This window comes from Spermophilus citellus (assembly GCF_964194105.1).
Source record: "Spermophilus citellus genome assembly, chromosome: 6".
Taxonomy (NCBI): Eukaryota; Metazoa; Chordata; class Mammalia; order Rodentia; family Sciuridae; genus Spermophilus; species Spermophilus citellus.
The window spans coordinates 156,949,005-157,237,362 of record NC_138187.1 but is presented as its reverse complement, the minus strand read 5'-3'; the positions used below and the strand labels follow the sequence as shown (position 1 = coordinate 157,237,362).

The 288,358-nt window shown below is 38.2% G+C and overlaps 1 protein-coding gene across 6 annotated transcripts; it reads right to left on the bottom strand.

Annotated features, from left to right (window-relative positions):
- Nucleotides 1-109,792: 109,792 nt before the first annotated feature.
- On the bottom strand, nt 109,793-287,609 carry COP1 (COP1 E3 ubiquitin ligase). 6 transcript variants are annotated; one of them, XM_081299558.1, is made up of 20 exons: nt 286,925-287,608; nt 267,528-267,587; nt 258,067-258,164; nt 251,051-251,127; nt 250,247-250,366; nt 241,986-242,054; nt 231,688-231,747; nt 230,257-230,333; nt 218,526-218,583; nt 203,191-203,305; nt 199,327-199,462; nt 181,618-181,761; nt 180,941-181,049; nt 180,467-180,548; nt 177,991-178,107; nt 164,426-164,543; nt 161,526-161,650; nt 160,303-160,463; nt 112,242-112,286; nt 109,793-110,128 (listed from the first exon to the last, which is right to left on the bottom strand). In XM_081299558.1, exons 1-20 carry the CDS (start codon nt 287,341-287,343, stop codon nt 110,111-110,113), a joined length of 2,208 nt encoding a protein of 735 aa, XP_081155684.1. In that variant the 5' UTR covers nt 287,344-287,608; the 3' UTR covers nt 109,793-110,110. The 6 variants fall into 6 exon arrangements, with proteins under 6 accessions (XP_081155684.1, XP_081155685.1, XP_081155689.1 ...); XM_081299559.1 differs by having other exon boundaries at nt 251,063-251,127; XM_081299563.1 differs by having other exon boundaries at nt 286,893-287,065.
- Between the last annotated feature and the right edge of the window lie 749 nt (nt 287,610-288,358).

The following is a 288,358-nucleotide window of genomic DNA, read 5'->3' as shown; positions in this document are numbered from 1 at the left end:
AGGGATACTGCCACATTGATGTTCATAGCAGCACAATTCACAATAGATAGACTGTGGAACCAACCCAGATGCCCTTCAATGGATAAAAAAAATGTGGCATCTATACACAATGGAGTACTATGCAGCAATAAAAAATGACAAAATCATAGAATTTTCAGGGAAATGGATGGCACTAGAGCAGATTATGCTTAGTGAAGCTAGCCAATCCCTAAAAAACAAATACCAAATGTCTTCTTTGATATAATGAGAGCAACTATGAACAGAGCAGGGAGGAAGAGTAGGAAGAAAAGAGTAACATTAAACAGAGACATGAGATGGGAGGGAAAGGGAGAGAAAAGGGAAATTGCATGGAAATGAAGGGAGACCCTCATTGCTATACAAAATTACATATAAGAGGTTGTGAGGGAAATGGGAAAATAAACAAGGAGAGAAATGAATTACAGTAGATGGGGTAGAGAGAGAAGATGGGAGGGGAGGGGAGGGGAGATAGTAGGGGATAGGAAAGGTAGCAGAATACAACAATTACTAATAGGGAATTATGTAAAATTGTGGATGTGTAACCGACGTGATTCTGCAATCTGCATTTGGGGTAAAATTGGGGGCTCATAACCCACTTCAATCTAATGTATGAAATATGATATGTCAAGAGCTTTGTAATGTTGTGAACAACCAATAAAAAAAAATGATGTAGAAAAAAAAAACTCTCCTCAAGTTCAAGAATCAAACAGACCACAACACAATAATCATGGGTGACTTCAACACACCTCTCTCACCATTGGACAGATCCTCCAAACAAAAGTTGAATAAAGAAACTATTGACCTCAATATCACAATCAATAACATAGACTTAACTGACATATATAGAATATATCAGCCATCATCAAGTGGATATACTTTTTTCTCAGTAGCACATGGATCCTTCTCAAAAATAGATCATATATTATGCCATAGGGCAACCCTCAGTAAATATAAAGGGGTAGAGATAATACCATGCACTTTATCAGATCATAATGGAATGAAACTTGAAATCAATGATAAAAGAAGGAAGGAAAAATCCTACATCACATGGACAATGAACAATACGTTACTGAATGATCAATGGGTTATAGAAGACATAAAGGAGGAAATCAAAAAATTCTTAGAGATAAATGAAAATACAGACACAACATATCGGAATCTATGGGACACAATGAAAGCAGTTTTAAGAGGGAAATTCATCGCCTGGAGGTCATTCCTCAAAAAAAGGAAAAACCAACAAATAAATGAGCTCACACTTCATCTCAAAGCCCTAGAAAAGGAAGAGCAAAACAACAGAAATGTAGCAGAAGGCAAGAATTAATTAAAATCAGAGAAGAAATCAATGAAATTGAAACAAAAGAAACTATTGAAAAAATTAACAAAACAAAAAGTTGGTTATTTGAAAAAATAAATAAGATCGACAAGACTCCTAGCCATACTAACGAAGAGAAGAAGAGAGAGAACTCAAATTACTAACATACGGGATGAAAAAGGCAATATTACAACAAACACTTCAGAAATACAGAAGACAATTAGAAATTATTTTGAAAACCTATATTCCAATAAAATAGAAGATAGTGAAGACATCGATAAATTCCTTAAGTCATATGATTTGCCCAGACTGAGTCAGGAGGATACACACAATTTAAACAGACCAATATCAATAGATGAAATAGAAGAAGCAATCAAAAGATTTCCAACCAAGAAAAGCCCAGGACCGGATGGGTATACAGCGGAGTTTTACAAAACCTTTAAAGAAGAATTAATACCAATACTTTTCAAGTTATTTCAGGAAATAGAAAAAGAGGGGCTCTGCCAAATTCATTCTATGAGGCCAACATCACCCTGATTCCGAAACCAGACAAAGACACCTCAAAGAAAGAAAACTACAGACCAATATCTCTGATGAACCTAGATGCAAAAATCCTCAATAAAATTCTGGCGAATCAGATACAAAGGCACATCAAAAAAATTGTGCACCATGATCAAGTAGGATTCATCCCTGGGATACAAGGATGGTTCAATATACGGAAATCAATAAATGTTATTCACCACATCAATAGACTTAAAGATAAGAACCATATGATCATCTCGATAGATGCAGAGAAAGCATTTGACAAAGTACAGCATCCCTTTATGTTCAAAACATTAGAAAAATTAGGGATAACAGGAACTTACCTCGACATTGTAAAAGCTATCTATGCTAAGCCTCAGGCTAGCATCATTCTGAATGGAGAAAAGTTGAAGGCATTCCCTCTAAAATCTGGAACAAGACAGGGATGCTCTCTATCACCACTTCTATTCAATATAGTTCTCGAAACATTGGCCAGAGCAATTAGACAGACGAAAGAAATTAAAGGCATAAAAATAGGAAAAGAAGAACTTAAATTATCACTATTTGCAGATGACATGATTCTATACCTAGAAGACCCAAAAGGGTCTACAAAAAAACTACTAGAACTAATAAATGAATTCAGCAAAGTGGCAGGATATAAAATCAACACACATAAATCAAAGGCATTTCTGTATATCAGCGACAAAACTTCTGAAACGGAAATGAGGAAAAACACTCCATTCACAATATCCTCAAAAAAATTAAAATACTTGGGAATCAACCTAACAAAAGAGGTGAAAGACCTATGCAATGAAAACTACAGAACCCTAAAGAGAGAAATAGAAGAGGATCTTAGAAGATGGAAAAATATACCTTGTTCATGGATAGGCAGAACTAACATCATCAAAATGGCGATATTACCAAAAGTTCTCTATAGGTTTAATGCAATGCCAATCAAAATCCCAATGGCATTTCTTGTAGAAATAGATAAAGCAATCGTGAAATTCATATGGAAAAATAAAAGACCCAGAATAGCAAAAACAATTCTAAGCAGGAAGTGTGAATCAGGCGGTATAGCGATACCAGATTTCAAACTATATTACAGAGCAATAGTAATAAAAACAGCATGGTACTGGTACCAGAACAGGCGGGTGGACCAATGGTACAGAATAGAGGACACAGAGACTAATCCACAAAGTTACAACTATCTTATATTTGATAAAGGAGCTAAAAACATGCAATGGAGGAAGGATAGCATCTTCAACAAATGGTGTTGGGAAAACTGGAAATCCATATGCAACAAAATGAAACTGAATCCCTTTCTCTCGCCATGCACAAAAGTCAACTCAAAGTGGATCAAGGAGCTAGATATCAAATCAGAGACTCTCCGTCTGATAGAAGAAAAAGTTGGCTCCGATCTACATATTGTGGGGTCGGGCTCCAAATTCCTTAATAGGACACCCATAGCACAAGAGTTAACAACAAGAATCAACAAATGGGACTTAATTAAACTTAAAAGTTTTTTCTCAGCAAGAGAAACAATAAGAGAGGTAAATAGGGAGCCTACATCCTGGGAACAAATTTTCACTCCTCACACTTCAGATAGAGCCCTAATATCCAGAGTATACACAGAACTCAAAAAATTAGACAATAAGAAAACAAATAACCCAATCAACAAATGGGCAAGGACATGAACAAACACTTCACAGAGGAGGACATACAATCAATCAACAAGTACATGAAAAAATGCTCACCATCTCTAGCAGTCAGAGAAATGCAAATCAAAACCACCCTAAGATACCATCTCACCCCAGTAAGATTGGCAGCCATGATGAAGTCAAACAACAACAAGTGCTGGAGAGGATGTGGGGAAAAGGGTACTCTTGTACACTGCTGGTGGGACTGCAAATTGGTGCGGCCAATTTGGAAAGCAGTTTGGAGATTCCTGGGAAAGCTGGGAATGGAACCACCATTTGACCCTGCTATTGCCCTTCTCAGACTATTCCCTGAAGATCTTAAAAGAGCATGCTACAAGGATACTGCCACATCGATGTTCATAGCAGCACAATTCACAATTGCAAGACTGTGGAATCAACCCAGATGCCCTTCAATAGATGAATGGATAAAAAAAATGTGGCATTTATACACCATGGAGTATTATGAAGCACTAAAAATGACAAAATCACGGAATTTGCAGGGAAATGGATGGCACTAGAGCAGATTATGCTTAGTGAAGCTAGCCAATCCCTAAAAAACAAATACCAAATGTCTTCTTTGATATAATGAGAGCAACTAAGAACAGAACAGGGAGGAAGAGCAGGAAGAAAAGATTAACATTAAACAGAGACATGAGGTGGGAGGGAAAGGGAGAAAAAAAGGGAAATCACATGGAAATGGAGGGAGACCCTCATTGTTATACAAAATTACATAAGAGGTTATGAGGGGAATGGGATAACAAACATTGAGGGAAATGAATTACAGTAGATGGGGTAGAGAGAGAAGATGGGAGGGGAGGGGAGGGGGGATAGTAGAGGATAGGAAAGGCAGCAGAATACAACAGTCACTAATATGGCAGTATGTAAAAATGTGATGTGTAACCGATGTGATTCTGCAATCTGTATTTGGGGTAAAAATGGGAGTTCATAACCCACTTGATTCTAATGTATGAAATAGGATATGTCAAGAGCTTTGTAATGTTGTGAACAACCAATAAAAATAAATAAATAAATAAATTCAGCAAGTGGCAGGATATAAAATCAATATGCATAAATCAAAGCCATTCCTGTATATCAGCAACAAATAGTGATAATAGTGGAAATGAGGAAAACCACTCCATTCACAATATCCTCAAAGAAAATAAGATACTTGGGAATCAACCTAACAAAAGAGGTGAAAGATTTATACAATGAAAACTACAGAACCCTAAAGACAGAGATAGAAGAAGATCTCAGAAGATGGAAAAATATACCCTGTTCATGGATAGGCAGAACTAACATCATCAAAATGGCGATATTCCCCAAAGTTCTCTACAGGTTTAATGCGATGCCAATCAAAATCCCAATGGCATTTCTTGTAGAAATAGATAAAGCAATCATGAAATTCATATGGAAAAACAAAAGACCCAGAATAGCAAAAGCAATTCTAAGCAAGAAGTGTGAATCTGGATGTATAGTGATACCAGAGTTCAAACTGTACTACAAAGCAATAGTAACAAAAACAGCGTGGTACTGGTTCCAAAACAGGCGGGTGGACCAATGGTACAGAATAGAGGACACAGAAACCAATCCACAAAATTACAACTTTCTTATATTTGATAAAGGGGCTAAAAATGGCTAAAAATGCAATGGAGGAAGGACAGCATCTTCAACAAATGGTGCTGGGAAAACTGGAAATCCATATGCAACAGAATGAAACTGAATCCCTTTCTCTCGCCATGCACAAAAGTTAACTCAAAATGGATCAAGGAGCTAGATATCAAATCAGAGACACTGTGTCTGATAGAAGAAAAAGTTGGCTACGATCTACATACTGTGGGGTCGGGCTCCAAATTCCTTAATAGGATGCCCATAGCACAAGAGTTAATAACAAGAATCAACAAATGGGACTTACTTAAACAAAAAAAAGTTTTTTCTCAGCAAGAGAAACAATAAGAGAGGTAAATAGAGAGCCTACATCCTGGGAACAAATTTTTACCCCTCACACTTCAGATAGAGCCGTAATATCCAGAATATACAAAGAACTCAAAAAATTAAACAATAAGATAACAAATAACCCAATCAACAAATGGGCCAAGGACCTGAACAGAAACTTCACAGAGGAGGACATACAATCAATCAACAAGTACATGGAAAAATGCTCACCATCTCTAGAAGTTAGAGAAATGCAAATCAAAACCACCCTAAGATACCATCTCACTCCAGTAAGATTGGCAGCCACTATGAAGTCAAACAACAACAAGTGCTGGCGAGGATGTGGAGAAAAGGGTACACTTGTACATTGCTGGTGGGACTGCAAATTGGTGCGGCCAATTTGGAAAGCAGTATGGAGATTCCTGGGAAAGCTGGGGATGGATCCACCATTTGACCCAGCTATTCCCCTTCTTGTTCTATTCCCTGAGGACCTTAAAAGAGCATGCTACAGGGATACTGCCACATCAGTGATCATAGCGGCACAATTCACAATAGCTAGACTGTGGAACCAACCTAGATGCCCTTCAATAGATGAATGGATAAAAAAAGTGGCATCTATACACAATGGAGTATTATGCAGCACTAAAAAATGACAAAATCATGGAATTTGCAGGGAAATGGATGGCATTAGAGCAGATTATGCTAAGCGAAGCTAGCCAATCCTTAAAAAACAAATGCCAAATGTCTTCTTTGATATAAAGAGAGCAACTAAGAACAGAGGAGGGAGGAAGAGCATGAGGAAAAGATTAACATTAAACAAAGACGAGTGGGGGGAGAGAAAGGGAGAGAGAAGGGAAAGCATATGGAAATGGTAGGAGACCCTCAATGTTACACAAAATTACATATAAGAGGTTGTGAGGGGAAAGGGGGAGGGAAACAAGGGAGAGAATTGAATAACAGCAGATGAGGTAGAGAGGGAAGATGGGAGGGGAGGGGAGGGGGGATAGTAGGGGATAGAAAAGGCAGCAGAATACAACAGTCACTAATATGGCATTATGTAAAAATGTGAGTGTGCAACCGATGTGATTCTGCTATTTGTATTTGAGGTAAAAATGGGAGTTCATAACCCAATTGAGTCAAATGTATGAAAGATGATATATCATGAGCTTTGTAATTTTTGGAAAAACCAATAAAAAAAATCAGTCATGTAACTTGGTTGAGTGAGCGGGGGTGACTTTTTCAATCCACGAGGCACAGGAATGGCCTTTGAGTACATCCACTGCCTTGATGCATGGTGACCATGGGCCTTCCTAGAGGAAGTAGTCCACAGAAACATCAGGAGTGGATTCCAACTGCTGGCCTTGGAACCCAGGCTACTTGAGTTCATGATGGGTTTTGGGGTTCCACAAATGTTTGTTTGTTTATTTGTTTGTACTAAGCATTGAACCCAGAGGTGTTTAACCACTGAGCTATATCCCCAGCCCTTTTCATTTTTCGTTTTGAGACAGGGTCATACTAAATTACTTAGGGCCTTACTAAGTTGCTGAGGCTGAACCTGAACTTGTGAGCCTCCTGCCCCAGCCTCCTGAGCTCTGGGATTATAGTTGTGCACCACCACACTGGGCTCTACCAATGTTTTTTTTTTTTATTTTATTTTATTGTTGGTTGTTCAAAACATTACATAGTTCTTAATATACCATATTTCACAGATTGATTCAAGTGGGTTATGAACTCCCATTTTTACCCCGTATACAGATTGCTGTGTCACATAGAATTTGGAGGGAAATGGATGGCATTAGAGCAGATTATGCTAAGTGAAGCTAGCCAATCCTTAAAAAACAAATGTCAAATGTCTTCTTTGATATAAGGGGAGTAACCAAGGACAGGGTAGAGACGAAGAGCTGGAGAAGAAGAATAACATTAAACAGGGATGATAGGCGGGAGGGAAAGTGAGAGTTAAGGGAAATTGCATGGAATTGGAAGGTCTACCAATGTTTTGATTCAAGTTTTTCATCTGATTTTCCAAAACTGTAATAAGAATCAACACAATCTCAAACATGTTTCATGCTTAATTTGATATGGCAAACAACCACCAATGGGTTAACTTCAGACTGCCTAGCAAATCTTTTCAAGGAAGACCTTAGAGAAAAAAAAAAAAAAAAAAGCTTCTTCTGCCAGATCTGCGGATATATTTGAAATTCTTGTAAATGAGTCATTGATTATGGTGCATGTGGCTCTTCACTGATCTTTTAAAAATTCAAACATGCACAAGTGAAAATCAAAGATTAAAAATAAAAATGTAGACAGAAACCGATGCTTAAAAAGATGTCAGTCACAGTTGGTTTGTGCATGCATTCATTCATTCATTCATTCATTCAACAAACATCTATTGTATGCCAGCAAGACAGTAGGCTCTCCTCTAGGCCCTTGTACAGAGCCATGAAGGTTCAGGCACATTTATTCAGCCTGTCCTAGCTATAACTAACACACAATATCAGAATACATTTCATCATATTACTGTCATAAAATGGATAGACTTAGCATTTATTGTAAGCATAGAATGCTTATTGACTGACAGATATTTATGATAAGGAAGTGAGCTAGTTGGTAGATATTGTCGGCAATTCAACTTTGAAACAAAAAAATGTCCTACAATCCTCTCTAATGCTTTCATCAGTTGGATTGAAGAGAATCTTGAAATTGCAAGGTAAGCTACTTATCTGTTTGGATCAGGATTTTCTTAATATTGTATATTCAAAACAGATTACAGAAGTGAATTGCATATTGAAACATATGTAAGACTACAAATGTCAGCCACAATCATTTCCAGTTTTAGTGTCCTTCAGAGTAGATTCAGTATTCCCATCAACTGACTGTGTAATAATTAGGAAAATGCATAAGTACATATTTGCTAAATAAACCTGTATCTCCAGAATGCTACCTTGAAGTATTTATATATTGGGAAAACAAGTAAAATTTTGCCTGAAAAAATTATAGTCCTGAAATTTTAGTTTTCCATGAGTTCTACCCTCAGGAACTAAAAAGGCCATTAGATCTTCCAGCTACTAAAAGACAGAAATAATCAGAAGTAGAGGGATTTCCTATAGGAATTCTGGAAGGTCCCAGGATCTTTTCTAATTCTCATAAGTTTGTTATTGGCGGGGGGCGGGGGGAATCACCCCTTTCCTTCTTGCTTTTTCTTAAGCATTGGCAGTAGAACATTTAAAGGAAAAAATTAAAATTAAAAAATATAACCCTAAAAGAAAAAAAATGTTCTGTAGGTCTATTGTAAAGAATTGCAAAGTGCAGAGGAGACAGGTCCTGCGGGTACCCCGCCTCTAGAAATATGGTCGCCTGGAGAATTCTGAAAGGTGTTACCCTCCAGTCCTGCTCCCTCGCCTGCTCTCTCAGTGTGGTGGGGATCTTTTCCCTGGTCCCTAAAGAGCTTTCTCTTTCTCCTTAAAAATCAATTATCCCCAGTGTTCCACATGCTCAGGTTCCCAGCTCTACCCCAGCCTTCAGCAACCTGCACCAAGAAGGGGCACAGAAGATAGAGAAGAATTGTACCTGTGCCTACAAACCTTTCCCTGGAACCAGAGTGGCAGGGCTCCTTTCCCAGCCCCAGCGCTCAGCATGTGATCTTGGGTGAGCTAATTAACCCACCACAGACTTTGGTTTCTTTATCTCTGAAATAATAGTGACACCTTCCTCACAAGTTGATTAATGGTCTGGTAGATGAAGCGCTCTCAGGAAAGGAGTTGGCACATACTAAGTGCTCAATGAACATTAACTAACTACCTGAATTCACAGTATTGCATGGCTCCTCTTGGGTACTCACCAAAGTAAAAAATAAAGGAATTTAAAAATAAACCCTATTAGTGCTGGAAAACTAAGAGAGGAACCAACTAGCGCTCTACAACCAGAAGACAGGTCTGAAAGGTAAGGCGGTGGGGGGGGGGGGGGGGTTGGCAACAAACCTCACAAATTTAAGGAACCTACAGACACAACAAGCAGAATTTTTTAAGTGTACATTTCCCAGGGTTCGCCAGAGAAAACTTAAAATCACAGGCACCAGGGGGCATGATAAAGGAAATTAACTAAGCACAGGGTGATGGGTTAGCTATTCTAATTTTCTACTTTCAGAACAAGTTATTCCATTGTTTACTTCAAAATGAATTTCAGATGTTGACCTCTAACAGGGAAATCCTAGCATTCAAGTTTTAACTTTCCAATCAGTGTTAGGCTTATTTTAGTCAGCTTTTTTGCTGCTGCGACTAAAGGATCTGACCAATTATAGAGGAGGAAGAGTTTATTTGAGGGCTCACAATTTCAGAGGTCCTAGTCCACAGAAGGCTGCTCCAATCCTCAGGGCTCAAGGTGAGGAGAGGGTGGGGGAGGGAAACAGCTTAGCCTCTCCCCAAATTCACCACGCCCTCTGGCCACATCCTACCTGCCTTCAGTCACCACTCAGTTAATCTCATCAGGGATTAATCCACGGATTGGGTTCAGACTCCCACCTCCTGGGGCTGGGGATACAGCTCAGTTGGTGGAGTGCTTGCCTCACATGCACAAAGCCCTGGGTTCGATCCCCAGCACCATTAAAAAAAAAAAAAAAAAAAAAGAATCTCTCAACCCAATCATTTCTCCTCTGAACCTTCTTGCATTGTCTCACCCATGATATTTGGGGGGACACCTCACATCCAAGCCATAACAGGGCTGGAGAAGCAGGTAAATGTCCTAGACCACATAAGTCCAATCCCAGAAAATGTATCAACCTAGAGGAATGCAAAGAAACTTAAATTGAAGCAGGATCAAGCCTATTCAAGAGGTTGAAGCAAGGGGAGGTTCCTAAAGACAAAGATGACAAAGATTAGGCACAATGTTTTAAAGCACTAATCCTTGGTCACGATGATCAATGATAAAGGTGACGTCAGACAGCTGCTGGGCAGATGTCCTTACACAAGTACCTTCTGGGTAAGGTCATGGTGCCTTCCTGAAGGTGTGGCTCTCAGTCTTTGAGGATAGTCACTATCGGCCACTACACTTAGGAGCTCTTCGCTCCTAACCTCACGGCTTCATTTGTTTCTGTTTGACACAAGGGAGTCCATTTTGATCCTGATAACTCTCACGGTATGTGCCCTGGGTCTGCGCTTCTCCAAGTTGGCCAAACATTGACACCTATGGAGCTTTTAGTGAGGACTGAGTTCAAACTTGAGAGGGTCTGGCCAAATGGCTCTGGAGTACAGCTTGAATTCTAAAATATTTAAACACTCCCACAGGGGATTCTAATGTGCAACCAAGTTGAAGAACAATGTGCCTAGTACAGACGGTCAATAATCCTCTGACTCTCAAAACTAACAGGAACGGGTGATCTTCAGGGTGATCTGCATTTAATTGACCAATATCCAACCTTTTTTTTTTTTTTAACCACAATGATGATTTCTTGTGCTATGTTCGTTGTTGGAAATTGGAGGAAAGAGGGTCTTTGTGAGGTAGTGGTAGAGAGTTTAGCAACACTGTCACTTCAAGTAATGTGGAAAGAAAAGATGTAGTCAGTGGAACTGGGGAGTCAAGTTGCACAGGCAAAGTGTTTAGAGTATTTATAGTAAAGTGTAAGAGGCGAGAGAGATGCTAAGGAAAAATCGTGGGACATGAAGGAGCTTTGGAAGTGCTCAGCCTCTCTAGACTGCAAAAGGTGCTAAAAGAGAGATGTGGCTTTTGAGCAAAGATCACATCCAGGGCACTGCCAGGAAACATCCTGTGAAGATGAAGCTGAGGGTCTGGCTTTTCTGTATGGCCTTTGTTAAAAATCTCAGAAAGATCAGATGTGCAACATCAGCGTACCATTTAGTCAGAGGGGAAGGGGAAAAAAACCCTCTAAAGATTTCAAGGGTGTTCCTAACAGATTCTCTGAAACGAATCATAGGGCTTCTAAGAAGCTTGCAGGTGTGTTCCTCCGCAAACTCACAAGACAGAGAAGAGTTTATTTCAGAGAGATTTGTGGGTGTAACTTTTACCAAATAGAATTGATCTCCATAAGATTCCCAGCAGATCCAGAGGCTTTTAAAGGAATCATATAAATGGAAACTGCCATCTTGGGCTGAAAGGATCCAGGAGAAAGTGAACAAAGACTTTGGACCCTCAAAGTTTTACTGGCAGGAAAAAGACTAAAGAGACTCTTCAGCTGCAGCCGCACGCTACCTTTCATGAGAAAAAAGAAAGATGACTCAGAAGGTAAGACCAAGAGCTCAGAGGAAGAGTTGAGAACCAAAGAAGATAAGTCTCATGATCAAGAGAACCATGTCCTCATCAAGGAACTTGGTGCATTTGCCTGGCTGGATTTGGAGATTTCTGTGGACCCAGCTCTCCTTTTTCCTCTCCTGGTCCCCTGTTTGGAGCAGAATTTCACAGAAGTTGTCTCTGTCTACTGTCCCACTATTGCACGTGTGTGACTGAGGAACAGGGAGCATGGGAGACAACTTATCTTTTTAGTTCTCGGGTCTCCGTATGGAGGGGAACTGTACCTAAGTATTTCCACCTGAACCTAGAGCAGACTTGGAGGATGAGATTCTGGACTTTGAGACTGTGGGTGCCATATTGGAGTGGGCCTTGGGAAATTTGGGGACAGCATACTTTAGGCTGTTTCATGTTGCTATAACAAAATACCACAAACTGGATAATTGATAAAGAAAAGAAACTTATTTCTTACAGCTGTGGAGCCTGAGATACCTAAGACAGAGGGACTGCATCTGAAGGCCTTTGGGTTGAATCCTCTCATGGTGGAAGGACAAGAACACATGAGGGAGAAGAGGGGGCCAAACTTCTGACGAACTCATCTTGTAATAACTAGCCCACTTCCACAGTGACAACATTAATTCGTTCATGAGGGTCCAGCTCTCCGACCTGATGACTTCTTAACAGTTTCTACTCCCAACACTTTTGCATTGGGGATTAAATTTCCAACACATGAAGCCTGGTAGGTAGCGGCAGCCCCACTGCCATCCTACTGCAACCACATGGGAAAGGCTCAGAGTCCTGACCACAGGAAGGGTGAGAATGTAAATTCCTATTGTATGAAGCCCCGCCCCCATTTCTGGGGTAGTTTATTATGCAGCAATAGATAACCAACACAAGGAAACCATATTACCAACCTACAGACACCGAGAGTACCATGTGGAAATACTGAGAACTTCATGCTAATGAGCATGATTACTTAGATGAAATGAAAAATTTCTTAAAAATTATGAAATATAAACACTCACATAAGAAAGAAACAAAAAAATCTGGATAGTCTTATATCTATTCAAGAAACTGAATTCCTAATTAAAAAAATTTAAAACAAAGAAACTTCAAGTTCATATTGTTTTACTGATTAATTCTATCAAACACCAAACACTTAAGGAAAAAAATAATACTAATCTTACATGATCTATTGCAAAATATTGAAGAAAGGGGGATATTTCTAAACGTGTTATGTTAGGCCAGCATCACCCTGTTTCCAAACTATGACAATGAAATTCTGTGAAAAATACAAATAGCCTCATAAAAATTAATGCAGAAATCCTTAACAAAATATTACCAAGTCAAGCACAGAAATACACACACAAAAAAATACATCATCACAAAATAGGATTTATTCTAGAAATGGAAGGTAGATTTAATATTTTAAAATGAGTTCATGAGGACAGAGAAAGGCCAGTCAATAGGTAGAATATTACAACTTGATAGGAAGAATAAATTCTGGCTTTCTATGACACAAAAGGGAGAATATAATTAACAATAATGTATTTTATATCTCAAAATAGAAGAGAGGATTTGGGATGTATTCATTATAAAGAAATGATAAGACTTTAAGGTGATGGATATGCTAATTATCCAGAGTTCATCACTACCCAATATACACATGAATCAAAACACCGCTTTGCACCTCATAAATACATGCAAATGTTATATGTGTCAGTCAAAAACTAATACTTTTTAAAAATTAATTTATGTAAATTTAACTTATTAACAGAATAAAAGATTTTAAAAATTGATCAGCTCAACAGAGGCAGAAAGCCCCTTTGACAACATTCAGCAATCATCGTTCTTAAAGCAGTGGCCGACACAGAAGCAGAAGGGGACCTCCTCAGTCAGACGCTAGGAATCTGAAAACGTGCAGCTGGTGCCACACTTAATGGTAACAATGGCAACACGGCTGGCATTTCATATATTCAAACTTACATCTAAGATCCTCTCCAGTGGGGGAAAGGAAAAGAAAGAAGAAAAACAAACCATACAAATGAACAAGGAAGAAAGTAAATGGTTTTTTCTTAAAGATGACTTTATCATGGATGTAGAAAATCCTGGAAAACTACAGAGAAAGCTAATAAACCAATAATTGAATTCACCACAGTGGCATGAAAAGAAATTACTGATAGACTAGCAGCAATAATAATAATAATAATAATAATAATAATAATAATAATAATAATAATAATTTTTAAATAGTTACTTTTTGCCTCAAAAACATAAGAAATCCAAGATTCAAGAGGACTGCCTTCCAGGCGCTCTGGGGACCAGGGTTCCAGCAGCTGCTTAGTGAGGTGGGTGAAGGAATCACTGAAATTCAGTACTGGACAATCAGACTCTCAGAGACTCAGAAATTCAAGTGCATTGAACAAGGATCAAGAAGGGACAGGTGAGAGCCATGCCTGTTGTAGCCCAGGCGGTGGCGGCGTGGTGGCGGCCTCGGGTGCACCTAGCAGAATCTGAGTGACGTGACACAAGCACAGAGGAAACTGTACCCAGAAGGGTTCAAGTCAGATAAATGGAGGGGACAGCAACTGACTTTCCTTGTGGGTCTGGCAGCTCATGTGACCAGGTGAAGAGGGACAGGAAACTCAACAGGTGGGTGTGAATACCCTCAGGGACTAATCCCAGGAAGCCTATCTGCGAGCAGCAGAATGAGGAGATAGTTGGCTACCCTGCCCTGTGAGTAGAATCCTCTGGGGGCCCTGAGAGCCAGACTCCTGGCAGAGATTGGCAATGCCCTGGCCTTAGGAGCGTGCTGACCTTATCTCTCCAGAGCAGATGCCACCCAACAAAGTCCCTAAAGCTTGGTCGGACTTAAGCCCCAACCACCAGAACCCCCCTCATAAAACTCAGCAGCAACCCCACCCTGGGAGTGCATCAGTCTGCTCTGTGCCAAGGAGACTCCAAGTGACAGTGCTTCCCAGTCCATCCCACCTCATCCTGGTGAAATCCACTCCCCACCCCCTCGGCACATAGCCCAGGAGAAAGGGAAAGGAGGACAGTTAGGCACGGCAGTGACCATCCATCTTTGCTGACTGTTTTGACCACCTCAATGGAGAAATTCTCTCATTTTTCATTGAGAATCTTCTTCGGTTTTGATTCGTATTGTTTTGTTTTGTTTTGGAGTGGGGGGGGCTCTTGGTGTGCTGATTGATTTGTAGATATATGCATACACATATTTCTTTTTTCTCCTCTTTAGCATTAACTTACAATTGTTATTTTTTCTTTGTCTTTTGAGGATTATGGATTTTTTTTCTCTTTTGTTTCATTTTTTTTCTTTTTCTCTGTTTCCTTCTCCCACGAAAGTCAAATGCTCCTGTTTTCCTTCTTTTTCCCTTTACTTACTTTGTTTTTTCTATTTGCTGTCCTCCATCCTTAAAACTATCACTTTCTACATCTCTTCTGCATTCTCTTCAGATTTTGAATATTTCAAATCTTCCTCTACCTTCCTATCACCCTTTATTTTATCTTAATTAACTGTATTTTTACCATCTTTTAAAACTATTTGGTTTATGTAACTCCTGCTCCCATCATTGATGTTGATGCAGTTATTGGTACTGTGGGAGAGTTGACACCTGCTGTTTACTTTAATGCCTGTGTAGTTCATACCTATCTGTTATTTTTGCTGTTTATGATTGCTTACCCCACAATGCCTATTTTAGTGATAATTAGTATTGTAGATGTCATAGTAGGCACAGGGTATTCATTTTAATGTCATATGTTGTTTGCTTCAGTTGCTGCTATTATTTGTTTCCCCATTTTCTGTGAGGTGCTGGGAATCTACAGGGACAGTGCAAGTTCACAGGATAGAGAGTGCACTTTGCTCCACACATAAATTAACCACATCCAAACCTCAGCTATACTTTAATACAAAGAATAGAAGAAGCAAAACCCACAAACTTACAACCAGGTCCCAAGGAGGAATGGCTGTGCCAGGTGGGAACTCAGGGCCAACTCATGAACATCCACTCCTAAAGCAAAAACAGAGGATTAGAACAAAGCCTGTCGATACAACATTTATGAGGGGTCTCACTCTAGATCACTCTAGGATACTTTGGCAAGAGATGACTGTGTGTCAAAGTGGCCCACACATAATAATGGGAGAAGAGTCTATCCCAACAGATGCATGAAACCCAACAGTGTAATACAAGAAGTGTGTATGTGTGTGTGTGTATGTGTCTTAACCAATTCATCCTCAAATTCATATTTCACCAGTAACTGACTCCAAAGATATGAAAGTAGATAAAATACCAGATAAAGAATTCAAAAAATGATTATAAAAATTATCAAATGAATTCCAAGAGAATACAGAAAAATAACTGAATTAGGAAGTCAGCACAGTATACAAATGAGAAATTCAATAAGGAGAGAGAAATATTTTAAAATAACCCAACAGAAATCTTGGAAATGAAAGACACAATAAATCAAATAAAATGTTCAGTTAAAAATCTCTCTAATAGAGTAGATCATGCTGAAGACAGAATTTCAAAGCTAGAAGACCAAGGGGCCAGCCTTGGACATTCAGAGTATTAAAGAAGATACAAGAACTCTGGAACAATTTTAAGGGACCAAATTTAAGAATACAAGAGGATTGTGAAATGCAGGCTAATGGCATGAATAACCTCTTCAAGGAATTAATAACAGATAAATTTCCAAACCTTGAGAATGAGATGGAAATCCAGATACAGGAGGCATTCAGAAACCCAAATAGGCAAAATCAAAAAGAACCCCTCTGCCACACATTATAATTAAAATGCCTAACATACAGAACAGGGATAGAATTTTAAATGCCTCAAAAGAAAGTTGTCAAGTTACATTTTGAGGCAAGTCAATCAGCATTACTTCCAATTTCTCATCTCAAACTCTAAAATCCAGGAGGACTTGGAAAGACGTGTTCCAAGTCATGAAATGAAAACAAAACAAAACAAAACTGTTGATTGAGATTTCTATATCAATCAAAGCCATCCCTCAGAATTGCATAAGAAATTAAAACCTTCCAAGATAAGCAAAATCTAAAAGAATCCATGGCTGCTAAGCCAGCACTACAGAAAATACTTAAATATATACTTTACACAGAAGAAATAAAAACGAACCCCAAAGCTCACAAATGAACAAATCTCATTTGAGGAGTAGCTAAGCAACAGAAACAGGAACAAATTAAACATTAGAAATGAACCAAAATGGCAGGAATTAATAACATCTCTCTATAATAAATTGAATGTAAATGACCTCAACTTTTCAATTAAAAGCCATAGGCTAGCAGAATAATTTTTTTAAAGACCCATCTATATATTATTTGCAAAAGACTCACTTTCAGGCAAAGACAGCCCATGGACTAAAAGGGAAAGGATGAAAATTGATACAAAAATGGAGCCTGAAAACCAGCAGGTATAGCTATGCTCATATCTGACAAAACAGACATCCAGCCAAAGTTGATCAGAAGGAAAAAGAAGGTCGCTTCATACTATAAAGGGAACAATACAACAACAACAAAAATAACAATAGGAAATATTTATACCCCAAACACTGGTGTACTTACTTACATAAAACAGATACTACTTAATTAAAGATTCTGATAGATGATAATACCAGGTGATTTTAACATATCTTTCTCACAAGTAGATAGTTTCTCCAGACATAAACTCAGTAAAGACTTATTGGACATGAAAATATTATAAATGGAATGAACTTAACTGATGTCTATAGAATATTTCATCCAACAATAGCCAGATATAATTTTTTCCAGTGGCTCATGGAAGCTACTCAAAAATAAGCCATATTTTAGGCCACAAAGCAACTCTTAGAAAAAATAGTGATACAACATACCAGAACCAAGACACTATGAGGGTGGTTCTAAAAAGAAAGTTCATAGTTATGAGTGCCTATATAAGAAAATAATAAAAATTCCCAAATAAACAATATAATGATGCATCTTATGGTCTTTGAAAAACAAGAACAACCAATTCTAAAACATGTAGAAGGAAGTAAATAATTAATGTTAGGACCAAAATCAATAAAATTCAGAATTAAAAATAAACAGAACAAAGGATTAATGAAGAGTTGGTTCTTTGAAAAGATAAACAAAATTGATAAGCCTTTAGTCAAATAACCAAAAGAAAAAGAAGAACCAAATTAATAAAATTAGAGATGAAAAAGGAAAAATCATCACAAATATCTCAGAAATCCAGATGATCATTAGGGATTATTTTTAAAACATATACTTCAATAAATTGGAAAATCTAGATGAAGTAGATGCATTTCTAGATACATACAATCTGCCAAAATTGAATCAAGAGGACATAAAAAACCTAAAGAGACCAATAACCAGAAGTTAGAGAAAAACAGTAATAAAAAGCCTTCCCACAGGAAAAGCCCAGGAGCAGACAGACTCCTAGCTGAAGTCTACTGGACATTTGAAGGAGAACTAATTATTTCAGGAAACAGAAAGGAATGGAACACTTTCCATTTCATCCTATGAAGCTAGTATCACATTCATACCAAAACCAGACAAGGACACATCAAGGAAAGAACACTAAAGACCAATATCCCTAATAAATTTAGATGTAAAAATCATTAATAAAATATTAGCAAATTGTGTTCAACAATATATTAAGAAGATGGTACATCATGACCAAGTTAATTTAATCCTAGCAATGCAAGAATGGTTTAACATACACAAATCAAAAAATGTGATGCATCACATAAATAGAATTAAGGTTAAAAAATCACTTGTCATCTCAATGCAGAGAAAGTCTTCCACAAAAGTTCAGTGCTCATTCATGACAAAATACTGAAGAAATAGGGATAGAAGGAACCTACCTCAACATCATGAAGTCCACGTATAAACCCAAAGCCAACATCACAGTGAATGGGGAAAACTGAAAGCTTTTCCTCTGATACCTGGAACCAGACAAGGATGCACACTCTTACCACTCCTATTCAATGTAGTTCTACAAATTCTAGCCAGAGCAATTAGGCAAAAGAAGGAAATAAAAGGGATAAAAATAGGAGGTGAAGAAGTCAAAATATCACTGTTTGAAGTTGATATGATCCAATACTTAGTAGATCAAAGAAACTCCACCAAAAGACTGCTAAAACTAAAAACAAATTTGGCAAAATAGCAGGTTCCAAAAACCAAACATACCAAAATCAATGGCTTTCTTATGCAACAAACAATAATGAATCTGCTGAGAATGAAATTAGGAAAACAATCCCATCACAATAGCCTAAAAAAAAACCCTATGAAAAAATACAGCCAAAGAAATGAAAGGCCTCTACAATAGAAACTATAGAACATTGAAGAAAGAAACTATGCACCTCCTAGAAGAAAATGTAGGGACAACACTCCAGCATATAAGCATAGACAACAACTTTCTCAATAGGACCCCTAAAGTTTGGAAAATAATGATAAGAGTTAATAAATGAGATAGCATTAAATTAAAAGTTTCTGCACAGCAAAGGAAACAATTAAGAATGTGAAGCCATCCTGTGCCGCAGTCTTGGCTGGGCACAGAATCACGAGCCACTCAAGCAGGAACAAAACTTTATTTTGAAAAAGCCGCCAATACTCTGTAGGCGCTGGCAAGCCAAACCCGGTCCTCCCACGCGGGCCTCCACCGGAACCGCGCGTTCCCCGGAACCGGGGATCTCCCGGACCTCCCCCGGAATTCCCTCCTACTATCCTTCCCCAACCAATGGGAACTCTCCATGAGTCCCGTAACATGAATCCGGTAGCAGGCCAAGGTGAACAGCGGGAGTCCAATTTCCATATGAATGTAAATCTTAACATAATCATCTCAGTGGCTAGCTGGCGTCACTTTACAACCAAAGGTGCCATACATCCTATATTTGCTTGTGGCTCCTAGCATCTGCCCCCTTCTGTTTAATTAAGCAACAAGCAATGTGGCTAGGGACCGTGCCTGGTAGGTTGTCCAATTTAACATATGGTTCTTACCCGTCATGGGAGAACTGACATTTAGGCGTCAGCTTCCTGTCTTAGGTTGAATCCACTGTAATCAGATCAACCCGTCACTGACTACCGGTCCAGCATTCAGCCATGCTTGTGGATAGGCCTATGCACCAGTGGGGGGGTGAGGTTCTTGCCTCACCTCTGTTGGCCCCCAAATTTAGCCTTGGTGCCAGTGGGGGGGTGAGGTTCTTTGCCTCACCTCTGTTGGCCCCCAAATTTTAGACCATCACTAGTAGAAGGGAGGAAGATACAGAAATGGCACGACACCAAGCCAATTGATGGCTCCTTTGGAAAAATTGCGTCACTGGTGACACCATCAGCAAAGATATGCCAGCAGTACCACAATTCGGTGCACCAGATGATATTTCACAATGTATGCAACTGATATCTAGTCCAGGCAAGTTCTGCAAGCAGTTCAAATTGGAGGAGTCTATCAATATGTCCATTTCCTCCCAAAGTAAATCAAGTCCTTGATTGAGCATTACTTGTTGAGTTATATTCATTGATGCATCAGTTTATACAGTTTACTGTGATAGCTATCATAGAAGCTGTAGTTTGGTTTTATCTCAGTCTTCACCGGAATTGGGATGGAGATGGAAATTCTGGCAATGATGCTAAAGAGACATTATCCTGAACAGAATTATTAAATATAATGAAAAGGAAAGGTGAAAGTAAACAAACAGATCTGTTAAACTCCTTTAAAAACAATCCTTAACAGCTGTTTACCTAATTTAAATTAAACCATATAAATCACGTGAATAAAGAAAAAATTCGGATCCATTTTTTCATGAGCGCTCCTCATATAAGAAATATGGACATATGCACATACAGACATACAACACAAAACAGAAGTGTGCACACAACATACAACACATAAGACAATAGTAAATAAAGGCCTTGTAACTATACCTAGGTGAAATCTCCATTGCAATGTTTAAAAACTCCACAGTCAAAAAAATAAAACACAGTCAAAAAATAAAACTGATCAGAAAAACATTAACCTAGGTTTGTATGAGCTCAAAATTAAAATAGAACTTTATGATATGGGAAAAATGCAATAATAAAATAGATATTGAAAAAAAAAACACCTTGGTTAATCACTGTCGCAGATGTAAGAATAGCCAAGCTGGAGCTCTGGATGTCAGCTGTTATGGATTTGAGTCAAATCATCTTCTTTTTCTGTAGAAATTGTTTTAGTTAATCTCTCTGGAATCCAAATCGGTTGCTGTTCATCCTGTGGGAAAACACAGATAGCGCCCCGATTCCAGACTATCACTGGATCTGGGCCTTTCCATTGTCCTGTTAGAATATCTTTCCAAAGTACCTTAGGCTTATGTACATTTTTTGGGTACAAATGTCTTTCCGCAGCACTAAGTCCCGATGAATCCAAATTTTAAAAGTTTAGAGTAAAAAGGGTTATTTTAAGTTTATCTTTGGGGGATATATACCCCTTTCCAATTCCCTCCTTTTGTTTTAATAAGTACATTTTAATAGTTTGATGAGCTCTTTCAACTATGCCTTGTCCTTGTGGATTGTATGGAATTCCTGTTATGTAATGCCAAATGATGAGCAAAATTGTTTAAAAGAGGTGGAAGTATAACCAGGACCATTGTCCGTTTTTAACTGTTTTGGAACGCCCACAGTGGCAAAATTTTGTAAGCAATGAGCTATAACATCTTTAGTTTTTTCTCCGGCATGAAGGGAGCCCATCAAAAATCCAGAAGAGGTATCAACTGTAACATGTAAATATTTTAATTTTCCAAATTCTGGCAAGTGTGTGACGTCCATCTGCCAAATATGGTTAGGTATCAGTCCTCTAGGATTGACTCCAAGATTAACTTGTGGTAAAAATGTCACACAATTTTGACATTGTTTTATTATATGTCTGGCTTGTTCTTTAGTTATTTTAAAATGTTTTTGTAAAGTATTAGCATTGACATGGAACCTTTTATGAAAATTTGTAGCTTCTTCTATTGTGGAGAAAATATGTATGTCATGTGTAGATTTATCTGCTAGTTCATTGCCCATACTAAGGGCTCCAGGCAATCCTGTATGTGCCCTGATATGACCTATAAAGAATGGATCTTTTCTGTCCCAGATTAGACTTTGTATAGCGGAAAACAAAGAGAAAACAGTAGAAGAAGGTGAAATCCTACCAGCATCTTCAAGGGATACTATAGCATTAACTACATATTGACTATCAGAAAATAAATTAAATACAGAATCTTTAAACATCATAAGAGCTTGTAATACTGCATTAAGCTCTACCTTTTGAGTTGATTGCTTGGGTACTAAAAATGTAAAAGTTTGATCAGGAGTAACTACTGCTGCTGTACCATTGTTTGACCCATCAGTGAATATATTTGGAGCATTTATGATAGGGGTTTTTCTTGTCATTTTTGGAAAAACTACAGGATGCTTAGACCAAAAAGACAACAAAGGATTAGATGGTAAGTGATTATCAAATGAAACACTAGTTTTACACATGATTATTGCCCAAGTATTTAACTCATTAGCTAACTCATCAATTTGATCCATAGTATATGGAGTAATAATTTTATTGGGAGAAATCCCAAATACTCCCTTAGCTGCTTTTATTCCTTTGAGTATCAATTGTCCTACAGCCTCAGGATATCTAGTAAGAATAGTGTTAGGAGAATAAGATAAATGTATCCACAATAATGGACCTTCCTGCCAAAATACTCCTGTAGGAATATTTTTTGTTGGTAGTACAATAAATAATAAAGGTAAACTTATATCAATTCTATCCAAATGCATATTTTCCATATATGTTTCAATTATTTTTAATGTTTTTCTTGCTTCAGGCGTTAACATGCTGGGTGAATTTGGATCTGATGGACCTTTTAGAATATCAAATAAAGGTCCTAACTCTCCTGTTGGTATGCCTAGATAAGGCCTTATCCAATTTATGTCTCCCAATAACTTTTGAAAGTCATTAAGTGATCTGAGTTGATCTACTCGTATTTGAATTTTTGGTGGACGGACCATGGTTGAGGATAATAGAACTCCTAAATAATTAATTGGAAGATTTAATTGTACTTTATCTATTGCTATCTCTAGATTATAATTTTTCAATAAGTTTGTAAGTGTGGCATAACATTCTAGTAAGGTGTTTTTATCTTTATGTGCCAATAACACATCATCCATATAGTGAAATATTTGTAGTTCAGGATTTTGATTTCTAAGTGGCTGGATTGCTTTATTAACATAAATTTGACACATAGTTGGGCTGTTAGCCATCCCTTGAGGGAGTACTTTCCATTCATATCTCTGATCAGGACCTTCATGATTCAGTGCAGGGATAGTAAATGCAAAATGTGGACTATCCTCGGGATGAATTGGAATTGAAAAGAAACAATCTTTAATATCTATAACTAAAACATGCCAGGTTTTTGGTAAAGCAGACAATTGAGGAATCCCTGATTGAGCAGGTCCCATAATAACCATCTCATTATTAATGGCTCTTAAATCTTGTAATAATCTCCATTTACCAGATTTCTTTTTAATGACAAAAATGGGAGTATTATGGGGGGATACAGAAGGTTGTATATGTCCTTCCGCTAATTGTTGTCTGACCAAGTCATGGGCTACTTGTATCTTTTCTTTAGTCAGGGGCCACTGAGGAACCCACACTGGTCTTTCTGATTTCCAAGTAATTTTGATTGTCTCAGTGGCCCTTTCTGAAAACCCAATTCATGTCTATTTATTTCTTGATCTGTTTGAATAGGTGCTGTCATACCTTGTTCTTGTTCTCTTAATCTTTTTTCTTTCCTAAAGCCTTGTTTTGCCCTAGTAGTGGGCACGTTAGGATTGATGTTATTTGTTAATGTCAATCCTAATTGATCTAGGACATCTCGTCCCCATAAATTTACGGGAAGATGATCTAATACATAGGGCTGTATAGTTCCTTCACATCCTTCAGGATCCCTCCAATCTAATACCATAGCACTTCTATGGGGATTTGTTGCCACTCTTAGGCCTCGAAGCGTTTGAGTGGCTTGTTGTAATGGCCAATGTTTTGGCCATTCTTGACGAGAGATGACGCTAAGGTCTGCACCTGTGTCGAGCAGCCCATTAAAGTCATGTCCTTGAATATTTAATTTTAGCATTGGGCGAGAATCTAAATTTAAAGACAGCATAGCCCAATCTACACCTGTGGAGCCTAATCCCTTGGAACCTCTTTCTACATTACAACTGGAAAATTTATCATGCAGGCTGGGTATTATTAATAACTGTGCTATTCTATCTCCTGGTGAAATTACTGATATACCTCTTGGAGAACTAGCTATAATTTTTATTTCACCCTCATAATCGGGATCAATTACCCCAGGACTTATCATAAGTCCTTTTAGTGTAGAAGAACTGCGTCCCAATAATAAGCCTACTGTTCCCTGGGGAAGAGGTCCTTTTACTCCTGTGGGAATGATTTGAACTCCCATCTCTGGAGTTAGTACTGCTCTGGCAGATGCGCAGATGTCCAGCCCTGCGCTCCCTCTAGTTTGTCTGATGAGGGATTTAATGGATAATGCGTCCTGGGCACTACCTTGATGGTGCTGTTGGGTTCCTCCATTGCCCCATATATTTGTGGTTTTGGGCCCCGGGGCATTGGGCCCTCTAGTCCGTTTTTTGGCAATGGAGCCTGATACCTTTCTCCACGATATCGTGGGTAAACACTTGGTCCTTGTCCGTTTTTTGATAATGGAGTACCCTCTATGGTGGTTTGAGAACGGCATTCATTAGCCCAATGTTTCCCTCTATGGCATCGTGGGCAAATACCCGGTATTCTATTCCTTTGATACCCAGCTTTGTTAAACCCTCCTCTTATGGGGCAACTCCTTTTAAAATGTCCTGTTTGATTACAATTATACCATGTTTTTGGCCTGGCATCTAAAGCCTGTTGTACTGCTGCTAAGACTTGCCCTTGTTCATTAATGTCTCTACATAATTTAATATATGTGTTTAAATCTTCATGTCTCCATGGTCTAATGACCTCTCTGCAGCAACGATTTGCTTGGTCATAAGCCAGTTGTTTTATAAATGGCATTACCTGTTCTGTATTACCAAATATCCTAGAGGCTGACTGAATAAGTCTATCTACAAATTCAGCGTAAGGTTCATTAGTTCCTTGTATTACCTTAGATAATTGACCTTGTAAGTCTCCATGCCCCTGTAAAGTTTTCCATGCCCTAACTGCATCTACAGCAATTTGTGCGTATATGCCAGGGTCATATTCAATTTGCTGTCTTTGACCCTCATAAGGTCCCTTTCCCAATAGCATCTCTATATTTCTTTGAGGGTAACCAGCTTCTGCATTTCGCCTAGCTGTCTCCATGCAAAATTCCTCATTGGCAACCTTCCATAACAAATATTGTCCTCCATTTAGCACAGATCGACACATGTTAGCCCAATCTGCTGGTGTCATGTCCAAGTTGGTAACAAATTCGACCATGCTTATTGTGAAGGGAGCTTGCGGCCCATAGGTTGTTACAGCCTCCTTTAATTGCTTTATTGTTTTGAAATCTAAAGTACGGTGAATTCGTTGCCCTCCTGCCTGCTCAAGTACAGGGCATGCTAATCTTTGGGGTTCTGTCTCAGAATTCCGTCCATCAACTACGGGAGTTGAGGGCCGCTCAGCGGTAGATGGAGCTGTTGGTTGAATTACGCCCTCTGGTGATAGAACGGAGTTGGTAGCAACCTCCTGTTGTAATTCTCCACCTGATGGCTGCTTTTCCTCTAAGCTTGCTTTCTTTAAATTTTCCTCTGTCTGACTAGCTTGAGAGACCTTCTCTTTTGCTTGACTTAGCGTTTTTTCTACCATAGTCTGGACCTCTAACAATTTACTTAACAGTTTTTCGGTTTGTTTTTTACTGGATTCTAATCTACTATAAAGGTAACGTAACCCAATAAGATAGGATAAAACAAAGCCGAAACAGAATGAAACAAAAACGGAGCAGAGAATGGTTGTATCGATTTTCTCTTTCTCAGGGCCGAATAACTTCAAACCTTGAGCCAACCATTTTTCCCAGTTCGCCTGAGAAAATTCTAGGGCTAGGGAGCTCGAAATAAAAACAAAATAAATCAAAACAAGAACACACTGTTTTTTGAGATGGGCACCCATCCTGTCGCCTTCCCTCAGGGGCGAGCAATTTTACTCACCTCTAAGCTTCAGGCGTTCCCCGCACGGGCCGCCAAATGCCGCAGTCTTGGCTGGGCACAGAATCAGGAGCCACTCAAGCAGGAACAAAACTTTATTTTGAAAAAGCCGCCAATACTCTGTAGGCGCTGGCAAGCCAAACCCGGTCCTCCCACGCGGGCCTCCACCGGAACCGCGCATTCCCCGGAACCGGGGGTCCCCCGGACCTCCCCCGGAATTCCCTCCTACTATCCTTCCCCAACCAATGGGAACTCTCCATGAGTCCCGTAACATGAGTCCGGTAGCAGGCCAAGGTGAACAGCGGGAGTCCAATTTCCATATGAATGTAAATCTTAACATAATCATCTCAGTGGCTAGCTGGCGTCACTTTACAACCAAAGGTGCCATACATCGTATATTTGCTTGTGGCTCCTAGCAATCCTGGTGCAGTGGTTCATGCCTAAAAACCCAGCGGCTGGAGAGGCTGAGGCAGGAGGATCATGCCGCAGTCCGGCTGCAGCTAAATAACCGGGGGGGGGGGGGGGGGGTGTGACGAGCAACTTGTGTAGATTGATACAGCAGAAGTGGGAGCCGTTTATTGTAGGACAGGAGCAGTATATATACATTCCACACAGCTTATCTTAATTAACATAAACTCCACACAGCAGTCAACCAATAAGGAATCTCCACACTTAATGGCTCGCTGGCACCACCTCACAAACCACTCCCTCTGGCAAAATGCCAGGCGCCATCCTGACTTGTTTACAGACTCTAACAGGATCATGAGTTCAAAGCCAGCTTCAGCAATGGTGAGGTGCTAAGCAAACTCATTGAGACCCTGTCTCTAAATAAAATAAAAAATAGGGCCGGGGATGAGTGCCCCAACACTCAGCGGTTCAGTGCCCCAGACTTCAATCTCTGGTACCTCCTCCTCTCCCCCAAAAAAAAGAATAGGAAGAGAGAATCTAATAATGGGAAAAAAATCTTTGCTAGCTACTTTTCTAACAGAGGGTTAATATCTAGAATATACAAAGAACTCAAAAAACTTAATACCAAAAAAATAAAATAAAATAACCAAGTTAATAAATGGGCAAATGAACTAAACAGACACTTGTCAAAAGAAGAAATACAAATGATCAACAAATGTATGAAAAAATGTTCTACATTGTTAACAATTAGGGAAATCAAAACTACATTGAGACTTATCTCACACCAATCAAAGCGTCAGTCACCAAGAACACAAATAATAATTGATTCTGGAGGAAAAAAAAACACTTTTATATTCTGGGTGGAGTTTTAAAATAGTAAAAAACCATTATGGAAATCATCATGGAGGTTTCTCCAAAGACTAGGAATGGAACCACCATATGACCCAGCTATACAACTCCTTGGTGTTTATTCTTAAGAATTAAAGTTGTCATCACACTACAGTCATGCACGCATACCCCTTTTAGCAGCACAACTCACAATAACCAAACTATGGAACCAGCCTCCGTGTCCATCAATGGATAATTGGATTTTAAAAATGTGGTATATATACACAATGGAGTTTCATTCAGTCATGAAGAAAAATGAAATTATGTCATTTGCAGGAAAAATAGATGAAACTTTGAAATATCATATTAAGCAAAATAAGCCAAAATCAGAAAGTTAAGGTTCATATGTTTTCTCACATGTGGAAAAAGAAAAAGAAAAGATCCAGTGGGGGGAATCTTATGAAAACCAAAGGGAGACCACTAGAGGACAGAGAGGGACAAGAGGGAGGGAGGAGGAGAGGGAAAGAGGAAATACTGGTGAGTAATATTGGCCAAATTATATTGTTCTATTTTGCATATATATGAATATGTACAAAGAATTCCACCACTATGTACAACTATAATGCACCACTCAGTAGTATGGAAAAATTCAAAAATAAGCTTAACCCAATACATGAAAGAAAGGCCTTGGCACTGAGCCTACAAAAAAGACAATCTGAGAGAAATTGAAGATGTAAATAGAGATACAATGCATAAATTGGAAGAGTCTATATTAATAGGATATCAAATATCTCTAATTTGGCTTATAAATTCAGAAATCCTCATCAAAATTCCTTCAGGGTTTTTGTAAAATTTAAAAACTTGATTCTAAAATTTATATGGAAGTATAAATATCCTACCATAGCAAAAACCATCATACAGAGAAAAAGAACCAATTTCTGATGACTTGTCCTCTCTGCCCTTAAGAATTAACAATGATATATCATGGTTTTATTTTTGTTCCTAAGCATAAATCAATAAGAAATCATATATGTACATATTTAACAGATGAATCACAGCTTTACTAATAATAAATTATGTTGTTCATACAGAAAATGAATTACCAATGATGTACAGTAATCAAGACTGTGGTATCTAATCAAAGAAAAAATTTGATCAATGGAATAAAATAGAGAAAACAACAATAGACTCAGACATTTATTGATAGAAGTATCAGGAGTTACAAGGAAAGTCTGGTCAACAAATGGTACCAGAACTACATAAACAAATGAAAAAATAAACTCAATTCCTACTTTAAGCTAAATTTAAAAAGTAATATTGGAAGTCTAACTATAAATGTGAAGACCATAAATTTTCTAAATGAATTCATGAGAATAGATCTTTGCAAACTTGTGCTAGGAAAACAACTTATTAACAATAAAAAAGAAAAACATTAAACATAAAAAAAACAAGTTAATAAGTTACATATCAAATCTTGCCATCAAAATACACCTTTAAAGAAATGAAAAGGCAAGCTCTAATCAGCTGTTGTTTTCTTTCTGACAAAAGACTTGCATCCAAAATATAGGGAAAAAATTACTATGAATCAATAATAAAAATGAGCTTCCTAATATAAAAATTGAGTAAATAATTTGAAGAGGCATTCTATAAAACAAAATTTATAAATGTTCAATGATGAAAATACATTTAACATCATAGTCAATATATAAATCCAGGTTAAAGCCATAAGGAGACACTAACAATTAAAATGTCTAAAATTAACAATGCGGGCATCATCAAATGTTGGAAGAACTAGAATGTTCATACACTACTTGTTCAAATCAAAAATGCTTCTACAATTTTGGAAAATGGCCTATCAGTTTCTTATAACATGAAACTTGCACCTATCCTACACCTAAGCAATCTCACCCAAGAGAATTTAAGTGCATGTCCATAAAGTGATTTGTAAAACAATTTTTAACAACTTCACTTAAAATTAACAAAATCTGGACACAGTCCAAATGTCCATCAGAAGGGAAACAATCAGATGTGTACAATTACAGTGAAGTATGGCACAGCAATGACAGTGAATAAATCACTGCTATATGTAATTTACATTAAGGTAATCTCACAAACATGATGAGTAAAAGAAGCCCGACACAAAAAAGTTTGTAACATAAAATTCCATGTATATAGAATTCAAGAACAAGCAAAGGTATTGAGAGGGAATAAAAATCGGAACAGTCGTTGTGTATGGAAGGGTCAGATTGACGACATAGTAGCAGGCGGGAAATGTTCTATATCTTACATAACTTTAGGCTCTATCAAACCTATTAAATTGTACCCAAAGATCTTTTCATTTTACTCTATGAACATTTTACCTGAGTTAATAAAATATAGAAATGAATAGAACATTGAAAATGATATGGTGAACTAAGGGAAAAAGTCAAACAAAAAATCTAATTAAAATTAGTATAAGTAAAGGAGTTATAAGATCAAAGAAGGCAAAATGATTTTTAAATAAAAGGAATTAACAAAGATAATTGAAAATAATGACTTATTTAAAACAGAATGAATAAACTTTAAAAGGACAACGTTTTGACATATATAATCAAGAATGAAAATGAGTATATAAATGCAACTATGTAAGAAAATTTTAAAGATCATAAAAATGTTTATGATCATATATAATGATTACCAATAAATTTGAAAATCTAGGTCAAAAGGATTATTTTCAAGAAATACATAAACTAATAAAATTGTTTTTTTTAAAAAATGTAAGCCCATGATAGCTCAATAACTGTAGAAAATAAAAAGAACCTACCTTCCCAAAAAGTCACTAGGATCAGACAGTTTTAAAGACGAATTCTACAAAATCTTCATAAACCAGTATCTCTCTGTTATTTTAACTCTTCAGTGGGTTTAAGAAGATATAAAATTTTCCCATTTATTTAAAAAAGAAGGCATAATTATATTAAAGCTGGGCATAGGTAGAATAAAAGAGGAAGCTTAAATTGCATATCAATATGGATTTCAATAGCATTTCAATGAAATAATATAACAGTACATTTAATCCATCATACACAGTCTCCATGCTCATTATGACCATGTCAGGTTCATTTTGAAAACAGAAGGTAGCTATAATGAAAATTTAAGTAATGCAAATAATTGCCTGAAAAGAACAAACAGAAACCAAGTAATCTCAATAGATGATAGAAGACATTACTAAAATTCCACATCCATTTTTTTTATTTAAAAATACACTTTGAAAAATGAAAATGTAAATAAATGTTTTTACTATTTGAAGCATATCTACCAGAGATCTTACAACAAACATGCTTAATAGTGAAACATTTAAAGCTGTGCCAATCAACCAACAATAAAACAGGATGCTCAATAATTATGCTTCCATTCAATATTGTTCTCACATCCTTGACAATGCAGTAAGACAAGAAAAAGAATTAAACATAAATATTAATAAAATTCTGAATTTTAATTCTCAGTAGTTTATATGATTCTCTATCCTGAAGACCTTAAAGAAGTTAACTGAAATTATTGTAAAGCTAGTAAAAAAGAAATCCACTAAATTAACTACATAAACTTAAATACAAAAATTAAAAGAGCATTAATCTGAACCCTTATAACTTCCAGTCCCCACCACACCTACAAACTTATTTGTATCCACATTCCACTTTAGTTCTTTCTCTGTTCAAGTTAATAATATACTATCATTAACAGTTTTCCCAAATGATTATATTCCTTAAATATGCACTAGCAGAGTAAGGGAACTTCATTTACTTCGTATTCTTCACAATCCTTGATGTTTTCAGTGTGTTTAACTTTAGCCATTGTAGCTTGTGTATATGATGGACAGCTCACTGTGGCTTTATTTTAAAGTCCCCCCGTGACTAATTAGTGTTAAACCCCTTTCGAGTTATTGAGCCATTTGTCTATCCTCTTTTCAACTTGTCTTTTCAAAATATTTGCTCATTTTTAATAGGCCTAATATTTCTTATTGATGTGTAGTTCTTTACATATACAAAATATGAGTTCTTTATTGAATGTAAGTATCACAAATATTTTCTCTCACTCTGCAGCCTGCCCTTTTACTACATTAATAGGTCTTTTGATAAGTGAGGTTCTTGATTTTAACAAAGTTCCATTTATTTTTTTCACTTATGTTTAGTGATTTTGTGCCCTGTTTAAGAAATATCTGCCAACATTAAAATCATGAAGATATTATCCCACAAATCTTTAAAAATATTTGGTGTTTTATCTATCACATGTCTCTGATTATTATTTGAAATTATATGTGGGGAATCCAAATTGAATTTTTTATATTAATGTACAATTAATCCAGCATTGACGACTGAAAAGATTCATTTTTCTCATTTAAAATTGTCTTCACTATTCTCAGCCAACCTGATGCAATTTTACTTCTATTTTTGCTGTCTCCCAGAACTCACTTGAGAAACCCAAATTTCCTGAGCATCAAATGCAGTGGGTATTTTCCCACCTTGATCTTACCTATCTCTTGGCCTTAAAACTTCCCTTCCACTGTCTTCCAGAGCAGCATTCCCCTTTTCCTCTGCTTTTTCACCTCTGAGACTGGAAGACCAGACCAGAACAATTGTAGAGTAGGAAGCCTCTATTTGAGGCTCAGGGTTTCAGAGGTCTCAGTCCATAGACAGCAGGCTCCATTCCCCGGGGCTCAAGGTGAGGCAGGACAGCATGGAGGAAGAGTGTGGTGGAGGGCAGTGGCTCACATCAAGACCAGGAAGCAGAGAGAGACTCCCCTCTCCAGATACAACTATGTACCCCAGAGCCACGCCCCCAGTGCCCCACCTCCTCCAGCCACACCCCACCCATCTCCATCCACCACTCAGTTAATCCCACCAGGGATTAATTCACTGATTAGTTTAAGGCTCTCACCACCTTATCACTTCCCCTGTGAACCCTCCCGCATGGTCTCACAGGTGAGCTTTGGGGGGACACCACATCTAAACCCTAGCAATGCCCTTTTGGCTCTTCTTAATTACTGCTCCTTCCTCCCCTGGGACCTCCCTTGGTCTTCCTTTTGCTCCTCTTTCCAGACTCTCCCACATGCCACGCCATCTGGTTCAGATCCACACCTCTACTTCTGCTCATGGGTGACTCCCCAGTGTTCTTCCAGCCCAGGTTTCTAATTGTAAAGCGCAGACAAGGACACTCAAACATACCCAAGGCCAAATTCACTAATTCCATCAAAAAAGTCTAAGAAATTTTCCAGTTAAAATTTATACACAAAAACTAAAAGACCATGAATCAGGACTTGATATGGTTTGGATGTGAGGTGTCCCCCAAAAGCTTGTGTGTGAGACCATGCAAGAAGGTTTACAGGAGAAATGACTGGGTTTTGAGAGCTTTAAACCAATCAGTGAATGAACCCCCTGATGAGATTAACTGGGTGGTGGCTGAAGGTGAGTAGGATAGGACAGGGAGCGTGCCCTTGGTTATATTTTTGTTTCTAGACGGGGAGTCTCTCTCGGCTTCCTGATCATCATGTGGGCCACTTCCCTTCACCAGCCCCTTCCACCATGATGTTCTGCCTCACCTCCAGCTGGAGGAGTAGAGCAGGCCATCTATGGATCCAGACTTCTGAAACCCCGAGCTCTCAAATAAGCTTTTCCTCCTCCAAAACTGTTCTTGTCAGGTCTTTTAGTCACAGCAGTGAAGAGGGCGATTAAGACAGGACTCCTTTAACTTCTAATTCCACCACCTCTACGAGCTTCTTAAAACATTCCCACCACATCTTCCTCCTTGGATCCCCAATAGCTAAAAATGAGCCCCTCTGTGGGCCTCCGCCTGAAACCTTGAAATGTCCTTCAGTTGCCTCTTTGGCCTGTAAGTGGGTTCCGATTGCTTGACTTACTAATCTGTCTCTCTGCTCAGACCCCACGACCCGACCCGCTGTCTCCACCGCGGGTGTCTCCCCTGGTGTTAAAACAACCTTCTGCCTCCTGCTGTTCTCCTATTATCAGTTTCCAGACAAAAATCTCCTAACTGGTAATGAACATCCTCCCTCTTCCTACGTCCCAGGAAGTTATGCTGGTCAAGTTACACTAGGTCCACATGAGAAGCCCCTGTAAACAAGCCCCAGGACAAGCACGCACCCAGCGCTGTGCAGTGTGGAAGGCTTGACTGCAGGAGCAGGGGCCTGAGGCTCACCAGCTGCCCACAGGCCTGAGCATTAGAGCTGGAGTGGGGGTTGGATATCCCCAAGCTGGATATCCGGTCTTCACCATTACCAAGTAGATCCTCATTTCCTATTTATACTAATGTCATCACTCAGTGGCACTTTGACATCTAGGACGCTAACATCATCCCCTTCTCCATCCACCAACAGCTTCAAAGACTTTTGTCACACAGAGATGTGTGGCGTTGCAGGGGCACAGTCTCAGCTCCATGAGCTAGGAGGCTGCTTGTTCTGCGTGACTGTTTGGGACCCCCAGGAATAAAAACTGCAGGCCAACGCTCAGGATTACACCAAAGCAAAAGGCAAACCCAAGCGAACCTTAGTGCTTGTCATTGTGAGATCAAAAAGGAGCAAGGAATAGGGATAGCAGCACCCGTCCCCCAAAGAGCCCCAGGGACCCAAGAATCCTGGGGCCAGAGAGGCTGCTTGCAGGGGAGAGAGGAGTTCCTGGGATCTCTGACGAAGAAAGAGTAGGACCAGTTGATCTGGTCCTGAAACAGGGACTCTCACCAGCCAGGCACAGCCCATGCGCTGTGAAGTGCACTCACCCCAAGAGAAATGACACCCTCTCCTCCCCGCCAGCATGAAGACACGAGATTTACATGTTCCTTTTATTCTCCTAAGTAGAAATGCCTCAGAGCGCGCGCAGCGGGTCACAAGCTGGAAGAGACCCCGTGTAAGAGACAAGCAGGAGTGACACAAAACCCTGGGACTCCTTTCCCAGAAGGGAAATCCTTCAAAAAGCGAGTCTTGTTGGGGAAAGGTGGCAACCCACGGTACCCATTGATGTGGTGTGTTTCTGCTTCATCTGACTCCAGGGCGAGTGCGTCACACTGCTCAGAGAATAATAAGCCCATCTTATCTCCTTAGGGGATTCTGCACCTTTGGGGGATACATTATCCTGGAAATCAAATTAAATTCCCATTCACATCGAGCTCATCTCGCATGTCTCCGGGGGAGGAGACGCTGCCAGGCCTGGGCTTGGCGAGGAAATGGGTTTTAAGCATCTAGTTCAATTTCAACACTTGGAAATCATCCATCTTTATGAGGAAATGAAATCAGCTGATCTTTTACTTTGTTCATTTGAAGGCAAAGAGATTTCTCTGCATCAGAAAAGAGGCTTGTGACCTCAAGGACACCTGCTCTCTCTGCAGCTGTGAGGTCTGGGCGGCAGACATGAGCATGAAGGGACTGTCAAGGATGGGCGATCTGAGCCAACAGCGGGGTCAGAGACGCTGGGAACCCCAAACGGCAGTTAATTTTAATTTTAATTGGCCTTGGCATACCCTGGATGGCTTCTTGTGCAATAAATCCATCCTCCTAGTTATTAGCTTAATTAACCTAATTATCAGTTGGGCTAATATTTAAGTTGGTTGGTTTTCTCTAAGTCACTCACAGAACAAAAGGACCCACGAGCATGTAGAATGGGAGCACAGGGCTGAGGTCACCCTGATGGGCATCCCCACCTGGATCTCAGGCACGCTGCTGACCTAGAGCCGTCTGGGGAAACAGGGTTCTGAGTGGGTTGGGCCCCCAGCCTCTGCAGTCATCCTCCATAGAATTTCTGTCAATGATGAGGTCAGGAAGTGGCCCTAATTCACAGGCCTGTGACCTCCCATGCCTCTAGGTCCCTGTGCCTCTTGCCTGCAGTACCTTTAGCCTTAAACTTCACAGGACTCTCTCCACCCCAGACTTGATGAGTCAGCTCAGTGGTACCTCCTGCAGGCAGCATGCCCAGGGGGGCTTCCTAGTCATTGTCCTTGTATCAATACCACCCAGCGCATTGACTTGTGGGGGAAGGACCTCAATAAATGTTTGATGAAGAAATGAATCAATTACCCTGTGCTTAGCACTTTTAACATTGATACTAATTGCCTGTTTTCTTATTTATCACTCCCATCACTGTGAGCCCCTTGAGGATAAGAAACTCATTTTATTCAGCCGTATGTCCTGGCTCTTAATAATGCATAGAAAAGGCGCTTGGAAAGTTGGCATCTATTCCCACTTTGGGAAACTGGGGTTTTGTGAAACAAGCAAGCTTTTGTGGAAATCTTTCCAGTTTAGAAAGGGTTTCCTCATTTGTTATTATTGCTTATCCTCGTGGGGGCCAAAGAGGGCGGAGAGGTCTGAGGGAAATGGGTTCTTGTTCTCACCGAACTCACAGGGAAGCTAAAGCTCATGAGATTACAGGAGCTTTGTCCATGAACGTGTGGCTCAGGGCCTGGCTCTGAGTCTGTCCTCCGTTCCTTTCTCACGGACAGCCATGGTGTGCTGCGTTTCTCATCCACAAATCCCCTCTCCCAGGGGCATCCTCTTCCCAGCGGGCTATGAACAATGTCCGTTCCAGGCTCCCCTCGTTGCAGTCTGAGGCTAAAATAAAGCGCACACAGCGGTACTAGTGTCAAAATGACACTCCTGAAAAGTGATGTCCAGAGGAGCATGACCTTCAGGGACAAGAATTTCAGAAACTGAACCGGGTGAGAGAGAGTGGTGGATAACAACTCTGTGCCGTAAGCTGGGCGGCCCGTTCCTCAGTCATTGGGCACATGATATAAAATGACAGTATTCATCCTTCTTTGCTGCATATCAAATATTCCCAATATAGCAGCTTGCACCAAAGGTAGACATTACTATTGCACCCAGCGTGGGAGCATCAGAACTCAGGAGCAGCCTATAGCCAAGTGTCCTAGCCCAGAGTCTCCAGTGCGGCTCCAGTGGAGCTGCTGCCTGGGCTCTGCCTCCTGAAGGCCTGACTGAGGATGCAAGATCCACTTTCAGACGGTGCCCTCACATGGTGATTGCTGTTGGTGGAAGGCCTCAGGTCCTCTCCATTTGGACCTCCCCCCATTAAGGACACTTGGGTGTCCCTAGGATGGTGCTGGTTTTGCTCAGAGTGAGTGACCAAGAGACTGCAAGTGATGTTTCAGGACACACTGGTCAACACTGGCTCCTTGGCATTTGAGGACACAGCAGAAGCAGACGTTTTCTTTGCCCTTCTCCCAAAGCAGAACATAATCCCCAACCTTCCTCCCTGAAGTAGGTCAGAAGACCCTCACTCAAGATGTTCCCTTCCTTTCCCTGCAGAAAAAGTATGCGTTTACCCTCTGTTTTAAGTCAGCTTTTTTCACTGCTGTGACTAAAAAGATGCAACTAAAGCAACTGTAAGGAGGAAAAGTTTATTTGAGGCTCACGGTTCTCGAGGTCTTAGTCCACAGCTTCATTCCTTGGGGCTCAAGGTGACGCAGAACATCATGGAGGAAGAGTGTGGCAAAGGGAAGCAGCTCACATCATGAGAGAGAGAGAGGAGAGAAGTCTCCAATTGCGGGATACAAATATATACCCTATAGCCACGCCCCAAAGCCCACTTCCTGCAGCCACACCCCACCTGCCTCCAGTTACCACTCAGTTAATCCCACCAGGGACTGATTCACTGAGCAGGTTAAGGCTATGATGCAATCATTTCTCCTCCAAACTTTCTTGCATTGTCTCACACGTGAGCTTTTGGGGACACCTCACATCCAAACCATGACACCCTCCAAGACATAGAGAGGCCAAGAAGACCTGAACAAACAGGCCAGTTGATTGCCATTCGCTCATGTCCCGTGGTCACCTTTCTCTATGCCATCCGTGCACTTCTGCATCACACTTAGCATAAAAAGGCAGTTTTCTCCAGTTCACACCTAGCAACTCAGGAGGCTGAGGCAGGAAGATTGCAACTTGAGGCCAGCCTGGGAAACTTAGCAAGACCCTGCGTCAAAAGAAAATAAAAAGGGCTGGGGATATAGCTGGTGGTAGAGCACCCTTGGGTTCCAGCTCCCATACAGAACACAAAAACGAACACATGGTTTTCCCTGTTGGTTTCTTTAGGTCTTTGTTTCTGAAGCCTCCATGACACATAAAACTTACACTAAATAGTTCATTGGCCTTTTATCACAGGTGCCTCAGCCATGGACCTTGGGCTGCAAGAGCAAAGGACCTGGACCTCTAAGGTCCTGCCAGGTCTAACATTCCCCAGGACACAAGAGCCAGGTGCCCTTGCTGATGTGTCACTGCCCTACGAGCCACACAGTGCTTCTTCAGGGAGAAGGGAGGACAGGAAAGGGAAAAGGTCAGGCTCTGCCCCCCCCACTCGTGCCATGGCATCTTGAGTCAAGCAGGAACGTGAAGTGGCAGAAAATGTTTAAGTCCATTTTTGCAGGATTTTGTTTGCTTTTTCCCTTATCCACAAGGTCACCTTGAGACTGGCTGCTGGACTGCAGTAAACAGCCCCCACTATTCCTCGGCCAGCCCCTCTTTCCTCTGTGGTCCTGCGTGGCCTGAGCTGCCTGCCGCCCCAGCAGCAGGGCTGCTGCCCCGCACTGGCTGCTCAGGAAGGGCTATGTATAGATGCTCCACCTGGGAAACTGGGCCACAGAAGGGCTACCCGGTGGTTTGTTTGTTGTCCCCATTAGAACCCGCAAAGACTAGTGACTGCAGCCATGGGCAGGATGCAGGGCTGCTGCAGTGCAGGGTGGCAGGTGGCACAGCAATGATCTGGTGCCCACAGTAGTCGGGCTGCTGGGGGAGTAGGAATATATGTGGCCTTGAAAATGGACTTCCCATGAGGGGGTGTGAATGAAGGCGGGAAGAAGCCTGGGCACCCCCACCCCTCTGAGCTGCCTCTTGACCATAGTCTGAATAGGCTCCATTCAGAACCTCCCCCTCCTCCTCCTATTCAGTGAGGCCCCAATGATCAGATGTCCTTGTCCCTGAGCAGGGATACCCTGCTCTTCTTACCCCCAGGCAAAACCTTCCCCGCCTGGGTATCATGTACCCAGGAGGATATAAACATCCCCCTGCCACGGAGTGCCTGTCCCCACATGAGCTGCAGAGTCCCGCCCTGTGGGTGCAGGCTGTAGAATACCTTGAAGACCACCCAGCGCCACTGCAGGGAAGCCTTCTGACCTGGGCCGTGGGCTCACACCTCAGTACAGGCCTGGCCTCTGCTCCTCCTCCTGGAGGAGACTCTGCATAAGGAAAGGGAGAAGGTCTCCTGTTGGAGGTGACATCACAGGAACCCAGCTGAAGAGGTGGGCTACGTGGGACTTCTCAGTGTTGATATATAATTGAAAACAATAACAGAAAACCCTGGCTATTTTATTAATTCCAGAAGAAAGACTAAGACTTGCTGAAGAGGTTCATGGGAGACAGATTCCAGACCCATGTGGCACTTCCTGCCCTAGGAAGCGAGCTTTCTGTCCCTGTGAGTTTTCAAGCAACAATATGTCAAGAATATTGGGCAAACTTTACATGAAAGATAAATTTCAAGAGACTTAAAAACCAATTGAGAATTTTTTTTAATGGAGTTGACAAAGTGGAGTGGTGTGGGAATGCCGAGAGACTTGAGCCCCAAGTCCTGACTATTGAGCCCCAAGTCCCAGGAGCAGTCCCCCCCTCTAGTTCTTCCCCAACTTGAGAAAGCTTCAGGGTCTGCGGGGAACCAGGCAGTGTCCTCCAGGGGCCTCCAGGAGGCGGGCCAGGAAAAAGGGGCAGCCTCTTCAACTCTGAGTATCTTGGTATCTGTCAAGGAAAGAAAAAAAAATCACCCAGAAGATAAGGAAAATACTCTAAATCACTTCCAGCCTGAATATTTAACAAAATCGGGGTTTGATTTTTTTAAATAAGGCATCCGTGGCTCTTTTTAAGCAACAAAGAGACTGTTTCATGCAAATTTCCCCTCAGGGCTTTCATTAAGATGTTAACATCTTTCTTGTCACAATATCTCCCCCATCACAATGAGTCACAGTATCTCTTTTTTCTCGTGCTGAGACATCTTTGTAAGATGAACTCTCTGGGCTGAGAACAGGGTCTAACTTTTTTCTTTTTTAAAGTGAAAACCTCTTATTGGGAGTTCCAAAGAAAGGACTGGGAGATAAAAGATTAAAACAGAAAAAAAGGCTTCACAGTGGGGTAAGATCAGACATGAGGAAGAAATGGTTTGCTGGACTCTGGGCGTTCCATTTAACTCCTGTGAGGCCACATGCATCTCTCGAGAGGGCTGGGAACATGCTAGAACCCTTCTGTTTCTACCAGTAGGGAATGGCTTAGAAGCCCCCATGCGCCCACCTCTCCATCCAGCCCTTAGCTCCCTCACTGGGCCACAGGTTATTACGTGGCTGCCTGATCTCAAAGTCCTTCCTCTGCAGAGCTCATTCCTTGGTCCTGGAATGAAACATACGGTGACAGGAAGATATATACATATATATTACTGTATGGCTGTGGAGAGGGGCAGGGGTTCTTTTGTGTAAAGTTCAAAACAGGGAGAGCAGCCAAGCCTGGTGGTGCAAACCTGTGATCCCTCTGCTCAGGAGGATGGTGAGTTCAAGGCCAGCTTGGGCTACTTACTGAGACTTGTCTCAAATAAAAATAAAATAAATAAATAAAGGGCTAGGCGTGTGGCTCCATGGTAGAGTGCTTGCCTAGGATGTTGGGAGGTCCTGGGTTCAACCCCCAGCACCAGATAAAAGAAAAAAAATGATAGAAAAAAGGAAGTTTCCATTCAGAGGAAGCAGCTCTTAAGGACAGGGGCTGTTCCTTCAGACCAGGGGTCAGTGAGGCTTCTGTACCAGGTCAGAGAGTGGACGTTCTAAGTGTTGAGGGAGGGCCACATGGTCCTTTACCACAGCCACACAACTCAGCTGTCCCTTGTAGCGAAAAACAGGTTCCCTGTGTTTTAACTTTACTTATGGACCCTGAGATTTGAATGTCGTATAGTTGTCCCATGTCACACGCCAAAAAAAAAAAGTCTTTTTTAATCATTTAAAAATGTGAGCACTACTCTTAGCTCATGGGTCCTACAGAAATAGGCAGCAGGCGATGAGGCTTCCCCTCTTCTGCCTTGATCCCTCAATCTCTGTGACCAAGTCTGGCCACCTGATCACTTCGTACTGAGCTTGATACGCATGAGACCAGGGTCCCAAGCTCTGGAGTGGCCACTAACGGCTCCTGGGGACTCCCTTACAGCCCAGGCTTCTTCTGCCACCTGACCCCTAATGCAGTATCCCAGCAAGGAAACGCCATAGGAATGTCCCAAGGTGCTTCTCTTCAGCTGCTCAGATGGGATCCAAGTGTGTGGGAGGTGAGTCGGGAGGCAAAGGCCCTTCAAGGAGACGTGGCTCAGAGGAGAATGCTTTTAGAGTCATTTTAAGATAGGTCGATGCTAAGTATTCATCCGGAAAGGCAGGAGGCGTGAGAGAAGGGTAGAGGGAATGCAGCCTCCTGGGAGATGAGCACATGTTTTTCTGCAGCTGAGGTGGGGTCCCAGGTGTTGACATCACCGCAGGAGGGCAGGGGGCTTATTCCACTTAGACCTAGACCAGAAGGGGTTCAGAGTGAGAGTGAGCCTGTTGACACTGCCACTGGGCCTCGCTGATGCTATAGCAAGGACGCGGCACCCTGAAGGGGTACAGCCAGTACTTGCTGGAGACGCCTCCTCCCTGCTCCCCAAGACCCGCCAGCCAGGGCCTGCTCTAAGAGGAGGCCCAGAGAACACGTCAAATGCACACAGCAAAGGGAACTGAGGGTGCTGTGGCTTGGACCCCGATCTCCAGATCCTGGCTGCTTGACCCTGGGCAAGTCACTTAACTTGGCATACATCAGTGTCCTCTAGAGAGCTACCTACTGTGTGTAGTGTTGGGATTAAGTAAGATAAATTAAATGAGATAATATTCATACGGAAGACTGTGCAGCAGATGACATGGTAAGAATAAAAGCTAGCAAAGCTTTTGTCATCGACATAAACATCAACACTCCTCAGAGACTCTTCTTTTCATTTCCATCATATGCGTAATTTCTAATTAGTTATGTGAACAGACCTCACAGTGCTTTTTGCTTAAACGTTGGGTGGGTCCTCTTTCTGTGGACCTAAATGGCTTTCAGCTTGTGGTCAGTGTTATTGTAATAGGGTTTTGAACTCAAGCTTGGATTGCTTCCCCTCTCCCAGCATGGGATTATTTGGGTCTGCACTATTGTAAGCAATTCCACCGTAAACTTCTGTATAAAATATATTGTAATTTAGATGCAGTAATTTTCTCCACTCCAACCTAAGGGAAGTTGGAGGGAAGCTCGAGCTCAAAGGTCTTTCTTCTTCCCCGCCTGTCCTCCTGCCGACCATCACCAACTTCAGTGATCCCAGAGAACCCTGTCTGCAGGGAAAGGTGCCAGCACTGGGTTTTATTACTGGGGCTTGGTTTGGCTAATAGGAAGGGGCAGCTTTACACTCTTTTATTTCCCTTTTTCTGACTCATGTGTGAGATGACTGCCTCCCTCCTCACTCCACTACTGCGTTTGCTACTTGATCACATTGTCCAGCTGCAGATTCCATGGAGATGTGTATGGACCCTCGAGGCACTTTGAACTCAGAATTTTCTCTAGCTTCTCTATGATATGCATTTCCCATTTATTTCCTTGGGTATCTGAGTTTTGTTGTCTTTCATGAAGCTTTAAATCTCTGAGGACCTTAACCCATCATCCTTAGCACTGAGAGTGTTGATTCAGGTAAGGATGAAATTAAATCCCTCCACAGCTGCAGGAGGGGAAGATCCTATTTCCTTTTAGTTTTTTGAATATCACAGTCCCCACACAGTTGATGCTGCAAACTGTGAATTACAGATCTGGACTTTTCTCCACCTTGCTCCAGCTGTCCCAACAAAGCACACAATTATTTATTTCCCTGTGCTTCCTTATGTTTCACTTCTCACATATTTTTAAAATATTTCTTCCTTTAGAGTCTCTTTCTAGAATTTCTGTCATCTCCTGATAGCATCTTAATAATTGTTGCTATGAAATAAAAAAAAAAAATGCCTGCTAGAACAAGTTTGCAGCAAAACAGCCCTGACCCTGGCACAGAGCAGTAGCTCCTTAAATGTTTACAGAAGGAAGAAATAGATGGTGCTCTCCATAATTTGCTTCCTGTGTTATAATTTACAATAACTTGTATTTCATTCTATGCAGTCTTTTCACTGTTAATTTAATGGAATCGCATCTGTGAGATAAAGCAGAGCCCAACGCCATCCTCCTCGGAAGCTCGTCGTGTCATTCAGGAGTAGTTTTCCTCTTTCTCTGTTGGAGTCTGGGAGTGTAAATGTGTCACACTGGATTTAAAATCTTATAAGCTTTCTCTAATCCTCCTTGCTTCTGTAGTTCAGGTTGCAAGACCTCAGCCACTTAGAAGTGTATTTCTCTTCTTTTACTAACACGATGCACCCTTTCTTTGTCTTTAAAGCTTTACAGGAGTATTTTCTGATCATCCTTCTCTAGTAATTAAACTTGAAAGGGACTCTCTGTAGATTAAATTCTTTATTTTAAAAAACCTCTCAGAAACCTTCGACTCCTGCGTCATCTTTACTGCTTCCACACTTGTTAAATTTCCTGCTCGCTATTTTCCATAGAAAAAAAATTTTCCTATCTTATTATTTTTTCATGCCTTACAATTACCTATTTATTTCATCCTTTGTTTTTTTTTTTTTTTAATTTGTCTGTTGCTTAGTTTTCCATCTCGTCTTCAATCTCAGTTAGCAATTTGTCTCAGTGTGGATTCTGCCATTTTTTCAGTTCCGACAATATTTGACTTTTTGCACAACATCTGTGCCGTAGCCCCCATCTCAGCCTGCTGTTGGTATTACTGTGTACCTGGTTGTATTATCAGTATTAATCCTTAGAATGTATTTTTTTATCTTTTTAATATTTATTTTTTAGTTTTTGGCGGACACAACATCTTTGTTGGTATGTGGTGCTGAGGATCGAACCCGGGCCGCATGCATGCCAGGCGAGCGCGCTACCGCTTGAGCCACATCCCCAGCCCAGTATTAATCCTTGAATCTTGCATTTTTTTTCCCCTGGCGTGCTTTCTCTGTTTCCTGATGCCTGGTTCATGTATATGTTTATTTCATTCTGTCACTTTTCATAGTTTCTCCAGTTTTTATAGCATAATTTTTGTTGTTGTTGTTGGCTGCATAACCTGCATGAATTTGGGTGACTGTAGGAAAGAGGGGGCCCGGGGACCTTCAGACAAAGTTGCAACGTGCCACTGCCTGGCAGAGAAAAAGTCCGAGCAGCCAATCACAGGTGACCCAAGGAGAAGGGCTGACAAACCCAGAGGCGCTTGAACAAGAGGAAGTTCCAGGATCCTCCAGTGGAGGGGAAGGGAAGTGAAGGGCCCCTCACCTGCTGTCCCTGTGGCGCAGGAAAGACCCCTTCTGGCCAACCTGCCCCACAGGCAGAAGGTAATTGGCCTCCCAGAATGGGGCAGAAGGTAGGGAAGTTTCTGGAGGACTGATGAGCTGAATTTATGGTGCTATGTAAACATGAAAGCTTAATGGGAAGAGTTTAGCGAGAGGTCACGGCCACACAGTCCCTTACAGCCAATTAAGTGTTAGAAATGGAGCGGAAGTGCAGTTCGCACGGAGCCGGCCCAGCGGATAATTAGGCGGGTGGTAGGTTTCCTGAATAGGACAAGGGATCAGGTCTCACCGGGACTAACTCCTCATCAGCTCCTAGGCGGGAGGGAGCAAGGCATTCCCAGGAACAAACAGGTCCTGGTGGTTCACTGCGGCATCCAGGGAGCAGGAGAGGAAAGACCCCGGGGTTCCCTGGGGAAAGGCGATGGACCTGTTTCTGGGACTGACGATGAAAGCTCCCGGACCCAGGCACAGGAGCAGCTGGGTCCTCTCTGCAGGTGTGACAAGCGTGGCTGGCCACCCTCCCCTGGAGCGGGAGACCTTCTCCCAAGCAGATTTTGCTTCTGGGATGAGAATTCAGTGTCCATCGGGAGCTTCCAACCTGCTGCACGTTCTGACTTGTCTGTGTGACCTCCTAGAGTAGAACCAACAGCCGAGGGCAGATGAACCATCCATCATGGGCAGAGGTGGGGGTCATTTGGGGAAGAAGCCCTCCAAGACGGGGGCAACCCGAGGAGAGCTAAGGCCCCCGAGTCCAGGTGCCGGCCATCCTTGGTGTGAAGGCCATAGAGGGCTGGCAACTGTGAACTGATGGCTGAGCCCACCTTTAAGACCACTTCCAATCCCATGTGATTAGATGATGTGGGCAACTGTGGGGTGTTTATCTGGAGGGGGAGGCCCCTGCTTCTGAATGGTGACCTGAATCCTCAGGAGGAAGGTGGGCTGGGGGTGAGGGCTCAAGTTACATCTTGGTCCTGCCAAGTCTTATGTGACCTGAAACACATTCTGCAACTTTCTCTGGACTGGAAGACGGTGAGTTTCCAACCTCTCAGCTCCGCAGACTGCACTCCTCGCTTTTATCCAGACACACCTACGCCTCAGGCAGACCATGACAAAAGCATCCAAGTAAGATGTGAGATCTTGATGTCCCCCCCCTCCCCTCCCCCTCCCAGCCCCAGTCAATCAGCCCCTGGGGCTCCAGAGCAATCTTTCCAAAACGCAAATCAGACCACATCACTCCCCTGCCTAAAACTGCTCTCCAGCCCTTGGTGATAAAAGCCAGGCTACTCAGCAGGCTCTTTAACATGGCTCAGCAGTTCAGGGAACTGTGGCCAGCCAGCTGCAGGCTCCCTGGGATCAGGGACCACAAGCGACATGCCTGGGAACTAGCACAACGCCTGCCACCTAAGAGGGGACAAATAATTGAATTTCCTGCCAGTCCCCATACAGATTGATAGCGTCTCCAACCAAGCCTGGCGCACCTCATTCTGAAGTGTGCTCCTGGCGAGGCCCACCTGGGTCTTTTCCCCAACACTTCAAGGTCCCTCTGCTTTTCTGGAGGTTTCAGAACATGTGAATCCTATACTGTTCAGAAACTGAGCATGCTTCCCAAAGGCTCTGGACTTCATGGTATCTGCACAGAGCTCCCGGTGCCCTGTGGAGACAAAGGTCACCACCCCAGTAAGAAGTGATTCATAGCCTAGGAAGAGGGTTCCCAGTCCCCAGAAGCAGGGAGAGCTGGAGCTTGGGTTAGGAGAGGGGAACCCAGCGCCTAGCTGAGCCACACTCTCCTCTGGCCAGGTCCATCAAAGTTGCAAATAAGATTTAAGAGGTGACAAGGGGGACTGCAGCGGAGGCCTAGGTCAGTGGAAGTACTTGTTCTGCTCTTAATGAGGCAGGAAAGCCCCACCAGGTAGGCTGGTGGCAGGAGGAAGGCAGCGAGCGGCTGGTAATTTATTGGGAGGCAGGAAAACTGCTGGATTTGACACTAGTAAAGGGAAGATGTCAGGTCGACATCTGTTCCTGACACCTCAGCAACTAATTATTTCTCCGCGCACTGCCGTTGGTCGTCGGTCGGCTGGGTGGAGGAGCCTGGGGCAGGCTCAGTCCTGTCAATAAACCTGAGTTTGACTGGCAAAGCAAATAAGTAAATAAATACACACACCCCAAACAATAAATAACACCCAAACCGCTTTCCTCGCCCCAAATGATCAACTGAACTTTGTGCAGCGAAGTGCAGGGGTCAGGGAGAGTCACCCCAGGCTTTGGCCTCCAAAGTGGCTGCTCTGGGGGGGGGGTGTCTCCCCCCAGGTGACTTTGAGGAGCAACAGCCCCATTTCTGGGCTTTTACTCCACAGCTGCGGAAAATTCCACACTCTGAGGGCTGCGTCTTCCTGGTTACCAAATCTGTGATTTGGCACCAAGATTTTAAAAGACTTTTTTTCTACCCAGTGGCTCCTGTGGCTTGGACTGCCACCCACCATTGATTTGCAAATTTCTTTGAGACGCTCTTTCTGCATCCTTTTCCTTTGTTCAGCCCCCATTCCTGTGTCCCTTCCCACCTCTACCAGCAAGGGGACACATCTAGCGGACGTCCTCAGACACGGTCATCCATTTAAACTCTGAGCAGCGGATTCCAGATCTTTTTCCTCACCTGACCAAGGATCTTATCTGTTGTCCTGGGGTCTGGGGCACAGGGTGAATCCAGCCAAAGTTAAAGGAGGGAAGGAGGAAGGACAGACAATGGGTGGGTGGACAGACCAGTGGGTCCTGGTGGCAGGAATGAGTGATGCTGATTAACACTGTTCGCCCTCCAGAACCCCATGAAGGGAGGCACTTAATTCAAAAATGCAATTGGGGTAGAAATGAAGGCCTCACCTGCATCTTGGAAACTTTCCAACCCAGAAAAAGAAGTCAAGACTAGGGAAAGATGGAAAGGGGGAGGCCATGACCTGCAGAATGAGAAGGAGCCAGTCACCTCTCCAGTCAAGTGGGGAGAGAGGGAGGTGAGGATGAGAGTGGGCCCAGGGCTGTGGGTCAGCCATGCTGTGGATCCTGGCCCAGTGCCACAGCCTGCCGAGATTCAGTTTCCTGGTAGGATGGGAACCGCCCTCAGCCCGTGATGCATGCCTATAATCCCAGCAATTCAGGAAGCTTGGGCAGGAGGATCACAAGTTCAAGGCCAGCCTGGTCAACACAGCCAGACTCTTTGTTCTTACGACTAAAAGGCTCAGGGGTCACTCCAGTTGAACTGGGCTGACTGGGCTGCACGAAATAACCACACAAGAGACACAAAGACCTTTTTCTTTGGGGTCGCTGTGACGGCTCCTCTGACCTTAAGTGTTCGCAGAAAGAGAGAGAGAGAGCACGGGCTGACCCCTTTTATTGAGGAGAAGCTATTCAAATGAGGCAAAGGGTCAGGTTTCAGGGGGCTGAGTCTATCTTCATGATGTCCACTGTCAGCAGGTTGACTGACACCTGGGTAGGCCACACCCAAGGGCACAGTAAGAGGAGGGGACACACACAAGGCACTTCCATGGAAGATTCTATCCTAAACAGGGCAAGGGGTGATATTACAAAGGAACAGGTGAGCATAGCTTTACCCTTGGGGCTGTAGCAAGACACACCCATGCACGAGACACTGACCCTGGAACCCAAGAAGGGTGGGGAAAGCTCTGCCACATTTCTGTGACCGAGCGCCTCAGCACCCAGCTGGGGAATGGACTCAGTCACGTGTAAGGCTGGTCTCCCACACCCTCCCTCAAAATGAAAAAGAACTGGATATATACCGCAAGAAACAGAGAGGGAGAGAAAGAGAGACCCCCACCCCCACCCCACCCCCCCGCAGACAGGAATGTCAAATAGACAAGTGGATCTGATCCGCACTCTGATCCAGGCGTCTTTCCAAGACACAACTCCAACTGTGCCACTTCTGCTGAGAGCCCCCTGTGACTCCTCAGAGCACTCGGAACGGAGCCCACACCCTGCACAGGGCTTGCTGAGCCCCACAGGTCAGTGCCCTGGCTGTTCCCAGGGGCCCCTCAGCTCGTGCCTGCCCAGGGTCACAGTCCTCTCTTCAGCCCTCTAACTGGACCTGCTCCCTCCAAGTGCCCACTCACTCACATTTGGACGGCAATGTCCTCCCGGCCACCTACGCCTGGCTTCTTCAACTCGGCCTTCAGAATTCTTCCTCGGGGAAGTCTGCCCTGGCCTCCCTGGCTAGGAAGAGGGATGAACCCTCTTCTCCAAGGCCCTCCCTGCCTCTCAGCCAGCATGGGCCTGGTCCTCCTGGGTAGGCGCTTCTGGCTCAGGGGCTTCATCTTGCTGTGTGTCCCCACGGCAGCCACAGAGGTTCCAGTCTCTGGCCTCTGTGCCTGCTGTTTCCTCGTCCTGGAACTACCCTCCCCCAGCTCTTGACAGGAGTCTCCCAGTTCCTCCAGTTGTCTGCCCTAGGGTCAGCCTTCAGAGGGCCCGCCTGCCCACATGGCCAGGCACTTTGCTCTAACCGTTTGTCCTGCTTTCTTTCTCTCAGGACACTGGTCACTACTTGAAATCACAGCGCATACCTGAGAGTCACTGTCTACTTGGGTCTCACCACCTGTGCTAGGATGAGCATTTCATGGGGTGGGATTTTGCAGCGTTTGCTGCTGAACTCCTGCCCCCCCCCCCACTCCCGCAACATCAAACATGTCTCCAGAATGTCCTGGATTCTTCTGGGTTGTCTATGGCTGCGGTTGCTGACTGAGCTGTGTCTGCCTGTCCCCCTGAACCCGAAGCTCCGCTGGGCTGCGGACTTGATTGGTGCTTGCTCATCACTGTGTCCCGGGGCTCAGGACTTGCTTGAGACAAATTGGCTCTCAGCAAACACTGCATAAATGCACACATGAGAGTGAGCAGACAGAAATAGAAAATTACACGAAAACCCAGCATGAGGTGACAGTGTGAAGGCGACGACCCGCCTGCTCACACTCGCCGACGCCGGGGACAGGGTGTGGGTAACTGGCAGTCTGCACCCGGCTGGCTCCATCCTCTCTGTTGCTTTTCTCAGGGGTTTTGGAATGAGGGGCACATCATCCATGCTGTTCAATTTCTCCTCTGCTCTTAGTTCAAACCCACAAACTCAGTCATGAGGTTTCCGGCACAGTGAGCCGCCTCCCCGTTCTGTGCACAGAGCAACCTCACATAAACACTGCTACCTCTGGCATCCACCGCAGCCCAGGGAAATTTCCATCCTCCCTGCAGGCCATCCCTCACACACCCCCCGGGTTATGCACAAGATGTGGACAAGGCACCAGAGAAGAGCCGAGGCCGAGCCCAGGCGGACAGCATGCGGTGCTGTGAGCTCCACTGACACATATTTGAGAAGACAGAAATAAGTTACTGGTGTCTCCGCCATTCTGAGGAAACACAGTCATTTCCAACTCAGGGACATAAAACTTTATAGCCCCAGCTCTCTCAGAGTACAATAACTCACTCTCCAAGGGAATCCATCAAATCCCAGCCGCGGTTTATCTCATAACAGCAGTTAGCCTGTGATTCAAATGACGATAAAACCCTCCGGAATTCGTCTAGGGCCCAAAGAAGTCAGGGAGTAGACGTCAAGACAGACATGGGTGGCCCAAGGTCTGAGTCCTTTCCTTTTCTGCTAAGACCTTGGCTGATGCCTTTGGATGTGAGGTGTCCAAGGTCTGCCTCTGGGACAGCGTGGGGGAGCCAGACAGCGGAGTGCAGAGTCCCCTTCGAGCAAGGTGCAGCTCTGTACCTTGAGCTCTGCAGCTCGAGCACTGTTCCTTGACCTCCATTCCCAGCACCTCCCAGGGGTAACCAGCCAGCACTGAGGGGCTGGCTCTGACACTGGTGTCTATTTCGTAATTCTTCCATCTTTTTTCTCATGTTTGGTCTGACTTCAGACTTGACAATTAACTCCTTGCGGATAGGCAAGCCTCTTTCTTCTCTAAGCCACAATTTCACAACAGCTGTCTTGACCCGAGACCAAAGCCGATTCCTCACTTCCTGAGCTATAAACTCACAGGACGCACTTGGGGGCATTCATTCAGAGAGGGTCAGGGAGCAAGGGCTGAGCCTCAAGCACGGGTTCCTCCCACTTGGCAAGCATGGGGCAGGTCCTGTCCCAGAGGAGGGAATTCTCAGTGCCCAGGTAATAAGAGTTCTCCCTGTTCCCCTGAAGAGGCAGCTGTTTAGCTTTGCTCAATTCTATTTGGGTTTGCTTTGTCTTGTTTTGTTGATAACCTAATTACCAGTGTGAAGTAGAACTCAAATCCCCTTGAAGATCTGGTTCCAGTGGGGAATCTAGAGGGTCAGCTACCTACCAGGATGCCAGATTTAACAAATAAAAATGCAAAATATTCATTTAAATTTGAATTTCAGAGTAACAACGCATCATTTTATTGCCTAAGTATATCTCATTCAATATTTAAGGCATACTTACACTAAAAATGATTTGGAGTTTAGTTGAAATTCAAATACAGTGGCATCATGTACTTTATCTGGCAATTCAAGGGAAACCACAGAAACAGCGAGAGAGAGAAAGGAAGAGAAATAACAAAACCTTCCCCCAAAATGAGCCTTCAAACCAAAGTTCCAATTTATACAAAGAAACTAGGAGTTAATACAGACAGCCAGTAAAGCAGTTGCAACACAAATTCACCCTGAAATTAATTTATACAACAGTTGGACAGACTTTTAAGCACAGTGTCTTTAGGATGCTCTTGGGAAAAGTGAATAATAAGAAGAATTTCTGGGCTGGGGATGTGGCTCAAGTGGTAGCGCGCACGCCTGGCATGCGTGTGGCCCAGGTTCGATCCTCAGCACCACATACCAACAAAGATGTTGTGTCCGCCGAAAACTAAAAATAAATATTAAAAAAATTCTCTCTCTCTCTCTCTCTCTCTCTCTCTCTCTCTCTTTAAAAAAAAAAGAATTTCTTATTCTTTTCCAGATTGAAAAGAATAAGAAACTATTACATTGTTCAGCAAGAAAATATGGATAGCAAGGTAAGAACAAGAGCCCATTAGAAATCCTATAAATTAAAGGAAAATATCATTGAGTTTTTAAAAGTCAATATTTGATAAAAACATAAGAATTAGATGCTGTTTTGTTTGGGTTTTGTGCACTGGGGATTGAACCCAGGGCCTCATGCATGATGGGCAAGTGCTCTACCACTGAGCTATATCCCCAGCTCTTACAATGGACAGTTAAGGAAATAACATTTTTCATCATCTGGAAAATGAAACCAGGGAATTCACCCAGAACCCAGTACTCTCGTAGGTCCATACTTGTGTGTGCACTTATAATACAGTTAAGAGAGAAGGAGAAACATCCATCTAATGCTTAACATTTATCTAATTCCAGAAAAAGTGAAAATGAAAGGAGTGGCAGAGAATCAATATTTGAAGAGATAATTGCTGAAAACTTTCCAAAATTGGATAAAGACAAGAGTCTTTAAGTGGAAAATGAATTCTAAATATCTAGCAAAATAAATAAAAATAAATGCACTCACAGGCACATTACGAAATGACCAGGATCATGGAGAAATCTTTAAATTTGCCCAGACAAGAAGATAGAACCACTAGACTCAGCAACCTCTTGGCCAGCTCACAGATTCCCAAGGACAACAGAATACCACCTCAGCGTGTGAAAAGAAAATAAGTGCCAACCTAGACTGAGTGGTGTGGCTGTGAGAATCAAAGACCAGTGGCAGAGGCTACAACACATCAGAGAGAAGATGCACTGCCTCCCGTCACTGGGGCACAGGGAGCAACTCCAGGCTGGGGTGGAGCCTCCCTGCCCTGAAGTCACTTGTCTCCATGCCACCTCCCTCCCTCACCTTGCAGCTTCTCTGTGGTTCTCTCACAAAGCTCCTGTGACCAAGGAAAGAAGGGCAAGGGCAGCAGAGTGACCCTCCCAGCCCCTGCAAGGACCATGCCCCAGTGTTCCGTTTGCATCTCGCTGGCCACTCATGACTCCAAGAGTCTGCAAAATGTGGTCCTCCTGCTGAGCACAGGGCTTTCTCAAGGAAATCAGCACTGCGGTTCTGCTTCTAAGGGGGAAGGTGTTCTGCCAGCTTTGCGTCCCTGTGACCAAAACCCCTGTCAAGAGCAACTCAGAGGAGGAAGAGTTTACTTTGGCTCAGGGTTTAAGAGGTTCAGTCCATGGTCAGCTGAGTCTGTTCCCAGGGGGAGGCAGCACATCATGGCCTCGAGGTGCCAGGGCACCATGGGGGAGCACTCAGCGCTCAGCTGGGAAGCAGAGGACCAAGAAGAGGGTCCTGGAACAGTATAGTCCAAGGCCACACCCCAGTGACCTGCCTCCTCCTGCCACACCAAAATGCTACCATCACCATTGTGCAGTCCATTCCAATTATTAATCTGTCAAATGGATTAATCCACACTGAGGTTACAGCCTAATCACTGCCTAGAAGCCCCATCTCTGAACCTTGGGGCTTTGGGTTCATGTCTTCAAAACCCGAGCTTTTCTGAGGACATTTCTAGATCGAAACTGAAGCAGAAGGAGAAGGATGAGGGTTAACTAGCAGTCTGCCACAGTTACTGGGTTTAAGGAAGCAAAATAAAACCTTTTTAGTTATAAAAAAAAATACTAAGTGAATTTAACATCCTCGGACCTCACTAAAAGCATCATCAAGGATGTACCTATTTAGAAATAAAATAAAACCAGAGGGAAGGTGTAGCCCATGAGAAGCAAATGATGAGCACAGAGGTCCACAAAACTCAGCAGTAAATGCAGCTGCAGTTCAATGTAAAATAATAAATATTTCGTTTGGGTTTTTTTTAAGGGTAAAACTAAAACACCAAATAAAAGTTATAAGCTGGTGGGAAAATTTATACGTGGCAAGATACAGAGGTTTTATGAAGCTGGTGGTGAGTATATAGATTTTATATTCTTCTTTATACTTGTCTATAAATCTGAATATTCCATAATTTGAAAATTAAAGAGAGGGAATACTTACATAGAAATTTAAAACTTGCATACATCAAAAGACTCCACAAACAAAGTTAAAAGACGAGCGAAAAAGACTACAGGGAAAACTCTGGCAATATATGCAACAGAAAAATACCAATAGCTACAATATAGAGAGCTACCACTTAAAATCCAAAGCCCAGGGGAGAAGGAGAACAGGATAGAGCGATATTTTATAAATGAAATACAAATGGCTAATAAGCATTTAAAAAATATGCTCAACCATATAATCAGGGAAACTCAATTTAAAACAAAAATAGGGTGATATCTTTTTGCCCACTAGAGAAATAAAAAAAAAAATTAGAAAATCTGAACTATGAAGCATGGACAGCCCAGTAGGAATAGCCACTCTTGAATCTGTCGGTTAAAAAGTCACTTGGCAAAATTGTTCGAAGTACAATTTGGTAGTACTTTAAATATTTAAATATCCACACTTCTAGGTCCATAATTATGCTTCTAGAAATGAACGTCATTGCACATGGGTCCTGAAATATGTGATGAGGAGAATTCACAGTAATCATAAAAAACTGGGCTCACCTAAATGCCCCACAACAGAGAGGGGAGAAGTAAATCAAGGAACAGCTGCACTGGAGAATATCAGGGCCCCTCAGAAAGCAGAGCAGCCTCTAGAGCATGGATGCTCAGGCAAACAGTGAGGACGTGGAGCACAGGCAAGCTCCCCGCAGAAGAGAAACGGGAAGGAGACGCCAACACCAACAGGGCCTTGATGCTCAGGATGGCCCAAGAAGGCCACTCAGCGCTCCTCGGAGGGCTTCAGAAGCTCATCATGACCAAGACCTGGCTGACTCATGGACCCTAACTGATGATGAACCCTCACACCTAGAGGAGGGAACCGTGGTCACGGGGGTCCGCAGGGAAGATGAGGAGGATGGTGTTGGCCAACGAATCCCAACTACCTTCAGATGAGAGGATAGGAGCTGCATTGCACCACACCGTGGCTACGGTTAATCACTGAGAATAGATCTAAGGGAAGGAAGGAAGGAAGGAAGGGAGGAAGGAAGGGAGGAAGGAAGGGAGGGAGGGAGGAAGGAAGGAAGGAAGGAAAGAAAGAAGAATAAAAAGGAAAAAAATTGGAGCCAGGTGCGACAAGCACACTACTACAATCCCAGCAACTCTACTACAATCCCAGCAACTCAGGAGGCTGAGGCAGGAGGATCACAAGTTTGAGGCCAGCCTAGGCAACTTAACAAGTTCCTGTCTTGAAATAAAAAGCAAAAAGGGCTGACCATATAGCTCAGTGGTAGAGCACCCGGGCTGTCTGCAGGAAAAAAATAAATAAAAGTGTGTTTGGTTTAACCATTCCACAATGCATGCATATTTCAAAACATCATGTTGTACAGCATAAATGTGTATAGTTTCTGTCAATTAAAAAATGAATAGAATTTTTAAAGATAATTAAAAAGCAGCAGCAGAGAGAGAATACAGTGTTCTATCAGGTCGTAGGAAGCACGGTTAGGCTACCACTCAATAGCGGTTAGGACAGCGCGGGGGTTAGGGACAGTTGCACCCCCTTGCTCCTTCCCTGGAGGTTGTGAGGTTCAGACGAACACAGGATTGGGAAATGAGAACTGTTTGGGAAAAAGAGACCACACCAAAATAATGGAGTATGTGACAGGGGTGGGGCTTCACCTCTCACACTCCTCAGGTGCAGCTGGTGCTGATGTCCTTCCTGTCTTGATCAGTCCACAAGTGGCAGAGTTAGTCCCTGAACCACAGCAACCCTTCCCGTCCTTGTGCAGGAAGCCCAACGCCCAGCACCTTGGAGAAGCGGGAGCTGTGGGGGCCAGAGCACCGTCTCTGGGTGGACGGCCCAGACGGGTGGGGCAGGTTGCCAAGCCGCTGTTCCTCCGTGTTCTCATCTGTACAATGAGCACAATAACAATCCCCACTGCAGGTGGTCATCATGAGGGTAAAGGAGCTCCTCTGTGAAGCCCGTGCTCCAGCCGGGCACAGCGGGGGACCTCGGTGTTACCTATTATGGCCGATCAGTGGAAATGGGAAGCATTTTCCCCCAGGCTCCTCGGATGTGACCCTTTGTTCTCTCTTTGTACAAGAAAAAACATCACCATCATCTGAGTCTTTGATTCTCAAGCACTCCTCTGCCCACCTGGCAATCAAAACCCCAGCCTGTATAGGTCGTGGCCGGCCGGCTCTGTTCCCAGAGGCTCTCTGCGAAGACCGCATCTAGCCTAGCATTCGTGAATCCATCTGCCAAACCAAAGACCAATATTTGGGTTTTTAGCTAGAGGATGGGTCAGAAGATGGCAAACGCCACAAGTTCTTTGGGAAGGCACAATGGAGATGTGTTTTGTGTGCAGCTTCTTGTGGCGTGCACAGCCTGCTCCTCAGCCTGCTCCTCTGCCTGCTGCAGAGGGGCCAAAGGAGCCGTGGCTGATTTCCCCCAGCTCCCCTCCTGTGGCAGGCTGGCAGTCACCCCTGCCAACCTCTCTCAGACTTCTAAGAGGCTGACAGCAAATGCATGGGCCTCTCCTTTCATGCAAGTGGGCAGAAGGAGGGGGATGGGGTTGCAGGGGCAGAGCTAGGTTAGGTCCTCCAGCCTTGCAGTGCTGCAAATCCCGGGCTGGGAAACCCAAGCGGGCAGGAGCTCGGGGTGGGGGGTGGAGCAGCTGTGTCCCAGGGAAAGCGGGGGCTGCCTCTGTCCTCTATCACTCACGCTTGGCCTGGGGCTCAGGGTTGCAAACAGAGCCCTCTCAGATGGCCTTGGGAAGCACTGAAGACAGAAGAGCCCAGGGTGAAGAGGAGGGAGGAAAAGAGGAAAGGGGAAAATGAGGAGAGCCCCAGGAAGTGGCAGCTCCAAGAGAGCAGGAGCTTAGATGCCAGGCCACAGAGGAGCACACCAGGATGAGGTCCCGAGCCTCTGCAAACTGAAGAAGGGTTGGGATGTGGGGAAAGGTGCTGCTCTCTCATGGTATGTCTACAGCCTCTTTTTTGACTAAAGGAGTAGCTTTGGGCAAACTGCTTACCTTTGCCACGCCACAGTTTCCTCCTTTGAAAGACTAATCACACGTACCCATGTAAGACGGGCTGCCTTGGTTAAACAGGATCAAAGTTGACAATCTTCTCATGTAAAGAAAATCCACACAGACAGTTCTTAGCCTATACGATGGCACCTTAGTCATGGGAGACTTGGGGTTCTTTCTGTTTTTGTTTCACTATTTTGTCACATGGATTCTAGCTTCAAGTATACCTCCTCTTCCAGGACGGCTGTCAGAGCACCAACCATCTGGCCTGAATTCTAGGAGTGAATTATAAGGAAGGGATGGGCAGAAGGGCATATCAGCTGAGTCAGCAGCCTTGAATTTTTTTCCTGGGGCTCCTACCACCCCTCAATTTATCTCCTGCACCGTCCCTAGCTGTAAGAGAGGCTGGGAAATGTCTTCTAGCTCTGAACATTGCTACCTGGAACAAAATGGGGGTCTGTTAGGAGGAAAGCAGGCAAGAACAGGTGTTGGGGGAGTGATCTCTGCTCCAAGCCTCTTGGCGAGATGTTGAAGAATGATAGGAAATAATCGATGTGGAAAAAAGCTCTTTGTAAACTTACAAGGGCCTGAGCTGTCTCTCTTCCCTGTGACAATCCTGTGAGGGGAAACTGAGGCTCAAGGTCAACAGCCTTAAATGGCAGAGCAGGGATCCGCTCAGCACTTGCCTGCCTTCCAACAGGGGAGATCAGGAGATGGAGGTCTTCTGAGCAGGTCTGCGGTGGCACCTAGGGAGGGTGGCCGTCAAGTGCCCACCGCCCACTGCCCACCTGCAGAGGCTGGACACTGCGTGGGGCCCTCTGGGAAGGTGAGGGCTAACCTGCGGTCCCCTGTGGGCCCTGCCTTTCGGTGTGGTCACGCTGCCCGCTTGGAGATTATGGATGCTTTTAATGTTGCCTTTTACCCAGGGCCTTGGGACCCGAAGCCTTCAGGCATGAGTGCCTATAAATCGCATCTTATTACATTATTAATTACGCGGTATCTGGAGTCAAATAACTGAGGCACACTTTGGCAAGCAGAGCCCTGAAACAAATCTTCCTCTTCCTCCGCTCCTTCCGCGGCCCCCACCCCAGAAGGGCAGGGCCCTCTGCCCAGCAGCTCTCCATCTCCTGAGGGTTTGGGGAGTGCAGAGGCCGCGCCCCTGGAAACAGCGATGGAGACTCTCGGTCCCGGGTCTGGAATCCCAGACAGGGCAGGTGGGGCAGGAGGGGCCGGCCAGCCTGGGGCCTGGAGGGGTTCATCAAGGGAGTGGAGAGTGGGGGACAGGGACAGAGGGGCAGAGGGGCCGCCGCTGGGATTGGGTGGGCTGTCACTGTCACTCAGAGACCCCAAATAAGAAACTCACACAGAGAAAGCCTTATTTTGCTCCCAGTTTTTTTTTTTTTTGGGGGGGGGGGGATCCAGTCCATGATGGAGTGGCCCGTTGCTTTGGACCCGAGGTGGCGTGTCCTGGCACTTGGCAGAGAAAGCCACCCCACCTGGTGGCCAGGAAGCAGGACAGGGAGGGGCGGGGCCCAATGTCCCCTTCCAGAGCGCTCCGCGATAGGCTCCGCCCCCTCCCAACCTCAGGGACCTGGGCACTGAGCCCTGGCCTAGTGGACGTTGAGGGGCGCTGGAGCTCCCACCCCAGCAGGGTCCACAGCCTGCGTCCCGAGGCTCCCTCAACCCCACGGCCAGTTCCTGCTCTCCAGATGGCCGTCTCAGGGGAGGGGAGGAAGGAGCCTTCCGCTTCCCAGTTCCCAGGAGGCAGCACACCCACTTTTAAAACCCAAACCTGCCCTGAAGTCAGTGGAAAGCAGGGCCCATTTACGTGGGAAGTGAAGACTTGACATCTTGCCTTTTACGGAGGGCAAAATCTCTACTTGCTGAATCACTGTGAGGACCAAATTGCACTCAAAACCTTTTGCATGGTGCCTGACGCAGAAGAGCTGTTTGACAGATGTTAGCTATATATTGTTGCCTTTGGACCCCTCCCAGGGCCACCCACACACCATCGTGCAGGTTGTACACTGCCAGCTCCAGAAGTCGTCATGCCCCTAGAATGTGCTGGGTTTCGGCAGTGCACATCCTGCACCACCATCCATGGTATACTTGCTGAGAAACAGACACAAGCCACTTCCAGGGCATCCCTTCTGACCTTGACTAGCAGGTGTCCTTGCTGTCCTTTTACTTGCTCTTTCCCCAACTTTAAGTCATACCACTGGTGGAGAACGTACGTGGTGTCGGCACCCTGGAAGGCAGTGTGGACCAAAACTCCACCGGGTCGGCTTCCTTTCATCCCTCTCTCAAAGTTGGCATAGCCTTTGATCTCCCTGGTTTGGTGGCTGATTTTTGAGACAAAGCGTGCTGTGTGCGGTGACCTGGCCCTCGGCAGAGCCTGATGCTTGGGAGCCTGGGTGGGCTGAACCCGCTTCAGTTAGGAAAAGGAGGTGGGAGACCCCTGGGCTTTTCCTCCGGAGACCGCTGTTCCTGCCGCTGCTCCTTAGATCTCAGTGTGACTGAGTCTCGATCCCCAGGCATTTCCCAGGTGAGCCGGCGAGGCGGGGACAGAGCCGGGCTCTCGGGGCCCCTCGGGTTCTGGTGCACTAATGACACTCCACAGACACCAGATCCTGGGGGTTTGCAGACGAAGCCGCGATGGGCCATCCCAGGGCTCCCGGGAAGCGCGGCTCCCGCCGGTGGCCCGCAATCCCCGGCCTCCAGCGCCCCGCCCCACCCTGCGCACCGGCTCCTGGGTTTTAGCAGAAGGAGGCGGCAGAGCCCCCCAGCCCCTGCGGAGCCGCTGGACAGCGCGGTAGCCGGTCGGTGCTGCCTGCGGTCAGGCGCCTGCGGTGTAAAAACTTCGTCCAGCTGCGCCCGGGCTGAGAGCGCGGTTCCCGGCTGAACTTCCCCTTGTTACCTGCCAGCGAGCGGACGAGGGCAGCTTTTCACTCCAAAGAGCTTTGCATAAGACGCAAGATAAAACAGACTCACAGCCAAATTTGAACACCTCAGCTTCAGCCCTCTTTCTGAAAAGAGTCTTTGTTTGGCTTTTTAAAAATATTGCGTTATTGTTTTGACACTGAGATGATTCAGACTTACCAAAATAAATAACAGATAATGCCACGAACAACTGTGGACCCAGTATGCAAGTTAAAAAAAAAATGCAATATCAGTAAAGGTGTTGAAAATGACCAGTGAAAGCCGATCCATTCTCTTTTCTCCCACCCAATGCATTACCACCATCTTCAAGTTGATCTTTATATTTCACACACTTTTTTTTTTTTTGGTACCAGGGATTGAAACCAGGGGTACTTAACCACTAATCCACATCCCCAGCCCTTTTCATAGTTTTTATTTTGAGACAGGGTCTTACTAAATTGCTTAGACCCTTGCTAAGTTGCTGAGGCTGGCCTCAAACTTGCAATCCTCCTGCCTCAGCCTCCTGAGTCGCTGGGATTACAGGCATGCCCCACGATGCATGAACAACTTCATGCTATTTTTAAAACACTTTATGTTGAAATGATTGTCAGTTCACAGGCATTCATAACAAGTAGTATAGAAATCCCACTTCCATCCAGTGTACCATCCTGCATACTGCAGCGCAAAATCACAACTAGAAACTGACGTCAATACCACCATACTTTATTCAGATTTCCCAGTTTTTGCACGCACTCAGGCGTGTGAATCTAGCTCTGTGCAATTTTGTCTCATTTGCAGGCAGCGTGATCGGCACCACCATCAAGGCACAGAGCAGCTCCCCCACCAGGGCCTCCTCCTCTGCTACTGCTGCCTCTTTTCCCTCCTCCCTCACTGCCAGCAGGTGCTCAGCCACCCTCCGCTTCCATGATTTTGTCATTTCAAGTTTCACAAATGGAATTAGTGCACAAATGAGACAGGCGTTTTTATGAGGCATAATATGCTTGAGGTGCACCTACCCTGTTGGGTCATAGTTTCTCATTTTACTGTTGAGTCAGATTCCGCTCTAGGCCGTGCCCCAGCTCTCTAACCACCCACGTGGAGGATTTGGAGTGCACCCAGTCTGGGGAGGTTATAATTAAAGCTCCCACAGACAGTAGGGTAGAGGTTTTGTGATGGTGTTTTCACTTCTCCAGTGTCAATATCGTAATTCCTGGGGTGTTCCGTGAGCGTGTGTCACTTTGAACCGTGGTGGTGCTGATTCACCTGTTTGAAGGGTATTATCTCACTGTGTTCGCGTTCTAACACTCTCTCCTCTCTCCATGTACTACTTCCTCTCACCCTTGTTGGTGTGTGTGTATATATATATATATATATATATATATATATATATATATATATATAATCTCTTTGTCCTGTTGCGTAGTGCTCCACTGCGTGGATGTTCTGCCTCATATGTCTCCTTTCTAACTCCTGACTTTGGAAGGCATGAAATTTTTACAAAGGAATGGATTTGGTGGGCAAAGAAATATCTCATCTTCCTGGATTTAGAATGGGGAGAGACTTAATTGGTCTACAAGACAATAGCTGGTGGTTTATTCTCAGTTCTAGGTTACCTTGGTCACGTCACTTAACCTTTCTGAGCTCAGCTTTCTCATCTGTAAAACAGGGATCTCAATAATAATAATAATAATAATAATAATAATAATAATAATAACACTTGCCTTAATACTTGAGGGAATTAAATGAAAATATAGAATATGAACTCAATTAAAATATGCTGAATAAGTGTCAGATGCACTAACTAGTTAATCATTATAATTAATACCCATTTTTTGCCAATGGAATCAACAACTAAACTACACATTCTGGATTTTCATGGGAAATTCAATATCAAATTATCTTCCCCCCTAAGTTGCCTTACCACAGCTGTCCTGCTTTGGGAGTCAGGATGCGCCATGAGCACAGCGTCAGGGTACCATGGGGCCCTCGTAATGGAGAGGGGGAGCTGGTCCGGCTGGGAAGGGGCACTGCAGCAGGAAGGGGCAGCCAGAAAGGTTGCATCAGAGTAACTCAGAGAGACCCTGTCTCTAAATGAAATAAAAAACAGGGCTGGGGCTGGGGCTCAGTGGTTGAGTGCCCCTGAGTTCAATCCCCAGTACTAAATAAATAAATATAAAAGGAGTCTTTAAATACACATGGGTGGCTGGGCTGAGCAGCAGCCCCAGGGGGACATGACAACAGTCTCTAAATATATAAAACCTGCGAGTCCTGGGGAGGGAGGGTTTTTTACCCCCAATGAGGAGGGCTGGGGTGGCTGGCGAGGAGCATGGAGTAGGACGCAGGAGGAGACTCCAGCGCAGGCCCAGGCCCGCTTCCCCCTGCTGTGCCTCGGTTTCTCCTCCCCTGAAGCACAGGGGTGGGACCGGTTCTCCAGGGCCCTAAGGTGCCACCCAAGTCAACAATAGAAATAGTTTCCATGTCCAATTGCAATGTAGTGTGGGTCCCTCAGGAAGCAGAGAAAGTGTCCTGGGAACAGGGTGCAGGACAGGAGTAGACTCAGCTCTGCCAGGGCGTTGCCTGGAGCCCTCCTGGGTCCTGGCCCCGCCATCACCTGCAGGGGGCACCAGAGCAGAGCACCAAAGCTGACAGTCCAAGCCACATCTGGTGACATTTGAGAACTGTGGGGTGCCGGGAAGACCCCACAGTGAGGAAGCCACCCCACCTGCAGGGTGACAGTGAGGACATGATGAAAGGTACTTTCAAGACAACAAAGCCCAGAAAACCAGAAAAGCAAGGGAGGGTTGGGAGACATCCAGCCAGGTGGGCCCTCGCCCCAGCCCCCCACCTCCTCACCTGTCTTCCCATCTTCCTTTAACGGCTTATTAGCTAGGATCCACACAGCACATCATCCACCGTTTAAAGTGCACAATCCAACAGGTTTCATATCGTACATTATTATTTGTTTAATTAAGGCAAAATATCGATAACATGGAATTTGCCTTCTTCACCATTCCATGAAGCTGATCAGACTCAATGGTCTTACGACCATCCTTACCGTCTGCTCAGGAGCTTCTCGCCACCAGGACAGACAGGAGTTCTGCTTCCAAGAAGCCAAAGTTCCCGGTTCGTCCCTGCCCCAGGCGCTCTGATTTACTTTCTCTGTGAATTTGCCTGTTGTAGATCATTCATGGAAGTGGGAATCCTGCAATGTTATCTTTTTGGGCCTGGCTTATTTCACTTAGCATAATGTTCTCATTGTTCCTCGATATTGGAATCTGTATCAACACTTAATCCTTTTATAGCTGGACTCTGCAATTTTTTTTTTCATAAAAATACATTTTTGATACTGATATATGCATTTAAAAAAATAATTCCTATCATTCTTTCTCCCTATATAAGGTTAGTAGTTTCAGTGTCTCCATTTTTATAGGATAGGGCACAGAGGGGTCAAGTGTCTTGTCTAAAATTACAGAGCCAGTCAGTGGGGGATCCAGGCCTGCAGCCATGGCCAGGGTCTCCACATCCTCCAATCTCAGGCTCCTCTCCCCCACTCCCTCCCTACACCTGGTCCTCCACTGTTGAGCCCTGTGTTCCTTCAGGGTCTGTGAGTTCAGAAAGCTGGGTCCCCACCTGTGGCCATCTCTGTAGGCTCTCTCTCTCTCAGGGTGCAGAATCAACGAATCTGCACTTCTTTGCCACCTGATCCTCTGATATGCTTTCCTTGAAGTCCCAGAGTGTGATGGCAGACCCAGAACACCAGACAGGCCAGGAGAGGCCTGTAGCTATGGGAGGGGCGGGTAGGAAGGTATGGCCTGGATGCAAACCCAGCTACCAGGTACCATTAGTCCTCAACAGTCAGGCCCAGCAGCCCTTCCTGGGGCCTGGCCCAGGAAGACAGAGCCTTCAGAGGTCTTCTAGGCAGAGTTTCTGATAGAAAATGAATAACTCTGGACCCACCACATTGATGGAGAAGTAAAAAGGAGGTCCCTCCCCTTCCTGGCCCTGAGCCTGATCACCACCCCCCTTACACACACACACACACACACACACACACACACACACACACCCCACTCCATCCTGACCCCTCGTCCTCCTCATTCCCAGATCTGGATAGTACCTGCCCCTCTGCCTGCACCTCTGTCCCCATGCCACCAGACAGGCTCACACAAAGTGTTACCACATATGTCCCAGGTCCACAGACCCCCCACCCAAACCTGCGGATGAGCTCTGGGGTTCAGACAGGCTCAGATGTTAGGACAGTGACGTGATGCCTTGCCCCTCTCCAGTGCACGGGCCCAGCTTGGCCTGGGGCAGCTCCTGCTGTCAGGCACATTAATGTGCTTCAGAGTGAGGCATGAATATTCATGCAAGTGGGATAAAGAAAACACTATAAATAGCGAGGCTCCCTCAGGGTTTGCCTCCAAATGAACTGTGCAACCACTCTGTTTTCTGGGCTTGTGTACCAGACCTGCCGATGAGGAAGGTGCAGCCTGACCCAGGTGGGCCTGCCTCCTCCCACACCTGGGCTATGCACCTCCCACTTGCCACCTCCCGACCGGCCCACAGCCTCAACCTGCTGTCACTCAGCACCTCCTGCAGCCAGCTCCTCTACTACGTCCTCACCTCCTCCACGACCTTCCTGACAGGTCTTGACTGTGCCAAGTCCCTTGCCCACATCCACCATGAGCTTCTCCCAGGCACCAGGCCCGTCCACCAGCCAGGCCTCTCATTCTATAGGCTCCTCCCAGCTGAAGCTGGGCGACAATCCTCTGGCCACTTGAGGGGCGGGATGCAGACAGCATGCAGATTGAGATGAGGAGCCTCTAAGGAGGCTGAAGGAGACATCTTGCTTGTGGGCAGTGGAGCAGTAGTGATCAGGCTCCGGCCTTCCTCCCTGTCCTCTGCTGATTCCCTGGGTGGATGTAAAGGAGTGGACTCGCCCAGGACACCGAGTGCCCAGCACATAGGCAAGGCTACTTTGGGGCCCAGGACACAACATGCAACCTGAATGGTGACAAAGGCAAACCAAGTGTTTTAGTCCACTTTTTTGCTGCTGTGACTAAAAGATCTGATCAGAGCAATTTTAGGTAAGAAAAGTTCATTTGAGGGCTCACGGTTTCAGAGGTCTTAGTCCATAGAAGGCCAGCTCCATTCCCTGGGGCTCAAGATGCGGCTGAACATCACGGCGGGAGAGGGTGGCACAGAAAAGCAGCTCACGTGATGATCAGGGGGCAGAGAGAGAGAGACTCCATCCACCAGATACAAATACACACCCCAAAGCCAGCCCAATGCCCACCTGCTCCAGCCACACCCACCACTTCAGTTACCACTCAGTTCATCCCCAGCAGGTGATTAGTTCACTGATCGGGTTAAGACTCACAACCCCATCATTTCTCCTCTCAACCTTCTTGCATTGTCTCACATGTGAGCTTTTGGGGGGACACCTCACATGCAAACCATAACACTGAGCTTTTATGCAAATTTTAAGGAGGTCCCCTTAGAGGCCCATGGTTCAACAGTAGGGAAGCTCAGCCTTAAATGGTTTGGGGGGCAACCAACATGAGACTTGTTGAGTGGGGTCTGACTTGTTGAGTGGAAATCTCAGAGGACTGATGACAGCCTCCCAGAAGCACTGGGGTGTACTTTGAGAGAGTTGACCCTTGATGTTTTGCAGATGAGGAGCAACACCCAAATAAGGGACCTGCCATCTTTCGCTTAAAGGACTGGGAGATCAGGGCTTTCAAGGCCTCTGTGGAACTGCACTGGCTGGAGCCCCCCCCCCCCCACCAGCCTGGTTCTCCAGAACCCTTGGGCCTGTGGCTGTGGGATCCTCCCATGCCATGAAGAGGCCACCATCACGCTGGAGCAGGTGCAGGAGGGAGCGTGGCCTCACCTCACAGCCTTGGGGTGGCACGGGAGTGGAGAGGAGGCGAGGGGAAGATCATTAGGAAGAAAAAATGACAAATAAAGATAAACGGAGAGGAACAACTGTGAGAAGAGCCTGCTTGGCTGCTCCCCCTCCCCATTTCCCTAGAAGATCAAATTATGACCTGAAATCACTGGATACATATTTTATTATGTGGATAATTTAAAGGATTAGAGTGAGACAAAGAATTCATAAGCTGTAGTCACATTAGAAGACAAATTGTTTCCATTAATCTCTGAAGAAGAGAGGGGAGGAGAGCAATGAGGGAACGTGCGTGAGTGCGTGAGCCAGAGCCAGGCAGGCCAGGGAAGTGTGGCCAGGCTCGCTCCTGCGGGGAGGTGGGGGGGAGCCCTTGCAGCCCCACCCTGGCACGCAAGGCTCTGCTCCAAATAAGGCCGGTTTGCATTGCAGATTGATCTCAGCTGCCTTTGCTTCAGTTGCCAACCAGAGAAGGTTTAAATAACATGTATTGTTCTGCGTGATTCCTTATGCAAATATTTCTGGCCTGTTTGTTATTCCTGAATAATTTCCAAGGCCTCCTGTCTGTGCAGAAGAAGCAGCTCACTGTGCCAGCTGCGCCAGGAGTCACCTGCCAGCACCAGGGGCACTAAGACAGGGTTTTATCCCCCACCACCCCCCATTCTGAAAGGCCGGCAATTTTGTCTCAGGGAGCAGAGTCTACAAGCCCCACCTTGTTTGGGTTCTAGGCTCAAGGACTCCCTGGAATCCAGTCTAGAGGTGGGAGTTACAGCAGAGGGAACCCAGGCCCAGAGAGGGAGCCCCACTGTGCACAGGGGCGGACTTCCTCTGTTGAGTGGCAGGGGGAGCCCCCCACAAAGGCCACTGTGAGGCCCAGCACAGGCCTGCGGAGCAGGAGTGAATGCCCGGGTAAAGTGAAGGATCTCAGGCACCCTCTGAACACCCTCTTTTTGCTAGGAACAGGGCTAGAAAGTGAGGACACAGAGCAGACCCCACTCAACAAGTCAGTGCTCCGGAGCTGAGGCTGGGCAGAGGAACAAGGTGCCTTCAGGGCTCCCCTCTCTCTTCCACCCCCTGAAACCCGAACATGCTGTCTTCTCCATTCTTCACACATCCTCATGAGACCAGGACCAAGGACAGGTAGCCGGTTATCAAAGGAAAGGAACGGGGCAGATGGCATTTCTCCTGGGAGGGTTGCTACCGCCTCTGGGGGAGGGGAGGGATCTCACTTTCCAACTCAATCACCCCTGGAAGGCTCCTTCCTGACTTCAGGTCACATGGGCATGAGAAGAAAGAAAATCTGAAACTAGTCAAAGGGGCAGGACACCCCCACTCGCTTGGCACCAGCTCTGGACCCCTCCTTTCTGGAGGAGCAAGTCTCTCTCTCTCTCTCTCTCTCTCTCTCTCTCTCTCTCTCTCTCTCTCTCTTCTATCCCTTAAGTAAAACTTATTTTCTCAGGTGTTCAGTCTTCACCACCAGGGAAGGAGGATGGATCCTGATTTTCAAGGCCAGCATCACTTACAATGGCCTCCCATTTTCGGATCCAGGGCCAGCATGTGGCCAGTTGTTCAGGCTGCCCATGGAGCCCTAGAGAAGACCACTCCGCTCTGTCTCTCCCTTGCTCATTCACTTGTTGGCACATTCATTCATTCACTGTTGCCCCCAACGGTTATTGCCAAATGGGGCAGGTTTCAATGTGTGGGCGCTGAAACCACCAGACCAGGCTGCAGCCGCCGCTCTGCATTCTGCCTCTGTCGAGCACAACCTGAAACTCCTCAGGCCTCGTTTTCTTCAACTGCAATGTGGGCTGGAAGTTGGTCCAGGATTGTGGAATACATGGACAGTTCCTAGCACAGAACCCAGTACATGATAATCATTCCAAAATGATCATTTTGGAAAAAAGGAGAAAGGAAACCTCTGCCGGGCACTGGGTGAACAGAGACCCGCAGTGCCCGCCTGGTCCCGGCCTTCCCCTCAGAGCCCGGGACACGTGCAGCTCGCTCTAGAGACAGCATTGGCTGAAAAACTCTGGGGGTGACTAGCATCACCAAGAGGCCACAGTGGAGCAATCTCAAGGAGGAGGGGAAGTCCTTCTGGCAGACCAGGGACAGGCCTCCTGAAGAGCAGCGAGTGTGTGAAAACTCAGGCGCAGAGCAGCCGAGCCCATTCCTGAGTCCTCAGCGGGCGTGCGGCCTTGGGAAGAGTGTGGTCCCAGGGTGCTGGCTTCTCTCCTCCTTCAGCTCTCACTCCCTGGAGCTGGGATCCCCCACACCCCCACAGTGATCCCAGACTGTGCGGACAGTTGAGTGACAGGAGTTCACCCCGGCTGGATCCTATGCTTGAGAATCATCGTAATTAGCATAAACATTTCCTTTAAAAATTAATGGTAAGTTAAAAAGCATGAGTCATTTAAAATATATTAAGTAAATAATTTTGCAGGCCATGCTCAGAGACTGTAAGGTCCCTAGGAGAAGACATGTGAGTGGCTGACATTCAGAGGAATCAGGGCTCACCCATAAACAGTCGGAACAGAGGAATCTGAGGCTACGAGAATGGGAAGGTAGACAGACAGAGACCCTCCCAGGCCAGGCCTGAGAGTCCTGGTGTTGGCCTCATGGTTGGGCTGGAGTTGGCCTCATTCACCGGGCATCCCTGAGATTGCAGCAGCAGTCCACGTTCCTTCCTGTGGAGGTCGGAGCTCACGGGCTTCCTGTGGGATTCTCAGCAGACTAGAGCTGGCCCCTCCTGGCACAATCTGCTCTGCAGCCTTTCCTGGGTCACTGGAGTTGGGGGCCTTGGGAGCATTTTGCAGAGCAGATTAAATTGCTGGTGATGGGCATTCCATCTTCGGAGCTCAGGCCCTCTGAGGATGGTCCCCAGACTCCTGGCACTTGCCAAAATGTGCCGCTCCCAGGGCCCGTCAAAACCTCCAGGAAAGAGCAGGGAGTCTTCAAATCCAGGTTCTGCTACACTTCCCTCCACCCGCTGCCTCTCACCTGGAGGATGCGCAGAGGAGCACGGCTTGCTGCAGCAGTCATGAGGACTAAGGAGTGGGGACCTGTGGGGCTCTGAGCACCATCCTCTGCATAGTGAGGGGCAATAGCTTGTGTCCTGGCAGCATCCCCAGGTGAGACCCAGAAACCTGTGTTTGTATCAAGCACCTGGTTAGCTGTGATTTGTACCAAGTTTGGGAACCACTGCTCTCAACTATGAGGTTCTTAGACCCCTGCTCTTCTGCCCTTCGTCTTCCAGATGCAGAGCTTAAGTTCCTGCTGTTGGGCCCGCCTCTGGTGGCCACCTCTCCTGTTCCTTTGGAATTATGGGGACAATTGAATGGTGGGATCTATCCTGTCTCTGCTGAGGCCGATGCAAAATCACTAGTCTGTCTCCCAGACTAGTTCTTTTCTCTAAATTACAGCAAGCTCACCACTGAGATGGACCCCATGGTGACATTTGAGGACAGAAACAAGAAAAGAAAACTACACACAATGGAAACCAGAGCTGACTGCTAAACCTGCTTCCTAATGTGAAGTTGGATCAAGATCCTGTGATGTTCCCATACGAGTATCTCAACAATTCAACTCATTTCCACAAGCATAGTGCACAGGGGCACCTAGGGAGTTGAAGGTCACTAACCAAGGTGAGTTGAGACTCCTGAGTGTCCATGGGGTCCCAATAAAAGCAGCGATTATGAAGAAGATCATTATAGCTCTTAATAGGATCGTAACAATAATATCCCCATATCCACATCTTTCTCCAGGAGCCTCCTCTGAACCTCCTGGGGTGAAGTGGGTGGGACCTGGTACTCTTCTTCCTTGGCTAAAGTGAAACAGGCCTAATCACTGGAGTGCTGGGGAGGGGGACAGGGAGGGCAGCATTCTGCCTGGCTCTGGGGGTGCTGGGCAGCCAGGGGCAGGGCAGGTATTTCTACAGAGCAGCTGATGAGCCCTGGGCAGGGTCCCTGCTTTCTCTTCCCCATGTCCCAGTGGATGGCAGATCACCCGGAACCAACGGCATTCACTCCCGAAGACTTTCCTGAGTGTCTGTCTTACCCACGGGATGGATGATCCGAGTGGAAGAGTTCAGAGTCCTGATCAGGGGCTCGGGGGCCACACAGTCCCCTGGGGACCTGAGATTGTCACACATAAAACAACAGCAACAAAGAGAATGTATGAGAGTGATATAATAGGAGGAGGGAGCGTGACCTTGGACTAGGCAGACTGGCTGTTCTCTGGTGCCAGGATCCTACTAAGCCTCATTTTCTCATTTATAACATGGGGATGATAAACACTTCTGCACTATTGCTTTGAGGACTAGTTGTGACGGCAGTCCTCTTATCAGTGGGACATATACCCAAGACCCTCCACAGGAGCCTGGGACCACAAAATAGTACCAAACCCTATATGTACAGCATTATTTTTCATATATATATATATATATATATATATATATATATATATATATATATATACACACACACACACACACACAAATTTAATGCCTTTTCCATCTTAACTAGGCACTTGTCATGCACTGTGGTTAGAACTTGCAATTTGAGGTGTGACAGCAAAATGAGTGTGAATTTCTTTTTCTTTCTTCACTACTTCACAGACAGAAGATTCATTCTTACTGTAGATCTTAAACACCTCAACATATATTTTTTCTTTCCTTATTAAATGGAGAACTTTCAACCTTTCATTTAAAGAAAGCAATTTATGGCTTCTCTTTGGCATATCTGAATTGCCAATATCAGTACACTTGCACTCTGGGGACATTATAAAGTTAAAATGAGGGATATGTGAACACAAGCACTGTGATACCAATACCATGACAGGGACTGGATCTGATAGATGGTTAAGTGACTGATGGGTGGGTAGCATATACAAGGTGGATACACTGGACACAGGGATCATTGGCATCCAGGGATGGGTGGAGTAGGACAAAGTGAGATTCATTCTTGCTCCTCAGAATGGCATGCAATTTAAAACTTATCAATTGTTTATTTCTAGAATTTCCACTTAATATTTTCAGACCACAGATGACTGCATGCAACTAAAACACCAAAAGTGAAACTGAAAATGGGGGATTCCTGAGCTGCACACAAAAGCATTTAGCCCAGAGTGGGCCCGTCAGTGTCCTCTCCCCCAGCTCTCATGTTCCCCTGCCACATTCTTCTCATACGTGTTCCTCTCTGCTGACAATCCTGCTTGGCTCTTGGGCAGCTTTTCAGGGATCTTTATTTAAATCATGGCCTCAGGGGGGACAGATTGCTGCAGTTCTGTACATATTTCTCATCCTTGCCTTTCAACCAAGCCTCCAGTCTGTCAGACAGGTTAGCAATTGAAGGGCTTTAAAACTACAATTGCTTAATTTTGTGTATTTTCTAGGTTGAATTTGCCTTTAAGGAGAATTGCTCTCCCCCTGTGCTCACAAGGATAATGGAGTTTTCTATGAGCTGCTGCTGAAATAATGTCATTGCACCTCTGGAATGTATACCACTGCAAATAGCCCACACACGCCACCCTCTGAAGGCCCCGGGGGACATACGGGGTGCTCAACCTGCTCCTCTTGCTGGAAAGGGACGCACATTGCCAGAAGCCATCTTCAGAAGATGGTGAAAGTTCTGGAGACCGTGTCACTTGAGGTTCTCAGGGACCAGTGGAGAGGGAAGACCTCAAGGGCTGTGATAGCTCTCTTCAAAGCTCTGCAGACTACCCAAGGAGCAGGTCCAGAGGGCAGGATGCACTGGAGGGCAGTTACCAGGGCACATTTCTGCTGGTAGAGAAGAGAACTGTTGAGGGCTTACGCTGTCCCACCTAGGAATGGGCTACTTAGAGTGAAGAGAACCAAGCAGGGGAGGACATAGGAGAGATGACGGGGAAAGAATTCCAGAAATGAACGGAAGGTTAGACCATGTGCTCTAAAGGTCACTGACGTTGCAGTTCCAGAATGTGCAGCACACAACTTGCGCTCTGGGAGGCTGAGAGAGACAGGATGAGGAGGCTTCTAGAAGGAGGAGGCCTCCGACAGGCCCTTAAGGAAGAGCAGAGTGGCCAGGCTCCAACCTGGAGAGGGGCAGGCTCCAACAGGCCTGGCCGCTGAGTTTCACGTTCAAACAAGGAGCAGTTTGACGTTGCTGGAAGCAGCTTGAGCTCTGGTAGGGAGGGATGATGTGCTGTGGCTCAGCTGAGCTGGGGTCACCTTACCCATCAAATCCCATTACCGACTGCACAGGCAGGGCTGTCGGATATGGAGCGGTCGATGGAGAAGCGGCAGAAGCAACAGACCAAACAGGCTGCCGCTGGGTCGATCCCGGTGCAGATGCAGCAGAGCCAGGAAGTCAATAGGCGCTAACCAGGGTGGAGAGGCTCAGACTCAGCTGGGCCCCTTCCCACTGTGGGACTCGGGGCCAGTTACTTAACTTCTCCAACCTGAGTTTCCTTATCTGTGGACCAGAGAGAAAATACTTATCTCATAAGATTACCAGACGAATCGAATGTGTCTGTCTCGAAAAACACGATAAGATGGTGTCTGTCTTATGCAGTAGGTGCTTGACGAATATCCATCCATTCATTTCCTTTCTCATTTAGACAAGGTTGCTAGATAGGTAGCAGGACAGACACATTTCAAAAGAAGGGTCCCACCTTTGGGGTCAGAAGAGGATCTGGCACCCAAGATGCTGAGCTCAGCCAGGCCTGATCTGAAGACCTGATGGAATTGTTCTCATTCCAGGACAAAAGATGTGAGAGAAGAGCTGTCACTCAACAGACACCTACTTAGCACTAGGAATAGTGACTCTAAATGCACATCTGAAATAGGGGAACAAGTGGCGCTATTCTCCTCCCTCCTCCCCAGTCTTTTAGGCTGAATTGGGTAACATCTCAAACCTACCAATTTAGGGCCATCTTAGGCCAGTCTCTGTGCCTTGGTTTCTCAGACTGTAAGACGGGCATCATAACATCTAGCACAGAGCTTGCCTGCAGTGGGCTTTCAGAAAACACCAGCTGCCTGCTTTCTTCCATCCTTGACTGGGCCACCAGGGAGATGCTAGACATCCTAAGTGAGCAGCTTCCTGGCCTGCACCCACAGTGCCCATCAAGAGCTAAGACCAGTGGCAGGACAGAGTGGGGTGGTGAGGGTTGGTCAGTGTTTATTAGGAGAAAGCTGTCGGTGAATTTAAAAGGAATTAGTGTACTTTGTTTCATACCACATGCCACGCTGATCTATCTTTAGACATCCTAAATGGGGGAAGGTTCCAGGGATATGCGCACCCTGCTCTCCAAGGTTGGCTCTATAAATACCCTCCCAGCCCGCTCAGCTCAGCAGCTTCTCCTCTGATCCAGAAATAGCCCCTCCTCTCAGCAGCTCTCCCGGCTCCCAGGCACCAGCCCCTGAAGAACCCCAGCGCAGGCGCTGGGCACAATCTCCACCTCTCCTTCCTCCTTCCCCTCTGCGTCCCCAAGGGCCAAACTGTACTTCACCAGTTTACTGTGGAGGCTAGGAGCAGGCACCATGAAGGCAAAAGAGAGAAAATAAAATCAGTACCTCTGGCTGGCCTGGGAGGAGGAGGTCAAGACCTGGTGGGAAGGCAATCACGCCAGTCATTCTTCCATTTTCTGAGCTCCGACCCTGAGCCAGGCAGTGCCCAGGCGCTGGAGGAACAATAGTCAAGACAGACGCAGCCCCTGCCCTGGGGCTAGGAAGGGCACAGACCAAGAGGCAACAGCAGCTTCACTGAGGCCTGGAAACCCAAACATTTCAAAAGAAGGGTCCCACGTCTGCTACACATGCCATACCTGGACCACCGGGAAAATGGAGCCTGAAGACAAGAGGGGAGGAAAACGCTAGAAAGAAAGAATCCGTGGACTCCTCGGTTCTATCACATCTGGGTGCCTTCACTCTACCGCTTGAGTCACAACAGAACTGGCCTGGAATGTGGTGGGTTTAACAGGTGCGTAGGAACTGGCCCGGGACCCCACTGCTATCTCCACTTCCTGAGAAAGGGCCAGCACCTGACTGTCTAGAGCTGTGACTGGGATTCAGCCACAAGCTGGGGACCGTGGCCACAGCTATATGATACTCACTGGGACCCTCTTTCTCACCCTTGTTACTCAGGGGTTGTTTTGTGACTTGCACCAGCAGACCTGAGCTGCTATTTGGAACCGTGGATGGTTTGTTTTGAAAGCCTGGCATCAGACTGAAGAAATCACAGTCTCATTTCTGAGCAACTGCAAGTAGAATTAAATAGTCAGCAAGACTGTAGGGTTAAAAGTCAAGAAAGCAATTTTTTTTTTTTAACAAAACTAACCTCAACTCATTCTGTAATATTTCCTATTTACATTGAGGAAATGTCAATTCTTGGCTTTAAGCCTCACAAGAGACCAAGGATTTAAAGATACTTATGAGACAGATATAAATCTTTGATAAGACAATAACTGCAGAGAGAGACATGCTGGAAATGTTAAGCTGGTAGATTTGGTCAGAGCTCTTTCCTTTTTTCCTGACTCGACTTATAAACATCTGGGTGCTCTGTTCACTGGATCGTGGGAAAAGCAGCACCCCCTCCCCTCTTCCAGTGTGGCTTATGCATGTGACACGAGCACTGTATGTATGTGCCTGTTTTCACAGCAGGAAGAAGCAATTGGAAATGTGCTAATTGTCCTTTTATTCAAGTATGGGCCACCAAAGTTTAAATGTTCAATGAGCATGTATCTTGGGCCTGATGTGCCATCTCCTGACTTACTGCAGGTCCCCTGTCAGGAAAATCTGAGGAAGATCAGATCAGATCACCTGCCAAGGATCTCGGGTGGACTCTAGAAGCCAGGACTAGTGTCTGGACAGCACATGGACATCAGGAAGGACTACAGAGCCTTGGCTGGACTCTGGGCCTTTTGTCAGTTTCTTAAATCATACAACAGGCTCAGGTTTGGGTGAGTGGCTGGTAAGGGAAAAGTCAAACCAGAAACCACCCTGGAGTGAAGCAACTTGGGCCAGGGAAGCAGATGGGGCAAGAACTGCAGGAATGACAGAGAGCCATCAGAAGGACACTGGACAGACGCCAGAAGACCTACCAGCCGAAGTGCTGTCTGTGCCTGAGTGCCCCGTGTCAACCGTCAGAATCAGGAAGTTCGACCACCTTGCAGCTTATTAAGGACTGTTCATGGCTGGGATCGAGGCATAGCCCCAAAAGAGAATTGTTGACCAGTCAATGGATCTGTCTACTGTTCACCAGCAAGAAATGCATGAATTTACTTCTTCCCCAACTGAAATGACCATTAGGCCCCACTTGGTCTTCAGGTGAGAAACAAAGAGAGGACCCTAAAGTGCCACGCTTCCTGGAGGTCCCCAAGGCTCCCACAAACCTGTGGTTCCATGGAGCCCCTGCTCCCTGCATTCAGCTGGAGTTTGTGGGCTGGGGTCCACCTGGGATTGGAGCACCTCCAGGCCCTTTCTGTCCCCAAGTTCTCCTCAGGTGCATCTTGGAGTCCCCGGGGAAGCCTCACATGAGCTTGTGCAGTCCCTTCTTATACTCTCTTTCTCACACTTTCCCCTCCATTATTGAGCTGAAGCCACTAGAGGGGACGCCTTACGTGGCCACCACTGTGGGGGTGTCCTTGTCTTTGAGGATGCCTTTGCCACCTCCTCGTGGAGTCCTGGGGACAATGGCAACTTCTGCTTCAGCTGCAGACTCCTCCCCACCATGTGTGGGGCAGAGCCCAGGGACAGGGGCTGAGGTAGCCCGTGTGGTCTTCTCCCTCCCCTCCCTCCACCTTTGCCAACACCCTGTCACCACCAGGACCAACTCCTGGGGGCTGTGACGCCAGCTCAGCTCAGAGTCTGCTGTTTTGGATATGATGCTAAAAGCAAGAAGGAAGCCCCTGTCTCTCTGGAAACTGAAGCTGAGGCAAAGGCTTTGAAGGCCAGAAGGCTGTGCCCAAAGGGACCACAGTCACAGGGGAAAAAAGGGACCCAGGTGTCCCCCATCTTCCAGGAACCCAAGACACCCTGAGTACCCTCAGAAGGCTATCTTCAAGACCACTGTGACATAAATCAACTCCTCCACACAGAGTGGGCCGTGATGAAGACCGAGGCCAGCTCTGGGCAGGTGCTCCACATGGGGCAGGTGCCCTGGGGCAAGCCAAGGCTGAGGTCCCCTACCAGGCCTGCTGGAGACAGACACAGGCAGGACTATCTAACAGGGACAGTGGGTTAGTTTTAAATCTAATAAACATTTCCATCATCAGAAAAAACAAGTCCCAACGTAAACTCAAATGGGGATCCTTGCAACAACCCCTCATTAGTCCACTGACTCAGACGAGAGGCAAATGGCCTCCTGAACCTAAGCAGAGCCAACCCAAAGGGCCTTTTCCAACTGCCTTTCTGCCTCACTGCTCTTCCCTGCACACTCGGTGGCCCAGCTGGCCCAGCCGATCTGCGTCTGTATCTCTTTGTGCTTCCACCTTCTTCTGGACTCAGACCCGGAACCCAGGCACCGGGAGCCGGTGTGTTTAAGACCTGAGAAGACAGATGGAAGAGTTCAAGTGTCCACCTCAGTGTCACTGTGTCCTTTGTGGAACACAGCTTTACATTCCTCTCAACAACCCAGAATCCTAAACTCCACTTTTTTTTTGCAAGGCATGGTGGTGCATACCTGTAATCCCAGCAACTCAGGAGGCTGAGGCAGAAGGATCTCAAGTTCAAGGCCAGCATGGGCAACTTGGTGAGGCTCTGTCTCAAAATAAAAATAAAAAGCGCTAGGATATAGCTCAGTGGTACAGTAGAGTGCCCCTGGGTTCCACCTCAGTACCACACACACACACACACACACAAAAAAAAAAAAAAAAATATATATATATATATATATATATATATATATATAAAAGAAACAGAGCAGCAGGCCCAGTCACAGAACTAGGAACTGGCTGGCTGGAACCCAGGCTGCCCTGCTCTATTCTGCTCCTCTGAGGCCTTTGGTAAAACTAGCCTTTTCCACTGCCTTCTCCTGTCTCCGCCTCTTCCTTGGGCCAGCTCCTCCCAGGCTCAGCTCGTGGTCAGGGATGATTTTGTGCAGGATGTCCCCAGCCTCCGGCTTTGATCTGACTCCTTCATATTCTCCACCTGAAGGGGCCTGGGCTTTCCTTCTTCTCCCAGCTCCTGCAGCTGCCACATGCTGATCCCCTTGCTCTTTGGCAGCCTTCATTATCTGTCACCAGGGACCACTCCTGTAGCCACCCCCTGACCTCAGTCCAGCGGGAGAGCTCACAGTCACAGGGTGACATATACCTTGAGAGGCCCTCCTGGCCATGCCAGGCCCCAGCAGCCTGCACACACATCACGGTACAGCAATGGGCAAAGGTGGCCTTCGAAGGGAGACTGTGGTATACCCCATCGGCCCCTCCTGGAAGCAAACATCTCCCTCGGGCATCCCTGGCTTCCAAACTTGTGATAGTCAGCTTTTGCAGCACTGTGACTGAAACACCTGACAAGAACAACTGAGGGGAGGAAAAGGATTGGGGCTCACAGGGTCAGTCAGAGGTCTCAGTCACACTTAGGTGGCCATCTCCATTGCTCTGGCCCAAGGTGAGGCAGCACCTCCTGGGGGAAGGGTGTGGTAGAAACCTGTTCAGCTCTGGGTGGAGTCAGGAAGTAGGGGGAGGGCGTAGGGAAGATGAGTCCCAGGGCACACCCCCCAGGGCACACCCCACAGTGCCCCACGTGCCTACAGTTAACCACCAGTGGTCCATTCAAACTAGGATGGACCCATCAGGTTCCAACTCTCACAATCCAATCATTTCACCTCTGAATATCCCTGCATTAACAGGAGATTTGGGGGGACACCTCATATCCTAACCATAACAAAACTTCACCAAGGTTTTTGCGGCAGAGAATAACAGTAGCAGCCATCCACCCACCCGGAAACCCTCATCTCTCAGCCCCAGACCTGCCCACTTCAGGCTAATAATACAGCTTCTCCCTCTCCACCCTGGGAGCACCTCCCGGCCCTCCACCCACCCAGGTGGCTCTCCTCTGAAGGCTCCAGAAGACCATCGCGAAGCCTGGCTATGAGTCCTTCAAGGTGGCCTGAGGAGAGGCTCCTGAAACTCAGCAGCAGGAGGCTGCTGGGCATTTTCTGGCCTCGGAGCACTGCCCACAGGTGACCAGCCCACCCCAGAGTCCATGCCTTTCTTTAGTGGGAATGGAGCCTGAGCCACTCAGTGGAGTGGGGGGGGGGGGCTGACCTGCTCCAGATGAGGTCACAGGCAGGGAAACGATGGGGCAGCATCTCCCCACAAGGGGAGAGCCGTGGCCTGATGGGCCAATGGGACGCAGGGGATAGGGCCTGTGGGCTCATTGGAGGTCAAGGGCAGATGAGTCACAGGGACTTCTCATGCTAAGGAGCCCCAAAGGGAGTCTTCACTCCCCCCTCAGGGAAGAGGTAGCAGTGGACAAGATCCTGGGACTTAATTTGCACTGACCCCTCTGAAAATCTCATAAATGCTACACATAGAAGATTTGGGCTGTGCTGAACCTCTGGGGCCCCATGGACCCAGGCCCAGAAGGCTAGCCTCCTCTCCTTCCTCTTGCTAGGCCATTCCGGATCCTGGCCATGAAGTATAGACCGGGGGCAGTCACACCTCCTTTCTCTTCCCCCATCCATGGTACAGAGGGCTCCTGAGCTCAACCAGACCAGAGGGAGTCTCCTCAGCCTATTTGCCTCTGGCCATAAAGGGATAAGAGTGGGTGAGGGAGGCTACTTTTGTGGTACTTGCCTTCTATCTTGATGAAAAAGCTGCTATTTTTGCTCTGCTGTAGAAGAAAAATAGAACCATGACTTAGGCTCCCAAGATTTGTAGCTGAAGTCATGTACCCGTGATAGTCTATTATGTTTCCCACAATTACAAATGTGTTCCTTCCCCTTGGTCTTTGTGTGGGGCCCAGCCCTCCCCACAGTCCAGCTAATGGCCCGAAAGCTGTTGGAGCCAGCCTGTGTGAGGCCCAGAGGTGGAGAGACCCTCTGGGAGGACTGCAGGGGTTCTGATAATCAATAGCCCCGCCCTCTCCATCTCGGCTCCTCATCGGTCTGTGGCTTATGAAGTGCTCCCTGTCTGTCGATAAGCCACAGTTATTGCTCTCTCCCTGAGAGCTCTGAGGCCAGCTTCCATTTGGCCAGAGAAAAATAACGATTGTTTGTTTATTAGCTGGGAGGAAATGCCCAACCATGAGCATGCATTTGGGCCCACGCTGGTGTTAGGAGGCCCGTCCTTGATCCAGTCTCTCCCCACCAGGACTCCTATACTGGTGGGACCATGGCTGGGGTTTGTCCCAAGCAGGTGGCCCAGAAGCTGCAGGGATCCATGTGACTGCTTGGTAGCCAAGGACACACTGGTGATCTTGACTCATTCCTTGGCTCAGGCAAGGGATGGGGGCATTGCTGGGGAGACTTCAGCCACACCTCAGTGGCAAAGGGAACCTAGGCAGCCTTGGTCATGGGTATAAGCCCTTCCTGGTGAGCTCCAGGGGCCTCAGCCACAAGCTGCTGGCCTGAAGCTCTGATGACTATTCTGAGCCAGAGGTATTGTGGCTTTGTGGCCTGGACATGAGCAACCATTTCCTCTGCTTTCTCTGTCCCTATCCTCTCTGTACCTTCTTCCCTCAGCAGGAACTTCTGAGTTGCACACTGACATGGGTTCAAATCCCAGCTCTGACACTTACAAGCCACAAGACCTTGGCAAACTTTCCTGTACCTCGACTGACTCATGTGCTAAATGCCTGTGTCCTAGGACCACAGGGAGATCAAATGGTAAGTGGGCTGGAAAAGCCTGCACGGGCTCAGCCCTCAGTGCAAGTAGCTGAGCAGCTGCTCACGGGTCCTCTCTGTTCTCTCCCCGGGAAGCCCACACCTCCTGTTAGGTCCATAGGCTCACCTGCCCAGCGGAGCCGGCTGCCGTCTCCCTGATTTGTCTTCCCACCACTTGACCATCACAGTCCCCAGAGGTCTGGGAGCCCCATCCCCAGCTCCCACCTGGGCGCCTTCCTTCAAATCAAACAGCTTGCGCTCTTCTTCAGAAAGGTTTTTCTGTTCATCATGAAATGGTTCCAAAGGTGCCACCCAAACCAGCTCACCGGGCCTGGCCAGGGTCTCTGCTCCAACATCAACTGCGCTGTGAGCTATAACACTTAACCTCCGTGGCCCAGTTCCTTGCCCGTTAGATAAGCATGCTGTTGAACCCTAAGAGTTTCTCTTACCCTAAAGACTTTTTCTTTTAGAAACAAAAGAAATGTCTATGACATCCTCTTCCGTGCTCACCCCTGTCTTCTCCTTGCTCTTCTCAAGTGGTTTACTGCTTCCAACCCTCTGGCTGCATGCTCTGTTGTGGTATCAGCACCCCTCGCCCTCCCCAGGACTCAGCTGGCAGAAGTTCCTGCAGGAGTTCATCTCAGGGCGAGGCACTATCTGTCCTCTCTGTCCTTTTTTTTTTTTGCATAATCATTATCTCTGTCAACTTAAGCTAAATTCAGCAACACTTAGGTGACGAGATCCTCACGGGTTACAATGGCAGAGAGGTATTTCCTGTTCACATTTATGTCTGTAGCCACGGGCAGAGGTCAGGTGCAAGACCTCTTCATTCAAGAACCAAGCAGCCCCTCCTGGTGCGGGAAGAAGCAACAGCTGAACCTTCTCTCAGCTCACGTAGATCAGGCAGCCAAGCTGCTGCCAGTGGGCAGGAGAGGGAACTTACCCTCCAGGAACAACCGGACAGTACCACCTCTATCCTATCATACGGCCTTATTACTGCAGTCCGCTAGGCCTTGCCCCCTTCATTTTACAGAGGAGAGTATGGAAACCCAGGTATGGGTGGCGATTTACCCAAGGTCACAGAGCAAATCAGTGGAAGAAGAGGGACGCAAGTCCGAGTGTGTTGAAGACCTTCTAGCTCGTATGTGGGAGCAGGACCAAGAGGAGACAGATCTGGATTGAGTCCCAGTTCCAGAATTCCAGGCAAATTATTTCTACTCTGAGTCTTGGCTCTCCCTTCTGTCCCACGGGTAAGAGTGGGCCTCCTGCAGGGAGGCTGGGAGAGGAGCACCACTCCATGAGTGTCTCAGCCATCTGCCACAGAGGAACCTCTTCATACACACCTGTTCTTTGTCCCTTTGCTTACGGCCAACTGCTCCAAACTCCCACATCTCATGCCCCTCCTCTCTGCTTCCTGCCTTCAAGCTCATCTCCTTGTTTTTCAAATGTTAGGAGAAATAGAATTTCTGCTGGGGTTTCCCTCAAGCAGGGAGAAAAGGGTCACCAAGGCTCCCAGCAGGACCTGCTGACGCTGCACCCGTTGACATCCACTGTCTCCTCCAGTCCTCACCAGCGTCCTGGTCCATCCTCCCAGCACACAGATGGGAAGATGGAGGCCTGAGAGTCAGGTGGAAGCTCACCCGCCCTGCAGAAGTGAGCACTGCCAGTCCAGCCATTGGGGCTCTACAATCCGTTCTCTCACCTAAGGTGGGCCTGTCCCTGCACCCACCCACTCTCCTCAGACCTGACCCCTGCTGTCGGCCGAAAGAACAGCTCCAGGAGAGCCACAGTGGCCTCTGGGAAGATGGGGGTGGGGGCATGGGAGGAGAGACTGGGGAAGGGAATCCGAAGGGGGCTTCAAGAACAATTGCCACCACTTCCATTTGGTCTTATAAAAATTCTGTTTTCAACATTCATGAAATGAAGGTCCGGGAAAACCTGTCCAAGCAGAGCCATTTTCTGACCAATCTGACAGTTAACATTTCAGGGATATATCAGATATAAATGCATGTTTCAAGCACCCCTCCCAAGGACGGCTCTGGAGCCTGTGTAGAAAGTGTTTTTGTGATTGGATGGGGGTGCATATGGGCAGGTGCCAGCTGCGGTGTTTTTGTGCCCCCCCAATTCCCTTTGAAGGGCTGTTTTCTTTGTTCCTGGAGCCTGGCTCGACTTAGAATGTCTAATAACAGCACAGATGGTCCCGATTCATTGCTACCTCACCTTCCTGGAGACACATCTTCACGTCCCCCTTGCCCACCCTTCCACGTGGCTCTCTCAAGGTGGCTGTGAGGACACTTGTGATCTGGCCTCTGCCCACTTCTCCTGACGGCCCTCTCAGGAGCCCTCCCATGCAGACACTGCACCCCAGTGGCCCTGCCAGAGGGCAGAAACCTCTGTTCCGTGCTCCCACTGGAAGAGGAACACATCCCTGCCTGCTCTAACATCCAGCCTCAGCCCAGGGGCCATAAGGCAGATCCACAAAGCCACAGACTCTTTCAGAGGGCAAGACACGGGCTCCGTCATTGGTTAAAGGCCCCAGCATGCATGTAACAGCATGGACGGTTTTCACCGTAACCCCTCTGCTCCCTGGGACACAGTCTTCACCCAGCAGATCTGAGTAGGGATGGTGGCGGCCCAGGGAGTCCTCCACATTGATTCCTTCATCCACCCATCAAACATTTCCCAAAAGCCTCCAGTGCTACCGTGATTTTATTCTAAAAATTAAGATCCAGATAAAATTCTTTAACATTGTGGAGGAGTGGAAGGGGGAGATAATAAGTTACGTAAGATATTAGCAGTGCTAAGCTTTCTGAAGACAAAATCAAGCAGATGGAGAGGACAGGGGGTCCTGGGCAGGAGATGGTGGCAAAGGATGGGAAGACTCAAGCTGTGCAGCTCTGTGGGAGCAGAGCAACCCTGGGAGAGAAGTGTGGGGACCAGTGGAGAAATAGCAAGGAGGCAGGAGGTGAGGAGGTGAGCAGCACACACAGGAGGCGAGGACAGGTCCCACGTATCAGGGCCCTGTCCTGACTCCAGCTGCTACCAGCTGTGATGTTTTGATGTCTTTGTCCTTAGCAAAAGAAGATGGGGCAGGTTTGGAGGAGAGCCGCAGGAGCTCAAATTTGGATGCAGTGAGTTTAGGATGCCTGTTTGACCGTGAGTGGCAAAGGCCAGGAGGTATCTTCTCCCTCGTCTTCACAGGATCCTTGAGTGTGGTGGAGACAGGCTCAGGAGAGCTGGGCGACCCAACTTGTAGGTGGCAGAGCCAAGAAAAGAACTCATTTTAGAGGGATTAGTGGCTCTTGACCTTGGAAGCTGCTTTTGCTATCTAAGCCTCCATTTCCTCACCGGTAATCAGAGGCAAGAGTACCAGCAGCAGCATCTCCTGAGGGCCAGATGAGACAGAGGCTCTGGACGAGGGCTCCCCCCTTCCGGCCTCCCCTGCTCCTGGCATCCTGGCTCTCTCCAGACCTGCTTCCGTGTGAAATGCTGCTCACCTCGAGGCCCCCAGGTGGGCACAGGTGTTTCTGATGACAGAGGCTCATTAAGATACTTCAGCATCCCCCACTCCACTTGACTAGGAGCCCCTAGAGGACAGGTGCTGTGACTTCCTGTCCCCCTAGCTCACGGTTCCTCCAGTGGTGCTTTGCTCTGAGTTTAGCCAACAAGATGAACCAGAGAAACAGAATTGTCCTTCTTGGCCCTAGGGCTGGCTCTCTTCTTCCCTTTAGGCCTTGGTCTAGGCCTTGCTCTACACGGTCCTTCCTTCCTGTGAACCCTGCTCAGGAGAGTAGCTGAGGGAACACTCTCCCTCAGCAAGCCAACCACCCAGGGCTCCGCAGGTCTGAACAGCTCTGCCCGAGAAAAATACAACATGAGTCACATATGTCATTTTAGAGCTCCTGTAAGCAGGGAGGAAAACCAACTTTAAAAACAAGTCAAAGTGATTTCAATGATGTATTTTATTTAATTCAATATATTCTAAGTCTGGCTTTAATGTGTAATCAGTATAAAAATTACCAACAAGATACTTTACGTTCTTTTCCTTCATGTCACATTTTGAATGGGGTGTGCCTTTACACTTGCAGCATGTTACAATGAGGAAAAGGCACATTCCAAGGGCTGACAGCCATGTGTGGCTGGTGGCTTCCCTCCTGGAGTGCAGAAGAGAGGTCAGAAGTCACTCTGCTAGTCTGCCAAATGGTTTCCAGGTCCTTCTTGGTCCTGAGTTCTTGGGCGTGTTCGAGGCCAAGTCCTTGGTCAGTATTTAGCCTCCTCAGTCCCAGCCCCTCAGTCACTTGCCCTTTGAACCCTTGCCTTCCCTTTCCTAAGAGCCTATCTGCTCCTGACCAGCACCTGCTGTGTGACATCAGTCCCTGTCTGCTTGTCTGGCTAGGTTACCACCCTGGGGAAAGAGAGAACAGGGCGCTTTTAATCCTGAAGGCCTTGCAGGGCAGGGAGCAGGGGCTCTCAGGCTGAGCCAGGGTCCCTGAGAACACCCAGAACAATGGGAAGTTGGCAGGGAAAAGCCCATGTTCTTGCTGGTGCAGCTTCCACTGGTCACTTTGCAGAAAGACTGATGATCCCTCCCCAGCTCGACTTGTGTTAAAATGCCCCCCCCCCCCAGTCCTTGGCTTTAGGAGGGTCTAGGACCCAAAGTGGGCAGGAATGGAGAGAAACTCTTTAGCCTATTTCTTTCTTGCTCACTTTCCACACAGCTTTGCCACCTTCCTTGAGGTTGTTCTCCTCCCCTGTCCAGTGTATCTCAAGCAAACCCACGGATCCTTGGTTTACTGAAGCCAGGGACACTCACCACTACTATCCTTCAGGCCACCCCTGAGGCCTAAGGCTGGAGTCTCCTGGGAACATGAAGAGACCACCCCTGCTAGCCCTGCTTCCCCCTTCCTTTCCTTCCAATCATCCCCCTCCCCCTTGCTCTAGGTGGGCTTCCCTGTGTCCCCAGAGTACCGCCCTGCACTCCCTTCCTCTCACTCCTGAATTCCACCTGAAAAATGGAAAAAGAATCTACTTCTGTTTAAACAGTTAGCAAATGGTTAAAATAAACGGTTTTCTGTTTAAAGTTAAACGGGCTGCTGTGTGCAAGGCTCTTGGAATACTCCTAGAGGATGCTCTTTTGAGCGCTTATGTCAAGATTCTCAAAGCAACATCATGAGATAACTACTTCCTCTTTATTTTAGAGGAGGAAACTGAGGCTAAGAAAAGTGAAATGACTTACCTGGGCTTACAGGTAGCAAGTGACCAAGCTGAGACTCGAATCTGGGACTTGTCTAATTTCAGAGCTCAGCACATCCTGTTAGACAGTTTAGTGAAAATAGAATGAATGGTCCTTGCCCACAGGAAATGGAATCCAGGCAAGGAGACTGTACAATGCATGGAAAATTCCTGAAACAATTTGGATCCAGAGCTGTTTCATAACTAGGGAATCAGGAGGAAGGAGGCTGAGGCATGTGGTGGGTTGCCTGGCTCCCCAAGAATCTGTGTTAGAGGGGGCCTGGCTCTCTGCTCCCAGGGCCTCCTGATGAGCATCCCTACTGCTCCCTCCTCCCCTCCCCCAGGGTGACCTCGAACTGCTCCTCCTGCTTGATTGACTGCCAGCAAAGAAAAAAACAAAAACTCGGACTAGATTAGCAAGGCAGCATATGCTGCTCATGGGAAGTTAAACAATTGCACTTCTAAATAACAGCTCAACACGGAATAGAAGGGATGTCACAAGGCAGGATATGATTAATTGCCAAATGAATTATTGAAATTGTAATTGCAGAGTTCAGAGGAGCGCGTGATTGCTCTGGGCCAGAACGGCCAGGAGAGGCTGGGGAGGAGGGCCATGGGAGCTGGCCCTCCAGTGCAAGTAGCATTGGGTTAGGCACAGCAGGGGCGAGGGCCCCTCCTGAGGGGTGGACAGGAAGGGCGCACAGGTGGGAAATTTCACCCAGGTCCCAGGAGCTCAACAGAGTGCAACTGCTGATGGACTTTCCCACGAAGGGCACCTCACTTGGCTTTCCACCACTCTCTGACACGGGTCCCCCACCTTCCTCTAGCCTAGCAGCCTCCTGTGGACATCAGTTGCTCAGTCTGCACAGTGGGCTGGGAAAGCAGATTTCTCGCCCATCAGAAGGAGGAAAATACAAGAAGAAAAGCATGTCTCTCACCTTGGGATGGAAAAATAAGAAACCTGCTGCAATGCTGTTATATTGTTATAATTTCACAAGGGCTCAAATACCTAGTGAACCAGATCGTATTTCCTGAAATGCAGCAGGGTAGCAGCATAAGCACAGACCTGAGCTCACCTTCTTACTTGCTGCCTTGGAACTGTGTGATGATGGATAACTTGTTTGCTGAGCCTTGGTTTTCTATCTGTAAAGCACTGTGTGTGTGTGTGTGTGTGTGTGTGTGTGTGTGTGAATATCTCACAGAGTGCCCTTCAGAATCACCTGGGATATAATATACATCAAATGCCCATCCCAGGGCTGGTTCATGTTATCCTAGTTCCATCAAAGATGGCAGTTATTAGAAAAGGTGGTCTAACAGGGAACATCTGAAATGACTGGTTTTGGGCCTCCAGTGCACAGTGTCACCTGTATCCCACACATGGCTAAAGGAATGGGAGTCTTCGGACAAAATAAGAGAATGGACCTAGATGCCAGGCACATGGGAGTGAGACCGCTAATGGAGAGGAGCAGAGGCATGCCAGGGTGCTGCAGCCGCTGGAGGACAGGAACCCAGGGCACAGGGTGCAGTGCTGTGCCGCCCTCACAAGCACAATCAGAAAGACTGCAGAGACCTGGGGAAAGGGGCTTTATAAATGGTGGAACATAAAGCAGCACACAAACTCTGGTTGCAACCGAGTAACTACAGTAAGGTAAAGTTTTTAAAGGCAAGAGCTATTGTGGAATTAGGCTAGGGTGAGAGGACTGTACCGCACTTCACTTTCCCTTTGGCAGCATTAACTTTTAGCCCTAAATATCCCTCCACGGAAGGGCAGTGTCCTCCCAGGAGAAGGCAGGCACTCTGCCTCTCTTTCTTCCTCAGGCCTCTTGGAGACCAAGGCTGATTCTGGACTGCATTATTTTACAAGGATGCGAACAAGTACCTGGTGACAGTCTGGGAGTCCTGTGCCATTGGAGGAAGGCTGCACAGGACAGCTGGCAGGGAGAGGGGACCCAGGCAGGCCTGATAGGTGAAGGGTGCTGGGAAGGTGCCAGCAGCACGGCACCCCCGGGGGGGGGGCGGGGACCAGAGGAGGACAGTGGGAGGCAGATAAAAAACTTTGTAGTATCCAGAACACCCGGCAGTGCCTATGCAAGAAGTAAAATGTAAGAAGGAAAACTGTTCAAGCCAAGGCTGGATGACCTGCAGGTGGGACTTGGACCGGGAGAACGGGCAGGAAGCCTGAACTGGGTGGTCAGAGGACCTGGATCTGTGCTTCTCAAAACTGCCTAGTCATTTGGAGTCGCTTCCTCCCAAGACCCCTTGAATCAGAACTTCCAGCGGTTGTGTCTGAATCCGCGGGCTGCAGGAAGCTCCTCCCGGCGCACTCCAGCAGCCGGTGCAGCTGGCCCGGGAACCGCAGGCTGACATCGCCCCTAGTGGTGGTTGGAGCCGCTGCGCTCAGGCTGGCTCAGAGCCTTTCTGGTGCTCAGAGCTGGCAGGAAGGAAAGGACAGCTTGGGCGCAGGGCGCCTAGTTGGTGCTTGCTACTAAAGCTCTTGCCACCCTCTCCCAACCCCAGCCTCCCCCGGGAATGCTCTGATGAATGACAAGAGCTAATTCAAGTAGAAGCCCCTTTCCAGGCACTGTACAGGGAAGGTGGAAGAAGCACTCTGAGGCCTAAGTTTCCTTCTACTTCACCCTTGGCAGGAGCCAGGTCAGGCTGGAGCAAAGGACAATCAAAACAACGAATATCCTTAATAAATGTGTACAGGGATTCCAATCAGCAAACCAAATGCCACATTTCTTCTTTAAATTGACTCAAATTCAAGTTCTGGTCTCCATCTGCTCCAGCTTAAGGGAAGCTTATCCTCAGTTATGCAAGATCCTCTCCCTCAGGATCTTGTACAAGTACAGACTTTAGAGAAGACCTTCTGGTAGTTCCCAAGTTCAACTGTCTGCCCCTTGGCTGCCTCATGGGGAAAACAGAAGTGCCACTGTGTGGACTCAGTGAATTAACCTGTAGAAAGTGCCAGGCACAGAGCACTCTGCTAACATTGTTGTTGATCTCTCTATGCTGTTTATTACTGAGACACTCATTTTCCTGTCCTCATTGTTTTCCTCCAGGCCCACACCACTCTTAAGGTGTAGGAACCTTTGGGAAGAAACCATAAAACTCCTCTAAATTCCTGTAATCTCCCAACTTGCTTTTACCAAATGGTTCCCGATCTTCACTCTGCTCCATTCCATTCTGGGGAAACGTCCCTCTTTCTTTTTTTCTTCAATGGCCTTTGGAATAATCTCTTCAATACGTTTAGTCTTGCACCAAGGCATGGAGTGCAGTTGCCTCTGAGCAACTTCTGAGGCTGCCAAATTGAAGTAGAAGACGGGAAAAACATAGGGATAGTAAAAAACCAATTCAGTGGGTAGGGCTGAGATTCAAATGCAGGCATCCTGACAATCACGCTGCATGACTCACAGAGCCCACCCAGGGGGGACAGATGGCTGACAGCAGCTTAGTGTGGCCCTTTCCTACCACACTTTAAAGGTGGACAGATGCTGAACTCAGAGGAATGGGTCTCTGGCAGTCAAGTCTGAGGCCTCCCATCCACTATAACCAACCACTAACACCCCCACAACCCCTTAGGCCAAGTCAGCACAGTTGCTTCTGGGTGCCCGCTCTGGCCGTGCTGCACACTGTGGGAACACAGGGACCAGGATGGCCACTGGTTTATATCCTGGCTCCTGTCCTGTTTCTCCACACGGGCAGACTGTCAGCTACCAGGTCGCAGGAGGGTTGCCAGTATAAACATGGGGCACCAGGTTAAATTGGAATTTTAATATATGATCTTTTTAAGTATAACATTTTACATCCCAAATATTGCATGAAATATATGTATACTAAAAAGTTATTTTCTGTTTGTCTGAAATTAATGTTTAATTGGTGGCCTGTATTTTTCTTTGCTATATCTGTTCACCTCCCCTCCCCAGGGCATCCATTCCTAATCTGAGCCCCAACAAAGCCTCCTGGATTTCACCCCAAAGCCTATAGAGTGTTACACATGCACAAAAGTGGGTGCTGCTCAGAGAGGGTAGCCAACACCCCAGAGCTCTGAGAGACTAAGAGCAGGATGGCAGCTGGCACTTGGAGCTTTCTGTGGGCCAGGTGCTATCTTAAGTACTGACCTGTTTACTCACAATAGTGCATTTAATGCTCATAATAATCCCCTAAGGTAAATGCTAGTAGTTTCCCCACTTTAAAGATGAGGGAACTGAGACATAGAGAATTAGTCTAGACAGGGCAAGGCCAGGAATGAGGAAGCCCCTTCCTGCCTGTAGCATGGAATGCACTGTTGAGAAAAGGGGGTCCTGGACCTGTGTGGAAAGAAGAAGCACAAGTGACTCAGTGCTGGAGCTGCAGATGGGCCCATCATCAGGCCTCTGCAGTGTCACATATGACTGTGGATTGTATATTTATTCACATAAATACAGAGACATTTGCATTGAAAGTACTGACTGAGCATTAACCAGCTGCCGGCCTGTCTGTCCTGTGGAATGTCTGGTGTGCTGTCATCATCAGGCAGATTTACAGAAATGGGAGAGACTCCTGGATGAGTCAAGTCATGCTCTGGGATGCTCTGTACCCCCTGGGCCCCTCGGTATGATTGGCACCTCCTAAATTTTACCCAAACCTCTGAGACCGAGTGTCCACAGCCTTTCTCCTCCAGGGAAGCCCACCTTCTGCTAATTCACTGGACGGAATTGTTTTTGAACACTTACTATATACCAAGGAGCTAGGAGCTAAGGTACATGTCCCATCCTGGAGGACCTGGGTGGATGGAGAGACCATTGGCAATATATGTGGAATATTCTTCAATGATTGGATGGTGCCTTCTCCCCTCTATCCCCCTCTTCTACCAACATGCCGATAGAGAGGGAAGTGCCCAGAAGGAGGTGGCAGACCTCACCCCAGGGAATCAGCCAGTGGAAACCCAGCCCTGTGCATCCACAGGGCCCCAGGGAGCTAGCCTGGCTGTTGGCCGCAGACAACCCTGGCCCAGTTCTCAGCTCTGCCTGTTCTAATCAGAGCTCTCCATACCAAAGGGATGGGTAGCATGGACAGAGGGTGCCATGGAACAACAGTGTTGCACAAGATGAGAGGCGGAGGACCTGCAGATGGACTGGAGACTCTGGCGAGTGGGTGGGAGGGAGGAAGCAGACACACAGGGTGGGGCACATTCAAGAACAGCGGGGCTGTGGAGGTGCTCTGCTTAATGATTTTGATTTCTGGGTGAGGGACACTGAAGGGCATATAGAGGGAAGAAGCCTGTCAAGGGGGGGAGCTGAAGGAGCAGGTTTGGGAGGAGGCAAGGACACTGAAGGGGCCTGGTCCCTGGGGGCTGTGGCATCCCAGGTGTGGGTAAGCAGCCAGCAGATGCAGCTAGAGAGGCTGTTGGCTTCTGTGATCTTCGCAAAGAGATAGTACTCCTGGAGCAGGTGATGGTGGGTGGAAACCGATGTCTGAGGACAAAAGCTACTGTGTGGCCACTGTGTGAAACAGGAGAGTCTGGGCAGGTGCACATTTACCGCCCCCAGCTTAGAACAGGGCCATGGCTGTGCACAGGATGCCCCTGAAGGCTTGAGGCTCCCTCTCCATGGCCATCCAGCGGGTTCCCCTTCACCCTATCCCCCCTCCATTCCAGGACCATGCCGCAGCCCCATGGCCTCTCTCCTCTTTGCCCGGTGGCGCCCCACCTTGCCCTGCTCCCCTCACCATTCCTGTGCTGCAAAGCTTTTACCCAAATCTCCCCATGCCTGTTCCTTCTCTTTCAGGTCTGAGTCCCAGTGTCATCTCCTCAGACAGGGCGGGCCCCGCAGCCCCTGTTATTCCCAACAGCATTTGTTGATGAGGGTGTTGGCATCTGTTCATCTGCTTGCTGTCCTCTCCAGGCATGAGCGCCACAAGGACTGGGTCTAGCTGTCTCGCCATAGGCAGCTAAGGAAGCGGGGAGGGGGTGGGAGAAGGGCCCACCTGCTCCGGGTGCTGCTAACCTCAGGGTGGCCACGCAGGGGGTCACTCCAGTCCTGCTCCTCGCTGTCACAGAGAGCAGCTGGGCTTTCCTGGGGTCCGCCTCCTCCTCTCACCTACTGTTTTCCTCAACTGTCTTGTGGGGATTGTGACAAGTTGGATTAGATAGTATAATCAAGATAAGCTGATTATTAAAACAAGCCCCACTCAGACCACCCTATGGCTACTCTAAAGTGCTTTTGTACAGATATTTTCTTTCTCAAGGATTGGAGGTGGTGGAGTGGAGCCTTAAGAATGTGGCTGTTCTGTTTCCGAGAGATTTCCTCTCTGGGTCTTCAGATCCAGGGCCTTCCCACCTCTGTAGCCCTTCCCTCCTCTCCAGGAGATGCTGGGACAGCACAGCTCAGCCTCAGGGGAAACTGGAGAACTGGACACTGTTAATCCCTCAGCCCCTCAGGCTGACCGTGCTGAAGCAGCCCTGTGTTTTTTTCCACGTTCTGTTCTTCAAGAAATCCAAGAGTCAGGCACAGACTCTTCCTGTGGATGAGGGCTGAGACACAGGAGAGTTAAGGAACTTGTCCTAGGTCACACAGCAAGTGGAGGGGCCAGGACTCGGCTCCATGTGACTCAACACAGAAGCCTGCACACCAGTGCCTCTTTCACTCACTTTTCCCACCTGGTCTCAGACTACAGATCCATGGGATGAAAAGATGGCTCTAGGTGCCTGCTCCCCTCTGACCCCTCCTCTACTAACACGACAATAAAGAGGGAAGTGTGCAGAAGGAGGTGGTGGACCTCGCCCCAGGGAATCAGCCAGGGAAACCCAGCCCTGTGCACCCTGGCTGTTGGCAACAGACAACCCTGGCCCAGTGCTCAGCTCTGTCTTGTTCCTGCACAGTGTCTTGGACCACACCCTGCTCTCCTCAAAGGCAAACCCTCCTATGACTTTGGAATTCCCTGGAAAAGTTAAGACAAAAGACACCTGCGGGAGGGATGCCGTCCCAGAGGCACTGCAGAGCTGGTGGCCTGCAGAGACCTACTCGAAGCAGGGCGCCTGATGTTGGGGTACAGAAACTGGGCACACAGTGGGGAGGTGACCTGCTGGGCACATGTGTTTGGGGGAGGACAGGCACTCCAGCCTCCGCTCTCTTCTCCTCCTCTCCCACCTCATACATCCCTGGGGTCCATACTGTCACATCTCTCATGAAAGAGAGGGAGCTCTGGCTTTGCCCTGTGACATTGTCTCCCGCCTGCCCATGCGAAAGGCGGCCCTTCCGTATAACAGGGGCCCAGAGAACAGGACCTTATAACAGGACCTGCTGGAACTGGAATCAGTGAACTTTGGGGGTCAATGTAGAGTCCTCCTTCCTCCCTGTCCCTTGAGAGATATGAGCCTCTCCAAGTGAAGACCAGTCTGTGAGGGAAGCCATGGTGAGAGGAATGTTTGCTGTGGCCTGCCTATCTCCCTTCCTGTTCAAGAAAAGAAAGGAAGAGCTTGAGTTTCTCTGAAATGACGTGCCGGTTGTTAAATGGGGCGCTGCCTAGGAAGTCAACCACAGGCCCCTACATTGCTTCATGAACAGCTCATCTTTTGCCACCAACTATGCTCCAGGCACCAGAGACCCCATGACAGAGGAGACAATGATCCCTGCCCTCTCAACCCTCTATAACCAAGCCCGATAATTCAACTTCTGCCTTAAATTCTGTGCCTCACAAAGATACCAATTGCCCAAGGGGTGGCAGGTCAGAGGTTGTAGCAGGAGAGAGGACAGCAGGAACCCCATACAGCAATGCTCCATCTCCTACCTAGGAAATGGGGGAGGAAATGCTTATCACAAGAATTGGCCCTCAGTCCTCAAGAGAGCAGATAAGGTGGGTGCACTGCCCAGCAGGGAGAGGTACAGCTCAGCCCCCTGAGTGCTCAGCCAGGTGGAGCTGCCCTCTCAGTGCCCAACTACCAGGGGACCACCCTGGGCGTTTTCTTCCTATCAGTCCTTGTGAGGTCACCTGGCTGGGTTGCCATGAGCCTGGTGGTAAAGATGGTGGGCAGAGTCCCCCAGGACAGAGCCTACAACATGGGGTCTTTCAGCCTTGCACAGCAGGCAGGTCCCAAGTGACTTGTCTGACACTCTGAGGGTTCAAGCATCAGAGCCACACAGGACGCCCGCTTACCTCCTCTCCAACCCTCGCTCTGTTGATCCACCCCTGAGCCTCACAGGGAGGGCAACTCAGAATCCACAAGGGCCCTGCCATCCTTCTCTGTGGCCTGACTGTCCTGGTCTCTGGTCTAGAAACCAGGATCTGAGTCCCTCAGGAGCTCTACTTTTATCCAGCAGGTGTGAACTCACCAGAGTCCTTGGGTAAACGCCTCAGCCTCAGTGTCCCAAAAGACTGGGGTTTGCCTGCCCATCCCAATATGCCAATCAAAGAGACAAGCAGTGGGCAAGGGCAGGGAAGGAGCTGTGAATCATCCAACAAGAAGAGATACAGGGGTAGAGAGACCAAAGATCTGTCTTCAAGGGTTAGAGAGGAACTTTGAGGTTTACAGAAAAGGAGAACAAAGGCAAGGGCTGGAGACTCATCAGTGGCTCTAGGAAGACAGGACTGAAGTCTCTCAGTTCCTGCTTATTATTTCCTTGGGATTTCAAGATGGCTGCTGAAGATGGGGATGTGAAAGTACTATCCACAGCAGAAAGAATGGGGAAAGAATCAGGACAATGCTCATGTGGAAAAGGAACAAAGATTTCCTAGGAACCTTACTACAGAGATCCATCTGTCTCATTAGCTAGACCTCTGTTTCATGTCTGCCCCGCGGGAAAGAAAGCTGGTAGGGAATGGGCTGGGAAATGGGATTGGAACAGTCAATCCACATTATTCATGTATTATGCTGTGCCCACTTCTATTTCTGCTGACCCCAGGTGAGGCTACTGGTAAGTAAAGTGTAGGTTGAAAAGAGCTGAGGGGCTGTCCCCATAGGAGGAAGCATATGCAGTCCAGAGGCCTAGCAGAAACAATTGCTTTCTGCACTTAATACTTCTGATACCAACTATGAGGGTTTTCCTCACCAGATTTCCAGTTCTCTGTGGATACCAACTGGGTGTTCTACAGTTGGTATCCACAGAGAATTTTTCTGGAAGCCATGCTAAGCTGGCTTCCAGAGTTAGAACAGTGCACACAGGTGAGGGGCTCTTCCACACATACTCCCCATGTCAGAGGCCAATTGCTAGTCCTGGGTTTCCACATGCTGGCCAGCTTGGCTACAAACGCAGGGTCCCCACAGTGACTGATGACCTCAGGGTGAAGCTCAGAAAGGCCCCGAGTGCAGGAACGCCTATCCTAGTATGGTTGGGGCACACCCCCTCCCAGGTTTTCCCAGCCCCGAAGCTCTCTGAATCCTTCCTTCAGGTTTGTTGTTGGTGTGGTCCTGGGGATTGAACCCAGTGGTGCAAAACCACTGAGCTACACCCTCAGCCCTTTTTAATTTTTTGAGACAGGGCCTTGCTAAGTCTGAGACTGGTCTTGAACCTGTGATCCCCCTGCCTCAGCCTCCCGAGTTGCTGGGACTACAGGAGTGTACCACCACACATGGCTCCTTCTAGGTTTACATGGACAAAATTGGTCAGGTCCCTGTCCCTGGTGATTAAGTCCTTCTGCAGCCCCTCCTGCCTCCCTGGAGGTCTGGGGATGGAACTGGAAGTTCCAACTCTCCAATCCCATGATTGGTTCCTCTAGTGACCAGCTCCCATCCTTACAGAGCCAGCTCATTATCATAAACTCAGGTGTGAAGCTCCTTATTGGTAACAGAATACAGTCCTCTTACTCTGAACCTCGGGCAGCTCTAAGGCCTCTAGGTGCTCTGTGACAGGAACCAGTGGTGAAGACAGGTGCATAGTTCTCAATATCTTTGTGTCTTCTAGACACAAAAAAATGAAGCCACAAACTGCAGGAAATCAGAAGACTGATTAAGATGCGGACCCTTGGCCCTGCCCCAGATTGAACTGTGTCAGCACCCGGTGCTCAGTGGGCAGCCGGGCACATCCTTATCCCTGGATGCCTAGCCGCCCACAGCAAGCATCTGTGGCAGCTCACTTCCTCAGGGTCCCCATTCTGATGATGAGGGGCTTCTCAGCCCACTTTGCCTCAAGCATCAGTTCTAACCACCCAGGAACAGTCAGCTCCTCTTTATTCCCCAAAGAGGTAGGCAGTAAGTCACATGCATGTAGGGGTACCATGTCCTGTGTGAGGTGAGCTGAAAGACATGTGGGGTGTCGGCACCCTAGGAGCTCTGGAAATGCCACCCTAAGTCTGCTGCTCAGGTCTGCGGATGACAGCACACTGAGGTCACTGGGGTCAGTGAGCGCAAGCAGAGGTATTCTCTGGATGCCCTTAAAGACAGGTCACAACTGTCACAACCTATACTTTACTTATCAGTAGCCTCCTGGGATCTCTTACAGGCAGGCTTTGCCGCCTACTCTGCTGAGGGCCCATTCCTTTTTCCCAGAGATCATCTACTCTCTTGAGTTGCCCACCTCTGCCCTGAGGAGTGCGTGTGCAAGCTTCTGGGGGAACTTCCTGGTTTTGCAGGATCCACTTTTCCTTCACGTGACATCCAAGTGCACCACATGCTTGTGAGCCTTCTCTCATTAGTCTGCCTACTGCCAGTTTATTTTCTAGGCTCAATCATCAAGCCTCAGAGGGGATGTTTCCCCTCCCTTACATCCTGCTTGCCAGGAGCACAGTCTAGATGAACCAATAAAAAGAGCCAAAGAAAGCCCAGAGTCTCAATCTAGGAAGTGATGTGACTTTGAAAGTTCAAGAGTGTTTTGTTGTTGTTGTTGTTTTATCACTTGCCATTTTATGGTTTTAGCGATGCTTCACTTGGATTCATGTGGTGGGGAAGGGTGGCACCTCCCACTGAGATTCAGAGCAAGGGCAAGCCTTGTATATGTTCTCTTTCTGTGGCCAGCACCTGGTGTTTGTGTCCATGGGGCACAGACATTCTATACAGCATCTTCCTCACGAGTTGTGAGGTATGGAGTTTGTGAGTCATGACATAAATACGCAGCTACTAAAAACAGCACAACTGACCAGGCTACCAAAGATTTCTTAAAAAATTGTGAAGTATTGCTGATGCACACACTTGCTTTAAAGGAAGTCAGAGGCCATAAGGCTAGTTGGGACAATGCTGCCCAGCCACACTTCCTGTTGGCAAGATAGGAGAGCAGCTGGGGGTGGGGACAGCTGTGCCACAGTCTTCTAGCCTTGGGCACTATCGGGGGGGGGGGGTTGTGGAGATCCCAAAGGTGTTGCCTGGGAAATGCTAGGGAGAGCTCCAGGTGGCCCTCAGAAGACAGCACAGGGCTCTGGGGAGAGGGCCAGGAGGTGAGCAGCTTGAGCCTCCTCAGAAAATCCAGAAGGAATTGGTGTCTTGGCTGGTTTGGGCTGCAATAACAAACTGCTGTAGAGTGCATGGTTTAAACAACATGCACTTTTGTTGCAGTTCTGGAAGCTAGAAATTGGAGACCAGAGAGGCAGATGCTCAGGTTCTGGTGAGGACCCTCTTCCAGGTTGCAGACTGTCAACATCTGTCCTCAGATGACAGGAAGTGAACAGGCTAACTCTCTGGCATTTTATTTATTTATTTATTTATTTTTTTTAGTAAGGGCATTGACCCTGTTGGTGAAGACCTCACTCCCACACTTCATACCTCCAAGGACTCCATCTCCACACACCATCATCTCAGGATTGGGTTAGTCCATCTCAGGTGGGGCTCTCTCTGCCTTGCTTCTCTGCTTCTAACCCACACTGGGAGAGCACAGATGGGACCCTAAGGGGATTGTGGCTTTCTGGATGCAAAGGGCTAATGATGGGTTTGAATCCAAACCTTGTTAACTGGTCTGCTCCATGACACTCTAGGAGCTGCAGATTTAGGTAGATCTCAATGAATATTAATCATCTGAGCCAGAAATTTTTTGAGTTTTGTTTCACTTTTCAATGGCCTCTTTCTCCGTTTTGAGTTCCGTAGAAGAGGCCCAGGAGATCCTGCACTGGAGCACAGGCTTTGCCCCTTTCTCCAGGATGCAGGGGCACAGAGGGGAGAGTGGGTGTTGCAGACACTGTCTGTGCCTTTGACACTAGGCCCTGCAAGAGTGGGCAGACAGGAGTTAGGAACCTTCCCCCACCATTTCTGGAAAAGAGAAGAGAAGAAAAACAAAGCTAGCCTGTGATGGGCACCTGGGCAGCCATTGCCCCTGCCTGCCATTTCTGTCCCCTCCCTTACCCCAGTGACAGATCTCTGAGCCAGCAGTGGACAGCTGGCCTGTATGATACCTCTGGTATCTCTCTCTCTCACACACACACACATCCCTATGTGGCAAGAAGCTCCTCCTGGGAGTGTGGTAAGGGGCGTCCCCTCAAGGACGTCATCTTATGTTTCAGCTTCTGCAGAGGGTGTGAGCTCAGTGCTCAGTCTGCATCTTGGGGACATTTCTCAGTGTGTGATGAGAGGTTGTGCGCTCTCATTTCCAAAATTGATTTGAGTACCTGCTGGGTGCCAAGTACAATAGTTGGTGCCGGGAAGAAGATAAAACCGAAGAATGTGGACAGGCCTGCCCTTGGGAGGTGCTCACTGGAGGCTGGGAATAAGGCTGGAAGGACACGGCTTATCAGCCCAGGTCCCTCCCGGCTGTGTTGGAAATGGAAATTGGGGCCTCCCTGTCTATGTCTTTATGGAAACTGGCTGCAGTGCTGACTTCCCATAGAGGATATGAGGGAAAGAGGACACTGCTGGTCAGCCGGGCGGGAGCAGACTGAAACTTAAATGAAGTAGGCTGGTATCTGTGACAAAACACATGAAGTTTCCAAAAGGAAAACCAACTTTGGAAGTGCATTAAATGGAACACCTACTATGTGTTAGTCCTGTGCACCATGCTGAGGATGGAACTCGTGACCCGCCATGACGAAGCTTATATTCCAGTGAGAGGAGACTGGCAACATACCAGCAAGAAAATGTGTGTGTGTGGACATAGTCAGACAAGAGACACTGTGTAGGAGAAGCAAGGGAAAGCAGGGAGCAGGTTTGTGTGGGGACCTTATATAAGATGGTTCAGGAAGGCCTCTCTGAGAAGTTGTAGTTTGGGCAGAGACCTGAAGGAAGGGGGAACACCCACACAGATAACTGGTGGGAGTTTCTAAGAGGAAGGAGCAACCAGTGTAAAGGACCTGAGACCAAGGAGGCTGTCCATCAAAAGGTTGAGGAAACACCTCTATATTCTGTCTACTCCTCCATTTTGAACTATAGGCACTACCCTTGAGGGTTATTATGACAAAAAGTTATTATGAAACACAAAAAAACAAAATGATGTATTTCCCCATGGAACTCGCTGAAATTCCAAAGATGCTTTTGTTTTCAAGTATCAGTGATTTCTATATGAAGATCAAAATCCTCTCTGGAAACCTCCTGTCTCCTCAGTAGCTCTGCTGGATGGCTAGTTATGGGTCAAATTTCAGAGTGTTCCTAGGGAAGCCTAGCAGCTGTTAGGTGAGGGAACCCACAGAATGAACTCCTTCATTAAAAAATTAATAATGTATCCATAAAGTGAACATAATCCCTGATTCATTCTTCTTCAGAGATGAGAGCTTTTGAATGGCTTCTAGAAATAGAACCTGAAGGCTCCAGCTGTGTTTGGTGGGTGAGAAATTCATGAAGGTCTTTGTCCTCAAAGTGAGAGGCAGGTGGGCAGGGGTGGGGGCTGCAGGTCCAAAGGGTGGGAGAGAATTTAATGGGATCCCATGTGAGAAGGGTGGCTTGGAGGGTGCTGGCATCCCTTCTGGGCAGTCCTGTTGAGCACAGATCCTTGGAGACACTTTGTAGTGCAGAGTGGTTATGAATCTGAACTCAAGGATCAAACTGAATTAGTTTCTTTAAAAAAAAAAAAAGGACAACAGCATGAGCTTTACAGGGCTTTTAAATGATGGTATAACATGTGTGGAGAGTTGAACATAATCCAATTACACGTTATGCAGCTTAATTAGGCCTCACTTACTGAACACATCCACTTTATCAGTAGGTTGTTATTGCTGTTTGGGGGAATTAAATAAAATAATGAATGCAAAGGATTCAGCAGTGCCGGGTGCACAGGTAAGATCAATAAATATCACACAAATGCCAAGCCTTCCTCTCTGTCTGAAGTGCAGGTATGGAACCCAGAGGTTTCCCTGGGACCCATCTGTCCTTACTGCCCACCTCCTGTCAACCCCTCTGGGTTTTAGAATGCCTGCAAAGGAGAGTAGGAAGGGGCTGGGTGGTATTTACTTGCCCAAATCAGATCCAGTGCTTCTTAAGAATTCTGGAAGCAGCTGTTAGTCTCTAAGCTATGTCCTGCCTATAATAAGGAGCCACATCCAGGGACTGTGGGAAGACAGGTCTGTTCTTGGGTGAATTTGGGATATGATTGCCACTAGGACCTGGTGCATGGCCAGGCCAGCCTCCTCCCTCAGATGAATCACACTGCACAGTCTCAGGCAGCCTCCCCAGCATCCGGGTGCCCATGCTCAGTGACCAGGAAAGTCAGCACTGCATGTAGGGGTTGGTCCAGAAGGCCTCTGGTTCTCGTGGGAGTCTAAAGGTGGGTAAGACTGCTGTAGCCTCCCATGAGTGGCTAAAGCTAAGGACTGGAGGGGAACTGCCATGCCCCTCTGGTCTGTAAATGATGTGGCCTATGAATATTTGTACCTCAGTGCTGGAACTCCCTCTGAAGGGCAGCTCCTGTGCAGGCTGCTACAGAGTCAGAAAAGAGAGAGAGTGAGGACCAGCTGTGTTGCTTTCTCTAGCCAGAGGGACACAGGACTTTGATTCAAACATTTCCCTATGGCCTGCTAGTACAGGCACTCAGATGTAGAGATGAGTCAGCTGAGCCTGGTGGAGCTCCCAGTGTGACAGCCATGTGTGCTCACTTAACCTGGGCAGACCTATGCTCCTGTTGGCACACAGCATGCAGAGCTGAGGATGAACCAGCCATGGTGGTGTGTGCACAGGGTGGCTGCAGTGGAGTGCTGTGAAATCACAGTGGGTCCACCCTGGAAGGGCACTCTGGGCAGTGCTTACCAGTGGGCAGGCTTAGAAAGAGGAGACTCAAGGATGCTCTAGGGCTGAAGGGAATGAGGGAGGGAGGTGGAGGGAGGGAGGTGGAGGGAGGTGGAGGGAGGGGCGGGGAGGGAGAAAGAGGGAAAGAAACACATCTCTGGGTGCTTACTCTGTTAGATGCTCAAGTTTTAGGGATGGGGGGGGTAGTAGAATCAGGAGAGAAGGGGAGGCTTGCCCTTTTCCTGAGGATTAAAAAATCCAAATTAGAAAGCAGGAATCAAACTGGGAACAGGGCAAAGAGGCTCCTGGGGGTGGTCAATAGAGTGAGTGGTCAGGGGTTCCTTTCCTCCAAAGGACTGAGCCTGATCCTTGAGGACAGGTTCCTAAATGAGAGCAGGGCTTCATTCACAGCTTCACACACAGCTTCATTCAGGAGGAGGTTTTGCATTTCTGCACAAACCCAACTTCACAAAAAGCTAATGGTAAAGGGCAGATGAAATGAAAAATGGTCAAGACCTGTCTTTTGCAGTTTGTCTCTCAATTAAATGCTTTCCTCTTTTACATCATCCTTTCAATCAAACACTTTTGTGCCAAATTTAGAGTCTGAATACCTAGATGAACATTAATTTTTACTTGGTTATTATCAAAAAGTACTAGAGCAGATGGTCTCACTGTTTTCTGCCAAAATCAGCCTGTTGGACACCCTATTCCAGATCAAGTCCATACTGGGAGCACAATTTTGAGCTGGCCAGACATGTGTGGCTGTGGGCAATATTATTGGGAATGCAGAGAAACAGAAGTGGAACAAAGAATGCGGTTTTCCAGTAAATGTGATCCTCACAGTAACTGGAATGACAGGAGACCAAGCAGCCTATGAGAATACCAATGCGTTTCCCAGTCTGCTTCTTTGCAGTTGAGTTCAATGCCAGTTACTTTAGAAACTGATGTTTTAGGTCCTTTATGGGGACCACAGTGTAGCCCTCCTGCGGTGCTAGCTTCACACAGAAGCAGGATCCCAGCCATTTGCCTTTACTGATAGCTGAGTGGGTCATCTGAGCACTTGAAAGGGCCCTTTTCAGCATGGTGGCAGTCAGCTTTCATGTAGACCAAGTCTCCTGGTTGAGAGGTGTGGCAGACTTCCTCTGTCAGATTCTTCTAGATCTTTATGATGTAGGAATTTGAGACTCAGAATTTCTGGGGGGAAGAGGAAAGCCTTTTAAGTACTGAACAAGATAATGAGAGGATTCAGTCTAATCAGGCACAGGATTTAGCCTCTGAGCCAAATTCACAGGCCTGCCGATACGAATTCCAAGGGAGAAAGTCCATGCTTGCTTGTAGCACTCATTCTAATTTTATTTTCACTCTTATTTCTTTCTTTATTGAGCTGCTGGGGATGAAATCCTGGGCCTTGCACATGCTGGGTAAGTGCTGCTGTTCTACTGAGCTGCACCCCAACTCTCATTCTAATTTTTAATAACGGTAGTGGTTAAGCTCTTGGTCAGTTTAACCGGTATATGACTAGATCTTATCCAAGGAGGGGTTTTTGTTTTTCCCTTGAGTTTGATTCATTTGTTCCACTCCTCAGAAGACTGGGGCTTTTGGGAATCTGCAAACATCTGCATGATTCCAGAAAAACAGAAGACAAAATGATGCCCTCCAATTGGTTGTGCTTTGCATCCCCCACTGCCTGCAGACTGGCTTCTGAGGAAGCAAAGCCTTTGGGCACCCAGAGGTCACCCACACTTGGGGGCAGACTCTCTTACCTTCTGCATCCACTCATCCTAGGAAATCAAATGCCACCAGGTTCCTGATAAGGTTGGTCAGGGAGCACTTCCTGGCCTTACCCTGAGAAGCCTGCAAAGAATTCTGCTACAGATAGCACATCTCTTTTTTCATGTTTTTAACAATTTTATCTTTTTGGTAGGTATATTAAGAGTTTAGTGTTTTCAAAAATCCTGCCTCCCCTTTTTATGTAATCCTAACCAAGCAAATGGGGACTGTGATTTAGGAATTAGTTTATTAGGTAATTCCCATAGTCTAGTCAAATTTCTTTCAGTCCCTTTTATAATTCTGTTGTTCATTTCCTTCTGTGAAGCATGTTTTTGCAAATGAACAAATGTTCCTGTTATATTAAAAAAGAAGCTTGTAAGTTTGGAGATTGCTGTTTTAACAGTGGTCTTTGCAGTTCTGTTGACAAAATGGACTAATAATTTTTGAGCAAGCAGTTGTAAAACCCCAGTAAACTTGCTGTCAATTTGACAGAAGATTGTTTTTAGTTCTCACCTAAGTTTGACTCCCCTACTTAAATTTTTTTGTTTGTTTTTGCTCTGTTGCATGACAGACAAATATTTACGACCTACCTACTATGAAAGTCCAGAACCAAGAACTGCTCTGGTAACTGCTTTTACTTACTACTTGTGCCAACTTAATTCCAGAGAAGACACAAGCCTCCAACATCACATACCACAGGAGAGGAAGTTGGTCCTTCTTATCCTAGGTGCATGACCCAACAGAAAACATGACCAAATCTGCATTTTGGCCTAGACCATCTAATAAATCAGGTCAGATCCTGATATATTCTATTATAATTGCACAACCAGAGTCATCTATTTAATCAGGACTTGGTAAGAAGGCACCAAGGTTTAGGAGATTGCACCTCCAGAGTACAATGTTAGGATTGGAAAATAATGCTTGCTCATTGTTAATAGTTCCCTGAAAAATGCTGGGATTTGTATGCTCCAAGGTTGTAGCATGTGGGCATGCAAATAAATCAAGTGACCAAGGTCAGAGCGCCTTTTCAGTAAGAATGCCATGCTGGCTCTTATTCACAGAGCCACATTACTTCCAGCACTGTGGCACCTAGAACTGAGGAGTAAACTGTTTGTCTATACTCCAATCCCAAGTTGTAAGTCAATGCTCTTTATTTTTAAATGGAAAAGTTTTTCAAAATCTGAAATCTCCAAAGTACCTTTATTTTTAAATGGAAAAGTTTTTCAAAATCTGAAATCTCCAAAGCTGGAGGAGAGGCAATATCCAGCTTCAGCTGTTCAAATGCTTCTTAAGATTCTAAGGACCAGACCAGAATATCTAAAGTTAATGCAGGTGCTTGTCAGATTGCCAGAGGTTTTTTACACTTGGCAAAAGCTGTGATCCAGGACTGGAGAGGTATCTCAGTGGTACAATGCTTGCCCAGCAGGCACCAGGCCCTATACAGGCCCAAGTATGAAGGAAAACAAAACAAACAAACAAACAAACAAACAAACAAACAAAAAGCAGGGATCCATTGCCTAGTACCCTCTTGTATGCAAAATCACTTTACCCCAAGATTGCAATACCTTATAGACTTCACCTGCAATAGATGCTCTAATATTTGACTTTGGCTTGGCAGTGCTGCAACTTGTCTACCGAGGCTTTATGACCTGGGAAGCAAAGTATTGCAGTAGAGCATCAGTTGTGCACTGCTCTTTAATTTTTGAGGCTGTAGGCAAACCTTCACGTGCAAATATTGTTTAATCATAGGTCTCCTTGGTGGGACAAATTTCCTACAAATGACTAGAGAAAATAGTAGGGGAGCCCCAAAACTCTTGGAGAATACTTTGTTGTAAATATTGAGCTCTTTTGTAAATAAAAGCAAACAAATATTTAGACTATATCCACTAGAGGATGGGGTAGGGGGTGGGGTGGGAAAGCCGAACTTAGATTGATTGCAGGCAGTTCTTTGCAGATGATGATATCAGAGTCAGAACAGTTGCAGGGTAGTGACTATGGGAGTTGATGGGATGCATTATCTCATACCAATCTACATATCTTCATGAAATTTACCTTCCTTCTTTATTGTATGGTAGTATTGTGAGGGTGAATGTCCTTTTTTAATCATCCCTTGTAATTCTTTTATAGAAAATTTTATCCCTTCTAATTGAGCTCATAACAAAGAACATTGTTTTACACAGGCCAGGTCTTATCTTTCTTGTAGCTGTTTTTATTGGTCCCATATCTTGAATTAAACCAGTGTTGTTATTTCCTAAGGCCCAGAGTGATGCAAAGATTTGTTTCATTTTGGGGTGCTGTGCCAGCATGGTGTGAGACTGGCACTTTTCTCTGTGTCTCTTTTATTCCAGAAGGTACACATTAACTAACTCTGGCACCCTGCTTTCAGGGAGGTCCATGAACAGTCCCTCTGGAGTACAGAATGTGATCACCTTTGATCTGAACATCTCTTCCCCAGTAGGCTACAGGATAATTAGGAGAAAGGCACTTTCCTTAGCAGCATATCTACCTGTCTGCGTATCACAGAGGACAAGGAATAAAAGAGGGCTGATCCCAGCAGCAACGCCTTACACTTAATTGTCTCCAGATGGGAAGTGGAAGTTCTCACAGGAAACAGAATAAGCAGAGCACTACCTGCCAGAAAAGGCAAGGTCAGATCAGGAAAAGCCCAGATCACTGACACAGATGGCCATCAGCTCCCACCTAAGACTTGAGACTCACAGAACTGTCACTTTTGAGCCAACTGCCAAGTATTTTCAGCTGAGTTTCTTCTTGCTAGGCTTTTCTGACTTCCCAGTCTTTGCAACCACCTCACCCTTAGTCTTTCACAGGCCTTTCTCCTACACTTTACAATAGCTTTCTCTTCTTCCTTTTCTATCTTCTGAGTCTGGCCAGAGTAGGGATTATCTCCTTTAGTAAAGAGTCCTGAGAGGTCAACACAAGAGTTTTTAGGCTCCGCTTTTTGTCTTTGCCTTTCTCTAGATTATCTCCAAACTTAAGCAGCTGCTGCCAGTACCTGAACATCAGTCCGTTCCTGACATTCTACCACTGTTCCCTTAATTTGGGACTGGGTAGTCAGCAGGAGAGCTGAGACAAAGTTTTCCAGGTTCATAGTGTGATTTTCATCTGTCCTGGTGTATGCTGGTCAATTCTGAGTAGGCCTCAACCAACTGGAAAAGCTTCAAGTTGTGCTGTGACTTTACTTGAAGGATCTCTGCTGTGCTTGGTTCTTCTACAGTTCATATCAGTGGCAGAGAGTTAGTTGACTTCTCTTGGCCACAGTGCCCCTGCATAAGGAATTCTTGCACTGATTTAGGATATTTAATTCATTAGGGGTTTGAGGATAGGTCTTTTGGAGTAAAAAAGAAGGAGTATGGTCTGAAATGAAGTTCATGAGGGCTAGGTTACTGCCTAAACTTCTGACCCAACTTTTCCATCTCTCAGCCTAGAGGTGGCAAAAACTAATGTCAAGATTCCCTTGGGATTCTCAGATAATGGAAACAAGTATGCAGATAAATATTCAGTTACTGGACTATCTGCACTACCACACCAAGAAGAAATGGTGAAAAGGTATTTTTCTGTCATAAAGATATGTCACAATGCAATCGGATGACTAGAAGGGTACACTTGCTGGAAAATAAGAACACCGCAGGGGTTGATTGAAACACTGGGAAATCATCTTTGGCCTCCACAGTGGGAAATAGGGGGCTCCACAGAGAGGACTGATATCAAGGGTTTCCCTAGGCACTGATCTCACTTTCCTTGACACAATTCCCTTCCCCACTCCAGCATAGGAAGGTCAGCAGAGGTGTTCCCTGTGCACAGGAAGGACAGCAGAGGCAATCTGCTCTTCAAACCAGTGGCCACCTGATCCTGCCTTGCAGGGACAAAGTGCACTGGGCATGTGGCTGGAGGAGACATGTGGAAAGCTTCATTCTGGCCATTCTTCTAAGTTAGCTTTTCATTGCCCCTGTGAAGATGGTCTTTGATAGCTCAGCTCACATAAAGACAGGCAGATTCTGCATTCAGGGAGCACAAGCAACAAAACCATTTATAGGCCTGTTGAAACTTCCAGAATAGTTCATCTTCTAAAATTTTGACCTTCTAATTTTTTTTTTTTTGGTAACTTTTATACCTCATGGTTCTTTATTCTTCATGGAAAAAATTGAAGTGATTAAATTTTTAATACCATATTGCCCTGTATTCATGGAGTACTTTTAATTTCCAAGAGTGCCAGAGGCCTTTCCAGAGAAGTTATATATATGTAACTGAAGCTATAGAAAAGCCTTGCAATTCAGTAGCACATGAGCATCACGACCCAGTTCTAAGAATAGAAGCTCGTATCTGTCCAGGGTACCATGGAGCTCAGAAGCGGCTCCCAGGACTGACCAGGCAGAATCTGGGAAGTGCAAGTGAGGACTTTCTTATAGTATAAAGACATAACAGAGTTTGGTCTTTAAATATTAAACAAAACAAACTGAAAATGGGCTAATGTTTAACTATGATTAATTAGGAGAAACATTTTTTTTTTTTTTACAAAATTTAACTTTGCAAAATTAGGCAGAGTATGAACATTATCATAAAGTATGTCTGAATTGGGCTGGGGATGTGGCTCAAGCGGTAGCGCGCTCGCCTGGCATGCGTGCGGCCCGGGTTCGATCCTCAGCACCACATACCAACAAAGATGTTGTGTCCGCCGAGAACTAGAAAATAAATGTTGGAAAATTCTCTCTCTCTCTCTCTCTCTCTCTCCTCTCCCACTCTCTCTCTCTCCTCTCCCACTCTCTCTTAAAAAAAAATTAAAAAAAAGTATGTCTGAATATTTTATAAGACATCATCATTCAAGAAAACAGTGGTTTCCTAGTCTTCATGTAAATGTTAAGGGCCTGGAAAACTTCATATTCAGTAAGGAAATATCAATAGCACAGGCTGAAAGAACCAGAAAGGGAAGAAAAGTAAAAAAAAAAGGATATTTATTTGACCTAGAAGAGATGAAGTCAGGACTTTACCTTCCCTCCTGAACAATCTTCCACATCCATTGTAGACCAGGAGTAGAGGCGCCAACCCAGGAGGGGACTGACTAGGTTGCTGTTCCACTGAAGCTCACTCCTAAGTTCTGGGATAAAACATTCTCTTAGATGTATAAAACTAAAGGTAAACATTTATATTTTGAGTATACAATTAGTTACTTGTGTTTGACTTGATTCTTTCTCTTGAAAATCTTAAAGACTTTACATGGTTCTTCCAAAAAGGTTCTGAAACCTTTGATCACAGATTATCATTGACAGTAAAGCAAGTTCATTCATATAAGGAAATTCATAACACCTTGACTGCTATTATCAGTGGAAACCTGAACTTGGAATTCATGAGACTCCCAACCCACTTCCAACCCTAGATCTTTTTTAGAATTTGGGCACTATAGAGTTTGCTTCTAAAACTAATAAGGGGCAAACAACTTATAGAGAATTGAGAAATTAAAACTGTATAGAGATGAAAAGATTTCTCAATTCTCATATAGAGAAGCTGTAATAATCTTAGGTAAAATAATAAAAACTATAGGTACTCATATCTGTATGACTAAATTACAAGAATGACTAAGGACTTTGTATAGTGAAATCTCACGATTTGTGAATTTTATTTATTGAGAGTGTCATTTTCAGGAAGCAGAGTTCAGAGACAAATATTAAGGAGTTTTTATCATTTTTTGCAAAATTATATGATTTCTTGGGGATAAAGTCGAGACAGGAATGTCAATCTCCTCCAAACTGCTTATACTTTGCCTTTCTAAAGAATGATATCTGGTAGAGAGCCATTGTTACTTATGTCTTTCTCCCATTGTTGGTCCTGCACTTTGTTTTGTATATAATGATGTATCCTCATGCTTCAAAAATTATACATTTTTATATACTTTTGAGGTTTATAAAAATGACTTATGGAAAAATGGCAAAAATAGTACAGTCCCTTTATAGCTCACATCCAATTTCTCCTACTAACAAATTAGTGTGGAATATTTGTCATAGTTAATGAACTGACACTGATACATTAATATCAACTAAAGCATATAATTTAGATTTCCTGTTTTAATGTAATATTCTTTTCTGTTTCAGAATCCCACACAGGGTAGCACAGAGCAGGAGCACTTAGTCACAACTCCTTAGGCTGCTCATGGCTGTGACAGTTCCTTAGGCCTTGTTTCTGATGACTTTGAAAGCACGGAATACTGGTCAGGTACTTAGTCATATGTTCTTCAAGAAGGATTTGTTTGATGTTTTTCTCTTTATATTGGGGCTATGGGATTATTTTTTGAAAAAAGACGACAATGTTAAAATTTTCATTGCCTACTATCAACATGACATTTCCATTTCCTTGAGGGTAAAGCATCTATATAAGGAATTTGGAATTTTGTGTGGAAAAATTGTCTCTTCTTTACCATTTATTTATCAAATCATTTGCATGATGGCTTTGTGGATATTAATTTATACTTTGGATTACAATCTGATATTACTCTGTTGCTCAATAGTCCTAGTTTAGGCCATGGGAGCTACTCATGGTTTTCTGTTTCCACCCCTTGATCTTGAACATTTCTTTGTTACAGCAAACATTCTTAGCACTTAATTCTTACTTTACAAAACTCAGCTTAGATGTTACTTCCTGCAGGGGGAGAAAAAATCTTGACAACTACCTCTATTCTCAGCCCTTCATTTTTTACTCCTCTAGATTATATGCTTTTCCAATATAACCTGAGGCTTATGTCCACAAAGGTATTCATACCCTGCATACTTACCTATCTCTCCCACCACACAATAAGCTTCTTGAGGATAGAGGTCATATTTTTATTTTATATCTATCCCTAGTATGTAGCACACAGTTCCTCACACAAATATTTCTAAAATATTCAGTTTGAGTCTAGAAGCCACATTAGTTGACAGCTAACTGCTAGGGAAGGAACTGCAAGGTGCTACTGTTACTGGTGTTAGTGTTAACCATGTAACCTAAGTGGCTCAGGATAAGCAGAAGTTTCCTATAAATTGCAGTTACGTTTGTATAATTACATTAAGGGCAATGACCAATTACCCTTATATTCAGAACCAGAGCTAGACAGCTTCTAGATTTGCTTAAATTAGTGAAATGGTTCTCTAAGTGGCTCATGAACATTTTAGCCATGAAGTTTCTACTTGACTTACTCACTGCTGATTGGAGATTGAATAAATTTGCTGAGTTACATTCTTTGTTGTGACAGGTTAGCATAAAACAATAACTTTAAAAGTTAACCAAGAATCTTCCAAGATACAGGAATGAAGATTGTGGCAAACTCTACTAGCTGAAACAGGCTTTTGAGTGGAACAATGCTACTACCTTTGGTCCAAGACCCATGGACCAAATCTTGACTAATCATGTAACTGCGCTCTTGTCTCATCCATCCATTCACCAGCCATCAGAACATGCCATTCTCATTAACCCTTCCCTTCACCTCCTTTAACAAAATTTAAACTCTCACCCATGCCCTAGAAGCTCTTACCTATCAGCTCCTCTACCTTTTCAAACTCACTGTATACTTCTCTCCTCGTTGCCTGCTAATGATCCAGTCAGGCTCATCTTTCTGAATGCATCAAAAAAATTCAGTTCCCTCCATCTTTTGATGCTCAGTAGCTCAGTCGTCTTACAAGAACTTCATAGTGTACTTCAACCTTTAACATTTCCCATACACAAGTGTGTGCTTGGGAACAACAGCAAGCTCTGAGAAAGACCTACAAATATGTACTGAAATGAAGATTAAACTGAAACCTATCAACAACCTATGCTAATCTGAATAAGTACTTTTGGTCTTAAAATGTGCATCATTTCTAATCATTACTTATAGATTATGTTAGTTCCCTTCTCATATAAATGAATATATATCAGAACATAGAATGATATATATTTAGTTATCAAAGGAACAAAGAGTTCCTTTGATAACTAAATGTACCTTATGATATCCTTTCAAACATATGGAAATTAACATGACTCTATAATATAGAAATAAGCTTGAAATAAGACATAAAAAAGTGAGGCCAAGGGCTGGGGTTGTGGCTCAGTGGCAGAGAGCTTGCCTCACACATGTGAGGCGCTGGGTTTGATCCTCAGCATCCCATAAAAAAATAAAGATATTGTGTCCATGTATAACTAAAAAATATTTTAAAAAGGCCAAATAAAACAACATAATAATCTGCTATTTAAGTGCATGCAAAGAGGCATTAACTCTCTGCTTCTTACTTAATGATTTTTAAGTACACACATCCCCTAAGTGAGGTTCGTTAAGTGAAGGATCTGCATTTGACTATTCTTTCTGCATCTTCACCAAAGCACATTACTCTCTGAAAACATATCCGGAGTATCAGGTTCTGGTTGGTGACAGGTATAGCTTTTCTCTAAAAATTGAGTCCAAAAAGTCTTACCTCCCAGAAGTAGGATGTAATTCTCTTGAAGATCTGGAAATTAAAATTATTCACCTACATTGAGGCAAACTTGCTTGGTGGTAAAACCTGACTTGAACTAATGCAAGACTGTTTTTAGCTTTTGTTAATTAATCCCATATAGTGAGAACATTTATTTGCTTTGCTGCAGAGTGTTGATGAGTTTGTGGAATATTGCTCCAGACTTTGTTGGGGATTATTTATATAGTATATGTATTCTATACATTTTCTAATATTCAAGTTTCTAAGTTCCAAAACACTTGGCTTCAAGAGGTTTAGATAATAAAATATGATCTTGTCACAGGTTTCATAATTTTAAGTTGAGGATATTCTGATTACCTTTGTCAAGAATATCTTTATTCAACCAACCTTTTCCAAGTGTTTACTTTTATAAAGCATGGAGCATAATTTTGCTTTTATCTTTTGCTTAAAAAGTGTTCAGACTTTTAAAGGAGCTGTTATGTTACTTCTGCTTGACCTGCTTTTTTACTAACCTCTTTCCTTTTGTAGTCTGAAGAAAAGTTATAAAATTAGACAATCTAAGAGATGATATGGCTTGAAATGTTTTCCTCTAAGTCAGGATTTGGCAAGATATGATTTTCAGGCAAAGTCTGCCCCTCCTATTTCCCAGCCAGCCTGTTTATTCACATACATGTGTGGCTGCTCTCCCGTAAGAGCTGAATAGCTATGACACAGCCACATGGCCATGCAAAGCCTAAAATATTTACCATCATGCCTTCCCAGAAAGTCTGCTTACCCTTATCCAAATCACTGTCTAACCCTGGATAGGTTACCTATAATTTTTATAAAATAAATTGACTTGTTTGACATTTAGGGTATGTATATGTTGACATTTAAAAGGCAAAGAGAACTAGTGATTGTAATCTTTTCTATTGTAAACATTAAGTTCTCTGAAAGATACCCATATACTTTGTTTTGTTTAAGTTGATATACATAATTTCAAAATGGTTGGGAAATATGGATCTTAAAATTATCCACTAAAACATTCCTCTGTAATTCATGTGTGCAACTTCTTGAAAAAAGTATCTCTCATTACATTTGACAAAACTTTTCCCAGCTCAGCTGTGGCTCAATAAACTTTTATTATTTTTTGTTATTTATTTTTATTCAAAAGAATTTGTTTCCCTATCACAAAAATTAGATAACCACACCACCAACAGCAGCAAAGTCCATGGAGTTACATTGATGGCGGAGAGTTCGCTGGGCATTCCCAATGTCCCAAGGTCATAAAGAAGGAAAAAAAGGAAATAAAGTACTCAAAAGAATACAAATCCCATGATGATTTTGGGGCGAGACTTCATGTGACATTCGTTTCTTCTCTCATTGTCAGCTGCAGATGTATTAGGCAGGATCAACCACACCCTTGACTTCAGTAAACCCTTCATACCAACTCTAGCACCTAATGGGGAAAAAAAGGATTAGTGTTATATAATAACTTTACAACATAAAAGTGACTCTTTATTGTATTTACCAGTGGAAACTAAATAAAAAATGTTTACCACCTGGTTATAATGCTAACGAATTTGAAGGGATTGAACATAAGCCCTTTCTTACGTTCAAATCAACCACTATACGAACTCTTTCAGATTAATTATCTCCATTTTAATTAGGGAGCCTTCAAGATAAAACATGTATAAATGAACTGGCTGATACGTGGCATGAATATACATTTATGGAATGTCTACTGGTATTCTTCCACATTTTAAAGAAAACTTGAAACATTACTATTTAGGATATAATCTATTACTTCTATTGATAAGCACTAGTTTGATCAAACCACTGACCAAACACCAGTGATCAAGGTATATAGCACATAAAACTTTGCCTTTTTCTACTAGTTTTTTCATTTTCTGGTTAATCATTTGGTGTCAAGGTATTTTGTTAGTTTTTAGTGTTAAAGCAATACCCTCTCATAAAAATAAGTTGTGATATTGCTACAACTAAAGATAAGAAAAAGTGGGAGCAAATAGCTAAGAAAAGACCATGAACACAAGGATAATTATGAGACACTGTCAAAAAGAATTAAGTTACAAGGAGACTAAAATTTTGGGGGGCAAAGATGTAAAGATGCAACCTTTGCTACTCTGCTAAGGTTTAACTTGACTGTTGGAATGATGTCTTTATATTGGACAAGTAAGCTACTTAACATAAGAGGTCTAAACTGTTTTAAAAAAGCTTAGATTTATCAATGAGGCTCTATGAGTATGAATGTAGCTTTGAATTCCTGCAGAGATCTTAGTAATTTCAATTGATCCAAAGGCCAAACTTGTTGAAGAGTAAGGTTTCTTTTTGTTAACTCATGCCATTCCATGAGGCTAAGATAAAGAGAGACCCAAAGAGTAAAAAGAGACAATTAAATCAGAGATTCTAAGACCTTCTATCTTGCTTGAGGCTTCAAAATATAACAAATGTTAATCACTTCAAAAACCTAGTTTTCATTTAAGCTGTCCATGGTTTTTCTTTAGAAGAGGCTTTAGAGAAACTAGCTGTCTAAAAAGTAGTCACCATGTGAATTAGTTTGACCAGTTCAATGCAGTTCTGCTTTGAGTTTGCCCATTTCCTCACTATCGTACTTGTTAGGACTGAATTTTCTCCCTTGATGGCTGGGTTATTCTCTACTTAGGATGAGCTGAAGGAATTCATGGCAAATTTAATACCCATTGGCAGGTAAAGTAGATACGTTATATATATAAAAAAAAAATGCTTCCTGATATTTCATGAAAAAATATGTGGAAAGAACAGGTATTCTCGGAATATGTGCTAATCAAATCCATGTACTAAAAGCCACCCAAATGGTGTTTTGTTTAGAAAGTTTGTTTTGCTTAGCTCATAATTTGCTTATCTAAGGAATTATGCCCAAGGGCTAACCTATCCAATAGTATAAGTGGATAACATTTTTATTTTTTTAAGCTCCTAACTACAAAGGAAAATCTGTGGAAAACTGTATCATGAGTTTATAACTGAGACTACCAAGGGGCACTCAAATTTTCAGATTATAGTAACGGCATCACATGATCAACCAATTTTCAACTGAACGCTAAATTTTTTTCCCACACTCTCAACTCCCACCTTGACAAGTGAAGAAAAACCTGTTTGTCAGGAAAGAAAAGGAAGAGAAACATGAGGAAAAGTAAAATGAGAGTAAGATAAATTTAAATCTAGTGGATGTATATGCACCTCCTGCTGTTTTTGGACCTGGGCAGGGAATGTCCTTTGGTTAGCTACAGTGTAAGAGAAGAGAAGCTCAACAGCGCTTGGCCCACTGTGAATGCTTCAATCTTTTTCATCTGACCATCTATCAATCCATCCAGCATTCATAAACCTCAACAAGTACTACCATCTCCACAGCTGCAAGCTCTTTCTTTCCCCTACAATCAAGCCATTTATAAGGAGACAGAGACCCATAATCTGAAATGACCTACAAGGTTCACTACAACTGTATATTTCCATGATCATTTTATAGTCTAAAAATGGATCCGAGTTTAAAAATGGAGATCTATAAAATACCTTACCTTAATTGTACCCTGACTGTTAGCAGCAATCAGCACATTGGACTCCTGGAAAAGAACAAAAACTTTTAAAGTACAGTCAAGAGAATGATTTCTTCTTCATCCTTCTTTCTTCACTTCACCCTAAGCTACCAATAGAATCTAGAGTGGAGAGCCAATTTTTAATATGCTTTAAACTATGGGTTTTAAACATAAAACCATATATTTTGAGAATTAAGTTTTAATTTTAAAAAGCCAGGAGAAGAAAAGTTTTGAATATAAAGAAAAATAAAAGGGAAAAGGACAGCCAATGGAAAGAAGCCAAGAAAAACAAAAAATGAGATAAAATACAAATGACTTTAGAAAAACAAAATGAGCAACTGCTCTCCCAAAACATTCCTCCTTCATTCGTTTTCACCATTCAATACCAGTAACTGATGTAAATGCTGCCAATAACTTTGGCACAAGTCTCTATGAAAAAACATTTATAATTAAGAAAACAAGAAAATGGGAATGCTTGTCTTGAGAAAAAAGACTATCTTTTAAAAAATATTCTATCATCAATACACATTATTAATAGCCTTGGTGATTAACTGAATGAGAATTTATGTCCTGAAGTATTTTTTCATATTCTATACCTTAGGGGGAAAACATTTCTCTGGAAAGTAGGAAAGGCAGGAAAAGGAATGGTCTAGAATGATTCATCAAGGAAGAATCTCAGAAAGCAGGAAGAGTTGTGTCATCCTTCTGTTAGAAATGGGGCATCTAATAGGGCTCTGGAATTTGGAAGGGTCTTTTGCTCTCCAGAATAGAGAGCTCAGGGGTGAATAGACTCAAGACTGCCAGAGGGGTCATGTGGTTGACAGAAAGACCAAATATGATGGTAACTATGAGAAATAGTGGTTCAACTTCAATGAAGCATGGGATCAACCTGAATATCCTTCAGGCTTCAGGACCAAGTGATGCAGAGAAAAAAGCTTTTGGTCCAGGTGCTGGAAAAGTTACTTCAGCCTAGTTAACAATTTTATTTCCTTAATATGGTATAGGAATTTTAAACCACCTTACTTTTTTTTTTTATTTTTAGTAAAGCTACTTTTGAAAATTGCTTATCTTGTTACTATAGGCATATAAGGAAAGACAAGTTTTTCTGTTATCCCAGAATTTTGGGTGAAATTAGAATACTTTTAGAAATCACAATTGGAGTTAGTTTACATGTCCTCTTTGGGGAATTACAGACTGTCTCAGGGATTTAATAGAATCAGTACTTCCATATTGGAGGTTTCAGGTGAGGAGACCAATGATCTTTTGGTGATCTCAATTTAGAAAGTGGTTGGAGAAAGTTTGGGGTCTCCTTAGGAAATTTAACTCACTCTGAGCTAGTGAGAAAGCAGAATTTCTATGCTTGACTCAGAAGCCTGCAAAAAGAGGAACTGTATAGAATTTCTTTCTAACAAAAACTTAAAGCTGTGCTTTGAAACTGCCACTACAGACTCAGAAAAATGATTCTCCCTTAAAAATCATCCAGAAATGAGGTCAAAAATAGCACTAATCAGTCTTGTTGCTATTTAAGAAGATTCCAGTTTCCAAGAAAGCTACTGCCAGGAGCTGCCACCACTATATGCTATCATGCATTGTTCCCTCTGTTATATGAACACAAAACATCATGACAACGTGACAATCAAAAGCTTCATCTCTTTCTGCCATTTATGTTCTAGTCACTTTTTAATACAAAGGAGGAGGGTAGCAAAACCTGATAAAGATGAGGACTCATTTGATGGTAGCAGGGTACCCATTTCTGCCCAATACAGGGATTATAAATAACATAATTCAAAAATGATTTCTGGTGGAAGGAAAACTTGGTAAAGGTTGAATATCCCTTATCTGAAAGAGTTGAGACCAGAAGTGACTTGGATTTTGGAATATCTGCCTACACATAAGATATCTTGTAAATGGGACCAGTCTAAACATGAAATTCATTTACATTAGATATAAACCTTATAGACACACACAGTCTGAAGGTAATTTTATAGGGCACTTATTGGTGTTCAAAAAGCTTCAGAGTTTAGATTTTTGGATTAGTGATGCTTGATCTGTATTATCTTAAGGTATAAGATTAGGCTCCATATAAAAAATGTAATTTATCTAGATAATCACAGAGGAGAGGTCTAAAGTCTGTACTACACTAAAGAAAAGAAGACTTCTGATAACTACCCACTATGAAGAAACCCTTTCTTTTTGTAACCCTAGCACTGAAGCCAGATTTAAAGATAGTTAGGTAAATCGGGTCTAATAAAGAGTAAGATAAACAAAATGGAGGCCATTATAGAGAATGGAGTCTAGGAAACCAGAGTAGCACTTGGGGAAATTGAAATGTTAGTGTCCCCAAGGCCTGGGAACCCATCCTAAGGAACTGTTAAAGAAGCAGCTCCCAGCAAATAGGGAAATGCTAATCAAAAGCTGCCCCAGGCCCTTCCTGCCCAGATTACTCCTTCAGCCCTCCTATCTCCCACCTTTTGGGCCTTCCCACCTGCATTCTATCACTGTAAGATAAAGGGAAACAAAAGACTGAGTGTGGGAAAGCTGAAAGAAGACCTTAGCTATAAAAAAGGGAAGACCTCATCCTTCCATAGATTCGCCTTTTGGGTCCCCTTCTTCCTCTGGGAAGAAGTTCTTTCTGCTGTCCTTTAATAAAGCTACTTTTCACTCTAAACTTGCCTCTGCCTGCTTCTCTGGTATTATACTTCAGCATTCAGGGAAGCAAGGACTTGTCACCGGTAAACTATAGCATTAATAGTCATGTTTGATGCTATTAGAGGGTTACTCTTAACACTTTCACTTGTGGAGAAAGAGAAATAGCTTGTTTAACTATATATATCTATATCCATCCTTTTTCTTGTTGTGCTGGGGACTGAACCAAGGGCTTTGTGTATGCTAGGCAAGTGCTCACCACTCAGTCACATCTCCAACCCAAATACCTCATTTAGAAAAAAGCCAACATATGAACTGACTGCCTAGTTCAAATGATCTTCTAGGGCTGACACAAATGATATAGTGTTCTAAGAATTCTCATAAACATTCAAAACTAACTGAATTTACAAAGAAAAGAAAAATAATAGCTTTGCACATCTCAGTATTCCTCCTCTCTCAAGAGACCATGTAATTACAAAAAAATAATTTAGAACTAAACTGTCAGGCCGTCAGATATTAGCTTAAGATAAATTAATTTTTGCACGCAACAGGAAAATAAAACCAGCTATTTTATAGAGGTCTGGCAGTGATATGTACAGGTTACTACAGTTAGAAGTTTTGAATGAATCCTGTGCATTTTGGATGGCTGGTAATTGCTACCTGTAGTCTGCTATGCAGAACCTAAAGTAAATATATTTTTTTTTTTTTAGCAGTTCTACTGCCAAACTCTCCTCACAACTAAACTAATAAAGTATCTTCTATTTTCTCTTAATATGAAGCAATTAAGAAAAGACAATGGAAAAGTGAGCAGGTCTTCTATAAAAACAAAAATCACATATACCAACATAAACCACCTTGCTTATAATGCCACTGACAGTGAACTAACTTAAACTAACAAATCTGCATCTACTAGAACAGTTTCCTTTTTAGTGGTGTGCTTGCGGAAGAGCCATTATAGGCAATGTTAAAATCCTGAGCAGGTTGAAAAATAATAATTATCTGCTTAGTTTGCAATTGGAGAATTTATTTCTGGAGACCGATATAATTGATTTTAAGTGTAAGTTTTATTATAGGCATAAACATCTATATTATATTTTAAGCCTATGATATGTAAATAAAAACAACTTCTATTTCTAGCTATTTCAAATTAAATAAAGTGGATTTGTTCTCTTACTATAAACTAGAAACCTGAACAAAATGTATCTGGCAATACTGAACGGCAGGGCTCTAGTCTCCAAGAGAAGAGAAATAAGTGAGGTGTCTTACCATCCCCTTTGCTTTCTGCTGGGAGGTAATTTCTGGACCACAAAGTAAAGATGGGGAATCCAAACAGAATAGAGAGGAGTCTGAGCAAAACAGTGGGCTTAATGACTTGAGGAGACAGAGACTTGGGATAGATAGAATTTGTAAGGCAAAAGTACCACAGAGGAGGAAGCCACAAAGAAGTAGCACTCTGGCAATTTGGTTAGGGGTCCCTTTCATTCTGTGTCCACATAATAAACTCTACATTAGGGTGAAACTACCAGGCTGAGAAAATAACAATAAATACAGAAAACATGAATATTGGAAATGCATAACATTATCAAATTCCAGAGTTCACAAAGGACTGAGAGATGTTCAAGTGTTGAGTGCCAGCTAGAGCGAAAAGACCTCACAGACTAGCACTGGGCACTCAGCAAAGTCCCTTGAGTTGCTGAATTTAGTAGGGTTAAGCTAAATGTAAAGTAAATGCTTCTTTAAACCTAAAGAGAGCAAACTATAGCTGTATATATATACCACGCCACTGCCTGTCTTTATGTATTTAAATTTTTATGGAACACAGCTATCATTATTTATTTATATATATTATCTATGGCTGCCTTTGCACTGTAGTGGCAATGTCAATGATCCATAACATACCATATGGCTTATACAACCTGAAATATTTGCTATCTAGTCCTTCATAGCAAGTGTCCTGATTGCTACTTTGGATTTACCCGACAAAGCTTGAAAACAAGGGTCAAAGAACCAAGTTTATTTTAAAAACATAACTTTTTGTCAGGACAAACTTCAGAACTTCTAAGAATTCAACAAAATTTAGACATTCAACAACAAGGCATATAAAAGGCAAAACAAACCCATGAAAGAAAAATCAATAAACACATTAAGTAATGACAAAGACAATAAAAATATCATGAGGATTTTCAAGGGTATTATAATTATGTTTCAAGTGTTTAAAGGAAACAGTGAATTTAATGCGAAAAGCAATGGAAGGCATAGTTATAAAAACCAAATGGAACCTATCTACCTGAAAAGTACAGTATTTGAAATGAGAAATTCATTGGATGGGCACAACCAGGGAGAAAGATGACATAATGGAGAATAACACAATAATATATTTGACAAACAGGAAACAAAACAAATCTGAAGCAGAGGAAAAAGACTGGGGGAAAAACAGAGATTAGCATTTTAGTGGCCTATATAGGACAATATGCAATCTAATCAATGTATAATTAAAATCCCAAATAGAAGAGGGAGCGAAGAAAAAGTATATGAATACATGAGAAAAAATTTTTTCAAATTTGCAAATTTGAAACCCACACATCTTAGAAGTTTAACAATTTTCATACAGAAAAAAATACTACACCAAGGCACATCAGTTACGTGGCTGAAAACAAACAACAAATTTTTGAAAATATCCAGAGGAAAAAAGACAATTATATGCAGAGGAACAAGAAACAAGTTAGCATCAGAGGCAGTATAAACCAGAAGATAATGTCTTTAAAATTATGAAAAGAGAGAGCTATCAATCTAGACATATTATCTCAAAATGAAGACAAAACATTTTCAGAGAAAACAAATCTAAGATCATTTTTTTACAAGCAGATGTATACTATAAGACATTATTAAAGAAAGTTCTAAAAGCTGAAGGAATGTAATATCACATGAGAATTCATATATAAAAAAGGAGATGCAAACTGCTGAAAATGGTCAATATGTAGGAGAATATAAAATATATTTGTTTTAAAATTTCCTTAACAGGTAACTGACTACTTAAAGTAAATGTAAGTAACAGTTGACTACTTAAGCTAAATGTAATATGCATTATGGTGATTATAATATTTACAGAAGTAAAATATGATATCAAAAGCACAAGGATAAAAAGGGAAAACAGGAGCATATTGTTGTAAGGCTTTTCCATTATACATTGTGGTAAAATATAATCCAAAGCATAGAATGTAGAAACTTCAACATGAATATTATAAACTTTAGAAAACTCAGTAATAATGTAAAAGAAATAATAAAGTTAATAAGCTAGCAAGACAAATAAATTATAAACATAATTTTGAAAAGAAATAAGGGTCAGTGGAACATAGAACAGATAGGACAAATAGAAAAAGAAGTAAGATGACAAACATGATTCCAACCACATTGATAATTAAATGTAAATGGTTTAAATACTGTAATTAAATGCAGAGATCATAAGACTGGAGAGAAATAAGATCTAACTCAATGCTATCCATAAGAAACACACTTTAAATATAAAAATATAGATATAAAGTAAAAGAAAAAAGATAAACCATGTGAAGACTAATCACAAGAAAACTGAAATGGCTATACTGATATAAGAAAAAGTGGATTCATGACAAATATGAGATACATAATAACATTTCATAATTATATAACTAGGTACATGTATTCTTAAATACATACATGTTTAAAACAGATCTTCAAAATGCACGAAACAAAAATGGATACAACTGAATTAAGTATAAATCAATACTAATTTTTGTCGATTTTAACATGCTTCTCAATAATCAAAAAGTAGACAGAAAAAAATCAAATACATGACTTCATTTTCAAAACCAAATTGATCAAATTAATACTTAAAGAAATATTTTACTAACATGACAAAATATACATCCTCTTTAAGTGTATGTGAAGAAGTCATCAAAACAGACCATGTAGAGAAAACACATTTCAGTAAATTTAAAGGAGTGAAATCATATAAGCATATTTTCTGATAAAACTTCACTAGAGTAAAAAACAATAACAAAAAAAAATCTGTAAAAAATCCTCGGATATTTGAAAATTTGGAAAACATACTTCAAATAATTCAAAGGTCAAATAAGAACTTAAAGGAAAATGGGAAACTATTTTGCCTAAAAAGACAACAAAACCATCAACATTTGTGTAATGCAGTTAAAACAATACTTAGAAAATTATAACTTTCAATGTTTAGTAAAGCAGAAAGTTTTAATATTAATAATATAATAACTTGCACCTTAGAGAGCTAGGAAAAAACCAATTCACACACAACATACATACAAAAATGGCTGTAGTAAAAAGCAGATTATCAATAAGATAGACTAAACAGATTAAAAATTATCAAACAAAAACCCAGTTCTTTGGGGAAAAAAAAATCAACAAAATTGATAAACCTCTACAAAAAGATAAGAAACATATAAATTACTATCAGGAACAAATTAGGGGATATCATGAAATATGCTACAGGTATTAGAACAATAATCAGGAGATAAATATTATGAACAACTTTATGCCAATAAAAGTGACAGGTAATGAAAGGAACAATTATGTGAAAGATGCAAATTCCTTAATATAAAGAAGAAAAAAATTTTTAAATTGAGGGGCAAAAAATATTTTCAGTCTATGAATCAAAGCTAGAGAAAGACATGAAAAAAAAGACCAATTTCCTTTATAAACAGATGTAAAAAATCTTAATCAAATACCAGTAAAGAGAATTCAACCATATATATACATATATACATACACACACACACACACACACACACACACTCTTATATATATACATATATATATATATATATATATATATATATATATATATATATATCTAAAACATTATGAATAAGTTGAGTTTATCAAGAGTCAAATTGTGTCATGTGTGTATATACTACTTATTTATTTGGTGGTACTTACAAATTGAACCCAGGGATGCTTTATCACTGAGCTACATTTTATTTTCAGGCAGTGTCTTGCTAAATTACTGAGGCTAGCCTTGAACTTGCAATTCTCCTGATTCACTCTTCAGAGTCACTACGATTACAGGAGTGTAAGCAAATGGCTGGGTTTTATTATTAAGAAAATTAATGAAAGGGCAGGAGTATAGCTAAGTAGTACATGCTTAGTACTTGTCCTTGGGGTCAATTCCCAGCACATGCACATGTGTGCTACACACACACTAATCAATTAACATAGTTCACTAAGGCCTCTAGAAAAATCATAATCACAATTAACAGATAACAAAAATGCACGTGACAGAATTCATCATACATTCAAAATAAAAAATCTTAACCCCCCCAAGGTGATAAGGGATACCTATGAAAAATTTCTTTATACTTATTGCTGAAAGACTGGAACCTTCCTCCTTCAAATCTGGAGGAAAATGAGAATGCTTGTTCTCATCATTTCTATACAATCATATTAGAGATATTAACCAGTGTGATAGTCAAAAAGAACAAAGAAAGAATACAGAAATCCGAAGGAAGAAATAAAACTGTCTTTATTTACAAATGACATGATCACCTATATAGAAAATCCTAATGATTTAAAAATAACTGCTAGAATTAATAAACTGACTTAAGTAGAGCTGTCACAACACAACGTCAATTACACCAAAATAAATTTATCTCTATAAACCAGCAATGAATAAACAGCAAGGAGAATTTTTAAAAATACCACTTCTTTTTTTTTTTTCTTTTTTTTTTTGGATAGCTGGGTCAAATGGTGGTTCCATTCCAAGTTTTCTGAGGAAGCTCCATATTGCTTTTCAGAGTGGTTGCACCAATTTGCAGTCCCACCAGCAATATAAGAGTGTGATTTCCCCCCACATCCTCGCCAACATTTATTATTGCTTGTATTCTTTCTTTTAGTTGTAGACAGACACAAAACCATTATTTTATTTATTTGTTTTTATGTGGTGCTGAGGATCAAACACAGTGCCTCTTACTAACTTTATTTGACTTTCAGTCAGATCTTTGAGATCAGCATTATAATAGCAAGGCAAATGCTCTACCAACTGAGCTACAATTCTGACTGGAGTGAGATGAAATCTTAGAGTCGTTTTGATTTGCCTTTCTTTAATTGCTAGAGATGTTGAACATTTTTTTTTTCATACATTTGTTGATCTTCTGAGAAGTGTCTGTTCAGTTCCTTAGCCCATTTATTGATTGGGTCATTTGTTTTTTGGTGGTAAGCTTTTGTGAGTTCTTTGTGTACCCTGGAGATTAGTGCTGTGTCTGATGTGCATATGGTGAAGATCTTCTCCCGCTCTAGGCTATCTCTTCACGTCATTGATGGTTTCTTTTTTTTTTTTTTTTATTTTATTGTTGGTTGTTCAAAACATTACATAGTTCTTAATATGCCATATTTCACAGATTGATTCAAGTGGGTTATGAACTCCCATTTTTACCCCGTATACAGATTGCTGTGTCACATCAGTTACATTTCCATTGATTTACAAATTGCCTTTCTAGTGACTGATGTATTCTGCTGTCTATCCCATTCTCCACTGTCCCCTCACCCCTCCCCACCCCTCCCCTCCCCTCCCCTCCCCCTCTCTCCATCCCCTCTACTATAAATCGTTTCTTCCACTTATATAATTTTTCTCCTACTCCTCCTTTCCTCTTATATGTAATTGTGTATAACCCTGAGGCTCACCTTCCAATTCCATGCAATTTCCCTTAACTCTCACTTTCCCTCCCGCCTATCATCCCTGTTTAATGTTATTCTTCTTCTCCAGCTCTTCGTCTCTACCCTGTCCTTGGTTACTCCCCTTATATCAAAGAAGACATTTGACATTTGTTTTTTAAGGATTGGCTAGCTTCACTTAGCATAATCTGCTCTAATGCCATCCATTTCCCTCCAAATTCTATGATTTTGTCATTTCTTATTGCAGAGTAATACTCCATTGTGTATAAATGCCACATTTTTTAAATCCATTCATCTACTGAAGGGCTTCTAGGTTGGTTCCACAATCTTGCTATCGTGAATTGTGCTGCTATGAACATCAATATAGCAGTGTCCCTGTAGCCTGCTCTTGTTAGGTCTTTAGGGAATAGACCGAGAAGGGGAATAGCTGGGTCAAATGGTGGTTCCATTCCCAGCTTTCCAAGAAATCTCCATACTGCTTTCCAAATTGGCTGCACCATTTTGCAGTCCCACCAACAATGAACAAGTGTACCCATTTCCCCGCATCCTCGCCAGCACTTGTTGTTGTTGGACTTCTTAATGGCTGCCAATCTTACTGGAGTGAGATGGTATCTTAGGGTGGTTTTGATTTGCATTTCTCTGACTGCTAGCGATGTTGAGCATTTTTTCATGTACTGTTGACTGATTGTATGTCCTCCTCTGAGAAGTGTCTGTTCAGGTCCTTGGCCCATTTGTTGATTGGGTTATTTGTTATCTTATTATCTAATTTTTTGAGTTCTTTGTATACTCTGGATATTAGGGCTCTATCTGAAGTGTGTGGGGTAAAGATTTGTTCCCAGGATGTAGGCTCCCTGTTTATCTCTCTTATTGTTTCTTTTGTTGAGAGAAAACTTTTTAGTTTGAGTAAGTCCCATTTGTTGATTCTGGTTGTTAACTCTTGCGCTATGGGTGTCCTATTGAGGAATTTGGGGCCTGACCCCACAGTATGTAGATCATAGCCGACTTTTTCTTCTATCAGACGCCGTGTCTCTGATTTAATATCGAGCTCCTTGATCCATTTTGAGTTAACTTTTGTGCATGGCGAGAGAAAGGGATTCAGTTTCATTTTGATGCAAATGGATTTCCAGTTTTCCCAGCACCATTTGTTGAAGATGCTATCCTTCCTCCATTGCATGCTTTTAGCCCCTTTATCAAATATAAGATAGTTGTAGTTTTGCGGATTGGTTACTGTGTCTTCTATTCTGTACCATTGGTCCACTCGCCTGTTTTGGTACCAGTACCATGCTGTTTTTGTTACTATTGCTCTGTAGTATAGTTTGAAGTCTGGTATCGCTATACCGCCTGATTCACACTTCCTGCTTAGCATTGTTTTTGCTATTCTGGGTCTTTTATTATTCCATATGAATTTCCTGATTGTTTTATCTATTTCTACAAGAAATGCTGTTGGGATTTTGATTGGGATAGCATTGAACTTATAGAGAACTTTTGGTAATATCGCCATTTTGATGATGTTAGTTCTGCCTATCCATGAGCAGGGTATATTTTTCCATCTTCTGAGTTCTTCTTCTATGTCTCTTTTTAGGGTTCTGTAGTTTTCATTGTATAGGTCTTTCACCTCTTTTGTTAGGTTGATTCCCAGGTATTTTATTTTTTTTGGGGATATTGTGAATGGAGTAGTTGTCCTCATTTCCGTTTCAGAGGATTTGTCGCTGATATACAGGAATGCATTTGATTTATGCGTGTTGATTTTATATCCCGCCACTTTGCTGAATTCATTTATTAACTCTAATAGTTTCTTTGTAGACCCTTTTGGGTCTGTTAGGTATAGAATCATATCGTCTGCAAATAGTGATAATTTAAGTTCTTCTTTTCCTATTTTTATGCCTTTAATTTCTTTCGTCTAATTGCTCTGGCCAGTGTTTCGAGGACTATGTTGAACAGAAGTTGTGAGAGAGGGCATCCCTGTCTTGTACCAGATCTTAGAGGGAATGCCTTCAATTTTTCTCCATTCAGAATGATGCTGGCCTGTGGCTTATCATAGATTGCTTTTACAATGTTGAGGTATGTTCCTGTTATCCCTAATTTTTCTAGAGTTTTGAACATAAAGGGATGCTGTACTTTGTCGAATGCCTTTTCTGCATCTATCGAGATGATCATATGGTTCTTATTTTTAAGTCTATTGATGTGGTGAATAACATTTATTGATTTCCGTATATTGAACCAGCCTTGCATCCCAGGGATGAATCCTACTTGATCATGGTGTATAATTTTTTTGATATGTTTTTGAATCCGATTCGCCAGAATTTTATTGAGGATTTTTGCATCTAGGTTCATTAGAGATATTGGTCTGTAGTTTTCTTTCTTTGAAGTGTCTTTGTTTGGTTTAGGAATCAGGGTGATGTTGGCCTCGTAGAATGTATTTGGAAGTTCTCCCTCTTTTTCTATTTCCTGAAATAACTTGAAAAGTATTGGTGTTAGTTCCTCTTTAAAGGTTTTGTAAAATTCTGCTGTATACCCATCCGGTCCTGGGCTTTTCTTAGTTGGTAGTCTTTTGATGGTTTCTTCTATTTCCTCTATTGTTATTGGTCTGTTTAGGTTGTCTATATCTTCCTGACTCAATCTGGGCAGATCATATGACTTAAGAAATTTATCGATGCCTTCACTATCTTCTATTTTATTGGAGTATAAGGATTCAAAGTAATTTCTGATTATCTTCTGTATTTCTGAAGTGTCTGTTGTGATATTGCCTTTTTCATCCCGTATGCTAGTAATTTGGGTTCTCTCTCTTCTTCTCTTCGTTAGCATGGCTAAGGGTCTGTCAATTTTATTTATTTTTTCAAAGAACCAACTTTTGGTTTTGTCAATTTTTTCAATTGTTTCTTTTGTTTCAATTTCATTAATTTCAGCTCTGATTTTAATTATTTCTTGCCTTCTACTTCTTTTGCTGTTATTTTGCTCTTCTTTTTCTAGGATTTTGAGATGATATATGAGATCGTTTATTTGTTGGTTTTTTCTTTTTTTAAGGAATGCGCTCCAAGCAATGAATTTTCCTCTTAAAACTGCTTTCAATGTGTCCCATAGATTCCGATATGTTGTGTCAGTGTTTTCATTTATCTCTAAGAATTTTTTAATTTCCTCCTTGATGTCTTCTATGACCCATTGATCATTCAGTAACCTATTGTTCATTCTCCATGTGATGCATGATTTTTCCTTCCTTCTTTTATTGTTGATTTTCAGTTTCATTCCATTATGATCAGATAGGATGCATGGTATTATTTCTACTCCTTTATATTGTCTAAGAGTTGTCCTGTGACATAATATATGATCTGCCCACGTCCGGATCAGGACCAACTATCCGAGGATGTGGTAGGAACGTCACCGCAATTGGAGTGGGGGCAGAGTAGAGCAGCCACCCGTGCCCGCAGGGCGGGCAGACCTACGACCAACAAGCGTAGTGGATAGATCACCCTGATTAGAGGAGGATCACAGCCACTACCCGCCCTACAAGAGAGATATCCCAAATATACAAGAGCAACATAAATAAACAGGGGGAAAATTTTCAAAAACACAACAGTTTCACGAAGCAGAAAGAAACGCAAGCAACATGAAAAGACAAGGAAAGAAAGGACCACAAGCAATGCAGGTCAACTCAACTCTAGAAGAGGTAATAGCTGCAACAGATGGAATGTCAGATAAAGAGTTCAGGATATACATGCTTCAGATGATCTGGAGTCTCAAGGAAGACATGAGACAGCAAAATCAGACAATGAAAGATCACATTGACAAGGAACTACAGAAACAAATCCAGGAAGTAAAAGATCAATTTCACAGGGAGTTAGAAGTAATAAAAAACAAACAAATAGAAATCCTAGAAATGCAGGAAGCAATAAACCAACTTAAAACCTCAATTGACAATACTACCAGCAGAATAGATCACTTAGAAGATAGAACATCAGACAATGAAGACAAAGTATTTCAACTTGAGAAGAACATAGACAGTTCAGCAAGACTGCTAAGAAACCATGAGCAGAACATCCAAGAGATATGGGATAACATTAAAAGACCAAACTTAAGAGTCATTGGGATACAGGAGGGCACGGAGCTCCAAACCAGAGGAATGAACAATCTATTCAATGAAATAATACAAGAAAACTTCCCAGACTTGAAGAATGAAACAGAATCCCATATCCTAGAAGCCTACAGGACGCCAAAAGTGCAAAATCATAAGAGATCCACACCTAGACACATTATAATGAAGATGCCCAACATACAGAATAAGGAGAGAATTTTAAAAGCTACAAGAGAAAGAAAGCAGATTACATTTAGGGGCAAACCAATCAGGATAACAGCTGATCTCTCAACACAGACTCTGAAAGCTAGAAGATCCTGGAATAACATTTTTCAAACACTGAAAGAAAATGGTCTCCAACCAAGAATCGTGTATCCGGCGAAATTAAGCTTCAGGATGGAAGATGAAATTAAAACCTTTCACGATAAACAAAAGTTAAAAGAATTTGCAGCTAGAAAACCATCTCTTCAAAAAATCCTTGGCAAAACATTACAGGAAGAGGAAACTGAAAATAACATTGAAAACCATCAGTGGGAGGTAGGACAGTAAAGGGGGGAAAGTAACCAAAGAGGAAAACTAATCAGGTTTAGTAACATAAATAAACAAATATGACTGGAGGAACAAACCAAATCTCAATAATAACCCTAAATGTTAATGGCTTAAACTCACCAATTAAGAGACACAGGCTAGTCGAATGGATCACAAAACAAGATCCAACAATATGTTGCCTACAGGAGACGCATTTGATAGGAAAAGATATACATAGACTGAAGGTGAAAGGCTGGGAAAAATCATTCCACTCATATGGACTGCGGAAACAAGCAGGAGTGTCCATACTCATATCAAACAAAATAGATTTCAAGCCAAAGTTAATCAAAAAGGATAAAGAGGGACACTGCATACTGCTCAAGGGAACCATACACCAACAAGACATAACAATCATAAATATATATGCCCCAAACAATGGTGCAGCTACGTTCATCAAGCAAACTCTGCTCAAGTACAAGAGTCTAATAGACCACCATACAATAATCATGGGAGACTTCAACACACCTCTCTCACCACTGGACAGATCTTCCAAACAAAAGTTAAATAAGGAAACTATAGAACTCAACAACACAATTAACAACCTAGACTTAATTGACATATATAGAATATACCACCCAACATCAAGTAGTTACACATTTTTCTCAGCAGCACATGGATCCTTCACAAAAATACCACTTATGATAGTATAAGAAACACAAACCACTTATGGACAAACCTAAAATATACGTAAAACCTAGACGCTGGAAATTATAAAACAATGCTGAGAGAGATTACAGAACACTTAAAAAAATGGCAGAAATATCATGTTCATAGACTTGAGACTCAATTTAGTTAAGATATCAATTCCTCCTAAATTATCTATGCAATCCTAATTAAAACCCCACAAACTTTTAAAGCAAGAATAGCCCCAAAACAGACATGGTCAAATGAATTTCAAAATAACTTGGCAAGTAAATAAAAAGTAATTTTACAAATGGTGCTGAAACAACTATAAGCATGAGGAGAAAGTGAATCTGCTGGAATAGCTTTATATTATGGGGGGAAAAAAGAGAGAACCTAAATCTTTATGACATATCATTACAAAAATTAATTCTAAACAGATCAAACATATAAATGCAAAAGCTAAAATAATAAGGCCTTTAGAAAAAAAAGTAGGATAAAATCTTCAGGGTTGGCAACTTTTCTTAGAATACAAAAAAGGTGGCATAAAAAAACTTGATAAATTGGACTTCATCAAAATTTAAGAAATACCACTTATAGTAATTAGGGCAACTAAAGACTGACAATATTAAGTGCTGGCAAGGATAAAGAACAACTGGAATGATCAATCACAGGATAGTGGCAGGAGTGAAAAATAATCTAGCAACTTTTTTAAAAAAATATTTTTATTTTTTTGTTGTAGTTGGACACAATACCTATTTTTTTATTAATTTATTTTTATGTGGTGCTGAGGATTGAATCAGGGCCTCACATGTGCTAAGCAAGCACTCTACTGCCGAGCCACAACCCCAGCCCCAATCTAACAACTTTTAAAAAAGGTTTGATAATTTCTTATAAAGTTAGGTTCACATCTACCCTATGATCTAGCAATTCCATTTCTAGGTATTCATACAAAAGAAATTATAAGATCTATTATGCAAATACTTGTTTCTGATGTCTGCAGCAGCTCTTTTCGAAACAGTTCAATACTGCAAACATGCTTAATATTCAAAATTGGTGGATACATATATAACTTGTGGTATAGTTGGAATGCTATGTGGTTAAAAACTGAAAGCAAAAAATAAAACTATAGATACAGGCAATAATGTGAACAAATTTCAAACATATCAGGTGAACACAAGAAGCTAGACATGCAAAAAACAAACAAACAGTGTTATTCCTATTATATGAAATTCTAGAATAAACAAAAATAACACATGGAGAGAAAAAGCAGATTATCAATATCCTTGAGTGCAGAAGGGAATGGAATTGATTACAAGGTGTTATAAAGGAACTTCTGGGTGTTGAAAAATGTTTTGTATTTGATCTGAGGTAGTAATTACCATTTATAAATCATTTATCAATATCATCAACTACTTCTAAAGTGTTTATAGTTTACATTTACAGAATTTTTTTTTGAGAGAGAGAGAGAGAATTTTTTAATATTTATTTTTTTTTTAGTTTTCGGTGGACACAACATCTTTGTATGTGGTGCTGAGGATCGAACCCGGGCCGCAAGCACACCAGGCAAGCGTGCTACTGCTTCAGCCACATCCCCAGCCCACATTTACAGAAATTATATTTCAATATCAATTTAAAAAGTATAAAACAAACACAGGCATAAATATGCATTTCATGTTTACTTTAAATCCAGTATTGGACTTAACTGACCAAAAGTCATTATTCATAATCTCAATGTTTTCTGATTTCTTAACATAATATATATAAAGCTTTTCCCCCACATACCATTATTTTCTTTTTCCCCACATTTTTTATTGGTGCATTATAGTTGTACATATTAATGGGATTTGTTATTACATATTCATACAAACATACTAAATTAAAAAACCCCAAATAACACAATCAACAAGTGGGCCAAGGACCTGAACAGACAACTTCTCAGAAAAGGATATACAATCAATCAACAAATATATGAAAAAATGCTCATCATCTCTAGCAATCAGAGAAATGCAAATCAAAACTACTCTAACATATCACCTCACTCCAGTCTCCGGGAGTCTCCTACCTCAACCTCCCCAGGAACCAGGGTTATACACCACCACACCCAGCTTTATAATGCAGATCATTAGATAGAATTGGTTTTAAGGTTAAATAACCTATAACATTATTAGCAAGTAACTTTTTTATTTCATGATTTTTGACAGTTTGGGTTTTTTAAATTATTCTTTTAGCCTGCATAATAATCTTCAGATTTTCTTCCTACCCATTTGATCACTTTGGGCTACTTTGCTTGCTTTCCTTGAATACCTGAGCTCAGAACATCTTTCCTTCACTAAAAGAAAAGTCATTTGTAAGATATATCCTTTATTTCAGGCCCATGTGTATCATGTTTCTCCATAACAATATTTCTCTTATCCCAGCTTTATTAAGATTCAGAGAGTTTGAGTAACTTGCCCTTGATGACATAGTTTGGAAATGTTAGAGCTTTGAACTCATATCTTTCTGACTCCAAAAATTGATAAGAGCTTTATATAGTAAAGGAAACAATTAGGAATGTGAAGAGACAACCCACAAAATGGGAGAAAATCCTTGCTAGCTACTCTTCTGACAGAGGGTTAATATCTAGAATATAGAAAGAACTCAAAAAAACTTTACACCAACAAAAAATCTAATAACCCAATAATAAGGAGGCAAAAGAAGAAATACAAATGGCGAACAAATACATGAAAAAATGTTCAACATCATTAGTATTTAGGGAAATGCAAATCAAAGCTACACTGAGATTTCACCTCAACCCAATCAGAATGGTGGTCATCAAGAATACAAACAATAATAAATGCTGGAGAGGATGGGGTGAAAAAGAACACTTTTACACTGTTGGTGAGATTGTAAATTAGTACGACTACTATGGAAATCAGTATGGAGACTTCTCAAAAGACTAGGCTTGGAACTGCCATATGATCCAGCTATACCACTTCTCGGTATTTATCCTGAAGAATTAAAGTCATTTTACTACAGTTGTACATGCATACCCATGTTTATAGCAGTACAGTTCACAATATCCAAACTATGGAACCAGCCTCAGTGTCCATCAACCAATGAGTGAATAAAGAAAATGTGGTATGTATACACAATGGAGTTTTATTCAGCCATAAAGAAAAAATTGTTATAGCATTTGCAGGAAAATGGATAGAATTAGAGACCATCATGTTAAGTAAAATAAGACAAACTCGGTTCGAGATCAGCCTAAGCAACTCAGTGAGACACTGTTTCAAAATAAAATAAAAGAGGGCTGGGATGCAGCTCAGTGGTAGAGTGCTTGCCTAGCATGCACCAAGACCCTGGGTTTGATTCTCAACACCTTAAAAAAAATATTCTCAATACCTTAAAAAAATATATTATAAAGGGCCTTTTATATAAAGTCTGTATTATAAAGTCACTTTATAAAGGGACTACCTCAGCCTTTAGAAACTGGTCTTGACAGACACTTCTCTAGAAAAGCCTTCCCTGGCTTCCAAGATGGTAAGAATAAATTAATTATACAAATCAACTTGGCTGGATTAAGAAATGCCTAGAGAGTTGATAAAGTGTGTAGGGTATTTGGAAAGAGGATGTTGGTGTGAGCCTGTGGTCAGAGTAGAGAAGATCTGCCCTCAATGTTGAAAATACCATCCAATTGGCTGTGGGACTGCATTAAAAAAAAAAAAAAAAGGAAAAGTAAAAGCAACTCTCCTTCCTGGAACTGGGATCCCCTTCTTCTCCTGCCCTTGGACATCAGAATTCCTAGTTCTCCAGCCTTTAGGCTCTAGAACTTATACCTGGTCCACCACTCCCAACCCTACATTCTTAGGCCTGCTGCCCTGCACTGACAGTTACACTACTGGCTTCTCTGGCTCTTGGGCCTTTGAATTTGCTACTGGCCTTCCCAGCCTATTGTGGGACCTTTCTGCCTCCATAATTTCATGAGCCAATTCCCCTAGTAAATCCCTCTCATGTATCTACTTACAGATATCCTATTATTTCGCTCGCGCGCTCTCTCTCTCTCGAGAATTCCAATACATAAGATAACTTTTCAACTAATTTCACAAAGATAATAAAATTTCATCATTATACTATATGATACTATTGTGGCTTTGGCATAAAGTTTATTAATTTTATGTAATTTTATTCATCCATCACCATCCAACTAGTCATCATTAGGGTAGATAGTACACAGAAGACACTATTCTGTTCTGTGTACTGGAGTTCTGAAGAGAAGACATCAAGTTTGATCTTCAGACTACAGACAAGCAGGGGAGACAGACTGATTATATATATGTATATATATATTTGGTACCCAGGATTGAACCCAGGGCCTTGTGCATGTGAGGCAAGCACTCTACCAACTGAGCTATATCCCCAGCTCCTACTTTCTTGTATTTTAAGAAATATGAAGTTTCAGGGGGCAACTGAGTGATCTTTCTTCAGAAGAAATGAAAAAGGCTTGAAAATAATAAAGATGTTGTGTCCACTGAAAACTAAAAATAAATAAATAAATTTTAAAAAAATGGTTCTGGGATAACGAGAAATTGTGTGACTGGAAAGCAGCTTGTGTAAGTGTATGCGTACTAGATGATCAGATGGGATTGGTAGGTGGTAAGCATAAAAAACTAACTGTACCATACCAGAGTTAGAATTTTATTTATGGATAATAAGAAGTTAGCGGCTGTCTTTATGCAAGGATGTTCTAGGAGATCAGAATATTTCACCCAAAAATATGCCAGCCTGGCATTAGGATTATTTTTAGTGGAAGGTACTGAGAAAAGCATACAAGGGACAAGCTCTCTACCTTCTTTCTATCTGCTTGAAAACCGATCATAAATTCCGTTTGTGAAGGTATGCACTTCTATCCCACACCCCCAGACACTTATCATGCCAGGAAAGGGATGGCACTCTTATCACTGGAGATATGATGGCACCAAAAGTCTACACAAACCAACCTTACTAATTAGCCCTTACCTATCATTAGTTTCTCATATACTTGCCTTCCTATAATTTTTTTATCCTTAGAAGCTCAAAGTCCCTCTCTTGTCAATTCTGTCTTCTTTTGTCCACATGGCCTAAAAGCCTTGAAACTTAAGACATTCTCTGGATTTTTAAATTGTCTCTATAAAGCTCTTTCTACTATTCCTGGTGCCATATAAAAACTATGAACATCAAATAAACTTGTATGTTGTTTAATCAATCTGCTGTGAGTTTATTTTGCATACCCAGAGAATCTAAGTGGGCAGAGGAGAATTTTCCTCCCTTCCAGTGTTCCATTCCTTCAATGACGTATCTATCACCTCACATCTGCCTCTCCAGGTACCTAGAGTTATCTTCTTTAATCTTATCTTTTAATAAAACTTTTAAATTCACATATTAAGTTAAACAAGTTAAATTCTAGAAAAGCAAAATAAAATTTTGTGTACTAGGAGGTGGGAGATTATAATTACATCCTCAAATACAGTTAAAATTTACATCTTTAAATAAAAAATTGTAATGTGGGTCCAACCTTTACATTTTAAAAAAGATAGATGTTACATGTAAGTATTTTCTGTTATTTCCTAAAAGGAAACTAAATATGGAAAAAAAAAGTTACTCAACTACTTAATAACTACATAATGGACTCTATGTTTAATCTTCTCTCATTACAATGCAGGCTAGCTACTGCTATAATATTCTTATTTAGCAATTTCAATTTCCAGCCCAGTAAGCATTGGGAGCTATCTAATGTCCACAGAAGAAAGTGCCTCTCCCTCTGTCTGGCTAAGTGGCCTAGGCTTGCTTTAAACATGTGATGCTTCTTCCTCAGATTCCCCAGTACCTGGGGTTACAAGCATGTACTACCATCCATTTCCTAGTTTTATTCTGTAACATTATATAGAAAATACTACTCTAATTTCATAGAATAGAAACTTTCTGAGGCACAGAAAGGTTAAGTAACTCATGCAAAGTTACTTAATATCTACTTAAGTAACTCATCCACAGCTTATACATGACGGCAACAGGAAGCAATATGGCAACCTGGCTCCAGCACTAACCAGATCATTATCCTCTGACAGAAGATATAAATGATATATGCATCACCCTCTATGCTTAGTGTTTTAAAAGCTCTAACCTGCCACACAAGGACCTCAAAAAAAAAAAAATCACCAATATTTTCTCCTAAACAAGTTTCTAGTTTGTGTCATAAAACAAAGTAAGACAAACTCTCTGAAGATTATAATCTTTAACCTTGTATTTCCTCTTAAAAGTAACACACAGAACACTGTTAGAGACATGAGGAATATAAAATACACTGAAATACTACTGATAATTCTTTTTTAAAAAAAGCAAAAATGTAGTTAAGTTGGCCAGTGAAAATTAATGTAAGCAGTTCAGTCTTCAACAGTTTGCCTTAAAAGCCCTGAATTTTCTTCTTCAGGTGTTCACTAAGTTAAAACTGTATATCTACTTAAGTCCTTTAGACATATGTTTGGTGAAAGGGTAAATCCTTCTGAACATCATCATACAGTGGTTGCAAATAAAGATCCCTAGAGGATAGAGAACAGCAAGGAAGACAGTTCAATTTAATATTTCTCTTTAAATAAAGAAGTAAATGTATTTGAGATAAGTTGGCTTCAAACAAGAAAAATTCACAATCTACATTATAACTGTCAATTCTATAACAGTCTCTCCATTGAGATTCTTGTCCTATTTGGACAAAGCCATTTACTTTCTTTATGAAAACAGATTTCTGGTTTTCTCATTGCCAGAAAAAAAGTATGCTATTTTTTTATTTATTTTTTTTGGCCAGTGGTGGGGATGTTACTGGGGATTGAAAACAGGAGTGCTTTAACACTGAGATACATCTTCAGTTCTTCTTATTTTTTAAAATTTTGAGATAGATCTAAGTTTCTGAGGCAAACTTGTGATTCTCAGGCCTCAGCCAACACAATGCTGAGACTGCAGGGATGTGCCACCACACCTGGCTTAGGAAAGTGTTAATTTGGAGTGATGATTTATGTCATAGCCACTTTAAGCTTTTTTCATATCAAAATTATAAACACGAAAGTATGGGTTTTTGCTAATTTTTTTTCTCTCTGAAGTGGAAGAGGTAAAAGGGTATTAGTATTTGTACTTCAACTGCATCCTGAAAATTAAAACGATTTTTCTCCTCATGTAGTTCATGGATGGTGTGTACAAATACACTGCTTACTCAGGATCCTCTTGCAGCCAAAGAATACTTTCAAATCAATTTTCCCTTTTGGCTGTGGGTTTTTTTTTTTTTTTTTGGGGGGGGTGTACCATGGATTGAACTCAGGGGTACTCGACCACTGAGCCACATCCCCAGCCCTATTTTGTATTTTATTTAGAGACAGGGTCTCATTGAGTTGCTTAGCACCTCACTTTTTGCCGAGGCTGGCCTGAACTCCCAATCCTCCTGTCTCAGCCTCCCTAACCGCTAGGATTACAGGTGTGTGCCACTGCACCTGGCTCAGTTGTTCTTTTTATGAATGATCCACAGCTGCCTTATGAACATCCACATCACTTCTCTTTAGAACAGATACAGATATAATATGTAGATTCTTAACAGTTTTTCTTAGATCAATGCTTTAAGTGACAATATTCAAATATCCAATTCCATCAGTCCCTTTTATTTACTTCGTAACATCCCCAAACCTTCAGGTGCTTACCTCTGTTACCCTCTGACTTAAATTCAGAAGAGAAAGCACTCAAGCTTCTGACATTTTGATGCTTCATCATACTAAGTTGTAGTTGATTTGCTGACATGCAAAATCATTTTTTTTGTTAAAACCACTTTATAGTAGATCTTCTTTTTAGAAAAGTCATGTTTTTATTGTTTTTGGATCTTAGAGTTAAATACATTTTTGTTGGGCTTTGATTAATCCAAAGAGTCCCCTGTGTGAACAAAAGTTTGCCTTTATACAATTATAAAGCTAGACTGAATGTGGACAGCATGTGAAAATCTATATAACGATATTTAAACAAAGGTTCCAAGATGATCTTCAAAGGTTTTTGAAGGAATGCTATTCATAAGCTCAACAGTTTTTGTCCCTGACCCTTCTTTCAGTATGTGGTTTTTCAGAATTGACCTGGAAAAAGTATATTTAAATATGTTGAAGAAAGAAACCATAATCTATCAAAAAGAGGTTTTTCCCATTTACTCTAAAGTGTTATTATGGTTAGCCCTCCATGCATTCTAAAAAAATGTAATTAGTTGTTTGAAGTATGTATTAGTTGTTTGAAGACAGACAATAAATGAACTTTATGTCTCATTTCACTATCTTAAAGAGATATTAGGAAAAGATACCCTGTAGCCCCAGTTACCTGGGATGCTGAAATGGGAGGATCACCTCTGCACACAAGTTTGATATCAGCCTGAGCAACATGGTAAGGGTCTGTCTCAAAATTTCTGACATTATCATAACCATTTATTGAGCACTTTTAAGCCAGTTACTTTGGCTAGAGATTTACTGGATTATTTCACTTAATCTGCACAACTATCCAATGAGATTAAATAACTTCTCCAAATTCATATACTCAGCTAAGGAATAGCAAAGCCAGGAATCTACTTGTGTAGTCTGATAAATACACTAGTGCTGGTTTGTATAATATTGACTGAGGGAGCTTATCACATGTCTGGGCACATCCTGAATTTACTAAATGGGAACAGAAGAAGAAAGGAGTATGAGACAAGTATTTACCATGTGCAAGAGTGCCTCAGTTCTCACACACTATATGTCAAATTTCATACAGCTAAATTCCTAAGTGCTTTATTAAATATGCAAAATTTGAATTTTTATTTATCTCTGTATGATTTAGGGGCTATCACTTAAAGAAAGGGCTTGACCACAGAACCAAGTAGTAGGAAGTGTTCATAGTCAGAATATAGGACTTAGCTCCCCTCTCCCATTCCAATTTGAGATCCTGGAGTTTTTTTTAATCATAAGGGAACACTTTCAAAAGCATCCTTTAAACACAAATTCTCTCTTCCCTTTCAACTTAGGTATCCCTGCTTAGGATGATATGAATCCCTTCTCATTTTAAACTATCAAGATGATTATGAATAAAATGGGTAAGTCACAATCTTTGGTAGAATGGATTATTTTATATAATCACACACACACACACATACATTTTTTTTTAGTTGTAGTTGAACACAATACCCCCATTTTATTTTTATGTGTTACTGAGGATCGAACTCGGCGCCTTGTACATGCTAGGTGAGTGCTCTACCGCTGACCCACAATCCCAGCAAGAATCCTTCTTTTAGTAAATTATTATACTTCCATTTTTTGGACTGAATTTCAGACAAATATCTGCTCTTACAATAAATCTAGCAAGTGGGAAAATTGATTTACACTGCTAATCAAAAGGATTTCTAGATTTGGTGCCTTATAATATCTTCAATTCCAAAATTTTTAAGATTTTTCATAATAAACAATGTAAATAGTTCATACTGAAGACTTTTTACATCATTCTAAGACAAGGTGAAACAGATCCTTTATGGCAAACTGATGTTGCTCTAGGCATAATATAATCATGAAAATAAACATAAACCACAAGCTCCTGAATTTTATCATTGGAATTTATCTCTACTAAATAAATATAAAATTAGCATTCTTGCTGGATGTGGTGTGCACACCTGTAATCCCAGAGGCTTGGGATGGAGGCTAAGGCAGGAGGATCAAGTTCAAAGCCAGCCTCAGCAATTTAGCATGGACCAAAACAACTTAGTAAGATCCTATCTCAAAATAAAAATAAAAAAGGGCTGGGAATGTGGCTCAGTAGTTAAGTGCCTCTGCGTTCAATCTCTGGTATTCCCACCCTCAAAAAAAAAAAAAAAAAATCCCTCAACATTCTTTAAAAATAATTTGGTATGGACAGTTCTCTCTAGATAAATGGACATATACATATAGGTTAGTCTAGTGAGCTCTGTTTTGTCTTTAATATTTATTTTTTAGTGGAAGTTGAACATAATCTTTATTTTATCTATTTATTTTTATGTGGTGCTGAGGATCAAACCCAGGACCTCGCACATCTGAGGAGAGAGCTCTACTGCTGAGCCATAACCCCAGCCCAAGCTCTGTTTTTTTATAGGGCATCTACGAGTTTAATGTTTTGAAAGGCTAACTGAATACCTTAAAAATGTAAAGATTTCAAAAAAGTTGAAACGCACACCTGTTACTTCAGAATGAAGTGTGTGTGTAGACAGACAGACATAAACACACACATAGAAAGGAAAAGGAAGACCTACCTCAATGGAGAATCTACCTCTACCAGAATAACCAGATTCTGTCCCATTTCCTTTCTACCCTTCATCTTTTTCTTTTTTTCCTCCTGTTAAGACTTCTTGTTTTTATTTGGGTCTTAGAGAAACTTGCATTCATAATTATAGTATGCATGACACAAGGTGTTCTCAGAGATAGGTGTTAAAAATTTTTAACAGGTACAGATAGAAACCTATCATAAAAACTTAGGTATAGCTGTACTACTTACATACCTAATTGTCCCTGATTTTAGCTTATAATTATTCCTTCCCCATAAAAGTAGCTATGGTTTCTTTTGCTCTCTTAATTATAATAATAAGCATAATAGTAAATATAATAATAAACAACCATCTCTATATTATCATAAGATTTAAAGTTCATTTTGTGAGGATCAAAGCCTGAAGCTCCCACAAACCATAAAGCAGAGCAGGCTATGTAAATAATGGCTTTGGTACAGTGTGCCAAACACTTTACTTTCAAAGAGGCTCTCCTTTGATGAAAGTCATTAACTCTGATTTGTTACATATATGAGGAACATTTGGTTCCTATATTCACATATCTGATTTGAGTAGACTTTACATAATAATTTCAGTGGGGTTTGTGGAGAAGATAGCTGAGAGGCACATAGCTAAGATTTGGCCAGAAAGGATGAAGAAATACTCATCCAGATCCATGTGAGAACAAACTGAAGGGCATGGTAGCAAGGAATCTCAAAAAAGAAAGGCACTGCAAAAGGATTTAAGAAATAAGAAACAAAGGGAAAATACTATATTTCTTTTTCTTCACTGAAGCATTCTAAAAAGTAACAACAGTGGTGAAGATACTACCCAAATATATTTGTAAACATAAGTTAAGATCATTTTGGTCACAAGGCATAATTTTCCTTTGAATTACACTTACATAATATTTAAGTTGCTGATATTTAGAGGTCATTTTAGTGAAGGGTCTTGGATGTAGATTTTAATTTTATTATTCAAAAACACAGAAAAAAATAAATGTAGTGAGTAGAAAATCTGATAAGGTTCACTGAAATAAAGAACAGAGTAAACTAGGAATTTTTAATGAGCCTAGAAAAATAAAGCTATTCACATTACAACTGTATGGTGCAAAAACTACTCAGGGTAAGAAATACGGGGGTTTCAGAATCATAAACAAGGATTTTCATATAATTAATTCTAGATAAAACTAGCAGGAACTTATCTGCTACGTATCACACCTCAGTGCATTAGAAAGGCCATTTAGCTCCTATCCTTACCCCTCCCCTCACCAACTTAGCAGAACAGTCTGAAAAACCAAGATTTCAAATTCAGTACCAAGAAGTAAATACTTGGTGTTTTAGTCAGCTTTTGCTTGCTGTGACCAAAACACCTGAGAACAACTACTTAGAGGAGGAAAAGTTTCTTTAGGGCTCACAGTTTCAGGACTCAGATCATAGAGGGCTGACTACTGCTCTGGGCCCCAGGTAGGACAGAACCTCATGGGGTGAAGGGTCCAGTAGAGGAACACTACTTAGCTCATGGTGAATCAGGAAGCAGATTATGAAAGAGGGTAGAGAGAAGGGGAGGGGGAGAGAGGAAGATGCCCTAGAGAAAGATGTTCCCTTGCCCTCAGTGACACACCTCCTCTAGTCATGTTCTACCTGCCTATAGTTACCAATCAGTCCATTCAAACTGGGAGGGACCAATCACATTTTACAGTTCTCATAATCTAATCATTTTGCCTCCGAATATTCCTGCATTAATAAGAGCTTTTGGACGACACCTCATATCCAAACACTTGTATCCAGCTTTTCTTAGAAATGGTCATTTCTTTGAACTGTGGTTAGACTTAAAAGATGACATAAAATGTATTTTGGAAAAAAATTTACTTTCTTGGTTAAAAAAAAATTTAGTGAAAAATTTCATGAAAGCTACCTCTAATCAGCTGTTCTACATATAAATCAGTTTTAGATGATTACTGATAACCTTTACTTATAAGTCAATCCGGTCCATAAGAAAAATATTTCTACGCTCATTCCATTTCCTGACTGTAGGTTCCTTAAATAAGTAAGTAGTAATACCTACTTTCAAAAAACATAAAATATCTCAAAATAATTAAAATGATGCAGAAATAACTTTACTTGGTTGCCTATTTTTTCAATAATCTCATTTACCTGGCAGAGATACTAAACCAAATGGCCAGGAAAGCAGTATACAGTGATAGTTTTCAAGTTGTATGGAGGGGAACGATCAGACTTAGCCAGCTGACTTAAGTCAGACAGAGACCTCCATGTTTATGTAGGACTGCTGCAAACTGTAGACAAAGGGGAGTTTTTCATTTGTCTACATGGTTGGTTCCTGCAGCTTCCATTTTTGGTGTGTTTTATTATATGATGAATTGACTTTTGTTATTTGGCTATTCATGTTCCAATTTTTTAATTACATAGAATTTTCATTTAAATACACATTAATACATTCAAACAAGTTTGAAAAAAAAACGAGATTCAGATAAGAAAGAACTATTAAAAAGACACTTTAGTATACAAAGTCAAAGTGATTTGTATAGAGAAAAGGTTACCCATAGAACACGTGCAAGAAGGACTGCTACACACAAAAACACATGTATTCACCATATCCTCCTGCATTCCTATGCTTTCCAAAGTCTTCTCACTAAGCAGCCCTAGTCAATATAATTATTCCTGCTACACAGAACTCAAATATTACCTCCAGACAACTTTGACCTGCGTCACGTGTCAGAATCTCTGGTCCCTGGATATCCTGAATAAGGCTTGAGAACAATATGCTTAGAATGACATAGAAGATAGGGAAAAAAAAGACTGTGCTGCTGATGAATATTAAAAAGAGCCTCTGAACACAGAACTGTTTATTTCTAAGGGTGATTTTGCAAATTTCCTCTAGACTACTGATACAGCTAGCTATTTATAGTTTTGTACTATTTTAGGGATACCTAGTAAAAGTAGAAAAAGCAATGAATTTATGAAATAAATACGTGGATCAACAATTTGGTTCTACTGCGTAACTACTTACTCCTTTTAAAGACTCAAATTTTTCATCTATAAAAGAGATCATCTTAGATACCTGAGTCTTTGTGTATATTCAAGAAATCACAGTAGGGGAAGGGAGGGGGAATGGGGTTATTAATGATGGTGGGATGTGATGATCATTATTATCCAAAGTACAGGTGTGAAGACACGAACTGGTGTAAATATACGTGTATACAACCAGAGGTATGAAAAATTGTGCTCTATATGTGTAATAAAAATTGTAATGCATTCTGCTGTCATATATAAATAAAAAATAAACAAACAAGAAGACAGAGTAGAACACTAATGAGGTGCAGAATTCCCTACTCCAAAATATTGCACCTTGCCATTTAAGGAAAGAGCAGACGTGGGAAGTTCTCACTGACCTCCTGCCCTTCTTGCATGAAGCAAACCATAAAAGCATCCTCAGACTTTCCTCTGAAGCAGGTCAGAAGACCTTTCTTCCAGAGGTGCCCACCCTTTACCCAGAGAAAAGAAATGTCCATATATCTGAGGATATAGGGCCCAGCGAAGAATTTGAATCAACAGGCCATGCTATATTGCTCCTATTTTATTACTATTAAGTCACATCATTTTGTCATTCAAATATACAGCTCCAGGGCTATCTCTCTCTTCATCAAACCTAAGAATAAAAATATACAAATTTACCTGTTTCTTTAAGTCTTCATTTCTGAAGGTTCCTATATTACAAAGATCTATTAAATAGCTTGACATATTTTTCTCTCATTAACCTGTTTTATTATGTGGGTTTCAACCATGAACCCAGTAATGGGTAAGAAAAAAAAAATCTATTCTTCCCTACAGCACCTTCCTAAAAAAAGTAACTGGCTGGCTACACCAAACAAACGGAAGCTATTCTTACTAAATATACAATAACCTAAATTTGTTTATAACTTAAAGGACAGTTATCTCAAGCAACAATCATTAGAATCAATCTAGTGTATCATTCTATTCAGCATATTTACGATTTTATGAAAGTGATTAAACATATAAAAATAATACTTAGATGTGATCTTAATTCTATTTAAATTTCCTAAAAAAATAAGTGACTCTCACTTTGGTAGCTGCTAGTATATTTTTGTTCTCAAAATGGAAGCAAGAAATGTAAATGGGGCAACACCAATGATGTACAACTGACAATTATTAGAGAATATCTGAATGGCAGCTAGCTGGTAAAGTGCATACTATAGCTACATCAGCAACTATGAGAAGTCATAAATGAAGAAGATCAAGTGTTTAAAGGAGGAATAGAAAAGCAGGGATTGTGTTTGGGAAGGACAACAGAACTTAAAAGAGGAGAAGTAAGAGGACAAGGCAATATAGATATATTCTGAATAACAATATGAATACAAGTTAGCAGCAGAAATGGGAATTGTATGAAATAATGAAAAAAATTTCTCAATGGAGTAGATAATATGTGCTGGAAAGAGAAGTAATGTTAAACAAGTGGCATTACGTCTAATTATGGACAATCTTGAATGTAAGTAACAGTTATGATGCCTAAATGCAAACACATGAGTAGAGTGGAGTGGAGTGGAGAGGATAAGAAACGAACAGCATTTAAAACCACATTTGTGATAAATCTATACATATTTAAAGGCTGACTTCCTAATTAATTACTATTTGAAATTTGAGCTTTGAAAAATTTTTTTCTATTGGTTTTGGGTTTTCTAAAGGACAGTATTTAATGAGGAGGAGGGTGGACACATTTTAAATTTAATTTTAAAATTAGTTAAAATTCTCTGAAGTGAAAGAGGTGAAATAATTGCCAAGCTTGTGTAATAACATTTATCAAAATTTCCTCTAATTTTTAATGGCAGCCTGTGTACAACCTAGAGTTACATGCAAATGTTGAATTTGCAACAAAATTTTCAGAGGGGCTGGGGATATAGCTCAGTTGGTAGAGTGCTTGCCTCAAATGCACAAGGCCCTAGGTTCAATCCTGGGCACCAAAAAAAGGAAAGTTTTCTGAATGACTTGAGGTCAATGAAGTTATATAACAGCAATGTTTTCTCTCTATAAAGATGAAGGATGTTTGGTAGGAGTACATAAAGACAGTCTGAAGGGGACATAAAGTGGTTGGAAATAATTTGAGGGAAGGAACATGCATGGGAAGACGAGAAAGCAAAGAAAAAGAACAAATAAAGAAATATTTTAAAGAAAGCATTATTGCTATTTGTTGAATAATTAGAAAATACAGAGATGCAATAATTCTAGACTTTAAGGCTTAAATGACTTAATAATGACAAAGGCAGAAGGAAACAAAGATGCTAATATATCAAATGTGAAAAGAAAAAAAAATCAAAAGAATAACATTTTGTAATAAGTTTCTTTTTATCATGCAGAATAGAATACCAAAGAGCCTACTGCTTGTTTTAAATTGACCTTACTTGCTATATTTATAGCTTTAGAGCAAGTGCTTCTTTTTTGTCATTTGGGTCTATGAAAATTTAATTAATGAGATAAAATTTAATGTGTTAAATGAACAATATTAAGCAAATGCACATTGAGAAACAAGCTCAAAAAGTTATTTTATAGCATATTATTACATATTGCTGTAGTTTGGATCTTGACTGTCTGATCCAAGGCTCTTGTGTTAGAGGCCTGGCCCCCAGGTGGCAACTGCTGAAAGGAATTGGAATCTTTGGGAGGAGGAGCCTACAGGGAGGTCCTTACTGCTGGTCTCTTGAAGCGCACAGTGGAACTCCAGTCCCTTCCTCTTTCTCTTTTATCTTCTTGGACATTAGGTGGGCAGTTTGCTCCATCATAAGCTTTCCACAATGGCCATCTAACACATCCACAAGAGGTCCAAAGCAGTTAACTATGTCACAGACTGGAACCTCTAAAACTGTGAGCCTAAATAAGCCTTTTTTCTTTGCAAGTTAATTATCTAGTGTATTTCAGAATAGTGATGGAAAGCTGATGAAAACATATACGATGACTGGTAACAAAAATCAAAATGGCTGCAGATTACTAAAAAAGAGAAAAATCCTTTCCTAAGTCTTAGAAATTTTACTGATGGGGTAAATTTCCACGTGGACATGATATTGGCAACTGTTTACACAGGGAGAACAATTTTCTGGAATCTAACATTACCTTGTAAGGTTTGAGAAATATCAAGAGTGACCAGTTTTGCTCTCTTGACTTGGATATTCCAATTGAACTGCAGAATTTACAATCACTCCTATTTGTGTCAGTTTCCAATTACTGAACTTAATACAAGCCCAAGTCCATTTTCTTTTAGTCTAACCAAGCGAGCCTGTGTTCCTGACTTACAAATCTATTCTGTACCCAAATACAACTGTTCTTGCTTTATTTTAACCACATTCATGATTTCCTGGTTTACATTCCCACAGGAAGTGCTACAGTTTTAATCTAAAATGTCTTCCAAAGACTTGTGTCAAAGGCCTGATCACCAGCATGGTTCTACCAGCAGCTGTGGAAACTTTTGGAGGTGGGGCCTAGTGGGAGGGCATTAGGTCACTGGGGGTGTGGCCTAAAAGGGGATGCAGGACACTGGTCCTTTTTCGCTGTGAGGTGAGCAGATTTTTCTACCACATGTTCCTGTCATGATGTGCTACACTGCCATAAGCCCAAAAGTGATGGGCTAACAAACCATGGACTGAAACCTCTAAACCTGTGAGCCAAATAAGGTTTTCCTCTTTTAAATTTAACTATTAGGTATATTTACAGAGTAGTAGAAAGTGAGCTAACACAGGGAACTTCCACACTGGTGAACAGAGCTTCCACACTGGTGAACAGATTGGGGTTTTGGGAGAGTGGCACAACCAAAGAGGGCATGGAGGCTCTATGCATGTTACAGGATAGAGCACAGAGTCTGAAATGTCTCTCAGAGGCTCATGTGTTGAAAGCTTGATTCCCCAATACAGCAGTGTTCAGAGGTGGGGCTTTTGGGAAATGATTGGGTTATGAGGGTTAATGATTATTAAAATCCTCATCAATGGATTAGCCCATTGATAATTCCACAAATAAATGGGCTAATAGGAGGTGGGGCAGATAAAGATAGTAAGAAGTAAGCAGCTCCCTTTGAAGGGAATGTTTTGTTCCCTGACCCTTCTCTTTCTGTCTCTTGCTTCCCAGTTGTCATAAGGTGAACAGCTCTGCTTCACTATGCCCTTCTGTCATGATGTTCTGCCTCACCAGAAACACGGCAGCCAATCAACCATAGACTGAAACCTCTAAAAGCAGGAGCCAAGACAAATCTTTCCTCCTGTAAGTTCATTTTCTCATGTATTTTGTGACGGCTACAGAAAGCACACTAATACAATGCATCTCTTCCATGTGGCCATCCTGAGTTGTATCCTTTATAATACACTGGTAAATGTTTGGTTGAACTTGGCTGATTAAATATCAGGATGTAGTGCCTTTTAGGAAACAGATCTCTGACTCAGCTTTCAGATCCTGGTTTACTACAAACAGCACCAGAATTTCCAGCCTTTGTTTTTGCCCGAGTAGACGAATAAGAATCCCAGCCAATTATCTGATATCTCTCTTGAATTTGGTCTCATATCTTTAATGTGATAAACAGACCATGGAGAGCCCCATTGATATGGTTCTCTGAAGAGTCTGTGACATTATCTAGCAAATCCTATGAAAGGAAGACTAGGCCTGTAGAGGTCATTGTTGGAAACACTTTGGCATTTTCTCTTCCCAGATGGGAACACTATTGGCCCTGTACATTTTCACAGATGGGCTCAAGACTGGATGGACATGGACAGGACCTTTGCTTCTCCCATGTAATTTGAGGCACTTTCATAAAGCAAAAGAAGGGAATTATTAGTTCCATAATAACAATCAAAAGGAGGTCCCTTTAATTTTTTTTTTTTTTAAACCCAGGGGCACTTTACCACTGAGCCACATTCCCAATTCTTTTTTTTTATTTTTTATTTTGACACAGGGTCTTACTAAGATGTTGAGGCTGGCCTCAAATTTATGATCCTCCTGTCTCAGCCTCCTGAGTTGGTGGTATTTGAGGCATGTGCCACTGTACCCGGCTCCCATTGGTTTTAACTTCAGAAACTCTGATTTAATAAGTTTAGGGTTTAGAAATTTGAATTTTAATATGTATATCAGATAATTATTAATTCTGAAGTAGATCATCAGCAGACTATATTTTTTAAAAACACTAGTCTAGATGTTGAAAGCTGTCTACAAATACTGCATAATAGGAAATAGAAATCTGCATATTTTTGCTTTTGGTGAGGGGGCAGGTGAGAGGGAAGTAGAGAAGATTCATTCACTTAAATTTTTTTATTTTTTAAACTGAGTACCCATTTACCAAATCTTATACAAGGCCCAGAGAATAGCAATAAATAAAAGACAAGGGTTTTTAACCTTAGGAGGCTTTTGATTTTAGTTGAGAATGAGTGCATATAAAGCTTATTTTTATTTAAAAAAAAACTTTTATGATTCTACATAAATTTTTGAAAATACTATAATATTAGAATTTGAATTACATAGTCTTAATGGCAATGTAGTGGAAAAATTAACTTCACAAATGAAAACCTATGAGAATTTAAAATAAGAAAGAATGGGAAACCATTTGTATGGGTTAATACCCATACAAATACAGTTTATGTATAAATTCTCTTTTCTTTCATTATCTTATTCTCATATTCTAAATTAGTCCATGATAGTAAAATGTCTGAAATCAGTATAATTTTGTATGATACAATTTTGAAAACAAATTTGTAAGACTCTAGTCTTCAGTGGCTAATTTTCAAGTTGACATTATACCCCAGAGGATTCAAGTAAAATAGAGGTAAAGAGTGAATTATCACAATAACATTGAATTCAGAAAACGTTGAGACCATGTGGAACTACAAACTACCAAACATTACCCATTATGTGGATACAACGTTTACCAGGTGAATGGAGAGAAGAGATTAGCCCTATTCTTCTGGGACAACTTAGCAAGAGGTAGAATTATTGAAAAATATAACAGGCTGCTCTGTTAAGCAGGATTTCCCTGTCAGCATGTGTTCAAAAGTTTTAAAGACACCCCCATTAGATATGTGATATAAATGATTCCCTCCTTCCCTTCCTTTTTATTTTTTTTTTTTAACTGGGGGTTTTATTTTTTATCCTTGTTTTGACAAGGTCCTCATTAAGTTGCCCAGGTTGGTCTTGAACTAGTGATCCTCCTATCTCAGCCTCCAGAAGTCACTGGGATTACTGGCATGCACCACTATACCCAGTGATAAAATGATTCCTACGATGGCCAAAATTGCCAACCTAAAGGTAGTCATATACCTAATGAACACACTAAATATTTCTGTGGCTACAAAACTCAATACTGTACTTATAGGGCTACCAGCCTTTTGGCACATCATAAGCAACAAAGAAGATCAGCAAAAAAAAAGGGTGTCTTGGCACAGTTAGCAGTAAGATCAAAGACACAAAGATGTAAACACAATAAAACAGCACAGTATTTGAAGATATAGACTCAGTTCAATGTTGCCAGAGTGTCAGATGTTCCTATGCAAGTGAGATATGACCATGCTGGAGAAGTAGGTGGTAGTGTGATGAAGGCACATAAAAGGTCACATAAAAAAGCTTAAATGTTATTCTGTAATCACTGGGGCATCAATGATAGGCTTTAAACAATATGTATAAGCCTGGAACTATTAATAAGAAAAACGGCAGGGGATGATGAAACCATCAAATAGTGGAAGGAGGCATAGGATTTAATGCATTCAAGATTTATAGAAAGATAAAATTTGTGGGAAAATATATGTATGTATATATGTATATATATGTATGTGTGTGTGTGTGTGTGTGTGTATTTTTACATTTGTAAGACTCTAGTCTTCAGTGGCTAAAATTTGAGTTAACTAAATTTGATTTTAAATGTATGAAATACCAAAAATAGGACTGTACTTCATAAAAACTGGGGGAAAAACAGGGTTTTTCCACATGATAATAAATCAATACAAGAGTCTGAATTATTTGAATTTCTACAGCAACTCCTTTGGCTCATTAGTAGAATGCTAATTTGGCTTAAACATACCTTTCACATGTGTCAGATGCATGTAAAAGATCAGGTGAATGATTAGGTAACAATAACAATTAAAAATGCACTGAACAATAGAACACAAATAAATAAAGTAAAAGCTAGATCAACTGTGGGAAAAAAATAATTAACTGAAAAATTAATTGTGAGATTTCAATACCCAACTTTTAACTGATAAAACATCTAATCAGAAAACTAGTAAGACAACAGAAAATTGTAAACCACTGTCAACCAACTTGTAATTGGTATTTACAGTATAGTCTAAGTAACAAAAGTATATTCTTTTCAAATGCCTATAGAACATCCACCAAGCTAGACCATGTTAAAGACTTTGTAACAAACATTAAGCTTAAAAGACTAGAAACCATACAATATATTTCTCAGATCACAACAAACACTAAAAATCAACAAAATGAAGGTATCTGGAGAATCCCCCAAAACAGATATTAAGCAACACATTCCAAAATAACTCTAAGGTTAAACAGATACCTCAAGGGAAAGTTATTAAAAATTTATGAAATGGGTCAACATCAAAATTAAAGGAGGCTTGGGGTTGTAGCTCAGTGGTAGGTAGAATGCTTGTCTAGCATGCATGAGGCACTGGGTTCGATTCTCAGCACTGCATATAAATAAATAAAAGGTCCATCGACAACTAAAAATATTTTTAAAAATTAAAAGGTTAGTTTATGTCTTAAGTACATGTTACATGTCTCTCAACTGTGTGTGTATGTGTGTTTTAAAAGGAGTGGTAAAATAGTGGTAATAATCAGGGGAATGCAAAGACAAAGACATCTGTTAGATGCTCTTTGTGCATTAACATTTCATTTCAAATGCTGGACCATTAATGTTCTTCCCACATAGATGATATTATTGATTTTTCTCCCGAAGGAGTTAAAACAAACGACACTAGAGTGAATAGAAATTATCTGTCACTCTTTTCACATGATATGTTTAACTGTAGAATGTCTAAAACATTTTCAAGGAGAAAAAGAATGGAGGATGAAGAGAAGGAAATAAAGTTAGATAGTAAAAATTAAGTGTTTTGGCAACACTGAATACTACTGTTTTCAACTATTGGATTCATATGGGTTTCGAATATATGCATACATACACACATGCATATTTATAAGGAAAAGAAGCAAAAATACTTCTATTCCCCTAAAAATTGTGAGATAAAATTTATATTGTAGCTCAGTGGCAGAGCGCTTGCCTCACACATGTGAGGCACTGGGTTCGAAAAAATAAACAAAATAAAGATAAGAAAAAACCTGTATACTAGCAAATCATGTTATTTTGTACAGTATCAAACTTGCTCTAAATAAAAAAAAATACATATTTTTAATAGTGACTGGGTAGAGAGAGCAAATAGATTAAATTAATAAAACAATCTCTTATCTCCAGGACTTCAAATCCATATTCCAATCCATTAATTAAATTAAATCATATACAAACTATCGTCACACTCCTATTATTTCAAATTAGAAATACTTAATCTCAACAATACTTTCTATAAAGCTTATAAAGCTCATGTTAAAAGTTAAATATGTTCTTTTTTTCTATTTGTCCTAAGGTAGAAATTAATATTTCTGAGCACAATCTCACTTTTAAATATAACTATATATATATATATAATTCAAATTTTCTTTTCATAAACACTTAATATGCTTAAATGATTAAAGAAAAAAAAGATGTCTCTATAATCTTATTTACCTGGTCTTGATTTCTATTTGTGAGATTATGTGTGCATTAATAGAAACTTTTATGAAGTTATTTTCTCTTAACTATGCATTAACAAATGTAGAATCCTTCTCTACAACTGTCTGTTCTGAATACGACACATGTACCTTTTGTGAAAATGACATTAAGTAGGTTAAAATGTTTGTTCACAGCTAAAAATCTGAGTTTTAGAACAACTCTATTAGACAGTGTGTCTAGTGAAGCAAAGTGAGATGTTAAAGGTTACAAAATCCCTCCTGCTCCTTCTTGCTTTTAGACTACAGAATAACAGGTAATAGTAATCTGATTTGGATGCAACAGACAAAAAGAATGAAAGGATTAAAACAAAGAGTCATCTATACAATTCTGTAGCTTTTTATTTATTTCACTTAAAGTCTGCCAACTATATAAATATTAACAAACTTAAAAATGAGGGCAGAAAAATAACACTTTTAAGTTTTGGTAATTGGTATTTTAGTACAATTTAATTGTGGCCAATCTGTCAATATAGACAAATTTTGAGCACTGAATTTTAGTTATAATGCTTACCCATTTTTAAAACTCTCTTCCTAAAAAACAATTACGTGGGAATGACAAACTTTTTCATGACTTCAGTGTAACAAAAAAATGCCTTGTAAGGCAGGAGTTCTGTGAACTCCAAGTTAAGAATTTTTTCAAAGAAGTCCCAAAGATTTTTTTCAAAGAGCCCCCAAAGGATCATAAACAGTAATCAAATGAGATAATTGCTAATTTAACTAATGTCCACATTTGACTTAATAAGAAGCTTTAAGAAATGGGCTGGTTCTGGAAAACTAGTCAATCACATCAATGAATTCAGTGCTAGTATAAAGCACGAGAATTACTATTTATTCTGTTTCATTGTTAAAAGAGCAATGGGAAGGGGGCTAACTTATGCAAATATTTAAAGACTACATTTGGAAATATGGGAGCTTCTGTACCACTGCTTTCACTTTACAGATAGTTAAGATGTGTCATCGAAACTTTAGAAAATCCCATTAGTCTATTTTTTATTTTTTCCATTTCACATAATCCTTTGAAATATTAGGTGATTAGGACAGAAGTCTTTCATTAGAAGAACATGTGAGCAGGTGTTAAGATACACTATAAACTCAAATAAAAGTCTATCTGAACATATGGTAATAGTATAAATAAGCTCCTAAAGTTAATGCACTAATTACAGTAACCAAAACATTAAAGAATAAAATAGTAAAGAGCTTGGGAAGAAAAGATTCAAAACATATATTAGTGAGATTTTACAAATAAATTATGTTTCTCTTACTTTGCTCAATGAGAATTTCAATTTCTTTTAGAAAATTTCAGTTAGGAAACTTTTAGCCCATCTTGTCAACTTCAAGAAGGTTTCTAATCTGAGGTGAGTTATGTTCAACTGACAAAGGGGTTCTGTTAGGAGCTGTCCATGGGTTGCATGTGGGTCACCATGCATGGAAGCCCGGTGGTCAGACATCTGGCGTCTGGGAATGACCAGTGGACATTTCCTCTGGTCAACTGCCCAGGGACAATGTGAATCTCTATCCCACCCTGCCATGGCCCACACAGCACCTGAGAGGGTGTGACCTGCCAAGATGTCAGTCAACTTACTGACTGTAAGATATCACAAAGCAAGACTCTGCCCTTGAAACCTTATCCCTGCCTTTGATGTACTCTCTTAAACAAACCATCAGAGCCATTTTTTCTTTGTCTAGTTCCAGAACCCATGTGAAGTAGATCTATCAGGGGCTTCTTCTTTTGTAAATATATTTCTGAGTATTTGTGTTTTGTTATTCACTAATTATTTGAGATTTTAAGTTTTAGGGTGGCTTGGATTTCCCTAGGTAGGAAGAATCCTCTAATGAGACACTGCTGGCCATCAGACCACTCCCCACACCATAGGGTTCCATTTTTGGGTAGAGGATATTTTATTGTAAATGAGTTTAGGAGATGAATTAAGAGGAGGATAAATACAAATCAAAGAACTTCTCAGACAACAATTGGGTGAGTTTGTTAAGCACAGGGTAAAATTAGGTTTGACTTGTTAAATGACTTACTGATAACCAGTGTAGTTTTCTTACAAGCACCATTGATTTTACAAGACACCACTAGCAACAAAAATCCAGTATATAATTCCTTCAAGTTAGAAAAAAGAGAAATGAGAACCAGATATGTGAAGTAACCTAAAATCAGAAAAGCTAATCAACGCTATAAACCTGGAGTCATCGTCCCTTTTACTAGAAAGGGAATCCTTTCTTTCAAACACATCTCCCAAATTCTTAGACCAAAGTAAAACTCTCAAAGAAGTTCCCGTCTATTATAGTCTACCTTAATCAAAATATAGAAGGATTCTTTAAAATTTCTCCAACTGATCATCTCCTGAACTCTTAATTCATCTCTTGAACTCATTTCTGGTAGAAGTATTGTCTCCTATTCCACAATGTTATTTAACCTAAGGAAGGAACCCCTCTGTCAGTTGAGCATAACTCACCTAAAAATGGAAAATTTCCTGATGCTGACAAGATAGGCTAAGTTTCCTAAAGAAAATTTTCTAAGAGAAATTGAAGTTTCCTTGATTATTTTCAGAAATTCTTATTGAGCAAATGAATCTATGAATCTACTCATAGATGAATCCCTAATTAGTTAATTAATCCCTAATTAGTGAGTTTCATCTCTCACCTGTCCAGCTACATCTTAGCAGCTCCAAACATACTCTTTACTTTTTCACATTCTCAAAATCTATGTGCACACAGTTCCTTCTGGCTAGAAATACCAGGAATAAGTCTGAATAACTTATATAAAATACCAAGCAAGATGAAGACAGGATATATATTAATTTCTTAATTCTTATATACTGTAGCAACTACCATTTATTGAAAACATATTATGTATAAATGTTTCAAATGCATGATGTCATTTATTTCTCAATTAACTATTAGAAGTACTTAAGAGTACTTCTAAGTACTGACTTTAGAAATGAAGAAGTAAACTCAGGATAAAAAACTTTTCCAAGGATCCATAGCAAGCAACAGAACTACATGTAAATAGAAATATATATACACAAATATTCTTATCCCTTTATCTCACTCTCTCCCCCTTCCCCCATAACAAATGCTGGCATGGTTAACAAAATTGGAAACTTATTTTCTACATATCAAAATAACAAACATAACAAACAGATATCAAGAGTTATAATAGTTTTGGATCCTCTGATCCAGATTTTTTTCCCACTTATAGAATTTTACATCAGAAATATACCTATGCTGTAAAACTGATTTTTAAAAGGTAGTCTAAAAACAAGAGGGACAAACATCTAAACACCAACTACAGTTATGTTCAAGTGATAGAATTACAAGTTAATTTTCTTTATTCTTTATATTCTAAAAGTTCTTTATTATGTGGGAAAATGTAACTTTGAGGCACAAATGATAGAGGGATAAAGAAGAGTCTGTTGAATTAATATCATTTATATGGCTCAAATACTGAAGGCTGAGGAGGAAGCTTGTGGTTACTTAGATTTGTTTTCATTCTTCTGATTACAACTTGTATAACTTAGTAAGCATAGTGAGAAGTGGCATAATTCAAATGCAAATGCTGATACAACTAAACAAAACCTCATGCTTATTTTAAAAAAGTAACTAACACTTATCAACTAGAAAGAAACACAGCACTAAAAGAAGTGAGGCATATATCTTCCTAACTATTCACTCACATGTATTCAGACTTAACAGTTTCACTCTGCAACTCAGGGTGATGTCACATCCATACAGTAAAGTGTCCTGAGAACAATAACGGTTAATGTGAGACTGTACCAGTAAAATACAAAAGTATCTTTCTTTCACCCAAATAGAATATAAGGTAAAATAAGAAGGAAACACTTTTAAAGTTGCCATCTACTTTTTAGGCCAAAAATATATTTTTGCTTGTTTAATTCTGTGTTATTGATGAAATACATTTTTATTCATTTAGAAAAAAATCACGTTTTCCCATTATGTACACTTCAGCATAGTTAACAAATTCAAACAGTATTAATTAAAAACCTTAATGTTCAAATAAATGATATTTGATATCCACTTTCTTTCCCTCTATTACTACTATGGAAATTTGGTAGGAACTGTCAAAATATAAACACACAGAAACCAAACTGAAATTTCGAAGTATTTTGGATGCTTTTAGGCATGGTGTGTAACAACGAAGGTTCAGGCTAATGGCATAATTAGAATGCATTCTCCGATCAATATTTCTTTTTTCTCTCAAAAAGGCAGAACAACAACAACAAAAAGCAAACAACTTAAAGATCTGTGTCAATTCTATGCTTCAAAATTGGCATATCTAGAAGATATACTATTTTTTAAAAAGGATTTATGAGAAAAATATGTAAGAATCATTCTAATAAGTCAAGTTCCATTACAGTAAGTATAAAAATAACAATGAAATATTTAAAATGTCAACTAGCAAGCTCTATAAATCATATTTTGTTGACTTAATTACAACATTCACTATGAAATATCTAATGCAACAAATATTTTCCTGGAAGCTATCCACACAATAGTGGACATTAAAGATATGGAATATTTATACTTTGTGTAAATTTACTTTAAGAAAGAAGTAACTAATAGGGTTGCCTCAGTTTTCCACCACCTGCTTGCCTCCTCCCTTTTTTCCTTTCCTGCCCTTCTCTAATCTGGACACTGGGAAAGAAGAGTGGGGCATTTAGGAGAAGATGGGAGCCACAGTCTTCCTGGAAGTCAGGGTCCATGCTCAGAATCTTCTTTCCTTCCTCTCCCAAGACAGATAAGAGTTCATTCAGATTGGCCCTCTTCCAGTCAGGAAAATTTTCTAAAGTGTTACAAACCATCCAGCTAGAGAAAAGAAGAAAGGAGAGGAAAAATAAAAGGAAAAAGAGAAACAGTTGAAGAAAGAAACTCCTCTCTTGTCTATTCCAGTGTTTACTAAGGAATTCTGGATAAGAAATAGCTTGCAAGTGTGAGAAGTCCACGTAATTTAAAGATAATAATTATTTTTTAATTGAAGAAAAGAAAAAGGTCCTGTTTTATTTTTTGGTTTTGTGTCTGCTTAAGTGGATGAGGGTGTAGCAATATCTAACAGACTCAGGAATATAATACAATTGTTCCTGCTTGCAGATGCCTGAGAACCATTTAGGTCTCCTGGCTGCTATGTGTAATATAACCTTCTTCGAGTGGGAGCATGATTCATCTTTCTCAAACTTGCCTGTTCATATAATTTCCCAAGGACATTTATGAAACTTTCCAAAACACAGATCCTTGCCCTTCTCCTTTTCTCCCTGAAATATATATTCATATATTTTGTTAACTGATTTTTAAAGATTCCCAGGTGATACGGATGATCAATCAGGTTTGAGAACCACTGGTATAAATAAGTTTTATTCTAGAGATCTCTTCTGCACTTTAATTGTAATGTATGAATCCTAGAACTTGCTTTACTTCCCTAGTTTAAAGCAATCTGGTGTTTTTTTACAAAAAAGTGTTTACTAATAAATCAGGAAAGGATGCCTATTTTCCAGGTAAAACTTAAATGAATTAGAAAAAATTGATAGGTCTTTAGTGCAATACAGGTAAGAGAAGGAAGAACATACTGTAACTCTAACAAAAACATTAAGCCAATAACAAATGACATTTCCCCTACAGTTGCATGTTTAAACATTTCTGTCACTTTCAAAAATGGGCAAAATATGGTAGAGTATATTCCAATTGGAAAAGCAGTAATTTTGAAAAAATTATATAACTAATGGTTCTTGTCAGGAAAATTAGTTTTCTTAAAATTTATATAGTCTCAAAATTTACCACTGAGTTTCAAATCTATTAGTTATGAAAACTATCTTCTATCTATATTTTAGCATTTCTTTGGTTTAAATAACTATCAGTTAATCATGCAACAAACAAGATAAAAGCCAAGTCTGAAAGGTTGTATCATTCATTCCAAAACTTAAATTAATTTCACATTATATGTGCACAAGCCATGTAATGGTAGGGGTAATTTAAAAATGAATGATGTCAATAGCAAAGAGTTTGGTACTTCTTACTGTGTGCTAGAGACTGTTCTAAGCCCTGTCTATGCATTACGTCATCTTATTGTTCTGACAACCAAAAAGAGAAAAGCTGCTATTATCCTCAGCACTTTACAGAGGAGTACATATCTATATGTAATCAGTGTGGTTAGGACCTTGGGCAAGGTCTCAGAGTGGGCAAGTAGGAAATCTTGAGATTATGATGGCTTTTTATAAGGAGGCTATAGGTTAGTAGGAGACCCAAGCAACAGCATGTGAACCCAATATCAGGACTACTTCATTCAACAAATAATTTTAAAGGATAGGAATCATGAGAAAATCAGGTAAAGAAGATCTTAACACAAAATTTAAAATGCTTCATGGTTAAGTGTTTTATTATACACAAAAAGATTTATTCATTAGAATAAGAATAGGAAGAATACATTTCATTATATGACATAAGACATGGGTGCTCTCATCTAAAACAGACATAACTTTTCACAGAATAGGTGATAACATAGATGATAGGTTTCTAAGCCAAGTATTGCTGCCCTTAGTTTCAAAGGAGGGAAATGAGAGAAATTGATATCCTGACCATTCTTACTCTGCAGCCGTGATTCCTGATGTCTCAAGCCACAAGAGGAAATGTTCAATGCTTTTCCTGAGGATAGAGTATACATTTTGGGGGGCTACTTTAAAGGAGCTAGGGAGTCTTAAATGTCTTTTATAAGTACTCGCTTTAACCATTAGCTACCCATTATGAATTGGTGACTAGTAAATATATATGATACATGTGGTACGGAGCTGACAGTATAAGCATGAGGATACTTGCAACAAAAATATGCTGACCGTTTACATACACATGATCACTTTGAAACAAAGATGCTCATTTGTACACTTGAAACACTTTCTATTTCATTCCAGTGGTTTCAAACAAGAATCATGCCGCACAGGAGATCTTTTACCTAACTTCAGCCTCTAAATAATGTTAATACAAAAGATATCACTTTTAGCTGGGATGTTTTTCCTTTTACCTTAAAGAATATCTTTTAAAGTTTTCATTAGTATAGGTCAGCTGATGGCAAAACTTCAGATTTATACATCTAAAAATATTTATTTTCACTTTGCTTGAGAGATATTCACTAGATGTAGGGTGGCAGGTATTTTACTTCATATGCTGAATATTTGATTCTGATGTTTTGTTCACTGAGAAGTTGGCTGTTAGTTTAGCTATCAATACTGTCTTTTTTTTTTTCCTTAAATATCCCTCTTTTGGGGGAAAGAGGGGACACAGCTTCTTCAATAAAGTAATGTTAAGAAAACTGAATATCCACATAGAGAAGGAGGAAAATGGACTCTTACACAAAGGACCACAACACACACAAAACTCAAAATATTTTGAGTACTTAAATGTAAGAGTAAAGCAACAAGAAACAAATTGAGAAAAGTTTTATAATATTGGCATGGGCAATAATTTTTTGAACATGAACTCAAAAGCAGAGGTTACAAAAGCAAAAACAGATAAATAGAAGTGGACCAAAGTAAAAAGCTTCTACATAACAACAAAGCAATGAGACAATCATGCAAAAGCAATAAAACAGCAAGAAACAATCCAATATAAAAATGAGCAAAGGACCTGAACAGACATTTCTCAATAGAAACAAGTTGTGTATGAAAAGAATGTTCAAAATGATTATTAGGACTTTGCAAATTAAAACCACAATGAGGTTATCTCACATCTGTCAGGATTTCAACCATCAAAAAGAAGAAAGGTTAAGTATTAGCAAGGATGTGAAGAAAAGAAAACCCTTGTAAACACTGTTGGTGAGAAGGGTAAATTAGTCCAGCCATTGTGGAAAACTATATGGAGGTTTATAAAAAAAATCCAATTGTAGAACTACTATATGTTCCAGCAATCCCATATATCCAAATGAACTGAAATTTGTACATTGGACATCTGCACTTTCATATTTGTTGCATCATTAATCACAATAGCCAAATATGAAATCAACCTAGGTAATAATCAATAGATGAGTAGATAAAGAAAATGTGGTGTGAATAGTACTATTCAGTCATGAAAAAAGGGATAAAATCCTTTCAACAACATGGATGAACTTGCTGGATATTATGCTAAGTGAAATGAGCCACACACAGAAAGACAAATACTACATGATCTCATTTCTGTGTGTAATCTAAAAAGATTAAATTCATAGAAGAAGAGTACAATGGCGTTTATCAGAGGCTGGGAAGAAGGGAGACTGGCCAAAGGGTACAAAATTTCAGATAGGAAGAATGTTTCTGAGATCTACTACACACAATGTGATGCCTGTAGATAGTAATAACATAATGTATACTGCAAAATTGTTAACAGAACAGATCTGAAATGGTCTCACCCCAAGAAATGAACATTTTAGGTGACAGCTTCATTAATTGATGTTATTTAATCATTTTATATGTTAAAATATCAAACTATACCCCGTAAACATGCATAATTATTTGTCAATAATAAGAAGAGACATAACTTAAAGGATGGAAAAAACCTTCCTTGTATTTTCCTTATTTTTAGCAGTTTTATCATATTATGCCAAGGTGGATCAGACACAACTGGCTTTAATCTAGCACTATATTACTTGGTTTTCAAGAATAGAGAATAGGAAATTCAGTCTGCACAAATATCTTCAAACTGATGGGGAGGCCAAATAATCACTCACATGAATAGCCTCTTAGATTTCTCCTCCGCCCATACTAAGAGTATCCACTGACACCAGAGACAGAGATGCATGCAGCTGACCTCAATACAGATGTGCCTTGGTTTTCTATCAGTCTCATACTGTTCAAAGGTATTACACCAACTTACAGTTCTCCCAGTCCAGATGCAACACCAGAAAGGGTTTTAGTATTAACCTTAAGAGATATAAAGGAATTTACCCATAATATTTTGTGTTTGTCTTAATATATTTCCAAGGAAATGATGTTATGAGAAGGCAGACCCAAGATAAGATCCAAGACAAGCCCATATATATTTCATTTTATATATATATATATTTTTTTTCATTATATATTCTCTGTAGTTGAAAGGTCTAGTGAATCTCTCTCTGCCTTGATGTCTTTTGTCAACTCTGTAAAGTTCTCAATAATAATCCCTTCCAATTTTTGCTCTCCTTTTAGATTGCCTGTTAAACATGTTAAATGTTCTTACTTTATTCCCTATTTCTTTTATATATATATATATTTTTTTTTTCTAAAGAGAGAGTGAGAGAGGAGAGAGAGTGAGAGAGAGAGAGAGAGAGAATTTCTAATATTTATTTTTTAGTTCTCGGTGGACACAACATCTTTGTTGGTATGTGGTGCTGAGGATCGAACCCGGGCCGCACGCATGCCAGGCGAGCGCACTACTGCTTGAGCCACATCCCCAGCCCTCTTTTATATATTTTTAAAATAATTTTTCTCTTCTCATGTTTCCTTCTCCTAACTTATATACCAGTTAATTCTTTTTTTCTACTTTATTTACATTCAACAAATCCTGAGTTATTCTTTTTGGTAATAGTAATTTTTTCAGCTTTAAGGTTTTCATTTTTAAAATAGTTTCCAATTCTCAAATAAAACTTTCAATCTTGTCTTTCATCTTGTAAGCATGGCTACTTTCAAGCTATGTCTGGTAAATCTTATATCTAAGAGTTATGTTATGAATCTGTTTCTGTTGTATGTTGCTATGCTGGATTTTATTACTAACTTTTTATTGTGCTTTAGTTACTATAATTGCAAAACTGAAAAAATGAAGGAAAAACCTGCTAATGTTACCTTCTTTCAGAAGGAATTTAAGTTTATATACTGTGAACACTAGCAGGGTCACCTCAATTAATTTTCAGGGACTGATATGATATGAAGGTGAATTACAATCAATATAAAAGCTTATCTTCTATTGGTTTATCCTAGACTATATTACTGTGGGGACCTAAAATGATGATAGTCACTCATAATGACAGTGCACTCCAATTTCTGTGACCCTGTAAAGCTGCCATAAGTGATTCCAGCCACCCCACCAAAATCATCAAATGCTTACAGGGGAACAGCAGTCCTAATCTTATGATTCTTCTGATCTGATTTCTTTTCCATTACCTTCAAACAAGATTCTGTTTTTAAAATACAGAATCTTGTTTGAAGGTACTGTTTAACAACCAGGATGTATGCCAAGAAATGCCTTGTTAGCAATTTATGCAAACCTCATAGACTGTGCTTCAACAAATCCAGATGGCATAGCCTTCTATACACCTAAGCTGAATGTTATAGGCTATTGCTTCTAGGTTACAAATCTGTATAGTACGTTACTGTCCTGGCTATTGTAGACAAACAGAACACAATGGTATATACTCATTCTTCTAAACATAGAAAAGGCAGAGTAAAAATTACAGAATACAAGATTTAAAAAAATGGTACACTTTTACATGAAAACTGGCAGGAATGGAATTTGTTCTGAGAGTGGTGAGTGAATGTAAAGTCCTAGAACACTACTCTATAATGCTATAGACTTTATGAACACAGAATACTAAGTGGTACATGCTCAGGCTGTGTGAGGCTCTGAGTTCAATGTCCAGCACAAAAACAAGAATAACAACAGAAACCCAACAACCAACTAAGCACCTAAAAAACTATTTTTAAGAAGATAATCTAATGAATGGCTATAGAATATAATAAATCATGATAGTAAATAATTATTTATTCATATAATACAGGAATAAGTGAAAACCGAAAAAAAAGAAACATTTTTTTTACAACCTACTATAATTTTCTTGTCAACAAATTGAATATATTTAAATAATCTTACATAAGTGCATTTTTTGAGAGCAATTCTAGAGAATCCAGAGTGGTCTACATGTGTGTATATGTATAATATCTACTAGGCATGTAACAGTTAATCACATACACATATAGGCCACTCTATTACCTACATCAAATGCTTTTCCTATTGTTAAAATACAACCTCAGCTGAATGCTTACTGAGTATATACTGCATGTGATCATTAAGGAAAATGTGACACCGTGGGTACTCGGAGGAATTTCCTGTCATATAGAAGAGATGCAGACAATGTGATAGTGCTTGTAATATAAATATGCATAAGATATTTTGATGCATAGAAGGGATATTAGGTCAATATGACATTGTTATATTGTGACATTCCAAACAAACCAAGCAAATACCAAGCAAAAAAGAAAATACATATATCAATTTATATTTTAAAAAATTTTAAAATCCTGTGTATACATAAAACATTACATGAGATACCAAGGTTTAAAAAAAAAAAAAACTGCTATGAAAACTTACCCCATCTGGTAGTGCCCTCCAGCACACAGCACTAACAAATTCATTTGTATCATCTTCTTTTCGGTCTTTGTCCAGAACACTTTTGACTGTATCAAACTTAAAAGTTAACAAAGTCTTAGAAAGTCCTTTATAGTACAGGTAGAGAGAGTTATTCTCACTTCCTGAAAATAAAAAATAAAAAACAATTTTTTAGAATTGGAGAACTTGGAATTAGAATATCACAGTTAAATAGTAATTACCAGCCAAAGTTTAACTCAGAGACCAATAATCTTTTATGGTCAAATTTGAAAGAATAGATCACAGAATTAATTGGAAATCAGTTGAAAAAAGCATTCTTGGACAAGAGCCATGGTTTACTAATAATCTAAAGAAATGATCAATGTTATATAATTTAACAATATTGATACTTCTAAAGTTGAATTTGTCATATATATATAAAACACTTATATATAATTATATAATATATAAATTATATATAAAACACTGATAGCATCAACAACAGAACCAGAAATTAGTTATAAGAATCTTAATTTACATTTGGACCAGATTACCATATGGAAATTGAGACAAATGTAAATAACCTATAAAATTTATTTCCCATTTCCGAATAATCACATTATTCTATTAGGAAAGTATACTTTTTTGAACAATCTATCAAGGCTGGATAACTGTGCTGGATATTTACTTTCTTAGTTTATACAAGTAGAGAGAATAAAATTTATTGAATCAAGGTTAAGTCACTTAAAAGTACTGATGAAAGCTCATTAGATATATTAGAACATTTGAGTAATATAAAATTTGATTTTTCTTGTTCTGATTTAAACTTATAAAAGTTATCAACAATAAAAGACCTAGAATAATAGATCAACGTTACCCAAGCAGACCACTTACTAAAGAGAACACTAGATAGAAGAAACTGAATATCAATCTTAAGACAAATATTTGTCTCAATTATTTTTAGTAATTAAGATTTTTTGTCTTCTATAGAATAGCTATACAAGTTATGCTACACTGGAAAATAACTAAATGAAACAGTTTAAAATGTCATGCTGTATCACGTATTCAGGGTTTGTACTCAATGAGAAATGAAAGGACTAGTGCTCTTTCAGAAAAATTCATAGAACTAAGCTCAGAACTATGCTGCTGCCTTCTATAGACCACTTCTCCTAAACTACAGTGACAGATATCTGCTAAAAAGTTCCCTGAAAGCTGGTGTCACTTACCACAAGCTATGTAATCTCCATTGGAAGCGAGGCCTACAAAGTTCTTTTCATTGATGTGACCCTTGAAGGAACGTAGACAGTATGGTTTCCCCACATTCCACAGTTTTAGCTGGCTGTCTGTTGAGCTGAGATAAACACAAAAGTTGGAAGATATTTAAGATTTCATGGCATTAAGCACATCCCCTACTAATTATAGGCAATCCAGTATTGTGGTTCAGAAAGCAGACTCTGGAGCTAAGATGTCTAAGTAACAATGTCCAATCTGCTATTAATTTGCTTTTAACCTTGGGCAAGTTATGAAACCTCACTGGACTCAGATTTTCATCAGTTAAATATGAATATAGTGATTATTACTTTATAGAATTAAAATAAATCTAACGAATTACTGAGAAAATTAAATAATAGCACTTTTCGTATGTAGGAAGTGATCAATAAATTCCAATGGTGTCAACAGCACCATATGACTACCAATCAAACAATAACAGTGCTCTACTGGAAGATGTGTTCAACTTTAGGGAGATATTTGTTGTTCTTGATTTGATTTATTTTTCAACTGTTGAATTATATAGGTATAAGGAACACAAACTACTTTCTAAGTTTAGTTATCCCTACAGAAAAGGGATATGGTTAAAAGATCTACATAAAGTAGATCTTGCTTTTCTACATCAAGTTGATCAGTTTATCTTGCTGAAAGAATATGCAAATGCAGTTATTTACCAAAAAATAATTTTGTATAAAAATCATTGGTAATCATCATATAATCTTGGACTTTAAAAAAATCATGTTTTGTTTTTCTCCGAATTTCTGTTATAAAAATTGGCTCTCACTATACATATAACTTTGGAAACTGCTTTCCCTTACTTCATAGCTTGTTTTATATTTTTCTGTAATGACTGAACAATACAACATTTTATTTCTTACTCAAAGACTCATCGTTCTAAAGATTTTTCATAGATCACTTAAAGATTCACAACCTAGGTACTACTATTAGCTCCACAGAGGAGACAAGGGAAACAAGTTTAGAAGAGTTAGTATGTTTTCAAAGTGCCACGGTGAATAAACAGGATAGCCAAGAATTAAACTGATTGCAGAAGCTGAATTTCTAACTTTTAAAATATTTTTCCATTGCCTGTCATGTTTTCAACATAACATCTATTTTTAGATATTTGTTTTAATTTGTTTTGCTCAACAATGTTGCTCCGAATATCCCTTTATGCTGCTATTTTAAAATACATTTTAATGTTAACATTACTATTTCCAAATACACTTGTTAAATTTGTTCTGGGTATTTCCAAGGTTCAAATTCATCCAAGGGGGAAAAAAATCATTGTGATGTATTAAAATTAAAAAGGGAAAAAGACTGGTGAAAATATATATTAAAAAGGTCAACTAAGATTTCCAATTTATGCTTAAGTACACACATAATTCCAATTTGTACTTAAGTACACACATAATTCAAAATTAGGCAACTAATTGGTTAAACATTTACAAATTTGAAATTTTTAAAAAAGGAATAAATCTGAAATCAAAGAAAAAAATTTTGCCATATAAACTATCATCTACATTGAAATCTGAGTAATATTTAAATTATTCATTGTCCATTATATTTTCTCTTAAAGATGGGATATTTCTGACTGACTGCCACCTAATTTAATATTTGTGAACTAATTACCCACGTTAGTTCTCATTGAAAGCTTGTTTCCCATTTTGTTACTCAATTCAAATTACCAAGTTCTTATTTAGAGCAACAAGTGTGGAGGTAGATGTGGTAGGAAATCATATATAAGGCACTGGCATTAATAATTTCCTGAGAAAGATCAGAAACTAAACAAAAAATAAAAAATATATCATTAAGCTTGAGATGAAAGCTTAGATATAAAACGAAAAAATTAAGAATGGGAAAAATGAAGAAACTACAGAATTACAAAATGGATAACCAAAAATGTGACTGCCTATGTTAGTGGACTATTTCAGTTAGTTCTCATATTATGAGAATAAAACTATGTTAGTTTATATATTTTGACAACTGAATGCTATTTACCTCATTGAAATCCTATTACCTTTAAACAAATGAAAAAGACAACTGAAAGTTTATATTATTATTTTCTAGCTCAGAAGCCTTTTCAAAGGATTTATTAGGTATAAGTAGTTAAACTTAGAAAAGTTCTTTTTAAAACATATTTAAGCCAGACGCGGTGATGCAAGCCTATAATCCCAGCAGCTCAGGAGGCTGATGCAGGAGGATCATGAGTTCAAAGTCATCCTCAGCAGAAGTGAGGCAACAAGCAACTTTGTGAGACCCTGTCTCTAAATAAAATACAACATAGGACTGGGATGTGGCTCAGTGGTCAAATGCCCCTAAGTTCAATCCCCAGCATCCCCCCACCCCCCAAAAAACCCAACCCAAAACAAAACAAAAAATATAATTAAAACCCACTATGAAATCAGAGAGGTCAGTGTTAGTGTAAAAGTCAACAATTTATTTAAAACCCCAAATATGCTACTATTATACTTTAAGTAAACATATAATAGCATATTAGTTGACTTTAATAAAATTCTTTTCATTCTATTGCATTGACTAGGTTGTTTTCTTCTTCAGGAGAATTAATAACTGAAACCCAATTTAAAAGTTCAAATGCCACTAAACTTAGGAGTACTAGATTCAGGGTTACATTAAAAACTAGAATTTATAAATTTTATTCACAAATAACATAAAAATGAGCAATACAGATCAGAATATATGTGTATTTTAAATGGGTAAGATATAGAAATCTATTACTTAAGAAAAAGTGCATATAACCCAATGTTATTCTTTACATACAACTATAGTTATTTTATGAATTGGCAAATGATGACAGAGCTCAGTATTAAGCTCACCCTCAGGGGAGAGTAATACTCACGCAGAGACAATTTCCTCACCACTCACAAACTTTGCATAGGAGACTGCTTTTCGGTGTCCTTTGAATACCATGATTGGCTGTTTAGTGTTACGAAGATCATAGTAGTGGACACAGTGATCTAAAACAAAACAAAATGCAGTAAAGTTAGTAAATACAGAAATGGAAAACAAAGCTAATTTTAAGTGGATTTGGTTTTTATCATCAAATGTTCCACAGATAATGTGACCCCTAACACACCCTGTCCCATAGAAACATCAATTTGAATAGCTGCTTAGGTAGGAACGACTTTTACAAGAGTTAAGGAAACCAGGTCAGGTGAGAAATCACAGTACCTGTTTTAGTAAACTAATAAAAAATAAATAAAATGCACTGAAGAAAAGAGCTACCCAGGAACTTCTCTCCCAACTCCAAACAACATAGTATGGAGTGAAGCCTCTTACTTGGGAGTGGGGGAGGGGAGAATGAAGAAACAGGGTCCAAGTCTAAGAACACAGGCCCACCATGATATAATCCAGTACTGGACACAACCCTACAGCTCTTGCCTCCAGGGCAGTGCCTATGGGCTTTGGACCTGAATTAGCCTGGTGGCTTCCACCAATCCTTCCCCAATTTTGGACAGTACAACATGGAATAAGTCTTCAGCCTCTGCAGGTAGGACAAAGTAATCACAGACTTTGCCTTCGAATTCAGTGTTAGGCAAACTAAATCCAATACTGCGTGGATCCCAATGGCTATTGTCCTGCAGACAGAGCCTCTGAATCTACCGTGGTGTCAAGTGGAAACCTCTGGAGACAACTAGGTGCACCTGTGTTCAGGCTAGCATCATCTGTGGCTGGTTATAACACTTTCAGGCCATATGTGCATACCGGAGCAGCAGACAGGGCATAAATAATATAGGCCTACATCCTGCCCTAGTGCTGTGCTGATCTTGGTAGGCTATGGATTCTAGATATAACCCAGCATTATTATGTTGGTAGGCCAGGGGACTGACTACCCTATCCCAGTCCCAACCCCAGGCAGCACAACATAGATGGAGTCATCATACACTTGGGTAAGATGAGGGCATACACTTGGGTAATATGAGGGAAGCAGATGCCAACTCATTTCATAGAAGAACTGAGCAGTGATGCTCATTGCCGGGCAGAACCATGTGACACCTGATCACAGATCAGTGATTGCAGGTGAGCTACCCTTTTAAAGAACTCCCCCAGTTCTCAACAATACTTATACTGCAAATTTAAATAATCTTGGGCTTAGGGCACTTTCTAGTGCTGAAATAGCAGCACTGCTTACAAGCTCAAAGAAAATAAGCAACCTACATAGACTCTCTGGAAGAACAAGTAAAAGCAAAGCCATATGATAAAGGCTGGAATAAATACCTAATCCTTCACTACATAGTTGTCACTGTATACCAACAAGCATCAAGAACAAAATTCATATCAAGTATTTTTTCCCACTGCAGCATGATAAAACCAAACTTTGGAAACTATACAATTACACAGAAACTAAACAACTTATTCCTTAAAAAAATGTATAAAGACAAAAAAATAAATTTAAAATTTTCATAAAAATGGAAACACAGTACACCTAAACCTACTGGATATAGGAAAAGCAATGTTAAAGGTGAGTATACAGCACTCAACATCTACATCAAAAAAGCAAAAAGATCTCAACCTATAATCACATCTCAAGGAACTAAAAAAACAAGTCATTCCCAAAATTGGTGTAAGAAAGTGATTAAGATCAAAGCAGAAACAAGTGAAATGTACATTAAAAATACAAGAGTCATGACACAAGGTAGTTTTTAAAAAGATAAACAACTGATAAACCTTTCAACAGACTCAAATAAAATCAAAGACAAAAATGAAATATTAAAACTGATACCACAGAAATACAAAGGATCATCAGAAACTATTATAAAAAGTGTTTTAGTCAGTTTTTTCATCACTATGACCAAAAGCCCTGACAGGAATGATTTTAGAGGAAAAAAAGTTTATCAGTTGACTGTGTTGTTCTGTAACCAAGATGAAGCAGAACATTATGACATAAAGGTGTGGAAAGCAGCTCAGGACATGGCAATCAGGACAAAACATAAACTGAAATGGTAAGACCATGGTGACCTACTTCTTCTAGCTTCACCCTACCTGAGTAAGATTACTGCCCAGTTAATCTCTATCACTGGGTTAATGCAGTGATTAGGTTAAGGCTCTCATAACTCAATCTGTTTTACCTCTACACTTTCTTGTGTTGTCTCACATGAGTTTTGTTTTTGCTCCCTGCCCCCATGGGGACATCTCATATCTAAATCATAATAAATTGTATGCCAAAAACTTTAATAACCTAGAAGAAACAGACACATCCCTGGATACATGAACCTTACCAAGAGTGAATCATGAAAAAAGAAAAAAGCTGAACAGATCAATAATGACTATAACAATTAACTCAGTAATACAAAGTCTCCCAGCAAGGAAAAGCCTCAAATCAGAGGGCTTCACTGCTGAATTCTACCAAACATTTAAAAAAAAAAATCAACAAGAAGAATTCTTTCAAATTCATTCTATGAAGCCAGAATTACTTTTGATATCAAAACCAGACAAGAAAACAAAAAACAAAGTTGGAGGTCAATATCCCTGATGAACACAGAACCCTAAACAAAATATTAGTGAACTAAAGTCTGACAGCACATTAAAAAGATTGCTAACATCACTCCATGGATGAAAGATGGTTCAACACATGTAAATCAATAAAGGTGATCCATCATATCATCAGAATGGAGGGCAAAAGCCATATGATCATCAACAGATGGAGAAAAAACAGATTTGCAAAAATTCAGCATGTCTTTATGATAAAAATGCTGAATAAATAAGGTATAGAAGGAACATAATAAACCTAATAAATGCCATATATATAAAACAAGCCCAAAGCTAACATCATACTGAATGAAGGAAAGCTTTCTCTCCAAAATATGACAGGACAAGATGCCTACTTTTATCATTTTATTCAACATAGTACTGGAAATTCTAGTCAAAGCAATCAGGCAAAAGAAAGAAATGGTAATGAAAGTAGAAGAAAAGCAAACTGTCATTATTTGCAGAAAACATCTTATATACAGAAAACCCAAAAGACCTTACAAAACATACACACACACACACACACACACACACACACACACACAAATATATAAACTCAGAAAGTTGTGGAATTCAAAAACAACACAGAAAAATCTGTAGTGTTTCTATAGGCAAAGTGAGAGCTTTATCTGAAATATCTAGAACCCAATCTCATTTACAATAGCTAAAAATAAAACAAACAAAAGACATCTTGTGTTCACAGACTGGAAGAATCAATATTGTTAAATGTCTAAAGAGATCTATAAATTCAATGAAATCTCCATCAAAATACTAATGACATTTTTCGAAGAACTAGAAAATTCAATCATAAAATTTGTATGGAACCATGGAAACCCCCATTTTTTTTCTTTTTTTTTTTTTAAACAAAAAGAACCAAGCAGAAAGCATTAGCTTATCTGATTTTAAAACAAATGTACAGTAATCAAAACAGTATGGTACTCGCATAAAAACAGGCACATGAACCAATAGAACAGAATAGAGTCTAGAAAACTCATATCTATGGGCAACCAATCTTCAACAGAGTGCTAGGAATATGTTTTGTGGACAGGGGTCATCTTTTCAATAAAAGGTGCTGGGAAAATTGGATATCCACATGCAGAAGAGTGAAACTAGATACAATCTTTCACAATTCACAACTATCAATTCAAAATGGATTAAAGATTTATTTATTGGGGGGGGGGGTGACTAAGAATTGAATTCAGGGGTACTCAGCCACTGAGCTACATCCCCAGCCCTATTTGCATTTTATTTAGAGACAGAGTTTCACAGAGTTGCTTTGTGCCTCACTATTGCTGAGGCTGGCTTTGAACTCGTGATCCTCCTGCCTCAGCCTCTCCAGCTGCTGGGATTACAAGTGTGAGCATTAAGCCTGGCTGGATTAAAGATTTAAATATTAGATCATAACTACTAAACTACTAGGAGAAAAAACATCAAATGCTTCAGAACACTGAACAGGGCAAGAACTTTTTGGAGGTGATGTTAAGATTTCACCTAGTAAGCCAGCACAAAGGGAGAAATATCACACAATTTCACTCTTCTGTAAAATCTTAAAAAAGAAAAAAAAAATGAAATAAAAGATGAGAGGAAAAAACAGTGGTTAGAGAGACTGGAAAGAGTATGGGGAAAAGAGAAAAGGAATGGTTAGTCAATTAATATGAAATTTTAATAGGATAGTGTTTATCTCTTGGAGTGACTATGGATAATGATAAGGCAACTATATTTTCAGAAAAGCTAGGAAAAAGATTTTCTTTCTTTTTTTTTTTTTTTTTTGGCAGGGGGCAGTGTCCCAGGAATTGAAACCAAGGACACTCTACCACTGAACTACATCCACAATACTTTTTATTATGAGATAGGATCTCTCTAAATTGCTGAGGCTGTCATCAAACTGGAGATCCTCCTACCTCAGTCTTGCAGGTCACTGGAGTTATAAAGGTGTGCATACCCGATGGAAATAAAGAATTTCAAAGTTTTCTTTCTTTTTGGCAGCAGGGATTCAACTAAGGGGCACTTAAACAGTGGGTCACATCCATGGTACTTTTTGAGACAGAGTCACTAAGTTGCTGAGGCTGGCAATAATCAATATTGTTAAATGTCTAAAGAGATCTATAAATTCAATGAAATCTCCATCAAAACACTAATGACATTTTTGTAAGAACTAGAAAATTCAATTGTAAAATTTGTAGGCTCCCACTGGAGCAACTGGGATTTTAGGTGTGCGATACCACACCTCCTGGCTAGATCTTAGGTGTTTTCACCACAAATAAATGACAAATATTTGAAGAAATATATCTATGTACCCTAGTTTGAACATTATACAATGTATACATTTATGGTAATATCACCACGTACCCCATATATATAATTTTTATTTATCCCTAAACTAAATAAACAAAACCCATTTCTAACAGCCAGAAAACTAAGAGATATGACCATTTTCAAAAATAAGGAAGATACATATTTTCTGTTTTATTTTTGAATCTGTCAAAATATGATTACAAATAAGTGTATACATACACATGCCAGTGTTAGTCTGATATGGAGTTACATAGATATTTCCTCTTATCTAACTTCTAAAAACAGAATATTAGGGGTTCAGAATATTTAAAAATCTGAAGTATATCGTGACATTCTAATAGTTTTATAAAAAATAATGCTAAATAATTTTATTTCCCACTTTTCTAAAAATCACTGAGACATATTTTGCATATAATAAAATTTATCAACTGAATGTATACAAGTCAATGACTTTTACCTAGTAGTATAACCATGACCATTGCCATCAATCTGTTTTAGAACACTTTCTTCACACTAATACCCAGCCAACCTCTATTTCTACCCACTACCCAGCCAACCTCTATTTCTCTCCGTATACACTGACTTGCAGAATATTAAAATGAAATAATGTGGCCCCATTGTATGGCTTCTTATACACTGCATAATGTTTCTGAGGTTCATCCATGTTTTAACATGTGCCCTTTTTTTTTTTAACTACCAATTAGTAGCCACTGTAAAGATATTATCACATTTTGTCTGGAAACTCATCAGTTGGTTGAAATAGGTCTCCATGGTTTTGATTATCACGAAAAATGCTGCTATGACCAATCAGATTCAAATCTTTGTGAGGACACATTTTTGTGTCTCTAAAAGCACAGATGTGAGTCATGTGATAATATTATGTTTAACTCTTTAAGAAACTGACAGCTGTTGGTTGCTCCATTTTATATTCCCATCAGAAATACATGAGAGTTCCAGTTTGAGTTCTTTGAAATATTTGCATACAAGACCTTTATCAAATGTTTTTTGCTACTGTTTTCAAACACTGTTACATGAGTTGTTATTATCTTAATGGTGTATTTTGAATACCACAAGTTGTTAATTTTGATAAGGTCCAATTTATTGATTAGTTCTTTCATAGATGACACTTTTTGTGTTACATATTTTTTAATTCACAGTTTTAAAGATTTCCTCCTATTTTAAAGTGTTTTGTTATTTTAATTCATACAATTCTAAGTTAATTTTTATGCAAGATATGGAGTAAGGGTCTAAGTTCATTGTTTTGCTTGTGATCCCCAATTACTGCAGCACAAATTCATTTTCCTAATGAACTGCATTGGCACTTTCGTAGAAAATATATATTAGGATTCACTTCTAGATTCTGAATTCTGAGTATAGTCTTTCCCCATGGAGACTGTGGGTTAGGTCAAATACCAATAATACTCTCAGGAAGGGTTATTTTGACAACCAGCTTCTCTCCTGTGGTGACTGCATGTTTTATAAGGTTTTGTTGTACAGAGTTGATTAGTCTTGATAATTTTGCCAGTATTTTTTGCAATGGCTTTTCTGTTTATTATTATAATTGTATTAGGCAATCACCTTAAGTGACAGCATTCCATTGTTGATCCAGAAGTTTTTGATTTAGAAGTTCAAATACAGAGTAACAATTTGGTACATGCCAAAGTGAAAGTGAGAAAATTAAGTGGGCACAATGGCACATGCCTGTAGTCCCAGCTATTTGGGAGGCTGGGGCAAGAGGATTGGTTGAATTCAGGAGTTTGAGGCCAGCCTAGGTAACACAGTGAAATCCTGGCTCCAAGAAAAATAATAATAAAAAAGGAAAAATGTATCCTACTTCATTCTTTAATTGTTGTGCTAATATTAAATTTATCATTTACAAGGATTAAACCTTGTTTTTGTAGTAAATATTCCCAGGTGAAAAATATTCAAATAAGTCTTTAATTTCTCAAGTTGTTTAATAAGTGGAAGATAATTTATATTATGAAAATAATAAGTATACATTATAATGAGAGCAACTATGAACAGAGTAGGGAGGAAGAGCAGGAAGAAAAGATTAACTTTAAACAGAGACATGAGATGGGAGGGAAAGGGAGAGAAAAGGGAAATTGCATGGAAATGAAGGGAGACCCTCATTGCTATACAAAATTACATAAAAGAGGTTGTGAGGGGAATGGGAAAATAAACAAGGAGAGAAATGAATTACAGTAGATGGGGTAGAGAGAGAAGATGGGAGGGAAGGGGAGGGGGGATAGTAGGGGATAGGAAAGGTAGCAGAATACAACAATTACTAATAGGGTATTATGTAAAATTGTGGATGTGTAACCGACGTGATTCTGCAATCTGCATTTGGGGTAAAATTGGGAGTTCATAACCCACTTCAATCTAATGTATGAAATATGATATGTCAAGAGCTTTGTAATGTTGTGAACAACCAATAATAAAAAAAAGAGGACATAAAATATAAAAGATACAGTACATAGGTAAAGACTAAATTTTGTAATTGCACTACACTAAGTTTTACAGTAGCTGGAATCAGAAAAGTAGCATGGAAAGTGAATATCAAATGGTAGTTATTAATACAGGTCTGATAACCTCAAAAGCAAAAAAAACCAAAAATTATAATTAAGTACCCCAAACCAGTTTGCTATGTAAAGTGGCAACATTTTCAGCACAGTATGTATTAGTCCATCCTACTAGTATTATTCCATTAGTTATTTTGAATTTTCTTGGTTTTATATATTGATTATATTTAATTATAATATGAATTAAAAGTTGTATAGGAGCTAGAAACATATGTAGATGGTGCGTGATTTTTACATTTATACATGTATTTTTATCAAAGTTGTGATAAAACAGTTTAGATCCATAAGGGAATTCTTGATAATTTTTTTCCTTTTATAAAAAGAGGTCTCTTGATATTTCTGAAATATTGCCATACTTTTAAAAACATGCTTAATAATTTCAGGATTAGGGTATGGTCTTAACTCCTATTTCTTCCCCACCTAACCTTTTAATTTGAAAAACCAAACCTGCTAAGAAGTTTAAAAAAAATAATAAGTAATCTTCACTTCAGACTCACTAACCATTAATGTTTCATCATTGCACAATCCCCACTCTACATACATACAGTGTCCCCTCTCCAATTATCTGTAAGTTTTAAATATCAGGATATTTTACTTCTTTTTTTTTACCATCTACCCTTTAAATATGAGAACTTCTATGTATCCACAATAACATCATGTCATATACAAGAAAATGTAGACATAATATAATTTAACACATACTATATATTCAAATATCTCAATTGTTTTTCTTTTTTTAAAGTCCTAATTACTATTCATTTATTTGGTTTCTACTCTGAAGTCATAACTCCTTATATTTGTCATGTATCCTCAGTGTTTTATATAGAAAATTTCACAATATTGCTATTTGTGTTGTTTTGCAGAATATTTCTGCACACATATGAATCCTGTCTTATTATGATGTTGAAGCTAAATGTTTTGGACAAGAATACTTTCAAGGTAATGGTCCTTTCTACATGAGCAAATACATGTTTGTTCTAATGGTGATACTAAATTTGATTCCTTACCCCCTTGGCCTTGTCAGTGTAAAGAGAATTCGTCCTTTTAATTTTATAACCAAACTATGCTAATCCAGCAAACAACCAAGTAACAAAATTCCATGAATATCCTTTGCAGGCCAACAAGGTATCAAAACTGTATCCCTTCGGAAAATCACTGCTAAAATGACAAGCCAATGTAAATAATATCACCATTTATAATATAAATGTAATTCATAATAAAAGTGTAAATGTAAACATTCTTCAGAGGAGTTAGAATAAGTTAAAATACTTTTAAAAGACTAGTTTTACCTCTAAGGAATTGCTATATACAGCGAAAGAAAAGCTTTCACCATTGTTAATATTCCTCTTTAAACAAACTTTTCTAATTAAAATAAATTTTAATATCTGTCAGTTTCAGTTGATACAAAAATAAATAATTTGATGGCAATGATTCAGAACTTATACTTCATAGATGATTCAGAACTGTGCTTTATCTCTAATATGGTAGCAACTAGTAATATGTGATTAAATTATTATTATTTAAAAATATTTTTTAGTTGTCAATGGACCTTTATTTTATTTGTTTATATGTGGTGCTAAGAATCAAACCCAATGCCTCACACATGCTAGGCAAGAGCTCTACCACTGAGCCATAACCCCAGCTCCATGATTAAATTATTTAAATCTAAATAAAACCAAAAATTCAGTCTCTCAGACATGGCAACTACATCAAGTGCTCCTCAGCCACATGTAGCTAGAACTATCATATCAGACAATATAAATATAAAATATGTCCATTAGTGCAGTAAGTTCTATTTGATAGCTTTAACAGGCAAAAACTGGATAATCAAGCTACAAATATCTATAATGTACTAAGTAGAAATTCTATTTCTATTAAAAGTAAGAGAGCAATCCAAACAGATGGGAGAATAAACTCTAACAGTTAAGATGGGTATGCTCACATTCATCAATTGTGTGGTAAGATTCTTTCTTTTTTTTTTTCATTAATAGACTGCCCAAAGCAGCAGGCTTGCCACATCATCTTAATCAATCGGATAAGTCCTTCTAGAGAATGCAAGACTCAAAACAAAACTGTATTCTGGCTAGAGGGAGTATTCTCTCTATACACACACCCACACATTCTATACACTATGCCTATTTCCAAACAATATGATAACGAAAAGTCAATAGGATTCACATATTTTCCTAACCAGGAAAAAAATAAAAAAGCAGATGATAATACTAGAGATAATTAGGAATATAATTTTATAATTAAACTTTTTCCACTTGTTATTTTACTCTCAATGGATCAGTATAAGGAATATAAAGGATTGAAGGGGCTGGGGATGTGGCTCAAGCGGTAGCGCGCTCGCCTGGCATGCGTGCAGCCTGGGTTCGATCCTCAGCACCACATACAAACAAAGAGATGTTGTATCTGCCGAAAACTAAAAAATAAATATTAAAAAATTAAAAAAAAAAGGATTTAAGATTTCTTTCTTAATGAGCAAACTGACTTAGCTGTACTTCCTGCTGTGGTTTTACTCCTGGTACAATTTTTAATCCATGTTCTCCTAGCTAACCAAAAACAATATATTATTCTCTTTTGGACTAAAGTGATTTTTAAAGGACTAAAGTGATGTTTAAAATGTCTCAATTTACCACATCACTATGTCAAAAGCCCAAATTAGTGACAGAATTTTAATTGATATATGAGAAAATATTTCTTTTCATTTATCCAAAAGGACCATTCACAGTTGGTATACTTACAACTTCACTACTACTGCCATAATATTATAGTTTGAAAGCAACAAGTGTAGGAAAAATTTCAAGCCTATTTAAATATGTGCATAAGTATACTTTAAACCTGACTGCTCCTACAGTAAAAGGTCTAAAACTATAAGGCATATATTAATCAGAGTATCTGCTGTTTTTTGGCAAAATAGGGCCAAAAATAAATATGTTTTATAGCTGTAATTAAGGATCACTTAACCAGGCTGCCTGTAAGAGCTCTTTCAACTTTGGGGTTGCATCTTAGAAGTCATTTTCTCTTTCCTCTTCAAAAAAGGAACCATTCATATTGTATCTTTGTTTTTAATGGATATTATAAAAGTACAGAAAGAACTTTCATTTGTACAAAAGAGGTAGAATTTGATCTAAGGTAAAAATAGAGAGCAAAGAAAAGAAGAACTGAGTGTATGTATGAAAGGAGTGCAACTTCACATTTGTACAATTGAGAACAAGCATGTAGATGCATTTCCTTTGAAATACTGCGCTACAGACTGACCCCTACCCACAAGTTTCTCGGACAACACCAGTTGTTAATCACTATGTGCTCTCATCAGCGCAAACCCAGAGAAAGTGTGGCTGGTTGCTAAATTAGATAATTAATTCCTGATTATTACAGCAAGAAAATCTGTGCTGCCTGGTTGTAATTTTTACTTTCATTAAATGGAACTCATTCATTTATTCCAAAACTATTTCTTTTTCTAATTTTCAGTTAGAAGTAATTACCATAAGAATAGGTTACATTTTGTAATTCCCATTTCTTTGGAGTCATATGGACACTTAAAAACAATTAAAACTTCATCTGCTAAAGAGTATAGGTTATAATGAAATATAGTTGAAAACATTTATGCCTAATAGAAGAAAAAGTAGGCCCAAATCTTCATCATGTCGGCTTAGGACCTGACTTCCTTTACAAGACTTCTACAAAAAGTAGAATTTTAAGAATCAATAAATGGGATAAATTCAAACTAAAAAGTTTCTTCTCAGCAAAGAAAACAATCAATGACATGAATAGAGAGCCTACATAATGGGAAAAAAAATCTTTACTACATGCACCTCAGACAGAGCACTAATCTCCTGGATATATAAAGAACTCAAAAAACTTTACCACCAACAAAACAACCCAATCAATAAGGAACTGAACAGACACTTTAAAGAAGAAGAAATACAATCAATCAACAAATATGAAAAAATGTTCATCATCTATAGTAATTAGAGAAATGCAAATTAAAACTAAGATTTCATGTCACTCCAATCAGAATGGCAATTATCAAGAATATAAGCCATAATAAGTGTTCACAGTGATGTGTGGAAAAAGATATACATTGTTGGTGGGACTGCAAATTGGTGCAACCACCATAGAAAGCAGTATGAGGATATCTCAGAAAACCTGAAATGGAATCACCATTTGACCCAGCTATCCCACTCCTTGGACTTAAAATCAGCATATTACAGTGATACAGCCACATCAATGTTTACAGCAGCTCAATTCACAATAGATGGACTATGGAATCAACCTAGATGCCCTTCAACAGAGGAATGGATTAAAAAAAACTGTGGTATATATACACAATGAAATATTACTCAGCCTTAAAAAAGAATGAAATTATGGCACTTGCAGGTAATAGGATGGAACTAGAGAATATCATGCTAAGTAAAATAAACCAATACTAAAAAACTAAATGCTGAATGTTTTCTCTGGTAAGCGGATGCTGATTCATAGTGAGGCAGGGAGATAGGGAAAAAAGAAGGAATTCTGTTTTGTGTAGAGGGGATTGAGGGGATGGGTAGGATTATGCGGATGGGAAGGACAGTAGAAAGAGACCAACATTATTACTCTATATACATGTATGATTACACTAGTGGAGTGACTCTGAACCATGTATATACAGAGGAATGAGAAGTTGTGCTTCATTTGCATGCTGTATGTAAAAATTCATTTTACTGTAAAATTAACTAATTTTTAAAAAGCTTACATGGAAAAGCAAATAATAAAATTAAGTAAGAAATGTATGAAAATTTATACAGTTAATCATTACTGGTGTAAGACTGCCTACCAGCATTTTAAAAATAGCTTCTGATCTTCTAAGAAGGAAAAAGTTTGAAGATATGCATATCTGTACATATTAATTTAATGCTGATAATATAATCTATCCATAAACAATGGGTAATGGTTAATGTGTGTTTATAAAACAGAACATACCTTAATAACAATAAACTAAGTATATTTTAATTGAATGCATGATAAAATATTAATAATGAAAACAACTAAAGAATTAATGCAAGCGACAGTGTTTTTTATAAGAGTTTTATGCATAACATCCTTCTTTCACAATCATCAATGCAGAGATTAATGGAAGCAAGTACCAGCTAATCATTATAAAGAAAATTCCATATGCTAATAAAAAGAATTCTACCCATACCTACATGCCCTCTTGAAATTTATGAAATTTTATCAGTTTCCCAGAGAAAGACAACTTGAGTTAAAAACAGTGAAAGGTATAATGTCAAAGTTTAAAGTATGCTTTCCCTTTTCTTAAATTTGCTATTGTTCTCATATTATGATGATAACTTATCTTTTTTGTAAACCTTGATTTTCTTAATTTTTTAAAAAATCAGATTTTTACCAGGAAGAAGTTAAATTATGGTATTTGATATTTTAGTAAATATTCAAGAAGGGAAAAGATACAGAAGATAAAGGAATTGAGAATAAAGTAGCCATATGTTTTATCTTCTAACTTGTGATTGTTTTTACAATGCAAAAGGACACTAACAGTAAAATGACAGTACAACAGGTATAATGTGGGAATGCCCCACCGAAATCCAGACAGATGGTACCTGAGGTTAAGAAATGTACTTTAGCAAATGATTCTTTGCTATTAAACAAAACCCAATATTTTTCTTGAATACTTATACTATTAGCATGTACTCCATGATAAAAGACTGTATTATTCCCTGTCCCTAGTTTTTGCATAGTAGGGACTCAATAAAAAACTGCCAGAGGAATAGGCTTCCTTTTAAAAAAAAAAAAGCTATATTGTGCCTACAGAATATAGCTTGTTTAAATATCTTCATAAGGCAAAAAATCAACAAACTCAAATTATGTAATAAAGAGTGACAGAATAGTGCAATCAAGATATATTAACTATGTAAATAAGGACGGTATATCTCTAGTTTCAAGTCTAATAATGAGAACAAAATTTAAGCTCACAAAGGTAGCTATTTGTTAAAATAAAAAGTTCCTCTAGGCATGATAACCACATCAATCAAACAAATCTGCTTTCATTTCTTACCCGCACAGCCAAAAGCCAAATGGTATCTAGAAGAAGGGCTAAATTTAACACAGCACACGTTAGCCTTTGCCTCAATGCTTGCCACTGAATTGTCTAGGTTGGTAGACCACAGCTTCACTAAGGGAAAGACAATAAAGAGAAATAAATACATTAGCAAGTACTTCTGTAACTTGAAAAGTTTCCTTGTTATGACTGATGTGCTTTGTGCCAATGTGAAATAATTTGGTTTACCAGGACCAAAAAGTGTTTAAACTGAATGCCTGAAGAACACAACAACTTATTTGAAGCCAACAAAGTCTAGCTTCAATGTCAAAGCCAAAATAAACAATGATTTTCTACTGAGAGGTAATTCAGACCCACAAGAAAACTTAACTTAAAAGACAGGTAACAAGCCATGCAAGGTGGCGCACACTTGTAATCCCAGCAGCTTGGGAGGTGGGGGCAGGAGTAATATAAGTTCAAAGCCAGCCTCAGCAACTCAGTGAGGCCGTAAACAACTTTAGAAAGATCCTGTCTCTAAATAAAATATTTAAAAGGGTGGGGATATGGCTCAGTGGTTGAGTACCTCTGAGTTCAATCCTTAGTACCAAAGTAAAATTAAAAAAAAAAAAAAAATTAAATTAAAAGGACAGGTTAACAAAACAAGCAATCTAGAGTAAGGTGGCATATCCCTTACATGTGCATTCATTATAGTATTATTTAAATATGTGCTTAAGTGTACATACTCTGACAAACATCATATATTTTCATATGTAAGAATATTTTTGGAACTGTCTATAGAAATGCTTAAAGGGAAATGTGTAACAAAGCGTTTAGATTAGAAAAAAGGAGGTCTCAAAACGGTGACAAAACTTCACCTTAAACTCAAAAAAGGAGAGGAAATTAAGCCCAGATCAAGAAGAAGAAAATATTAACAAATAAAAATCAATGAAGTCTCAATACAATCCCTTCCAAAACCCCCAAGTATTTTACAAAAATAGAAAAAAAAAATATACAGAATTTCAAGGGTCTCAAATAGCCAAAATAATCTTTAAAAGAAACAAACAAGAAGACTCATCCTTCTTCATTTCAAAACAACTCTAGACTAATCAAAACAATGTGGTATCAGCACAAAGACATACATTAAAAAACCAATAACTAATGCAGAAAGACCAGAGATAAAACCTTGTATGGACAGTGGAATAATTTTTGAAAAGGGTGCTGACACCATTCAACATGGGAAAAGACAGTATTTTTAACAAGAGGTCCTGGGAAAACTGGATATCCATGTGTAAAAGAATAAAGTCGTATGCTATACCATACACAAAATCTAAATAGATCAAAGACATAAATGTAAGAACTAAAATACTCCTAAAGGGAAACAAGGGAGAAAACCTTCATGACATTTGTCAGTGATTTCTTGGTTATGACACCAAAGGCACAGGCAACAACAACAACAACAACAAAAAACAACTTAAATTTCATCAAAATAAAAAAAAAAATTCATTCATCAAAGAACATTATTAAAAAATTAAAAAGGCAACCACAGAATGGGAGAAAACATCTGCAAATCACATATCTGATAAGTGATTAACATCCAGAATATACAGATAATTCTTACAACCCAAGCAAATAAACCAAAAACAAAAACAAATAAGCTGATTAAAAGAGGAGACTTGAATAGATAATTTTTCAAAAAAAATATATGAATGGCCAATGCATACATAAAAAAGATAATCAATAATAAATGACAAAAAAGCAGAAATAAAAACCCCAATGAGCTACCACTTTGTTCCTAATATTAGGATCTTCAAACATATATTTAAAAAAAATATAAACAAATAAATTAAAAGGGAAAGGCGAGAGAAAGGAGGAAGGTAAGAAGGAAGGAAATAATAAGTGTTGAGAGGATGTAGAGAAAACAGAATGCTTGCAATGCCAGACCTATTTTTGTCTATCTAACCTTTAGTCTGGAAGATACATGAAGAAAAGAACAAAAGGGCAAAGAATTTAAGGCTACTGACTCTAAGGTAAAAGAAATTTGTCCACAGAGCTTTATAAACCTAATAGAAGAATCATATCAGAAAAGCACAGTAAGAATAACAGAAAATGATAATAAAGATGGATAAACAAGAAAAAGAGAAAAAGTCAATTAAACAGGCAAAAAGAAATACAGAGGTTTTGCCTTAAAATATTATAAACTTTGTGAAGAGACTTTAGGATACACCAAAAACTTCCAAAGGACCTGGCTATAAGATGACAGCAATTTAAAATGTCATTATGTGGCACAAATCCAGAAAACATCATTATAAGAATGCAATACATTCATTTTTCCTTCACTCAAAAAAAGAGAAACTGATTTTTGTAAATTATGTTTGGCATAGTTTATCAGTAATCACAAAGGATTAACAGGAGTCTTTCACTAAGTGTTTGTATCTCAGCCAATTAAAGGAATTAGCAGGAGAGGGTAATGCTAGGAGAGAGATTCAAATAGTACCTTTTGCATCATCAGAACCTGAAGCTAAAAGTTTAGGATCCATCAAATTAAAATCAACACTCCAACACCTCTTCTCGTGCTCCTGGATATAGAAGGAAGACAAAAAGACTTAGAATATAGATCTTAAAATAAATAAAGTAAAATAAAACAACAAAATACTGATAACCAATTTATTGCTATGAAAGGGCAGGAAAGACAAGAGGCTAAAAAAAAAAGCAAACTAAAATATTGATGCAAAGCAATTATAAATCTTTTTATATATACATTTACTAATATTATTATTTTTGGAAATTTATTTGAGAGATAAAAACATCAAAGTCTGAAGAAATCCTTTGGATGAGGTATTACAATTATCACACATGTGTAAAAAATGTCTCCAAATCTGTAATCATAACACACATGAAGTTCTATAATTGTTAAGAAAATGAGGCAAAAATGTAATTCTTATTCTTTATAACTAGTACCTTAATTTACCTGATAGACCTTTGACCTCTGTCCTGTGAATCCATCCCATAGGATAACAGTGCCTTCATAATCACTGCTAGCTAACAAGTTCTTATGGTAGCTACTCCAACTGATACAGCTGAAAGAAAGTTAAAACTTACTTTACATATAAATAATAGGATATAAAGGATTTTAATGTGATCAGAAAGAGCAGCTTTTATTTAAAGTTCACAATCACAATTCTACCAACAACTCCTAGATTTTTAAACTGAAAGTAATAAATCAAGTAATGGCCTTTAACCCTTTTTACTCTGATCACTAGTTGTAAGATGGATATGAGATTACAGCTTTCAGTTGTAGAGAATCACACAAGCCAGATAAACTAGTTTGAACTGGGTTTCTGTATATCCAAAAAATTTTGCCTTGACCAATGTAACTTATGACTGAAATTTCAATTAAAATGTTCTAACAAAGTCAAACTTTCAACATTTATGGTTTTAGCTATTCTCAATTCCCCCAAATTCTACAACATCTAAAAAGATATTCTGTTTTAAGTCAATAACACATCCTCCATATATGCAGTGCAATTACATCATTCACCATGAATGTGTAAGGAATCTCATGGAAAGGTAAAACAATCTCTCATTAATTATACATACCAACTGTTATACACATACTGCATCAGGACAAGAAAACCATGTAAATACCTGATTTTGGAATTGCAAGTCATTTCATTCTCAGGGTAATGAATATCCACTGCATCCTGGATGACTGTGCCATATTCATAGACTTTAATCTTCTTTGTAACCCCAGCAATTGCAAAATAGTCACAATCTCTGTCAAACTCAATACTAAGGAGGAAAAAGTATATAGTTTATCTCTTAAAATCATTTACCTATCCTTGTGACATTTACAAAAACAATTTTCAGAATTTTATACTTTCTATTTCTAAAGTGAAAATTATTTGATCAACATGGATAAAAGATCTATTTGAAATATGTTCAAATTATGCTAGGCCCATGTCCACGATAGCACATCAAGATTCACCAAGACAGCTAGCTGTGCATATACAGCTGTGCTTGCAGACAGGCTTTTGTTCCTGACACCTGATATGCTTTTCAATTCAGCTCTACTAACCATAGTAAAATTTAATGGTTTGAATGGTTTGGTACATTATAAACATGTCAAAAGAATATTATCAATTAATTTTTGCACAAATTCTAGTTATTTCTTTTCCTATCATTTTGTGACAGATTTCAGAGCACTTAATGCTATTTTAATAAAATAGCATACAAGCTGAAATACTGAACTGGGTGATGAAAAAGGGACAGAACACACATAAAAATGGAGCCATTTTTGTCATTACTTTTCTCCAAATCCATTCCCGATATATCTCCCAAACAAAAGTGATCTCCAATATGGGTAAACAGCTGTTGAGGATTGTTTTAAATGTGAACAAATAAGGAGGTTAACAGATCTGTTTGTTTACGTTCACCTTTCCTTTTCATTATATTTAATAATTCTGTTCAGGATAATGTAAATTGCTCAGAAAATTGTTTTCTTAGTACCTGTTGGAATGTTACATATTTTTTTTTTTTTTTTTTTAGCCATCATTGCCAGAATTCCTATCTTCATCCCAGTGCTGGTGAAGACAAAGATAAAACCAAACTACAGTTTCTTCCATAGCTATCACAGTAAACTGTATAAACTGATGCATCAATGAATAATAACTCAACAAGTAATGCTCAATCAAGGAGTCGATTTACTTTGGGAGGAAATGGACATATTGATAGACTCCTCCGCTTTGAACTGCTTGCAGAACTTGCCTGGACTATGTATCACTTGTATACATTGTGAACTATCTGTTGGTGCAGTGAATTGTAGTAATGCTGGAGTATTTTTGCTGATGATGTCACTGGTGGTACAATTTTTCAAAGGAGCCGTCAATTGGCTTAATGTCGTGGCATTTCTGTATCCTCCTCCCTTCTGCTAGTGATGGTCTAAATTTTTGGGGCCAACAGAGGCGAGGCAAAGAACCTCACCCCCCCACTGGCACCAAGGCCAAATTTGGGGGCCAACCGAGGTGAGGCAAAGAACCTCATCCCCCCACTGGTGCATAGGCCTATCCACAAGTATGGCTGTATGCTGGACCAGTAGTCAGTGACGGGTATGATCCAATTGCAGTGGTACCAACCTAAGACAGGAGGCTGACGCCTTGAGGTCAGCTCATCCGATGACGGGTAAGAGCCATATGTAGTATTGGACAGCCTAACAGGCACGGTCCCTAAGCCACATGCTTGGTGCTTAATTAAACAGAAGAGGGGATATGCTGAGAGCCATAGCCAAGTAGGAATGAAGCATGGCATTTTTGGTTGAAAGATGATGCCAGCAAGCCATTGAGATGATAATGGTTATGTTAAGATGTGTATTCAATTGGATATTAGACCCCTGCTGTCTGCCTGGGTGTTCAAGGGAGTTCGGAAATAAAGTCTGTTCCTGCTTGAGTGGCTCATGATTTTGTGCCCAGCCGGACTGCGGCACCAATACATATCACTTATATTACAAATAGGGGCAGCAATCCTTAAACTCTTTCCCTTCATTTAGAGTTAACTTGGGGAATTCAGTCCTATTTCTTAGTGATCTTATTGTTTGTTTAAAGGCAAATTTCAAAGTAAGCTATTTCAAAGCAAAGTACAAGCTCTTATTAACTTTTGAGGAACTTAAGGTGGAGCCTCAACAAAGTCATTGTTATATAACTAGCTAGGAATCTAAGTGGCCTAATGGAAGTAAAAATTGAAAAGAATCATCACATACATTACTTCTCCACATGATTTAAGCATGCTCCCTAGTCGTTTATCTATAAATCTAGACTACATGATAATTCTCACTGATCTACAATTATATAATAATAACAATGTCCATGTATGATTCACTATTAAACATTTTGCAGGTATTAACTCATTTAATCTAACAACCCTATGAGGTGGTTATTATTTATTATCATCATCCACATTTTTAGATGAGAACAATAGGAATTAAAGTAACCTGCTCAAAATCAGCTATCTTACATGTGATTGAGATAGTATTTTTTAAAAATCAGGTAATCTGGCATTAGAGTTGATGCCAATGATTATTTGTGTACAAGTCGGAATGTAAAGTATAAAGGTTAAGGCTTAAAATCAAATAAAACTATGTATGAATGTGCCTTCTGCAACCATTTATGTGAATTTCTTCTCAAATACTTGCATATGTCAAACGTTCATTAAAGGCATATAAATACAAACACCTACATGATGTCATATACCTTTACTGAACAATTAATGGTTAGTTAATCATTTAATAAGAAACTTACTAAGCTGGTGATGATGGATAAAAAAGAGTAAGTACACATAAAGAATACTTCCATTCAAGACAGTGTGATGTCAATTTATTCATGAACTTTAGTTTCTTCTTTAATTTTACATAATTTTTGCAAGAATTTCATTAAGTGTAACTAACTATGGCACAATTCAGCAAATGTTCCCTCCAATAAAATATGACTATATAGCAATGTAATGGATTAATCTGTACACTAATCTTAATTGAACTGCTGCCCAGCTACCATTTGCTGTGCTGTAGACACTATCATAGCAGAATTTTATTATTGGCAAATATTCATGTATCTCAACCCAATTTTATTTTCACAGCCTCATGTCACTGAAGGAGAAATAATACTATATTTGGTAAATAACAGAGTTATAAGAACTGAAATCCTGTCTTCAACTTAGGAGGTTTTGGTGTGCCTGAGACTTCAAGTGAGAACCAGTTAAATCATGCCTAAATGCTCTTTTGCTCACTTATAAACATACACAGCTAATACAACAACAGCATTACAGTGTTGTACTAGTAAAAGTATGCCATTGAAAAACATACCATTAGTAAACTATTAGTTTTTAATATAAAAAAGCTTTAATATTAAACAGCAACTTATTAAATCAAGTTGAAAGATACTGCAAGAAAACTGACACAAACTATCAAAACAGCTGATACAATGACTTAAAATAAAGTGTATTATTTTTTCTGCTACCCTGTTGTTAAAGACAGTTCTGTCCTTTTTTGTAACCCAGTTTATTATTTAGCTACATTAGTCCACTTTTGCATTTCACACTAAAAAATTAACATTTTGATTTGATTTCATTGCTATTATTTTCTTATGTTTTGGATATTTCACTTTTACTATAGTCGCATAACACAAAAATAATACAAAAGTGTACCATGACTAGATAGGCTGAGACAAAAGGTAAGCAAATTAAGTGAAATGTATCTGCTTATGCAATTTAAATCTTAAAAATAATTGTAAGAAGTCTTGCTATTATATAAAATCCACTTCTGCCCTATATTATCACCAGCAATTATTAAACCCACTGGTTTATGAAAAATTTACTGTAATGATAAATTTGATTTCACAGAATGTTTTTAATTCAAAATACACAAATTTCCTCTGAAAAATATACTGGAAACTTACTTTAAACATGGCTGTTTTTTTCTTTCATACTTTGAAATATTTCAACTGTTTAAAGAAAGTGATTTATGTGAACAGTTGAAAAACACAATTCAGTTATAGAAAACGAGTTATATTCTTTGTCAAAAAGGCCATCAATCAACTGATTAAGCAGCAAGGCAACAGACCACATAGGACAGCAGATTAATGCATACTTCAGGTATAATGTGGCACACGAGCAATGCAAAGCTGTCAATATGCTCAAGAAATGAATTTTGTCAGTGTTCCTACAGTCTGTTATACCTTTTTGCAATTATAAAATATGTATTAACAAACAAGGTAGATTAATATCCCTGAACACTGGAACCCAATTTATCAAAGGAAAGTATCAAGTAAGAACAGTTGTTAAAAAATCTCATTCATTAATATCAGTGTGTCACAAGAATAACAGGTAACCATAATTTCAAAGAAACAGAATATACATTAAGAAACTGATCATTAATGAAAAGAAATGGGCAGATCTTTAAAGAACACAAACATGAGTAAGGTCAATAAAGAATTGGTGTCATTAAGCCTCCTCTCAAATTAATCAATATTAATAGATAAACTCCCTCTACATATATAATACTTACTATATGTCAAGCATTGTTTTTTTTAAGAACTGTAAATAAATTAAATCTTTACTAAATGGATAAAGAAACTAAGGTATACTGATGTTCAATAATTTGACCAAGATTATGTTACATAATTGCTCACAGGGTTCATAATAGTAGGAATGATTGTACATAGTATAATCAAATCAGTTAAGGAATTCAGAAGTCAATGGTTCCTGAGGCCCACCTAAATTAAAGAATGATGCATGAATATTTTCAGTAATCAAATATTTGGAGGGCCTGTTATCTGCCAGATACTGACTGAGCCGATGAAAAATCAAGATATAAAAAAACAAAAACAGGGCTGGGGTTGTAGCTCAGTGGAAGAGCACTCACCTCGCATGAGTGAGGCACTGGGTTTGATCCTCAGCACCACATAAAAAATAAGTAAATAAAGTAAAGATATTGTGTCCATTTACAACTAAAAAAAATATTTAAAAAACAAAACAAAAACAAACAGTATTTGAGAGATCCACAGAAGAATGTCAAGTATGTCACATAATTTTCATTTTCTATGATGCAAAATTTAATCTCCCACTATTGTGGAAAATCCTCCAACACAGCTTGAATGTTTTGAAACCTTTTTATTAAAAAAAATATGTAGCCAACAGTAAAAATGTACAGGAAAAAAAAAAAAAAGGTCTTCCTCCCAGGATTTCCAAATAAGCCTCCAATAATTTTAGTTTCTATATTCTAATAAGAATTTTCCTATGCACAAATGTGGGAATTCACATTTTTGAACTAAACACATGAAATGGCATTATACATACTGGTTTTCCCCTCAATTAACAGTATCTTGTAATCATTTCATATCTGTATATATTAGCCTTCTTTCATTCTTTCCCAAGGATTGCATAGAATTCCATCACATGAATATATCATGAATTTAATCAGTTTACTATAGTAATTATAATTAATTGAGTAAAATAATTAATTTCTAAAGTTTTATTGTGCAATTATATCCTCCTGTTATTTCTCACATATTGAAGAACATTCTTAAGTCCATTTATCCCAGGACATAAGTGGCTACATCAAACATTATGTGCATCTTAATATAAGTAAAAGATAAACCTCTCACCATCCTCCAGTGCTCCTAACTACGTCCATTCCTTCCCTAACTATTCCGTTTATCTAACTGAATCTGCTCACCCCTGAAAACACTGCTTTCCCTGAAGCCCTTCTGCAAGCCATGTTCAAAGACTTTTACATGGAGTCAGTGTTCTCCTTGCTATACAGCATCTTCTAACCATTTTCCCTCTTAAATGCCCCAGCTCAAAAATCTCCTGTAACATAAATCACCCAATATTTCTCTCCTTGTTACTCCTTCTATCACCCCATGCATTCTTGGAAATTTTTAATTATCAGTTCACTGTCTCTGCCTCCAAATCCACTCCTGTCACAATTCTTAGTTTTATCATCTATAGGTCCTCTTCTCCAAAGATCTTTTATTCTTTCCACTCCATACAACAATGATCATATCCTAGACATATGCATTAACTATGCCCCTCTATAAGATCAAATTAACCTGACATAGCACTTTCTGACAACCATCCCCATTCTTCCAGACGATTTTGCTCTTCAGTTTATTGAAAGTATAAAAAGAACAAGAAGGTAATTTTCAACAGCTTCCATTAACATAATCTTCACTTACCAGCATTTATCCCAACATACTTTGATATACTATGTCACTTCTCTTGTCATTCCAAAATGAATGATCCAAGTTGCCAGATCTGATCAGAAGGTCATCTGTATGCTCGGCCCCATCCCTTGCTTACCTTCCTAAATTCTACATCCTTTCTCATATCATCAACTTTTCCATCTATCCTGGATCTTTTCCACAAGCCATTCAAAGTTTTTCTTTCTTATCAAGTTAAAAAAAAAAAAATCTCTTGCAAACCTATTTTAGCTACCATTCTGTTGCTTTTCTAACAGAAGAACTTTGCACACACACAAAAGTTCACACTCAATCCAATTTGTCTTCTCCACTCTCTTTAACTTCTTGGAACCAAGTTTTTACCATTGTAAGTGTTGTTACAAGGTCAACAATGACCTCCAGGTTGCTAAAAGTAATAGTTAACTGTGAATTCTTAACTTGAACATCAACAACAGCTAACACACATGATCTCTGTCTTCTCCTTGAAAGAGGTTATTTTTCACCTACCTCACTGGCAGTTACGTCACATTCTACTTTACTTCCTCCTCATCATCACTTTTATATTTAAGTATCCCAGAGCTAAATCTATGTACCTTGTCACCTTTTAATCTTCATGAATTTCTTTGGTGGTCTTATCCCCATCACAATTTTATACACTCATGATTATGTGATGTGTGTCTCAGATACCAGATTTCTTTCTGCACTAATACCTCATGCCTGACAGCTCCAATTTTAATTTAACAGGCATTTTTGTCCTAAATTGAGTTTCTGAATACCCTGCCAAACATCAGCTTCATCTTATTAATTAACCATCTCCTTATTAACTTTAACCAAAAGCATCGTTCAGCCCTATCTCTAAAATATATCCAAAGTCTAAGCACTCCTTGCTGATTTCTTAGTCTTTCTGGGCTTCTGTAACAAAATACCTAAAACTGGGTAATCTATAAATAAGAGAAATTTATTTCTCACAGTTCTGAAGGATGGAAGTACAAGATCAAGATTTGTTATCTTGCAAAGGCCTCTTTCCTGAGTCTCATGTGGCAATAAATGGAGAAAGGGATAGAGGGTCTCTAAGCTTCTTTTGTAAGGACACATTCCACTCACTCTTAAGGATCCCCATCCAAATACCTTCATCCTGGAGATTAAGTTTCTACAAATGAATATCGGTGGTGGTGGTGGTAAAGGGGGAACAACAAAAACATTTAAACCAAAGCACTGGCTCAATGCTACTATTCTCAATGAAGTCACAATATTTCTTATCTGTATTATTATAAAAGGCTCTTTACTAGTATCATTTCTTCCATATTTAATCTCCTAAAATCCATAGTCTATTCTCAACACAAGTCACATCATCATTCCATTGGTTCAAAATATTTAATGGCTTATTATGTAACCTTCTGAAAAAGGTGAAGTGATTACAAAATGGTAATCACTTGTTCCAGCTTCCCTTGTTCCAGCTACCCTAGTCTCAAGGGTACACCTAAGAAATTCCACACCTCTTTCCATCCAGGCATACAGCACCTGATAAAACCTGAGGATGTAATACTCTTCTCTCAGTATGCACATGGCAAACACTTCCTCTCTTCCATTAGGTCTTAACTAGACATCAGATTCTCATTAAGGCCATTTACCTAACTTGCTTCAAGCAGCTACCTTGAGTCTGCCTCTACCCCATGCTTCCTTGCATTATTTTCTTTATTCCTTTTTTACTGTTTTCCATAGGATTTTAAACAACTGTATCCTGAATTTTTCTTTTAAAAGTTTGCCAGTTTCGTTTTTTTCTATTTAAATATTCAATCTATCTGGAATTTGTTTTATGAGGAGTGCACTAAGTATTTTATTTTTCATATGAAGAATAATGTTTATACTGTATTTACTAAATTCTTACAAGAATGTGGGATGACATTCTCTGCATTCTTACACCACACAGTTTTAATTAAAATTTCATCATAATATGTGGTAACATCTTGTAGGAACCAGTGCCCTCTCATTAACCCCTACTCTTGCTTTTTGGTGCTGGAAATTGAACCAGGGGAGTTTTTGTTTTGGTTTGGTTTTGATTGGTTTGTTTTGTGACAGGATCTCACTGAGTTACTGAGTATGATCTCAAACTTGTCATCCTTCTGCCTCAGCCCCCAACAACCTGCCCACCTTGCCTTCTCATTATTCTTTATCCTCTGAATTTTCATTGGTAAACTGTATTTTAAAGTTTGAAAACAACTTATCTATTTCCTAAACCAAATGTATCCACTGGAATTTTCATTACAATCATGTAAAATTTATACACCGATTTTTATGATGTGTTTCCATCTAGGAATATGTTGTTTCTATTTGTTTAAGATATTGTTAATTAAACAAAATTTAAAGTTTTCTTCTTTTAGATGTCTCACTTTTTCCAGTTAGTTTGTGTCCTTAGATTATTTTCTATTTGTCAACTTTATTTTTTCCTATCATAATTTATTAGTCCATAAAGATTTTTGTTTCCTTTTAGGGCCTGGCCTGTTTAGATCACTTACATTCCCTAGAAAATAATCTCTTTCATTCAAGTTCCCCAAATTCCCTACAATAGTCTGAGCACAGTTTTTTCTTAGTGTTTTTTTCTTCCTATGTACTGGCAGTCATTTCCCCAGTTTCTTTTTCTTTTTTTAATGTACTCATGGTTTCTCCTAGTTTTACTTAATCAGGTTAACTAGCAGTCTGCATCATCTATTTTAAAAAGACTATGGATTGATTTAATAATTATTTTCATAATGTACTACTTTTATCCTACTTATTTCTATTTTATTTAGATTTATTTTGCTCTTTCTCTGGCTTCTTTGGTTAGGTGCTTAACTACATTCTTCCCATACTTTATCAGTAAGGGCTGAAAGCAAGAAGTTCATTCTCAGCACTGAGCTATCTCTACAGGTTCCAACACAGAGAAGTTTCATCACAGTAGCTTCATCTCCCTTTTGATCTTTTTTTTTTTTTGTTTTGTTTTGTTTTCAAGTTATTTATTTATTTATTTATTTAATTATTTTATTGTTGGTTGTTCAAAACATTACATAGTTCTTAATATACCATATTTCACAGATTGATTCAAGTGGGTTATGAACTCCCATGTGACACAGCAATCCCTTTTGATCTTTAGAGCTGCCTAACAGCATTTAGATTTGCCTGTAGGCTGCATTTTTTCCCCCTACCAGGAATTAAGAGCCACATCCCCAGCTCTTTTTTATTTTTAAGACAAGGTCTCATTAAGTTGTTTAGGGCTTTGCTAAATTGCTGAGGCTGACCTTGAACTAGGCCATCATCCTCCTGCCTTGGTCTCCAGAGCTGCTGGAATTACAGGTGTGTGCAACTATGCCTGGAACATGATAAGTTTTTATCATCTCCTAAATTTATCTCATTCCATTATCTCCTAATCATCTTATTCCATATTGTGATCAGAGAATGCATTCTCTGCTCTTTTATTTTTCTATAATTTGAGGTTTGGTATATGATCAAGATTTTGCACATTTTCTGATGTTCCAAAGATAGTTTAAAGAAAAGTTTATTCTTTATCAGTGTTTGTATATATGCTCTAGCTTGTTAGTTACAAAACCATTTAAAACTTACATAGTTTTATTTTTGGTCCACTCAGCCTGTCATGGATCTGCTTTAAAGTCTCAATTAAATATTTAAATATGCTTCTTTTCTCTTAGAGTTAACACAGGGATTTTTACTTAAACTCCACCATGGTCTGGACCCAATCATTACAACATTGTGTGTGTGTGTGTGTGTGTGTGTGTGTGTGTGTGCACGCGCACGTGCACGTGCGCCCACGCAAAAAAAAAAAAAAAAGGCAGATTAAGGCAGAGTGAAGGACAGAAACTAAGAAATTGAAATTCAATGCTTTCTAACCTGAATTAAATCTCATTTTCAACACTCACAGCTCTTGTATTTTAAGAACTCTTATTTAAATACAGCACACACACGTGTTTTACATTGTGATTTATCATCAAAGTTTTTTCCTTTTGACAGGAGTTTTTGCCTATATACACTTATCAATCACATTTTCTGTGATAATATGTATTGTTTCAACTGAGTTTTTTTAAGAGATCCAAATTGTTTTAATTAATTATTTTTCAAAGAGATGTTACAATCCATGTTAATTAAGACGTTTTAAAGTTAATCAAACTCTTAATTCTTTTAGATGTCAATCACTCCTCTTTAGAGGGGATATTTTGGTCCTATCTCATTAAAAGAAAAAAAAACTAACATTATTGTTTAGAGCAGTTTTAGGTTCACAGCAAAACTATAGTGAAGGTATAGATTTTCTCCATACCCTTGCCCCCAAACATACATAGCATTCCCCATTATTGACATCGCCCAACAGAATGGTATATTTGAGGCACACAGACACAGTATTACCATTTAAATTGCATAATATACATTGAGTTAAGAGGAAGCTACTGTTGCTGCTTTATGTATGGTTTACAATCTCCGCTGCTCAACTTTGATCTTCTATCCCTTATTACAATTTTTAAATTTCCCAATTTTTTAAATTTTAATTGCTTTCTGCTTGAAACATTTAAATTCTTTATTTTCTCTGACTGAACCCTGACTACTTCAATTTAAACGTCTCCTTCTCAAATCATTTCTTTTCCTGAAGCACATGTCAAACATTCTCTAAACTCCCTTCATTTTTGCTTAATTTAAAATGTCTGTATTTATGCTCATCTTGAAATAACTTTCCCAAATAGAGAATTCTAGCTTGACTATCACTTTTAGAATCTTGATAATGCCATTCTACTGTTTACTTGTTTTCAATGTTACAGTTAGGAAACGTACTGAAATCAACTGCATTTTCTTTTTTTTTTTTTTTAAAGAGAGAGTGAGAGAGGAGAGAGAGAGAGAGAGAGAGAGAGAGAGAGAGAGAGAGAGAGAGAGAGGATTTTTAATATTTATTTTTTAGTTCTCGGCGGACACAACATCTTTGTTGGTATGTGGTGCTGAGGATCGAACCCGGGCCGCACGCATGCCAGGCGAGCGCGCTACCGCTTGAGCCACATCCCCAGCCCATCAACTGCATTTTCAAATAAAAGAAGTTTTTATCATCTGTTTTCTCTTTGTTGTTTTATAAATGGGAATAAATCATAGTATTTCTGCCTAGTAACAAAAAAATTACCTTATAAATTACTGTAGAAATACAGAATTCAATGAATCTATTTAGTCTCTACCCTGAACACAGGACAGTTATTTTTGCTTTCCCTCTTCCCACCTACTGATTATATTGACCACATTTTCTACTTTCAAAGATATTTACACCTCTCACCTTTGTGCAAGTGCAAAATCTATAAATTATCTAAGCACGAAAATGAACCTCACTTTTATGAGACAAACTACCCTGCACTTCTAATACTGAACATTCCAAAGTTATTCATTACTTAAATAGGTGTATGTATCTGATTAATTCATTATACTGTCTATTATGTGGCTATTAAACTGTTTTAATACATATGGTTTATTAAAAAATAATCATGACCTTTCCCTGAAGATTATAAATATTTTCTATCAGAATTTCTTCTTTTCAAAGCTCTTAATCTACAGCAACATTTCTCAGACAAGTACCATTAGTATCACATGGGAATTTGTTAGAAATCCACGTTTTTTTCCCCCTATACAGACTAGATCATCAGAAATTATGGGAGTGGGGCTCTGCAATCTTATTTTAACAAGCTCTAGTTCTAATTCCGAAGCACTATTCTAAGGGTAAGCTTGTAAATCTGAAATTATAACACTAACATTTACTCAGTATTTACAATGTGCCACATAAAATGCTAGAATAATTTCAAATTCTCATTTCGTCTCATTTAAATAAGATTAATTGGGCCTATTTCTATATAGGATAGATAACAAAGAAATAAGATCACATTTTTTTTTCATCCAAATGAAACTTTACTCATGCAAACTGCTCTTTCTAGCCCCTACTTCAAATTTGGAGTTGCACTCCAAAGATTCATAAAGGCTTTCTCCTACAGAGGTAGTCTACACAACTGAATATATGTGAATTATATTTCTTTAACTTTCCTCTACATGTTTTCTCCAGAGGCTATGCTCAAAGTTTATCTTCCCCTTAAACTTGCTAAGCACAAAGATAGCCCAGTTTTTAACAACAATTTCTACTTTCAACCACAAAATTATGCAAAAAATGACATACAACATGATTTGGGATATAAAGAAAGAAGAAAGTATGTTAATGTCATAACAAACTACAACCACTACTTCTCCCATCACTGTAAAATGACATATGGAAACTGCATAGCTCTTAAAAGATTTTTTAATTCCCAGTGACCTAATCTCCCAAAGTATCTGCCTCCATGCCCACTTTCTTCTCCTTTCCTCTTACTACCCAGCAGGGAACTTCCAGCCTAAAACACTGTTCAGCAAATAACTGTTTTAAAACATGGATCCCAGGCAAAATTTAGGAAGAAAATCTTCTCTTCTGCACTTCCATTCATCTTATTTTTCCACAGTCCTATATAGCCAGCGACTTTTAAGACAATGATAGAAATATATTCTGACTCAGAGAGGCAGGGCAGGGGTGTGTGAGTGTGAGTGTGTGTGTGTGTGTGTGTGTGTGTGTGTGTGTGTGTTGTGGGGGGGATACTGGCAGTCCTTAAAAGTATATCTCTTTTTTATAAATCCAGTTAATAAGTGCTTGGAGATCTGTTAAATAAAAATTTAAAATTCAATAGCACTCTACAATCAAAAGCATATTAAAGCTGGACATGGTGTTATATGCCTGTAATCATAGCAATTTATGGGGCTGAGGCAGGAGGATTCCAACTTCTAAGGCCAGCCTCAGCCACTTGGCAAGGCTCTATACAACTTAGTGAGATCCTGATTCAAAATAAAAAATAAATACAGCTGGGAATGTGGCTCAGGGGATCAGTGCTCCTGGACTCAATACCTGGTATCAAACAAAACATAAACATGTTAAAAGTTACAGTTACCCTAAATCTGATCTGGATCAAAATTCATTATAAACTGATGTTTAGCAAAAATAATCTTTTCTTTTTAAATAGCTACTTTAAAAACAAAATTTGAATGTTTTTAACCACGAAAAAAGAGACCACTTGAATGTTACAACATTAAATTAAAATTAAAAAATGTTCATCATTCAGGCCTAGTTAACAAGCAAATAATAGAGGTACCAGAACCTGAAAAGAATGAATTACTTTTCCTATGGGTGTCTGAGAAGTAAATTGAGTTAGCATCAATGAATGCCTCAATATATGAACATTTTCTTTTCATGAATTTAGTAATGTCTGACATAACTCAATTTCAACAATTTGAATAAACATAAGCAAAAATGTTAAAATAATCTGTGGTGGATTGTATAACAATTTTGACCATAACAATTTAGGTATTTAAAAATCAAATCAGGAGGACCAACCCAGATGCCCTTCAGTAGATGAATGAATAGGGAAAATATATACACAATGGAATATTACTCAGAATTAAAAGAGAACAAAATCATGGAATTTGCAGGGTAAATGGATGGAGTTGGAAAATATTATGCTAAGTGCAGTAAGCCAATCCCAAAAAAGCCAAATGCTAAATGTTTTCTCTGATATGAGGACGCTGACTCATAATAGGGATGGTGGGGGGCATGGGAGAAATGGAGAAACTTTAGATACAGCAAAGGGGAGGGAGCGGAAGGGAGGGGGGATGGGGATAGGAAAGACGGTGGAATGAGATGGACATCATTACCCTAAGTACATGTATGAACACACACACACACACACACACACACACACACACACACAAATGATAGCAATTGTAAATTATTTTTAAATAAATGACTATATACATGGAGGGGCTGAGGATATAGCTCAGTTGGTAGAGTGCTTACCTCGCATGCACAAGGCCCTGGCCTGGGTTCAATCCAAAACACACACACACACACACACACACACACACCCCAGAAACTCAGCCAAGGGCCATCACTACTAAATACCATGTAAGTTTAAACTTTACAATAATGTCTGGTGCCACAGAAAATCTAATGTCAGACAAAATGTAAAATGTATGTTACTGCTGTGTATGAAGAGCAAAAAAGTGTCTCCTTTCCATTCACTACTTGATGTTATTAACCTAGGACCATCTGGTAGATAATCAGGAGGATGAACTCCACTATAAGCCACCAATTTTCACTCCTTGTAAATGGTCTCATAGATGAGATATTGTAAATAAATGCTGCCACCTTGTGGATGCTAGGTATAGTGTTGACACAAACAAGCAAAGGAAGATTGAAAAAGCAGTTTCTGGTTTTCTCTTAGATTCTCACTGTAGTAAGTGATCAACATGAGATATATTTCATGCAGTTTTATTGAAAGAATAATTACTTAGTCTATGATATAATACAAATTCAATATTATCTTTTCCCATCCTTTTCCTGAAATAAATTCATTAAATTTTCTATTTTGAGAGGAATTAGAAATCTTTAAAATGAACTTATTATCAATACGTTTGACTATAAGAAACTAAAACAAAACCAAAACACTCTCTCTCTCTCTCTCTCTCTCTCTCTCTCACACACACACACACACACACACAAAATGAAATCAGAAACTCAATAAATGGCCATCACTTTCAATGCCCCTTCACTTTTTTCGCTATATATCTTTTCTTGCTACCTACCAGTTTTCACCTGTCCTAGCAAACCTTAAAAATTGGAATTTTTTCATTTAGGAATGTTAATACAGTTTAATTGAAATAAAAGAAGGGATGCTAGCATAAAAGATGAACCAATTCAAGGTATTCAAAGGAAAATAAAATGCAGGCTAGATTCAAAATAATCAGAGAAAGTAGTTTATATAATGAGATCTACTATGGTACATTTAGGCTTGGCTATAACTCACAAAATTATAGACAAGTGTATACATATCACATCAATATTATAAAATAACTTGATAGTTAAACTACATTTCTGAGGCCTTTTATCAACATAAACATTCTTAGCTGTTGTTAAGAATTTAAGCAATAATGTTAATCTGTTGCTTTAAGCTAAATTGTTTCATAATTTCTTGCATTTCTTATCATACAGGCATTAAAATAAATTGTGAGCTTTCCTGAATAAGCATGTCTGGCCTGTTTATGGTTATACATTTAGCTTAGTAGGTAGTCAATGATTCGTTGCTACTGAATTATGTAATTAAATGAAACCTACAATCTGCTGCATTTTCATATTTTGTTTAACCCAGTACTGAAGAAGAGCTCACACTGCCAAAATAAAAATAAATGTCTGATTTTTGTCTTATTCATTACTGATTTAGTTAGCAACCAGTTAGCATGCATTAAAAGACTTCCTGCAAATACTCTTTTCAGAGAATGAATCTTCATACACATAAATATTTTAGTCCTACAAATGAAAAGCAAAGTTTCAGTAAACTGTACAAGTTAAAATGAGTCAGGTCTGAGGATGTAGATCAGTCACAGGTCCAGCACCAAAAACACAAACAACTTGTCAAATTCCTGATCTGTCTCAAAAACATCTCTTCAAGATTAATTCAACCTAGTAAATTTGATGTGGACGAGCAATTTGAAGAAACCAAGGGATTACTGCTTTGTCTTAAGATGTGATTAGCCTTGTAATTTTACAATGTCCATTATTTTAAGAAATGGAGATTATAAATGAAATGATGTAGCATCTGAGATTTACTTTAAAAACTTAAGAAAATAAAAATAAAATGAACACATGAAGCAAGTATAATGAACACCCCCACACAGAAAAAGGGATGGGGTGGGAGACTCTCATCTGGAGAGAATGGGGTTCAGCACTGGTGCCCCAAGTATAATAAAACCTTACTGCTGAATTTGAGTGATGTGATATGAGGAATTATTATTCCATCCCTCCATTTTTATGTGTAATAGAAATTTGAATTAAGAAACTTAAAAAGAATAATCAGCAAGATGATGATGAAAATAACAAAGTATAAATCAATAACAAAGTTACTGGAAAATCCCAGTATTTGAAAACTAAAAATATATCTCAGTAATTCATGGGTCAAAACCATAAATAAATAAATAAAAATGGAAATTAAAGAGTATTTTGATATATACTTTGCAATGTCATGCCATATATGAAAAATATATATGATTTTATCAAATTTTAAATATAAAATTTAAGCTGGATACAGTGGTGCCTGTAATCCTGGTGGCTCGAGAGACCAAGAGAGGAGGATCGCAAGTTCAAAGCCAGTCTTAGCAACTTATAGAGGCCCTAAGCAACTCAGCAAGACCCTGTCTCAAAATGAAAAATAAAAAAGTACTGGGGATGTGGCTCAGTGGTTAAGTGCCCCTGGGTTCAATCTCCAGTACCAAAAAATATAAATAAATAAAATTAAAAACAGCCAGGTGCTGTGGCCACGCCTATAATTTCAGTGACTCAGGAGGCCAAAGCAGGAAGATTCCAAATTCAAGGCCAGTCTCTCAGCAAAGTAGTGAGACACTGATTCAAAATAAAAAATGGGAATGTAGCTCAGTGGTAAACTGCCACTGGGTTAAATCTCCAGTACTCCTCTCAGCTGCCCCCCAAATTTTAAAAACAACAAAAAATAAACTTAGGAATATTTCTAGCACAAAAGTTCTATGTTAGAAAATAAACTGTCAGCTCAATGATCTCAGTTTCTACCTTAAGAAATTAGCAAAACAAAGAACAAATTAAAAGCCTAAGAAATAATAACAAAAATCCATGAAAACAGATATATACAATATTAAAACTAAGAGTTGCCTCAATAAAAATGACAAACATTTAAGCCAGACTGCTTGGGAAAATTGTGAAAGTGTCAGAGATAAGAGAGGGACCATTATCATAGACTCTAAAGCTATTAAAGGAACAACAAGGGAATACTATAAAAAACTACATGCCAATAAATTCAACAACCCAGATGACAGGAACACATTTTTTAAAAGACAAAAACTAATAATAACGTTCAAGTCAGAAGAAAAGAATAACCTGAATAGGTCAAAACTCTTAAGGAAGTTCAATTTGTCAATAAAAAATGTTCCCTGGAAAGTGTCACTGGAAAATTCTACAAAATATTTAAGAAAGAAATAATACCAATTCTATACAAAATTCCAGAAAATTAAAGTGGGAGCACTCATGAGGAGGACATATTCTGTCATCAAAACCAGATTGTGGGCTGGTGCACACCTATAATCCTAGTGGCTTGGGAGGCTAAGACGTGAGGATGGTGAGAGTTCAACACCAACCTCAGCAAAAAGTGAGGCGCTCAGCAACTCAGTGAGACACTGTCTCTAAATAAAATACAAAAGAGGGCTGGGGATATGAATCAGTGATTGAGTGCCCCTGAGTTCAATCCCTGGTACCCCCCAAAACAAACAAACAAACAAACAAACAACGATTGTAAGAAAGGAAACAGCGACCTTATAAAATGTATGATATTAATCTTTTCATCTTAGAGATGATAAAATTTAACAACGAAGAGCTTTATAAACTTGCCTATGATTACAATACTAATAACTGACAGCAACATAACTTCAGAACCTAGGATTTTAACGATATAACTGCATATCAAATTCAACTAGATTCTAGGTATTTTTATCAAAGAAAATAGTAAGGAGAGTGCTCAATACTTACCTAGAGACTATGCTGGAACCATTATAGAGATCACTAGCATATGACAATGTGGCCAAAGGTCGTACTGAATTATATCTAGTAAATTTAGACAAGCATTCCTGAAATTCATCCAACTGGCTTGCAGTTCGACTGTCGTCTATAGAAAGAAAACAAAATAGATAAATTCCACTACAAAGTAAGAATAATAAACATAGATTAAAAATTATAAGTACAAAAAATTATTTTAAAAGATTTTAGAGAAGATCAATATGTTCAAATTAATTAGATGATCTTTCAACTTTAATAGAAAATATCTCAGTAGTTCTTTGAAAGACACTTTTTCTACATCAATAGGAACAACAGTGAATACTCTTTCCTCTTTTTAGTAAAAACTTCTTGGAAAAAAAAAACAATGAAAGAACTACTACTTAAGTTAAATAATTTATTAGAACAAAATCCTTTATCAATAAAGATAGCTTAGGAAGAGAATTATACATATGGACAGAGTATTTGTTTAAAGGAACATGTTCACAGGGATATATATTTATGCCAAAGTTTCTCTATTTTCAAAACAAAGTTTATAACACATTTTAGATAAAAAATAGTTTTTAAATAAAACATGTTTTGTTCATGTAATACTTTCAGGTGCTTCAAATCCTATTACTGAAAGGAAGTAGAAAGCTGCAATATATAAACTACTGATTCTCAAAAACAAAACATGTTTGAAGTGGCTCCCATTTATCCCAAAGAGTAACTTCAACCAGAAAAAATAGTTTCATTCAAATGTTTTGGTAGAATATGGAAAACAGCAATTCCATCCAATGGATCACTATTCAACTATTCAATACTTTGGGTAAAGGCCACTTCAGTAAACTATTGAAAGCTAAAATCATGTGGGTTTTAACTTATAAAATCAGCTTATAAAGTACCTGACAATACAACTAATCTATTCTTCAATTTAGAGGAAGGCCTAGCAAAAGCACAAATTTTAAAGCTCTTTTTTTTTTTTTTTTTTCAAAAGTGCTTGAAACCTGGACTAATTCTCTTTTCCAAAGAATGAAGGGAGGTGGGGGGACCATGACTTTAGCTTCCTAGATTGAAAATTTGAAATAAGTTTGTTTTAACATTGTCTTTTCATAGTTTCTTCCTTATTTGATGCTTATACCCTCACATACACACAGCTTTTTCAGGGTACACTTTCATGTTTTCCCTTCTTAAATGCCACCTAAATGGTGGGCATAATAAAATTAAAACACAAGAATAATTAATTAAAAACAGTTATGTGAATATGATACAGAGTAAAGAATTTATTATTTTGTCTGGAATATTAGGTTATCTTGAAGAAAATTTATTGACACAAAGAAATTTAAAAATTATAATAAAGAAAAATAAGTAACAATTACTTGAGGATTTTGTCCCTGGTATTTTATAAATTTTAAACACTAAGCAAATCCATGTAACAATTTAGATTAAAAGGGTCCAATTTAATGCAGTTTTTATTCTAAACACAGGAAAAGGAATAACCTAATTAGTATGTGATGTTGTAATGGTATTAACATAAAGCTCTGGCTCCACAAAAATTATTCTTGGTAAATTCAATAAATTATAAATTACTGAGGAAAACAAAACAAAATCATCAACTTTAATCCAGAGTGGTTAAGATGTAATAGTTATGTGATATTTTTTATATGCAATCCTAGTACTGAGTTGTTCAGTGTAATAAGCAATGGAGAGTTTCTTTATTCATTTAAAACTTGTTTTAATATTGACCTATTCTTTCACATTTTGACATCAATTTCAAATCACATAAATTATAAGAATTCAAGAATATGTATTCTGTTGAAGAACATATCCTTTTCTAGGGTAAATGGACTTCTGGCTACTATCAAGCTCATTAATATCAACAACATCAGAAACTATTAGATGACAATGAAACTAGTTATTTCAATATCTGAAAATATAGTAACTCGTGTTTAATTTATCTGATTATGAAAAGGTAGAATTTTGTTTGCTTGGTTATTTTATGATAAATATCCATATATATCTGCTGGCCAATCTCCTCTCCTAATAATAGATTAGTTTGTAAAAGTATATGCTATGTCTATTTTCTTTCTCCTAATGCTTTTTAATTTACGTCCTCTTTCAATTACAATTAAGGGTCTAAGACATTAATTTCTTAATATTCACCACTTATTTTCAAAAACTGAAAATAAAAGTTGAGTTGTGGGCAGATTTGAGGATTGTCCTCTGAAAATACACAAGGATAATCAGTCTCTTACGTGCTCCACTATGTAAAAGTTAAAAATTCCCTCTTTGTTACCAAAGGAATCAAAAGGTATTTCATATAATCATGGTAGCCAATGTGCAAATCTAATAAGATATACTTGAGATTCCTCATGCTTTAAGTACAATATAGCCCAGATCACACAAATAATTATCTAATTTTCCTTCTTATTTTAATTATTTATTCTAACCTCCTAAAACGCTATACCCCAAAATACACAGAATCTAGTGAATACCTTTACTACTCCATAGCATATCTGTGTTGCCAGTGACTTAAAGATTACTGATACTTACCCAAAGGTTTTTCTCTCATCTCTCTTTCAATACTTTTTAATGTCTGCCGCTAGTCCTACTACATAACACCAGTTAACATTTGACTCTCTGCCAGTCAGAATGCGGGACTTAGCCCACTTTTAATTTAACAACTTCCTAATGTAGCTTATATTTATACACTATTTCAGATACCCAAGAAAGAATTCAACTCCCAGATAGTAAATGCCAGCTTTCTATCTACACAAAATGTTTATGATTAATTTCAAACATGTTAAGCAAACGAATCTTGGCTTCCCCTTAAACTTCCTAGGAAAAATTCTGTGTAATTTCCATCACCAATCCCAAATTTGTTCAAAGAACTTAAGTAATGTATAGATTATAACATGAAGCATGTTTACTCATGAGAAAAGCAAGATCTACTTTTTAACAACCAATAATGTATCTATCAGACATTTATTTTGCTTACTGGTCTTCATTTAGCAGAAGTATACTACTAATGGCATCAAATATTTGAGCACACAACAAGTACTGAGCATTGTGCTTTGTATATATTACCTATAACACTTAAAATGTTTATGAGTTTGATATTAATGTCCCTACTTCAGTGATGAGCAAAATGCTAAGAAATGCTGAAGAACAGAGAATAGGGAATTTTATTACTTCTCTAAAGCAATAAAAATATCCTAAGCTATTGTACTCATGTCTTTCATGTTATTTCCTCTACTTTGAATGTTTCTAATTTCCTTTTTCAATTCATACAGCCTGTCCCAAATATAATTCCTCCAAAATCCCTGCACAGAACATTTCTTTACATCTCTTCATTCTCAACATGGTATGAAATTTTCACTCCCAGTTGTATTACTGGATATTCTCTTCTGTTCTCCTAACACCCTTTGCATATTTATATGACACACAATTTCACATAGTATCATTACTTACCTGTTGCTTTCTTATGCTGTATTTACAACACCCCATCACAATAAGAACCAGTTCTTTTACATTTTTATTCTTAGCACAGAAGTCAGTACTTAGAAATATAATTAACGCCGAGTAAGAGGCAACTGAATGGAAATTATTTTTGCTAGTTACATGGTTATGGCTTTACATAGCTTTATAACTTAATATTAAGATTAAAAATTCCAAACAGACAAAAATTGCCATTGGAAAACAACATTCTCCAAGATCCCTAAGAACTCCAGAGTATTCTGAAAAGACTGTGTCAAATATATTTTGCTTTGCAACTATGACTTCCTATAAATTCTGCATAAATCTCTAGAAACAGACCTGAAACATGTATTTGCTATTTTATAAAACAATTCTTAAATGTACCTGAGATACGAGACATCCTTGTAGAAAAATAACATTGCTCTAAGTCTTCAAAATGAGCAGTGAGTCGTTTTCGTCTTGATGCTAATGTGCTGTTATACCAAGGCTGTTTCTTTGTCTAAGGTAATGAGAAAAGAGACCTGTAACTCAGAACACACCACACTCTTCTTTAACACAGAATACCTAAATGCTTAGAGATTTACTTTCAAAAGTACATCAAAATAAAATGATATCAAATGGCGAAAACCTACATAATCCTCAGATCATGTTTTCCAAATTTTCTTTTAAAGTGAAAGCAAGAAACAAATCCACTGAGAATAACCAAAACAGTACAAAAATTTAAAATAAGCTCTAAACACTAGTTTTATGAAGTTAAATGGAGAAACATCTCTCAATTCTTCAAACTAAATGAAGATAGAATACATTATAATGCCATTCTGAAACATAAAATTAGGGGACTTTTAATATCCAGAAATTGTTAGAAAACAATTATCAAATAGAAAGATAAATACTTATTCATCATCCCTATATTATAGCCTTTTACCCTTTGAATTATAAAACAGTTTTGACTTTAGGAAAGATCTAAGAATAATACTGATAAGTTTGACAAATGTAAGATTACACTGAGATTCCATTTTACTTCACTCAGAATGGTAATTATCAAGAATACAAATAACAAAAAATGTTGGCAAGGATGTGGGGGGGACAGGTACACTTATAAACTACTGGTGGGAATGCAAATTGATACAACCACTCTGGAAAGTGGTATTGAGATTCCTCAAAAAATAAGGAATGGAAGCACCATTTGACTCACTATCCCACTGCTCAGCATATATCCAAAAGACTTAAAATTATAGTAATGCAGCCACATCTATGTTTATAACAGTTCAATTCACAATAGCTTAGCTATGGAACCAGCCTAGGTGCCCTTCAACACATGAATGAATAAATAAATTGTGGTATATATACAATAGATTATTACTCAGCCATAAAGAAGAATGACTTTACAACATTTGTCAGTAAATGAATGGATCTGGAGATATCATGTTAATAAGCCAATCCCCCAAAACCAAAGGTTGAATGTTTTTGCTGATATGTGGAAGCTAAATCACAATAAAGGGAGGGAGAAGAAGAGAAGGTAATGAGAGTAGAATGAATCGAACATAACTTTCCTAGTTCATATATAAATACATGACCAGTGTAACTCCACATCATGTACAACCACAAGAATGGAACCTAATTAGAATAAGTTATACTCCATGTATGTATAGTACATCAAAATACACTGTCATGTATATAAAAAAAAAAGGTTTGAAAAATGCATCAGAATACTAAAATCAGATACAAAGACAACAAACTTGAAATATGTGGAATATAAGCCCTACAAAAACAGAGGTTTCTATAGGAATGGTGACACATGCCTATAATCTCAGTTATTTGGGAGGCTTAAACAGAAGGATCATAAGTTCAAGACTAGCTATCCTGAGCAATTTAGCAAGATCTACTCTCAAAATTTTAAAAAATGGCTGGGGATATAGCTTAGTAGTAGAATACTTGCTTAGTACATGTGAGGCTCTAAATTCAATCCCAGTACCATGAAAAACAAACAACAAAAACAAAGGTCCATGATCCTAAATGTATATCCCATGCTGCATGTCTTCAATGGTCATTTATCATTCTAATGGCATATTAGAAGATACAGACATTAAGAAACATAGTAAGATCCTGAGACGACACAAATTCATCAACAACTTACTAGTATCATGCCAAATGTATATAGTAAGATGTACCAGGGCACTACATTAAACACTCTAGTGCAAAGTCACTCTAAATCAATGAAATGGGAAGAATTCTATTTTAAAATATTGCCTGACTCACAATAAAAGATAAACTTCCACTCAGATAATCAAGAAGTTGAATTCAAGAGAATTGATGGTAAACAAAATATAACAAAGGCACAGGGTACGTAGAAAAGAAAGGCAACAGTTATTTAGGGACAAATATCAACAAAAATTTTTTCATAGAGTACAGACATTTTCACTTCTGAAAATATTTTCATGAAATTGCCATGGGTGCATTAAAATAGATGGAAACCACAGTCTAGAGCTTAAACGTATATTAATAAAACAACTGTTACATTATAATCATATTCTAAAATTATATTACATACCACATTTAAGTTTTTAATAGGCATTCCAAATCTGGGATTCTGGGACAAAATGAGTTAAAGAAATATTTTAAGAGTTGATGGTTGAGAATTTTCCAGAATTGAAAATGAACACAAATTCAGACACAGTAATTATTCCTGTCAACCAGGATAATCTTTTAAAATCCACAATTAGACACACTAAGGTAAAACTGTGTTTTTGTTCAAGTGCAGAAATAAGATCGTAAAATCAGATAAACAGTAAAGATAACAGGAACAAGAAACAAAATATTTTTCAATAGCAATCACTGATGCTATTAACACAGTAAATCTGTATTACTTCAAAAAGGAGAGAAAATAGCTCCAACTTAAAACCCAGAACCTAACAAAACTATCCTGCAGCAATGTAAAGAAAGCATATTTTCATGTGAATGAAAACAAATCTATTATCAATTGAGTTCTTTCTAAAAAAATTTCTGGAATTGTACACTTGAAAACTATTAATAACACAAACTCGAAGGACTAAAATACAAAATTAAAAAGACAAGGAAATTAGCAACAAAATAAGTGGTTCAAAATAGTTTTTTATTATAATATCTAATTTTATACGGTTTAAAAATATGACAAAAAATACACCAAAGAATAACATGTATGTCAGAGAGGATTGATAAAAGTTTGTATTCTAGAGCTTACATATTTCAGGAAAATAATTAAGACCCTAAGTATTGAAATAAGTGTTAATAAATTTCAAAGACACTATTGAAAATGAGATAAGATTTGGGGTATACAGAAAAAGCAAAATACATGGAGTCTCAATAGAGAAGGACCCATAAATGCCTATGAACCACTGGAAGCAAACAACCAATGCCTGAGAAACCCCCTCCCTCCTTGGCCCTTGTTGTCAAAAAAACTCAACATGATGTGAAGCAATGCACAAGCAGAGGGAAAACTGGTGTGAAACTGTATAACTCCGCCCTGATTCCCCAGATGAGAGGGACCTCAACTCAGGATGAGTAGAGTTCTTGGCTAACACTGCAGAAATGAATTTAAGGACATGTCAGAGGCACAGACCAATTTATTTAGGACAGCAGAGATACATTTAGGGGAGAGTATGGGCCATTTTAAGAGCAAGAAGCTACAACCCTTTGGTATGTGATGTCAGGGACCGGAGCTAAGGCTTAAACTAGCACAGGGAGTTTACATTGTTTTTAGATAGGTAAAGCTATGGTCATTTCATATAAGATAAAACATGAATGGTCAATAAATGTAAGAAAAGGTATTGGTCTTACAATAACAGAAAAATATGAATTTAAACCATAATCATATTCCATTTATCATTAAAGTGAAAGACATTTACAAGTTCAACAGTATTAATCATTAGCAAGAATGTGGAGAAACTGGAACTCATATGCCCATATGATGGGAGTTTTAAACTGATAAAACACATTGAGGGGCTGGGGTTGTGGCTCAGTGGTAGAGCACTTGCCTCACACCTGTGGGGCACTGGGTTCCATCCTAAGCACCAAATAAAAAATAAACAAACAAACAAAATAAAGGTATTAAAAAAACATTCTCTAAAAAAAAACACATTGAAAAATACTTTGATATTAACTCAAAATACAAATTTTTATACCCAATGACTCTCATTTCCTCTCCTAAATACACAATCTAGAGAAACTCTTGTAGCACTGTTTATTAGAAAATGCATACAATTAAATCTTTAATAGCGAAACACTAGAAACCTATCAAATGTACCTGGATTTGGTAATTGATAAACTGTAGCATATTAACACAATGGAAGGTTATACAGCAGTGAAAATGAACCAAACATAGCTACAGATATCAGGAATGAATTTCTGAAAATGGCTTACTAAAATATCATTTTTAGAAATTCAAATACAGCCAAACAAATAAAACAGTGAGTGCTGTGATTTTTAAAAAACTCAACATGTTGATGTACACGAATATCAGAAAAGTGTTCACCTTTGGACAGACTACAGGGTAATAGAATTTATTAGCAAAACATGGGTGACTTCTACAGTTTAATATTCTAGTAATTAACATAATTTATTTCATTTAAAAATCTGTTTTATTATAGTTATATCTCTTAACTTCAATATTCATGAATATATTCTTCTGTATATATCAACTTTTTTTTTTTTTTTACAAATTCTAGGAGGAAAAAATGTAATTTTTTTAAAAAAGTGATCAGTTCAATGTAAAAACAAAAATTTATAGCTTAAAAGATGAGAAAAATAACAATAAATATCAGAAATACAACACATAAAATCAACAAGAACTGGTCAACAACATTGTTTTACTTGACTTTCCGGTTTTTACGACAAATTCATCTTCACAATTATTTTGTCAATATTTATACTTAGCTTTTCTTGGACTTATTAAAAAACCTAGTGCAATTCCTTTCTAATCCATTCATAATTAGATTGCTTCAAAATTGTTGATAAATATTCAATGCTAAGCTAATTTTCACACACCATTCAAAAATTCACAAATAACAGGAGAGGGAGCATGGGAGGAATAGACAAACTCTAGATAGGACAGAGGGGTGGGAGGGGAAGGGAGAGGGCAGGGGGTTAGAAATGGGGTTAGCAATGATGGTGGAATGTGATAAACATAATTATTCAAAGTACATGTGAAGACATGAATTGGCATGAATATACTTTGTATACAACCAGAGATATGAAAAACTGTGCTCTATTTGTGTAATATGAATAGTAATGCATTCCTTGTCATATAATTTTCTTTTTTTTTTAAATCAGACCAGGCTCTCCAGGAATTAAGGTCTTTGATGACTGAATACTGGCAATTAGTCATTTCCTAGGCTTTAGCTTTTACTCCTGGAACATTAGCCTCGATAGAAAGGAAGAATTTAGTAACTTGGAGTAAGTTAATTCTGTTGTATTGTGGGTAACACAAAGATTGTGGACACGCAAGTTGTAAATAATTAATAATAAAACTATGATTAAATATTTTGAAATGTTAAAAAAAATAAAAACACAAATGTGCTAACGATTCAAAGATAAATGTTTTGAGAATACAAATTGGTTGTAGATAATTCAGAAGGCCAATTATCAGAACATAATCTCAGGATAAGCTCTGTAGGTTACATGTAAATATAAAGAAAATGTTCATGAACTGTGTTCATCTATCTAGATTTGCTCAAAAAAATGACCTCATCAAACTCAAGAATAATTAAAGATCACTACAGCAAAAAAAGAAAAGGGAGTATAAAAATCATCTTATTTGGTCACTGGAAAAAGTAAAAGAATCCTTGAAAAACTGCTAGAAAGTTAACAAGCACAAAAAAGCAAATTAAACAATTATACAAAAATATCATTCAGTGTGTCCCTATAAATGATGGGAAATATAAATTTAACAAAATGCTGATTCTCCATGAAGACAATAAATCTGCAAATAGAAAAAAGAAACTCAAAACTGGAAATTCCATTTCATATAGTTAATATCAAATAGTAGCCAAGAGTATTAGAACAACAAGATGAATGAAATCAATGTTTGTATGAGAGGAATGACTTTATGATAGAAACATTCCATGTCAATTCCACTAAGAAGTGACCCCCCTCTCCAAATGAAGCATAAAATGTACATTTAACTGAAATTTGAAAATTTCCTAACATACAAATATCAAGTTGATTTAATAAGTTAACACTGAATTAAACACTAATTATAATTATTTATATGGTAAGTAATCTTTGTAAGTTCAAGTAGCAAGTGCAAAGTATTAAAATAAATTAACTGAAACACTTGCTCCTATTTTCAAACAAACAGATATAAAGATTAGCTTTAAAGGAAAAAAACTGGAGAATTTAAAATAAGGATTGTCATATAATTTCCAAAGACTGAATTCTCTGAGATATTTTTAGAGTATTTGTGACATTAAAACAATATTCATAAAAATAATAAGATGCTATGTGCCATTTTTATTGGGCTTGTGCTTATATTTGTGATGTAAAACAAAGGTCAGAATGAAACTGAGGGCCTCTTACCACAAATCAAGGCAACAGCAACAAACACCACTTAGTTGATACTGCATTCTTCACCACAATAAAAGCTAAATCATATATACATATACAACTTTTAAGTCAGTTTCACAAAGAATGCCCTTAATAAGGTGGTAAAAATTAACCGTATTAATTGTAAATTAGTTGGCTTAATTAAATCTGGATCTTTGAATATACACATGAGTTAATTTTGCAAACTTCATCAAAATGTACAATCTCTAGGTTTAGAATTGTACATATATGCTGGGCGATGTGGTTCACGCCGCCTGTAATCCCAGCAGCTTGGGAGGCTGAGACAGGAGGATCATAAGTTCAAAGCCAGCCTCAGCAATGGTGAGGCGCTAAGCAACTCAGTAAGACCCTGTCTCTAATAAAATTCAAAAGAGGGATGAGGATGTGGTTCAGTGGTTGAGTGCCCCTGAGTTCGATCCCTAGTACCTGTCCCCCCAAAAGAATTGTGCATATCTTCCCATTGCTTGCATTCTTTATGCTATAACAGTTACATATATTACATCTACATAAATTGTACATTCAGAATCAAAAGACACTAAAGCAATGACAGCAGAAAATTTTAATATCCTCAAAAAATAAAAGCACTAAATACTTGATCTGTATAAACTACCCACTACTTTGACCCAAATATACACCAGTAAACCCAACAATTGAAAAACATTATTTTCAAATGTATATAGTATTCACAAAAACTACTCAGAAAATTAAAATGACTTTTGATAAACCTAACGATACTGAAATAATAAAGAGTATGCTTTCAGATCACAACACAATTTTTAAAAAATCCAAATATCTGGAAATCAAAACACATTTCTACACTATGCATGGGTCAAAGCTAAAATAATCAAATATAGGGAATTAGAAAATATTTTGAAATCAAAGATAATGAAAAAAAATTGGGACACCAAAATTCATAGGACACAACTATATCAGTGCTTAGAGAGAAAAATTATAGTTTTAAATGTTTATAAGAAAAGATCTAAGCCAGGGATGGTGGCACACACATATAATCTCAGCAACTTCAGAACATGACACAGGAGGATCACTAATTCAAGGACAGCCTGGGCAACTTAAGAAGACTCAAAATTTAAAAAAATTAAAAAACAAAAAGGGCTGGGGATGTAGCTCAATGGTAGAGCACTTTCCTTAGCATGCAAGCGACCCTAGGTTCAATCTCCAATACTAAAGAAGTAAAAATATTCTTAAGTATATCTAAGTAGGATGAATATTTTAAAAAGAGAAAATCAAAATATAAAACATACATTCAGCTCTATAAAAATTCAGCAAAAAGACCAGGTGAGTTTCTGGGTTGGTGAAGATATTGGTTGGGAGGTGTTGGGAGGGTACAGACATTCAGAGACAGTATGAACACTTTGCAAACCACTGAATTCCACAGAGATTCACTCAGTAATTCTATCAAATATTCAAGAAAGCAATAATACTTATCTTATACAAACTTTTTCATAAAAAGAACACTTCATAATTTGCTTCATGTCCTCTGCTGTAGTTTGAATATAAGGTCAGTGCCCCCGTGGTCCATTGTGGTCAAAGTGTGCCTAGGCTGTGCTGGTGGGAGTGGTGAAATCTTTGGGAGGCGGAATGTGAGAGGTCCTTCAGTCACTGGGGAAGTAGTTCCCATGTGACCCCTGCAGTGTTACTATAAAAAGAGCATGCTTGGCTCTACCCTTCCTGTCTCTTTCTCTTTGTTCCTATGTAAGCTTGCTTACACATAAAATTCAAGCCATGAGGTGCTGCCATTCTCTGCCCTCACTGTAGAGCAAATATATGGCTCCCCACCAACCCAATTTTAGACTGCGTTAACATGTTACTCCTGGGGAAGTAGGTACCTGGGAAATGGCTCCAAAATGTTTTTTATAACTGCATTCAAATCTATAAGTTATTCCAAAGAAATGTAATTTTTAAAACTTATTTTTAAAAGCGAATTTTCAACTAACATTCAAAAATACGTAGGAATGAACATGAAGAAATGAGCAAACCTAGACTCACTTCAATAATCATAAATTAATCAATTCTTCTCATGATAATTTATAAGTTACAGGCAGTTCCAATAAAAATCCCAAGAGATTTCTTCATGGATCTGAATATAGTAATATTAATGCTCATATGAAAATACAAACAGGAAAACACTGCAAAGGCAAAGCTATGGGGCCAAGAGGGCACAGCCATAAAACACATTAAAACATACCATAAAGGGACATCCTAAAAGTAAATTATCAAAAATGTCAATGTCATGAAAGAATGAGAAATTATACCAGTTCAAAGAAATTGAAAAATACATGACAAATAAATGTAACATGTAATTCTAAATATGTCCTGGGCCAGAAAATTATATATATTCCTTTTCCTAGAGAGGACAGCAGTAATAAAACTGCTAAAAATATAAATTTCAAAAAATTTAATATTATTAAAAGGACCATACTACCAAAAGTACTATATAGGTTCAATGCAATTCCAATCAAAATCCTAATGGCGTTCCTCATAGAAATAGAAAAAGCAATCATGAAATTCATCTGGAAAAATAAGAGACCCAGAATAGCTAAAGCAATTCTAAGCAGGAAGAGTGAAACAGGTAATATCGCTAACCAGACCTTAAACTATACTACAGAGCAATAATAACAAAAACAGCATGGTACTGGCACCAAAACAGGCTGGTAGACCAATGGTACAGAATAGAGGACACAGAGACTAACCCACAAAATTACAACTATCTTATATTAGACAAAGGTGCCAAAAGCATGCACTGGATAAAGAATAGCATCTTCAACAAATGGTGCTGGGAAAACTGGAAATCCATATCCAACAAAATGAAATTGAATCCCTATCTCTCATCATGCACAAAAGTTAACTCATAATGCATCAAGGATCTAGGAATTAAATCAGAGACTCTGCATCTAATAGAAGAAAAAGTAGGCCCTAATTTTCATCACATGGGGCTAGGCCTCAACTTCCTTAATAAGACACCTATAGCATAAGAATTAAAACCAAGAATTAACACATGGGACAGATTCAAACTAAAAAGTTTTTTCTCAGCAAAAGAAATAATCTGTGAAGTGAACAGGAAGCCTACATCCTGGGAACAAATTTTTACCCCTCATACATCAGATAGAGCACTAATCTCTAGGATATATAAAGAGCTCAACAAGATAAACACACACACAAAAAACCCCCCAAATAATCCAATCAATAAATGGGCCAAGGAACTGAACAGACACTTCTCAGAAGAGGATATACAATGAATCAACAAATATACGAAAAAATACTCATCATCTCTAGCAATCAGAGAACTGCAAATCAAAACTACTCTAAGATTCCATCTCACTCCAGTAAGAATGGCAGCTATTAGGAAGACAAACAACAACAAGTGCTGGCGAGGATGCGGGGGAAAAGGCACACTCATACACTGTTGGTGGGACTGCAAATTAGTGCAGCTAATTTGGAAAGCAGTATGGAGATTCCTTGGAAAGCTGGGAATGGAACCACATTTGACCCAGCTATTCCTCTTCTCGAACTATACCCAAAGGACCTAAAAACAGCATACTATAGGAACACAGCCACATCAATGTTTTTAGCAGCACAATTCACAATAGCTAAACTGTGGAGCCAACCTAGATGTCCTCCAGTGGATGAATGGATTAAAAATGTGGCATTTATACACAATGGAATACTACTCAGCACTAAAAAAGAATAAGATCATGGCATTTGCTGGGAAATGGATGGCATTAGAGAAGATTATGCTAAGTGAAGTTAGCCAATTCCAAAAAAAACAAATGCCAAATGTTTTCTCTGATATAAGGGGTGTGACTCAAAATGGGGTAGGGAGGGAGAGCATGGGAGGAAGATTACCTCTAGATAGGAAACAGGGGTGGGAAAAAAAAGGAGGGAGAAGGGGAATAGCAAGGATGGTGGAAGGAGACAGTCATCATTATACAAAATTCATATACGAAGATGTGAATTTGGTGTCAACTTACCTTATATACAAACAGAGATATGATAAATTGTGGTATAACAGTGTATTAAGAATTGTAATGAAAAAAAATAAGAGAGCTCACGTATAATGGCATAATTTGGCATGAACATACTTTATATACAGAGTTATGAAAAACTGTGCCGTGAATGGATAATTATGAATGTAATGCATTCTACTACTGTCATGTATATAAGAAATAAATTTAAAAAAAAAAAATGTTCCTTGTAATTGATGTCATTTTATCAGTGTCAATAAAAAAGGTATTTGAATATATTCTTTAAAAAGTGGATTTTTATATTTATCATAAAGTGAATAAATATTTTGATAATTGTGTCAAAAAAATTTAAAATTCTCTCATGATATTTTTACTAATGTTAATTTCCTAATTTTGTTAAATGTACTATGATTATATAAAAATTTAAAGCAAAATCAACAGGCAATTATAGAAATTCAAAAGTATAAAATATCTATATAAAATCTGTGTTTTAATTTCAATTTTTGAGAAACATTTTTTTCAATGCAATTTTAACTATCAAACATTATTTTTAATGTCTGACTATTTGGCATCATGTTTAGCATTATGGTTATTAGTCTATGCAAACTGTCCTACAATTGACTTAATCTATTTTAATAGTTTTTGAAAATTGCACATTTCATTAAGACCTCTATTTTTATTAGTATGCATTTGCACTTTATTTTAATCTATTTTGCATCATGACAATAGCTAATTTTGATTTATATTGCATATGAGCTTTTATTAAATTTGTTTTCTATATTTGCTATCTCATGATAATGTAGTCTCCCGAAGTGAATGCCTAGTTCATTTATTTTCATTCTTTTTTAAAAAAATATTTATATTTTAGTTGTAGTTGGACACAATACCTTTATTTTATTTATTTTTTTATGTGGTGTGAAGATTGAACCCAGGGCCTCACATGTGCTAGGCAAGTGCTCTACTGCTGAGCTATAACTCCAGCCTTATTTTCATTCTTACCTAAAACAAAAGCATTTAGTGCTATGAAGTTATAGTACAATTCTAATTTTATTTCATTAATTTTGATGTGTAACGTTTTCTATCTGGTATTATTTTTTGAGTTTTTATATCTATATCTGGAATGACTCTGACACAAAGGTATTCAGAGAAGTCTTTACTCTCCTACAAATTATCTGTCAACCTGTTTCTATTTGTTTATCATCAAATTTATCCTATTTTTACAACCAATCCATTCTTCTAAATGCTCTAAGAACTAAACAATGTGCATCCTTTGATGAAAAGTATAAAGTTGATACAAGTGCTTTTTTAAACTAACCTTGTTTCACTCAAAAAAAAAAAAAAAAGATTGAAGACTTTATAATGGCCTAAGAAAACTATAAACAATCTGTTAATGTTTTTTACCCTACTTTTCTTTTATTCACTCCTCATCAGCCATACTGGACGTCTGAACTACACTAGGCTTAGTTGGACCAGAGGACTTATTTACTTGTTATCCCTCTGCCTAAAACTTCTCCCCAAAGATAATCAGATGATTTGCTTCCTCCCTTCTTCTTTTTTTTTTTTTTTTTTTTTTTTTTGTTGTTGTTGTTGTTTTACTCAGTGTCTTTCCAACTACTTGGAAGTTCAGTTGCATCAGGGATTTTTATATCTTTTGGTTGTGTTACATGATGTGTCCTTAGAACCTATAATCAGAACCTCATAAATACCAGGCACTCAAAAAAAAATTAATGATTGAATAAAGCAATATTTAAAAGTACATGCTCTGAAGTTATAATACCTGGTTTAAAAATCTAAGCTTCTGCCTCTTACTAGTTATATCACCTTAGCCAACCTCCTTCACTCCTCAGTGCTCTAGTTTCCTTCTCAGTAAAATAAAAAAAATAATGCTTATAAGGTAATAGTGAAAATTAAAGCATTTAACACACATGAAGTATCTATAAAAGTAACTGTAAAATAAATGTTACCAAATTCTTTTCTAACAATTTTTACTTCATACAAATTCCAATCTTTTATAACACAGTACAATAAGCCCCCCATATAAGCAGATTCTATATCGGCATCAGCAGTTACAAAATATTCTGAAAAAAATGTGCACCTGTACCCAATATGTATAGAGTTTTGTCTTGTCATTATTCCCTAAACAATACACTGTAACAACTATTTATACAGCATCCATGCTGAATTAGGCATTTACAATAATCTAAAGATGATTTGAAGTATACAGGAGGATGTGCACAGGTTATATCAAACACTATACCTTTTTATGTAAGGTCCTTGAGCATACACAGATTTTGTTACTGCAGGGGAGGGGGTGTCCTGGAACTAAGCCCCTGCCAAATACTGATAGATTACTGTATTACTACTGCTCTGGGGGGAATATATGTCTTTTATAAATGTGAAAATTGTAACTTTTTGTTTTATCCTGAAGTTCTATTTTGGTCAATACAATTTTGATTTTGTTATGTTCTTTAGCTTATATTTGCTAAGTTTATCCTTAACTATTCCTCTTTTCAATCCTTTTTGTACCAATTTATTTTATCTCTGTCTCATACAGAGCTAGCTAGACATGAAAGGTAAGGCATTCAGTGAAATGTGTTATATCAGTTCAATACTACAGAAATACTAGTAGGATTTACTCTTCAGCAACTGCCCTGTCCTTTAATAGATGCTAAGATTGGATTCTCCTAGGATATGTAGACTGTTCAATCCCTACAACCACATTTACTCTGCATACAGCACTCAACAGATTAAGCAGCACTCCTTAAGGATTTCTTTTTCTCTTTTTTAAATCAATAGAGATAGCTATACATCAATGGGGTTCCTTGTAGATGAAAATTAGGAAGAGATTAACACACCGTCTCAGTCACATACCATATATTAAGTACAGCTATACAATATGTTAATATTCTGTAAAATATTGTAAATGTTCTTTCACTACTATGGAATTATGCCCTAATAAAGCATAAAATGAAAACATTTTAACTAAAAAATGCATTGAATACATCTAACCCACTGAACATCATAGCTAAGCACCACAATACACAGCAGAGTATTGGTTGTTGACATTACTGACGGCTTCTCTAGCTGGGAGCTACAGTTGGCTGCTTAGCATCACAAGACAGATATACAGCATATGGCTATCCAGGAAAAGGTCTAAATTCAAAATTCGAAGTCTGGTTTCTACTGAATAAATACTGCTTTCACACCAACTGTGAAGTCAAAAACCACAAAGTCCAACCATCTTAATGTTTTTCTTAATGTTTTTCTATATTCTTAATGTTTTTCTTTTTCCTCTAGATTCCACTTTTACATTTTGCTAGGTAATGGAATTTACTGGAAGTTTCAGAACAATGTTAACAGTAACAACAAAAACCTTTTCTTATTTCTCTATGTATAGTTTTCCAATGCTTCCTAGCCAAAGACCAAAAACAACACTCTTGTAGTTTGATTTACTACTCACTACAAAAAAGACAACGCATTATGGTTCAATAAGAGATGTCTCAATAAGAGGGTGTTAGAAACAACTTACAGAATTTAAGAACACACTATATAATTTGTAGGAGTGCTCAAGAAAATGGGGCTTTGCTCTAGAGTGGATACTACCATGTGGGACTAACTATCTTTCAGTATCACAATAAGCCTTATTTAGGACAGAAGAAAAGAGTGAGGCTAAAGTCATATCTGATAAAGAAGTAGCAATCACTCATACTACTCAGGACTGGGGTATGTTTGGTATATTTTGTGATTTCTGGTGACCTTACTTTTTTCTATGCTTAAACAAGTTTATGGAATAATCTTATTTTTCATTCCACTTTGTCAAAGTCACATAATGGCTGTGTCTGAATGTTAATGTTCTGTGAAATTATGTTCAAAAGGAGAATATAAAGGCCTAGCTATGAATGCCAAGTCAGTTTCCAGATAGAGGGACTGCTTTTTCTCTCTCAAGTTCTTACAGCATATTTCAAGTTAAGGATTTAAAATTTCTCCTGAAATATCCCACTGTTTTATAAAAATACATAAATCTGATGTTTTAATGGTTGGAAAGAGATACAAACCAATCTATGAATTTACTACAAACAAACAGAACAAATGCAAGCACGTACATGAAGGCAATAAAGGATACACAGAAAAGTCACAAAAACTCAATAAAGGTAATACTGGTAGTCAGGAAAAATAGAAAAAGTAGTAGAAGTGATCATCCAAGTTTACGAAAAGAAAAAAGAAGTGATCAAAAGAATTTACTTTTCACATTAAAAAACTGCATTATTTTTTTCACATAAAGTGAATATACAAATGAATGTGAATTAAAAACATTTCATATTAGGATAAATCATTAAATATGAATAAGATTTAGGGATTAGATGATAGTGCTATATCCATGCTAACTTCTCAAATTATAAGACTGTATAGAGTACTGCATTCATAAGACAATATCCTTTATTTTTTTTTAAAAAGGAAACATACACTGAAGTATTTAAGCATAAAGGAATAGGTGCCTGTGCCTTACTCAAATAATCTAGAGAAAAAAAATCATATGCACATCTATGTAAAAGAGGGACTTTTGGACAATCTATGTGAAGAATATAAAGAAATTCTTTTTATATTCTTGTTACCTTTCTCTAAATCTGAGGTTTTCAGCATTAGAAGTACAAAAACAATCAGAACTCAAAAAATAAGTATGACAAATATCAGTATACCCAAGTCAAAGGTGGAGAAAGCAAAAGTCAATTATAATTAATTTAAAGAGATGAAGTTAAGTGTCTCTTTTACTCAAGCCTATAGTCCAAATATCATAAAAAGCTAATGTTTCAATACAATGTTGAATAATTAACAGATTATAACTTTCATATATCTAAGACAAATAATGCCCTGATTTTTTATAACTTCCTCCTAAAGTATTTTCTTCCTCTCAAGGTCTGATATTATCAGCAAATTAAAAACAATATTTTTAAAAAGACTCTTTATCATTGACAATAATTCAACAGGTCATTCTACTATTATACATCAGAGTTATCCAAGTCCACTCCAAGCCACAGATTTGCATTTGAAATGCACATCTTTATGTCAGGACATTTCAGTAAACTAATCTATGATTTTACAACTTACGTGATTATACTCATGGTACCACTAAAACATACTGTTAAATATATAGTTTACCTGAGAACTGCCACTGAAACCTGGAGGTTGGCTGTATTCTGTGGAATCAATAATACTACTGCAAAATGAAGAAAGAAAAATGTGATTTCAGTATTTACATTATTTTGGCAACAGAAAAAGTGATCTAAAATTCATCATATATAAATCCAAAATTGCTAATGTCTAAGAAAACATTTATTGCCATTATTTACCTAGACATCAAATACAAATCCATAAACATAAAATCAGCAAATAATTAAGTAATTTAACATAAACACCAAAAATGTCAATCAAAAATAATAGCATGGAAGGTATCCATACAGATTTATATTTGTCTCTATTTCGTTATCAGATAGGTTAATAAATAGTTTGGAACCTTAAGGAAAAGAAGATTTATACAGTATTGGGAAAAGAGAATAAGCATGCAACATAAAAGCTATGTTTAACAGACCATGCTATCCACTAAAAAGCTATGTGTTCCTGGATAAATTACCTTACAATCACTCATTTGAGATGAGTGGGGACTAGCTACTTCAATTTTATGTTTCCAGCCCCAAAATGTTATGACAAAGCCTAGCAGAAAAGAAAACTATGAAATGGAGTAAATGTAAACTAGCAAAAATCTTTCGTAACCCAAAACCTATACATTAGTTTTCTCTCTCCTGGTCAAGCATAGTCCATTTCTACATCCATTCTTTTAATTTGGTTATATTATGTATACATTTTCCTAAAAATGTACCCTAAAAAATCTCTAGAAGCCCACACTACCTTGTTCTTCCTCAAGTTTACCATTTCAAACTTATCATTTCTCTATTCCTATATCCCTCCCATCTTTATACAAAATGATGGTCCATAGAAACTAGCAACAATTAAAAATTATCTACACATATACAATAATGATAAACTGATATTTATATTTTTGATATTATTATTTTTACAATAAACATTTATTTTCTTGTCTACCCTAACAAAATATAACCAATTGAAGATACTAATTTAAATGTCTCCACAAAAAATGCTCAAAATCACTTAATTAAGTACAGAAATAATCTCAAAGGTGTAACTTTGAGAGGTACTTTTGAGGAATGCAGAGTTTCAGTGTCACTCCTTTGTGGCTAATAATCTGACTCTAAGTTATAAATCATTTTTAAAAATTTTTATTTTTTAAGTTATTAATCTTATTTCACCATTAGTTTCTCTATCATTCATTCATTCACTCATTTTCAGTACTAGGAATGGAACCAAGGCCTTTATTTTGAGACAGAGTCTTCCTAACTTGCTCATCTGATCTAGAATTCCCAATTGTGCCTTAGCCTCCTCAATAGATTACAGGCATTCAACACTATGCCATGCTATTTTACTGATTAAATGACAAATATATGTCAAAAATTTACAATATTTAAATGAGATTATGTATGTAGATTTCTCAGAACAATGCTAAAATATGGTAAATATTTGATGAACTTTAGCTTATATTAACAAAAACATAAAACCTCACCATTCCAAAAATATGATAAATCATATAAAACAGTCTTCACAGTAGTCAAGCAGCGTATGTTATTATATAGGTCTTAATTAATTGTGTTCTTAACTATTCCTAGAGTAAAATTCAACTATCCAAGAAAAAGCCTTTACACTATCAAGAATTTATGCACAGTTGTATTGAATTTCTTTTCAAGAAAGAAGGGGAAAAAAAGGGAGAGGAGGAAAAAGAGGAAGAGACAGGGCTGGGGTTGTGGCTCAGTGGTAGAGCACTTGCATAGCATTGTGTGAGGCACTGGGTTTGATCCTTAGCACCACATAAAAATGAATAAATAAAATAAAGGCATAAAAAAGTGTTGTGTCTGTTTAAAATTTTTCAAAAAAAAAAAGAGGAAGAGGAGGAAGCAGAAGAAGATTGAGGAGGAGGAAGAAGACAAAAAGGAGGAGGAGGAGGAAGGGGAAGAATATAGCCAAATGAATGTTGCCTGTAGAATTATGCACTCATATGCCAAAATCAAATGTTATTTTTGGTCTAACTCATAGAGGGCCTATTAGGGAAACACATGAGAAAAAGCAAGTACTAAGAAATCTCTTTTCCTTTTTCAAATGAAGCCCAGTTCCCTAGGATTTGTGTAACATCGATTACATAGGTACATATTTAGAGGCCAAAAGAACAGCTGTTAGCTACAATTTTTTTTTATATGGCTTTGTGAGAATTCTTTGACTGCATGCCTCAGCAATGTTACTGATACATCAGTCATACAGGGAAATAACACATTTCAAATATATTTTGGGGATATTGAAAATATAGGTCTTAAATATTAAATACATCATCAAAGTATGAGCAACTATGCCATATTCCCAGGTACTTTATATTCTCTAATTGAAGAGTGGGAAAATCCTACATTAGACCACCCATTTCATGGTAATATTTCAGAAAAATGAAAAGCAGCAACCTATTAATATGAAAGAGAATCATTAACTGTTTCAAGTAAATATCAATAAGGTTATAAAAGCTATAAAAATGTAGTGAGGGCACCAAAAGTGGTAAGGTAAAAAACACTGTCAGTATATTAACTAAAATTGATGAGGAAAATAAAATAAGGTAAACATATTAAGATATAATAAAGTAAGAAAATAAGATAATATTCTCATTTGGGAGTATGAGAAGTTTCTCTAAAAGCATAAATGAAAACATTGCAGCTGTTAACCTCAGATTAAAAAAAAAAAAAAAAAAAACAACTCAACTCACAGTTATGTAGTAACTAGATGTCACTCACCTACTGGCATTTATATAATTATTTATTCCAAAAGCAAAACTATACTTCATAATTAGAAGACAAATTGTTAAGTCAATTTCACATATAAAGTGTTCCTATAATGAAGTGGTATCTAAGAAAAAGTAGTGATTCGCTCTTCATAAAAACAATAGGTTTGGTGAATTCAGACCGAAACTTTCAGTATACACCACATTAGCTAATTAAATCATAAAGATGATTTTTAAAATTGATAAGCAAAATAAAGTATATTGAGGCTGAACATTAACATTATAAATATGGGATTTTTAAGTTAATAATGGCATTAAATAAACCAAAAAATGCCAAGTATATAAAAGAAATTAAGACTTGGAATTTGTTTTTTACTATAAATCTAAGAAAAAATAAACTTCTATACTTAATAAACCATATGGGACTACAGAAAAGTTCTGTTCTGTTCCAACACTCTTCATTTAAATTATTGAACTAGATTCAAATTAGTGGTGAGTCTCATTTACTAATAACTAAAATTAGTGTAGACTCAATTTTGTAGATACCTCCACAGATATGAAAAATGAGCATTCATGTTCATTTCCTCCTTCTTTATTCCACATACCCTTTAACAATTAACACAAAGTCAAACAAATCACCCAAAATCATTGTGACTAATCTATCAACTGTTAACAATAATAGCAGCAGCAGCCCTTCAGTTTTTGCTATGTGCCAGACATTATTCTCATTTCTTCAAATATATTAGCACAATTTATCAATCAACTCAAGTACTACTATCCTTTCTAAACTGAAGTTCACAGAAATTAACAAACTTTATGAAGGTCAAACTGGCAAGAACTTGTGGAAATAAAATTCAAACCCAAACTTCATGTATATTTTATTTAATTCCAGAATCCTTATACTAAAATTGCCAGGGTAACCTTTGTCTTCCTTCTTAACAATTCAAATGGGAATTTCTATTATTTGTCTTCTTCTCAACTCTGGAATGACTTCCACAATCCACTCATTCACCAAGGCTTTAGAAGCTTTAAGAAAGGATGCCTGAATTAGAAAGTCAGTTATATCAAATTAATTCATCTCTTTTGAGTCTTCCAATGTATAAAATTAAAAATAATAAAACTTATCACACAGAATTTGTTATGAATATTATATGAAACAATGCATGTAAATTATAGAACAGTACAAAATAGACAGCTACAATATTACTCCAACTGTTGCAACTTTTTCAATAGAGTTCTTTTCTAGAACAGTATTTCTAGTAAAGATTTCTGATTTTGATGCAAGATGTTTTGGAACTGCAGCAAAGAATTTTCTCTAGTAATCTCCTGTCCTCTTTTAATTAATTCATGGTTAGGAAGAGTTGCAGTTACCTAATGCATAAGGGAACTATGAAAGTTAATATCTGTACTGCCTTTCAAAATGTTTGTTATTCTACAATCATCTTGCAGTTACAATGAAAAACAAAAGGGCAACTATTTTAAAATTTTCTTGTAAGAAATTCTCCTTAGGGAGAAATTTAGTACTCAAAAATATAAAAGGCAAATAGATGGTAATTTTCTGAAAGATAAAATTGCTCTGAGTTTATTGCTTTACTGCCTTTTTAAGTAAACAATTTTGCTTCATATAAGTTCAAAAGCAAAAATAAGGCTCACCAGATTCATCTACCTCCAAAGAAATTAGTGAAAAGTTTGTTACAAAAATGCTGTATTTGACTAATTTATATACTATCATTACCTCCCAATGAGTTGGAATAGGTTATAATTTATTTGCAATTCCCAGAGAAATTTTTAATTAGCAGGTGATACAGTTGCTACAGCTTTTAGAATTATAAAAAAAAGTCCATTATCTGAAATAACCTCAGAAAAAGGTATTAAAAGTAAAGAAGTTAGAGAAAGTATTCCAAAACAATAAGAAAAGATTCAAAGGTTGGGGGATCAGAAGAATGGGGAAAATATGGTGGGAACTGGGTAGGGAAGAGACAGTAAATTGCAGAAATGGAAAATGGTGACAGCAGGTGAAATTTTATGTTTGTATACAGTTGTCTTTATATCTAAACCAATTTCACTGTGTATAGTTTTGGTTTCCCTAGCCGTTCCCATTCCTAACATCTCAGGATCAAGATATAATAATCAAAGGCCTGAGAGTTTCTTATGACTCTAACCTGAAAAGGCCAGAAGTCAAAGAACAAGATCTAATCACAGTATAGGAGTGAGTTGAATCCTACAGGAAACAATTGTAAATACATAGAATTTGGTTGCCTTGAAGAGACTAACCTCCCGAAATTTGAGTTATTTTAAAGACATTATGAAGGAATGTGTAAATTAACACAGAAAAAAATAGAAATCTTTATCCCATCCTTTAAAAATTATAAAACATACTGAAGAGATTTATAAAACTTTATTGTTGATTATGTGAGGTTTTATAAAAAGGAAAATAAGCATGTGATTTAGAGACTTAAAACATGTCAGCAATACAGGCATATTCAGAATCAACTAAAACAATTTTTCCATATTTTCTGAAGTATTATCTATACCCACACCCCCAGGCCTGTATTTGAATCTGTAGGATCCATCTCAATTAATATTTGGTAATAAGGTTAAAAAAATCTGCATTTCAAACAAAGGTCTTCCTTGACACTAAAAGACACTGGAATTTGGACTCTTTAGGACCCCATTTTCCAAAATTTAAATGAACTATTACTATCTTCCTCAAGCAGTGACAATTACAGTTTACAACAAGAACCCAAAGGGCTGTTATCAAAATCCTGAAATGCCTGTAAATCAATAGAATTAAATGCATTTTGATGGAATTTAAATGCTCATACTTTTAAAAGTCCACATTATACCACATTTAAAACAGAATATTCTATTAACCATCATACCTTATTTTCAATCCTAAGACTATGTGTGTAATCATGGAGTAGAGTAGGGTCTTCCATATTCAAACTACATATTGGAATCTAACAGTGTTTATATATACTTGATACGCCCCAAATACTGGCTGCCTGACTGTAAATAAGTTCTTCAAATATTCTAAATAAAGAAAATTATACCGTTTCAAGGTTTATATAGCTTGTTGTATTTCTATGACCTAGAAATTTTACTAAGAAATTACAGATATGCAAAGAATACCCTCCTATCATTATCTGGAAAGTTTCTTCTCTTTGTATTTTTGTTTTGTTTTGTTATAGTTTATTTAAAATGCATTGCATTTAAGCTTAACTTACATTAAGTTTAACTCCTCAGCAAGGTATAAAGTCATAGTAAGACAGAGTAATACAAAATGCAACAATCAACTGGTTGTACTACTCAAAACATGGACTACTCAAACATCACAGGTACACTTCATTAAAATACTGCAAAACACAACTGATGTTCAAAAGTCCCCCAGGCAAGTGTAGCTGAGGTGTCTTAAAATATGTAATCATCTAACTCTAACCTTGGAGATTTGGAAAAAAAATACCAGCTCACATACAGAAAATTTCTGGTATTGTTACAATCTTCCTTTCTTAGGTAAGGAAAATAAAGGTTATATAAAAATACATTTATGGTTATAGAGTAAAATCTACTTAAAATGCACAATTAATAAAGTGACAAATTTATAAGAATTTAGAGTTAGATTTTATCATAAAAACATTTCAGATTCTATGTTTTTAAAAAATTATCTTTCCCAGTGAAATAAAGCAGTTAAACCAGTAATAATTGCCAAAAAGCACCAAGTTCATATAAGCATTACATGTGAAAAAGGAGTTGTAAATACCACTATTGATCATGGGTGATATAATCCAATAGAAGATCCAACATGTACAAAAGAAAAGATGGCTCACTTTTCATCCAGTGTACCAAACAGCCATCCCCAAGTTCCCGCATTCACAGACATACTGTCTTCTAATGTCTGGAGGAAAGTATAACTGAACACAGCCACGTGGGTAAGCTAAAAAGGGGGCATTCTTCCACCTAGTCCAGAAGCCATTATGCAATTATTCAGCTTCTTGAATGACATTAATTTACTGAAATTACAAAACATATAAATTCACAAGAATTTTGGTTATTCTTCTACATATACGGTTTTAATATTTGTTAAATATTCCTAGCATACATAAAGTGACTCTTTGCTTTTCCCTTGTGTTATCCCTATAATTTGTTTCATTTGGGCCTTTGCCAAAATAATAGAAACACTAGTAAAAAGTATCAAAATGTTTGACAGAACAATTAATAAAATTAAATTACATAAAAGTCTCACTTATATTTTATTTATAAATCTCTTTCTCTCCCACAGAAACCTTTACAAAGCAATTTAGAACTTTGACTGATGTATGTCTTCCCCCGCTTCCAAAGAATTAAATCAATAGCAAATTTCTATCAGTAAAATCATTTTTAAAATGAGAGATTAAGGATCAGAAAATCTTTACTACTTGTATTTATATTGCATTTACTTACTATTTTATCTTATGGAAACAGGATAAAAATTACCTCCAGTGACTGTATGGATTATACTAAAGCAAATCCAGCTGAACCAGATTTAAAAAATTCAACTAACACATTATCTTCAAACCAAGTTCTCTGAAGTTCCAAAAACATAGGGAACAGACTAATAATGGACAATTCTGAAGTATTTGTTTAGGTCAAAGACAAAGATTAAAGCATTTACCAAACAATTTTTCCTAAAACAGAAATCACATTGATGTGAAGAACACAGAAATTTACAAGCAAAAATACTGGGGTAATGACTTTGAATAGGATTTAAGTTCTAAGGAAATATACGTGAATGTTTCTCATTCCACCATACTTACAGCTAATACAAGAACCAAGGTCAGGTTTATATTATGCTTCTGGCTTCACAGGTTTAGTAATAAGCTACTTAGCTTTGCTTCCTATTCATTTACACCTATAAACTAAATATAGGGTCTGAAATCCATTTTTGTTAATCCAGATAGAGCCCACACCATTTACATCTATTAAAAACTGAGGGAAAAATGTTTTAATTAAAATTTACATTGTCCTCATATTTGCCAGAAATAAAATATGTCAGAAAGTTTCACTATATTATTTAAATGAGCTAAAAAGTTTTTAAGTGCTGGAATATTAATCCCCTAGAAGAAAGGAGAGGACATGTATGCTTGTAATCACTCTCTCCAATAAAGGGACCAATTCCACTTTGCAACAGGTAAATTTCGAGATCTGCCTACTGGTCTCTAAATTACTCATTATATGACCACATGCAACTTAACAATAGTTATCAATAAAATGTTAACTGTACTTTATATAATCATGAAGATCATTCATCAAAATCTAAAGCAGATTTTAAAGGCCCTGCGAGGAAAAATCTTTTTGGTTTGAATCAATTCAAATATGGAAAATTTGGCAAGGATGGTTAAAACCAATTCAAATGGTTTTATCAAGGAAATAGTTATAAACTCACCCTCTCTCCTCCCCAACGAAGCTTAGCTGACAGTTTTTTTTAAATAAGATAAAAGTAATTAGTTTATTTATTAAGTATACTACAGGTCATGTTTCAATCAAAATGTCATAAACTATAAAAATTAAGTGACATTTTAAGTATATATTTGTTCAAAAACATTTTAAATCTCTGTTATGTATAAAGGTTCACATAAAAATGTACAAGTATAAGAAAAATACAATATTCACAAGAGTACCATAAAGCATGGAAAATATACATAAACTAACACATTACTACAGAAACAGAACAAAAAAGCAGGATTTTTTTAAGTGGTTAATTTTATCCCCTGCTCCCCTTACGCCTTCTCTCATTTTTTAGATGGACCTATAAAAAGAATAGAGAAGATTTCACTCTTGGTTGGATACTTGGAGGAAGAGGAGAAGACCTTAATGAGGGAGAAACTACTCAGTATATGAATCCATTAAATTAATCCAGGAGAGGTTTCTTGGCAAAAGAAATACGCAGTATCAGCAAAAATACCCACGGCTTTTTCACCCTTTCTTTTTTGGTACTGGGGTTGAACCCAGGGGCACTGAGCTATATTCCTAGCCCTTTTATTTTTTATTTTAACACAGAGTCTCATTTAGTTGCTGAGGCTGGCTTGAATTTGAGTTCTCCTGTCTCAGACTCCCTAAAATGCTGGGATTACAGTCCTGTGCCATCATGCCTGGCTTACCTTGACATCGTGCTTTGAGAGTTGTATTCAACTGACTTTTTTTGTTTTTTTCCCTTATGTTACTAGGGATTAAACCCAAGGGCTCTCTACCTCTGAACTACAGGTCCTTTACATTTTTGCAGCAGAGTCTTGCAAAATTGACCAAGCTGACCTCAAACTTACAATTCTCCTGCCTCAGCCTCCCAAGTAGCTGAGATCATTGGTGTGCACCACTGTACTCAGCTACACTCAATTTTAAAGTACAAAAAAAAATTGTAAGATAGAGATCAAATGATTATATAAAGTATACACGTAGGTGTATATAAAAAAAATCTCAAACAACGTATATAATAAATAACGACTGAAAGATTTCAAGCAGGCAAACAAGTTCCTATTTCTGGCAATAATGTGTTAGAGGACAGGTGAAAAGACCATTGCTAGACTCCATGTGATACAGATATCTAACAGCATCAGGAAGAGCAAAAGACAGGATATGACAATTAGGCTACTCAAATTAGGGCAGGCAAAGGTTTCCACTATTTGGTTTTTGTTTTTCATTTCATTTACATACATAGTTTAAACCCAGAATCTATCTAAGGGAGTCAATGACCTGACATAAAAAGGTCCTCATTATAGAAATATAAATCTAGAAAAGGGCTTTTAAAAGTAATTCTGCTAAAAAAATTTTTTTAGAGAGGAATATATACATAAGCTATCTAGTTATTTAAGTAATAATTCTTATATGTATGAAAGAAAAAGGGTTAATATAATTGCAACTGAATGCTGTTTCTTAAAAATGAAGAAATTAGTCTAACATTTTTGACAGCAATGAGTTCCTCTCTTATCTTAAGGGTCGTATACACAAGAGTATTTAAGGGTGACTTCATATTCTCAAGTACCTATCTCAATCACTGAGTGATATTTGAATCAACTGCTTAAATATCAAAACACTCTTTTAAAGAAAATATTGTCTTCTTTAACTGTAAACCAATATAACTAAGCCTAAATTTCATTTGACAACAATTTTTCAAATAACCTTAGTAATTCTCTCAATATTTCATAGACCTTATAAAATTTTATATCTTTTACAATATCTGCTACTTTATCTTATAATTCAACTAACTAACTACTCTTATCTCCTACACTAATAAAATCCTAATCCAAACTATCATTTACCTTCTTCTGGACTTTTGCAGTGCTTCCTAACTTTATTCCCTATTTCCAATGGCCCAGAGTTGGGAAGAATACAGATAATGTTTTCCTCTATCTTTCACACACGAAATCAAATAAACATTTTAAAAATCTAAACCAGACCCTGCACAACACTATCCAATGACTTTCCATCATACTTACACTTTCTTGCATGTACTGGCTTAAATGTCATGTCCTAAGGTAAGTCCATCTACCAAACTGAAAGAAAATCCACTTGCAAACCCCCAACAAGTCTACCATTTCTTCTAAGGTAACATTGTATGTACCACTACCAGGTTACATATGTGCTTGTTTAGTGTCTCCCTAAACCTCCCACTATATGCATATCCCAAAATGTCCAAAGAATAGGGCTTTTGTTAGCTAGATTCAACATCTAAAACAGTGTTTAACCCATTTGAGATATTCCATAAATAGAGCAATTCAGTGAATATACTCTTGTCATATGTCCATAAAATTCAACAATTAGTAGCAAATAACAGATTGAGTAGCAAAGGCCTGAACACAACAGACAAAAATAAACAAAGATATATAACACTGTTTTGTGACACAACAAGTTTTGCTTCACTGTATACTCATAAAATATACATTTATCAAAGCTCCCATGTATCAGAAAGTGAACGGCACACTGAAAGATAGCAGTATTCCTACAGGCCTAGTCTTTCAGAATGTTTAAAAAAAAATTAAATCTGGTGGAAAATCAGCTGAATTAATTACACAGTTATGGTGACCATGAAATCAGCTAAAACTCCTAAGGATTCTCCATACTAGGGGAAAATATAAAACTTTCAAGAATGCTCCTAAATTAAAATATCCCTGCACCTCTTTCACCACATACTGCACCAAACTCAAAATAGTATTCCTGAACTGATAAATGTTTTGAACATTAATGTAATTCACTGTACTAGCATTTAGATTTCCTGATAATCCAAATGTTACCCCAAAACAATTTTTTTTGGAAAGTTTCCATTGGACCATTATTATCCTAATGGACTAATAAAATAATAAATCAAGTGACTTACTTCATGTAAAATTGCTCTTGTTTGAAAACTTCAAGCACAAAAATTCAAAATTTAGTAGTATATTTTTCATCAAATAGAATTTTAGAACTAGAAGAAATCATATTCATGCATTTTATTTTATAAACAACTAAATTAAGCTAAGTATCATTCTAAAATCCAGAGAGACAGTCATGACAAAACAAATATAATTCCTACTCTACCAGAATATACAGAAATGAAGACTTAATTAAATTAAATAACAGGAAGTTATAAGGAAATAACAGGAAGTTATAAGAAAATACTAGGGAGACACAAACTAACATATCTATCTACTGCCCTTATTTTGAATCTAGGGAAAGTGATCACCCCAAAACATTCAATGTTAGGAAAAAACTTCAAGGTTCTTAACACATTTCCCCCCAATACTACCATTTCATATTTCAAAACATATAAAACATTATTTTAAGAAATTCACCAAAACTTAATACAATTGTAAACTCAAAATATTATAATATTCTAGTCACTGATTATTCCTAAAATGAAAATCCAAAGCATTAAGAGAAAAGATGGACCGTCCAAGTCTCACTTCTAGATCCTGATCAAAAGTAATTTCTTAGGGATTTAGCTCATTGCATTTAAAACTATCCCAAGACTAATATCACATGTGCACTTTGTACCTGTGTGATGGAGAAGGAGCTTCAAATTGAGGCACTGTGCTATCTTCACTGACAGGAGAATATAAGCCACTCATTTCCTGAAAGTACAATTATTTGAATTAAAGCAGATACTCCAGCCAGAAAATGTATAAATAAAAAAAAAAATAGGCTACTGGGAACCAAATTATATTGTTATATTGCATTCATGTACAAATATACAACAACAAATCCCACTATGATGTAAAATTATAATGTATCAATTAAAAAAAATGCTATTATATTTTTTTGTCTTTATTTTATTTGTTTACATTTATGTGGTGCTGAGGATTGAACCCAGTGCCTCATGCTGCTAGGCAAGCGGTCTACCACTAAGCTACAGCTCCAGCCTGACATATTCCTTTTTAATCCTGGGTTTTCATCAGTCTCTTTTTGTCTCAACATTCGTATTTCCCAACAATTCCTCTCCACAGAATACCAAAGTAAAAATAATCTGAAAATGAAAGGCCAATCTTTTCTGTAGTACATATTATTAAAGAGCTATAAATTTTCTAATAACATTGTTCATCCATAATAAAGCCAAGATGGACAAAGCAAAAGTACATATTTGAAAGAAAACATGCAGCACACTATGAGAACAGTGAAACAGCTAATCATCCATCCAGGTGATGACCTAGTGATTCATACTAGGATAAATATGATGGCAAGTTTCAAGGCTTTAAAGTACAAAAAAACCCAGGTTGTGCAATTCTCTACTTTAAAATATTTCTACAAAAGTAAGAAAAGTTAACACACTTCTTGATTAAAATATTAGCTGTGTTTAACAATGCATTAAATTCTAATTTTTGATCATTAAGCCAGAAAAAGGCCTCTTGATCAATGATTATCACATAAATTATGTCTCAGAATCATTTTGACAACTAGCCTCCTTTTTTATGTGCTACATTTGATTAATGAAAAACAGCATATTTGAAGTCACCACTAAAATGCATAATCAGGTAGAATTATTTTTGGCTAATTCAGGCTTAGGTCAAGTACACATCCAAACAAGTACCATAAATATAGCAAATTGAGAATGTCACATGAGATACTAAATATCTACTAAACATTGAATCCATATCCTTTAATATGATCTATACATCAGCAAAAGAATTATGTGAATAATTTTAAAAACATACTAAATTTAAACACAGCAAAAGCAATAACTTTACATCATGGCAGCCTATAAACTTTACAAGAATCTTCCAACGGATTCTATAAGTAAACTATGTTTATTTAAAAAGTTTCCAGAATACTGGAACTGCAGATAATAGATATGTAATAATAAGTAATATTTGTTACTTTCTTTATAATTAAGACCAGTCCCATAAATTTAATATGGCAATACAAAGGAAAAGTGATCATTTCATAAAACTGAAAAATTTCTAGAGATCTGAAAAATTCTTGATATCTTACTTCCACTCTTTTAATATCCTCTTCCAAAACACTTAGTTCCTTCTGGATCTGTTCCAGTTGCTGCAGATTAAAGAAAAAGAAAAAAAGGCCTAAACCAAACCACACTGGCATTACTATATTCACAAATTAACTGTACATTTGGCAAATGATTTCTAGAAAACTGGAAATTAATAGCAAATTGGAAGAATGAAGAATTATCAAAAACAAATAAAACTCACAGCTGTAAGTTTCAATGTTAAAATGCAAATGGAGAGTTAGTCTTTAAGAAAACACTACGTTGTATTTCTTTAACCCTTTTCACCCCATCATCCCAGATGCAAAATATAAATAAAACTTAAATAGCATATAATGTACAACACCAGTAAGAATATACTTATAATGATGTTAATGAGAATTATTTAATAGACTGAAACACATACACTCTAGATCATGATTTCAACCTATTTTAATACACCTGTATCAATTTCACTGAAATATTCACAGAATTGAAAATCTGGGAACTAATGAGTTAGTACAACAGGGACTGACTTTACAATAATAAGAAAAATGAACAATGATAATAAGTGGCTTAAAATACAAGATATTCAAAGATATTTCATATTATCTAATTTAATGATTAAAATTTAAAAATTCTGCATGTCAATTGTTCACCCTTTGAGTAAGTAGAAGAACTGGAAGCCAAATCAAGACATCCATCAGAGCTAGCCATCTTGCTCCAAAATTCAAGCTGTTAGCAACTATGCTATAGTACCTCTTGAAAACAGCTTTGTTATTTCTTTAATGACTGCTAAGGGTTAACAGGTTTTTAAAAAATTTATTAGCATTAACATGTTCTTTTCTGTGACAATACAGGCACAACTGGTAATCTAATTGACAATGTTAATTTAAATATTTACCAATTTTAGGTACTTTCCTAAGCACTGAAAACAGCAGTAGAATGGAGGTTGGAGGGTGAATAACTAGATAACTTAAATTAGATCTGAAATTAAAATTAAATCAAAGACTTAACCTTAAAGGACTAATAGAATTTGTCCAAGTGGAAAACAGTGGGAAAAGACAAAATAATTACATATGTGAGGGTTCAAAAGCTATGAGCAAGGGAAATAACAAAGTACAAAAAAAATGAGTAAAATTGCCCAACATCAATCCATATAATCAGAAAGGATAAGAGAAGAGTCTGGGTAGTAAGGAACATCAATCAATGTTAAAGAGATTAGCAAAGGAGGAAGCGTTATGAACTGGAAAGGCAAGAAAGCAAATGGAAGCCACGAAACCCAAGGAAAAGACAGTATATTATTAGAGAAATCCGGGGTTAAAAAAAAAAAAAGTGATTAGCACTGCCAAATGCTTTTACTCATCCATCTACTTTAATAAACTTTCCTCCACCTTAAAATTTGTCAAATACTACTACCTTAACTAAAACATTCTTCTTCCTTGAAGATAACTGTCCTAGAATTCTTTCAAATAAAGTTGATCAACTGAGAAATTCTTAATGTGCATGGTCATAGGATTTCTACTTTTTTCACTGTCATTTCCTGTAATTAGTTTTCCATCCTAACATAAGACACTACTCTTGTCTAGCTCATATTAGGTAGCTAAATCACTCTCTACTCATTTTAGTCAACCATAACTATCTGTTTTACCCTACCATCATTAAAGGTTTTTGGCTCATGACCATTTACAATCCCAGTGCTTCCAAACTCTAATTCTGCAAAGCACAATCATGGTTGTCTTCTTAATATTTTCATTTAATTACTTTGAAATGTTCTACTTCTAAAATTTTATTTAAACAAATGCTTTCTTCTGAGGGATCTTTAGTATGACTGTGTTAAAAAATATGTCTAAAAGAAAGGATGTAGGTCAATGTAATGTCACCATAACAGCAAACATAGCTTATATATAATGCATGACTGAGATCAAATTAATATTTACAATAACTTCTGGACTTGAAATGCCAGAAAAAAAAAATTCTAGTGTCACCTGAAATCACAAATATTTAACTCTAATGTCCTTTTCTCTGGAGATAACATCCCATCTTCCTAGTGCCCCAAAGCTTTTGTGTATAATACTGCTGCTATCACATATAAAGACCAATATAAAGAAGGTGAGCTATATGAAACTGCCAATATTCAAACTTTTTCTTTCTTTCTTTCGGATACCAGGAATTGAACCCAGGGGTACTTAACCACTGAGCGACAGTCTTTCTTTTATTTTATTTTTAAGAGACAGGGTTTCACTAAGTTGCTGAAGCTGGCTTTAAATTCAAAATCCACCTGCCCCACCCTCCTGAGCCACTGGGATTACAGGCATGCACCACTGCACCTGGCTCAAGCAATTTTTATTTTAAAAAAACAACAATTTCATGAGATTTATTTAAAATGAAACAACTAAGGTATGAGTGTTGTCCTGTTGAACACATTATATAATAATATGTATCTATCATAAATACTATATATAATATATTCATCAGTACACCAAAATGATATAACTTATCTGTGAGTCTGAAAATTTGTCAGCTAAGAAGTAGTGAAGGCTGGGATTGTGGCTCAGAAGTAGAGTGCTCGCCTAGCACATGCAAGGCCCTGGGTTCAATCCTCAGCACCACATAAAAATAAATAAATAAATAAAATAAAGATATTGTATACAATGACAACTAAAAAATATTTTTTAAAATGTAGTGAAAAGAAAAAGAAGTGAGAAAGAATGAAAACTGCTTAAAAAGTATTTATTGAAATTTACATATATTTAACTTCAAAATGAGATTCTCAAAATTATTAGAGTATCAAATCAAAACATTTTAGTACTAGTAAATGGAAGAAAGACAAAAGACAAATAATTCAAAAGAGGTGGAAAAAAGAATTAATGGCTATATTCACTCTGCAAACATGATAACTAGAGAATCAGAACCTAGAATAAAAGAATGCATAAAAGTACAAGAATATTGGAACAACAATAAGAAAAGCCCATGAAGTCAAACTATTATTATCTAAATGAAAATGAACCACAAATTGGACATGAGACTAATTTGTCTTAACAACGTCATGGGGTTTGGAGTTACTAAAAATATAATATATAAGACAAAGAACTAAGACAATGCTACTTCGGAGGATGGTCTTAAAGCATCAATAGCATTAAAGCAACAATGTCAAAAGCCAAAAGAAAATTTATAGAAACATTTAAACAAAGTGCAAAAGAGCTTCAGAAATGCTTATTACGATGAAAATATGGGGCGGGGGTAATTTATATTAACAGTAGTACAGCACTTGCCTGGCACATGTGATAGACACTGGGTTCAATCCTTGGCACCACATAAAAAATAAATAAAGATATTGTGTCCATCTACAACTAAATACATATTTTTTAAAAGATGAAAATGTGAAGAATTCAAAATTTTTATATTCCTCTATTATTGATATCGCCTTTGGTGCAGGTAGGTATCTTTGGTACTCATTGATGATTTGACCTTCACTTCTAGTTTGATAAAGATATGTTTCAGCATTAAACTTATTACATGAATTTTGGTTTTTAGAAGGCAATATAATTTGGAATAAATTATATGTAATTATTCCAAATGAACAAAAGAATACATTATTACACTTTAAGGGGAAAAAGCTGGTAAGGAATAGCAAAATTTTATGTGTATTAATTCTAAAAAAAAAAAAATTACAACCAAAAATGAAGCTGAGGAAGTACACACTTCAGGAAGCCAAAACCCTTACTGTCCCATACCACCATCCTCAACCACACATGCCCTTAATAATCTAATGGCAGACTTGATTTCAAGACTTCCTTCAACCCTCCCAGATAAATTTTCTCTTAAAGATCAGAAGAAAACAGAATAAGCAAGAACAAAAATAAATAAATAAATAAATAGAGGGGACAAGTTATAAGGTGGTTTACTTAAAAGCAAATGTAAATGGATGTTAACACCAGCACTCTGTGATAAATTACAAAGGTATGATGTAAAACTAGTGCAACCACTGAAAAACTATACAAAGTAATGCACTCAAAAACATTAAGAGATGATTCGAATTAGAATTCTGAAAAAGAGATCAAGAACCCACAAGGAAAGAAAAGGGGAATGAGTGATAGAAGGAGAGACAGCGACAAGGAGGAAAGAAAGAAAACAATAATAAAATGGCAACCTTAAGCTATAGCATTTATATTAACTAAATGAACTAAATACACAATTAAAGACAGAGACTGACAATGGATTAAAAAAAATAGTCCAAAACTCACCTCAAATATAATGATTCAGTAACTAATATAATAAGAACACTTAAAAATCATTAAGCAAGCAGAACATTTTTTCCACAGAGCAACTTTACACTGTACCATGCAACTGCAGAAAACATATTCTTTTAAACACAAATATTTCAAAATTTAACCAATTAACAGCTGGTATGGTAAATACACAAAAAGGAATAAAAAGGTATTTTATTATATATTTGAAAAAGAAATCTATAAGAAAAAATAAGATAATCCTCATGTTGAAGTAATAAGTTGTTTATTTCTAATCCACAGGCCCAAGAAAAAACTATAATGAAAATTAGAAACTCTTTTGGAATAAACAACAACAAACAAAATACTGTACCAAAATCATTAGATGTAACTAAATTAAAAAGAAAAGAAATTATGGCCATAAAATTACCAAGAATACAAGTAACAATAAATGTTGGCTGAATGTGGGGAAAAGGTTCACTCATACATTGCTGGTGGGACTACAAATTGGTACAACCACTATGAAAAGCAGTATGGAGACTCCTCAGAAAACTTGGAATGAAACCACCATTTGACCCAGTTATCACATTCCTCAGCATAAACCCGACGAACTTAAAATCAGCATATTAACAGTGACATGGCCTCATCAATGTTTATAGCAGCTCAATTCACAGTAGCTAAACTATGGAATCAACCTAGATGCCCTTCAACAGATCTATAGATAAAGAAAATGTGGTACATACACACAATGGAATATTATTCAGCCATAAAGAAGAATGAAATTATGGCATTTGCTCATAAACGGATGAAACTGGAGATTATCATGATAAGTGAATTAAGCCAATCCCAAAGTCAAAGGATGAATTTCTCTCGGATATACACATGATAACTCACAATAAACAGGGAACTGGGGGAAGGACACTGGATTAGATAAAGGAAAATAAAGGGAAGTTGGGAATAGAAAAGACAGTAGAATGAATTGGACACAACTTTCCTATGTTCATATATCAATACACAACCAGTGTAACTCCACATCATGTACAACCACAAGAATGGGAAGATTACCCCATGTATGTTTGATATATCAAAGTAGATTCTACTGTCATGTATAATTAAAAAGAATAAAAAATTTTAAAAAAAGAAACTATGGCCATAAACGTCTACATGAGAAGAATGATATGTGCATCCAATTCAAAGAATTAGAAAGGAACAAGGAAATAAAAGTAAACCAAGTAGAAAGATAGTAATAATAAGAATCATAAATTTAAAAAATGGAAAACCAACATGAGAGAGAGGATAAAGTCAAAATTGGCTCGTCAATAAAATTCACAAAATTGATCCATCCCTGGCAAGAACTGGTCAAGAAAAAAAGAAAACAAACAAACAAAAAAAGGAACACAGTATCAGGAATGAAAGGCATCACTAAAAATCCTAGGGACCTAAAAACCTAAGACTATAAAGACAATCTCATGCCAATATGTTTTAAAATTATGATAAAGCAGACAACTCAAAGTAAGTATTACATATCAAAAGTAATATACAATATAAAAACCTAAAAAGCATATACACTTTCATCTACATGAATCCATAATTATAAAGTTCCTGCAAACAAATCATAGGCATATGACTTCTCTAGCAAGATCTTTAAATTCAACAGACATTGATCCCAGACTACACAAATTCTTCCAAGAAACAGCAAAAGAGGGCATAACTTCCAACTCATCTGACAAAGCTAACATAATCTTTATAGCAAAACTGCACAAGATCAGTATAAGAAAAAAAAATCCCACAAACTCATTTACGAACATAGATGAAAAGTCCTAACTAAGTATTAACAATCCAAACTGTGTAGAGGAACATATGCATAACAAACAAGTTTGGTTTCCACAAAAGGATGCAAAGAAGCTCTTTCAATTGTCCTGATGGTGTTTCCTAAAATTATAAACATTCTAAGAAAGGATACCCCTGGGTTAATTGAAATAGCTGTCGCTTAAGGTGCAAAATTAGATTGCCTTTCTAATATTAAATCAATATAATTATCTACATTAATAGAATGAAAAAAGAAAAATCAAATGATTGCCTCAGGCGCCCAAAAATTTTGGAGTGTACTCAATTACACTCATAATTAAAGCAAAGAAAATCCTCTTAGCAAATTGGGAATAGAAATTTATTTCTTTGAATGATTAAAAAGTACCTACAAAAAACCTACAGAAAACATCATACCTAATGGAGACACGTCGAATGCTTTCACTTTGAGATCAGCATCAAGACTAGGATGCCCAGCTATCACCACTTCTATTCATCATTGTACCGGATGTCCTAGCCAGCAGAGTAAGACAAGAAAAATAAATAAAAGATATAAGGATCATAAAGAAAGACACTAAACTCTTATTATTTGCAGATTATGATGTGTACACAGAAAACATAAAAGAATCTACAAATAAACTAGAATTAATGAAAGTTTAACAAGGATGCTGAATATTTTAAAAAACTGTATGTAAAAAATCAACTGTATTTCTACATACCAGCAGCAATAAGAAACTAAAATTAAAGACACAGACATCATTTATAATAGCATCAAAAATGACTAAATCTAAAATAGACATATGCAAGACTGATACCCTAAAAAATATCAAAATTTTAAGATATTTTTAAAGACCTAAATATAAATAGAAATACCATGTTCATGGATTAGAAGACACAATTATTGTAAAGATACATTCTCCCAAATTTATCTACAAAATAATCTCAATAAAATCATAGCACGTTTACCATAGAAATATATTAGTAGATTCTGAAATTAATTTAGAAATACAAAGAGCCATGAATAGCCTCGTTTCCTGAAGAAAAAAGAAAGTAATTTAAAATTCTAGTAATCAATAAAATGTGGTATGTCAATGGATAGACAAAAACAGTGGAACAGAAAAGACATCCTAGAAACTCACACGCATATATGATCACAGGTGAAATGTCAAAGCAACAGTTAAAATGATGAACTTCTTAATAAAAAAGAATGCTTTGGACAGCTGGGTGTCCAAATGAAAAGATCCCTATACATGATATCATACACAAAAATAAATCTCTAAGCAGAGTATAGATCTAAATGTAAAAGAAGAAAAAAGCTTCAAGTGAAAGACAATATCAGAAAATATCTTCATGAACACAGGTGAAGGAATCTTTACAAAAGACACTCTAACAGGAAAGATAAAATGACCATGTTGGAAATTTGTTAATAAATGTAAGACAGTGAAAAAAGCAGCCCAATTAGAAGAAAAGATATTTGTGACAGATAAGTCTGATTAAGATTTTATGTCTAGAATATATAAACATCAAGCCAGTAAATAAAAATCAAAACAGAAAAACTACAAAATGTCTTAAATAAGTAGTACTTTGGACACAGATTAACTTTTAAAAACTCCATCTGGCTAATAAATAGGTGCTCAACCTCCTTAGTTATCAAAGAAATGCAAATTAAAACCCCTGAGATAGCAATACATACCCCCCAAGGTCAACTAAACTGGAAAATGTCTACTGATACCAACTTCTATCAAAAATACAGCACAACAGAAACCCTCATGCACTGTTTGTAGGAGGAACAACTAAGCTTAGGAAAACACTGTTGCATTATTAAATTTGAAGATATGCATACCCTATGACTCATTGATTCCATTTTACAATATATCCCGTACATATATGTATGCTAATACATACCTGGATACACATTGTTATTAAGTACCACTGTTTATGAACAACCTAAAACCGAAACAACCCAAATGTTCATAAACATCTATTTTATGAAAACAGGCCATATCCATTTAAAGAAACACTCTGCAACAAAATCAACTATAATCATAAACAATACTATGGATGAACTTTAACACTGAGTCAAAGAAGAAAAAAAAGATTACATAGTGCACAAAAACATTTATACAAAGCTCAAATATAGAGAGACATATAGATACTTAAGCAGCAAAATACTAAAGAAAGGCAATAGACTGCTGTAAATATCAGGATACTGGTCACCTAGTAGATAAGAAAGAAGGTCATAGTCTGAAAATGGTACAAGGTAAGCAATTTTAGGAGTCCCAGCAATATTCTGCTTAATCAGGACAGCAATTACACAGATGGTCACTCTATTTTAAATTAATTTATGCATTTTTCTGTGTTTTATTTCATGTAAAAGTTTAATTCGTTTAAATTCTAAACAAAACCATAAAGTAACTAAGACTTATCAAAATATTCTATTCAAAAAAGTAGTACCCCAAATGCCCAAAAGTCTGTTTCGTAATTAAATCAAATGAAATACAAAGCAATTGTTCAAATGCTGGTACAGATTTGAACAGATAAGTCTGATTTTTATGTGAGACCCAAAGTCCATTTGTTCAATTAAACCTGAAGGAAGACAAAAAGATGATAATCTCAATACATTTAAACACTAAATGCTATGATACACAGATTTCAAGATAGCCTCCAAAGATCCTCCTTTCTTGGATATTCACACCCTCGTGTAACTACAGAATAAACCAATGAGTTTCACATGTGGAAGGGAAAATGAGTCCAAAGTCTAAAACAAACAAAAAAGAAAAATACAAAATAACTGCAACCCTATTTCACATTCTGTTTAAAAGAAGAGGTATGCATAAAATATAAAAAACTTATCATTTTTTCAAAGAATTTTCTATAGCAAAAAATGTTGAGCATACACATGTTGGATTACATTTATTACCATATATTTAAAAATTTTTAGCCTTGCCAAAGTGTAGTCCAAGGATTATGAATTTCAAAATCATGGGGCTTTTTAGAAATGCAGATTGTGAGGCTTCAAAACGACCCCCTTAATGAGAACTTGCATTTTAACACATCCTTGAGTGATTTTCATGTATACTGTAGTTTAAGAAGTACTATGCTACAAACATTTAAACAAATGAATAACTAGACATTATCCCCTCTCCCACCCAAAGGAAGGGGTGGGGGAACACACAGACTAAAAAATCTTAAAAATACAATGAAGATGCTTCCATAAACAGACATTACAATCATAATTGTTGACTTAGCAAAAGTTAAGGGTAAGACAAATACAGTCTCAAATCACATTGAGTATTTAGCTATCATCACTAGAAAAATCCAGAGAAATCTAATCTGAAACAACTCAGAAAAAGTTAAGAATAGGAAACAAAGAATAACCAAAAGAAGGAACAGTAAGTTCTGGCACTGTACACTTAGAATATTTCATCAAATAAAAACCTCTCTCATCTTTTTATTTTCAAAAAGAAGATAGTCAAGAACACAGAACATAATAGTTATGCTTTTTTCTAAAGAGTAAAAAGTGCCCAAATATGACAACTTTTAAAGTAAAAATATCAGAGATTTGAGGTAGTTAGACTTGAAAGAAATACACAAGATATCAGAGTAACTATCGTATGCTATGCAAATTCTGTTTGACTTTTCCATATTTTATACATTTGTGAAAATGACTTGAGAAATGTTATGTTAAATAAGAACACTGGTTTTAAAACAGTTAATATAAAGCTTTTTTAGCTACTTTGCATGATTTAGACTTTCCAAGGTCTAAATATGTGGCTATGTTTTACTTATTTTCCCCACAAGCATTTTTTTTTTTTCTGTAAGAAAAACTGTTAACCCTGAAGGCTTTAATTACATTTCCCTAAATTTTCTTTCCATGATAAAGGGTAGTCTGTAATTTGATAATTATTTTTTTAATACCTTTATTTTATTTTTTTTTAATTTTATGTAGTGCCAAGGATCGAACCCAGTGTCTCACACATGGCAGGCAAGCGCTCCACCAGTGGGCCACAACCTCAGCTGTCATTTGATAATTCTATCCTCTCTTTTTATAGCTTTAAGGTTAATCATTAGTGTAAATCTTTCTGAAAACTTTAAGCACATCTCCAAAAAAGGATTAAAAAATCAATTTTTTACAGTAAAACAAAGCCTAAGAAAATGTCCTGAAAGTCAATGTTTTTAAGTATTTAAATATTTCATTAGCATGAAATGTTTTTCTAAAGAAAAGTCAACAATAGTACACAAAATATTATGTAAAACACAAAATAATATACCTCTCTTTTATTTCTTCTTGCAACCTTGAGGAATTCCATAAGAATCTGTAGCTGAGCTGCATGTGATTCCTACAACAAAAAATTGTAATTGTTCTTTTAAAAATATCACTTTGAATTCAGAGTTATCACTAACACCACAGTATAACCAACATTGAGCAACTTTACACACTCATTTCAATTAGTCTACTGCTTCTAGCTAAACGGTTTTCCCACTTCGTGGCTGACATTTCAAAAAGCAAGCAATTTTCCATGAAAATAACTGATGTTAATTTTAAGAAACATGTGTTCTACACGTTGAAGAATATATTTCTGGGCAATGGCTTCTCTTACACAGTCAAATATCAAGACAAAACTCATAGAGGAACTAACAATTTCTTGACATAAAAATCAATCTTCCCATAAAAATTTCCTTTTGCATAATACAAAGAAATTCATGGTTTTCAAAAGCCAAATTTACCATTATCTACTCAGTGGGTGTGAGAATTAATATATTTTTGTAGAACATGTTAGCCAAAACCAAACATTTGGAAACATGGTTTCTATCATAAATGGTGGGTGTGCACAAACACAAAAATGCACACCTACCATTTATGATAGAAACCATGTTACTCCTAATTAGTAACTGAAACAAAGATGAAACTGAGAAGTGATAATTGTAAGCCTTGACATTTACTATATATCAAAACATAAAAAATAAATATTCACATTTTCCATTAAAATTCACCACATAACCAAGGAATTCCAAGTGAATCTGATAAATAATTTGTAAAAAGAATATCAAAAGCTAAAAAGAGAGTAATCATAAAGACAGTTCATAAACAAATATAATTTTAAAACATTTTTGTTGGAAAGCTAGAATAAAAAAGTCTAGTGGAGTAATATCAAAACAAAAATAAATATGAAAGACTAATAAAACTTCCATTTATCTGATCATGAAACAGAATTATCTGGGGCATTTGTTAAAATAGAGTCAGGGTCAGATTTTAGAAATTCTGATTCTCTTACTCTAGAAAAGATGCCAGGAATCTGTTTAATAAGGGTCCAGATGATAAAAATAAGCCCATTAAAATCTGAAGAATCATAATATGTAATACATACTTAAAAAAGAAAAAAAAAACACAAGCACTTCACACTCATTCCCCAAATTTATCTATTCTTCTGGGGAGAGGGTGGGGAATCTTTGCACTTAAAAGCATAAGCAATGAAACAGACCAATGAAAATTTTAAGTTGAGGCAAACAAGGAGAGATAAAAACAAAAACTTATAATCACAATAGAATATTAAAATTAGAAAAACACAACTGAATTAATGTTTTACAATTAAATAAATTTTTAAAACATGGTAACATGAAGATGATCTTTTTATATTTATTATGAATGAATAATTTGGTCCTTATGCTTTTATTTACAGAGTACATCCTCCCAAGCACTGGGAACTCTACAGTACCTTCTCAACAAAACATCTAGCATGTTTAGGGAAGAAATGTTTCTACTTGCATAAGACTTTCCAAATAGAATAATACAGGAGTGTTATTTTTGCAAAGTAGAATTACTATAGATAATGATAATACACTACACATTATTCAAAAAACTAAAAAACAAAAACAAAGAATTTTTAATGTTTTTGTCACAAAGAAATAAGTCTATTAGAAAATAGAGGTTTACTCTGTGATCTGAACACTACACAAGGTATGCACATATCAAAACACATGGAACCCCATAAATATGTAGAATTTTCATGTTGAGTATAAAAATAAATAGAAATATAAAAGTAAAATAAAAAACTGAAAAGGTTTTATCTAGGCAGCTGATACAGAATGATAAAAAACTAGGGAATGCTAATTTTTGCTATAAAACTTATTTATTATAAATAATAACATTTGACATTGTAAATTAGATGTGTTTATGACTTATTTTAAGAGTAAGGGAAGCAAGTGGAAGTAATAAGCCAAGGGGAGAGAAAGAAAAAGAAAAAAGAATGTTCCAGATGTGATAAGTCAAGGGTTCTGGGATTTCAACCCAAATACTACCTAATTTTAAGAGTGGGTTCCCTGCTGCTTGACTTCAGATTCCCTAGCAATAAAAATGAACAGGTAACCTTTCTCAAACTAAGAGTCATTTTGTCATACCTTATATATGACAAAACAATTATTCAATTTTTCTTTATATCAACAAATTATTTTCCTTAAATCTAATTCAAAACAAAAAATTTAAAGAATATTCCAGTTGCAAAGTCAACAGCAGCCTACACACTGGGTTACAGATCCATAGTATATATGGCACAGAAGGTTTCAGGAAATTCATTCACAAATATTCAACCTTCCATATTTCTCTTTCATACAAATGATCTGCTTACCAGGCATAACTCTACTTCTCTTAATAGTTCTCACTTGTTCTTTACATGATAGGAGGAAAAAAAGGCTTTTACTTAACCAGAAGTTTACCTTGCTGAATGGTCCTGGGGCATAAAAGCCTGTGGTACATTAAGACAAGACAATTTTAAAACACTGCTGTTTGGTAAAGTGAACAGCTCTAAATAAAGACTAGGTACTGAATCTTCTTACAAGTGAAGGGTTTCCCGATTCTATGTGTTCAGTACAGTGGAGGATATAAAACTAAAAGATCTAATAATGGAAGGAAAACTGAAAAATCCATAATCACATTAGTAAACTAATATAATTTTCTCTGTACTAGACAGGGTTTTTTATTATAAACTGATTTTAAAAGAATTTTTTTTTAAGTAGAAAGAAGATATGAAAACCTGATTAAAAATTAAATATAAAGAACATAAATATATCTGTTATGGTTTGGATGTGAGGTGTCCCCAAAAAGCTCAAGTGTGAGACAATGCAGGGTTTAGAGGAGAAATGATTGCGTTAGGAGAGCCTTAAGCAGTGAATTAATCCCCTGATGGGGTTAACTGAGTGGTAACTGAAGGCAGAGAGGGAGTGGCTAAAGGAGCAGTCATTGGGAATGTGCCTTTGGGTATATATTTATCTGGTAAATGGAGTCTCTCTCCTTACTCTTCTATCACAATGCCATACTCTTCTATCACAATGTTTTGCCTCACCTTGAGCCCTGAGGAAAACAGCCAGCCATCTATGGACTGAGACCTCTGAAATGATGAGCCCCCAAATAAATTTTTTCCTCCTCTAAAATTGTTTTTGTTAGGTCTTTTAGTCACAGGAGTGAAAAAGTTGACTAAAATAAAACTCAAAACAATTTAAGAATACATGTGCTTCAAAGCATGAGAAGAATATTTGTTCATAGAATGAAAACTAAAATTTGGAAGAACTACTATCATAGATAACACTTTCATAATACAAAACTCATGTTAAAATAGGAACAGGGCTGGGGTTGTAGTTCAGTGGTACAGAGCTTGCCTGGCATGTATGAGCCACTGGGTTCAATCCTCAGCACCACATAAAAATAAAATAAACAAAAAAATAGATATTAAAAAAATAGGAACAGATCTATTTCAGATTAAAAGATAAAAGTTGCTCCTACAGTTACAACAAAAAGTATATGAACTCAAAAAATATATTATTATCAGATGCCACTAAAATGAAAGTAATTCAAGCAGCAACTGAGCCCCAACTTAGGTATAAGTCCTGATTTAGACCCTCCCCCCCAAAATCAGTCTCTCATCCTTTCTCCCTGATAAAGAAAAATAAGACTGTTCAGGAAAAATATATGTTAACTTCTTTAGTCTCTATACCACTCATGAATGTAGAACATATAGGACAGAATTTTTAAAAAATTACAAGACATGAAAAGTAGTAGAAAAATCAAAGGATAAAAAGGTTACAGAAGTAAATTCAGATAACCCAGATGCTAAATAAGCAACAAAGGACATTAAAATATTCCTATAAGTTGGTAAAAAGTTGAGAGGGAAAGTGGACAAAATGAGCAAAGGATACAGAATTATAGAAAAGAAATGAAAGAAATGTAACTATTAGAAATGAAAAAATGAGGGCTGGGGAATGTGGCTCAAGCGGTAGCATGCTCGCCTGGCGGCCCGGGTTCGATTCTCAGCACCACATACAAAGATGCTATGTCCGCCAAAAACTAAAAAATGAATATTAAAGATTCTCTCTCTCTCTCTCTCTCACTCTCTCTTTAAAAAAAAGAAATGAAAAAATGAAACGAAAAATATGTCTGATTTTTAAGGAAAAAAACACTAAGACTGGGGGCGTGACCCAGTAGTAAAGTACTTGCAGGGTCTCTCCCTGGGTTCCAGAAAGAAGGGCAGAGGTAGGAGGGAAAGACACAGAAAATACTGCATGAGATTAGAAGCAGACTAGACACAACAAAGGAAAGGAATAAAGAACTCAAAGTTGAATATGTATCATTTAATCTGATACACAGAATATAAATGTACATATAATTAATTTATTTTGTTGTATATTTATTTATTTTATACTTTATGTAAGTAAAAACATAAGAACAGAGCATCAGGAATATGTGATTAATGAAATTTTATAATAATATATTACTAAAAATCAAGAGAAAAAAGTGCTGAACAAAATGGTTGACAATATTCAAACAGTAGATATTTCTATTCCATGATACACAACCAGAATAACATAAAGAAAATGAAACCTAGAAATATCATAGTCACAGCTGAAAACCAATGTCAAAAAGAGAATCTTAAAAGCAGCAATAAAGAAAAGAGGTGTATTATCTTTAGTAAAACAGTAAAAATGATTGCTGATTTCATCAAAAACAAAGGAAGCAAAAAAAATGAAGGTATTGTTAAAGTGGTAAATGAAAAAAAAAAACTCTAGGCTTCTATATATAGCAAAACAAGCAACTATACAATAAAAAGTAAAGAAAGTTACACAGATAAAGGAAAAATGAGCCAGATGAAAGCCCAGATCTAAGGGGGGAAAAAAAAAGAAAGGGTACATCAAAGTTTTTTTAATCACATCTTCAAAATACTCTTTAAGGCTAAAGTAACAATATTTAGCAGAGTTTATAACATAGTTTTAACCTCAAAAAGCAGTTTGGCAATAAATTATTGTAAAGTTTTATGTTTTCCTTTAAAGTGGCATAATAAAGATTCAAGGTTGACTATAAATATTGTCCTTGAAGTGATATTATAAACTCGAGATTGTGAAAAGAAAAAGACATGTATAATCTTTACAGGAACCATTAAAAATACAATAAAACTGCAAAAAATGGAAAAGATAGAATGGCATACTAAAAGACAAAACTAAAATCTCAATCATTTCTATAAAAGGCAAAATGTGAAAAACAGAGTAGAGAATAGACGGAAGGAATGGAAAATAAACACCATGCAGTAGACTCAAACTCAACCATATCGATAATTATATTAGAGGCTGGGGGTGTAGCTCAGTTGTAGAATACTTATCTAATATATGCAAGTCCTGGGTTCCCTCCCCAGCACACCACACACACACACACACACACACACACACACACACACACACATACACACACTTTAAATGAACATAAATTGCATTTGCACGAAATGAGCTTATTGTGTTTAAAAAAGAACAGAAATAAACCATATATACTATTAAGACACACACTTTAAAAGGACAATGACAGAATGAAAATGAAGGATAAAAAATATAACAATTATAAGTAAGGTGCTATTGTTCTATCAATATCAGACAAAGTAGACATCACAATTAGGATCATTTCTAGCAATAAAATTATACATTTCCTAATATAAAGCAAATAATTTATCAGGAGACATAAGAATCCTAAACCTAATAACAGAGCTTCAGAATACATGAAACAAACAAAAAAACCACAAAATTAAAAAGTAGATAATCAAAATAAGACATACCTCTATCAATAGTTGATAAAGTAAGAGAAAAAGATTTGAATAACATTAACCAATTCTAACTATTTATAATACCACTCCAAGGACAATATTTTCAAATGCAAGTGTCACATTTGAACAAAACAGGCCATATCCTAAAAATCACAATCAATTTTAAAGAACTAAAAGCAAATAAATGAGCTCCCACTCTTGGCTAAAATGGTAGAAGAGGAACTAAGATTTACATTCCTACCATTATCAAATCATCAGTTCAACTATATGAAACAACAACTCTCAAAGGACCAGAAATATCATAGGCTCCCAGCAGTCTGAATGAAAAAAAATCTAGAAACACGACAGAAATCAGAAAGAACACCCAAAAAGGTTTTCTTAGCAGTCGGGCAAAATTAGTTTAGACAAAAGAACTACTCTGGTCCCACTTAAAAACAAGTTTCAAGAGATGAAAATTATTTCCAAATAACCTAACTGTATGTCAGAACACAGCTCAAAAATATCCAGTATAGAATGAGATGAAATTAATTATTCCTGGCATCCAATAATTAAATTAATATACATGCAAAGAGACAGGTAAATGTATCTCAAAATATGAAGACAGAAACTTCAAACTAAGCAGATATTGATACGGACAAGAGAAGACAAAGATTAAAGCATCATTTTAAGTAAACATGTTCAATAAGTTAGATAAAACAATAAGCTTGTTAAGGAGAGACAGAGAAAATCAAAAAGATTACTGAATTTGAAAATAACAAGAGAAACTATCCAAAATGAACTATACAGATGAAAAATATATAACAAAATAAACAGAATTGTTCATTAATATCTGTGAAACAACTTCAAACTAATAAACAAGTTTCCAACTGGAAGAGGAGAAAAATATTTGAATATTGGTTGAAATATCTCTAAATCTGAAGGAAACTATAAACGTATATATTCAAGAAGTTCAAAGAATCCCAATAACTAGAAACAGGATGGGGGTCCCCTATATCAAGGTGCAGCATAATCAAACACTTAAAGCCATAAAAAGAATAAACTGGGAGAAACAGGTGTCCTTCAGAAGACCATAGATAAGAATAAAAGTAGCCTGCTCATCTGAAACAATGCAAGACAAGAAGACATTGAAGTAACATCTTTTGAAAAGTCAACCTAGAATTCTACATTTATACAGAAGCACCTTTCAAACACAATGGTCAAAGACTTAAATATATTGAAGTATTAATTCACCACCAGAGGACTTGCACTAAAGAAATAATAAAGGATTTCCTTCAAGCAGAAGAAAAATGATAACAGATGCAAATGTGATATACCTTTAATATATTAAGTACCTGATGTCCCCAAATGCAGGATCTCTCCCTACAACATAAGTAAGGGTTAGCTCTTAGCTCTTGCCCTAACTGCTGCTTAGTACACAGTTTTATCATATCTGTAAATCTTTTACTTTGCATTCAACTGCTTCATAGCTTACAAAATACTCCTGCCAAGGAATATTCCTTTCATATTTAATATTTCATGAAATATCAAATATGAAAGGAATATTTGGATACCCATTCTCATTGATTCAACCTCAACACTTTTCCCTACCAAAACATTCCCAGCCTATTCAGGATGATCCAAATCCAAGCTAAATTAATCAGTATATAGCTGCAGAATTTAAAATGAAGTTTAAAAGACCTTCTTTGTTTATATTTTATACAATAAATGAAAGAAAGACTCCCAACAATATTGGAAAATCTCATTTGCTTGTAGTTTTCGAGAGAAGACAAAGTTCTAATCTCAATCTAGCTGATCAGCTCATGTTTTCTGTACATGTAAGCTACTCAGACACCCTTTCTAAAGCTATATACCCCTTATCTTCAGCTCAGTTAGGGTATTTGTTTATGTTAAGGTGTGTACTGCCTTTATTATATCATATTCAATTCCTAATACATCCCATTTTATACAACCCATTTACAATTTTTATACCTATTTATATAGACAAAATTCTACCTTTATTTTCATTCAATTACATGATATAAGGTATATTTAGATATACACAACTCTATAAATGTTCTTAATTAATCCAGAGACTGTTGCTGCTACCAGAGAACTGCTAAAGTTATTTTATAGAGATAAAAATAATTTCTATTTTCTGCTCTAAATCTCAAGTATGAAAGGATATGACAAGGAAGACAGTCACTGGAAGAAAATAATCAATATAACTGTTTCCTCTTAAAATAAAACTTTACTTTTTCATGGTCTTTAACATTCAGCTTTTATTAATACAAACTGACCATTTCAGATAGGTTAAGGGGAATTTTTTGTTTAACTTGAAAAGTCTGTCAGAATAACTTTGCAGATGTTTTTAGACCAATAAAAATAAAACTTGACCTAAATTTACAGATCTTTTCATTGTAAAAATGGATCATCATTTAAAATTAAATTATTGTTTTTTAAACTTTGCTTCCACTTACTGCTTCTAGTTGTTTCTTCTTCTGCACTAGTAACTCCAACATGAGATTGACATTAGCCAAATCAAGGTTATCTTGATCAGTTCCCAGCAAATCTTGAAATATTTGCCATCTGTGACCATTCTAAAAATGAAAAGAAGAAACACAATAGTTTCTTGACAAGATTATTTTAGAGACCCTAAAACAAATGTTTACCTGATATTTCCTCTATTCTATTACACAGATACCAAAAATATACTAAAATAATGTTCCAACCTATTCCTTCTAATTAGTGGCTTACCACTGCCTTTTAGTTATAACTTAAAAACTTTTCACCCTTAAATAAATTTTGATAACACATACAAAAGGCACATTAAAGACAAATGTTAATCCAGAATCTCTAAAAGTGTAATTTCTTTTCAAAATAAGTAACACAATTTTAATTATTTGTCTACCAATATTATCAAACTTTGTACTTGGTAAGGTGTTAGTTTAAGCTCACTTGACTTCAGTAATTTGGGGCTAATCCTTTGAACTGAGAATCTTTTCAACAGTTTTTTCAAGTATCTGCCCATTATTTCCACTTTGCCATATACTCCTTCAAATGACACATATTACAAGCCAACTCTGCCTCAGTGTGATCCCATCAGAACTTTCAAAACTCTAGCCAAGTATTAATATAGTCAAGAAAGTTATTTAAGTAGAACAATCTTACACGATTTTTATTTAAGAAAAATCAGTTATATACTAAACTTTAACATCTATTAATATTAAATAAAAACAATAAAATGGAATTTATTAAAAATAGTAATAAGAGTTGAAACATACGGTGCTACTCACTGAGTGGTCCAATTTGAACCTCTTTTCCTCAAATCTTTGCTTCTGTTTGAGAATGAGTTCATTCACTAAAAACAAAAAAAATATTCACATAATTTGTACTTTTGGGGAGTACATCTTCTAATAGTTCTGTTTTGATGGTTTGAATATGAGGTATCCCCCAAAAGCTCTTGGGTTAATGTAGGAATATTCAGGGGTGAAATGAATGGATAGAGAGCTCTAACCTAACAGTTCATCCCAGTTTAAATGGATTAACTGGGTGGTAATTATAGGCAGGTTGGGCAAGGCTGAAAAGAGGTGGGTCACTGGAAACCTGCCCTGGAAGGGTGCATCTGCGCTATGGCCACTTCACCCCTTCCCTCTCTCTCTGCTTCCTGGCCAGCCATGAATGGTGCAGTGCTTCTCCACCACACTATTCCATCATAATTCCCTTACCTTGGGCCCAGAGCAATGAACATGAACTAAATCTCTGAAATCATGAGCCAAAATAAACATTCCCTCCTATAAGTTGTTCTTGTCAGGTATTTTGTTCAGAGCAAAAGTCAGAAAAGCTGACTAACACAGATGGATTCTACTTTAACTTTACAAAGTTCAAACTTAAAAGCATGCTAAAAAGAAAAGAAAGTGTTATCATCTTTTCGTTTTATTTCAAAGTACAATCTTCCCACACCTGTTACCATTACAACTTTTATTACCACAGAAAAAAATTCTTCAGAATATGAAATTTCTCATTAATGACACTTGTGAAAAGAGAATTCAACACTGTGTGTCTCATGTTCCACATGTGACTGGAATGGGTATCTGAGTATTTACAAGAAGATATAAACACTAAAAGGTTTCGTTTTTGTTGTAAATTTTCAAAAAAAAATACCACAGAAGACACTGTCATTTACCTATCCCAAATGCATCTTATCCTTTTTCTTGGTAAAAAGATTATTTTCTAAATGGCAAACTGTAACATAACTTTCAGAAAGCCTAGATCCCTCTCCAAGCCCACAGTATGGTTCTTTTTTTTTTCAATATTTTTCATTTTAGTTATAGTTGGACACAATACCTTTATTTTATTTTTATATGGTGCTGAGGATCGAACCCAGGGCCTTGTGTGTGCTAGAAGAGCACTCTACCTCTAAGCCACAATTCTAGCCCCACAGTATGGTTCTTGACTAAGAAAGGCCAATCTAGACATTCATATCCTCCCAACAATGACGTGGGGTCAAGTATACAACCCAGTTTTAACCAATGAGAGGTACGCTGCCTTTCAAAGAGAGGTCAGAAAAAAACGAACAAACAAACAAATTTCTCCCCTGCCTTCATAAGGGGAAGGTACATGAAATTGCTTTGAGCCATTTTTCAAACTTGAGGGTGCCTAGCCAAAGGCCCAAGGCACATGCTGGGAATGGAAGAACAAACTTATCAACACACTACTGGATTAACAAGTTCTAGAAATTCTTTGCCCATCAATCAATACATTTTCCATAATGTTTAAGTCACTTTTACTTGCATTTTTTTTCTGAGTGTTTTTTTTTAGTCAACACATACTAATACAAAACAAAAAAAAAGATTAACAGGAAACTAGCACTAACATGTCATGTACCTCACTTTATAGACATTATCTTACACATTATTCTATTTAGAAATGAGGGAATATGAGGACAGAAATCATAAAGCACTCACAGTGACAATATAAAATCAGAGTTGGGATCCAAGCTCAACCATCTAATAATTTCCACTGTGCCACAATGCAGATAAATATTTTTTAAAAAAATATCAAAACCATATTAGAAGATAAATAAAACAATCCAAGATCTCAAGGAACTCAAAATAGTAAGACAGATATGATGCTACTGCAACATAATGTGATAATCAATACTATCACTGAAAATAGATTTACAAAGTACACAAATTGTATCAATCAAAATGTTAATATGCAGGATTCACATAAAGGTGAAAGAGTTGGGCCACATAAAGACAGAGAAATTCACAAAGCAGAAAAAGAATGGGAAAATAAATTTAAAAAGCATGTGTATGAGAAAGACACAGAAAAGCAAAGTCAGCTAGAGATGAGTTAAAATAGATATAGTTGAAACATGGAGTCTGTAATAGTTTATTTAAATTGTCAACTTGATTGAATTAAGAGATGCCAAGGATTAAGAGGCTGATGGATATGTGAGGGTATGTCTAGGAATGACTGGCACGTGGCATAGCCAACTGATATGGAGACCCTCCCTAAGCTTGGGTAGCAGCATCCAATACGATGATGGCTTAGATGGAATAAAAGTTGGAAGAACAGGAAGCAGCAGATGCAAGCTCAATGCCTCTTGAACAGGTTCTTGTTTGCTGCTGCAGTCCTCTGAGGATATCGAACTATTGCTTCTTCACTCTTCCAGGGAGGACTTTCACAGTGACCCTCAGGAAGCTTTCCGTCTCAAGACTTGAGTAGCACCACTGATCCCTCTTGTTCTGGGGCTTCAGCCTCTTGGACTGTGCAGCTACGGGTTCTTCTAGCTCTCCAGCCTATAGGCAGCCACTGTGGACTATCCAGCTTCTGGTCACAAAAGCCAACCTAAAAAGTCCCCTTTTTATAATTATACTTCCTGTAGATTCTGTTCTTCTAGAGAACCCTAATACAGAGAGTGATTATATGAAGGATTAATAAAAGTTAGGAATTAAGAGCAGAAATGTGAGCATATATAAGTCTGACTCTAAAGAGCCTGAAATGTATGTACTTCCCAAAATTGTCATTATAATATAGAAAAGACAAAAACAGAGAACTTGAAATAAGGCAAGGGAATAAACAGGAATAAGTAAACAAGAGTGTAATGTCTGAATTACAGATATAAACAGTTAAAAAAATTATGGTTTTTAAAGAACTAACATTTTCCATGTCATTACATTTTAATAAGAAATTTCACATAGCACTGAATTTGATTTATTATAACACTTATAAGAGTTTTTAAAGACCAAAAAAATTTAAAAATGGTTCTAGCAGATAAAAGCTAAAAAGAAAACATAATAGATAAAAATTTTATATTTACCAAAACTAAAATTTCTATTACTAGAACAGACTTTTCATGTAGCTACCTAAAAATAAATAAATAAATCATATATTCTTCTTTAAAAACCATTCCTGGGGCAGAAGTTGTAGCTCATGGTACAGCGCTCACCTAGCATGTGTAAAGCACTGAGTTTGATCCTCAGCACCATGTAAAATATATAAATAAATAATGGTATTGTGTCCACTTACAACTAAAAAAATATTTTTAAAAACTCCTATAATGACCAGAAATAATTCCTGGGTAATAAACTTAAAAAAAAATTTTTAGTACATTTTACTGAAATTACTTCACCATGAAGAATTTTTTAATTTTTGTACTTTAAAATTGAACAAAAGCCAGACCTGGGGGCACACACCTACAATCCCATTGACCACAAATTCAAGGTCAGCCTCAGTAAATAAATAAATAGGACTGGGATGTAGCCCAGTGGTAGAGAACCCCCGGGTTCAATCCCTAGTATCATAAGTAAGTAAGTAAATACAGAAATATTTTTTAAAATACAATTTTTAAAAAAACTTTCTTAAAATCCAAGATATATATGATGGGCTAAGCATGCAAATTTTAAAATGTCAGCCACACACTGAAAGGGAAAATCATTTGGAAACTGTGCCATAACTGACAAACAAGAATAGCAACACAATCAGTTCCATTCTGTAACTTTGGAATTTTATTTTTTTTAAAAATCAATGTTTTCTTGTCTGGGGAAAAGTGGGAAAAAACCCAGCTAGTTTCTTTAATCTACAAATTAAAGCATTTAATAAATCAACCTCTAACATATTCAACAATGTACAGTGGTTGGCACATAGTAGGCACCCACTGTTTGTTGAGTGAATAAATTAAACCTTACTAACATAACCTTTTCACATGTCTCTTTTAACACTTTTATATTTCTAAATCCAAATAGGCATTTACTTGAAACCTCGTTTTAAAACTTAGTTCGCAAAATTGAGATCTAAACTTGCACTACTGTCTATATACTTGTTAATTTTAACTTTATGGAGCCCTAGAATATCCATGGTAGGAGAAAAATGTGTATTTACTGCTAAAGCTTCCACTCCAGCAACTGTCTTTTCAGAGGCCAAGACAGTAAAGAAAAAAAAAAATGACTCTTGAACCAGACTGCTTAGGGCCAAATACCAATTCCACAACCTACTACCCATAAAAGTTTACCCATGTTACCCATTATCTCTGCCTTCTCAGTTTGCTCACTTAGGGAATGAAGATGGTAACAGCAGTACCTATTTCAAAAGACTGCAACAGAAATTAAATGAATTTAAGTCCACAGCACTTAGGATAGTGCCTGATAGTAGTAAGGAGACAGGTTCCATCTACTTTGTTTCTAAACATGGATCTTAAACTTTGAATGCATGGTGTCTTCTACATCAATGAGTAAGAGGACCATTCATTAGTAAAGTAATAAAACTTAATTTACAAATTCTATATAAAAAGACAGAGAAAGGGAGAGAAAGAGACAGTGAGAGACACAGAGAGAAGATAGAAAGAACCAAATGTATGCGTACACACACACACAGGGTGGGGGAGGTAGGGAACAGCTGCAGAATAAGTCTTGGAAGAGAAGATGACTGAAAGAGTATATTAAGGTAAGGACAACTGAGCATAAGTTGAAAGTGTTGTAGCATTGTGTGTCAGAATTTCCTTCCTTTTTAAAGCTGAATAATATTCCATTGTATGTTTATTCTATATTTCATTTATTCATTCACCCTGCACCCCCCATAGACAATGTGTACGCTTCCACCTCTTGGCTCTTGGGAATAACACTGCTGGGAACATGGGTATACAAATCTCTCTTCTGGGCCCTGCTTTCAATTTTTTTTGGATATCCACTCAAAAATAGAATTGCTGAAGCACGCGGAAATTTTGTTTGTTTTTAAATTTCTGAGGAACCACCATACTGTTTTCCAGGGGATACAATATTTTATGTCCTCGCCTGCAGTACACAAGGGTCCAGATTTCTTCCACATCCTTGTCAATGCCTGTTTATCTTTCTTTCCTTTTCTATTTCCTTTTCTTTCTTTCTTTTTTTGATAGTAACCATCTAAATGAGTATGCAATCTGTATTTTTTTAAATTTTGCTGATTGATTACAAAGGATACAAATGAAGAACCATATGCATCAATATATAGAGTATGAGATAGGTGGGGAAAAAGGCAGGGAGCTTTTAGGCATGCTACCCTCCCGGCACCTCCCTATGTTCAGCAACTCACAACTCTCTAAACCCTGGTTTTTACATGGGCTTCACTAAGTTGCCATATTTAATCAAATAATTGGCCATTGGTGATCATCTCAACCTTCAGCATTCTCCCCTCCCTAGGGATGGAGGGGGCTAAAGGTTCCAGCCTTATAACTCCATGGCTGTTTTCCCTGAAAAACCAGTGATTCAGAGTCTATCCTGGAGCCCCCAGACATTGTCATCTCATTGTACTTATTTATTCTTTCATTAGAGGTGGCTCATCCTACTTATGATCAGTCACCTTCATGAATAATTTACCTATTTCCTTGGCATATTAATTTAGCATTAGTCTTTTCTGTTGTGTTCTAATAGTTTTTACATTCTTATTAATATTGAGGATGGGCCCAAAACTTCACATTGAAGTTGAATATGATATGTAGCAGGCTGAGGTACTTCAGTTATGTAGAGCATTGACTGTTAATGCCCCAACCTGAACAACACTTAGGAGAAAAAAGAGAGGTCTCAGGACCCAAGGAGATATAGATAGGAGCGGAGAGGAGCATAAAGACTGTGTCCTGGAGGGAAGAAGAGACAGACAAGAGAATGAAAATAGAAGGTGGAGATTTTCTGGCTGATCAGAATACACAAGTAGTCACAACACCTAACTCTGAGTGTAATACTCTTTAGAATGAAGTCAACCTTTTAAGATACATATCAATATTTGATATGCCTACTTTAATCTGACAATTTATCTGGCTTCCTATTCAAATACTCAAACTAAAGGTATCCCACAATATCTTAGGCAATCTGACATAAAGAGGTTTTTTTTTTTTCATTGTTCCCACCATCTTCTAATTATATACTATTTCTAAGCATTTACTATTTACTCTTATGGATGTATGTCTCTGCAGATTTTTAATTAGTACATTATGTATAACAGTGTAATTCATTATGCCATATTCATACATGGTCATGATATAATTCGATTTTCCTCTCCAGTTTTTACCACTTCTGTGTAAAAATACTGTGTCTGTCTTCTTTCCCCAGCTCTGACTTTTCAACTGCCTTCCCAGTTCACACATTCTCTTCCCTTATTTAGAAATTCTCATATACAACTTCTCCCCTTTTCCACAATATTCACCAAACATGGGTTTCCCTTCTTTGTGAACCATTTCCTGTTACTTCTCACTGCTGATCCAGCAGGAGAAGCAGAGGAATGTGTAATATTGCATAGAGAGACATAAAGTTGTTCTGGACCTTTAGCATTCTCCTTAAGCCTCACATCCTCTCCAGCCATCTACAAAAGATTGTAAAGGCAGCATTAATTTTTTTTCTTCTTCTTCTTTTTTTGGTACCAGGGATTGAACTCAAAGGCACTGAACTACTGAACCATGTCCCCAGCCCTTTTTTAAAAAATTTTATTTAGAGACAGGGTCTGAGATGCTTAGGGTCTCAATAAATTGCTGAGGGTAGCTTTGAACTCAAAAATCCTCCTATCTCAGAATCCGAAGCTGCTGGGATTACAGGCATGTGCCACCGTACCTGGCTCATTTTTTCTTTTTTTCTTTTTGAAACTTAAATGTGATATTTACTAACAACATATTGAAGCTATGCCAAAAAAAAAAGAAAGTACCTTGGTGGGTGGTAGAGAGAAACTTGCTTACCTCTGAGCTAGGTTTTCTGAATAAATTAGTGCCAGCACATAGTTTTGGGAAAACAAATCATCCTTTTATAAAGTAAAAATAATTCCAAAGACTCACCCAAGAAATTAGGATAGAGATGGTCAATATTGTCCACAATATAGTTACACTTGGGACATCTATTATTGTCCTCCAAACTCTGATGAATACACTTGTAGCTATTAGCAGGGAAAAAATAAAACAAGCTTAATTAAATCCATTTAAAAACTGAAAAAATTAAAACTGGTCACAAAATGACAGTCTTATATTCCTAAATCAACATAAATAATCGTAACAATTCATTTCAGCTTTTATTTTTACATCACGAATAAGATATACAGAGCATCTACTGCATGAATAATATACAAGTTATGTGAAAATAAACTCAAATTGCAAGTTTATTATATGTTAACTTTTAAAGGTACTAAATTTTAAGTTTATAAAATTTACATTGTATAAAATAATATTAGAAAATCAAATGTCTATGGTGTAGTTTAAGCAAGCAAAGCTTACATTTTAGTTATTGGAGTGCTTATATCCTTAATATACTAAGAGTGCATTCAAATAAAAATGAAAAGAAAAAAAATACAAAAAGTCACATGAGAAAACCATTACCTTCACTAGTAACAACAACAAAATCCAAATCTATATATTAGCTTTTAGTCAGAAACACAGAGAAAATTCTGTCATACAGAAGGAGACACAGAGATATGATTACTTTACGTATTTTTGCAGGAAATGTAACCAGCATAACTTACTAGAGAGAAAGTTACAGGAAAACTGGTAAGGTATTGCATCCCTTTTAGCGTAGGGATTTTACTTTTAAGAATTTATTTTATGAATCAGACATTATTAGTATGTGTGCATATATGATTACACTACTGGTGTAATTCTACATCATGTACAACCAGAAGAATGAGAAGTTATACTCCATTTATAAAAGATGTGTCAAAAATGCATTCTACCACCATATATAACTATTAGAACAATTTTTTTAAAAAAGAATTTATTCTAAGAAAATATATAGGTAGAAAGGTGTTCAATGAGGGCTATCTGTAAAGACTCAACTAAAATGAAAGCAATCAAAACACTAGGAAGTCATCTAAATGAAATTTGTAAATATCAATTCAATGAATTCTATATACTGACAATAAAAATCATTTTTCAATATATGATATAAAAATAACCTATTAGTAGTTATTTCTGGAAAAAATGTGATTACAGAAAATTTCCCCTTTCTTATATCAAATTCCTGTCTAAATACTGTTCAAACAAATTACAGAAAAATATCAAACTTACATGAGGGAAAAAAAAAAATCACCCTACCAATATACCACTGCAGTAAAGTAATGACCTATGTATGATACAGTGTCTACAATATCATCTGACATTTGTTTAAACAATTTTTATATATGTACATTTTAAATAAATTGAAAGACATTCACCACAATGTCAAAAGAGTATTTGCCAATGAAAAAGAGTATTTGTGAGTTATATAATTATAAAAAATGTTTTTTATAGATATCCTTTAGTTTCTAACATAAATATACAATATTTTTATCAAAAAAATGACTTAAGAAACTACAAAGGTGAGGGTTGGAGTTGTGGCTCAGTGATAGAGCGCTTGCCTCGCATGTGCAAGACCCTGGGTTCGATCCTCAGCACCACATATAAATAAATAGATAGATAATATAAAGGTATTGTGTCCAACTACAACTAAAAAATACATATTAAAAAAAGAAATTACAAAGGTGATTTATAAATATCATTCCTACATTCCTAAAGTACCTTTTTTGTTCTGTATCCTAATTATTATAAATTTACCTCAGCTTTATAAACTGAAGATGACTATTCTATCAACCTACCCTACTCTACTTTTCAACAAACAAAAACACCCTACATTCATCAGTTTCTACGGTTTTGGTTATCAACTATTTCTCATCTCACATTCATTACTGTCAAATAAAAAAAAAAAGATACAAAAAAAAAATCAAAGTAACACTAGTCTTGGCACAGCACAAGAGCCTAAAATTTGGACTAAATACTTGGCACATAATAAAAACTCAAAAACCTATTAAACAAATAACTTGCACAGTATTCCAGAAACATCATTACCTATTGCAACTATGACAAGGGTAGGATTACCATATTTTACAAGATATGCCTATATCTGACAAAAAATTTCCTATATGGAAAATTCAGTGAAGCCAAAAAAAAAAAATACTAAATGTTTGTTTTCATTTTAATTATGAGAGAAGCATTATATAGATGTACAAACATTTCTCCCAACATGGAGAAATATATAGCCTGCTTACCAGATAATGGGAATGAGTTAACATTACAGGAAATACTCACATATGACAAGACTTTTAATTCAAATAAAGAAAATCATAAAGAAGAGAATCTAGAAAGTTTACTAAACATGAGAGGGTGACAGAGAAGCAAAAGAACCTTCTGGGTGATAGCAAATGGCTTCCATTAAAAAATAGGTCAAAAATGGTCACTAATATGACAAAAAGTTAAGGGCTAAGGGTGTAGTTCAATGGTGGATGTGAATGTACAAGGCCCTGGGTTCAATCTCTAGCACTACAAAAGAAAGGTAAGTAAAATCTGTAAAAGTCAAGAGTTTTTTTTCATTATATAAAAAAATGTTCCAGAATCTAGAAAAGTGCATCCTCTTTTCTTTGGCACACTAATCATACTTCCTATCAATTGGTTTACTACCAAATAATGGCTCTTGGAAGAAAAAGTAATCTATATATAGTCAAAAAGAATTGTCGTCAGGGGCTGGGATTGTGGCTCAGCAGTAGAGTGTTGGCCTAGCACATACAAGGCCCTGGGTTCGATCCTCAGCACCACATAAAAATAAATAAAATAAAAAAACATATTTAAAAAATAATAATTGTCATCAGAACAAAAGTCCAGATGACTTTTCTGCACTGGACTTTATACTATTTATCTATAAAATTTAAATGCATCAAAATACTAACAATAAGATGCATCTTATAGCATCTACTACCTCACTGCCAGTCTAGAGTAGGTCCTGCTATAGTTTAAAGAACAGTAACATCATATCTTGAACTTATCTCTGTATGTAATGGTCAACCCCTCTTCCATTTCCCAATTAAAAGAAAGGATTGGTTTCACTCGTCTCTTACCCTTAAAATCTAGCATACAGTCCTGTTAAGAATTCAAATCAATAAATGCCAAACCCACAAAGGAACAGATATAACAAGTAACACGTTCTGCTCCTTTCTATATTATAACAGTACTAGAATTTTTCATTATTTCTCATTCATTCTCATTCATCTATCCTACCTGACCATCACTGGTCCACATTCAATACTCCAAGATGCCAAGAGAAAGATAAATGACTAGACTGGTAGTCAAAACAGTTGGGCAAAATGATAAACAGGATGCATACTTTGGGTACATTCAGAATTTTCAAGCTATTCTCAACTGACATAAATGGATACCTTTTTTCTCTATAAAATATATGATAAAAATGGACATTTCTCTAAATATGCATATCAGTATCTGTTTCTTCCATTATGCATATAACGATCTACAAAATATGGAAACATTTTTCTGTCTTTGTGAACAAGGATGAGTAGACACGGAAAACTGAGTAATTAGAAAATTTTAGGTAAAAAATAGATTAAAAAAAAAAAAAACAGTACTAACCAGATATACAAGAAGACTAACAGCATGGTATAAGATGATGAATTAGCCTGGGAACACAAAAGACATCCTGACACCCAGGCATCAATCTATGTAGATTTTATTTCCAGCCTGAGATTTTTTTTTTTTTTTTTAAGATATTGGAGATTGAACCCAGGGGCACTTAACCACTGAGCCATATACTAAGTCCTTGTTTATTTACAGACAGGGTCTCACTGAGTTGCTTAGGCCCTTGCTAAGTTGCTGAGGCTGGCTTTGAACTCATGATCCTCCTACTCAGTCTACCAAACTGCTGGGATTACAGGCCTGTGCCACCGTGCCTAGCTTAATCTAGCAAAAGAGTAAATTAGGAAATGAGGTCTGAGAAATAAGATACAGGGAACTATCTGTTGGCAGCAAAGGGGTAAAGAGAAAAACCCCAGTTTTATCTTTACATTATGCAGAAGCAGATGATTAAATCACTGAGTTTCAGTAAGGTTATATAGCTTAATAACAGGATCACAAGAGATTAAGACGAGTTCTCAAGTGGGAATAAAGTGAAAGACGTGTCTGCCATCTCATCTCCAACCTGCAAACAGGAAGACTTACTTATATGTAAGATGAAATATGAACAAGTTGACATGGTCCAATTTGATGTAATGCTAATAATCTGGATGCAGCTTTGAGTGGTATATCACTTGGCTCTAACTTACCAGCAAGAACGCACAGAAGAGAGGCTATGTTTTATAATTGAAGTTTCAGGGGCCTCACACATTAGATAAATAATTATGAACTTCTGCTTTAAACAAAACTGAAAAGAATTTTCACAGTATACCAAGACTCACAACTGGGACTGCCAGACTCCACTCTATTAGCTCCTGCTAACGTGATGGTCTTTGTTCTACCAAAACCAAAATGTACTGACATCAGGATATAATACAACTTCAAATGTAACAAGGATCTAAGCCTAAATTGTTCTAATTTGAAAGAGAAAAAAAAAACTATGAAACGAATGGGGTTTCCAACAATGACCTGAAGATACCAGGAAAATTATAGGATTAATTGAAAAGACCAGGATTTCCAATTATAAGCTCAATCAGTAATTTATTATCCTTCTCAACATACAAAATATGCAACAAAATGAAACTGAATCCCTTTCTCTCGCCATGCACAAAAGTTAACTCAAAATGGATCAAGGAGCTTGATATCAAATCAGAGACACGGCGTTTGATAGAAGAAAAAGTTGGCTACGATCTACATACTGTGGGGTCCGGCCCCAAATTCCTCAATAGGACACCCATAGCACAAGAGTTAATAACTAGAATCAACAAATGGGACTTACTCAAACTAAAAAGTTTTTTCTCAGCAAAAGAAACAATAAGAGAGGTAAATAGGGAGCATACATCCTGGGAACAAATATTTTTTTTTAATTTTTTTTAGAGAATTTTAATATTTATTTATTTTAGTTTTCGGCGGACACAACATCTTTGTTTGTATGTGGTGCTGAGGATCGAACCAGGGCCGCACGCATGGCAGGCGAGCGCGCTACCGCTTGAGCCACATCCCCAGCCCTGGGAACAAATCTTTACTCCTCACACTTCAGATAGAGCCCTAATATCCAGAGTATACAAAGAACTCAAAAAATTAGACAATAAGATAACAAATAACCCAATCAACAAATGGGCCAAGGACCTGAACAGACACTTCTCAGAGGAGGACATACAATCAATCAACAAGTACATGAAAAAATGCTCACCATCTCTAGCAGTCACAGAAATGCAAATCAAAACCACCCTAAGATACCATCTCACTCCAGTAAGATTGGCAGCCATTATGAAGTCAAACAATAACAAGTGCTGGCGAGGATGTGGGGAAAAGGGTACACTTGTTCATTGTTGGTGGGACTGCAAATTGGTGCAGCCAATTTGGAAAGCAGTATGGAGATTTCTTGGAAAGCTGGGAATGGAACCACCATTTGACCCGGCTATTCCCCTTCTCGGTCTATTCCCTAAAGACCTAAAAAGAGCATGCTACAGGGACACTGCTACATTGATGTTCATAGCAGCACAATTCACAATAGCAAGACTGTGGAACCAACCTAGATGCCCTTCAATAGACGAATGGATTAAAAAAAAAAAAAGTGGCATTTATACACAATGGAGTATTACTCTGCATTAAAAAATGACAAAATCATAGAATTTGGAGGGAAATGGATGGCATTAGAGCAGATTATGCTAAGTGAAGCTAGCCAATCCCTAAAAAACAAATGCCAAATGTCTTCTTTGATATAAGGAGAGTAACTAAGAACAGAGTAGGGACGAAGAGCATGAGAAGAAGATGAACATTAAACAGGGATAAGAGGTGGGAGGGAAAGCGAGAGAGAAGGGAAATTGCATGGAAATGGAAGGAGACCCTCAGGGTTATACAAAATTACATACAAGAGGAAGTGAGGGGTAAGGGAAAAATAATACAAGGAGGAGAAATGAATTACAGTAGAGGGGGTAGAGAGAGAAGAGGGGAGGGGAGGGGAAGGGAGGGGGATAGTAGAGGATAGGAAAGGCAGCAGAATACAACAGACACTAGTATGGCAATATGTAAATCAATGGAAGTGTAACTGATGTGATTCTGCAATCTGTATACGGGGTAAAAATGGGAGTTCATAACCCACTTGAATCAAAATGTGAAATATGATATGTCAAGAACTATGTAATGTTTTGAACAACCAACAATAAAAAAAAAGAAAATTACTGAACTGATCCAGAGCCCTTGTAAATACCATCATAAATGTGTAAGTTAAAGGACAATTTAAAAAACTAAAAAAACCATTTTACAATGTTTACTACTTCAAGAATTTTAAGCCTGTGAAGAGAGAAGAAGTGAAGGAGTAGGGAGGGAAAAAGGAAAAAGAGGGAGGAGAAGGAGGGAAAAAGTAAAGGAGGGAGAAGGAGAAAGAAAAGGCAGCCGAGGAGATAGGCTGTGACTTGACATAGTAGTAAGTTTTAGATCCAGAAGTAGTACCCTGGTCTATGACCAAAAGAGATTGCTCTGCATCAATAATATTTCTCAACTGTGGGCAACTCTGTTTCCTAAGGGATGTCTGGCAATGTCTGAGACATTTTTGGTTATCACATGGGGGTGGGGTTTATTACAGAAGAGAGACCAACAGTACTGTTGAACTATCTTCAATATACAGGAGAGTTTCTCACAACAGAAAATCTCTGCTGTACTATACAGAAATAGTGCCAAGGTGGGAAAAGTCTACTCCAAAACATTCGATTTTCCATTATAATCAAAATCCAAATTCTGAGAAGTATTTGGAATACTGAGGTGCTGAATCAATTTATAAACTCAGGAATTTACAACTGTTAAATAATCAGCCTAAAGACACCAAATCCATACAGGTATTGGCCTAAAAGGAAGATTCAGATGACCAGAAATTCATTAGCAAACTCAGAGCAAGAAGTAATTCATGAATCAATAATGACAGCATAATAATATACTAACAGATAAAAATTATTGAAGACAGCAACATAGTCTTAAATGGCAAAAGATTCTGGAAAGCTACACATTCCCTGCTTGCCAGTGATAACTTCTTAGAATAAAAAAAGAAAGATTAGGAGAGAGAAATTCACATTTCATATTGTATCTTTCAGTTACAATAAATTTTGCATTTCTAAGCCAAGAATTATTAATTGCTCTAATTTTATATTAATAAACAATATAAACAATGCAAATAAAGAAAGCTACTTTCATTCCAAATGTTTTAAGGGACCATCTGACTGGAAATACCAGTCAATGAAGCATCATGTACCAGACAAAACTAAAGAACTTACAGATTGGTGCTAACACACCCAACATTCTTCATAACTATAGTATATCATGCTACATATCATATTCATCCTCAATATGAATGAGAATGTAAGAATTGTTAGAACACAACAGAAAAGACTAATGCTAAATTAATATACCAAGGAAATAGGTAAATTATTCATGAAGGTGACTGATCATAAATAGGATGGGCCACCTCTAATGAAAGAATAAAGAAGTACAATGAGATGACAATGTCTGGGGGCTCCAGGATAGACTCTGGATCACTGGTTTTCAGGGAAACCAGCCATGGAGTTATAAGGCTGGAACCTTTAGCCCCCTCCATCCCTAGGGAGGGGAGAATGCTGAAGGTTGAGATGATCACCAATGGCCAATTATTTAATTAAATATGACAACTTAGTGAAGCCCATGTAAAAACCCAAAGGGCAGGGTTCAGAGAGCTGTGTGTTGCTGAACATATGGAGGTGCTGGGAGGGTAGCATGCCTAAAAGTTCCCTGCCTTTTCCCCCACCTATCTCATACTCTATATATTGACACATATGGTGCTTCATTTGTATCCTTTGTAATCAATCAGCAAAATTTAAAAAAATACAGATTGCATACTCATTTAGATGGTTACTATCAAAAAAAGAAAAAAAAGGAAATAGAAAAGGAAAGAAAGATAAACAAGCATTGACAAGGATGTGGAAGAAATCTGGACCCTTGTGTACTGCAGGTGAGAATATAAAATGGTGTAACTCCTGGAATACAGTATGGTGGTTCCTCAAAACTTACACTACTAAAGTATACATATTAAACTGCCTACAACTGTGAATTCTATTTTATGTCTCAATTTTATAACTACATTTTTTAAAAAAAATATACACGCTAATGTGACATAAAAACAAAAATTTGTTAAAAACAAAATTTCTACTTTTGAGTAGATATCCAAAAGAATTGAAAGCAGTGGGGCTGGGGTTGTGGCTCAGTGGTGGTCCACTTGCCTAGCATGTGTCAGGCATTGGGTCAATTCTCAGCACCACATATAAATAAATAAATAAATAAATAGAATAAAGGTCTGCCAACAACTAAAAATATATTAAAAAAAAAAATTGAAAGCAGGGGCCAGAAGAGATATTTGTATATCCATGTTCCCAGCAGAATTATTCACAAGGATCAAGAGGCGGAAGCATACACATTGTCTACGGGGGTGCAGGGTGAATGAATAAATGAAATGTAGAATGAACATACAATGGAATATTATTCAGCCTTAAAAAGGAAGGAAATTCTGACACACAATGCTACAACACAGAAGACTTTATCCTAACTGCAACAAATCAGTCACAAAAAGGAGAAATATTGTATAATTCTGCTATGTAAGGTATCCAGAGTTGTCCAACTCATACAAACTAACTAATTGGTGGCTGCCAGGTGAAGATGGGAAGGGAAAATGGGGAGTTGTTTTTAGTGAGTATATAGGTTCAGTTTTATAAGGTGAAAAAGTTTTGGAGAGTATACAAAAAAACAAACATAACTTACACTACTAAAGTATACACATTAAACTGCCAACAACTGTGAATTCTATTTTATGTGTCAATTTTATAACTACGTTTTTTTTTTTAATATACACACTAATGGGACATAAAAAAAAATCTCAAGATAACACTAAACAAAATGTTAAACAAGAAAACAGAGAACTTTTTAATCCTCTATGTCCTTTTCCCCACATCCTCCCCAGCATGCTTTACTGGTTCTTCTGCTTAGTCCAACAAGTGACTAATGGGTGTTTATGTTTATGCTCATCAACCTCCATTTTCTGAAACAGCTTAGTTCCTGTTAATAATTAATAAACAAAAAGTTTTAAAATCCATCTTAAAAACCTATGATAAAATATTTCAACAGAACTCACAGCAACCATATGTTACTACCTTGAACTGTGAACCCTGTAACACAGATCAGTCAAGGAAACAATATAAAATTAGTTTAAAAAGCATAATTTCTCATTGGTTTACATACACATATAAGTTAAAAAAAAAAAAAAAAAAAGACTATTTCGCTGAACAAAATCACCTTACCAAAAGCTGTGGCCACACTTCGTCATGTATGCTTCCTCGATCATATCAAAGCAGATGGGGCTAAAAAAAAAAAAAAAGATTTTTTTTTTAAAGAAGAATGTTAACAAATTAGGTTAGTAATAATATCAATGAAATCAGATTCAGCAAATACTTGAGTTACATCTTCAAACCTATCAAAAGAAGATGAAATTCCTACTGAGCTGAACTTTACAAAGATTGTAGTGAAAGAATGTAATGAGTACATTTAATTGGTTTAAATACTTTACTCAGTCCATAATTTTATAGTGCAACACAGTCACAAAGCCCTTAAGAAAATTCTACCATCTTCTTCCACATTCCTGTATTCAAGAGCACCTACCTGGACCTGTTAATCTACATTACCTCTTTTCTTCTCTATCCCCCAAAATATCAATTCTTCAAGTGACAAATTTAGAATTCTAGTTTCAATAATGCTTGTAGATAATGATGGTAATAATTATCACTATTTCAAATAACAAACTAGATCTACTGAACTAAGACATACATTAAATAGTTTTAATCTTTCTACAACACAATGAGACAGGTGCATATTATGGGATCCATTTTAAAGATGAGGAAACTGAGGCACAAAGCTGTAAAAATCTCAAAGCCAAAATTCAAATTTAGGTCTAAACGGATGAAACGTCTAGAGATACAACCACCATTTGTGACTGAGAAGACAAAAGTCATAAGCTTACAACAGGATACTGGTTCCTTGATGACATCCTCAAAAAGCTCTATCAATCCTAGATTATCTATCTCTGAAGTTCTCTTTGCAAGATAAAAGCAAATCCATCCCCCTTTAATCCAGCATTTATCCACTTTTCTTTACTAGTATACAAATCCTAACCTTACTAATAACACATTAACATTTAAAACTTTAAATGAAAATTCACTCCTTCAAGGATTATTTCCTGAGTATAAACAATATCCTAGAAAGTGGGGATGGAAAGTCTTTTGATAGAGTCAAACATGTTATGGAAAATTACCACAATGGCTACAAAGGGACCCAGGAGAAAGATGTTTGAGATCTGTGGATTAGGGAACAGAGAATTACAAACCAACTAATTCATTAAATATGTCAGGAGTTATCTGATACAATATAATGTATATCAAATTGGTAAAATTCTGAAAAAAGGGTATTTTAATGTTTGAGTTTCTTCAAGTACATAATTAAGACATACAACACTTCTATGAAAATTAAAAAAAAAAAAAAAGGCACTCCCTTAGGTTAGATGTGGCAAAACAATCACATACATAACTTGGTGACTTTCTGGAATTAGAAACAGGCAGTCTCTCTTTCAGTCCCAAAAAAGGGCAAAAGATTTAATAAGTAAAATGTTAACTGTTTTTCATGCCCTTGATCTATCTCCCCTTGATCAGATATGACTCCTCAGTGTGCAACCCACACAAGAGTATCTAATAGCCTTAAATGCCAAGTCTCTTGCCCACATCTAGAAGGAAAAAATAAAACTCTGGTAGACCTCCAAGTCACAACAGTAACAAACTTACTAAAAAACATTTCTCTACTTTTCCTCCTAAACCTATTAAAATGATAGAAGAATAAAAATAATGCAGGATTTAAAGCCTCAATAATGAAAAGAAAAATATTTATTAATGATAGATACTTGAACAAACTCCACAAGAAGAAAAGTAGACACAAAGGTAAATGAAGAACCAAGATAGAGAAGGCCACAGATCAGAGTACATACTGAAAGGGATAAAACTTAAAAAGTAGGCCAATCAACCCTGCCTAACCCCAAAGAGGCTCAATCCAAGGAGATGGTAAACATGAAACAGGCAGGCTGACTGAAAACAGAGGGATTAACTGGAAGACTTAGTATAAGCAGGACAGCACCATCCAGTGTAGCTCATGGGCCAGGGCTGGTCCAAGGATTGCAGGATTCATTATGTTACCAACTTCTGAAGAAGTATAGAAATCTGAAGTATAGAACCTTCATCTTGTAGGGGAATTTGACAGAATGTTGTTGAATATAATTGAAATGAGTTTTATTGCATTATATGGGTTTTGTAATCTTATTTTGTAGTAAGTCATTTTTACTAAATTTTAAAAAATTATAAATATGACCAAAAAAATGAAAAAAAAATTATCACAGATAGTTTGAATAGCACTGACACAAAGGACCCTAATCTTCTACCTCTTCCAGAACTACCTAGCCAAGCACTTACCTACTTGCTCACCAGTTTGAAATATTTAAATCTTCATCTATGACAGCAAGTTCAAGTAATAAGTCAAGAACAGTAGTACTATTGCTAGCTTTTTGTTTCTGTGATAAATATCTGAGAAAATCAACTTAAAAGGAGAAAAGATTTATTTTGGTTCACAGATGTAGAGGTTTCTGTCCATGATTTCTTGGTCCCATCAGTGTGGGCTTCTGGTAAAGCAGAATATCATGGTAGAAGGGTGTTGTTAAACAAGTTGCTTTTAACTCATGGCAGCCAAGAAGATACAGCTTTTGAGACCACCTTCCCAGTGACCAACTTCCTCCAACTAGGCACCACCTCCTAAAGTTTTCTACTACCTCACAATAGAACCATCTTTGGGGATGAATCCTAGAACACATGAGCCTTTGGGGAGCATCCAGATCCAAACTGTAACAACCATGTTATTTCGTGAAATGAAGGCAATCTAGTTAGCAGTACATAATAGAGGAGAGAAGTCGTGATGTCTGTGTTAAATCCATAGCCTGTCTACTTTTTAATTATATAATGTGATGAATTATTTAATCTCCCTATGCCTCAGCTTGTTCATGTGTTACTATGCATATAACAACAGCATCAACCTCACAAGGCAATTCAATTCAAAAGAAAAAAAAAAAACCTACTTGCAACATTAGTAAGCACCAAATAAGCACTCAAATATCAGAATGATGGCATTGATGATTAATTCCACCAAAAGAAATAGTTACAAGAATTGAAAGGATTGCTTCTTAGAGGACTATCTTAGGAATATTGAAGGGGAAGTTTTGTTTCTTGTCATTCATTATAAGAGATTTTAGCCTAAATCTATTTTTAAATGGTATTTAATTTTAATTGACACATAAAAATTGCACATAATTATGGGGTATCATGTGATGTTTCAAAAAATGTATGCACTGTGTAATGTTCCAATCAGGGTAAACATACCTAGCTCCTTAAACATTTATTATTTCCTTAGGTGATAATATTTAAAAGCCTTCTCTTTTAGCTTTTTGAAATATATAGTAATTAGCTATACTCCCCCTACTGTGCAATAAAATACTAGAACTTATTTCTCCAAATCATATCGTAGTGTACATTAACAGACCTTTCCTAATCCCTTCTTCCCCTATTGTACCCAGCCTCTAGTAACTATTATTCTACTCTCTATTTCTACAAGATCAACTACTTTAGATTCCACATGTAAGAGAGTTCAAGCAGTCCTTGCTTGAACTGCGCCTGATTTATTTCACTTAACATAATGACCTTCAGTTTCATTTGTCTCAAATAAATCATACATAATTATGATTTTTAAAAAGTCCATCTGAAAGAAACTCTATAGTCTCAATACTAATTTCTAAAACTAGAAACAGTCTTGGACAATAGTAAATATACAAAATTTCCTACCACATGACTAGGTATTAACATACCAATCTTTCAAATAGCTCCTATAACAAGGCATTTTTAAAATAAGGAAAAGGAGATAGATCTTTCCAATTCCAAATTAAATACATTAACAAATGTGAGTAATAATGCTTCCAATGGACCTTTTATGGCTGGCTGTGGCATCTACAATGAACCAACTGTGAATATCCATCAAAAATCCCCTCACAGCATTTACAATCTAATAGGAAACAGATAATAAATAAGATAAATAAAGACCTTCTAAAGTAAGGTTAGATTATGATAAATGCTAAGGAAGAAATAAAGTGGGGAAAGGGAATAGAAAGGGTTGCACTGGGAAATGGGTTGTAAATTTAGGAAATGGATAGTCAGGGAAGACTCAATGAGAAGCTGACATTTTAGTAAATATTTCAAGGTAGTGAAGAAATCATCTACATGGCAATCAGGTAGAACAATAATCTGGCAGACAGAAGAATAAGTATAAATGTCCTAAGGCAGGAAATATAACTGACATGTTCAAAGACTAGCAAGAAGACCTGCAGAATAAGCAAGTGAGAAAATAGCAGAAGACCAAGACAAAGATAAAGAGATGTCGAGTTTACAGGAGCCAAATTGAAGAATTCAAAGTAAAGTTAAGGACTTTGGCTTTATACAGTAAATTAAACAGAAATTCATTGGAAGGTTGAGAACAAAGATGTGATGACATGGTTAGACAAAATGATGAACCAAATCACTCCACCTGACACAAAGAGACTAAAGGAATCAAAAGTAGGAACAGTAATGAAAGCTATTATACTCCAGGTGAGAAATACTCTTGGACTGGACAGCAGGTTTGTTTTACATGAAGCTCAATCATCCATTAATTAATTTTTGGTTTTAAAAGAGAACTGCAGTGGGTGCCATGTCATATAATATGCTCTACTAACACTAAAAGTTGTAAAACCTAAAAACTACCATCAGATCAGTTTAAACCCGTAGCTTTTAAGGAATATCATCTAAGTAATTAAATAGAAGAAAATCTTCATTCCTGTCATCAAAAGCTAGCTTCATGACCTTCATGAAAAATAAAATTAACTGAAGCTAATCCTAGCTATGCTATCTACAGCTTTATGACTTTGGACAAGTAGTTTAATCTCTGTAATCCCATTTCCTCATTTATACAACTGGGATAACATTTAAATCACAGAACCACTGTACTCATTAATAAGACATCTACAAAGTGCTCAGTGCTATGCCTGGTATACAGTATTTCATTAGTCACAGAATAAACAAAGAAGAGATAATATGGAAAATTATGTACCAGTGATAAAATTGGTTCTACAATCTTAATATGTTCCCGCCCCCCAAATTCAAGCTGAAACCCCCCCAGATGATGGTATTTGAAGTCTAAGCCTTCAGAGGTGATGAGCTAATGAGGGCAGAGCCCTCATATACGGATTAGTGCCCTTAAAAAAGAGGCCCCAAGGAGCAAGACTGTTCCATCCATCATGTTAGGACAGAGTAAGCATGCCATTTGTCATAGACCAATAATCCATGGACCAGAATTGGCATCTTTTGACAGATGACTAATCTGCCAGAAGACTAACTTTAAACTTGCCAGCTTCCACAACTGTGAGAAATAAGTTTCTGTTGTTTATAAACCATCTTATTTATGTTATTTTGCTTTACCAATTTGAATGGAATAATACATTTTGAAAGAGTGGCATCCATCCAAGCAAAAAACTTGAAGGAATTCCTATTAGATAGGCAGAAGATAGAATAAAAGAAGATAAAAGGGTTGACCAACCACTCCCTTTCCTAAGAAATAGAGGGCAGATGACAGGAACTACAGCAATTCAAAGGAGATCGCCAAAACACCACATTTTCTTTTCAATTTTTTAAGGGCAAGAACACATCCAGAGTAGGTTCAGGAAGAAACCTTTAACATTTAGAACCCCTCCTATTCAGCCAATTGATAGCATTCACAAAAGGATAGGCCAAAAGACCCAAGCACAAGCACAAGCACAAGCATAGCAAACACCAAAAATGGCAGCCAGGCCAAACATACAGATGCCTGGAACTTGATACAAATCCCTAAAACTTTTAGACTCCCCAAATATCTCACAAATACCCAAAACTTTTTCCAGCTTTGAAGTCTAATTGACAAAGTTTTTATATATTTAAGGTATTCAACATGTTTTGATACACATATACACTGTGAAATGCTTAACATAATCAAGCTAATTAACATATGTATCACCTCACAGTTACCTTTTCTTTTGGTAGTGAGAATATTTATGATCTATTCTCGGCCAGTTAAGTCTAATGCAGCATTACCAGTTATAGCCAACATGCTATACATTAAATCCCCAAAGGTTATTCATCATGCATAACTGAAAGTTGGTATCTTTTGATCCATCTCTCCATTTCCCAATTTTCCTAACCTTTGGCAGCCAGTTTTACCTGTTTCTATGAGATCAACACATCTAAGTAAGATCACACACATAAATAAGTACAATCTACACAGATCTAAGTAAGATCACTAAGTATTTATTTTTCTATGCATGGCTTATTTCACTTAGCATAACTCCTTTAGGTTCATCTGTGTTGTGGCAAGTGGCAGTATTTCCTTCTTATTTAAGGTTTAATACTATGATCTGAATGTATCTGACAAAATTCATTATATTGAAATATAATGGCTAATGTGATGTATGAAGAGGTAGGATAGTAAGGAGGTAATTAAATTATTTTGGCAGAGGGATTAAGACCCTTATAAAAGGGCTTCAGGAAGTGGGTTTGCTCTCTTCTGCCATGAGAGGAGTCTGTTCATTCTTTTTTATACTCTCCCACTTTCTGTCATGTGAGAAACTGTTGAAGGCACCATCTTGGAAGTAGAGAATGGTGAGAAATAAATTTCTATTATTTATTACCCAATATCAGCTATTTTGTTATAGCAATACAAGCAGACTAAGACACTGAATAACATTCCATTATGTACTGCATACATTTTCTTCTCCTTACCCATCAATGGTTATTTAGGTTGATTCCATATCTCAACTAGCATAAATGGTACAGGAAAGAATATGGTAGTGCAAACATGTCATTCATATATATATAGGGTTTTTTTGTTTTGTTTTGTTTTGCTACAAAGGCATCCCTTAGTATCCACAGGGCACTGGTTCCAGGACTACTCAGATATAAAAATCTGCAAATGCTCAAGTTCCTTATATAAAATGACATAGTATTTGCATAGTTACAAGATTTTAAATAATCTTCTCTACATTATTTACAGCACCTAATGCAACGTAAATGCTCTATAAATCAGTGTTTAGAGAATAAGAAACAAAGCCTATACATGTTCAGTAGAGAGATATTTTTTCTGAATATTTTCAGTCTGCAACCTCTTGGTTAAATACACAGATGCAGATCCCATGGATACAAGATCATATGGTAGTTTTGTTGTATTTGAAAAACCTCCATACTGTTTTCAACAATGGCTGAACTAATTTATATTCCCACTAACAGTATACCAAGGTATACCAAGGTTCCCTTTAATCCATATCACTGCTGACAATTTTTATCTCCCAGAACTTCTTATGGACTCCCGAATACAGTGGTATTATCAAAAAAGAGAAGAATTTACAAATGGATTAAAGTCCCTGCTGGAACTGTTTATACATTCTGTATCACCATAATACAAACAATTCCTATATATCAACATATACAACCAGTATAAAAACATGGGAAGATGTGAATTACTAATCATTGAAAGGAAAAATGTCTTTCAAGTGTCCAGAACTATTCCAATTCACTAGTAAAAGATGCAATTTAAAACAATAAAATAATACTGTCTCTACTAAATTATTAAAAAATTAGAATATCAAGTATGTTAGATATTGAAGAAATAAGAATCTTCATACACAGCAAGTGGGCAATCTAGGATTAATTATTCATATATTTAATGATCCAGAAATTCCACTCCTGAGATTTTATGTAAATACACACACACATATCAGAGTATATGGCTATCTGTCTATGTGGGTATGTATGTAAATGTATGTGTGCACTTTTGTGTATGTGTACATGTGTGTATATGTATTCATATACATATATCATATCCCAAATAACCATGTTTGTCAATAAGAGAATATCTATGCAACAGCAGTATTGTGATAGTACTGAATCAAAGGCAGCCTAGATGTTCATCATGAGTAAAATGTGCTTGTAAAATGTGTTTGTGGCAATCAACCACCGCCTGTACCACTATCGCCAATGCTGCTGCCTCTGATTCCCCTGCTGCCAACCTGAGATCACCTGGAGGTCTTCTTTCTGGGTGCTGCTGCCATAGAAGAAACTGCTGCCCCAGATGCAACTGAAGCCAACACTGATGCTGACCCCCAGAGATCACTTGGTGACACTGCCCCCACAGCTACAGCTGCCACTACTGCTGACCCACTGCCTGCTGCCAACAACCATGGCCACTACCATTGCTACCATAGCCTAGAGGACTGCTTTGGGGGAGACTCCAGGTTTGGTTGCACGTGGCTGCACCCATTTTGGGACACCAGCCAAGGCCTGGGTCTTGGGTGCCAGCAGGTTTACCACCACAAGAGCCTCTATCTAGGGACTGCAGCTGGGAACTTCAGGTCCAATGTGGGGGTGACTGCGGGTTTGGAGGAGCCTGGGGTCTTCCTGCTGAGAGTGCTGGTGGCCCTTGTCTTGGTGCTGTACCTCAGGGGTGCTCTTTTGCATGAGTGTACCCTCTGGTGGTCTCTCTGCAAGTAGGAAAAGCATTGAGATATTGGGAATGCAGTGTGGCTGAGCCTGAGGTATCTGAAGCCCAGATAGGTGGGACAGAGACTGGGTTTGCAAGAGTTGATCTGGGTTTGGTGATCCCAAGAGATGTCAGAGACAGGGCTGAGAAACTGTTGAACACTGACAGAGACAGTTCGACTTTCCAGCAAGATTTATTTTATTTTTTGATTTACTAATTTCTCTACCATATTTGGAACAGGATGTTTTTTATGCATCAGTGTGTGAAGGACAATGATATATGAATGGTGTTTCGCATTTTTGTTGTATTCTTGTGTCTTTAATTTTTTCTCTTTGTTCTTATTCTTCCTCTCTTGTCTATTTTCTTTTTCAAACTTTTCTCCAACCAACAGCCAATCTCCTCTTCCACTCTCCCTGTGAATTTTTGCTTCTAGCTTCTCTCTTCCTCCCTCACAAATATTGCATACTATACTACATCTGTTCTCTCATCCATCATTTGAAATTTTAAATTGTTTTTAAAATACTCTGTACTATACATAGTTATTGAACTCATCATTTTGGTTTAATTTGAGAAAGCAGTAGACGCCTTAGTGGGAGCTATTAGGTTTAAGGCTATATATTGTGTAACTGAGTGCTGTTGATATTGGTCTCACCAGGAAAGATAAAGCACTGGAAACCTTCAGGGACACTATAGGTCTATGGGGTAGAATTTATCCTGCCTTAGATCCATACTTTTAGATGGGAAAACACACTAACAACATGGAAAAAACAAGGGAATAAAGCACTCCAAACAAACCAAGGTGCTTCAACCAAAGAAGCCACTGATAACAAACACAGCAGAAGAAATGTCCAAGAAGGAGTTCAGATTGTATATAGTTAAATTGATATGTGAGGTAAAGGATAGTACAAGGAGTGAAATCAAAGAAAAAATATAGGAAGTGAAAGATCACTTCAATAAAGAGAAATTGTGAAAATAAAAAAAAAAACAAGCAGAAATCCTCAAAATTAAGGAATCAGTAAAACAAATTATAAATTCAATACAAAGAATCACCAAGAGACTAGATCACTTGGAAGACAGAACCTCATATAACGAAGACAAAATATATAATCTTGAAAGTAGAGTTGAACATGTGGAGAAGATGGTAAGAAACCAAGAATAGAATATGCAAGAATTATGGAATAAATGAAAACACCAAATTTAAGAGTTATTGGAATAGATGAAGCAGCAGAGAAACAAACCAAAGGAATGCACAATCGTTTCAATGATATAATAGCAGAAAATTTCCCAAACCTAAAGAATGAAATGGAAAATCAAATACAAGTGGCTAACAGGACCCCAAATGTACAAAATTACAGCAGTCCCTCACCAAGACACATTTTAATGAGAATGACTAACACAGAGAACAAAGATAAAATCTTAAAGGCTATGAGAGAAAAAAATCAAATTATATATGGGAGAAACCAATTCAGATCTCAACTGATTTCTCAACCCATACCCTCAAAAGCTAGGAGGTCCTGAAATAATATAGTTCAAGCTCTGAAAGGAACTGATGCCAACCAATAATTTTATACACGGCAAAATTAACTTTCAAATTTGAAGATGAAATTAAAACATTCCATAATAAACTAAAATTAAAAGAATTCACAACTAGAAAGCCTAAACTACAGAGCATTCTCAACAAAATATTCCATGAGGATGAAGTGGGGAAAAAAAAAGTGAAAACCAGAAAAGGGAGGATCCACAGTAAATAAAAGGACATTCAACCAAATGAGAAACTACTTGCTAATGGCACCAAAGTAGACTTGTAGACCAATGGTACAGAATAGAAGACACAGAGATAAACCCACATAAATACTGTTATCTCATACTAGATAAGGGTACCAAAAACATTTCACTGGAAAAAAAGGTAGCCTATTCAACAAATGGTGCTGGCAAAAGTGGAAATCCATATATAGCAAAATTAAATTAACTCTATCTCTCACCCTGGACAAAAATCAACTCAAAGTGGATCAAAGACTTAGGCACTAGAACAGAGACCCTGCACCTAATAGAAGAAAAGATAGGCCCAAATCTTTACCACATCAGCCTAGGATCTGACTCCTGAACAAGAATCCTAAAGTGTAAGAAGTAAAATCAAGAATCAATAAATGGAATGGATGCAAATTAAAAAGCTTCTTCTCAGCAAAGGAAACAATTAATAATGTGAGGAGAGAGCCTACAGATTGGGAGAAAATTTTTACCACATGCACCTCCAATAAAGCATTAATCTCTAGGATATAGAAAGAACTCAAAAAAATTATCACCAAAAAAAAAAAAAACAATAAATGGGCTAAGGAACTGGAGACACTTAGAAGAAATACAGTTGATCAGCAAAATATATGAGATAAAAGTGTTCAACATCTCTAGCAATTAGAGAAATGTAAATCAAAACTACTCTAAGATTTCATTTCACTCCTGTCAGAATGGTAATCATCAAGAATACAGGCAACAATAAATATGTTAGCGAGGATACAGTGAAAAAGGTACACTCATACATTGCTGGTAGGATTGTAAACTGGTGCAACCACTATGGAAAGCAGTATGAAAATTCCTCAGAAAACTGGGAATGGAACCACCATTTGACCCAGCTAAGGACTTAAAATCAGCATATGATAGTGATGCAGCCACATCAACGTTTATAGCATCTCAATGCACAATAGCTAAACTATGGAACCAACCTAGGTGTCCCTCAATAGATGAATGGATAAAGAAAATGTGGTATTTATACTCAATGGAATATTACTCAACTTTAAAGAAGAGTGAAAATATCTGCCAGTAAATGGTTAGAGTTGGAGAATATCATGCTAAGTGAAATAAGCCAATCCCACAAAACCAAAGGTTGCATATTTTCTCTAATATGTGGATGCTAATTCACAATAAGGCGGGGGGGGGGGAGCTAGGAAAGAATAGCGTTACCTTAAAGTAGGTAAAGTGATGGAATGGGAGGGGCAGGGATGTGGGGATAGGAAAGATAGTAGAATGAAACAGATACTATTACTATATGTATATATGTGACTACATGACCAATATGATTCTGCAACATGTACTCTCAGAAAAATGAGAAATTATATCCCATCTATGTATATCAAAGTGCACAAATGCATTCTACTGTCATATATAACTAATTAAAACAAATTTTAAATTTTTTAAAATGTATGCACATCATGCAAGAGTCAGAAAGAATGATGTGGCTCAGTGGTAGAACACTAGCCTAACCATGCATGAAGCATTGTGTTCAATCCCCAGCAGCACTTAAAAAAAACAAATAAACAAAATAAAGATATTTTGTCCATCTACAACTAAAAATATTTAAAAAAAAAAAAAAAAAAAAAGAAGGAATGAGCCAAAGGCACATGGAGCAAGATGGCTTGATGCTTTATAAAGAGAAAACAAAAATGAAAATGACCTGTGCATAATAAATTTATATAAACTTAAAGCATATATAAAAATATATCTCACAACAATACATTTATATACACCACAACTGAACAGGAAACTTGGAGATTTGGAAAATGAAAATAGAGATTAAGAAAATAAGGGGGGAAATACAATCCCCTATTTAGTAAGATCTAAGATGTCATCAATAATGAGATGTACCATTACATACCACTAAAAATAGAAACAACTGTAAATATAAAACTTTCTTATCAGTAAAAAATTATATAAGAGGGCTGGGGTTGTAGCTCAGTGGTAGAATGCTTGCCTTGCATGTGTGAGGCACTGGGTTTGATCCTAAGCACCACATAATAAATATAATAAAGTTATCATGTCCATCTACAACTAAAACAAAATGTTTTAAAAACTGTATAAGAAAATGTGGTAGGTACACATTCATAATGGAATACTAATACTGCCATAAAAATGAAATTCTGTCATTTATAGTAACATTAGTGGAACTGGAGAATATTATGTTGAGTAAAAATAAGGCAAGCACAGAGAGACAAATACCCAAAGTTTTCACTTATATGTGGAAGCTAAAAAGTTGATCTCAAAGAGGTAGAGAATAGAATAGTGGCTGTCAGACTGGAAGGCTTTGGGAAAGGAGGATGGAGAAAGGAAGGTTTGTGAGGACAAGGAAGCTGGACAAGAAGAATAGCTTTTAATATCTTATAGCAAGATGATTGACTGCTTCATATTGTTCAAAATAGCTAGCTGAGAGTTCAAAATAGCTATACTGAATGTTCCCAACACAATGATAAATGCCTGAAGTGATAGACTGCCAGCTGCCCTGATCTGATTATTACACAATGTACACATGTATCTTATAAATGTGTTCAAGTACTACTATGTGTTAACTAAGTACCACATGCCTATATAAGTGAAAACATATATAGGCATGTGGTACTTCTAAAAAATATCTATCTTTATAGATATGTATGTATACATTTGTATGTTTTAACTATATTTATTTATGACCCTCTTTTTTATTTTGAGACAGGGTCTCACCAATTACATAAAAATAAATAAATAAAGATATTGTGTCCATCTACAACTAAAAAAATGTTTTTTAAAAAAGGGACCCCTGAGATAAAAGTAATATTATTCATTCATTCATTCATTTTGGTGCTAGGAGTTGAACCGAGGCTTTTCACACACTGAACTCACTCTACCACTGAACTACACCCTAGCCAAAAAGATAATTTTATTGTTTAATGCTTTTCCTGAAACTATTTAGACTTACACAAGTTTTGTCACATAGCACTTTTGTGAATATAGACAGAAAAAACTAGAGTTTCCTACAAATTCTCATTTTTAAGTGTCTAACTTTTCTGAATTATTTTTCGCTCATCACTGATATCTAGATTTTTCCATACAATACTGTCCAATATTTGGTGATGCGGCATTTATTAAGGGAATCCACAACAGAACTAAAAGCTATTGGTATTACGACAGTGTATTTTGAAATGAGAAACATGACTAATTCACTTGCACTCAAGGTCAACATTTAACTGGAAACAACTTTCCTCTGATCATACATACTCAAAAAACTGGGTGAAAAAATAAAGGAAACACTGGTTTCAGATATTGAATAAGATAACACCGATTTTTTAAAATAAAACAAAAACTGAATTCTACAGCTGAAAAATGCCATCTACAATAAAAAATTCACCTACAAGCAAAAACAATATTGGAAAAATAAAAAATATACAGGGATAAAATTACTTATAAGCAAATATTCTTGAGTTATATTCAAATAGTCAAAAAAAATGGAAATAATCCAGAGTGGACAAATTGTGCATAATTTAAAGGTTAGAAAGCATAATTCTAAAAAAGTTGACAAGTGCACAATCCTACAGTCACAACTATTAGGAAGCCTGAGGTAGAGGGATCAGCTGAGTCCAGGATTTCAAGATCAGACAAACATAGCAAGAATCTGCCTCAAAAAAAGAAAAGAGAAAAATGTAATAAAACTACAGTACAAACAATATAGTTTAATCTCAAAAAACATGCTTAGTAAAACAAGTTACAAAAGAGCATATAATACATGAATTAACATAAAATTTTACAATAGGAAAAACTATCTAGAAATAGAAGTCAGATCAATGGTAACCATGAATGAGAGTAAAGAAGATTTAACTGTAAAAGTGCATGAAGAAACTTTCTAGAGTGATTGAAATGTCCTATATTTTAAATGTTAGGGATTACGCAGGTACATATATGTAACAAAACTCAGTAAACTATAAATTATACCTCAGTGAAACTGAATCATAAAAAAAAATTTTTCCCAGTATCTTGGGTCAAAAATTCCAAAAGGAGTCCTTCTGATAGACCCAGCCTATGTCACACACTAATTTCTGAATCAATTAATCAAAAACTCTTAGAAATTTTGAAAGGCCATTTTGAGAACAGTAGCAGAAACTGGTACAGGTGATACATGCTTATAATAGATGACAAAATTCTCATGTTGAAACCTCAACTCCCAATGTAATGGAATTAGGAGATAGAGTCTTTTGGAGACAACTGGGTTCAGATAAGGGTGAGAGAGTGGAAAAGCCCTTATGATGGGATTATATCCTTGTAAGTCTAGAGTTTGCTCTAATGGAGCCACATAGCAACAAGGTGTCTATCTACAAGACAGGAAGTGGGTCCTCACCAGACACTGGATCTACCAATGCTTTCATCTTAGGCTTCATAGCCTCCAGAACTGTGAGAGATAAATGTTCTTTTGTTCAACTTACCCAGTCTATGGTATTTTTGTTAAAGCCGACTGAATTAAGACAATGTTATAATTTGTGGTTGAGTACATAATAATCACTGAAGAATCTGATAGTGCTGGAATGGTCTGGGGATACTAAGTCTCTCAAATCAATAAACTAAAACATACATCACAATAAATTAATAAAGCCTAGCAATAAGGAGAACCCAGTCTACCACAAAGCCACACACATCAACAGTGTCTGCTAGGGGATGGGGACAGAGCATGCACACAACCCTTCTGAAAAGTAGGTGTGAAGCTGAAAACTGTGAAGAAAAGCTTTCTGGCATCCCAAACTTCACCCCACACTCAAGACAACATTGGTGAAATGTGAAGCCTTTGGTAGATGAAAGGTGACTACACAGCAATAACAAAATCCAAATTCAGCCCAACTCCTGACCACGCTGACTCAACCTAACAGGAGAGGTGTAATTATTTTCAGGCATCAACACTACTGGACATGCAATCTCCAGTACGAAATATACATAAAACCAAAAACAAACAAATCCAAAAAGCCAAAGCAATCAACAAGCTTCAAGAGAAAATTCCAATGGTAAGCCTATGAGACAAAAACTATGATTAATGTGAGTAGATCTAGTAGAAAAAAAATGGCAATATGCATGAAAAACGAATTTCAGCAAAGACATGAAAACTAAAAGGGAAAATAAAATGAAATTGCTAAAACTTTTTAAAACACATGATCTGTGACAAAGCATTCTTTTGATGGGCTCATCAAAACACAAATAAAGAAGCAAAAATATGAAAAGAGGTCAACAGAAATGGTTCAAATTGAAACACTATGAAAAAAAAAAAAGAACAGAGTATCCAAGAGCCACAGGTCAATATCAAATGATGTAGCAAGTATGTAATTGAAGTCATAGGAGAAGAGGATGGATTAAAGAACTATGTATAGAGGTAATAGCTCAACTCTTTTAAAATAACAATAGAAATCAAACCACAAATGTAAGCTCTGAAAATTACAAAAAAATATTTTTAAAAACAAGATTCCCTAACACATACCTTGCTTTTAAACTGCTAAGACCAAAGAAAAAGAGAAAAATCTCAACCATCTGCAAGCTAAGGACAGAGGACTCAAAAGAAATCAAACCTGTGTACACTCTGATTTCATATTTCCAGGTTCTAGAATTACATGAAAAAGAACTTGTAAAGTTTATACCACCCACTCTGTGGTATTTTGTTATGAAAGCCCTAGCAAATGAATATACCATATACCAAAAATAGAAAAAAAAATTAGAAAAAATTAAAAGAAAACCGTAGATCACTATCACTCACAAAGAAAAAAAAAACTTTTTCAAAAATCCAATAATATATTTTAAATAATGCATACAAATTGGAATGAAAGGAAAAAACTATTTGCAGTTAACCCCACTATCTTAGAAAATCCCATCTTCTACCAAAAAACCATTCAAGTGAATTTTAAAATTCACAGGATATAAATAAGGTCAATATACAAAAATAAACTGCATTGCTATATGCTCGCAACAATTAGAAACCAAAATTAAAATAACATTTACAACAGCATCAAAAGCATGAAATACTTAGTGACAAATTTAACAAAATATTTTCTTCTACAAGATTTAGTTCTCTTATGTCTATAACCCATTTCAAGCCAGCTTTTATATATTTTATATATATACACATATATACGGGTATGTATATGTTTGTGTGTGTGTACACACACACACACACACACACACAGTATGTTGTAAAGGCTGAAGGCTTTGCAAAACTTGGGTAGTTGAAAGTAAAAGGTGTTGCTCAGAGAAATTAATGAAGACCTAATAATTGAAGAAATACACTATGTTTATGAATCAAACAATTCAATATCTTTAAGATGTCAAGTTTTTCTAAATTGAGTAATAGACTGAAAGAAACCCAAATTAGAGCGTCCATCCTCTTTAATACAAAATGACAAGCAGTGAGCATGCTGGCGCACACCTATAATTCCAGCAATTCTGCAAGGCTGAGGCAGGAGGACAGCAAATTTCAGGCCAGTCTCATCAATTCAGCCAGGACCCTGTCTCAAAATAAAAAGGACTGGGGATGTAGCTCAGTGATAAACCATCCGTGAGTTCAATGCTCCCAGGAAAGAAAGAAAAGAAGGAAGGAAGGAGAAGAGGAGAGATAGAGAAAGGGAGCGAGAAAACAGACAGGCAGGCAGGCAATTTTTTTTTTTTTTTTTTTTTATGGTTCTAGGGATCCCATGCAGGGCCCTGTGCATGCTAAAGAAGCACTCTATCACTGAGTTATGCCCTCAGCCCTCACAAATAATTTTTAAATGTATGTGGAAATGGAAAGAACCTTAATAACCAAAACAATCTTGAAATACAGGAACAAAATTATACTGATTTCAAGATTAATACAGTTATAAAAACAGTATAGTAATGGTGTAGAGAAAAACATAAAATCAATAGAACAGAATACAAATTCCATAAAATTCATACATAAATAGCTAATTTGAAGAGAGGTACTAAGAAACCTTAATGAACAAAGATGGTCTACTCAACAATTGGTGCTAGGATAATCAGATTCCATGGGTAATGAAAGGAGGTGGATCTCAGCCATAAGAAACGTATAAATCTTCTAGAAGAAAATCTCTGTGACTTCATGCTAGACAACAATTTCTTAGCTTAGACATTTAAAAAAAAATCACAAACAATAAAAGAAAAAAAATCAATAAACTAGACTTTTTTTTGGCCACTGAAGAAAACTAGGAAAAAAATGAAAAGGTAAACAACAGACTGGGAAAAAAATTATCACACTACCTAAGACTGACAAGACATGTAACCAGAATCTAAAATGAACCCTTACAAGTCAAAATGACAAGCAACTTAGGAGAAAAATGGGCAAGAGGTTAGAACAGATGCTTCATAAAAGATATGCAAATAAAAAATAAGTAGTTGACTTATGCTCAACACCATTAGTTTCTAAGGTAATGCAAATTATGACAAAACCACCATATATCCACTAGTGATTAAAATTTAAAAGGCTGAAAACACAAAATGTGGGCAAGGATGTAAAACAATTACAATTTTTTTTTTTATGTTGCTAGTAGAAAATGCAAAGGGCTACAGCAACTTCAGAAAAACTTTTGCAGTTTCATTCATTCATTCATTCATTCTGCAATACTGGGAGATGAACCTAGGGGCGATACTGAGCCACATCTCCAGCCCTTTTTCTATCTTTTCTTCTGAGATAATCTCACCAAGCCCTTGAGGTTGGCCTTGAACTTGTAGTCCTTCTGCCTCAGACTCCTGACTGCTGGCACACCTGTGTGCCATGAAGCTGGGAGGGGAGATCAATGATGGATGTCAGGTGCTCTTACATTCCTCTCTAATTCCTTACAGCTTTAACTGTAGTACACTGAAACTAAGATGGTGCCTGGCAGATGATGAATGTCAAATCAGTATATGGTGAATGACTGAATGACTAATTTCCTCATTTTTCACATCTACACTACTTTAGAGACCTATGTGGATACAGGCATGTTCGCTTTCTTTTAGTCAACTGAAAATTGAAATGTGAATGTTCTAAAAACAATAACTAAATCCCACAAGCTCCCAATTTGTTTTAATAGCTTCTACTTCAGCATGCGGCACTATTAATTGGGTAAAAAAGCAAACATCTCTTAGATATACTTTAAATTATTTATACATAACAATCACAATTATAGTCCAATTTCAATGAAAATTGAATTCTGAATCCAAAATAATTTAATATAAAAGTAGAAATATGAATAAAAACATCATTATTTTTTCTGCAATAAACAGAAATATCCTATTTCCAATTTCTAGCCCTATCATAGTTAAAATACCAAATCTGGCCACCTTCACCCCTGAAGTGAATCGACTTCCCCAGTAATGACTGTGCAAGTCAACTTCCTAGGTCATTAATATTCTAAGTCAATCAACAACTTACTCCAGAGAAAAGACACAAAGCCCTACCAGTTCTTAATCAGCAAAAAGCAATTACTCTCTCGTAATCCTACAAAGAATACCTAAAACAAATGAGAATTTCAAACTCTGTCCAAGACTATCCACTCCATCTTTCACTAAATGCGGTAAGCCCCACTACACCAAATATGACTGAATATTACTGTGTATCATTCAAGATGCTAAACATGACAACAAAATGTCTCTACCTGAGCATCCCTCAGGCCAGAAGTTTCAGTATACTGTTACACAGCATGCTGTAATAAAGATACATGTGACACATAGATATTTAATAAATGTGGATCTCTCGTTCAAGTTATTCAGTTGAAAAGTGGACCTTTCCTGAACACACTGACTACAGTATCCTCCACACATTGTCAAGTGCCTTTTAAAATAGGACATATTTACACATAGCCAAAATGGGTATTTAAAGACTACTTAAAACATCCCTACCCATGTTTAGAGCATCATCTACCATATTTACAATAAGCAGATTTTGACCAGCAATTCCACCCCACTACTTGTAGTTGAACAAGTATCCCAGACTAGGCGCTTAGTCCGCCAAATAGCCAAAAAATTCAAAACCCAATTTCCGTGCCCAAATTTCTTCTTTTCTCCACCATCATTTATTTGCCCCCCCCCCCATTCCCTAAACTCCCTGCACTTCCTGCCCACAGCACTTAGCGCTCTTCACTTTCACCCCCGCTTCTCCGCCCCTAACCAGACCCTGCACAGCACCAGGGTCCCGGCTCTCCAGAGGCCGCCCCCGCCGGAGCCCCCCAGACCGAGCAGCGGGAACGCACAGTTGAGCGAGGGGGCTGCTCCTCAGACCCACCATACGAAGTCGTTGCTTTTGTCCTCGTAAGAGTTGATGAGCCCGTTGCAGAGGGGCGCGAGCAGAGGACGCTTCCTGCTGCCGCTGCCCAGGCTGGAGCTGCTCCCTCCTACGCCGGCGCTGGGCCTGGCCGCGCAGCTGAGCCGGGACAGGCCCGCGGACACCGCCCCGCCGCCGCTCGCGCCGCCGCTGCCCGACACCGCTGCCGCCACCAGCACAGGCCGCACCGGGCCGCCGAGACCGCCCGAACCCGCGGCCTGCGCTGCCCCGCCGGACCCCAGCGCCGCCGCCGAGGCCGCCACGGAAGGCGGCGACGGGGACGAGGATAAGGACGAGGAGGCGGAAGTCACCGAGGAGGCCGCCGACGAGCCGGGGCTCGTCCCCGCGGAGCCCGACCCGGCCTGGCGGCTACCGGACATCGTGACTCCCGCCCCTCTGGCCGGGCGCTCGGAGGCGAGGGACCGCGACCGCGACCCTCCGCCGCACCCCTCCCCTCAGCTCAGTGCATCCCGAGGACGCGCGCCGGGAGGTGGGGCTGAGGAACAATAAAGTTGGGGGTCTCAAGGCAACCGCACCAGAGCGCCAGACGCGAGGGGGCGGAGGGAACTAATCAGGCAAAGCTACAGCCGCTCTCGAGGCCGCCGCCGCGGTCCCCGTAGCAGCCAACCCCGGAGGGCCGTGCGCGCGCGAGCGGCGGAAGGGGCGGGGCGGCGGGTCTCTGCACGCCGCGGGCGGCGTCGGGCGCGCCCGGCGGCTGCGTCGGCTGGAGACTCCCTGTGGGGACCTCTTTTCGCCCGTGACGTGCCGGAGGGCCGGCTGATTTAATGGGGCGAAAGAGTTAGAAGGGAGCGGGGTGGATGGCAGGGTAGGGGTTGGTTGGGAGGATCGGGAAGGGGCTCCTGAGGCGACTGCGCACGCGCACCTTGGGCGCCGACGCTCGAGGTTTCCCCGGGTGTCCGACAGGGGAGCGCGGAGTCGCCGTGTCACGCATGCGCGAGAGCGAGCGCGCCGCGTTCCTGAACGCGCCCGGGAGCTGTGGAGAATGCCGTCTCCCGGGACGCGGGCGGTGTGTCCTGTGGGCAGCAGGGCACGACAGGAGCTTCCACATCATGAAAGGGAAGCGCTATGGGCCGGGGACACACGGGCGAAGCCACAATCCCGGAGCACTTATAAGAGCATTGGACAGAATCGCCTGCTCCCGGCCCTGCTGGTCCTGGGCGATTCCGCGGCGTCGCGGGCAGCGAACCGAGATGTAGTCAGTGAAAGGCGTTAAGGTAGCTCAGTCAGAACCCGGCTCCATGTGGGTCTGTTGTGGTTCTAACAGAACCAGGTCACCTCAATTAATACCACCAGGAAAGGCACCGTTTCTGGTAGATTTCCTTTGAGTGTTAAAAATTGATGGCAGGGGCTGGGGATGTGGCGCAAGCCCTTCGT

Bases quoted from the DNA above. Each gene is read 5' to 3' on its own strand.
- COP1 (XM_081299558.1), bottom strand. From the start codon at position 287,343: ATGTCCGGTAGCCGCCAGGCCGGGTCGGGCTCCGCGGGGACGAGCCCC. The intron at 231,748-241,985 runs GTATATTATTTT...TTTAATCTGCAG, and splicing joins CAAGAAGAAATAAAAGAGAG to CAACTGGAACAGATCCAGAA. The intron at 112,287-160,302 runs GTAAGTTTTCAT...GTTCTTTTCCAG, and splicing joins GGAGGGCACTACCAGATGGG to GAGTCCAATGTGCTGATTGC.